Source organism: Leuciscus leuciscus (genome assembly GCF_965113295.1).
Source record: "Leuciscus leuciscus genome assembly, chromosome: 22".
In the NCBI taxonomy this organism is placed as follows: Eukaryota; Metazoa; Chordata; class Actinopteri; order Cypriniformes; family Leuciscidae; genus Leuciscus; species Leuciscus leuciscus.
In genome coordinates this window covers 9,410,830-9,654,792 of record NC_138746.1, presented here as the reverse complement: position 1 = coordinate 9,654,792, position 243,963 = coordinate 9,410,830, and the positions used below count along the sequence as shown (strand labels likewise).

The 243,963-nt window shown below is 38.3% G+C and overlaps 9 protein-coding genes and 3 long non-coding RNA genes across 33 annotated transcripts; 6 read left to right on the top strand and 6 right to left on the bottom strand.

Annotated features, from left to right (window-relative positions):
- Nucleotides 1-4,155: 4,155 nt before the first annotated feature.
- Nucleotides 4,156-9,712, bottom strand: LOC309487165 (alcohol dehydrogenase 1-like). The gene is made up of 9 exons (XM_082154715.1): nt 9,577-9,712; nt 8,483-8,584; nt 8,253-8,394; nt 7,087-7,174; nt 6,786-7,005; nt 5,057-5,317; nt 4,806-4,938; nt 4,574-4,712; nt 4,156-4,472 (listed from the first exon to the last, which is right to left on the bottom strand). Exons 1-9 carry the CDS (start codon nt 9,592-9,594, stop codon nt 4,442-4,444), a joined length of 1,134 nt encoding a protein of 377 aa, XP_082010841.1. The 5' UTR covers nt 9,595-9,712; the 3' UTR covers nt 4,156-4,441.
- A 1,539-nt stretch (nt 9,713-11,251) lies between these two features.
- fam241a (family with sequence similarity 241 member A) lies at nt 11,252-13,927 on the bottom strand. The gene is made up of 2 exons (XM_082154227.1): nt 13,450-13,927; nt 11,252-12,959 (listed from the first exon to the last, which is right to left on the bottom strand). The coding sequence occupies exons 1-2, from the start codon at nt 13,576-13,578 to the stop codon at nt 12,666-12,668; spliced, it is 423 nt and encodes a 140-aa protein (XP_082010353.1). The 5' UTR covers nt 13,579-13,927; the 3' UTR covers nt 11,252-12,665.
- A 424-nt stretch (nt 13,928-14,351) lies between these two features.
- Nucleotides 14,352-17,328, top strand: eif4eb (eukaryotic translation initiation factor 4eb). Its single transcript, XM_082154226.1, has 7 exons — nt 14,352-14,494; nt 15,297-15,400; nt 15,610-15,705; nt 15,816-15,879; nt 16,508-16,621; nt 16,729-16,868; nt 17,120-17,328. Exons 1-7 carry the CDS (start codon nt 14,450-14,452, stop codon nt 17,232-17,234), a joined length of 678 nt encoding a protein of 225 aa, XP_082010352.1. The 5' UTR covers nt 14,352-14,449; the 3' UTR covers nt 17,235-17,328.
- Nucleotides 17,258-20,230, bottom strand: LOC309486784. Its single transcript, XR_014201683.1, has 2 exons — nt 17,337-20,230; nt 17,258-17,293 (listed from the first exon to the last, which is right to left on the bottom strand). It is a non-coding gene; the product is annotated as an uncharacterized lncRNA (long non-coding RNA).
- A 108-nt stretch (nt 20,231-20,338) lies between these two features.
- On the top strand, nt 20,339-43,980 carry lingo2b (leucine rich repeat and Ig domain containing 2b). 4 transcript variants are annotated; one of them, XM_082154705.1, is made up of 3 exons: nt 20,339-20,899; nt 36,861-36,976; nt 37,608-43,980. In XM_082154705.1, exon 3 carries the CDS (start codon nt 37,614-37,616, stop codon nt 39,435-39,437), a length of 1,824 nt encoding a protein of 607 aa, XP_082010831.1. In that variant the 5' UTR covers nt 20,339-20,899; nt 36,861-36,976; nt 37,608-37,613; the 3' UTR covers nt 39,438-43,980. The 4 variants fall into 4 exon arrangements, with proteins under 4 accessions (XP_082010831.1, XP_082010832.1, XP_082010829.1 ...); XM_082154706.1 differs by lacking the exon at nt 36,861-36,976; XM_082154703.1 differs by lacking the exons at nt 20,339-20,899; nt 36,861-36,976 and adding an exon at nt 20,978-25,092.
- Nucleotides 43,981-46,995: 3,015 nt separating this feature from the next.
- Nucleotides 46,996-54,149, top strand: c9orf72 (C9orf72-SMCR8 complex subunit). The gene is made up of 10 exons (XM_082154707.1): nt 46,996-47,136; nt 47,541-48,102; nt 48,207-48,302; nt 48,995-49,059; nt 49,139-49,211; nt 49,289-49,405; nt 49,489-49,724; nt 50,854-50,911; nt 51,004-51,113; nt 53,128-54,149. Exons 2-10 carry the CDS (start codon nt 47,656-47,658, stop codon nt 53,312-53,314), a joined length of 1,389 nt encoding a protein of 462 aa, XP_082010833.1. The 5' UTR covers nt 46,996-47,136; nt 47,541-47,655; the 3' UTR covers nt 53,315-54,149.
- A 731-nt stretch (nt 54,150-54,880) lies between these two features.
- On the top strand, nt 54,881-110,005 carry kiaa1109 (KIAA1109). Of its 4 annotated transcripts, none has more exons than XM_082154702.1 (86): nt 54,881-55,019; nt 60,203-60,305; nt 61,067-61,183; nt 61,289-61,367; nt 61,527-61,591; nt 61,838-62,009; nt 62,492-62,573; nt 62,757-62,950; nt 64,644-64,723; nt 64,862-65,009; nt 65,660-65,816; nt 65,988-66,066; nt 66,884-66,975; nt 67,637-67,754; nt 67,835-67,990; nt 68,668-68,765; nt 68,903-69,081; nt 69,195-69,301; nt 70,032-70,225; nt 70,861-71,070; nt 71,263-71,400; nt 71,501-71,677; nt 72,737-72,865; nt 72,959-73,078; nt 73,252-73,532; nt 73,616-73,860; nt 73,941-74,136; nt 74,702-75,497; nt 76,210-76,280; nt 76,370-76,543; nt 77,057-77,177; nt 77,258-77,404; nt 77,491-77,612; nt 77,787-77,971; nt 78,292-78,513; nt 78,594-78,805; nt 78,912-79,063; nt 79,883-80,033; nt 80,139-80,291; nt 80,643-80,883; nt 80,970-81,115; nt 81,196-81,421; nt 82,381-82,545; nt 82,705-82,883; nt 82,997-83,172; nt 83,978-84,693; nt 85,231-85,476; nt 85,581-85,674; nt 88,312-88,518; nt 88,631-88,860; nt 88,967-89,196; nt 89,326-89,431; nt 89,594-89,691; nt 89,770-89,955; nt 90,064-90,232; nt 90,329-90,540; nt 90,835-91,033; nt 91,123-91,182; nt 91,975-92,201; nt 92,446-92,664; nt 93,873-94,003; nt 94,096-94,219; nt 94,308-94,423; nt 94,532-94,601; nt 95,536-95,583; nt 96,808-97,040; nt 97,127-97,330; nt 98,169-98,349; nt 98,683-98,779; nt 99,810-99,968; nt 100,093-100,232; nt 100,313-100,511; nt 101,900-102,103; nt 102,218-102,394; nt 103,034-103,171; nt 104,308-104,517; nt 104,611-104,764; nt 104,864-105,021; nt 105,651-105,840; nt 105,922-106,139; nt 106,233-106,484; nt 106,576-106,779; nt 107,548-107,742; nt 107,882-108,016; nt 108,094-108,262; nt 108,881-110,005. In XM_082154702.1, the coding sequence occupies exons 2-86, from the start codon at nt 60,215-60,217 to the stop codon at nt 109,098-109,100; spliced, it is 14,868 nt and encodes a 4,955-aa protein (XP_082010828.1). In that variant the 5' UTR covers nt 54,881-55,019; nt 60,203-60,214; the 3' UTR covers nt 109,101-110,005. The 4 variants fall into 4 exon arrangements, with proteins under 4 accessions (XP_082010828.1, XP_082010826.1, XP_082010825.1 ...); XM_082154700.1 differs by having other exon boundaries at nt 98,683-98,872; XM_082154699.1 differs by having other exon boundaries at nt 98,169-98,373; nt 98,683-98,872.
- Nucleotides 110,006-110,884: 879 nt separating this feature from the next.
- Nucleotides 110,885-131,902, bottom strand: nsd2 (nuclear receptor binding SET domain protein 2). Of its 3 annotated transcripts, none has more exons than XM_082153609.1 (24): nt 131,649-131,902; nt 129,226-129,965; nt 128,881-129,073; nt 127,009-127,169; nt 126,434-126,895; nt 126,252-126,332; nt 125,985-126,156; nt 124,989-125,048; nt 124,747-124,856; nt 124,496-124,592; nt 124,268-124,386; nt 123,953-124,063; nt 122,727-122,850; nt 122,434-122,634; nt 119,461-119,640; nt 119,189-119,345; nt 118,804-119,006; nt 118,611-118,714; nt 118,176-118,445; nt 117,976-118,092; nt 114,036-114,177; nt 113,157-113,263; nt 112,666-112,861; nt 110,885-112,440 (listed from the first exon to the last, which is right to left on the bottom strand). In XM_082153609.1, exons 2-24 carry the CDS (start codon nt 129,949-129,951, stop codon nt 112,130-112,132), a joined length of 4,404 nt encoding a protein of 1,467 aa, XP_082009735.1. In that variant the 5' UTR covers nt 129,952-129,965; nt 131,649-131,902; the 3' UTR covers nt 110,885-112,129. The 3 variants fall into 3 exon arrangements, with proteins under 3 accessions (XP_082009735.1, XP_082009733.1, XP_082009734.1); XM_082153607.1 differs by lacking the exon at nt 131,649-131,902 and adding an exon at nt 131,562-131,644; XM_082153608.1 differs by lacking the exon at nt 131,649-131,902 and adding an exon at nt 131,562-131,644 and having other exon boundaries at nt 128,881-129,070.
- On the top strand, nt 114,261-117,066 carry LOC309487200. The gene is made up of 2 exons (XR_014201798.1): nt 114,261-115,114; nt 116,345-117,066. It is a non-coding gene; the product is annotated as an uncharacterized lncRNA (long non-coding RNA).
- Nucleotides 131,903-132,977: 1,075 nt separating the features above from the next.
- On the top strand, nt 132,978-156,200 carry letm1 (leucine zipper-EF-hand containing transmembrane protein 1). Of its 5 annotated transcripts, none has more exons than XM_082153629.1 (15): nt 132,978-133,252; nt 140,702-140,759; nt 141,191-141,668; nt 146,409-146,552; nt 146,688-146,825; nt 147,023-147,226; nt 148,210-148,329; nt 148,417-148,548; nt 148,688-148,858; nt 148,940-149,065; nt 151,449-151,583; nt 151,678-151,871; nt 152,096-152,128; nt 153,195-153,351; nt 153,461-156,200. In XM_082153629.1, the coding sequence occupies exons 1-15, from the start codon at nt 133,174-133,176 to the stop codon at nt 153,611-153,613; spliced, it is 2,322 nt and encodes a 773-aa protein (XP_082009755.1). In that variant the 5' UTR covers nt 132,978-133,173; the 3' UTR covers nt 153,614-156,200. The 5 variants fall into 5 exon arrangements, with proteins under 5 accessions (XP_082009755.1, XP_082009756.1, XP_082009754.1 ...); XM_082153630.1 differs by having other exon boundaries at nt 141,188-141,668; nt 153,213-153,351; XM_082153628.1 differs by having other exon boundaries at nt 141,188-141,668.
- LOC309486387 lies at nt 135,246-140,693 on the bottom strand. Its single transcript, XR_014201501.1, has 2 exons — nt 135,724-140,693; nt 135,246-135,522 (listed from the first exon to the last, which is right to left on the bottom strand). It is a non-coding gene; the product is annotated as an uncharacterized lncRNA (long non-coding RNA).
- A 39,348-nt stretch (nt 156,201-195,548) lies between the features above and the next one.
- Nucleotides 195,549-239,158, bottom strand: fgfr3 (fibroblast growth factor receptor 3). 10 transcript variants are annotated; one of them, XM_082153811.1, is made up of 18 exons: nt 238,573-239,158; nt 233,199-233,421; nt 223,328-223,594; nt 220,751-220,816; nt 216,589-216,758; nt 211,031-211,154; nt 210,758-210,948; nt 208,220-208,364; nt 206,542-206,723; nt 205,274-205,419; nt 205,048-205,172; nt 204,255-204,365; nt 203,976-204,166; nt 203,688-203,810; nt 202,576-202,646; nt 200,032-200,169; nt 198,810-198,915; nt 195,549-198,708 (listed from the first exon to the last, which is right to left on the bottom strand). In XM_082153811.1, exons 2-18 carry the CDS (start codon nt 233,341-233,343, stop codon nt 198,541-198,543), a joined length of 2,469 nt encoding a protein of 822 aa, XP_082009937.1. In that variant the 5' UTR covers nt 233,344-233,421; nt 238,573-239,158; the 3' UTR covers nt 195,549-198,540. The 10 variants fall into 10 exon arrangements, with proteins under 10 accessions (XP_082009937.1, XP_082009939.1, XP_082009941.1 ...); XM_082153813.1 differs by having other exon boundaries at nt 205,274-205,422; nt 206,548-206,723; XM_082153815.1 differs by having other exon boundaries at nt 206,548-206,723.
- Nucleotides 239,159-243,963: the final 4,805 nt, after the last annotated feature.

Below are 243,963 nucleotides of genomic sequence, written 5' to 3'. Positions count from 1 at the left end.
GTGTGTGTGTGTGTGTGTGTGTGTGTGTGTGTGTGTAGGTCTGATGGGGTGTGTTAGGCTGTGAGTGTGTGTGTGTGTGTGTGTGTGTAGGTCTGATGGGGTGTGTTAGGCTGTGTGTGTGTGTGTGTGTGTGTGTGTGTGTGTGTGTGTGTGTGTGTGTGTGTGTGTGTGTGTGTGTGTGTGTGTGTGTGTGTGTGTGTGTGTGTGTGTGTGTGTGTGTGTGTGTGTGTGTGTGTGTGTGGGTCTGATGGGGTGTGTTAGGCTGTGAGTGTGTGTGTGTTTATTGGGTGTTTGCTGCTCTGGTCGTCCCTCAGGATGTGGAGAGATGCTACAAATCTTGCTGCTATATTGGAGCATTTGGCTTCTTCGCCAAGGATGAATCTGAGTTTTTGGGTTGGGTTACAGGTGTTAAATTGGGGAAATATTTTATTAATTTTGGGGTAATATTGGTCTCTGATGCGTTTATATTTAGGGCTATATACTATACTATTTCTGGTAGATTGTCGAAGTGTGGATCCGTGTACACTCTAAAGGCTAATATTGCCCACAGCCCATTGCGCTTTGGAGGAGGATTAGGTTCAGACCTACAAACACAAATACAAATTGTTCAGTAGTCAGGGCACTGTCTCAATCACAAATTCCTACCAGTGCAATGAAACATTCGCTCCCTAAAAAGTCCCACAATGCAATTAACGGAAGTTAATAAATCACGTGAGCCAACTCAATAAACATAATGACACGCGATAAAAAAAAATGTTTTAATGTTTTTTTATAAATACAAACCATTCTTTAATTTTTAACAAACCTCTTTTTCCTATTTGAAGTGGAGATGAGTGGTACCCGGTGGAGTCTTCTGCTGTTGTAGCCCATCCGCCTCAAGGTTGTGCGTTTTGTGGCTTCACAAATACTTTGCTGCATACCTCGGTTGTAACGAGTGGTTATTTCAGTCAAAGTTGCTCTTCTATCAGCTTGAATCAGTCGGCCCATTCTCCTCTGACCTCTAGCATCAACAAGGCATTTTCGCCCACAGGACTGCCGCATACTGGATGTTTTTCCCTTTTCACACCATTCTTTGTAAACCCTAGAAATGGTTGTGCGTGAAAATCCCAGTAACTGAGCAGATTGTGAAATACTCAGACCGGCCCGTCTGGCACCAACAACCATGCCACGCTCAAAATTGCTTAAATCAACTGTCTTTCCCATTCTGACATTCAGTTTGGAGTTCAGGAGATTGTCTTGACCAGGACCACACCCCTAAATGCATTGAAGCTCAACATCGATAAAACCAAGGAGCTGTGCTGTCAGAGTAGGGAAACCAAGAATACACAGCAAATGTTTCAACCCCTCAGCATCAATGGTCAGCCAGTTGAACAAGTTAATGTTTTTAAATACCTTGGGACAGAGATGGACACATCTCTGTCTTTTTCACAGCACGCAGACACTGTGCATAAGAAAGCCCAGCAGCGTTTACACCTGCTGAGGAAACTTAGAGATTTTAGTGTGAGCAAGGATATTTTAATTAGGGTCTACAGGTCACTCATTGAATCCATACTTACCTTCAATATTTCAGCCTGGTATAATGCCCTCACCGTCAAGTACAAATCCAAACTTGCACGAATTATAAATCAAGCCAGTAAGATAATAGGCTCCCCTCAAACTCCCCTAACAGAACTTCACACCCGGTCAGTGTTGAGGATAGCCACTACAATCACACAGGATCCCACTCACCCCCTTAACCAATCCTTTCAGTTATTGCCATCAGGTCGACGCTACAGAGTCCCACTTGCAAGGAAAAACATATACAAAAAATCTTTTATTCCCACGGCCATTACTACACTGAACAATCATATATAAAACACATCACATCTTTGCATTTTGCACATGTTGTATAGTTAATGTAGCTAAGTTGTTTTGAGTGTATTTATGTTTTCTTTTGTATGTGTTTTATGTTATCTGAGCCTGCCTTGTCAAAGACAAATTTCTGTCATTTGTGACAGACAATAAAGTTTTTCTAATCTAATCTAAAAAGAAGCAACTGCCATGTGATTGGTTGATTAGATAATTGCATTAATGAGAAATTGAACAGGTGTTCCTAATAATCCTTTAGGTGAGTGTATTTGTCTGATGTGATGTACACTAATGACCTTTAGAGGGCAGACTTGGACAAGCTTGCACTGTCCTTGTTTTATCAGATATCTTTATGTGGTGAAAAAGCAGTGTTGGGGAAAGTTTTAAAAGCAATGTGTTACAATATTGTGTAACTAGAAACATTGTTACAGTACATTGCGTTACTTTTTTTCTCACCTGGGCTGGCCTTGTTTGTTTGTTTGTTTGTTTGTTTGTTTGTTTGTTTGATTGATTGTTTAGTTCTATTTTTGGCAAGTACACATCAAATTATTCACAGGATAGAGGAAATGCAAATTCATGTTTGTACAGTATAGAGACCAAACCTTTCAGCTGTGCTGCCATTCTAGATCGCAGAAGAAGAGAGAAGAAAGTTGAATTAACACTCATTCAGCAGCAAAAAAAGAAAAAAGAAACACAAATGTAATGTTTATCTAAAGTCATTTTTGATTATTAGTATGGTTGAATTGGATCATCGAAGGTCAGCAGCAAAGACATTAGTTAATAAAGCTAGATTAAATAGGCCTACATAAAATGTATTTGTGTTAACATTTAATTATTGCAGGTTTGTGTAATATTCTGAGTTTGCATTTCACTGTTTTTATTCATTTTGAGGAGTACTGAATCTGTTTTGTGCAAATGAGATGAGTAAACACATGTTCAGATTTAGACTAGAACTACAAATAACCATCATATTTAAACCGCACAATGCCTCTGCACTTACTCCTGGTTGCTCTCAACATGAGGACAGGAGAGGTGTCAGATATTTTGTTGTAAATTTAAAAGTAATGCTTTACTTCATAAGTTACTTGAAAAAAGTAATCAGATTACGTAACTCACGTTACTTGTAATGCATTACCCCCAACACTGATGAGGACTATGAGGTGTGGCAACACCAAAGCAAGCATATGTGATACAGTTCTTGTGGATTTTTTTAATGTCCATTAATATGCATGTGAAAACAGTTGCATTTGCTCAGAGGGTCCACAAATGAATCACCTTAAAAGTATCAAACGTGTCGGCTGTGTGAGGTTTGCTGTCTCAGTTTGCTGCAGTATGTTTGTTTGCCTGGCTATATGTGTCTGTTTGGTACAGATTATTTTTATTTAATTCTTTAATCTTATCAAATTATGATTGATATATGAAAACTCTTCAGTGCTGAAAGAGTGCCTTGTAACGTTATTGAACATTGTACAAATGTTTTTCATGAACTTCTTCCAGTGTTCATAAGGTCCAATTAAATTGATCTTTGAGTGAGAATGTGCCTGTGAACACCTAGAGGAAACATTAGGTTGAGTACAAATGGTTTAATTATTTTCTGATCATTGCCACTTAAAGAGCAATGTAAAAGCCTGAAAAGCAGTTGCAAACTTGTTGGTTTGATGCAGACACATTTCAGTTTGCAAGCTGAATTAATGTATATTTTCTCCTTTATTTTGCTCTATTATATAACCATTTAAAATGAAGGGTGAATCTCTGGAAATTATCACAAAGAAATTAAAATGGATTGAAGTCATAAAATGTCAGATAAAATGCTGAAAAACGTGTCGTCCAAGCAGTTCGTGTATTGAATTATTGCTACTGGTTTTCTCATCATTTAACTTTAGGTTAATACCTTTAGTTTTATCTAAACCTTAGTTTCAGTATGATAAACTGGCATTGAGCATGTCTACATAAGATCTGAGCAATCTATTTCCATCAATTTGTCTTAAACATTTTTAGAAGAGTCTGGAAAAATGGTTTCTACAAGTTGACACTGAATTGACCACCCAAGACAGACATATATAACAAAAATAATTTGAGAAAGACATGATGTAAAGTATTTAACATGTGTATCAGTGTTTGGATCAGTTTGGCAGGTTATGAGTTCAAGCTGCAGGGTGCAGCTGCAAATATTTTGATGCTTCCCATTCCCAACATTCCCATGATTAATATGTAAGTGAGACAAATGCTGGAGAGTCTGGCTTAGAGGAGAGAAATAAACTATTTTGACGGCATCATAAATTGGTTATACAAAACCACTTGAAATGATTTACATGCTTGTCTCTTTTTTTATTTGCCACAGATAACATTCTTGCAAAACTTCTCAGAACCATTTTGCCTTGCAGATGAATAGAAGTTTTTTATGCTAAACATTAACGTTTACATGCACTTGTGACTCACTTCATAAAGCTGAAGGCTGGAAAATGCTATTAAAGAGAATCCTTGAAGCTCTTAATTGAAGCTGGTTACCCAGCTGTTACTGCAAAGAGGGAGAAGAGAATAAAGGGAATATAACCATGGCCTAGAATATGTTTGGGTGAAGATGATTTGCTTCTCATTTGGATATATTCAGGATGGATCGAATGCTGTAAGATAGAAAACAAATGTCAGTACTATGTTTATACAAATGTTTTTTCCAATATTAACCTCAGGCTCAGACACAGAAAGATGAGAGTGAAAAATGTACCATTCTCCAGTCTTCATGAGATTGATGGCATCGTTGACCTGCTCCAGACTCATTTTGTGTGTTATAAACTCGTCAAGCTTTATTTTGCCGGACATGTAGTCTTTAACCAGTTTTGGAACAGAGTCCTTGCTCTTAAAACCTTTACATAAACAAAAATGAATGTACTGTATGCACAGGCATGTACTCAAGTTCTCTGAAAGCCATTGAAAGCATTAACTGACAGCCTTCTTACCACCAAACAGAGATCCTTTCCAGGTTTTTCCAGATATGAGCTGAATTGGTCGTGCAGAAAAGTCCTTCACATCAGTCCATCCAACCATAACACTCACACCCCAACCTTTAACACACGACTCCAGTGCGCTCCTCTGAGGTCAAAGATGCATTAATTCACACACAGAAAGATTGCAAGTACTGAAAGCTTTTAAATAAGTAAATAAATGCCGCTTTTTACATACTGTAGAGTACGTGTCAGTGAGGTCTTACCATTACTTCAGTGTTTCCCACACACTCGAGTGAGAAGTCCACTCCTCCATTGGTCATTTCTGCCAGTACTTCAGAGATTGGTTTATTATATGCTTTTGGATTCAGAAAATCAGTGGCACCAAAGACCTTTGCCTTCTCAGACTTCTTTTCATTAATATCCACAGCAAAGATGCGAGAGGCTCCAGCGTTTTTACAGCCCATGACTGCAGCCAGACCTACAGCACCCAGTCCAAACACTGCACACACAGAGCCTGGTGTAACCTTCACACAAACACAAACAAATCACTATTGTAATGCATCTCAACATTCACCTTACTATTCAAGCCACAAAAAATGATTTGGACACTTTAGTCACCCTTAAAATGTATGAATTTATTTGCATTAGATGATAAACAAACTGGCATCTACACGTTTTTTTTATTTTTTTTTTTTTATTAATTTGCATACAGAAAGTGTCCAAATCCTTTTTATAGAGGGTTTAACAGTTTAAGAAAAGCAAGCTTAGATAGGAAAAATAGATAGGAGTCACATAGGCGTTATTAAATAGATTCAGTTTACAGCTCTGAACTCTGTATGGTCTGCATGACGGTACCAGCTGACAGTTATCCAGATGACTCTCTACAAAAGTCTCTACAAAATATATTGAAACAACCAGAATATACACCAGAATGCTCTCGTCATGTTATCCCTTCTTGAAGTAAAACCAAGCATCAAGTCCAATTTATTAGCTCTTCACAATACACATCTTTTCCAAGCACCTTAACAGAAAGACATAATGTTATGTCTTTAATGCCTTAGTGCTTTAAAAAGTTTTAGGGCTAGGCGATATGATGATATAAGTGATGATCTGGATTTAGATCTACCTATATTTTATTTTATAGTGGAAATAGATATCTAGAAGATAAAGCGTTAATTTATGCGGCCGACAAATGCGACCTCTGGAGGGTGCATCCGTGGAAATGAGCTATTTATGAATGAGCCATTGAATTATTCACTTAACCAACACACTGATTCATTCTGTAATACACTGACGTTAGCGAGCGCATGGGGGTTTGTGAGTTAATGAACGGTTAATTATTTATTAAATCATTAAAATGAAAATTACAATAAATAATTTTAAAATAAAAAAACATTCAAAATAAAACACTTCACTGAAAACACTAAGAAAAATAAATATTTTATCGGTTTACCTGCATTTCATGTGACCATTAACTCAGTGAACCTTGCTCTTGAATATGTTGTTACATTATTTAAATATTAACTTAAGATTAAACTTTAGATTTTGTGTTTAAAATCTATAACCCCTGGTTTCACAGATAAGGCTTCAGACTAGTCCCAGACTAAAATGCATGTTTGACCTGTTTTAACTTAAAGCAACTTGCAATGACATATCTGAAAATATGTCAGTGCCATTATTTTGTCTCAAGATGCAAACCAGTAATGTTTTTTTATTTTTTATTAATATAATCTAATCTCAATCTTAATCCCTGTCTGTGAAACCAGGCCTAAATTACTCAATATTACTGCAATTGTATAAAATAAAGATCTTATCATCACAGCTGACATTAACTTGTAATAAATTGTTTTTCCCTAAAGTATGCTTGTGCTCTTTTTCTTTAAAATGAATGACCCTTGAATTCAACATTTTGTTATATAAAGCAAAGACATTCAGTAAAGTGTGGCTTAAGTATCCAAACACTTCTTGAATACACACAACATCTATACTCACCCCAGCTGTGTTGACAGCAGCTCCATAACCAGTAGCGATGCCACAGCCGAGCAGACACACGCGGTCGAGTGGAGCATCATCTTGGATCTTTGCCACAGCAATCTGGTTCATCACGGTGTACTCAGAGAAGGTACTGGTGCCCATGAACTGCAAGATGGGCTGACCACGGCAAGTCAAACGTGTTGTGGGATCAGACATGATGTTGTGATTATTACTTGTCCTGCCAGAGAAAAATAATAATAATTTCTAAAAAGCAAAAAAATTAGTATATGTAAAACGTTGTTTTGTGTTTGTTTCTCACCAGTTGCGGTCGCACAGGTTTGTTTTTGGACACTTGCAGAATCTGCATTCTCCACACTGAGAGATGAAGAGTGGAATGACCTTATCACCTGTTCAACACAATACACAGATATATACATTTATTTTACTTGCATAAAGAGTGCATCTCAATCAGCTCCCTAGCTTCTTAGGTGGTGAAGCAGTATATCGTACATGAATTCGGGCACTGTAAAGGACAGTAAGGACTCTTGCTCACTTCACATTGGGACACTGATGACAGATTTCCTGCGACATGACAATGTCCTCATTGTAGACCATCACTCCTGGCATTTATGAACAACAGCAGAACTGATATCTTTCTGACATTATTTTTTATGTTATTTAAAGTAGGCTACATAATGATAAAAAGATTGCTTGTTACATATACGTGCAACATTTCAGCTGTAAATAAATGATTAATGTTAGCTAGATTATGTACAATACCTAGCGATGAATGTTTATGCTGAAATGTAATAAAATAGGCATAAGGTTTTTTTTTTTTTTTTTTTTTTTTTACATATACCGCATCAGTAGGTGTATTGAGTTGGCTCACGTGATTTATGTTTCATGCTTCAGAACTTAAGGGTAATGAGCATCGATACTCCCTGGTTTTCACGGTGCATTGTGGGACTTTTTAGGGAGTTTCAGTGCATTTCATTCATGAACAAATCAGTTAGACTTGTTTGCGAACCAGATGAACCGATTCATTGAAAAGATTCAAATCAGAAGACATGAGGGTGATTAAATGATGACACAGATGTTTCATTTTGAGTAAACCTGTAGCCTATAACCAAGTGAAGGGATTCTGGAATGAGAAAAAAATGTATAGGGCGAGACTGAATTTCATCCTGATCCAATTGATTAGATTGTAGGAAGTGGATGTTACTACCCAAATAAAGGCAGATCTGAATGCTAGTATGCAGTCAGTTGTGGAGGATATTTAGTGCACCCTCTACCGAGACAGACGTCCTGAAGAGTGCATATACATTTAAAAAATAATAATAATGGTTGCACTGATATATCATTTATAATAAATAATGTAACGCTCTTTAAAAAAAATAAGCATAGTCCATTTTGATTTCATGGTGACTTTAAAGGAGAGATAAATACATGGACAGGCATTGTTAAAATGTATTTTTAGTTAATGACCTGGTTTGAAATCAGTAACTCCAGGTCCAACACTCTCCACCACACCAGCGCCCTCATGTCCCAGCACTGTGGGAAAACCCCGCTTGTCCTTCCCTTCAAACAGGTGGTAAAGGTCAGTGTGACACACACCTGTAGCTACAACCTTCAAGACAGGAGAAAAACGTTTTAATCAATAAGTTAACGATATCACAGTATTAACTGATTTTACAACTTGCATGGGCATTTCCCACCTTGATTCGTATTTCTCCTTCTTGAGGTGGGGCGACTTCTATTTCCTCCATCATCAGGGGAGCATTGGGCTCCCAGGCAACGGCAGCACGACATTTGATCACCTTTGGCAGAAAGAAGAGTTCGGTTCAGCATGTTTTATAGATATTTAATGGTTGACTACTGGTGTTTATATAACTGCTGAACTTGAGCACTTGCATGATCTACACTCTCAAACCGTAGTTGGAGGTTGTCCAGCTGTTTGGCTTAAGCCAATGGAAACATCAAACATCTGTTTTTAGAGCCAAAATTATCTGTGATTTCACAATAGCAGATAAATATTAACCCAATGAAATTGCCAGAGCACATTTTTGTAGTTTTAGCATGGTTTACTATATTTTCAATTTGACAGAGAACTGTCAAATATTATCTATCTATCTATCTATCTATCTATCTATCTATCTATCTATCTATCTATCTATCTATCTATCTATCTATCTATCTATCTATCTATCTATCTATCTATCTATCTATCTATATAATATTTTTCCATTTTATATAGTCATATATATATATATATATATAGATAGATAGATAGATAGATAGATAGATAGATAGATAATTATTATTATTATATAAAGAGATTTAGATGTCACATGTAAAACTGAGGTGACAAATGTACATATGATTTCCCCCCAAATACTTTAAAAAAATAATGTTTTTTTTATTCTTCTGGATTTCTTAATATACACAGTATTATTATTATTAGCAATGCAGCAAGTCAATATTGCATGGCAGCATATCATATACACAAGTTTTACATTGTATGTGCATTTCATACAAGTCATTGATCTTACATATTTTAGCCAGTTTTTTTGGCTTAAGCCTGGCTTAAAGCATCGAAAACAGTCTTATAAGAGTCTTATTAAAACTTTGGCATTAAATTGATCAAATAGAATCTTATTTGCTGATGTAGCCTATTTGCATTGTAAATTTTTCCTTATCAATAGCTCAATGGAAATGAGCGTAAAGGTATAAAGGGACTGAAGTCATATTAATAATGCATTAACTGCTCTGCAGCACAAAGGAAAAGAAATTAAAAGACAAGTTTACGAACCTTCCCTGCAGTGGCCATTTCCCAATGTAGTCGTTGCTGAGATGAATGCAAAGAGAGACAGAGAATCTTTGGCACTCGCTCTTATATTCTGGATGAAGCAATTTCTCCCCCTCTCTCTCTCCCCCGCTCTCTCTCTCTCTCTCTTACTGAACTATATATATATATAGCTAATAAAATGTTTATTTTAGTGCAGTAAAAGACTGAATTGACTTTTAGTTCAGTCAAACCAAAAATTATTTAGACACCAGATACATTTTGTAATCTTTTTTTACTAGTGGGCGCAGGACACTATAGTTCATTGACCATGTTTTGCTTAAGTGTTTTTTCTTTAATTGCTAATGCGACTTTTTTACACCACATACCGAACAAAATTAAGCATTGCTTGGTAATTGTTTGACCTAAATTGGTATTATCTAATTGTGTACTTAAATTTAACAGCTGACAGATTCAGTCTATTCATTTGTGAGACATTCTAACAGAAGGATGGCCAAAACCAGTGAAATATTTTTTTTTACATTTACATTTATTCATTTAGCTGACGCTTTTATCCAAAGCGACTTACAATTGCTATATATGTCAGAGGTCGCACGCCTCTGGAGCAACTAGGGGTTAAGTGTCTTGCTCAGGGACACATTGGTGTCTCACAGTGGATTCGAACCCGGGTCTCTCACACCAAAGGCATGTGTCTTATCCATTGCGTCACCACCACCACCCAATGAAATTGCCAGAGCACATTTTTGTTGGTTTAGCATGGTTTACTATATTTTCAATTTGACAGAGAACTGATATTGTAAATATCAGTAACAAAATAAGAGGGATCATACAAAATACATGTTATTTTTTATTTAGTACTGTCCTGAATGAGATATTTTACACTAAAGATGTTTACATTTAGTCCACAAGACAAAAAAAGCTGAATTTATAAAAATGACCCCATTCAAAAGTTTAAATACCCTTGATTGTTAATACTGTGTCGTTACCTGGATGATCCACGACTGTTTTTATTTTGTGACGGTTGTTCTTGAGTTCCTTGTTTGTCCTGAGAAGTTAAACTGCTCAATGTCCTTCAGAAAAATAAAATCCTTCAGGTCCTGCAAATTCTTCATTTTTCCAGCATCTTTTGCAGATTTGAACCCTTTCCAGTAGTGACTATATGATCTTGAGATCTGTCTTTTCACACTTAGGACAATTAAAGGACTCAAACACAACTATTAAAAAAAGGTTCAAACATTCACTGATGCTCCATTAGGAAACACGATGCATTAAGAGCTGGGGGTGAAAACTTTTTGAATTTGAAGATCAAGGTAAATTCTTGTACTTATTTTGTCATCCGGGAAACATGCAATATCTTATGCACCGTAAATAAAACAATTTAATAAGTAGACATCTGTGTTGCACCGGCGATTCCTTTTATCTCATGCAATATCTTCTGTTGCTTCCGAAGGGCAGTACTACTGTAAATGTAAAAATGTGGACATCTTCATCCTGTTCAAAGGTTTTTGATGCTTTTCAATTAATATTTGCTTAAGTTCTAAAGACTTATAATAATAATATAGTTAACCTTCTCACTTCATATTCAGGGCTTCCCAAAAGCAATGTACTGTTTGTATGCTTTTGGGAAACACAGCCCAAATGGATTTTGTGGATTTCATTGGGAAAAAGCAATAACAACAAATGATTTTAAAACATTATAATTTTTATTATGATAACCCAGTTTTAAAGCTCCCTTACATTGCAGAAAGATGTGAAATATAAAAAGCAATTATTTCCAATTAAATTAATCAAAGTATTCCTCAGTATTGTCCACCACCACCCAAAAATACAGCATTGTGGCATACAGTAAATGATATGTAGGTGAAATGAAATTATGGCACAGAAGATACTGATTAACACTGAAAAGAATCAGATACATTAGAGCAAAGTGTTGGCATTGTATCAGCAATTATGAATTGTAATATTACATACCAACCAAAGTTTTTTTTTTTTAAATCAGTACCAAAAAGAATCATATTCAAACAAGATTTTCAGGAATATGAAATGATGTCATCTTGCAAAGATATTCACAGTTACATAAAGAGCAGCTTAGCTTTGCTTAAAAAGTTAGTTCATTCAATAATCTTAAAATGTAAGAAAACACAAGTGCAATAAAAACTCTCATTTTCATATTTCTGATCCTGAATATGGGTCATACAAAACATTCTATTGTTGCAAAACTTGCATACTAAATATTTTACAGTTATGAAATTATCCTTTGATTTCATTGATACAGATATTGTAACATGAATTTTTTAAATGAAAATGAGCAGATTAAAGTAAAATTAACTAATAAGAATACCCAATAGGAATATACAGTGCATAACGTAGGTCTTTTCTCACGAGAGGTTTAGTTTTAATAGAGTCTTTTGGAGCATTTGATTTAATTCATTCTGTCAGAGGAAACACAAAAATATCCCAGCAGCCCCAGAACATTTCACATGCAGTAGTATTAACACATTCAAGTTAACACAGAATGATTATTATTCCCAGGTATATTTCCTAAGACATGTTAAGGGGAAGATGAGGAAGGTTGCCCTCTAGTGCAATTGCAGAGAATGCAGGACTGACACCTGGGCAAATTAGAGTAATACATTCAACAACAGTACCATGGTCATCTTAATGACCATATAACTGGCATATACAACTGTCATAAGAATCCGGTTATATTTATGCTCTTTATCCTGAAATTTACTTTAAAACTAATGATAGTCAGCATATCAATATGCACCCATTTTGTTGATGCAAATATTTAAGGGAAGCATGCTTTTCACAAATACATAATGCATAGATAATGCACAGTTCACACCAGCGCACAGACTGGATGAATCATTCCTGTAGATTAAGTAAATCCTCTGATTATCTTTAATAACTTACCCTCTTGAACATATCCACATAAAAAGAAGGCAAACGGCACAGATCCAAGTATACGGTTAGGGTAATACGTTCAAATGGCATTCGCAAAGCTCATTTTTTTGTAGAAAGAAGTCTCTCCACTGGCACAGGCTGTGGGTGGCAAATGCACCTTCATCTGTCTGTCCATCACTTAACATCTGTTATTTCTGAATATAAATGATAACGATGCATAGAGTTCCCACAAGGCCGAGGGCTTGGATACCAAGAAACCAGAGCAGCAACCAAAAGACCAGCACGACCACAGGCTCCACAATCTTCTCTCCAAAGTAAAGCTGGGTGAAACCAATACCCCTCAGACACTTATTGAGCTCCCCGAACAGAGTGCCCATCTTCTCACAGTCGTCCACCAATGGAGCCTCTGGCGCAGGTCCTTCTGCTGCCTGTGGCTCTGCTGCGGAGGCTTCATGTGGTCTTTCTCTTCCCCTGAGGTCATTCTGAGAGCAAAGACAGAGTTTGACTAAATTATACAATGTTTTTTAAGTAACACAAAGCAGAAAGTGGAAAATACTGTAAGATGACACCACATAACCGTGCGTGAGAGTGTCTGTGGAGTGTTTATATGTACTCGAGCTATATATAGGCTGGCAAAAAACAAACAAGTTGGTATACCTAGGTTTATTACTAAGCTAAAAATAGATATTGTTTATGCTTAACATATTAGACTGAATGCCTTATGTTATACCTAATGAATGTGAAATTGCAAAACAATTATTCACAGAGCAGACTGTGGTATGATGTGGAAGCTGTTGATACAGAAAGGGAGAGGCAGGGCAATGTCTTAAGTTACAGATAACAGAATATTCCACCATTTCCGAGTAAAAAGTGAAAGAAAGGAAGATAAATACACACATGCAAGTCTAAAAAATGTATTATTATATTTAAATGCAAAATTGTTAGAGCTGTAATGAGATATGACAGTCTTACCAGTGCGCTGTGTGTGGGTCTAACAGCACGCTCGCGCTGGCAATGACACCCGCTTCGATCTCGCGTCCCGCATAAGACATCATGATGACGTACCTCCGTATCATTTACTATCCGATTAGTACTTGACATATTCCTAAAAACAGAAAGATTAATGCTGACCTGAGATAGGGCCGAGGGACTGAGAACCAGATGGCTGCTGGCGATACTTCCGGTCTTGGCTGTCAACAGAAGCTACATCCTGACGTCAGGAGTAACTCACGGTGCAGTCATAATAAAAGATTTATCATCCTAAATAGCGGGAATTGTTGTATTATGTTTGTTATAACCTTTATAATGACAAAAAATTATGATTTAGACATTAATGATATGTCCATTATGTAGATATGTCCACATTTTCTTTCTTTTTTTTTATAAGGTCTAGCCTGTTTCATAGTATAATTATTCATTAATAAATCCGCAATAGAAATACTGTTATTGAAGTGCAGGCTGTGTGTCAAAATCTAGCAAGCCAACTACGTAGACAAAATTTGGGGGCGTCATTTCCGACAGTCGGTTCTTTCGAACAGCTCATTTAAACGAACCGACTCAGAACGATTCAGCTGCCCTTTTCGTCACGCGTAATCACATTTTGGTCTGTCATACTCAAACCTCTCCAGTAGATTCATATATCGTTTCATATTTCTCTGTACGGTTTCAATTTTATGAAAAATTATGTTTATTGTAATTTCATTCAGGTTTACTTCATGGCAGCTCATAAAAACAAGTCAACTGAAGCTAAATATAATTTGCATTTACATTTTACCTTGCTTGCCATCAATCCACTTTCAAGAACCGATTCAAAAGAATGATTCATTCAGATCGCCAAATCGTGTTCGAATTGTTTTTGGTAGGCGTCTCGTTACATTTTAAGCATAGGGTTTTGAGCACAGCCTGTGATTCGCTCTCAGTACTGTGTCAGCCAATCAGAGCGAAGCACTGAAGTGAAGCGTGAACGTCCCTTATGAGGCCTGTGGACGACTCACGTAAAATGGCGACGGCGGAGCCGGTGAGTGAATAAACTTCACAAAGATTATTTTACACTTTCCTGTCTTTTCACGCAAAACTACAAAACGGCCTTCATTTAGCAATAGATTTATGCTTAGTTTTAGGCTAAAATTACTGTTAAATGTCATCCTCTGTAAACTTTTAAAAAGTTATTCGGCTTGTTTGAATGGTGTGACTCAAAGTTAGGCTGAAAGTTGATAAGGCTTGTTCCAGTCACGCAAGGGACTTAATTGCTTTTCCAGATGTCTGTTCGTCACTACTACCCTTTATGCATTTAGGCACAATTTTAAACTTGTTTAATTTTCTTTCTGGAAGAAAGCGAGCCCGTCACAGCACAGCTGTCAAAAACTAAGACAGCGAATGAGGAAAGTGAAGTGAATTGTAACGACAACATGCTGGATCAAACCATGAAAGCTGTGTCAAACCACAGTTTATTCACAGCTGTTAAAATCAGAATGAATGACAGTAATGAATGACTGTAAACACTTCTAGTTATCTCACACAGCTCAGGTTAGATTAAAACAAGGTTAAGAAAAACTAACAGTGACTACAGTCCTCAGACTTGCAGCAGATACAACACAATCACATTAAACTACCATGTATTGCATTGGTCCCAGGTGTTGAATCTGTTTTGTTCTCTATGCTTTATTTAATTTAAATAATGGAAAATAAATGGTTATTGTCTACTACAGTAAGTCCAACAGTTGTGTGTGTGTGTGTGTGTGTGTGTCTTCACACTGGCTGCTTTGATGTGAACTTGAATGTATTAGGTCAAAACTAATCTTGAAAATGTTCCTGCCCAGGAAATAAACTCAAATTCTTGCAAGAGTGAAGAGGAGAACTCAGAAGAGACCAATCAGGAGATTGTCAGCCCTGAGAGCTACATCAAACATCCTCTACAGAACAGGTCGAGTGAATGAATGCACTTGTTTCTAGGGACACGCGTAATGTTATTTCCAATAAAACGCTAGTTCCTAATTATATTTTTTTCGTTTTTAATATATACAACATGTATATATGACATGTATTCCTCTGTATAATTTTATACTTTAAGAGTGTTCTTTAGATTTCTAGATTCTGTAAAATGTTGATGTTATTTTTGTGTTTCCCCTAAAGATGGTCTTTATGGTTCTTCAAAAATGACAAGAGCAAAACATGGCAGGCCAATCTCAGACTGATCTCCAAATTTGACACAGTAGAGGATTTTTGGGCGTAAGACTTTTTTTTTTTTGTACCAAGAGATAAGCATAGCCTACATTTCACTATCCCCCCCCCAAATTACTTGACCAGTTTAATTGAGTTTATGAATCTCTTCTTTATAGGCTTTATAACCACATTCAGCTCTCCAGTTTTTTGATGTCAGGATGTGACTATTCTCTTTTCAAGGTAGGCTTCTTTCATAACTGCTATGTAATTTATGGGATAATTCACCCAAAAGTAAAAATTATATTACCATCATCAGCTTTAAATTAAAGCTCTGTGAAATCTTACCCAATATATACAAACACATTATCCAGACTTCAAGAACTAATTGACCTAATGCTAATCCGCAGCAAAATATTACTGACCAATCATACTGAGCATCTGTTGCCGAATCTTAAAATAAATGTTGAGCAGTTTATGCTGTGCAGTGTGCAAGTTAACGTTACTTATTAATTATCATAATTGTTTTTACATAGATTCTTATCATTTGTTATGCTGTAATTTTTTAAAGAAGAAAAACAAATAAAAAGATTTGCAGTGTCACAAATCATTACAATCTGTCAGCTTTTACCTTTTTATGAGCACTTTTACATTGTTGTTCTATATGTGGAGATCTTCAGTGGAATGTAACCAAGGAGGGTGGAGTTTAAGGGTCAGTTGCCGAAAGCATAGCGTTTGCAAAATATTGTTTTTGTACTTTTATTCTTTTTTTGAAAGTAGATTTTTGCTTTAGTGTTGCTTGCTGCTTTCTAGCGGTAGTGTACGAGATACTCCAGATTACTGTGGACTTTGGTTTGTGCTTGGGTTGCAGGATGGTATTGAGCCCATGTGGGAGGATGAGAGGAATAAAAAAGGAGGCCGCTGGCTCATCACTCTCAACAAGCAGCAGAGGAAGTATGACCTGGACCGCTTTTGGTTGGAAACTGTAAGAGTTCTGAGTTAGTCACTGAACGCCCCCTCAACAGGCACGCAAGTAATTCATGTGCTTCTGTAGCCCTGACTCTCAAACACTCACCTGTGTCATTCCTACAGCTGCTGTGCCTCATCGGTGAGACTTTTGACGACTACAGCGATGAAGTGTGCGGGGCTGTAGTCAATATCCGAACGAAAGGCGATAAAATCGCAGTCTGGACATCTGATTACGAGAACAGAGATGCTATAACGCACATAGGGTGAGACTCTAATGCATTCATGCTACATATAAATCAGGGGTGCCCAATGCCTGCAGAGTTCAAATCCAACACGCCTGTCTGTAAAGATCAAGTTCTTCTGAAGATCTTACTTAGCTGGTTCAGTTGTGTTTGATCACGTTTAGAGCTGAACTTTGCAGGAAGTTAGATCTGCAGGAACAGGATTGGGCACCCCTGATATAAATGATAATATACACAACCTGGTACAATGTGTAATTGTGTTTGTTTGGCAGGAGGGTGTACAAGGAACGGTTAGGCATCCCTATGAATATGACCATTGGCTACCAGTCTCATGCTGACACGGCCACTAAGAGTGGCTCCACTACTAAGAACAAGTTTGTGGTCTGAATATCTTCAAGGGCCTGAACACACTCTCTCACTCTCTCTCTCTCTCTTTCTCTCTCTCTCTCTCTCTCTCTCTCTCTCTCTCTCTCTCTCTCTCTCTGCCACTTAAAACCAAAGCAACAAAAACAGACTGGACTCTGAACTGCAACATTTTTCGCAAAAGCCCTTCACAGACACACTCCTGGGCTTCTGCTTGTACAAATGAGGATTGCAGCACAGACAAATGTTGAAAAATAACAGTGTTGCTTATTACATTCAAACACATTTTATAAGTATTACTTCTGTATCATGCAACACTACACATGTTCCCACCAAACATTCACATATCACTACACAGTTTCGCTAAGAAAAAAATGAGTATTCAAAAATCATATTCAATGTTTACCCTTGGCAAGTCTTGTTCAGAGTTATTTAAGTATTTAATGGTTTTTTTTGTAAAAAAAAAAAAAAATTGTCAATTTATTTAATGGCAGAGGAAAGGAAATGTCTGTCTTCTTTTATCCAGCAGCTTTGCTGCTTCAGTGCCTATTGAACATAAACATTTTAATTTATTCAGATTAATCCTCAACATTTCATTGAGAGGGTATTTGGCCATTGAGTGCATGTAATCAAGCTCATCTGCATAGAGCTGCCATCTTTAAGCATTAACATGATTAAATTTGGGGGTTTGCAATTCAAGAAGTGTTTTTTTATATTGTGAATTTTCGATGCATCATAAGTTTACATTCCTTATTAGAACAGTAAACTGTGGGACTTTTTTGCAATGCTGTAACAGAATTTTGCTTGTCTGGATGTCATTGGCTTGATTTGACTCTTCAAAAAGATAGCAGCATTATCAAATAGGCCTTGAAAATAAAATAGATTCATATCGATTCAATTTATTCCAGGCTTCTTGGTATTTATCACCACAGTGATGCTGGATGTTAATGGGCAATTAATTATTTATTAGAGCATCAAATCTCACCAAAGTAGATACTAGAGGTTGAAATTATCTATCTATCTATCTATCTATCTATCTATCTATCTATCTATCTAAACAACTCAGATTTTTCTAGATCACTTCAGCCTTAAGTGCCATTTATTTTCTTTTTTTGTGAACTCTATACGGTTAACATTCAGATTTGAAATCTCACAATCAATAACCTAATCACCATTGATTTTTGATTTTGATTTTTTTGAGACATAAACCTTGGTTGCAGTCTTTCTGTCTGGAGGTTTGCAGTGCACTGTATTCCACAACACATCACCACTCAGTCTAGTGTCAGAGCAAAGCTTGATTGTGCTCACAGCCACGATATTTTCTGAATCCAAAATTAGTATCTGTCTATTTAACTGAATTCATAGAGTTCAGAATAAGTTTAAGGTATCTTGCAGTAGACTTTGAACAGTGCTGAATGATATTGAACCAGTATGTCACCTGATACTGGCTGCTAGAGCAAGTACAAAAGGTTACTGCAGGGACATAGAAAGAGAATAAATAACTATTTGTTAGCAAGGACTTTGTTCAGAATCAAAATGGTGTTCAAACTGAGATTTTCTATTCATCTCAAGGACAGTTGATCAATACAGGCATTTTTGTGGTTCTGTGTTTTTTTTCTTAAGATCTTTTTAATGCTTTTGAAAGGTTAAATACACAGTAAAAAGATAAATATTATTGTGAAATATTATTACAATTTAAAATAACTTTTTTACTTTAATATATTTTCAAATGTAATTTATTCATATGATGTCAAAGCTGAATTTTCAGCATCATTACTCCAGTCTTCAGTGTCACATGATCCTTCAGTGTCACATGATCCTTCAGAAATGCTGATTTGCTACTCAAGAAGCACAAAATAACAGCATTTATTTGCAATCGAAATCTTTTGTAATGCTATGAATGTCTTTACTGTCACTTTTGATCAAGTTAATGTATTTATTATTATTATTATTATTTTTAATCTTAATGATCTCAAACATTTAAATGGTATGTAGTTTTGGTTAGAAAAAACAAAAACTTATTTTATAGTGTTACCATTTACTTTGGTGGCATGTTCTGTTGCGGGGTGATCTTTTTGTGTTTAGTGATTTTACTGTGACATAAAGATTTTAATGCCGTTTCAACATACTTTGATCAGTAGATAGAGAGATGCTTTAGTCAAACAAACAACGTGGGAGGGTCCCAGACAAAATCAAACTTGACAACTACAAAACTCATTTTGTGTTAGCGTTAAAAGAGTATTCTGGTTTAATGGCTGCGACTCAGGGTCACTAATAAAGCTGCAGATGTCAATAGTTTTTAGTATCATTTTGATGTCTTCTGGATGTTTATGTGGTACTGGCCAGCAGGATAATGAGATGACAGTCTGATGTGCTGTTTGAGCTTCCACACTTCACACCTCTAGCATCTCTAATGAGAGACCCTTGAATCAGTCTTAGTGACCCTCACAAAACTCTAATGAGGAGCACGCAGTTTGTTCACCAATTACCGCTCTCAAGCAGATGGAGCTATGCAGTGTTGAAATCTTAATTTAGATGTCTGTTTTTCATGTAGTCTGAATACTTAAGTGTGCATAGATGCATACTCTGAGATGAAAGTCGGTTCTTTGAAAATAGAGAAAATGACGTATGAAGGAAAAGCTAATAACAGTCAGACCTCTGAACTGCGATGAGACTAAAATGGGCAGTGAGGGTATTATACAACCGCTCTGAAAAGGAAAAGAGCCACCAGGCATATGTCTTTGACATTAAACCATATCCAACCTCTGAATACCATAGGATAAATGGTTATTCACTAGACAGGATGCTCTTAGGCCAAGTCATGTCTTATTACTTGTTTGTTCTTGCCTCTAGCTATCAGAGAGCATGAAAGCATTTTCATTGTTACAGCAATTCTGGCATGTGGCTTGGGGTTTTTGCCAAATATTTTCAGTATTTTAGCAGTGGATGGCTGTGATGTAAGTATACAATATGTATGTAGGGAGGTATTTTATTTATAAATGTATATAACTAAATATTTAATTTTCAATATATTTTAATCATATATATATATATATATATATATATACAATTATTTATTTAATTATTATTTTTATTATTATTTTTTAAATCAAAATTTTGGTTAAAAAGTATATAATATTAGGCCATATTATACATTGTGGCCTTTACTAGTACATTTAAAATGGCCGTTTAAAAGGCCAGATGCCTTTTAAAATAGTTTTAGATTGATTATATACTTTCTGTGAAATCTGTGTGTGTGCCCCCCTTGCAGCTATAATAGCTTCCACTCTTCTGTGAAGGCTTTCCACAAGATTTTGGAGCGTTTCTGTGGGATTTTTTGCCCGTTCATCCAGTTGAGAATTTGTGAGGTCAGGCACTGATGTTGGATGAGAAGGTCTGGCTTGCAATCTCCGTTGCAGTTCTTTATGGACCTTGCATTGTGCCGAACCCAGACTCGGACATCAGACTGCCAAACAGAGAAGAGTGATTCATCACTCCACAGAACATGTTTCCACTTCTCCAGAGTCCAGTGATGTGAGGCTTGTGTGCAGCTGCTCGGCCATGGAAACCCATTCCACGAAGCTCCCGTCGCAGTTTGCCGATATTAATGCCAGTGGAAGTTTGGAACTTTTCAGCCATGGAATCAGCACAGCCGATAGCGTTGGTGACTCATGTTCAATAATTAAGAGGTATCTCTCTCTCTCTCTCCCTCTCTCTCTCTCTCTCTCTATACAATATATATATCAGTGTTCACAAGAAATAACATTTTAAAACCTGTTGAAAAAGTGATCAGTTAACCTATTAGAAATGTAATATTCCAAAATATTACTATTTAGGCCTACTGTATTTTTGACCAAATACATGCAACCTTGGTGAGCATAAAGGACTTTTCAAAATCATTTAAAAAATAATAATAATTTTGAACTGTAGCACAGACACACTCACTAGGTTTAGAGAAACAAAAATTCAAGTTGATTTTTTTAGTCAGACTGTCATACTGAAAATAAAACATTTGTTTGTAATTAGAAACAAAATCGTGCAAAATTAAACTGCTTCGGTTTAGCAGGCTATCCTCGGTTACATGCTTAAATAATTGTCCCTTACACAATATGCACTTTCCTGTGCAGTATTTTCATCTGCCAATAACCTAAATTTGAAAGTAATATACTTGAAGAGTGTTTGGGAGGGAAGATTGTGTGATACAGATCTGTGAATATTATGATTAATGGCCACAAGATGGAGACTCAACCTTCACTTTGTCTCTGACAATTATAGTCATTCACCCCCTCACTGACTGAAGAGCTCGTGCCTGTACAGATCACTGCCACTGCTCTCAAGTTCACATGACTTTTCTGCTTGTTTGAGGAATCGTATGTTTCTGTTCTATGTGTGTTGAAATATAATCGCACATTTGCTTGGGGTAAAATGAATGTTAAACTACTTCCTGAATTCACAATGCCATGCTCGGGTATGAATGCTCGCTATTTACAAAATGCTACATAAATCATCACAGTCCGGGGGTGATTCATGTACAGATTTGTATCTATTTGCCTTGTTCTTTAGATTTATATTTGCACTGCCCAATAATTATTCCATTTTCTAAAATGTCTCGCTCGATATCCGGGCGCAGCATGACCCCTAAATGTTTTCCTGGCTGTTATTAGACCTCTGACAGATGAGGTTCTATTTCTTTTATGAGGCAACGGGTGAGAAACCGAATTGTCCGCATCTCGGAAACGGCACTCTGTCACAGTCACACACGCTGTTAAGTGTGTTTCAATGGATAGGATTGCTCGTGGCAGGAGTCCCTAGAGGGCTCGTTCTGATGTGCTCTGATGGTTTCCCATAGCAACCGACTGGCCAGTGAACGGCTATGGAGTGTGTGTGAGAGTTGAGGAAGTGTGTTCTTCTGTTCACACTTAAACTCTGACACACAGCTCTGCACGATTCTTACTAGGTTCTTCTTTTGCTCGGCAGGCGCGTGAAGAGACGTTAATGAATGCATCTCACTCCCAGGCTCCTTTATTTCGTGTCAAATTGCGCCGTCGCATCTCTGCGTCTCTATTGATGCTTTCAAACAAAGACGCCTGGAACGATCAAACATGCAAAGAAACATCTAAGCGTCTCCTGCATAATTTAATTGCTTGTTTTTACATTTGTTTACTTTAGAAATTTTCATTTTTAATTCATAAATAAGTAAAACAATTGTCTCTTCAAATGTTGTCAGTTAAGTGCATAAAGTCAGTCATTCAGTCATCTCTGTCTATTTTAGCAAGTGACGGTGAATCAGAACCGATGTCATTTCTGCACGCCACTAAAACAAACTGGAATTGTAAAAACTAGTTTTGTTATTGTTTTCAAATAGGTTTCCTAAACACTACCTTACTGTCTGCAAATGCTCTAGTAGATAGTCCCACCAATGCTCTTCTTTTTCATAACGAAAAAGAGCATTTTTAAAAAAAAAGTTGTACTTTTAGTAGTTACAAGTGTTAAAATACAGGAGAATAGGCCCGTTCTTACCAAGAATGATAGCTTAACAGTCTATATTAGCATCTAACCAAAATGCTAATGTTCTGTTTATTATAGGCCTAAGCATGCTCTGCAGTTGTTGTCTGAAGATTTAAATGCTTGAGCTATTTAAAGTTGTGTGGATCCGACTGGAAAAACCTCGTTTCAAGTGATTTCAACAGTTCAACTGTGTTGTTACTGTTGTAGTTGTGGTGTGGACTTCCTATTCTCATAGAATTAAAATGATTAAAACTGTTTAGTTATCATTATAGTTATCGTCCTTGGAGTGAACAGGCCTAAATCCCCTACATTTTTATTCCAAGTGTGATCGGACAACAGGAGTCACCCCTGAACTGTCTCATGGCTGTTAACAATAAACATGGATGTTAGCAGATTAGACTGTTTGGCTATTTTTGACCAAAGTAATATTAGCAACCAGAGGTATTTCATCATCTCAAAAGTTTTTCATTTCATTGAGCTCCTTTTTTTTTTTTAAACAGCAGGCTCTCTTTGGACAGTAATGGATCACCCTTAGACCACAGAGCTGGCAAAGAGAGACAGGTGTGGATGTCAAAATTTGCGAATGAGTCAAGACACGTACCTCAGTCTCTGTAATTTGCCAGCACTGCTCACGGTGAAAGAAGACCCACATCGACAGGCTGTCAGTTTCCTAAAGAGAGAGAAGCATTACTGCATTAACAACTAGTTCTTCAGTTCTGTTCTGTACACTTTTTTTTAGGACTCGTATAAAATTGATTACCACTACCTGTAATTACCTGTAAGTGAATTTAGGTGTAGAATGCAGTTGTCCCTCTCATAAATAAATTCAGTGTGTACAGAACAAGATTGAGCAGTCAAAAGAGGAGTGACTCTGTATTAATCTCCAGTGTGAATGTAACGTTTCTTTATTATTACACAAGTCGGAAGCGAACATACTTTCAGACAAACGAAAGTAATAAAGTTTGCACTTTTCCTCTCACCGAACAGAATACAATTGTTTTTGACTCTTACTATTACTGTAATGTAGTAAAAAGCCTGGCTTGCCCAATCTTCACAGTAATTGTCTCCGGGTGTATCCAGCTTTGCATGTGTGGGATTCCAGCTCCTGGAATGTGCAATCACAGTAAGCTTTCATCTCTTTGATATCAGATCAGCATGACAGAATCAGATGATAGAGCTCTACAATTACAGCTGCACCTTTGAAACCACATTTGGCATTCGACAGAGCACATGCTGCATACATTGACGCCCCAGATATCGTTGACTAACTCGTTACTATCAGATCATATACATCAAGGTTTCATCTGTATGGCCGACAACCCCTTCTCAGTCAATTATTTTCATGTTAGCGAGGCTTAAACCTGATGGGGAGTGGCTTAATCATAACACCCACTACATTGTGCACAATTACAGGCTGTAGCGTCCTTTGTTTAGTATGTAGAATGAAGAGCGTGTCATACTCCCCAATGGCAGGTTGTCATCTACACCATGTTAATAGGAATTAGACATGGCATTTTGTGTTACCTAAAGTACCATAAGGGAATCTGCCTTCACTTTGTCCACTCCGCAAGATTTCGAATTGAAGCTCACGTTGCTGGACAAGGCGAGTGCTTTGTAATCTTAGAAAAGGCGGTGAGTTTAAGGCATTTGGCTGCAGCTATTTTAATCTGAAGGCTGGAGCATTAAGTCAGACGCACGATAGAGCGGTAGAAGGGCCTCCCCGAGGGCTAGCTGGTTACACGAGTAAAGCTCAAGAGGAAAAAGCGAGAATATGTGCATGCAAATCAGCACCAGTGCCTTTTCAGCTAGTTAGTTCTTTTATTTTATGCGAAACTGAATCAAAAGTGCCATGCGGTTGTGTCGTAGGGCTTTACTAATGCCCCTGCTTTCTTTCTATCTCTATCTCATGTCATTCACCCTACATTGCCTTCATGGGCGAATATCTCCATGACGACCCCATCCTCTGTCTCTCCATCTCCGGTCTCTTTCGCCCTCTCTCTCACTCTTTCTAGTGTGCGTCATGAAGATGAAAAGTGCCTAATCCCCTTGTGGAACTCAAGTCTAACAGACACACATACAGAATCCTTGCTTTTGGGAAGACGTCACACACAAGCGCGTCACTCTCTCTGACTGAGCGCGGCTTTACAGCGGGAAGCGGCGGATGGGAAAAGGAAGAAGAGAGAGAGAGAGAGAGAGAGAGGGAGGGTGGCGATAAACGCTTATTGTTCTTGAGGAGCCTGAACTGGAGGTGTGGCATCTGCCGGGCGTTGTCGTGGAGACAGAGTGCTGGCTGTTCCCTCTTCCCCTTAGCTGATCACTCAGACGCTGATCACAGGGACACTGATCCTTATGGCATCTAGAACAGCAGCCACAGGTAACCAGACGCACGCGTTGAGCACGTAAGCCGTACCTATGTCGTGAGGTGTGTGTGTTTTTGATAGTTAAGACTATTTAAACTGCCAGTGCATGGAGGTAAAGGTAAAAGAAACCGATTAAAAGTGCGTGTTCGTTTGAGACACACTGCGTGTGGCAGGTAGGAACGGATCAGAGGTGTGTGTGTGTGCATTGTGACTCATAAAGGGAAAGTGGTGATGTATTCTGCCAGGGGTTTCAGCAAGCGCTGGTGTGAATTTCCACAGCCCGCTCCTGCTGCGCTTTAGTAGAGAGGTGGGAAAAGAAAGAGAGACACAGGAGAGAGGGAGACATCACTGCGATATTTCATCAGCGCGGTGCATGGAAGTGTGTCACTAGTTCACTTTGTCTGTGACGGTCAGGTGTCTTTAATGCGCACGGTCTTAGCGGAGCTCCTTCGGCAGACGGCAGCCACGGCGATTCTCTCTCCCATGGCTTTCAATGGTTCTTATCTCACGCGCTGATAGACTAGAAGGACTCTGGACAGTGATGAATGCTGTTCTTTGGTAAAGAGCAAAAAGTGTGGATTTCAGGGGGTGGAGAAGGACAGTTTTGGGGCTGTCAGACACAATAAAGAAGACCTGCCTTCGAGAGAGACACGCAGAGCTTTGACTGACTGAATAAGTAAGTAACTTGTCAGGGTGTGATTCACCCATTTGCATTTTCATTTTATCAAAGTGTGTCGTCACATGTGGCGAGAGCACTATTATTTGCTTTAAACCTCGTTAAGACAAAATATAAACTCAGCATATCTCCAGGATATGCAGTTGCGTTTTCACATCCATTAGGGGCTGAAGGAAGGAGGAAAAAAGGATTGAGGAAATGGACCTGGCAAGTTGATACAAGGCTATTTAGGTGTATTGCGAGGTGAGATTCTGTTAGGAGCGATATAGAGAACATTGGATAATCTGATTCCTTTTTAAATGAACATTTGTGCATGTGACACTTTGAACTTGGTGTCATCTATAAATGAGATGAGTGTGTAGGTGTGACTGAATGTCTGAGTGCATAATGGTTTTGAGAGTGTGAATGGATGTGTTTCGAGAGAAAGTTTGTAACACGGCTTTAACCTAAAGACCTAAGACTTCTTCATATATTTCATATCAGGAAGGCAAGTGTTATTAACCCTAAAATCATTATAAAGTGTTGCTGTCTACACCCTAACACCTTCTTATGTGTAATCCTTTGTGTTCGACCTGATTAAATCACAGCATCGTGTGTATCACCTTCCAGAAAAACTACAACTCTTTACATTCAGAAATTCTTTTCCACCTCTATATATAATTAGGCACTAAGGGAATGCTCTGTAATGTGGCATTTTCAAACCATGTAATTATTATGTAACAAACATAGCACAAATTTCACAGTGTTTAATAGGTTTAATCTGTGCGTTACTCTCATTGTAAGCTGCACCAACAGGTCTGTATTGACAATATATGCGTACTGCTTTTTTTGCTGACACCTTGTACCAACTGTACCATAAAATAAACTGTTTGTGTGTTTTTTTTTTTTTTTTCACAGCAAAAAGGTTTACCCAGATTAGTCCTACCATATTTCAGGAAAGCCTCCAGACTACTTTCACATAATTTCACAAGTGCTGCGAGAACTGAATGGTATTTAAATGACTGCTCAGTGAATTAAATCAAGTTGTTTTAAATGTAAATGCAAACACTGAATACATAACATTCTACTACTCTTTCAAATGCTTTCAGAGGCATGCAGAAATGCACTGGCATTAACATTAATACATTTTTCTTGCATACTTTTTGTACACCTTGTCTTACAACTGCCAAAGTGACTTATTGGAATGTGCATATATCCTATTGTTAAAACCACTCTTCAGCAGGAATGAATCAGGAATAAAGACAGAGTGGCCATTTAGAAAGTGGTAACAAGAAAGTGGCCAAAAATATAGTGCTGTCTGAAGAAAAGAGTTTGATCCAGATTTACTTAGTAGGTGTGTAAATAATAAGTGTATTTATTTTCCTTGCTCTTTCTTTCTTTATTACAATGAATCGGACATATACTTAGACATGTTTTACGTTACTATTTTTGTTAATGTTTGCATGGGGGGCGTGGTCTCCATTTACTGTTTTGTTTTATATGTCTTTCACCATTTTAACTGAATCTTAACTTCCCCGTTGTCTTGGCAGGTTCAGTCAGGACAAGATTGTGAATGTTGTTGTGAAATGGTTAAAATAAATAAATTGCCATCTACGGTAGAAACAAGCAGCCAACTAGGAGTAGTGATGTTTTTAGATGCAGAATGGTGGGCACTTCTCTCTGTAGTGAAAGATAGCTCAGCCTCAGGAATGTACTGTGATACTGAAGTAATTGAGAACTAGTGGCAAGTGATGTAAACCTTACTTCCCCAGGGGATTTGTAAATCACAAGTCTGTTTCTCCAGAGCCAAGCCTAATAAGTCTGACAGTTTAGCTGGCTTCATTATGGAATTTTGAGGGATGCCAACAGGGTTACAAATTAGACACCACTAGTGTTAACAATCTGCAGTGTATACTAGAGGCCATATGCAGGAGATGCCTAGAACAAGAAGAAGGGATCAGAGAAGTGTATGATTTTACCTGGAGCACTTTTATTCATTTTTTTCCCCTCTAAGTTACAAAGTCTGTGATCTATCTCACTCCAAGATCAGTTCAGTACAAGCATAATGCATTTGCATGTCAGCAAGAATTCATCACTTACAGTCTTCATAGACAATTAACAGTCAGCATAAAAAAACATGGCACTGGAAAAACTATGATTAAAAATGAAAAGAAAAGCATGACTACATTTTCAAATATAGAAATAAAATAAGTGGTAAATGTTACTCTCGTTAATCCGATTTTCGGATTTACATTTTTTTATTTATTTTTTTATATGTATTTTATTGTAAAAACTCATACCCCCTGGTTTCCACTATTGGGGATTCTCTCGAACATGGGGAAATGGGAAAATCAAGAATGTATTTGGATTGGAACAATTACAGAACTCTTGAAGCTGCAGGGATTATATATTAAGCTAAAGGATTTATTTTATGTTGGGCTGATTTGAGTTTCTTCTATCAAATATTACAGCACAGGGCCCTCTGACCTAAATATTAGCACTGGAGCTATGATACGATGAACACTGTATGCCTTTTTTGCTATGACAATAGTTTTATGAAATATTCCAGAAGCCACCGCAGCTCACATACACTCTTAAAAATATAGGTGTTGAATGGGTGTTTTAGCACCAATGCCATTGAAGAACCATTTCCCCAAAGAACCTTTCAGTCAACAGTTCTTAAAAGAACACTTTCCCCCCCTAAGTGTGAAGAACATTCTAAAAATCTTCAGAACCCTTTTCCGCTATAAAGAACCTTTTGTGGAATGGAAAGGTTGCATGAATGTTAAAGGAACCATCAGTGCCAATAAAGAACCTTTATGTTTAAGTGCTAAGCCAACTAATATTCACAATTAAACAGTTTCTTTATACTGTCAGAAGTATGACATGAAGAAAAAAAAGTTCCTGCTCTAAATCCTGTCTGACTAAGCAAGTGTTTTTGCTTTTTAATTAGGCTTCCTTTCAAAGTGCCGATTGCTCTCCTTCAACTCCACTGGCCCTGATGGCCTCCAGGAGCTTCCTGAGCGTCCTCTAGAGAGGCCGTACACTAGCAGACTTAAAAAAAAAAATTTTTTTTACTAAATGTATTCCCCCCGTTAATGCTATGAGTCATCTTTGAATAACTAGTCTTTGAATAGCTCCATTCTTCAATATTTCTAAAGGAAAGGATTTTTTATTCATATTCAGGAGTGGCCAGTTCCATCGGATTTGTGCCTGAATGTACTGTAACAAGGGTCTCTGTGGTACAACCTCACAACTGCATGCAGTTCACACCCTCAGTGCCACCAATTACTGGGGTAGTTCTCGCAGTTTTTGTTAATATATTTGTTTCTTTGACTATTGTTACTTAGCGCAATGCTGAACGGCAGAATGAGGTCATATATTTGCTCCTGCTCACTTGTTAGCTTGTTTGGGGACAAACAGTTCTCAAAGAGCTTAAGCCCGATAACTATCTCAGTAATCTGCATTATGTGCATGAATTAGCATATATCAGGCAACAAGCTAAATATGCATGTGGATGGATGTGTGCCTGTGTCAGTCATGTGTGTATGTGAGATTTTGTGAGTTTTTGGCAGTTCCGTCAAGTTGCTGTGAAACTTAGGCACGCATTGCCAAAGTAATTTCACTTAGTGTTTCACTTCACTTATTTTAAATTAAAATGCTTGACCATTGCCTACCATTAAGTATGCTATGATGATTTAGAAAAATGACTAGGGTGATGCAATGATATTTTAGGGGAAGATGTGTTAGTTTAATCCACTAGTCTGCAAATCAGATTATGTTTTTTGTTGGTGGCAGTGGTTGTTGCAGTATCATTGTCCATCTGAGTTCCAGGATTTCATGCCAGAGCTGGTTTGGACTCATAATGGTAATGCACTTTATGGAATCAGAAACAGACTGTTCTCAAGAGTACTGCTTTTTAGAGCAGCTGATTCCAATTCCCTGGAAATGGCAAGCAAGGATAGACTCGCCACCAAGAGGAAAGTGTCCTGATGAGGGTGAACACCAAAATCCTCATGAAGAAAATGTTTTGTGGTTGCCATGACCCAAAGATATTATCAGCTCCTGCAAATTATTAGTACTTGCTAATGATTTTTAAAATGCCACTTTAGGTCCTGAATTAGATTTAAATTGAAATTGCATATAGGATTAGAACATTGCATTAGAACTGAAGGAAGTAGAATTGTAAAGAACTGAAATACAAAGAAAATATACCCCCAATAAGTGTAATAAAAAAAAAAAAGTTTTGCATTGTTTGAAAGTTTAAAAATTCCCCTTTATAAATATTTTCTTAAATTATATGTACTTATTCATATGACAATTTTTGGACCATGGTATAAAAAAAAACGAAACTTTGAATTTAACTGAATTGTAATTCAGTAAATTTCCTGTACTTCTAGTTCAAATTCCAATTCATCTTCCTGTGGGGTATGGCCAAATCAATACAAATTCACAATTTTGAATAACCACTCTTTCTAAATGACCTCTTATTCTTCTCACCAACTCTCGAAATACAGAATTTTCTCTTTAGCTATTTTCCTCTCCCTTACATAATATTTGCTCCCTCTGAGGGCGTTTTGAGTTTCTCTATTTAAGATTTACACAAGAAAAGTATGTCAATACAAAACTTGGTTTGACAGCATTGTTTGAAATTTGTCCCCTCTAGAAATCTGTACTTAATTTATATATAATTATTTATTTATATTACCAATTTTGGTACCATGGTGGATTTTCTCTGACAATTTATGAAATTCCACTTCAAATTCTAATTTAACTTCCTGTGGGGTGTGGCCAGTCCAAATCAAATTCACAATTTGTACAACCCTGTTGCTTATACTTGCCTAACTCCTAAAGTTCTAAAACTGTTCTGATTTTTGCTATGGATAAGAATAATACCGCTTACTGTGCGACTTGTTGCGGAGAGGTGAGCTGTAAATTAGTATGATTTATGATTTTTGTGAAAAATCCCATGAACAAATCCCACAAATTTGGGACTCGAACTTAGGACATCCGAAGCGCAACTGCGCTACATGTCGGCGCTACCCACGAGGCTATTGGCGCCGGCAATTGTGGTTTTTAATGTGCGCTGAAGAAGAAAAGAAAGGAGGAAGCGAAAGAGGAGACTATGGATGCTGTCCTGGCTAGGGAAGGAGGTGAACTTGGCATGCCAATTTTGCAAATGACTAGCCATTTTCATTGGCTAATCAGTAGACGTAGGTCATAGAAGCAAACACACTGTAAGATGACCATGCTAAATTTCTGACACTTTCAGAAAATTATCGTAGGCTATCTTTGAACCTCTCTCACTGATGGCCACGGCCACAGAAAACGCAACGATTGGTCATCTTTTGTCGGGGACAGCCCAAAATTGTACAATCTGTACCGGGCATTAGGGATGGGCTCTTTTGACTAGGGGCAGTAAGCAAACACCTAGAAAACCCTGCTATAATGGCAGTGACTTCTGCATGGGCAAGTACAACACATTTTCTGCATGAAATGTAAATTCTAGCTCTCTGTTGTGTTTGAAAATAATTAATCAAGCTTCATTATTAAGTGATTAGATCACCTTTATTTTGAAGGAGAATAATTATAAAAGAAAATAAATGCAAAAGGAAATAACTCAGCAGCAGCTAAGTAAACTTTCATACTTAGCATTGAGGTCTTGTGTGTGTGTGGGAGGTTGTGTGTTAATGGTGGTAAGGGTTAGAGTCTTGGTGGTGGATTTTGCCTGCAGGGTTAATTAGCATTGCAGAAGCAATGTCTGGAGGCAGTCGGCTCATCAAATCTCGCCTTTCTCCGTCTCTCGCATCCCTTTCTTTTGCGTGCGTGCGTGTGTGTGTGTGATTGTGTACATGCAGAAAATTGTGTGTGCAGAGAAGAAATCAACAAGAAAGCATAAATGATGCTCCTACTACACAGTATGCCGGTGATGAGCGCACACACACACAGACAAATGCCAAAGGGAGGAGGAAACCTGTTGGCCAAATAAACGTGACTGCACACACATTAATGATATTACCCAGGCACGCAGGTGGAGAGATGAATCAGTATGCCTGATTTCTTTGCCTCGTCGTTTTTCCTCTCATGCGTTGCAACATGTTCCTCTTTCCAAACTACCTCTTCTTAGCCCTTTTCACCAGCTCCTGTTCTTTTATCTTTGGATTTTTTTTCTATTGTTTCTTCAACTAGTATTTTCTCTTCCCTTACATATTATCTATGTTCCCTCTGAAGGCATTTTGAGATTCTCTATTCAAGATTTACATTGTATTTTTATTTTCTGATAGTTTAGAGATTGCAAACTGTTAAGTAATGTTAAGTGCATGTGAAAATCTGACAAAAGTGTTGTGCCAAAGATTCGTGTTGGTGGGAACAGGCCTTTATGATGTGTTTATGCAAATGTATTTGGGAGTTTGACATGATGTGTCACAGCAGTTTAGCATGTTGTAGTCCATCCAGTCTTTTTAAAAAGCATTATTTTATTTTTTTTCTGTTTGATATTAATTTCAAGACTTCATGCTATATTTACTTTTAAGAATTTGTTGATCAGGGTTTTATGAATATCTTGAGAGCAGGCTGACCAATAGCCATTTGTTAATACAGGATATAATAATACAATATATTAATTGTAATACTTGTTGTAATAATAGTTTAATCATTTAATTAGTTGTAATAATTTCATATAATTATTTTAATTATATTACATAATTTTAAATTGATATTATATAGTGTGTGTGTGTGTGTATATATATGTGTGTGTGTGTGTGTATATATATATATATATATATATATATATATATATCTCGTGTTTGTGATTCATCACTCAACGCATCTCTGCTTAACCACTCTGAATCAAACTTCCTATATTCTGCCAAAAACGGATGTTTTTCTGAGACAGCAATGGCTTTATGAGTAGTGCATTTGCTTTAATTATGCTAATGTCCTGACCAGTAAATTGTGGTTAAGACAATGAGAGAGAGAGAGAGAGAGAGAGAGAGAGAATGAATATATGAGGACCTCCAATGCAAAAGCCTCTAAAAGCCACCTCTGTCAAAAATGAGATAATAATATTGAGTGATTGCTCTCCGCACATACTCACTAAATCCCAGCCACAGCCCATTCAGAAATGCCAGTACTTGGGTAGAAACCTATACATAGGAGCCTGATAAAAATGTTAATATTAAACAAAAACTTTAGATGGACTTAGAGGCTTTTGCATCTGAAGTCTTCATATATATATAAGGGGGAGTTCACACTTCTGCTAATTGACCATATGGCCAGGGTCATTTATCTCAAAATTGCAAATATAGAGTAAATATTGAGCTATGAATGAGCTTTGTGTATAAAGATTTGTGTGCTTGTAATTTAACCTTCTTAGCATCTTAAAAGTCCTGTCATTTGAAGAACAAATACTGACAGGCTTGACAAATTCCCCCTGAATTAAGGCATCAGCAGCTGAGCCCTGACACTCGACTGATTGTGTACTGAATGTCCGTTAAACATAAACACATAGCCAGTGAGACAGCCCCAGACGCACACAAACACACGCGTAAACATACTCATTTATCCCAACGAATATAGTACTCCGCAGGGAAAGGGTCATCCAGCACAGAAACTCAAATGAGTGAAGCTACGCACTCCAGCAAAATCATTTGGGTATTATTAAAGTATTCAGAGAATTCTCACCTGAGCTCTAGGGATCTGAAACATTCAGAGATAAGGACTTGATTGACAGCTCGGTTGCCATGGGTGCAGAGCTACACGGGGTTTCAGTCTTGTGCAATGTGAGAGACGTGTGAAGAAGCGAATGTGTAATAACGCAGAGATCAATAGCTGGAGTCAATAGAGCTCCACTGGGCTGGATCAGAGCATCATAGAGATACTACAGCACACTGCCTGAAAGCGACACGCAGGGAACAAACACAGCCCGTGGCACCTACATTTAGACACCTCTGTATGAAATGATCACCACATGTAGTTCAAGCTCGTGCTGTAGTGCTGAATTAAACATGAGATCCAAAGACCCTGAAGGATCAAGGTCAGCACGCACTGATTCTCGACCGTGTATACATGCTGATATATCTAAATATGAATACTTCCAATGCTTCACAAACTCTCCAACAAACTTTGCCTTTTTCCCTTCAGTCTCAAATAGCTCAGACACAGCCTATACGCACATTCACCCGGTGGGAGATGGGACACTGCGCTCTCAGTGGCTGTGGTGGTTTCACTCAATGAAAAATGGATGAGACTAAAATTAGATAAACTAAAATTAGACCAAGTTAATCTGCAGAATGTCCTCAAAGTAAGAGAAACCGCAGGCTTCTTTCTGTGAAAGAGAGACACTGATGTAGCATTGAAGAGAACGGCCGGATTGTTTTCCACAGATCACCTGCAACGTTTGAGGAAACGCTCTGATCTTTACTTTGATACGCTATAGCGGACACAGAAGGTTTTACTCACATGCTCACAGCAAAAATCAAGGAGTTTTACTGGTGTGATGTCTGTTTGTTGTCTGTATGGAGGGTAAGCATCTGTTAAATTGGACGTTCTGGTATATCTTTGATTCAAAAAAAGAAAAAATACATATTGTCAGTTTGACTATATTTCTTTTATGTTCCAGTCCATTCAACACATTTCATCTGCATTGCATTGAGCAAGTTTACTTGCAAAAACAAACTTTTAACATTTATGCATCCCTGGTGGTCCCTGGCAGACAACATATTCTCTAGCCCAAAATATAATATTAGATCTGATAAATATTTACTTTTAAGTTGACACTGTTTTTTTTCTATGCATCATAAGAGTACTGTTAGATGTATAAACCTGAAGAGAAACATAATGGCTGTGTCAATACAAAAAATTAACTGTGGTGAATATCACGATGTCCAGCCAGTTTTCAGAAAGCTGAAGGATACAGTAATTTTATATATTTATTTTTTATTGAGCATTATAATAATTCATTATTTTATTTATATAGGTTATTATTTATTTATTCCTTCTTTACTTTTCTTTATACACTCCCACCTTGCTTCAAGACTGCTTTCTGTTTTATTGAATGCATGGTTCAAAAGGGTGCTCTTTTTTGTATCTTGTGGTTTTAAAATTACAAGCAGATTCCAGGGTTCCCCCATCTTTAAAATCTCAATTTAAGCCCTGTGTGCAAATGATGTAAAGCTGTGCTGTCGTGTGTCTGTGTGTGGTAGAGAGCGCGACAGATTGTGGCTGTGAGATTTTTTATTTTTTTTGTAAAAGACTGAGAAGAGTACATTTGTTCAACCAAAAGCAGCTTGTGTAATGGCTTATCTCCATTCCCAAAAAGAGGACTTTGTAATGATTTACAGATAAACTTTAGACTGATGAACGCCTTAGAAATGCACATCTAATCCAGACACCTTTAGCAAGAATTACATCAATGCTCATGCTCTCCCCTGCTGCTGATACTGTCATCAGATCTGCTGGGATGAATTGAATTATTAACTCATTAAAACTTAATAAACTTCTCCTGTCAGTGAGCTGCTCCCCATTACGAACCACAGGCTTAGCGCTGCCCCCTGATGTTCCACCCAGACGTGTCCTCTGTCTTCATTCTGACACTCACGCTGGCAGGAGAACGTTTGATGTGTTGTGTCGCGACAAACCTGATGGAGTTGTGAATGAAACTGAGCGCCGCCAAGGTTGAGAAATGCTTCTCTTGTGCAAGCAAGGGCATTTGCAGTCACACGCCTTTTAAGGCAGCGTGAATGTGGCAGCAGATTTCATGGCATGCATTGATATTGATTTGAAAGGAAAGCCTGGCCTTGCTCGTACTAATCATACGAGTGCTCGAATGAGACGACCTGTGCTCGGTTTGAGTCAATTGGGCCAGTGCCCGAGAATTTGCACCTTGAACTCTGTCTTTGTGATTTTAACGAATTCCTGTATTTATCTATAGCTTAAAAGCAAAAATTTAAGTACAAAATTGGGATTTGTACAAACAAGTATACTAAGAAAAATGCTGTAAAAACAGATTCAATTCGACTTAGTGAAGCCACATGTCTAAATTATACATTAGAGAGAAATGGGCACCAGGTTTATATAGTGAATGCAGGTCAATCTGTAGCTATATCGGTGATGAGAGTGCTCCAGGGTGGCTTGCCATTCACTGAAAATTGTCTGCCCCATTTTTCTGCCCAAAATTATGGCCATTTCTCTTTAGGGCCATTTTAGAGCAATAAAGGGAAACAGATTCCTTTATGACTTTACTATTAATAATTAATTGAGAGTGTGTGCACGTAACCTCCCCCCCAAACAATGCTCTTTGATAGTTATATTTTCAAAGCAATTACTACTCTCATGTCTCTTTTATAATGAGAAACATCATCTTGTATTATGGAACAGTGTGCATCATGTCTGAGGGAACATTTAAAAGACTGAAAAACAACCTAAAAGCGAGAAGCATATTGAAATATATAACCAGAGCTTCAGGAATGGTCAGAGGAGGTTGTAAGATCTTCGATGGACAACATTAATTTTTAATTACAATACTAATTGGTTACAGTTTAAATGCAGGTTTAAATGGAGCATTCTCGTGCAAGATAGATATAGCTCATAAAATATAAAAGCTCCCCTGCTGGTGATCCCTATGCTAGAGGTTTTAACTGTCTGTTTGATTTTCATATTGTTTGAAATAAGGGGTGTATTTCAGCCCAATTCGTGTTGGTAAGGAAAGTCAGTCAATGGATTAGTATAAAAAATCCCAGTTTAAATTATATAAAAATATACAATTAAAATATATCCTATTTTGTCTGTCTTTATCTGATTTGATATGGTCTTTGTCTTACGGTGCCATTCTCCTATCAACTGGCCAAATTATTTGGTGAATTTAACATTTAAACAGATATGGTTAAAGTCAGTCTATGTATCTGATTTAAATTACACATTTGTGATCAAAATCTAACAGACCTGTGGAATGCCTGCCTTTTGCTTTCCTCAATTATTGATTTCGATTGGCAAAGCAGGACTTGTACCAAGGGAGCATGGGGTTTCCATGGTTATGGCATGTTTGGAGATGTCTTTCTGAAAGCAGGTTTTGTGTGTGTGTGTGTGTGTGTGTGTGTGTGTGTGTGCGTGCGTGCGTTTGAGAGACAGAGACAGAGAAAGAGGCGATCGATGCACCACAGGGCACCTATCAGCTAGAATCAAGAGAGGTCTTGCACAGAAGAGGTGTTGGGAAATTGGGATGGAACAAAGGACCTGACGTGCATGTATGTGCATTATAAGGGTCATTTTACAAAATGTTGGCTTATTTGTGTCCCTCATACTGTATATATACTGCATGTACAATAGTTATAATAAATAGCTGATGCCAACTTATCACATATTTTTATAAACATGAACAAAAAATAGTTACTTGTAGTTTATTTATATTTTTTTATATTAGTAAATATGCTCTCTTTTTTTTTCATTTATGTGACTGTGTCACTAGGTCAGAGTTTTTCAACCAGGAATACAAAAAGTGTAAAAACAATCAGCTTTATCATGCAGAAATTTAGGTAATATCATAGTAGCCTATTTTACAAGTTGGGGGGATGTCAAAATGTTTGAGAACCACTGCCAGCTGTTACCATCCTTTTTTAAAGCAATAAACTATTCCATAATTATTCCTTATCCCAACATATTCCAATAAATATTAAATTTAGCTTGAGATACCAAAATGTAATTTGCATCATAGAATGTCAAACAATTTACATTTTTCTTGTAGAATATCCCAATTTGTAGAATGACCCATAGTCTCAGAGAATATATTTGTGGATGTTTAAATTACCTGTAATGACAAATCATGCAGCCATATATCTTATTTATATCATTTTTTCTATCTCTGTTTTCTCTCTGTAGGTGGCCATGCTGTTCTCTCCGTTCTCTTGTGCTCTGGGGCTCTCCCTCCTGCCACTCCTCCTGTTTCAGTGCCCCATCCACGCCTGCCCTGCCCGCTGCGAGTGCTCTGTGCCCACACGATCTGTGTCATGCCATCGCAGACGGTTAGTGCAGGTGCCTGAGGGCATCCCTATAGAAACAAGGGCACTGGACCTCAGTAAAAACCGGCTGCGCATTGTGACGCCACAGAACTTCTCCTCTCTGCTACTGCTAGAGGAGCTGGATCTCAGCAACAACCTGTTGTCATCTGTGGAACCGGGCAGCTTTCGCACTCAGCCGCGGCTACGCTCGCTCCGGCTGCGCAGCAACCAGCTGACCCTGCTGCCGCGCGGGGCGCTGGCTGGCCTCAGCGAGCTCACTCTGCTGGATGTCAGTCAAAACCGTCTTGTTATTCTGCTGGACTATGGCTTTGAAGACCAGCGGAGGCTGCGGGTACTAGAGCTGAGTGATAATGAGCTAGTGTTTATTGCCCCACGGGCGTTCAGTGGCCTGGCATCCCTGCGCTCTCTGACGCTGCAGCATTGCAACCTGAGCACAGTGCCCACACATGCTCTTGCACATCTGCATGGCCTGAACACCCTGCGGTTGCGGGACTTGGGCATCGCAGAGCTTCAGGCACACGCCTTTAAGGGTCTACCACGACTAAAACACCTGGAAGTGGACCGCTGGCCTTTGTTAGAGGGATTTCCAACCTCCACTTTACAGGGGCTGAATCTCAGCACACTGTCCATTACCCACACCAACTTGACGTCCGTGCCAGTTGTGACGCATCTGTTGTATCTAACACATCTCAACCTGTCTTACAGCCGTATACGGGTCTTGCCAGCAGGGTGGTTGCGGGGAATGGACCGACTCGAAGTTGTACGTGTGCGACAGGCTAACCTGCTCAGTGTGGAACCTCAAGCCTTTCAAGGAGCCTCCTCGCTGCGTATTCTTGACCTCTGTTACAACCGTCTCTCCACACTTGAGAGGAGCGTTTTCCCTGCTTCCGAAGCCCTGCAGAGTCTTCTGATTGGTCAAAACCCATTAGTGTGTGACTGCCGTCTACGCTGGCTCCTGGAGAAGAATCCACCTTTGCTGTATGGGGATGTTCAACCTGAATGCAGTGCTCCTACCCCCTTGGCTGGGAAGCCTCTGAGGGACCTGGTAGAACCTCAAATCTCTCGCTATGTTATCTGCACCAAACCCAGGGTCATCTCCATGGCAACTTACCCATCACAGGCAGAAGAAGGGCACAGAGCTTGGCTATATTGCAGTGCGGATGGGGCTCCACCTCCCTCTGTGTCATGGCTGACACCGCATAGGAGGCACATCACTACAAAGAGTACGGGAAGAGTGGTGGTCCACACCAATGGCTCACTAGAGTTCCGCATGGCAGAGCCTCAGGATAGCGGCATGTATGTGTGTGTGGCATCGAACCCAGCGGGCAATGCTACTCTGTCTGTAATGCACGCAGTTAAAAGCTCGGGAATCAGGGACAGAGCCCTTTATGCCAACCGAAGCTTTCTTTTTGACCCCGACTACAACAACTCCTTGATTAATGGTACAGAGGAGTACACCATCAGAGTAGTGCTAGATATCACCACCATCCTAGTCTCCACAGCAATGGGCTGCCTCAGCTTCCTGGGCGTCGTTTTGTTCTGTTTCTTGTTGTTGTTTGCATGGAGCCGTGGCAAAGGGAAGCACAGAGGAAGCGTGGATATTCAATATGTCCCACGAAAGAGGAAAGGTGCAAACTCAGAACTTACAGAAACAAGCGGGCCCAGACGAGTCAACATGAAGATGATCTGAACTTTTTACATAGCCGAGGATTTCACGGATTGCATGGTTATGTGTGCGTGTCTGTTGGACTTTGTGAGTCTTTGGGTATATGTGCTGCAAAGGATGTATTAAATCATGAAAGTTTACATGTGGTATCCCAATGAAAAGAAAGCAAAAGAAAAACACCAAACCATATAATTCGCGTCTTCTGCGATACTTTTTATGTGGAAAGCATTATTTGGACAGTGCAGACGTGATTAAGCTCAAGTTGTTGTATATATTTCATATTTGTGGGAAAGAATGGTATATTTCTATATATATGAATATATCTATTTACAGATACATTACAATTACCTTTCAAAACGCTGCAAAAACTCAAGTTGTCTTCCCCAATAAGCAAAGTATCTACTGGAAAAAGCCTCGGCAGTGCTGTGTTGTGAAGTGTTTGGTTTTGCTCAGAATTCCTGTTCTCCTGGGACATCCTCTTCTTAGCAGAACCTCCGGGGGAACCGGAGAGTTTTCTGCCATTTTGTTGTAAAGATGTTAAAATGCAAGAAACCGCTTGACATGGTGGGTTCCAGGGGCTGTATTCGTGACTCCGTGGAAGTCTGTGGAACTGTGTGAAAATGTTATTTTCTTTTCTTATGTTCTGTCAAATGCTGCTCAAATGTTTTTACATTCTAAATATCTTGTTATATTTTCCAAAGAAAATAAATATAAATCGTACAGCTTGATAAGTGTAACTGTCATTTCAGATCTTATTCTGTCTCAAGTGTTCCCTGTGGCACAAAACCTGCCAAACAGATATGAACCTACACCTTGTTAGACTTATTGCTTTTGGTGCTTCTTGTGTTTATTCCTTTTTATATTAACTTCGCCCCTTTTTGATGAAAAGTCACCCAATTTTGCATGCAGGCTATTTTTGTTGCAAAATTTTCTAATCATCCGAATTATGGGATAGATTAACAGTGTGGTTGCTTAGCAACAGGCATATAAAAATGTAATATATTAAAGCTCAATGCTGTTGGTCAATTTGAGCTATGAACTCGAAATTTCACATTCATATCCAGCTTCTCATGAAGCATAAATTTAGTCTCTATAATGTTTGTGTTTTCTAAACATACAAAAAAATCTCATAAACCGCTTAATCATTGTTCTTGAAATCTGGCATGAATGCTCTTTAGAATGTGAACAATTCTTCAAGTAAACATAACTAATTATAGTTTGGTAGATGTGTTGGCAGTGACCTTTTTAGGGCTCTTAAAAGCATGAAATGGACTTATATTTGCCCCTGTCTGCTGGATTTGACGTCGTAGCTCAGGATAGTCACAAGTGAAGGGTTTGTGATTGTGTATGTATGTACTTGTGGTGAGATCAACCAATCAGTGTTGTTGTGATGTCATTTTCCTACTGCTCCACACTACAGTAAAAAACAAAAAACAAACAAATACTGTATCTAGAACTAAGTTCCCATGAGTAAGGATGGCAGACTTCGAATTGCATACTTCCAGGCAAACAACTGCTATTGAAATGAATGGGAATTCTGTTGAATGGTGTTATTGACCTCTTTGATTCAGGTATACAAGCAGCAAAGCCTGCTGAAGCTCTATTGATTTTTACTTAATACAGTTAATCTAAATTGGTCAGGCAGGAGTATTTCGAATTTTCGCACGTCCTGATTTTGCTGAGCTAGACCTATTTTGCTCATCCTGGAACAACATTCCTGTCCAAAAATGTTATCCTAACCATATCTCTACCCCTAAACCTAACCCTTCCCATAAGTTATCCCTAAAATCTGAGGGAAATGATAGATGAATAACACTGATGTAGAAGGTCCTAACCCTGGTTGTAAGCCTAAACTTGACATAAACTGTAAACTTGTCCCTTAAATATGATTGGTTGATTGGAATGTTGTTGAAACTGACACTCATCTCTGTAATTATCTGTAGTGCATTCATATTATTTTTCTTTTGTTATACTGAATACTGAGGACTCATTTTCTCTTTTCTTGCTAAGGGTTTTTATGTGTTTGTTTTTTTTATTCGTAAAGTCCCAGGCTGTATTTGTTCTATTTTCTCAACAGTGTCACGTTCTACAATGTTTTTAGTAGTGTCATCTTTAAAATCCTCACTCCAAATCTTGATGTCAGTTCTGTTACGTCTAAGCATTTAATTACTTCTTGCTGTTCACGTTGGACCTTGTATATTGCAACTTGAAGCTATATTTAAACTATATTCCTTCCTGACTCTATCTTAACTCAATTTAAAAAAGGAAAGGCGGATGGCTTAAAATTGTATTTGATATAAGCACTGCACTGAATTAAATTTAGCCTATTCAAACAGATTACTATTTTAAAGTCTTTCCTCCACTTAAACTGCTTTAGATTGATTGTGTTACACAAAAGTGCACAGAGTTTTTCATCAAGGCAATGTGCCTCAGGTTACTACTTTTTGTATTTGGTGCCAAAAATGGTCCAGCTGCATTAAAGAAACTGCAGGGTGAACCAATAACCTCTACACTACCAGTACCTTAAAGTACCCTGAAGGTATGCTTGTCCTTACGAGGTGAGCTTGTTTTGTTTGCACAATCAAAAGCATCTAAATATACCTGAACTAATCATGTCCACGTCTATGACTCACTCATTGAAACAAAATGAGTGTGTCAGCGTGTGCATCATCATCATATGACTAGTGTTCTGTGGCGAGTGCTTGACCTTGCGGTGTTCTGTCAGGACGCGTGAAAATACCACTTTTCAATGTGAATGAGTCTTCCTCGGAGACACATTAAAGGATCAGGAATTGATGCATAAAGTCTTGCTTTAAGATGGACCAGGGGAACTGTCTGCGACCCAAGAGACAAACATATTAGAAGGACTTCAGGACATCAGTAAAGAAGAGAATTACCAATGAAATCAAATATTACTACCAACACTTATTATTCTTGAATTAAGTAGTACTACTTTTGAGATCTAACAGAGCGTTGGGACCTGGAAATTGTGACACGTGTCGCAATTTAAGCAATTTGAGCATGCAAATTTCTACAGACACTGCAACGTCTTTTAAAAAAAACCTAATTCAACATTTAATACATCCAAAATGTAAAAATATTTAATCTACTCCAGTTTACTGCAATCCTTCAGATCCTATAGTTTGTGTTCTTTTCATTTTAACTAAGAGGTCACAACGTGATGTGTCATTCCTCTGTTGGTCACAAATTTGCCGAGCAGTGTTCACCAAAATTGAACTTTGGAAAGCAGCAAAATTTGGATGAGCTTGCATTTCCTGTCTCCCGCATTTGCATGCAAATGAATGGAAGTCAAACAGTGGAATGAAAAGTGTATGTGGCCACCTCTTAACAAGCGGATAACAAAAACACAGTCTGAATCCAAAATCACCCCCTAAACCATCCATCACTAATTCCCTACTTTAGTCCACTAATACAGTTCACTTGAATGATGTGAATGTAAACGAGTGAGCGAATTCGGACAGCGGTTAAGATCGGTTGTACACTCGTTAATGCGGTGCAATGTGGGATAGAATGAGAGCACTTGATAACATCCACAATGGTTTCAGAAACCACTACAAATGGCTGTCCCCTCAAACAGTGCCCTATTTGAGGGTATAGGGGCGATTTAGGAATCAGCCACAGTGCCACACAGTCCAATTCACAAAAGACTGACTCTTATTTTAATTAATCGTTCCATATGACTCACAATCTCATGAGTTAAAAGTTTGAATTAGTCTGACAAATCCTTCATTGAATGAACAAATCCGTCAGAGCAGCTGTTAAATGAACAATTGATTCACCTTCTCAACAAGTTTCAATGAATCACTTCACTAAAGCTGTTTTTTGCTGCTTTTGCATGCTGTGCCACAAAAAAAAGCAAAAACTATATTCTTTATCTGTATAGCTCATAATCATGTCTTTGTGGATTCCCATTTTAATAGTTTACCATTAGCCTTATGACATTTTCCCCCTCATATTTCATTCTAAAACATTTTTGGTGGTTCTTGAGATTAATTATAACTCTCTAGGTGGGTCTTAGCTCGAAAAGGTTTGGGAACCCCTGCCGCGGTGTGAACAGTCCCAGATCAGCAGTTATTTCAACGAGATTTTATTTTACCCACTCTGTTCCTAGACAAAGCTCCAGGGAGGCTGTACACTGCTGTTAGTGTACAGTAAATCACTTCAGATAAAAAGCATCTGCTAAATGACAGGTAATCAATATTTCCACAAGGTCCTGATTTTGAGGGGAAAAAGCTCCACCCAAAACACTTTAAAGTCTTTACCCTGTGGATTAGCGTCAGTGGAAAATTGATGTTGGCTAATGATTACCAAGATGGGGTTCATCTCCCCCACATATTTCACTCTGACTGATGGTGAAAGAGGATGAGTTTAGACTAAAGGTTTGCCAGCGCTGCCTATCTGCCTGCCAAATAAGCCAAATAAAAAATAAAGGGGAACAACGTCACCGGCTGAACCCAAGTCATAAATCTTTGAGCTTCGCTCATTTTAAAGTGGCTTCAGTTGCACCACCACAAAACACAACCATCCCTGTTTGTTTGCCAGGTTTGTTCTTCAGTTCAGACTTTCTTTTTTTTTGCCACTGAAGGCATGCTCGATTTGAGCATTAGCATGCTGACACGATATGTTGCATTTGAGATTTTTTTATTACCCGTGGCATTAGCAAGACCGTTCTAGAAAAAAATAACCCATTACCATCCGAGAGGGGCTGGGGCGAGCGGGAGCCATGCATCTCCACTCTTCCACACCAAAGAATGATGGGATGAGGAACGGGGTGGAAGGAAATCACTCTGGCAGATGTAATGACTCTGTAAAGAGCAGACATGACAACTGCTAATCAGAACAGCGAGCCCTAATCAGTGAAGAGCGTGTGAGCATTAAGGTTTCATATAGAAACACACACACAGACTCATCAAGACTCACTCATAATCAGTTTCTCATCATGCTAATACCAAAGCCGCACACACATCCGTACTGAACTGCAAATAATCTGTTGTTATATTTCTAGCACATTCTGTAGTCAAGCAAATCAAGCAGAAGGCAGCAGCTCTAACAAAAGCCTGCACAAATAATTTCCTTCCCATGCCGTCTTGTAACCTGGCCTTTGAATGCATGGATACGGTTGCTAGGCGCCGCCTAAAAGTGTTGCTAACGCTGCTTCGCACTATTGTTGCCATGGCAACCTGAAATGCCTCTGTCTCTCTCTCTCTCTCTCTCTCTCTCTGCCATCACAATAAGTCAACGAGGTTTGTGGCATTGTAATGGAAAACTGAGAGTACAACTTATATATATCACCCAACAACAGTGGTTTGAGGTGGCGAGGGTCAAGTGGTGTATTTAACCACCAAATTGAGATCAGTGGAACAGTTCAGCAAGGTTGGATGTGGTCAATGTGTATTACACACTAAGAGGTAGAAGGATGAGGTGCCAATCAGAAGGTTAAGAGTGAGGAGTGGACAGTACTGCAGATAACTAGAGCGGTGTCCGAAATCGAATACTTCCCTACTATATAGCATGCAAAAAACAGTACACCAACATAGTGCGTCCGAATGCATAGTGTTTGAAAAACAGTAGGCAAAGAGTCTCCGGATGACCTAATACTTCCGACGAGATTCTAAAGTGCGCATTTGCTGGACACTTTACTATCCTATGAGGCCACTGGAGAGGATTTATGAATGGAAGTGAAGCGACGCAACTGATGCTGGTAGGTCAGGTGACAGTACATGGCGGATGTAGTATGAAGATGTGTATTATTTCGAAGGCTACGTCTCGGCTGCATGTCGGCTGCATTTGTAGATGCCGTCTCATTTTAGTAAAGTAACCATTATTTCATCATTCCAAAGTCATAAGGAAATTACAACAATTTACGCTTTACAACTAATAACGGGTCAATTTTATAATGGTTACTTTTCTGAAATAAGACATCCTTGATGACGTATGCGGCTGACAAATGTGACAGAATTGGGTGCTTCTAATTTTTTTTATTTGTGCATCCTAGTTTCTTTTCCTCACGTCTTAGCTCCACCCCTTAGGATGCGAGGGAAGGATACAACTGTGTATCCTCGCTCATGACTCCTCAGGAAGCTTCCTAACTCCTTGTGGTGCAATTAGATATTTGAGATGTCCTTCAAGATGGGTGAATTCGATCGGTCTCTGGATCACATGCGGGAGAAGTGAGGAAACATCAATTTGAGTATTGAGAAAAACCCATTGAATTTCATTCATACTTTAGAACATTTTTTTTTTTACGGTCAGAAGTTCAATTCGAATGTTGTACCTAGTAGGTATTGCCTACTCAGACAGTATGTGATTTGGGCGATTCAGTGTAGAGTGACCACAAGGGACGTTTCATCTCTAATTTTGAGAATTGGAATATTGGCTAGATTATTTTTTTCCCATACATTTTTTTATCTGCATAACTGTTTTACAACCTAACATTCACATCAACTTCTATTTGACCCATGAAAAATAAATGGATACTATCTATCTATATTTGTTTTTAGCAATATTTTGCCTCAAATTATGCCTTTAAAAACGGAGCCTGCTGTGCTAGCCTACCAGTGTAAATGATATCATATAACTTTGATAGTAACATTAATGTGCCTTGATATATCTTTAAAAAATGCTTATGTAATTAGTTTTCTTGCACTCATACATATGCCCGATTTCATAGACAGCTAGGCCTTAGTTTAATTAGGACATTTAAGCAGCTTTTATAAATGTGCCTTAGAAGAAAACATTACCGTGTGAATCTTGACACAAAACAATGGCAGTGACATATTTTAAATATGTCAATGCAAGTTGCTTTCAGTTAAAACTCAAGCATGCATTTTAGTCTAGGACTAGACTTAAGCCTTGTCTGTGAAACCAGGGGGGATAGAGTTTTAATACCCTTTTGGATGGGACAATGTCTTTACCTGTAGTGATAAAAAAGATCCTCGCTGGCAAACGATAGCATTTTCAGGTTTCTGTTACTAGGTGAAAATCCACTTCATCTGGCGCTCTATTTGTTCCCCGTGTTGTTATAACAATATCGTAACGTTATCTTTGTCAGGGAATGAGAAAGTGATCCAAATGATTCAGTCCGTTGGTGAAGATTGATTCAGAATTAATGGCGAACCGATTTACTGACACTTGAATAGAACCGAAAGATTAATTAGCAAATTGGGTTGGTTGGTTCTGACAGCCGATACAGTACGGACACATGATGTCAAATGATCCTCAGTTAGTTAATAATACGTTAATCTTCCACGTCAGACAAGGATTGATCAGTAACAATTAAATAGGACACAGCAAAAACCTGGCTATTTTCCAGCGACGCCCCTAGAATAGTGTGTATTAAATAACACTGAAGTGTAAAGCAATACAACCCCGATGTAGCTGTGGTGTCAGGGCATGGTAGACAAAAAACAACACTAATTTAATATAATAGCAATATAATGTACAATGCAGTTCGATACTATAATATAACAGCGGTATCTTCCTCAATACAGATCACAGCCTAAAGTGATGGTTTGACAAAACAACTCACAAGGTAATTCAATTTCCCCCCGGTCTCGGGTAATCAAATTACTCGTTGACCCGCCAGAGGGCGCTGTTGTGCCCAGCGCTTCAGCAACGCGCTTCTTCGCAGCCTTCTGCCAATGACAGCAGAGAACCGGGAAAGGGAGGACGAATGTGTTGTTGTTGTTTTGAGCTAAAACGGGTAAGATTCTGTATGTGTAACATATTGGCGACAATATATGTATATATTTATATTCATTACGATAATTCAAGCTAACGCAGATGAATTTGATAGATGGAAGTCGCGGTGTAGTGATTAACATTAGCTTGATGTGTGTTGACAACAGACTGCGGTGTTGACATACAGTACATTAAGCTCTATAACGTTAGCAGCTCTAAATTATTTAGATATTTTAACATACTCTGAGGTCAAAAAGCTTGTGTGTGTGCTTTGTTTTCTTTAAAAGAAAATGATATTTTTCAGCCAAAATGTGTCTAGGTTAGAAGTCAACAATGCAATGTTATAATGTTATACTGGCCTGGTTTACTTGTCATGCCACTGTTTTCACTTTCTAGTCCACTGTATTTTCTCTTCCTCTCAAACAGATTGCATGAGGGCAATGCAACAGCAGAGGGATGTTACAGTCTGTTTGTCACCACTGACTTCTGCATTGTGAGACTGACAGTAGTGTGACTGTAAAGTTCAGCTTGAGTGGCCGTCATGTCCGCAGCCTGTCCCCCGCAGTCTCCAGCTGTGGCTAAGACTGAAGTGCTGGTTGAGGACTGGTGTCCCATGTTGGCTGCGACCTTCGCTTACTGGGACAACATCCTGGGACCTCGTGTACGCCACATCTGGGCCCCCAAAGGTCAGGGGTTGTCGCTGCTCAGTGATGGAGAGGTCACGTTTCTGGCCAATCACACGCTGAACGGCGAGATTTTGCGAAATGCGGAGAGCGGCGCAGTGGATGTGAAATTCTTCGTCTTGGCGGAAAAGGGAGTCATCATCGTCTCACTGATTTTTGACGGAGAACTCAAGGGTGATAAGAACACTTGTGCTCTGTCAATCATCTTGCCACAGTCAGAGCTCAGTTTCTACCTGCCACTGCACAGCGTGTGTGTGGAGAGACTCAAACACATTATCCGCAAGGGACGCATCTGCATGCAGAAGGTTTTTGCCCTCGAGTTGTGTACTTAAATTGTACTTGAATCCAGCTGTTGATTGTTTGTTTTTGTAATGCTTATTTGTGTGTGTGTGTGTGTTTTATCTTGTAGGGTTACAACATAATCTCTATGTTGTCATCTGAGATTGTTCCCATAATGGAGCTTCTCACTTCCATGAAGAAACACAGCGTACCAGAGGAGGTGGATGTGAGTATTTTTACTTTTTTAGAGGCTTTTGTACGTTTTTTTGTTCACAGTGAGAATTTAGTTTAGACAGAAAGTGATGAGAACTGAAGGAGATTGGGATGTGAGGCAAAATCAGATTGCTTCTCCCATATTTCAAAAATAGAATAATTCAAATGAAATAAAATGTTAATAAAAATTAATTACTAATGCCATAAAATAATTGAGTATTATCAGTATTAATGAGGGGTTTTTCTTCATTAAAATATCAAGACAGTTGTATTACCCTGATATTTTTTACTTTGTGCCCCCCCCCCCCAAAAAAAATATGACAGTGATTTTTAATTCAGAAAAATTAAAATCATGCTCATCATAGAAGAGTGTATTCAAGTCATTGTATGTGTGAATTGTATTTTGAATACTGATATAAATCCTGAACAAAGGAATTAGTGTTATGTCATTAACCAATTAATGAACATTGTAAATACTTATAAATATATTTTGTTCATTAAATATATACTGTATTATTTATCATTTAAAAATGCCATTGTACGAGCAAACTAAAACACTGATGGTGTATCTTGCTGCAAAGATGCATAACCATCCTCACTCAGTAGCAAATACATTTGATCTTTTTATGACAGTTTTGAAAAATGGAATGTTTTTCTCTCTCACTCTCACTGAACCATATAAAGAAATAATTTTCCTTGTTACAGCTAAAGGACACTGTGCTCAACGATGATGATATTGGAGACAGCTGTCATGAAGACTTTTTGCACAAGTAAGACATATTACATCTTTAGTAGAAGTCAATGATCTGAATTGAGTCTAGTAAGGTTTGTCATCTTTCTCTATCATAGGGCTATCAGCTCTCATCTTCAGACCTGTGGCTGCTCCATGGTGGTTGGCAGCAATCCTGAGAAAGTCAATAAGGTGCACATTCCTGCATGGATATTCCTCTACATTCACACCTTAGTATGTAAGCCAAATAATGATGTTTCCTTTTGTAGATAGTGCTCACGCTGTGTCTCTTCCTCACTCCTGCGGAGAGAAAGTGCTCTCGACTCTGTCACCCCGATGGCTCGTTTAAATATGACACCGGTCTCTTTGTTCAGGGCCTTCTTAAGGTATCCACAGCATCCCTCCATGGGAAACTTATAACTGCTGCCCATTACTACCCATAATCATTAAGGACTCTTCTCTTTCCCAGGACTCCACTGGCAGCTTTGTGTTACCCTACCGGCAGGTTCTGTACTCCCCGTACCCCACCACCCACATCGACGTGGACATTAACACGGTGAAGCAGATGCCACCCTGCCACGAGCACACGTATCATCAGCGGCGCTACATGCGCTCTGAGCTCAGTGCCCTTTGGAGGGCTGCCAGCGAGGATGACATCAGTTCAGACAACCTCATCAATGCCCAGGACTCCTACACCCCAGACTTGTATGAGCCCTACATACCTTCTTAGTCTGGAAGCTGTATTATGATTGGCTGTTTCTTACTGTCAGGATAACAAGCTCTCGTGGTCTTCTATTCAAACACACAGAATTAAAAAATATATATATGTATATAATATAATCAGTCAGTTAGTTATTATTGCAAAGTAAATCATGTTTTGTGTGTTTTTTCTGCTTATTATACCACTACTTAAATTAATAAAGATATTAAATGTGAGAGGATAGAGATCACAGAGAGATACAAGATACATCAACTTGCACAGTGTTGGATGGCAGGGACAAAAGTCAATTACATAGTTTAGCGGTCAGTGTACACAAAATATTTGAGAATCCTCAGAATGTAGCGAATGACCAATCAGAATCAGGTATTTCAGAGATCCACCAAAATAAATGTAATTAAATCACAGAGGACCTGTTAAAATATTTGGTAACGCTTTACAATAAGGTTTACAAATTAGCTAATGCATTAGGTATCATGAACTAATTAACAAACAAACAGCATTTTTACAGCATTTATTAATCTAGGTTAATCTTAATTTATTTATAAATGTACTATTGTTCAATGTTAATTCATGTTCATACTTAATATATACTACAGTTAAAAAAATTTAGCTCAGCAAAATTTTATAAATTAATTTTATTATTCAGCGATTTAGCAATGTATTCAATTGATTATAAAATATTTATATTTCTTTGGAACTTTCTATTCAGCAAAGAATCCAGAAAGATTTCCACAAAAATATTATGCAGCACAACTATTTTCAACATTGATAATAATAATAATATTATCTTGAGCCACAAATCAGCATATTGGAATGATTTCTGAAGGATCATGTGATATTGAAGACTGAAGTGATGCTGACAATTCCGCTTTGCCATCACAGCAATAAATTACATTTGAAAATACATTCAATTTGAAAGGAGTTCTTTTAAATTGTAATAATATTTGAGGGCACCTATCATATCATTCGCTCGATACGATATAATCACGTCAAGTAGTCAGCTTCTGAACCTTATTTTAGAGAATTAAAAGCAGCTCTAATAGTTTTTTAAGAGGATATAAGAGGCTTCTTGAACCCTCTGAATCACTAACTAATCTTTATGGCTTTTCTTAGGAATATATTTCAGGACGTGATGCACAAAGACATGCTTGTGAAGTCCTTCATAGATGAGGTAAGCCTGCTGTGACTCCTTTTTGACTCCCTTTCTTCCTCCACTTTGGCCTTGATAAACGTGTGTGTGAATGCATCTTTGTTGGTTTCTAGGTGTTTCTGTTGAAACCAGGTCTGTCTCTGCGGAGTGTGTATTTGTCCCACTTCCTTCTCCTGCTGCACAGGAAGGCCCTGACACTGCTCCGATATATTGAGGATGAGACGTAAGTACAGCAACTTTGAGCTCACAACCTCACCAACCACTTTAGTCTCAGCCTTAAATGTTATGCCCACGGACAGTTGGCTGAACGTCTGATGCATATGGCGCAAAATATGGGAAAACGCTTCGGGAGTTTCGAAGTTGTCCTCTGATTGGTTGAGTTCTCCAGAATTTCTGGGAGACTTGCATGTTGCGTTCTTTAACATGGCCATTAATATGGCCAGCAGCCATATCACCCTGTAGCCCAAGACTGGTAGCCCGCTGAAGCTAAGCTAAGCAGGGTTGATCCTGGTTAATACCTGGATGGGAGACTCCTGGGAAAACCAGGTTGCTGCTGGAAGAGGTGTTAGTGAGGCCAGCAGGGGGTGCTCACCCTGGGGTCTGTGTGGGTCCTAACGCACCAGTATAGTGATGGGGACACTCTACTGTCAAAAAGCACCGTCCTTCAGATGAGACGCTAAGCCGAGGTCCTGACTCTCTGTGGTCATTAAAAATCCCAAATTTGTCCAGTGGCCTCTGTCCATCATGGCCTCCTAATCATCCCCATATATACTCTTTGGCTTCATCACTTTGTCTCCTATCCACCAATAGGCTGGTGCAGTATCTCTGCTGTCTAATCATCCAGATGGATGCTGCACATTGGTGGTGGTTGAGGAGATTCCCCCACTTCTATGTAAAGCGCTTTGAGTGCCGAGAAAAGCGCTATATAAATGTAATGGATTATTATTATTATTATTATTATTTAACGGTCCACCTGGAAACAAAGCTGTCGTTAACCCCATTGTGTAAAAAAAGAAAGCCGTCGTGTTTACAATTGTGACAATAAATGCTTATTATGATCAACTAAACGCTGAAAAAAAAAAAAAAAAAAGTTCACAGCAACATTATTACATCATTGTTGCAGTAAACTTGTACAGTGTTCTTGAGTGAATTGCACGCTGGTCTGTTATTATAGGGTCATCGACTTTAAATTTCCGTTCCCCTAAACATGATGCTGAACAAAACAAGCTGTGATTGGTTGCTTTACATCTCAGTCAGATGTCCTCTTGGAGTCCAGACCTTCTGCCATTAGTAACATTAAACACAATCTTTGTAGTATCATGTAAAGGTGGGTGTGGGTGATATACACTACCATTGAAAAGTTTTGGGTTGGCTGCATATATTTGATAAAAAATACAGTAAAAACAGTAATATTGTGAAATATTATTACAGTTTAAAATAATAATTTTTTTAATATTGTCTTTCTATTTGAATACATTTTATATTTGCTGCTAAAGAAACATTTCTTATTATTATCAATGTTGAAAACAGTTGTGCTGTATAATTTTTTGTGAAAACTGAGAAATTTTTTCATGATTCTTTGATTAACAAAAATTTCAAACGAGCAGCATTTGAAATAGAAATCTTTTGTAACATTATAAAAGTCTTTAATCTCACTTGTGATCAATGTAATGCTGCTTGCTGGATAAAAGTTTAATTCCTTAAATAAAATCGTACTGTCGATTGAAAAAAATGTAAGCTCTAGTGTAAGCAAAGATTTATAGCATAATTTAACATTTTTGGTCAGTTTTATTTAAGCAGTCGCAATAATGAATATTGTGATGGAATTTTATCGATAAGTAACAAATAATTTAATATAATATTTAGCTGTTTTTTTCTGCTCCGTGTTGCTTATTTCAATTCAAACGAAAAAAATGTGCACTCTTTTTTTTTTAGTTAAACATGATCAAATTCATGATGCAAGCTTCCATACATTACAATAGCCCTTCACTGGCATACCTGAAACCTTTCTGCTGTCTGTATTTTAAATTCAAGTTTGATTCAGGAGTGTATCATAATTCCTGAGGTAATTCACAAAGTACGATTGCATGTCCATGTTTGTCAGCAGCAGAGTATGCACTGGTAAAAAATTGTTTGGCATCGTTAGAAACAGTAACTAAGGGGAGCGGGGAGTGTAGGTCATGATTATGTTGTTTTCTGTATATCCAGTTAATATTGATTATTATTGATGATTACAGGCAGAAGGGGAAGAAACCTTTCAGATCTCTGCGCAATCTGAAGACTGATTTAGACTTAACGGTGGAAGGGGACTTGAATATCATCATGGCGATGGCGGAGAAGCTGCGGGCAGGCCTTCACTCCTTCGTTTTTGGGAAGTCTTTCCTTACCAGCATGCAGGAGCGTGACCTCCTCATGAGCTTCTGACCTCTGAACCCTGTACTCATCACACCACAGGACAATTTGGGCTCTCTTGCATCTTTAGGCTCATTTAAAAAAAATTTATATGTGCTTTTTGTTGACAGCATTCTGAACAATATCTGCTGCTTAAATGTCAGTTGGTGCAATTTCGCTTTAAAGTAATGATAATCTGCTTAGTGATGCTGGTTAATTCATATTTGTGTGAAAAAACTTCTTGATGGTCCTATGAGACACTTCTGTGACGTACAAATGCTAACATAACACATAAATTGGTGAGGTGTAACATGGCAAGGAACAAAATTGAAGTAATTGAATAACTTTCATCTTGTTTAAATTAAAGCTTTAATTAAAGTAACCTTTGCTCTGTAATAACATTCCCTGGCCTTTTATCTATGATGGTCTGTAGACTTTACAGAATTCAGATGACAGATCTGTTATTTCGCAGAACCGCATTTGTGGCTGGGAGACTTTTCTTTGTTCCTTAACTTGAATAAAAAAAAAACGAAACTTATGGTTAATTAAATGGCTCATACTTTTGCATTTGGTTTGGGGCATTAATATAGGAAACCTGGTGGGAAAAGCAAAGTGCAGCTTGACTCACTATATCTAAATACAGTCAAATCTCGGGTGTACAATGTGCAAGGAAGTCAGCAAATAACAGGAAGGACCCCATAGACATCTTGCTTTTATTTTGAAGTGTTCTTCCACAAAATATTACATTACTTCACTGCTATGTATGTTATATATCAAACAGACAGTGCATTAATGGTAGACATCTACATTGATACATTTCAAGTTGTAAATGTGTTGACTTAATAAATTGTGCCTTTTGTTTGTGAAACATGACTTATTTTATTATACCCGCGTTAACATCCTTTCCTGAACTTTTAATTTTTCGAAAAGAACATTTAAAAAAAAAATTGGGCTTATATTTGATGAGATAACTGCACACTTTATTACTGTAGTCATGGAGGGTTGGAACAGGAAGTTAACACAAGACGGAACAGCAAATAGCCAAACTCATGAGGGGGTAAAAAAAAAACCTGCGGGACAAGCTATTGTAGAACTCTAATCTGATACTTGTAATCAAGTGTCATATTTGGATAATTTTTTGAAAAAATATATATATACATATATTCACACATTTAATATTGTGAAAAATATTTTACAGCACTGACATAAAGCAGTGCTCAGTGTTATATTAAGCATATCTTTAATGATCCCATATTATTTGCACATAATGCTACGTTCTACAGACAATTATTGGCTGAAAAAAACGGCTTTAACATTATTTTCAATGAAGACCACTTTAAATAATTTGTTTTATTCATTAATTTGTTAAAATCGTAAATTAAGGGATCGCTTTTCGTGTTTTCTTCCCCCCCTCGTTGACAGTTCATTGATCTACTGACTTCAGTCTTGCGTTCAACCGACACAATTATCTTGATTTTTATTGGCTACACTCCATGTCACTCACGCTTAGGCTCTATGACCTCGCCCTCTGATTGGCCCTGTCGTCCACAACAGATATGTGATTGGTTAAACCTGCCACATGACCACAAAACAGGAAACACAAGCGTTGTCCATGTAAATACTCCGGAAAAGAAATCATTAGTTTGAGAAATGGGTGCTGTCGGCTGAGAGCAGTACAAGAGAACAGCTCTAAAGATCATGGCAACGTGAAATGTAATTCCACACTCTACAAGGCGAGGTAGGTACGCTGCGTGTTCCCAAACAGGTCGCGTGTGTGTGTGTATGTGATCACGGGCTGCGGCCTACGATACAGTAGAGATTGTCTGGATTTGATCCTAGATCACCTGCTGAGCTCAAGCGCTGCTGTCATACACACAGCCATCTGTTCGTTGCATTAAATATGATCATAACCCGACTAATAAAGTTGACTGATATCTGGTCTTGCTCTTCAGAATCATCATAAGGTTGTGCTTGACATGCCAGGAGCGAACGCGTAATTAATATCATAATCATAATCATCGTGTCGGTTATTTTATAAGGTTTATCCTGTTCTGATCTGCTGCTATAATCTGTGTGGTTTATCCACATCGAGTTGCATTATTGTACAGTTTACGTTGGACGTAGACATACAATGGTCCAGTTGTCACTCAGAAATAATGAGCTCCATTATTGTGTAACATGCCTCACCTTTTGCCGAAGCAGTTCATGGTACCGAATGTTTTGTACTAGAGATGTAACATTAGATGTCCTTGTTTAGAATCCCCCCCGGCTGTATTAAAGCACAACAGTTCCGCCTTTAAATCTGTTTGAAAGAGTAGCGATAACTGTCAGATGTCACAGTGAGCTAACCGGGTAATTAGACTCACTTGACACTACATTCTAGAGTTGCACAGGTGTTGACATCTCTGTTTCATTTTCATTTTGGCTGTCACATTAATAGTTAATTTTCTGGCAATTATTTTATATTGTTTACTTGGTATACGATACACCCGATCTTTCGTGTAAATAAATACGGGGTACAGTCTTTGCTCAGGCTTAATTTTCTCATAAAGCACATTTTAAGGATTATGTACAGTCAGTTTGTTTGTTGAGTAGCAGGGTTCTGATTAGTTTATTTTGCAATAATGACCAGCTAACTGTTGTACATTTAATATTGTTGTACATTTAACTATTATACATTTAATATTGAAACATAATGTTACTTAATATTGAAACACGGGGACAGACAAACACGAGTAGCTATGCTGTGATTGACGGTGTAATATCTAGGGAAATACAATGCAATACTTGACGTATGATTTCTCAATAGTTTATATCTTCATATAGGTAAGCACCTTGATTCTTCCAAATCCTTTCAGAGATATGTTACTATAAAGGTATACTATAAACTATTATTTCAATGAATTACACTGTTAATTTTTTTTTTTGTGGAAATATTTTATTCATAAGCATTAATTCTCTAACTCGCTGCCTACTTTTTCACATTTCTCATTTGAAACTGAAGCATTTCTTAAATCTTTAGGTTGATTAAAAACAAGAGAAGTGACAGATTCTTGAAATATTATGATGATTTTTTTGATAATACCGCTGGTGCATAATGGTTTCCTCAGTATGTGTTTATAATGTTATCTCTCTTTTCTTTCTTTTCTTCTTTATTTCTCTTATTTTGTTTGTGAAACTTTACATAAAGATTTTATGTAATTTAATTCCTGTAGTAGAAGTTCTATCTGTTCTGCCTTTTCTATAATAATAATAAAAAACAAACAACAACAAGAATCATAAATGGATCAGTTGAAAAAGAAATACTGGTCCCACTTTATATTAAGTGGCTTTAACTACTATGTACTAACATTAAAATTAATAATTTGATACAATGGACTTATTGTGTACATGTTTTTACATTGTACTTATGTTTTGAAAATACCTGCATGTAATTACAGCTGTAATTAATTTATGTAATTACACTGGTGACCCTCCACTTACACCTTAACCCACTCTTAAACCTACCCATACCACCATACCTGTCCCTGACCTTACCCGTATCACACCTCTATAGCAGAAAAAGTGCTTTTACAATACAACATGAACACAAGAAGTACATTGTAGGCCTACTTATTTTTCGATGTAAGTACATAGTACTTACAGCCACATAATATAAAGTGGGACCAAAATACTTGATGTTTGATTTGAACACTGTGCTTCTGTAACTTCTTCTGAAGTGCTCTGCTTGTTATTAGTTCAGAGCAGAACATGTCATAACAGATCTGAGGAATTCTACTGAACATTTGCACTATTTGTCTGTATCAGGAATTTGCATCAAACTAAACCAATGCAAGCTTGAGCTAATGCTATTTAGCTAAAACATTAGTTTGATGGAGACAATTATAGCCATTAGCCATGACAGATCTGCTGGTGAAAATGAGAGTAAAAATGTAGAATGTCCACCAGACCTTTTACTGTCTGTGTGTAGCACCCACAGTTCTGCATATCCGTTAGAAGGAAGTTTACAAGGTTTGGTTATTCTGTCACAATGTAATAACTTGTTGGTAAAAAGGCTTTTTTTTAATAAAGGATGGGCTCAAAAGCAAAGCTGCAGCTTATAGCAAAGCACTGTGGCTCATTTTAAATATAAACTATAAAGTTAACTCAACTTAAAAAAAAAAAAAAAAAAAAAAAGGCAACCAGCTTTTCTCAACTTTCAAAGTTGTAGATTTTCCAATACATTTTTAGAAAATTAGACTAGTTGTTCACTATAATTACCATTTTAAGGCAAAATTAAGCTTCCCCAGCAAGTACATCCGAATGAAGTCTATTAAGAGTTTGTTGAAAGTTTAACAGGAGTTTGATTGAACCTAGTCTAACTTTAAGAAAAGAGTTTCCACAGCTATGTTGCACTGAAGTCCAGTGAACTCAAAGCTGCTTAGCAATTGATAGTTGAGTAGTTCAAGGAACTTCTATTTAACATTTTAAAATGTAAAATTGTAATATTTTGGTAGTCAGTAGATCAGTCAGTCTTAAAAATAGCGTGTCTATTTTTCACAGTGCATACGGAGAAACAACTAGAAACAGCTGCTTAATAAAGGATGGAAAGTGTCATATAAAACTAAATGGCGAGTTGGTGACCATATAGTTCAAAAGCTTCATATATGGACATCAGAAAGAAACATTTAATAATCAAGATGTCTCAAATGGCACCTTTAATGTTGAAGTTACTTCAATTGTTGCTCAAGTAGTTGCACAACTTTTCCTGAAGAGTTGAGGAAAGGGAAGCGGCCATTTCTGTTTTAGATTTGTACTCTTAACAATTGAAGACTGCTCCTCTTGTTCAATAGCAGACTTCTTCTAGCTTTAAAACTTTTAGACTTTACCAGAGGTTAGACTAGAGTCAACCTCAGCACTAATTCAAACAGATGGTTCTCCTCTTGTGTAAGCCTGAGAGAAGGCTGAGAAGAAAGATGTGTCTTGACTTGAAGACGCTTCACATCATTGATATACAACAGACCCTGTGATACTCAGCTGGAGATTTTTACCATAGAATCACAGATAATCACTATAGAATCTCATTATCTTAACACACCTGCTTCTGTCACATGATGAACTGACATCATTTGCTCCTGTCTCGTATCTTTTCATCTAAAAATGATCTCTCATACTGACATCTGTCTGTTATGCTAGAATAAAAGAGCATTATCAAAAGCAATATATTCTTTACAAATAGCGCAGCCTCTGGTTTCACAGTCACACAAATGTGTTTATGCCTAGAGTGTTGCTTGCAAATAATAGGGTACAATTATGATGAGCATTGTGCCTGCAACTGCTTCTTTACTTGCCTGAGTGAGCTGTTTTACAATCATGCATTTTGTCAGACTGATTTTGTGCAATATTTAATGTGTTGGAATTATTACATATATTTAAAAAAAATGTTTTACATGATAAATGATCTAAACAGTGTGGTGGATAAGTCTGTACGTATGTGCAAAAGTAGGAGTGTGTGAATGAGTGTTTGCAGCTGAATGGAAACAGCTTGTACTGTTTAAGTAGTTCTCTTTTCTAATCTTCCAATTACAGATTTATGGTACATTTGGGTTATTTTGGATTTAAGGTGGATTAAAAGTGGATTTGCTTCTCCTTTTTCAAACATGCAAAACCAAAAATTCGAAAACCAGTTAGTAGCCTATCTGGTGTGACCATCATTTGCCTCACGCAGTGCAACACATCTCCTTCGCATAGAGTTGATCAGGTTGTTGATTGTGGCCTGTGGTATGTTGGTCGTTGACTCTTCAATTGATGTGTGAAGTTGCTGGATATTGGCAGGACCTGGAACAAGCTGTCATATACGCCGATCCAGAGCATCCCAAACATGCTCAATGGGTGACATGTCCGGTGAGTATGCTGGCCATGCAAGAACTGGGATGTTTTCAGCTTCCAGGGATTGTGTGCAGATCCTTGCAACATGGCTCCGTGCATTATCATGCTGCAACATGAGGTGATGGTCGTGGATGAATGGCACAACAATGGGCCTCAGGATCTCGTCACGGTATCTCTGTGCATTCAAAATGCCATCAATAAAAGGCACCTGTGTTCGTGAAGATGCTGGATGTGGAGGTCCTGGGCTGGTGTGGTAACACGTGGTCTGCGGTTGTGAGGCCGGTTGGATGTACTGGCAAATTCTCTGAAACGCCTTTGGAGATGGCTTATGGTAGAGAAATGAACATTCAATTCACGGGCAACAGCTCTGGTGGACAGTCCTGCAGTCAGCATGCCAACTGCACACTCCCTCAAAACTTGCGACATATGTGGCATTGTGTTGTGTGATAAAACTGCACATTTTAGAGTGGCCTTTTATTGTGGCCAGCCTAAGGCACACCTGTGCAATAATCATGCTGTCTAATCAGCTTCTTGATATGCCACACCTGTGAGGTGGATGGATTATCTCGCCAAAGGAGAAGTGCTCACTAACACAGATTTAGACAGATTTGTGAACAATATTTGAGAGAAATATGCCTTTTGTGTACATAGAAAAAGTCTTAGGTCTTTGAGTTCAGCTCATGAAAAATGGGGGCAAAAACAAAAGTGCGTTTATAATTTTGTTCAGTGTATATAGACTTCCTCTTCAGCAAAAGCGTTGTACTTCATGAGGCTCAAATAAGCTCACATGACTGAAAACATGCACGTATTACATTACCAAAACATTATAATGTGCTGTACATAATACGGAGTGCTAATTATGTGAATGTCTTCATAAATTGATGGTGGATAACTTTGGGACAGTTCATGAACTAATTCTGTCTTTAACCTAAGAACCTCCTTTTTTGCACACTGGGTTTGTGAATATTCTGCTGATTGTGCTTTGGCAGTGTACTTGATAAGTCAGAGGTTTATGTGTAATTTGATAGTGATGGCTGTTCTTTTTATCTGCAGTGGGGTGTAACCATGGATATCAAAAACAACAGTTTCCCCAGTTTTGGTGAATTAGATGACTACCTTACCAGACGCAACTCTAACTTTGTGTGGCTTCTCGTTGGTAAGTGGGCATCTGATGTGATTTATACATTTTTTGTGGTCTACACATCATAATCAGCTAAGCTGTCTACACTTGAAGTGCCCAGTTAGAGTTATTCGCTCAATTTATTGTTAAGCATGCAGTTGATTGATTCGTTGATATGTATAGTGGATATTCTACGCTTATGCATAGTTTCAGCATTCCCAATGTAGACAGACTCAAGTTGACATGACACAATGTTCGGTGCAGACACAAGTATTACACTACCGTTCAAAAGTTTGGAGTCAACAATTACTTTTTTTATTAATATAAAATTAATACTTTTTGTCAGGAAGAACGCATTCAATTGATCAATAGTGTCAGTAAATACATTTAAAATTCTACTAAATATTTGTTTCAAATAAATGCTGTTCTTTTGAAAAGAAAATTCCAACAAAAATCTGCATATTAGAATAATTTCTGAAGGATCATGTGACACTGAAGACTGGAGTAATGATGCTGAAAATTCAGCTTTATTATCATAGGAGTAAGTTACATTTTAAAATATAATTAAATGTTATTTTAAATGTTACAATGTTACTGTTGTTGTTTTTTTAATCAAATAAATGCAGTCTTAGTGAGCATAAGAGACTTCTTAAAAAAACATTTACAACAAAAGTACCAACCCCAAACTTTTAAACGGTAGTGTATGTCTCTTGCCAGATTAGTTTAGACAGTGTTATATGTTCGTTAAGGGTAATATTCAGTTATTGAGGGCAGGGGTTTAAACATGTTTTCCACAGCCACTATTATGTCATGCGGATGGATCATATACCTGACATACTACAATTCCCGCAATATCGGACTCGTCCTCACCCTCATCATTAACCGACTCTATAAGAATGGATACATACACATCGGTGAGTTAGTCTCAATTCTGTTTTTATTTGCTCATTTTTCATGATTGATTTTTCTTTTCCTTCCATTTACTTATTTATTTATTTATTTATTTATTTATTTTACAGGCTCATTTTCATTCTCTGTGCTGTCCGGCAAGGTTATGTTCCGAGATGTCTATTTCATCAATGAAGATATGTCTATCAGGTACACAGACACATTAAAACTCTTTGTCCCTTATTTAATTCCTATTCTATTTTATTCCTATTTATGTTCAGTTGACACTCCTCTTATTACTGTTTGTTGACCATTATCACATTGTTATATCCCATCTTTTTTTACTCTATTTGTAAACTCATGTTTCAGAATTCAAGATGGGTTACTCATATTTCGTTGGTGGCAGATGTACAACCCCAAACAGAAACAACATGGTCAGTGCAAACACATAACAAACAACTCGCAAAAATTTATTTTTATTAACTTTATTTTGTTGCATTTATTCAACTGACATGTTTAATCATAACATTAATCCCAACATTTTTGTAAATGTTTTTTTGTAATTGTTGCTCTTTGATTGGATTGATCTGTACTTATATGTTGATTTAATGACAATTCTCCACAAATTGTGGGAAAAATGCATGTATAATGATATTTGAATGGTTCTACTGTGTTTCCAGACCCAAAGGCTGAGACACGGCTCTATGTCACTGTTAATGGCTTTGAGTTCCATGTGTATAATCGCACGGATCTGTACGCTCGGCTCCAGGAAACATTTGGCCTAGAGCCCACCCTTATCCCACCGCATCGGGATGAGGAGAAAGGGCGAGAGAGGGATAAATCCTTAGAGAGGTAAACACTGCACTAATAGCGCAAAAACTACTTAGATTCTGGTACATAAGATCAAAGGCGAGGTCATTTTTGAAATGTTCAAATACTTTTTTTCCTGGCTCAGCTTTTATTATGCAGAAATAACAATAAATAAGCTATTTATAGACTGATGTCTTCAGTTTGTAGACAGACCAGCCCAACATAAAAAAATCTGTCTGCTGAACAATGGATGATGGAAAGTGTTTGTGACACCTGTTTGAAAAAGTAAATTATTCTTTTGTTTGTTGACGTTAATGGTGCAGATATTACGTACTCCTTTCACCTTTAATGAAGCAAAATCAAATGGGTTTGTTTAATTTGCCAACATGAAGTGCAGACTGTGTTTGTGATGGCTACATATCCATTGATTGATTGTTCATTGAATTTTCTGTCTAAATATTTACTTGGAAGCATTCGCTGTATCGGTGCTCGTGAATGAAGATGTGTTTTTGTTATTTGTGAAGTGTTCATATCAAAGCTGAGACACAGGAACCGTCGTCTTCCTGGAGGTCTCTCATCCCTGTCATCAAAGTCAACATCAGTACAGTGAGTATTGCAGTCACAGTTTCTCCCATTCACCTGTATGACATCAGCATGCTGCTACCTGCGTCATTTATAGCCTATATTTAGAGCCGTACAATCTTCTGAAATATCACAAGGGACTGAAATAAACACTCTTGATATTGGCCATTCTTCAACTTGCATAACTCTCGCTGGTCTTGCTCTCAGGGTCGCGTAGCATTTGGAAATCACCATCTTCCTCAAACCCTCTGTATGAATTTTGATGACGCCTTCCTGACATATGCCACCAAACCACCCAGCAGCCACTTGGATCAGTTCATGCACATTGTAAAGGGTTCCCTGGAGAACGTCCGCGTCATGCTGGTGCCCAGCCCTCGATACCTGGGCCTTCAGAATGATGAGTGAGTCTAATAATCTCTAGTCTATCAGATTAGATTAGATTAGATTAGATTAGATTAGTTTAGATTCTACTTTATTGTCATTGTGTAAGTAGAGAGCCAATGAAATTGCTATCTATCTAACCTGATATATTATTTTAAGACTGCATTAAATCATTTAAGCACAGATTTTGGTTCTGTGACGTGTTAATTATTGATGAGTCCTTTGTAAATAGCTTTAAGTTTACACTTCCTCTCAAAAGTATGGAGTATGTGTGGCTTACCGAGGATGCATTTATTAAATCTAAAATACAGTAGAACTGTAATATTGTGAAATATTATTAAAATTGTTCTATATCTAGTATATATCCTCAGTGATGAACCATGATTTGTTTGCTAATGGCAAATTCTAGTAAAAGGATGGGCATTATCATTCAAGGCATATTATTTGACAGAATTTTTATATATATTTTTGAGTGCAAGATGTGTCATCAATATCTTTGGTCATTTTCTGTTCTTCGACTCATTTTAACATTAAGAGGAATCTTGCATATATAACACATGGACTAAAGGCTGCAAAGCGGATTTGGTATGCAGATGGTATGAAGTATGGCTAGTGGTCGACCGATAACGTTTTTTTGATTGCCGATATCTTAGAGAACAGGGTGGCATATATATATATATATATATGTATGTGTGTGTACCGTATATATATTTATTTATTTATTTATTATTTTGTTATTTTTTACTTGATATTTAATAAATTAGAAATAAATAATTTGAAAATGAATAAAAAAAATACCGCTAAAATAAAAATGACCACTTCAGTGCAAATGATGTGTAGTATAAATAGAGAAGATGCTATGTACAGCTGATAATGAGGTATATGTGGCCAGTGACCATACCGATGCACATGGCATTGTGTATAAATAGAATATGGAAGAATATGGCAATATGACTGGATTGATGCAGAATAACAGGGTATAATAAATAATAAATGACAAATGACCACTGCAGTTCAAATGATATGATATACAAATAAAGATAAGTTAAGAAGAGGAGGGACATTTCTTAGTTACACAAGCAACACTTTTGTACAGCTTTTTTTTACACAGTTATACCTGGTAATGACAAGTGACCATTGCAGTGCAAAGCACATGGTTAGAATAGAGCACTGAGTGACACGGGGTGAAAATAATGCTTCAAATAATGAGGTCAAGTATTGTTAAAATAGTGCAAATCTGCAAAATGGCAGAAATACAGTACAGATTGTTCAGCTACAGATGTGAAGTTGGACACTTATTTAGGTGAAGCAGCCAGAGTGAGAGTACCATAGTCTTTCACTGCATTATCTATTGTTATTTAAATATTATCATCAAGGGTTATTAATGTGCTGTTTTAAACACAAGGCTAATTTAATTAATCAGAGCTGTTCATTTTTCATTAGTTACAATTAGATGCACTGATCTGTGTAATTTAATTTAGATTGAAAATAATATTGACATAATGACCTGAACATTAATTGCTTCTCATATAGATCAGGTTTTTCCCAATGCCAATTATGGATTAGCTGAAAGTAAATGCAGGTTAATCTTCATTGATGATTGAACTGCTGTGCTAGAAGATTAGTGTTGGTTGTCAACCGCTTGATCAGTAATGATTAGTGATCTGTTAGATTGATGTAGCAGTTGTCTAAAAAGTGATTTCTTGTCTCTAGACCTCCCAGGCTCATGGGGGAGGGATTTGTGGTCATGCAGTCCAATGATGTGGACATCTATTACTACCAGGATGAACCAGGTGAACATATGCTTTGTCTTTCATTAATTTTGAAAGTATAAGGCTGGGTTGTTGGATATAATCACTTAAACAGTGGGTATTTTGGTGTAGATTAAGTGTCTTCACATAAATGTTTCCTGTGTATGAATGATTTTTTAGGTTTGGTCCCAGAGGAAGTTGAGAATGGAGATACCGAAGCCTGCTCTGAAGATGCCAAACTACAGGACTTGCCTCCATGCTGGGGTTTGGACATTGTATGTGGCAAAGGGACAGACTTTAACTATGGCCCATGGGCTGACAGACAGAGGTACCTGCACACAATCACACTAATATGGTTGTAATTGGCCGTGTTTTTGTTATTCAGGTTATACAAGGCTTATTAAAGCTAAAAAATGTATGTGGAGTTCTGTTTTTCTGCTGATTATTAATACTAATGCAAAAGACAGCCGCAGGCACAGATCTGATGTTTCGAAACACATTTTCGTAATTTACCATTGACTTGGTACTGAAGCACTGGTACACCACTGTTCAAAGTTTGATGTCTGTAAGATTTTGTAGCTGTTTTTTACATTAGTTTCTTAGGATCACCAAGGCTAAATTCACAGTGCAGTATAACTATTTTCTATTTGAATATATTTTAAAATGTAATTTATTCCTCTGATGGCAAGGCTGAATTTTCAGCAGCCAACACTCCAGTCTCAGGGTCACATGATCCTTCAGAAATCATTCTAATATGATCATATTATGCTTCTCAAGAAACGTTTTTTTATTATTATCAATGTTGAAAACAGTTGTGCTGCTTAATATTTTTGTGGAAACCATTATAGATTAAAATAGAGATCATTATAAATCTTTGCTATCACTTTTGATCAGTTTAATTTCTTAATTACCCCAAACATTTGAATGATACTGTACTTTTATAGTCCATTCTTGACATTTGTGATTTGACCCCTACAGAGACAGCCTGTGGAAGTTCTTCCTGCCTGCAGACTATCAGCCAATGAAAGTGAGCGATGTTGCCACACCAGGCAAACCCCGACAAATCCTTGCCTTTGAGCTGCGTATGAACATCATAGCTGATGCAACAATAGACTTGCTATTCACCAAAAATAGGGTATTTACACACATACACTCCTAATGATTAATTTCTGAGTCTCACACTCCTATGTGTAAACGTTTTCTAGGGCAATGTAGGCTTGCAATCATAAGAATATAAAATCCTGAGCAAGAATGTGAACCTCTGTCTTTGTTCATTCACTAACCCATAATCCATTTGGCTTCACAGGAGACTAATGCGGTCCATGTGAATGTAGGAGCAGGTTCTTACCTCGAGGTCAACATACCCATGACTGTTGGGGAGAATGGTAACTGTCAAAGCTTACGGAAAAATGACTCAAGTAGTTTTTGAGGGTGACATTTGACCGTTTTGTTTGTTTAAATGTACACTATATAACTTTGGGTTAAAAAAACAAAACTGCATGCATTTCACGGAAGAACGTTGTTTTGGTTGTGCTTCGGCTCTGCGTGACTGCGAATGAATACGACCCTTCACAATTGATAATGCTTTACAATGAACTCTGTTAGAGAGCTACATATGGCAGTTTATCTGTTCAATAAAATACCTTACTCACCTGTTGAGTAGTAAACGCCATCTCCGCGTCACTTTTACAACATTTCAAATCCCTCAGTTCTCGCCATCTACGAAAAGCCAAGCCAGTGTTGATTCTTGTTTTATTACGAGCTCTGTTGCGTTCACTTTTTGCTGGCAGACTCTCATCTGTTCCCGGAGGTTTGAAATTTAGCGTGCTCCATGTCAACCTCATCGTGACAACTAAACTATGCCACTACCACACCATATACACGTCAAAGTAGCCGTAGCAAATAAACAAAGTAGCGACGAATGTACGCAATTTCCCACGAAAACCATCCTGTCAGGTATAACATATAAAGACTTATAATAGACTTACCGTAGTGAATCAGGGTAAGAGAAAAACACCTTGTGGAAGAAGGATTGATGAGGTATTGACTCATTATTTAATTTTTTTTTCATTTTAAACAAAAAAAAGTTACATAGTGTACATTTAATGTTAATTTAACTTGACACATTATATTATGAATGGCAGTTTTCCCCTCCTGTTTCATATCTTGCTAATACTGTTTTTGTCTTTAACCTCTGTTTAGGTTATTCTCCCACTGTTAAAGGCCAGTTATTACATGTTGATACAACCAGCAGTATGCAGTACAGGACACTGCTAGAGGCTGAGATGCTTGCTGTGAGTACAGCTCATGATTTTGTGTGTTTGTAAGAGATATGCAAAACTACACATTTTCAACATTGACTAGTCTGGTCTGACCTATTCATACAGACTCCAAGCATAGCCCTTCAAATAAGCTGAGTAACTAAACTTTTAATGCAGAAAACTATGCTATTCTTCACTAAAACAGGTAAAGGGAACATTGCTTGCTGCAGGCGATTTGAGATCTGACAGTAATTGTCTTGATATTTATTGTTGAAGAGGGTAAATTTGTTACAAAACTTGAATTTAGAGAAGTAATCTTTGTAATATTTCATATATTGCATTTTATGAGGCCAATTTCCAATTTGCTGACATTTGCCCACTCAGCACTTGTTTTTGTAAAATCTTTGGGGAGGGCATAGATGTGTTTAGGGCTTTTGAAACAAGTGATGATTATAAACTCTGAGTTTTATTAGGGATAACTGTAATTTAGTACCTAAATCTACTCATTCTCTTAATGTCCTTTTACATTAAATGTTCAGCTTAAAAATGCATGGGACATATTTTGCATCATATTCCCCAAAAAACACTTATAGTACCTTAAAATCCTAAAGCTAAAATAAACTAAATTAAAAAAGTTAAATAAAACAACTGGTGAACTATCCTGCATATTAACAACTGTCTTTGAACTCCTCAGTTTCATGTCATAGCCAGTTATCCGCGAGTGTGGAATATGCCCCAGTCCTGGCAGTGTGAAATCGAGGTTTACAAAGCCACGTACCACTTCATCTATGCACAGAAAAACTTCTTCACAGGTAATGTTTCTCTCTTACCTGTAAGTTACCATGAGCTGATATCTGTCCTCCGGCTGACCTCCTCCTGTTGTGATCCGTAGATCTGATCCAGGACTGGGCAAGCGACAGTGAACCGGACATCTACTCATTCGTTCCATATTCATGGAAGTTTAAGATACTTTTTCACCAGTTTGAGATGATTTGGGCCGCCAATCAGCACAACTGGATCGACTGCTCCACCAAACAGCAGGAGAATGGTAAGCAAGACTTTCATAATGGATGCAAGACTGAAAAATAATATAGAGTTTGAGAAAGAAAACACTATAAGGAAATCTAACAAATTAATACGGCTTTGAAAACGCATGGCACGCAATTCTGAAACTATATAATTCTATAAATTAGTCACTAATCAACTAGCTGGTTGTTGGAAAATTAGTCAACCCATTTCTAATTGTGTATGTTTATACATGATGGTGGTTTGAATTGTATTTGTTGGATTATATTAAAATATATTTTTTCTATCATCCAAAAGTTGGTCTATCAATTTTTTTTAAAAGATCTACCGTTCTGTCGTTTCTTCGTCCAAAAGAAGAACTTTTGTTGTATTTATTTATTGATTACTTGCTGATTGATAAGCATAATGCATAGAATGCTTCTGAAAAGTAATTTAGTTAAAAGCCAAAGTAAAAATGTTTTAGCATTTTTGCAAAATATTTTTTTTATTTTTTGACTATTTGACTATTTGAGATCTAAACAGATTAGTAGTATGGATAGTAATTTCCATGCTTTCCTGTAGTAGTGCTGAACAAAAGGAATTTTAAAATGCCATCAAGCTCACTGCTGAACATCAGTTTAAACTCTAGAGTTTGGTTTTATTTAGAATTTTCCTTGATTTCTGAAAAACTCACAACCTGCTCATGCTCTTTGTCTGTAGTTTATATCGCTGCCTGTGGGGAAACGCTGAATATTGACTTCACTTTGCCCTTTCACGAGTTTGTCCCGGCCACCTGTAACACACGTTTCTGTTTGAGAGTGAGTGTACACCCTTGCAAACATTTACACGCACTTGTCTGCTGTGCTGAATGATGTGTGATCAAGCATTACAGCCTGACATTAAAACATCAGCGTTCACCTAAATCCACTCCTAATGACACTGAACTTCCATACAGGCAGAGGACACAGACATGCGCTTGTGTCTGCCTGACTGTAACCCCAGCCGGTACCCGCTACTCACCCTTACTAAGGATTACCAGCATTACAAGACCCCTCCAGAAAACAATATGCCAACAGAGGGGCAAGGAGCACCTCCCAAAAACAGCAAACCTCGCTGGAGGAACATGACTCAAGCGTAAGTAAAAGAACACCATTGCTCTATTTCTGTCCCTCATCTTTTCTGCTGCTTCTTGCTTGCGCTGCCCTTTGACTCTTCTGTTGTGTGTGTGTGTGTGTGTTTGTTTCCAGGGCTGGTTGGGTGGACTGCTGGAGTGTGCCGAACTTCCTGCTGATTATAGACTATACATGGCATCCCATCTACCCTCAGAAATCTGACCAGCAGCTCAAACAATCATGTAGGTGTTTGAATAATACCAATAAATCATGCAAAAACTTACTGTATAGATAAGTATCTAGTGACCAAAATAGGGTAAAAAAAAACAAACAAAAAAACAACATCATAAAGTGCATAGTGGGATGCTTTTTAAACTGTATTTATGCTGGACATTTAATTTGGGGCCCATTGGCCAATATGTGAGATGCATGTTTAACTCTGGAAGAAAATAGAAGATCCTTACATAAAACATAAGATTCTTACATAGAATATTTATACCAAATGTTTTAACTTGTAACTATTACTTATTTATATACAGTTATACACCATTACTTATTTATATACAGTTATACACCATATAAAAGCACAAATAAATGTGGCATTTTTTTATAAATGGTTTGTCAATATTGTATTATCTATATATATATAATGTGAATCAGTTTACTTAAATTAGTTATATTTTTTAAAGTTCTGTAATTGTTAATACACAATAAATAAATAAAAAGTTCATAGCACTAAAAAACAATAATTAAAATGTTTTTTTGTAAACTTTGTAAAAAAAATTCAAGCATTTAAGCAAAATACTTAGTCTAATTTCAAATGATCGATTAAATGAATCAGTTCAGTTAAGTGTCACAACTTTTGATTTGCAGTGTAGTGAATACGTTTACTTATATTATCTCTGTGTCTAATAAGTATATTCAAGAATCTGACCTGTTTACACTTCACCTTACATTACGTGTTTTTTGCAGTGTCAGAAATAGAGGAGTCCATGCTGTCAGCACTGCGCCCGCCAGAGCTCGCTCCACCTGTGCCTCCTCCACCTCGAATCTCCTCTGACCCCAGCTTGCTGCCCCCTGACCGGTTACATGTGGAGATGGAGCTGAGCCCAGACTCCCACATCACCCTTTATGGTCCTCTCCTCAGAGCGCTGGTGTCCATCAAGGTACACATGTATACATATGTACTCAACTTCAAGTCGCCATGAAACAGAAATTGCGAGAGACTTTTCTTTCGTATTGTGACGTAAATCCCAGTGAATCAGCTTAATGAACAAGACAGAATGTTGGGTGGGACTTGATTTTGTCCATCTGGAATTGATTGGATGGTTGTGGTTTGCTTTTGCTGTGATGTCATGTGAGAGACAGGTTGTCCCGGCCTCTAGCCATTAAACACGTCATTAGAGAAAAGAAGAGATGTCACTGCAAGAGGGAGGGGAAGTTATTTTGATTAAAGATTATGAGGGCACATGCATTTAAAAAAAATAATAATGATGTGCATAGGTATATTATTTATAATATTCCATTAAAAATAAGAATTCAATTTTGAATTCATTGTGACTTTAAACTGTGCAGATGTGTCTAATCACTAAAACCACTGACTCATATTTATTCAAACTCGTGTTCTACAAAACCCCTGTTATTTTCCTCTGTGAAACACAAAATGGTAATTCTCTTCCTCTTTTTCCATATAGTGACAGTTCATAATGACAGATACAAATAACAGAGAAATGAGGGGGAGTAAATGATGACTTTTTTTGGCTGCAATATCCCAACGATTGTCGTTGAATGTAATGTGCAGGAAAACTATTTCGGAGAGGATGACATGTACACAGACTTTGAGGAGTCTCTGTCCAGCCCTGTGCTGAGCTCCTGCTCTTCGTCATCTGGTTGGACCAGAGTTGGCCTGGAGGAGAACCGCTCTAAAGACGCACCACATCCTCTCTCCTTACGGCCATGGGACATCACCGTACTCGTCAATCTGCACAAGGTCCATGGACGCCTTCCAACGGTCAGTACCGCTTCAGAGGAAACCAGTGATTTCATTCATAGAAGCCAGTGTCCTAGACATCAGTGATGACATCATTGTTAAATTAGCATATTTGTGATAGTGTGACTATTGTTTTGATGCCTTGCAGGCACTGATATGTCCTTTAGGAATCGCAAGTGTGGTTGTAAGTCTTGTTTGTGCTCTTGTCTGCAGCACTGTAGCAGTGACGGCCCAGAGGGTCCTACAGGCTTCCTGGAGCGTCTTTGCTTTGAGATGAAGAAGGGTTATAAGGAGACCATGCTACAGCTTGTTCTCTCGCCTCTACATGTGTTTGTCAGCGATAACTATCAGGTGGGAGTGGGAGGAAGTGACCCCATTCATATTCTCTCAGGTGCTGGTATTTAAAGTCATGTTTCTGTATTGGGTAATTTATTCCCTTCTGTGTGTTTAGCGGCCTACGGTTGATGCTGTGCTGCGAGATGGGCATCTGAGCCTCTCAGGGTTGCAGATGAGAGCCCACGCCATGTTCTCAGTGGAGGGCTTACCGGCGGGCAGTGACACACTCGAATATGCTTGGCTCATCGACGTTCAGGCCGGAGCTCTCACAGGAAGAGTTAGTGTGCCACAGGTGACTCAGTCATTCATTTTGACACTACAAAAGGGATGCTTGACATTTGTAAAGGAATATTTCTAGCAATATCTGTGGCATAATGACCTCATACAAAGATTATTTTGATGCGTCCCTCTTTGTGTTTGATTGAATGAAAATGTTTACAGAAGTTACACTTATAATAGAAATAAAACGGGCATGTGGGCCAGAGAATTTAAAAGCAAGAATGTGAAGGTTGGAGTTTTGTTAAAGCACCTACAGTATGTGAAAATCCACAGAAAAGAAAGTTCGAACATTTAATTGTATTGCTGCTTACTTCCTGTTTGTTTGTACGCACTGAGGGACACATCAAAATTGTCATAGGTAATCAACAGAATGCCACATAAAGAAATTTTTTATATTTTTTGTGCTTATTATTAATTTCATCTTATTCATACCTTATACTCTACCAATGAAAAGTAATATATATTTTTTTAATTAAAGAAATGAATGCTTTTAATCAGAAAGGACACATTATATTGATCAAAAGTGACAGTAAAGACATTTATAATGTTACAAAAGATCTGCATTTCAAATAAATCCTGTTCTTTTGAAATTTCTATTCATCAAAGAATCCTGAAAAAATTGATCAGTTTCCACAAAAATATTAATCAGCACAACATTGATACTTTTTCATTATTGATAATACCGTAATAAGAAATCTTACTTGTGCACTAAATGAAATCTGAAATGTTCCTTTTACATCAGTTTAACATTTGTATGAAATATCAAACCAAAAGATCTTTTATAGTTATTATAATTTATAACAATTTATTGTAATTTATAGTTTTTTTTTTTTGCCATGCATCTGGCATTTGAGGCTGATATAGCAATAAAAATAAATTTGTCATTGTCATTAATATTACGTATTTATATATATAAAGGTAATCCAAACAAATTGTGAACCTTCACATATTTTCCCCCTTAAAAAGCTACTAAGTGTGACACTAAAAGAGAGATTATTCAGAAATTATTATTTGACTCTAGTAACCGCATTAATCACAGTTTAGTGTTAATCACTGGTTGTGTTTGTTTCAGTGTGCGTCTCTTCTGGAGTGGGGCGAGAGCTTTGTGTTTCATGTACTGTCCCGAGAGTTCCAGCTTGAACAGCCAAAACCATCTGTCACCTGCCAACATGGAGTTGATCGTAGAGTCTGTGATGCCAAGGTATTACAGAAACACTCACACACATCCCCGAGTTGTCATATTCACACCATTTTCAAAATGACTACACTACTGAGTCTTTGTCTGTATGTGTAGAATGCAGCCTTGCCTGGTCCCTGTCGCACATCAGAGGATCTGAAGTACACCATGACTCGACTGACAGTTGATGGAGCCCAGGTTTTCATTGTTGAACACGGATGTGCAGCCAATATTAAGGTTCGTGACTATCAGAGATGATTATGTACACTACCAGACAAAAGTTTGAAGTAATTACATTTTTTCATATGTTTTTGAAAGAATCCTCTTATGCTCAACAAGGCTGCATTTATTTAATCAAAAATACAGTACATACTTAGATTGTAAAGAACTGTTTTGTCTATGCCCATCAGACCGGAGCCTTGCGGTTGGCCACGTGCAATCTGCACACAGCTGCTGTCGGTGAAGGCATCAGTGCCGTTCTGCAAGACGTAGTGATCGCTCAGTTCATCGAGCAACAGGAAGTTGCACGGCTTGGCCTCCCTCCGCCCCTCCTTCGGCGCTCTCATTGGCTTGAAGCCGGTTCGGTGAACTTTAACCTCATGACGGCTGATGTGGCTTTAGCCGCTGACCATCCAGCCAAATATGAGGTCCAGAGGCAGTTCCTGGAGCTTCATGACATGAAAACAAAAAGGTTCAAGCATATCTTTTTTTGTATTTTGTCTATTGCTTAATGTGCAGGCAAACATATTTACCATATTGTTATGTGTGTTTTAGACTTTGGTTCCTTTGGCCGGAGGAGAAATATAAGCGAAGCCGGAATCGCTGTGGTTGTCTTGGTGGATGCCGTTTTTTCGGCGGCTCGGTTGGTGGCCTGGACTTCTTCCGTTTGGAGGAAATCACACCCTCATCAAGCTCCGCTTTCTCCAGCGTCAGTGCAGAGAGTGACTTGTCCTATGGACAGTCATTATTACATCCAGGAGAATGGATCATCACTAAGGAAACTCCTAAACTTCCTGATGGTATATTCTTTTTTGTGTGGCTTTGATGATGGCGATTAGGTTTCATGTAAATTATGCTTACTTTATTGCTTTACTTACAGCCAAAGGTGTCGCTATGCGAAGAGATGTGTGTTCTCCTGCTCCGATGGTGGACTTGGAGAAACGTGGCCAGCACCTTAGTCTTCACGTACCTCTGCGCTCTCACAGCTCTGCCTCTTCCTCTGAGGAAAACTCTTCCTCCAGTGCTGCCCTGCCTCTGTTAGCTGGAGAACGAGAGAGTCCCTCCCCTTCTATTGAGTGAGTTAGACTCGTGCTTCTGTACCGTATAAAACAATTCCAGTTCCATAACGTCTTAATATCTCAATTGTGAGTTAGTCTTGCAATGGAAACTTTGTATTTCACAATTAGACTTTTATTCCTTATTTTAAACTTTCTCACCTTTTTAATATGAGGTGGAATTGGGCTCCAATAATAACCGTTGTCATATGAAAAATAACTTTACTGGCACTTTGCTTTGCCGAACCAAATTATTCAACTTACTCACCTTTTGAATGGTAGTGTACACTGATTTAAGTCTCACAAATTATGCTAACAGCTGATGTCTTGGCGGTAATAACCGATGATTAATTAGTTAATTTCTGATTATTAAGTCTTGTAGACTGACTCACTAAAAATAACCAATCATAAGAATAGGTTGTTTGTTATTTCCTTTCACAACTCCTGCAAATCAGACAGCTAGCGCAAAACTCAATCTTAAAGCGTAAGCTCCAAAAAACTATAAACTGGTTCTGAATAAAAACAGGTTCTCGATTCCCACTACATTTTTGTTTGTATGTGTATTTTACAGTGTGTATGTTTTCAGGTTAATGAATGTAACCACTGATGGTCCAATCCCTGAGGTTCCACCCTTACGCTCTCCGCTCCGCTCTCCTTTAAAGCGCCAGTCCTCTGTCCAATCAGCTCGCCTTGGGAGCACCAAGAGCCTATCGGCTGCTGTCTTCGCAGAGAAAGCCACGCCTCCTACCGGGGTGCAGTTTAGTAGCGAGGTTTCCCGTAGCGACGAGAACGTTCTAGACTCGCCAAGGCAGAGAAGAAGCTACGGAGCATTTCCTTTCACTCCGTCAGCTGATTCTAGCACATTCCATCAATACCGCTCTGTTGACTCCTCCATGTCTGTGGCTGACAGTGAAGCGTACTTCAGCGCCAATGAGGAGTTTGAGCCAATCAGTAGCGATGAAGGTCCAGGTACCTATCCTGGGAGGAAACGCAGAAGACGACAACAGGGTCAGCCCCACACAGAACACAGCCGCACCTCCATATACCACAGTGTTGAAGGACCTCTGTCAATCGCTGAGAGCCGCCCACCTCCGATACCTAGCCATACCTCCCAAGCCTCATTTGTCTCTGCACTTGGATTGGAGGAGGAGGGATCTGTTGAAACCGAGAAGGCGGAGACTGGCCTTCTGACAACACAGCCACATTTAATGGCTTGTTACCAAACTTACCTTGCACATTATCATGTGTCAAACTGGACTGTTAAGCAGCCAACCAATAAGAGAACATCTAAATCATCACTGCATCGTCCACTTGACCTTGACACGCCTACAAGTGAGGAGAGCTCCGCCTCCTTTGATCAGTTGTCTATCCCGTCTTTTAAGGTAAATATTTTTTCTACGTTTTTCCTTCATTGTAAAATATTATTTATGCAGTGGTGAATTTTATGAAGAAATGTCCAGGTCATATTTCACCACCAATATCGGGAACAAATATTATTTGCATAAATAAAATTAATTATATTTGTATTTCCTGAAAAATGTATCAACCCTTCCCAAATGAATAGTAACTTATGAATATATTTAACTATATATTAAACATTTTATAAATTTAAATGTTTTAAAAAAGAAGCCCTCACCTTAAATTAATATATACATGTATACATTTATTTATTGCCCTGTGTATATAAATTGTAAGTTATATAACATTATTAATTTTATTATATAAATTGTAAAGTACTTTTTATATATTAATGTGAAATAATGTTATTGTCATGAATAATAATAATAAATAATATGAAACAATAATCATTTATTAATTTAACCTGAATTCATTTTAAAAAGTAATTAGTAATTAATATTGATTCTAATTCTTTAAATATAAATATTTAAATAAAGACATTACAGAATGTTCATATTCTAAATGAACAGTATGTAATATGATAATTACTTAATACATTTCATTTTCTTCATGCAAAGAGTAACTTTAGGGTAAAATGACGTGTTTAAGTTCTTTGTAAAAGTCACCCATGTGTAAGCATGTTGTTTGTTCTTTCATTATATGTTGTGAATAATTGTATTTGTGTCCTTTTTATAGATGGTGAAGGCCGGTTTGTCTGCCAGTTCTCTATTGGACAGAGGAGTTCAGCTCATGGGCGATATAAATAGGTAATACGAGACATATCAAATCAACAGTGGTTATTTCAGTATCATGCAGCATAATTACAAGCATGCATTTTGTGTGGATGTATCTGCAGCACACCTTACACACCCCTTGACAAGCGGGCGATGGACAACACTGATGAGGACACAGTGACAGAGGACTGGACCCTTGATCAGCCTCTTGCCCAGACGAGAACCACAGCCATCGTAGAGGTCAAAGGGGCGGTCAATGTGGTCCTGACTCCTTTAGTAGCTGAAGCATTAGACAGGTCAGACATCACAGCAGCTCTCACATTGCCCACCTTGTGCTTAAAAACCCCATGACACCAAAATTATGTTTTTTCCTTCTGTCTGATATTATGATAATATTAAATAACCAAAGAGATAGACTGCATTTTTAAGAACAAAAAATTAGTCAGTACTATCATGAATAATGTGGCTGAAATACATTTTTGTGTTGTTTTTTGGTTTGTTTCTTGAATGCCTTTGGTTGAAAATGGATGACTAATCATGCACTACACAGATTTTAGTCCAAACACATGCTCTCTGAAATGAGTGTCCCTTTTCCTAATACCAACTGCATCTGACTTGCATCCAAATCATGGCTGTGATATGCCTAAAGCCTATTGGCTGTTTAGAAAAGGAACAAACAAGCCCTTCAGTATGTTTCGCTAACATAGGAGATAACTCACAGGAAAGAAAAATGTTCTCGTCAAGTGATTTAATGGGGTCTTTACTAAATGCCACAGTGTTTGTGAAATCATCTTTGTTGTTCTGTCCAGGTACATTGAGTCCATGGTTCACTTTGCCAGTATTCGCCACCCTGCATCAATCCTGGATGACCTGCATGGGAAAGTGCTTAATGAAGTGTATCAGATCAGTAAATCCACTGTCTCTGAGTCTGTAAGTGATCAATACCAACATAGAGACGTGACAGCACACTCAGTCTTTAACGTGATCATGATGAATGTTGCGTTTTCCAGAGCACAGCGAAAGCAGAGCACAAAATATCTAAGACAGAGGGAACCACCCCTGGGTCTCTGAGCACACCGCATGGACAAACCGATCTGTCAATCAAGCCTGACAATGTGAAGATAAAGGGTTTGCAGGCTAATGTCACTGTCCCAAAGGTACCTGTTTGTGTGTGTGTATGAAAGGGAGAAAGCTTGGCATGTAAAAATGGTAGACGTAAATATGTGTGCATGTTTTTTTGCAGGTGAATCTTTGTGTACTCCAGGCATCGGTAGAAGAAGGTTCACCCTCCAATAAGAGTGTCACACATGTCTCTCTTGTGGCCTTGTGTTTTGACCGGATTGCTACTCAGCTGCGCATGAATAGGTAACTGCAAATACATACATACATACATACATACATATTATATATAATAATATATATATATATATATATATATATATATATATATATATATATATATATAATTATATATAATTATATATATATATATAATTTTGACAGTTTGCACTGCTCTGACTGTTAATGTGTGATGTGTAGGGGTATAGTGGAGGACACAGAAAAGCCCTCTGCTATGATGGAGAAGTACTCGTCTGCATCTAAGATGGCACCTCAGTCCAGCGGTTCTCTCCGCTCTAATGCTGGGATCGAGAAAGGCAAGGAGATCGCAGCCAGACTCAACATACATCGCATACACAGCCAACTCCGCGGCCTGGACTCATCAGGTACACACACACACACTCACATTTATATCCATATGTATACTACATTTATTACACGTCTCTTGAGAATACTCTGATTGGTCAGTTGCTGCATTCTGCAGTCAAATAATTTTGTATGATAAAATTTTAAATAACATTGTCTCTCCTATCGCATGGATTTTCCTTTTTATTAGAAGTTATTCTAATTGGTAATAAATAATTTAACAGATTAGTCAATATTATCAATAATAATGTATGACAGAAATTTTTTTTGTGTGCGTTTTGTATATTGAATGCCTTTTGGAATTTTAATTAAGTTTGTTCCATGTTTATGTTTTTAACAGACCTTGGGGCTTGTGCCATCACTGCCATTCCTTTCAAGAAGTCCAAGGTTCTCTTCAGTTTGGAAGAAACTGATGACTTTGTTTTAGTGGATGAGACTGAGCCCTCCATCTCTACTGAACACGTCCCAGAACACACCCCTGACCATGCTCGCTCTGGGGCCAATCCTGAGAAATGGGGTTGGATTATGTTTGAGTGTGGGATTGAGAACCTCACTGTCAAAGGTATTATACACATGTGAATTTCAGATAGCATTAAAAATATATATTTCAGGAGTAAGAAATGCATGTCTGGATCTTCTCAGGTGGGCGGCAGTCAGGGGCCGTGCTCTACAGTGCTTTTGGGGTGATGGGCGAGGCCGACAACGGCGTCAGGATTGGAGTCTCGAAATCAAACGGTTCTAGTGGTTCTCAGACAGGAAGTGGCTACAGCACTGATGTATCTGATGATAACCTGCCCAATGATGGACAGAGCCCTGCATCTGAGCCCAACAACAATTCAGACTCTGACGAACAGGTTCTCATATTTTGTTCACTTATAGTTATTGGCCATTTGAGATCTTGTAGGTTTTCCTTAGGTCTTTGTTTCTCACATTATTTCTCACTCATGTTTGTCTATGGAGGATGAGGGAGTGGAGTCAGATGATCTGAAAAAGGACCTGCCGCTCTTGCCTCCGCCTCCTGACTCCAGCAGTATGAAGCTGACTATAAAGGAGATCTGGTTCAGCTTTGCTGCGCCAACCAACATTCGTTCTCAAGCTCCAGCCATGTCCAGGTACACACGTAAAAATAAAGAATATTTTTATAAAATAAAATAAATTCTAATATATATTATATATAATATTATTATATATTAGTTCTGATATCCAGATAGTTCTGATATCCAGAAAGCAGAGTGACCGTTGGCATATGCTTTCTGGATATCAGAACGTGCCAAAAATATATAATACTATTAATAATAACAATTAATTAAATATTATAAAATATATTAAAATTGAATAAAATTGAATAATCTTAAATAAGATATTTTGAATTGTTTTTACACTTGTTCACTTTACAATGATCAAACACATACACACACACACAGAATATTGGAATACAGAAAACAAGCACAATTCATTAACGAGGCTGACATTAGATAGAATTTCCTCTTTTTGTAAAACGACCAGTTGGGCAGGGGTATTTGCCAATTTAATCTCAAAAGGGGCGGATTATATTAGTAGTTGTTTTGAGAGAGAGTGCATATTGAATGTACGTGTCTACAGTGGGGGAAATGGCTAAGATTTACTGGGGGCCTTAGTTGGGGACATATTTTTAAACCATAGATGCGGAAAATCCCACTATTTTTAATTTATGTATGTAATTTGCATAGGGCTCGGCGGCTATTATGTCGATAAAAGATGAAATTCTCTCCATTTTGAACTGGAACTCCGTCCCCCCTTAAAATTCACTCCCTGGACTCAGTCCCCCCTGAGTTCCCTCCCCATTTTCAGCCCTAAGTGTATATTTGGCTGCAGAGTCTTTGATTTGGTTCAAAGGAAATCATGGATATTTGTATGGCTAATGAGGTCTATGTTGTTGAATGTGTCTGCAGGCAGCTGAATCTCTTGAGTACTGCGACCCCTGCGGTCGGTGCGTGGTTGGTTCCCATTGACCAGCTGAAATCCTCACTGCAGAAACTGGACATGGAAGCCACACTACGTGTGTGCGCGGTCATGGGCTGCATTATGACTGAGGCCCTGGAGGTCAGACTTGTTAATACTTCCACTGTTAGAAACCCATGGACTTGAGGGTTTGGACTTAACCGACCTAATTTTACGTGCATGTTTATGTGTGCTTCAATCCAACAGAAAAAGAGTATTCACATTCCATTTCGCAGCAAGTATAACCGTGTTACAAAGCGAGCCCGATATCTTCACGAGAACCCGTCCTGCTTACTGTGCAATATTCTACATCGCTACCTGCAGCAGGCCGATTACAGCATTATAGAAGAGGCCACCATGGTAAGTCTTTATGCTTGCAGAGCACATATTTGCATATGAATTAAATGTTCTTAAACTCCCGCATTGTTGAATTCTTGATTCTGATTGCTTGATGCTCATTCCAAGGCTTCCAGGTTCATTGACTGCTGTAAAGTCTGAAATTACTTCACACATGTTCTTCCAGATTGTATTAGCAGTGATGTCCTGGCTTGTTTTTGAGCTAGATAACATGAAAAATGCATTGCAATAAATTAAAGTGGTAACTGCAGCTTAAGCAGAATAATCATTTATTTTACTGATATTATTTTGAACTGTCTGTTGTTAATTATTCCTTGCTAATCTTTTATTACGTATGCATCTTTATCTTTTTAGAATGATGGACTGCCCGCTCTGGTCACCCTGAGGAAAGGTATGGTGGCACTTGCACGTCAGTGGATGAAATTCATAGTTGTCACTCAGGGCTTTAAGGCGGTTGGTTTGCCACGTCCCAATCAGCTTCCTAAGCCCAAAGAGCCAGACCTCATCGAGCCTGATCAGACACAGGCGCCGGACAGTGGTGCTGCCCTGCAGAGTGACACCAGCGCTGATGGAGCCGAGTTTGAGTTTGATGCGGGTAATTATATTAAATCTGAAATCTTGTAGAGCTTTTTTTGAACATTATACTTTATCTATATTTTGTGTTATTTATGTGCATTTTAGGCACTGTAAGTGAACATACAATGCTGTTAGAGGGAGTATGTAGTCGTCCTGCTCCTACCGGTAACTCTGCCCCTGTGACTGGAGTCGAGATCATGAGAAAACTGTCCAAATCTCACACACACAATGAGTCAGCACTCAGGATCAAGGTTTGTGTGGGTCTGTTTTGTTGACACTGTGTATAAGTTTATGATAGATCTGGAAACGAAATGCCTTTTTTCTTTTTTAGGGTTCCCACCCTTACCAGTCCCTGAGCTACACGAGTGGAGATACAGCAGCTGATTCTCCCGCTCATGTCAGTCGGGCAGGGCTGCAGTCCAATCATAGCCCTAGGAAGGAATCGTTGCTAAGCTACTTGACAGGAAGCATCCACAGTCTGCACAACCTATTAGAAGCAACGCCCCTTCGAGCAAACGAACAAACCGCACCCAAGAGCAGCTCCCTGACACGTACAAGTACATGATTTTCTTCATTCAGAGTTTATTGCTTTTTGCAATCTAATATTAGACGGGTTAAAATGTGAACTAGGAAGACGACTGCATTTTCTTGATATATGGTGTTTCCTGTGAGAGCGGATTTCTATAACCTAATTGTGTTTGATTTTTTTTCTTCTTCTTTTTTTGTATTATTTTTCTACCCAGAGAGTGTCTGCATGTCAAATACCATAAAAGTACAGAGAAACCAAACTGGGTTGGAGACTAAAATTAACATAAAATACAAACAAAAATTCAACCGTTTTAATTGTTTCAAGTGAATTTAGGCTTAACACTATTTTAATGTACATTATGAAAAATAGATATTAATTTAGAGATTTTCTGAAGATTACAATTAATAGTGTTATTGTAATAAATTGTAATAACATTTTATAAATTATTAGTGTTTTTAAAGAATAACTTTGAGTGTTAGATGATGGTAATCCAGATATTGATAATATAGGGAAAATAAGCATGCAGAATTAAATTTCCAATATCTGATACAAGTTAATGATAGAGAAAATCTGTCACTCAGTAATAGTTACTCTTTTGAATTAACTGTTATTTTTTGTATTTTCATTTTATTTTTTTAATAACTTTTTGTGCATTTGTTATTTAAAAAAATAAATAAATTCCATTTAGCTTTGATCAATTTTTTTTCTTTCTTTCTTTCTTTTTTTTTCTTTTTCTTCTTCTCATTTTTAGTAATTTTTTTAGGGATGCACATATACACACATTGAATCGTGTGTGTATATATAGAATATATACTGTATATATAGGTGCATCCCTAAAAAACGACTTCTACTGACTTGTATATGACAAAGACTTGATCAGTGTGCTAACAACCCCTCAGAACACCTTATCAAACACGTCACTGTGCCGTTGAAACCACCTACTATTCAAAATCTAGTTAACGCTAAATGTCTCTTGTTTTTGGGTAGGCAACTTTGTGGGTGCAGACGTGTTAACGGAACACCCTCTTCTTTCGGAGCCGTTTTCCGTCAGCTTCTACAACTGGATGTCAAACGCTGTTGGCAACCGAACAGGCGGCAATGTCCAGGACTCTCCCCTCAACCGCTCTCAACACAACAGCCTGCAGACCGGAGGTGAGCGATTAGTGTACTGACAGAAGTATACGAGGATGAAGTCTGTTGACTGTATGTGACCATGCATCTATATCTGTCCATGATGCTGTGATTAGTGACTCAGTGACTTATTGGAGTATGTTCATTTTGCACTGAATGTCTTTAACTCTTTACATACAGGAGTGCTCCCCACCATTCCTTCTGCATCAGATTTTAACACTGTACTGTCCAGTGATCAGAATACACTGGACACACACTCTCAGCACACACACTCCCAGCACAGCACAAGTCAGGAGGACCTGCTTGAACAAGATGAGACGAATCTCTGCCCTGCAGCTGTACAGCTAGCTGACGCACAGGTGTGTGCACCAGGAATACTTATTAATTTGTTATTGTTTATTTATGACCATTGCACATGTTATTGCCTCTCTCATTCTGTTTGTGTGTGTCTCTCTTGGGATTATCCATACAGGTTGTTTTCAAGCCTTTGTTGAGTCACATTGGTATCCAGCCCCAGGATGCTCCTCCACTCAGTTACAAGATGTATTTTGGGGAGCACCTATCCTTCAGCGGCACTCTTGAGTGTTTGAGAGCTGACATTGTCGACTCTGACACCAGCAAAGAAAGGAAGAACAAACGAGCACACAGGTAACACGGATGTCCCATGCCAGCTTTTATCTTTCTAGAGATATCCTAGAAAGAGTAATCCCCCCCTTTTCAGAGTTTCATTTGGGTAAATTTATCGTTTTTTTATTTTTATTATAAAAATAATTAAATGAATATTCAAATATTACAAAAACTGCAAATGTATATCTTTATCAACACATTGTCAAAATGAATAACCAGTCAATAAGCGCACAAAACAAAAAAGGTCTTCATTTTGAGTTGACCATGACAGTAACTATGACTAACTTGTTTACTACAAACAAATGATCTGAAGTCATTTATTTCACATGTAGAGTAGTGAGGGAGCTTTGTGGAGTTCTGACCATATGCAAAGTTTTGGATCCGATTTGAACTTTCGGTGTGTTGGAATATTTGATCTTTTGCGGGTAGAATGAATGCGACCGCCTGACCGGATGTGATGTGTTCTAATTGAAACTATGAGCGCAAAGCAAGAATTACCAATATTTTTGCACTAAAATGTCATTCTTTAAACACTATTTCTGTAAATGTGGTTATGAATAGCTATGTGAAATAATTATTTTAAAATTATTACATAAATATTTACATTGATTAGATATTGTTGTTCTCTCAAATGTATTGGCAGCCATTTATTTTATCCTATATTTATCATTATTCATTCATTTTACATTACACAGTGAAGTGGAACTTGGTCTGTTTTTCCCTTGCCGTCCCACAATGAACAATTGTCTACTTTACCTACTGAGTACTCAAGCAGTCATAATGTTGCATATCTCTAATTTTAGTATGGTGTTTTTTTGTGTTTCAGGCAGGGCATGGTAAATCTCCCCCCTCTTGATTTCAAGCCTGCCCTGATGATTGAGACTTTCAGTTTGAATGCAGTCGTGCTAGAGAAGTGCATGTCAACCCCTCCCTCTGCCAGTGCGCTGTCTTTCCACGAGCTGAGCCGGAGACCCCAGGCTAGCGTGCACTGCCATTTTACCCTCGCTTGTCAGGCGATTCGCCAGCATGTGGATATGGCCCTGGTCCGCCTCATTCACCAGTTCAGCACAATGATTGATGACATAAAAGCCACACAGACTGACATCAAACTCAACCGCTACACCGCCGGCTCCTCTTCCCCCACGCCCACCAAGGCACGGCCTTATCGAGAATTCCGCTCATCTGATTTCAGCCGTAGTTCTCGTGGGAGCCTGAACGGAGCTGCTCGACTGGGCACTCAGAAGAACAAACGCACCGTGGTCGGGCCAGGCCTGGACACACTGACCAGGAATCGAGAGCCTCGTGGAAGGGGGACGCTGGGACGTTCAGAGCGAAGAACGTCAAAAGTATCGCGGAAAGGTTCACGCGATGTGGCGGATCACATGACCATTCAGATGGATGACTCGGACTCCATCACAGTGTCAGAACAGAGCGAGCCGTCGGCCGAATGCTGGCAGAACATGTACAAACTTCTTAATTTCTACTCACTCATATCAGACCCCACAGGCATCCTGGAGAAGAACCAAGACAACGCCCTCTCAGGTAGGACTTCCTGCTCTGTTGATTTAAATTGCTTTTATTTTCTTAAAGAAAAAACATATATAAATAAAATATATTTTTGGCTATTATTTTCAAGAAAATCTGTGATAATTAAATGTATTATTTAATGCGAGTAAAGATTAATTTATTAAATTATGATTTTAATTTTACTATATTCTCAAATATGATTCTTATAAAATGTTCAGTTCTGTGATACAGTAATGAGTGTCATCCCTGGTGAATACAATAAATGTATATTAAAAGACACTACAGCAGATTATTGCACCATGATGTATAAATACTTTACAGTTTAAATATGTCATTATTTGATTATACATTATGGTAAAAAGATATTGTGGTAATGATATTTAGAGAGAGGAAACACTGTCTCATACATTGCCGTAAAAATAATGTCATGTTGCAAAAAAAATTATTTTAGCATCTTACGTTGCATCTGACTGGTATAAACATATCTGCCAGCATAATAATCTTTGCTTTTGGCCAAATTTGCCTATTCAACTGTTTATTTTTGCTATTCAGAGGGTGGGAGGAGCCCTGCGGATCCTCCTTGTCGATTGGTGTTTGAATCGGAGGGCGAGACGCCGCCCAGTCGGCTTGGTCGTAGGCGGAGTTTGGTAAGCTCTGAGCCCCAGCATGTGACGCTGATCGTGTTTGGCGTTGGCATGGTGAACCGCACACATCTGGAAGCAGACATTGGAGGACTAACCATGGAGGCAGAGCTTAAGAAAATACATGGCAGTTTTACTTTAAAGGAGAAAATGAAGGGTAATGCAAACAGCATTCACACACTTTAAAATATTAAAATATCTTATCCACCAACTAAAACCTTGCAGATGAAATATCCTGTAATTCCTGTTCTCTTGCTGTAGACATTCTCCATCAGAAGATGACTGAGACCTGTGCCTCGGCCCATATCGGATGTGTGAACATTGTGCTTCTGGAAGGAATCTCACCAGATATACAGTCAGTAGTTCCCTTAACACCAGGCTTTAAGACCTATTGAATTCTCTATCAGTTATCATTGTCCTCCTTTATATAAATCCATTTACTTTGAAGTGTAATTTTTCGGTGACACTTTATTTTGATGGTCCACTTCAGACATTTTTCTAACTACAAGTAACTTTGCAACTACATTTCAATTACCAGTCATTAAAATATTGCTTAATATATTGCTTAATGACTGTCTGCTTAATATCTGCTAACACTTTATTTTGATAACAGTCTATTAATACCCTAATGAGAGTTAGTTGATATGTAGTTGCAGAGTTACTCATATTTAGTAGAAGGTCAAAAGTGGACCATCGAAATAAAGTTTAACTTATTTTTCTTTCTACAATTATTTCCAATTCCAGTTTCACATGCAATACACTTTAAGCTGCTGGCAGGTTGACTTTCCTGAAGAATGTAAACGTATCTCTTGTTCTGTTTATTTGATCGGTCTGACAAATCAACTTACGGACTAATTACTAAATTATACAAAATTCAGGACCTCGTATACTTTCTCTGAATGAGGGACCAAAGTTACTACGGTTAAAAAGTTTGAGGTCGGTAAGATTGTTTTTATGATTTGAATGAAAAATCTCTGATGCTCACCAAGGCTGCATTTAGTTTATCAAAATACAGTAACACAGTAATATTTTAAAATGTGATTTATCCCTATGATGGCAAAGCTGAATTTTTTGTTTTTTTTTCTAATAATTTATTGTCATGCATCAAGCATTAATTTGAAATAGAAATGGATGCTTGCTATATACTGTAAACTATAAATGTATTTTATTAATTCCAAACCTTGAATAATAGTGTATTTATAGACCAGATTGTCATAGAGAGTTGACCATGTTTCTAGCAACCACATGACAACAAGCTTAAAACAATCAAAAACTAAAAAAAAATTAAACTGCACCCTGGGAACGACCCACAACACCTTAGCTTCAGGAAATGTAAAATACGTTTCCAGTTTCAGCCATGCAGCCTTTGTAATGCAACGTCTGAATCTGGATTTTAAATGCAATTTATTCCTAGCATATTCTCTGCTATTGTCATATTTTAAAATAGTTTGAAGTCATTCTTGGATCTGTTTTTGTTCTGATGGTCTCTTTTTCAAATGTATTTCTAAGAGTACAGATTTATCACAGCATATGTGACAGTTTTGAAATGTTTTCTGTGGATAACTTCCCCTCTTCTATCTTCCTCCTCTCTACTCTCCTCTGTTCTCTCTATCTGTCATTTTCCCCCCCATTTTTTTCTGCCTCTCTCGCTGGCAGACTAGAGGATTTTCCAACCTCACCTACCAGCACAACCAAGCAGGAGTTCCTGTATGTCTAAGTTTCCTCAGTAACCTTGTCCTTTTCTCCATTACCATTCATAACATCTCCATAATATTTGGATATCAGAGTCCTTCCATATGTCAATCATATGACACATGGTGTTCACTCTTACTTTCATAACATTTCATACCCTCTCTAACCCGCCACAGCTCTCTCATATAAATGCTTCACAGATATAGTATCTTCAAACAGTGGTCAGTGAAATCATAACATCCTCATAACACTATTTTTCAAATCATATTTATTAATGCTGTCAGTAGGTTATTTAAATGGTTTTCTACTACCTAGTGTCACTGAGAAAGGCTTTTGACTATCGGCATGAAGTCTGGACCACTTCACAGGTTATTCTGACCAAGATTTGCCCACTTAATGTGCTCATAATCCCATTGATTGGTCAATTTTTGGGGAAGAATCCAGTAATTTCAATAGAACTTCACTTGACTGGAAATTTCACGTTAGGGTGAAACTCGGATTTCGCAACGGTCCTAGTTGGTCATTTGCAACCGAAAGTTGCTTTAACTTTGCTACATCGCTACATTATTGACATTTGACACTTTTGATGTTTAAGTGCAGTTTTATCTGAAATCAGTGATGCAATAATAATAGATTGGCTTGGAGGTCTTTGAGAACAGTTTCACCAAAAATATGTGAATTGTTTTACCCTGTTCTTCCAAATGTAATAAGTAGAGAGTATTTCACAAACTCAGAACTCAGAACAGAAAACCGATTATAAAGTTTTGCTCGTGGAAATTGAGTTCATGTGCTGCTATATGCCTCATACAAAAGTCTTTTAATATCTTTTAATACTTGATGCTTCAAACCTGGGAAAAGCTGTCAAATCCAGTGATTAGTTCCTCCTCAAATGCGCTCATTGCAGCAGCCCGGTGGATGTAATTGCATATCTGTCAGGCAATCTGATTGGAGCTTGTCATTTTGGCAAGTGTTTGCCAATCTTGTGATTTTTTTTTATTTATTTATTTTTTCCTGTGCAGTATGAATAAGATGGACAGTCCAAGGTCAAGCTATCAGGGGCTGAAACTCTCCCGTTCCTCTTTTCTATTAATCCATCTAGATCTCTCTCTCGTTGCAGTTCCCATATCCACAAGGCCTCGTTTCCAGCCACATGAACATTTCACTTGTACATTTTGCCAAAGTCTGTCTATACATTTCACAGACATTGTTTTATGTGACTGCTCGGTGTAACGTTCAAGCTGTGATTTCAAAGTGAGCATTTGGAGTAAGTTCCTTTTGTTTGTGTGTATTTGTATATTAGGACTGTGGTGAAGTGTAACATCGCAAAGTCCCAGGCTTTATATAGTGCGCAGCGTGGGCTGAAGACCAATAATGCTGCAGTATTTAAAGTGGGTGCTATCTTCATCAACATCCCGCAACATCCTGCAACGCTGCACAGCATGATGGTCCGCAGCTCCCATCAGCTCTCAAAACAGATTTCAGACCTCATCCGTCAGCCCTCCAACATGTGAGGCAAACCTATGGCACTTTCTTTTCACAACTCCTGTTGTCGCCGATATTAAATGTGGCTTTTGTTTGTCGCCGATATTAAATTTAAATCGGTTTCCTGTTTTCATCAGCCCTCCTCCCAACCGAGAAGAGACGCCAACTCCGCAGCCCTCTGAAGTGAGTGTCAATCAAACTCCAGTGGAGGCCAGTGAGTTTCCTCAGCTGCCCGAGGGACTGGAGAAGAAGCCAATCGTGTTGAAATTCAGCGCTATGCTCGATGGGATCACTATTGGCGCAGCCCTATTGCCCTCTCTTAAAGCAGAATACAAGATGGGTCGCATGAAAAGCCATGGCATGACTGGTACCCACAATTCCACAAGCGAATTGCTAATTTATTCCATAACACACTGGAAAACACAGATGCAACAATTAAAAATTATTAACGTTTTACTGTCTCCCTCTCACAGGCGCTCAGACGCGTTTTACTTTCGAACTGCCCAATCATAAGCTGTGTTTCCAGTCAAAGGTTTCCCCTGTGGACGTGTCGGCCATGCCCCCCACTGCCAGCCTAAATCTGCCTCCCGTCACCATGTCAGGACAGTACATTATACAGGAGCACGAGGGCCACAGCGACACAGCCTGGGCCCCAGAATACAGCAACTATCTGCAGGGAAATTACTTGCGCTGTGTAGCTGAGGTGTGTCATTGACCTTTCAATGAGAATTTGTTCTAAATACTGTGCCTGATTATCAGTTTGTTCCAGCATTACAGATGGATGCATATGGTTGAAATAGAGCATTTTAGAATTTTTTTTCTTCATTTTTAGATTGGATCTTTCGAACACAACTTGACCACAGATTTGCTCAACCACCTAGTCTTCTTACAAAAGGTCTTCATGAAGGAGGTCAATGAGGTCATCCAGAAAGTGTCAGGTATGTGTGTTGAAGAACAAGTAGCATAAATGGAGAACTTTTTCCATCTATTTAATTTATTTTATATCATTTTTATTATTTATTTTAGTTTTTGTTATGCATTTTTTGTTGTTGTTGATTCTTTTACTTGACCAGCTGTGTGAAATGCTTGTGTTTCTGTAGGAGGGGAACAACCAATCCCACTGTGGAATGAACACGATGTGTCAACAGATGGCGACAAACCTAAAATCCTGCTTTACTCTCTAAATCTGACGTTTAAGGTTTGGACTTCCTTAAATTATGTATTTATTTGTTAAGGTTAATTCTGCAGACTTTTTGAATATGTTTCTCTTTTGCAGGGGATTCAAATGACGGCCACCACTCCTTCAATGAGGGCGGTACGCTTTGAAACGGGCTGGATTGAGCTTGAACTGTCCAATCGGGTTCAGTGCAAGACTACTCCCACAGGAAGTAACTACCTGAAGCTTTTTGGGAAATGTCAAGTGGATCTCAACTTGGCTTTGGGGCAAATCGTCAAACATCAGGTAGCCACTGTTATAGAAATGAGCGTTTCTTCATGCTCTGTTATTCATTATTGTCATATAAAGTTTTCTTGTGGATGCATGAGAGTGTTATAACACTTTCTCTTGCAGGTGTATGAGGAGGCGGGGTCAGATTTCCACCAGGTGGCGTACTTCCGCACTCGAATCGGTTTGCGCAATGCTCTGCAGGAGGAGATCAGTGGCAGCTCTAACAAAGAGGCCGTCCTGATCACCCTCAACCGTCCTATTGTTTTTGCTCAACCAGTGGCATTTGACAGAGGTCAGTCCACACTTAGCTTGTTTTTTTTTCATGTGTGTCCATTGGGGAATTTTTGGGGGTTTGTAATTGCGTATTTGTATGTCGTCTTTTTTTTAGCTGTGCTGTTCTGGCTGAACTATAAGGCTGCCTATGATAACTGGAAGGAACAACGCTTGGCTCTCAACTCGGACATTCATATGGCCACAAAAGAAGTGGTAGACAAACTGCCAGCAATACAGCAGACCAGCGCCCAGGCCTTCAGCACTCTCTTTCTACAGCTCACTGTCAATGACCTGGGCATCTGCCTACCTATCACCAACTCTACACAGGTGGATCCTCACTTATGCATCTATTTATCATTCTTTTTATGTTTAAACTCATCAGGGCTGTGTTTCTCAAAAGCATCGTAGGCCTAAGTAGATCGTAGAACCATTGCCACCAGTGGTCTCTACGATCAACTTAGCTTACGATTCTTTTGAGATACGCAACCCAGATTAGTGTGAACCAATTGTGATTGGCCTTTAACTGTAAAAAGCACTGCCTGTCTTGTATTACACTCTTGCACATGAATTGTTTGCATGATTGAAGTTAAATGTTTGTTACTGTTTCCTATTGTACATTAGGCCAATCACAGTATTGATTTTGACACTGGCTCAGCACTGGTGTTGACCATCGAGAGTACGCTAATAACAGCCTGTTCCTCCGAGTCTCTGGTCAGCAAAGGACATTTTAAAAACTTTTGCATTCGATTTGCTGAGGGGTTTGAGACAACCTGGGATGACTGGAAACCTGAGATCAGAGGAGAACTGGTCATGAATGCCTGTGAGTAACACTCAATGTTAATGTGTTGTATCTATTTTTGGCCCTATTACGCTCCCCTGATTCTTCAAAGACTCAATGTGGCTTTTCAGGTGTTGTCCCTGATGGTACTTATGAGGTTTGCTCCAGAACAACAGGCCAGGCCTCTGCAGGTTTGTGTGAAATGATCTTCTGAATTAATTTAACTTGGTCTATTCAACAAACAAAAAAAAATCAACAATAAAAATGATAAAAGGACACTTTTGCATGCACTGCTGTTCAAAAGTTTGGGGTTGGTAAAATTGTTTAATGTTTTTGAAAGAACTCTCATATGCTCTCCAATGCTGTATTTATTTGATAAAAATACAGTAAAACAGTAATATTATGAAATATTATTACAATTTAAAATAACATTTTAATATATTTAAAACATATATATATTCTTGAGATAGAAAGCTGAATTTTCAGCAGAATTACCCCAGTCTTCAGTGTCACATGATCCTTGTAATATGCTGATTTGGTGCTCAAGAAACATTTCTTAATATTTTTTTCAATGTTGAAAACAGTTAAACAATGCTGCCTTATATTTTTGTGAAAACAATTTCAGAATTCTTTGATGAATAGAAATTGCAAAAAATCTATAATGTAGTATAAGCATTTATAATGTTACAAAGCAAATTCTGTCACTTTTATTGATCAATTTAAATGAGTCACTACATCAATTTCTTCCAAAGCGGGCTTTTAAACGCCTATTATAAGCGTTTATATTTTAGACCTGATGGAAAATTACGTACATACTTTAAAAAAACTGACTGACCCCAATCTCTTGAAAGGGAGTGTACATTGATAAAATGGCCACATAAAGACCATGCATTTGAAAGTAAACATTGTCAATGTTGATTTAATGCTGACTTCATATTTGACTTTTTGTCTGTATCCAATAACAAACCCATTCAATTCTCCAGAGAGCAGCAGCGCAGGGACGTGGACCCTTAATGTGTTGTGGAAGATGTGTGGTATCGATGTGCACATGGATCCCAACATCGGCAAGCGTCTGAATGCTCTGGGTAACACACTCACATCTCTGACCGGTGAAGAGGACACCGATGACATCACAGACCTCAACTCGGTCAACATGGCTGACCTGTCAGACGAGGACGAGAGTGATGGCATGTCTCCCCCCATACACATGGTCAGAGCTCACATTTTTTATGTCACTAACATTTGTTGGCTCACCTTTATTGTCATTGTAAAGTGTTTGGGGCTATTTTTCTATTTTTAATTGACATTGTCTGTTTCTTTTATTTTATTGTTTGGATATTAATGTCATTTTTGTGTTCAAAACACGCTATGTGAAGTTTCTTCTTTGTATTTGGTCTCAATGTCTGTGTAGTAGTGTGTGTCTGTGTTTGTTTTAAACCGGCCCATGTTTGCAGTGTCCTGAAGGTGATCTCAGCCCCAGACTTTCGTTCAGGAAGCGGCTGGTGAACAGCATTCTGGGCATTAGCCCCAGCCCCCCTCCCCTCTCACCTTCTGAGTGTCGTAATATTTCTCCATCATCCACAATCACTCGGCTAAAGTCGAGAAGTGTTCGCCTGCCATCCTCAGCCAATGCAGAACGAACTAGAAATCCCAGACCCCTGTCCTGGGGCTGTGTATGTACATTAGAGAGTTTGCTTTTTAATCCTCTCTGTTTCTCTGTCACATCCTTTCTCTCCATATTGTTCCTACTCTCAGGGTGAAAGGTTCTTTTAAGATTAGTCAAATTGCTCAAAACCTTGATGAATTGTGCCTTGAACTCTTGGTTTTGAGCAACTGAAATATGTTGAGCGAATCTGGAGTATACGGTTTCCTGCTGCTTTTTAGTCTCATCTGATTCCTTTCCATGAGAAACGAGTGGCCAGTCACATCTTCTCATTTCGCATTTCCAAAGGATGCATTTCTCATGAATTGTCTTTGCTTCAGTAATCAGTTTTTTTGGGGTGGTGTTTTGATTTTGTTTGTCTGCAATGATCCACACTTGTTTTGACAGTGTTTAATATTCTGTGTGATTTTGGAAAATATTCTTATGCATGACTGTGCCTAGGGCTGGGCAGAATGATGGTAAAAAACTGTGCGACTGTTGAAATATGCCAGAAGGTCATGATATAACATTCATGTTAATATGTAAATGTACAGAACCGATCAAAAGTTTGGAAACATTACTATTTATTATTTTTTAAAGAAGTTTCTTATGCTCATCAAGCCTGCATTTATTTGATCAAAAATACAGAAAAACTTTAATATTGTAAAAATATTAGTACAATTTAAAATTCTATTTTAATATACTTTAAAATATAATTTATTTCTGTGATGCAAAGATGATTTTTCATCAGCCATTACTCCAGTCTTCAGTGTCACATGATCCTTCAGAAATCATTCTAATATGCTGATTTATTATCAATGCTGGAAACTGCTGCTTAATTTTTTTACAGTTTTTTTTTTAGAACCTGTGATACTTTTTCCAGGATTCTTTGATGAATAAAAAGTTTAAAAGACCAGCATTTATTCAAAATAGAAATCTAATATTGTCTAACTGTAGTAATAATACATCACAATATTACTGTATTTACTGCATTTTTTTTATCAAATAAATGCAGCCTTAGTGCGAATAAGAGACCTCTTTCAAAAACATTTAAAAATCGTACAGACAACAAACATTTGAACAGAAGTGTAAATGTATGCTTTAAATATTTGTCAAAAAATATATAAAGTGGTGTATAACATTTCTGAATCGCTCATACCGTGATTTTGTCATACCGCCCACCCCTAAGTATGTCTTGCATCTAAATGTGTTGTATTGACAGTAGTTTCCCTCTTACAGGAGTCCGTTGACCTGCGGAGGCAGGCAGTTATGAGCAATCAGATAATCGACGCTCGTGGACGAAAGTTCTCCAAGCGCCTGGTGGACATTAGAGAACTCAATGAGCAGGCCAAAGTCATTGATGATCTCAAGTAATGTCAGCCTAACATTAAGAACTAAAATACCTAAATTAATTGGCTTCTGCCTAAAATAAATCCCTATTAATCTTTTTTTTTTTTTTAAGGAAACTGGGTGCAAGTGAAAGCACTATTAACCAGGAAATCCAGCGCTACCAACAGTTGGAATCTGTCGCTGTCAATGATATCCGCCGAGATGTGCGCAAGAAGCTGCGGCGCTCCAGCATGCGGGTAAGAATCGCTTTGATTCAGCTTTATTACTGCTTATTAATTATACACTGTAAGTCTGGTAGAGATGAAATGGTTATGCTTTGTTTAGGCTGCATCTTTGAAAGATAAATGGGGTTTAGGGTACAAGCCCAGCTACAGCAACAGCAGGTCAAAGAGCATCTCAACAACAGGCAGACCAGCAATGAAGAGGTCGGATAGACCCAGGTACACACTCACTCACACTCACACGTGCAAACACTCTCAGTTATTTGCAGATGGGTTAATGTCTTTCAGTTACAAATCCTTACTTTCTTTCATTTTGTCTCTTTAAAGGGATGACCTGCCCGATATCAAAGTGGATGCATCATCTCCAGCACCAAGGGTTACCTTCAACATCGACACGGTAGTGTGCATGCATACATCTGTGTGTGTCTGACTCTGAAATGTCTGACTTTGTTTATTTGAAATGCTTTATTCATCTTTTTGTCGTCATTCTAATGCTGCATTCACACCATGTCGTAATTACCGTAAAAAAAGCGCTTGTTTGTTTTTGAATCGCTCTCGCGGTTCTTTGATGTCGTATAGCGATCGATCTGAACAGCGGCGCTTCAAATCGAACACACCTTAAATCTGCAGTGGTCAGGTGGTACAGCGGCCACATGGTACGAGTCGTAGCTCTCAGAAAATTGCTAATTCTACCATCGTTGTGGTAATTACGACATGGCGTGAACGCACCTTAATGTTCCATCTTCATGTTCATTGTTTACATGTCAACGAAGCTGTAAAGTTGAATAAAGCTTTGCTTTTGATATACACTACCATTCAAAAAATATACTTTTTTTCAGCAAGGATGCATTAAATTGAAGTAAAAAAAACATTTATAATGTTAGAAAACAGTTCTATTTCAAATAAATGCTGTTTTTTTTAAACTTTCTATTCATCAAGTCCTGAAAACATTTATTATGGTTTCCACAGAAATATTAAGCTCAACTGTTTTCATCTTTTGATAATAGAAATGTTTCTTGAGGACCAAATTTGCATACAAAACAGTTTTCACTTTTTAAAATATTACAGAATTTTTGGTAATACATTTTTTGATCACCAATTTGGTGAGCATAAACATTTTTTTTTAAATATAACGATTGTGAACTTGGACAGACACACGTCACACTCAGTGGTTTTATAGTTTCACCTGCAAGTACTTCACTCTTGACTTTATAAAAGCCACATGTATAGTATACACATAATATGCTGAACACGTATGATCATGTACTGTATAGCTCAGTATACCGGTTTTATTTATGGATGGGTTTTTCATAAGTTTGTTTGTGTTTAAGATGGAAACCCCAAACCTAATCCCCAGTCCAGCTGGCTCTGTATTTAAGGTACCAGAGAAAAATGATCAAATCAAATCAGATCAAATTCTTAAAATCACCTCTGAATCTCTGCATGAAAATCTTCTTGTGCTAAATCAAAACTGCTTTTCAAAACTCGATCAAAAATCATCTTTCTCAATCAAATGGTGTTAGCCTTTTTGGATCTTAGTTTGGAAAGTGTTCTTATTTTCTCTTGATCTCTCTACTCACACATTGATTCACACACTCCCTCGCTCCACATGTTGAAGCTGCTCTTGTGCTGTGTTTGTATTAACTAATCAGCTCTTGTTTCCTCAGCATGTCTAGAACTTGATCTTAGTTCATTGCATTGCTCATGATGTCTTGTCATCTGTCCATCTTTTCATCTTCTTATGTCTCATCCCTCTCTCCTCCGCTGGGTCTTAGTGGAAAGCATGAATTGGGAAAAGAAAAAGCTTTCTCCAAAGTGCTCACTGGTTATGAGCTATCAGCCAACAGATTCAGTTTGAATAGGAGTCAGAATCAGACCAGTTTAGGTTTGGAGCACATTAACAGATACAGGGACAGAATAATGAATGGATGGATAGATAGATAGATAGATAGATAGATAGATAGATAGATAGATAGATAGATAGATAGATAGATAGATAGATAGATAGATAGATAGATAGATAGATTAATTGAGATGATTTGTAAATGTTAGGCAGTTGGATAAAGGGATTTCTATTTTGTAGGGTAGATCAAGTTGCAAACTTAAATTAGCATTAATCTAATATATTGACCCGATAGAATAGCTTAGTGCCCATTGAGCTTTTAGATATGTCAGTAATAGAAATTGTAACATGAAGCCTAGTTTTAGGACCATTTTTGCATCGGTACAGTATTTCCACAACAGTCAGTTAAGTATTATTGTGTTATAGTATGTAATAAGTCATATTTCTGTATTGCAGCAATTAGAATCGCCATTGAGTATAATGATAATTACAAATTCAAAAGTAAAATGTCGAGATGCCCTGATCTTAAAATTCTGTCCGATACCAATATCCAGTAATTATTTTGATGACCAAAAATTGGCTGATAATTTAAATTCTATACTAGGGGAATGTACTAGGTATATTTTGGTGAAATGTGACCTGGATATGTCAACACTCGCTTAGTTGAAGAGACGTAAATCCTTTAGAAGAGAAATGAATGAATAGATGGATAGATGCATAGACAGATCTCCTGACTGTTGGCTTTCACTGATTGTTGAAGTTCCCGGAGGAGACAGAGGTGGACCTGTTGTCTGTCACCATTGATGATCCTGTCCATTACCCATCATGCTCAGTGTTCAGTGCCCCTGGCACACCAGCAGTCTTTTCACCAACCAATACCTTCCAGCCTGATGACAGTCGGCGGGACGACCTCTCCTCGACTTCATCAGAGGACTCGGACAAAGATGACGAGTTTGATAGGGAAAGGCCGCACAGCTATTATCGCAGACCAGGGTGCGTTAAACACAGCGCATGCAAACACTCGACAAACTCAATCACACGCTCCCTAAACTGATGGTCTATATATTTGTGTTTCTCAGGGGCTCTCAGAGGAAATCATCTGCACTTTCTGCATTATTCAGCGAGCGCTGGCCCAACACACCCCCTCAGCGTGGAGGATTAGCTCCGCCCACTGAACGGAACATTGACTTTGAGCTGGACGTGCGTGTCGAGATTGACAGCGGCAAGTGTGTGCTGCACCCCAGCACCCAGCCACCTGAGCATGAAGATCTCGCAGTGAGGAGGTAAAGAGACAACCCAAAATGCCCACACATCACACATTTTGAAAATAAAATTAAGTGCAGCGCTGCAGTAATGACATTCTTGTAGGACAACATGGAAATTAGTGTCATCCTGGTTCCCTCAACAAAAACCCAATAGGATTTTTTTCAGTGGCTTTTGGATTATTGCAGATGATAACTTTTTGACCAACAAAAGATTGACATTTTTTGTTCATCATAATAATCTTTACAAGTAAACACTACATTTATGAATTTTGAAGCTTAAATACAATTACCAGAAGTAAAAATATAAACAAACTACACCACATCAACATTACCATCGCAAGGCCTCCGACAACTTTTTCAGAGTTTATTTAAAAGCCGTTTTCAGATTGATTTTGAGTTAGAATAGTTTGCAATAGCGTGGTTGTAAAAGCAACGAGGATGTGAAAGAGTTTACCTGTTCGGCAGGATGACTTTTCAAACCACGAAAATGCGATAATCACGATAATCATGATGATTTTATGTTCCTAACAACCTCATTTAGCCACTTGTCAGCAATTGCCTTTTTCAAGACGAGTAAAAGCTTAAAATACATCAGTAATACCCCCTTGTGAATTTTAATGTCGTAGAATATCTTGAAAATATCTTAAGCTTGTGTTTAAATTACCCAACCTTATTTCACGCATTTAACCAAAAAACCCATTGACTTTAGGAACTGTAAGTGCTTAAATGCTAACACGTTTCCAGGTTTTGGCCTACAAGAAAACATCATCCATTCAGAGCTCTATTCTTCTGGATTTAATCTCGATCAGAGTTGTAAAGCGTTTCTGTGTGTCTGAAATGTCTCTCTGTTGTTTAGGAGTTGTGAGCGGAGCTCGAGGAGTCTGGATCAGGACTCTCCTCCTAAGAAGCGAAAGCTGCAGCACAGTTTAGGCTCCAGTTCTCATCTGCTGAATGCTAAGCGAGTACCTACCTCTCTGCAGAGCAAGACCAGTGACATTGAGACCACTGTCTTCTACATCCCTGGAGTGGATGTTAAGGTCTGCAGTGGATCTAATGATATGGTTTAAGTAAAGCCGATTGCACACAGAAGGATTTCAGCTACAATTTTTCAACCTGAGACTTAAGTTTTGGGTGTGCCACCACATAAAACCCACTCAAATACACTCATAGCCCTATAGATATATTTCAATGCATCTGATTTGCACTTAGATTTATGAAACCAAAGTGTCTGATGGGTTACAATGCTCAACCGCTGCAATAAAACATGTTACAAATGTAAAACAGTAGTAAACCTAAATAAATGCAGTAATGTACACTTTTTATGATTGGTTAACTGTAGCACTCATTTTCCCCTCTCTGTCTGTTTACAGCTACATTACAACTCTAAAATGCTGAAGACGGAGTCACCCATTGCCTCGCGTGGATCTTCCCTTCCCAGAACCCTTTCCAAAGAGTCCAAACTGTATGGTATGAGAGACTCACCCGCACCACCAGCCTCAGGCCCTGGAAAGACAAACACACTCCTTCCTCCCCCTCCCCCACCCCCTCCTCTCCCTTCAGGTACACACTCTGTTCATCTGTCGTCCTCTGCCGTTGGCTTCCTGCATGTGCTTAGCCTCATCTCTGCACTGGAGCCCACAGCTCTGAGCTCAACTGTAGCGCATGACTATCTAGGAACAGTGTTCACAGTTGCTACTCGGCAGGATCTTTTTTCCGCTGTGGTTCTGTGTTGTTTTTTATGCCGATGTGACATTGCTTGGTTTGAGACAAGCTCCCATTATTAGTTGTTATTATAATATTATTGGCAACAATTTTACAATTTTTTTTATTTATTTTTTTGCTGACAGCAACTAAAACTTGAAAAATAAATCATCGTATATACACTACCGTTCAAAATTTTGAAGTACGTCAGATTTTTATTTATTTTTAAAGAAGTCTCTTATGCTCATAAAGGCTGCATTTATTTGATAAAAAATACGGTATATAGTGCATAGCAGTATAACCTCAATAGTCACTTTGGATAAGAGCATCTTCTAGATGAATAAATGTACATAAATATCAAGTAAACAAGCATCACTCACTATCACACATTCACAGAAAAAATACAAATATCTTGCCATTACTCAGCCTCATGTTGCTCCAAGCTCAACACAAAATTGAGTTTAGGTTGATGTTCAAGCTTCTCTCTTCCATATAATGAAAGCAGTTGATGATATCTAGACACTACTATCCATTGATTGCTAGCTATTGATTGCCCTTGTTTGATTTGAAATCATTTTCTATTACAGTAATTGCATTTTATGCTTGTGTTAAACAATTTTAGTTTTTTTTGGCTGCTCTGTTGTGCTTCATGCATATTACTTGCATGCTGGAGTTGAATTAGGTGCCAAATGGTTGCATCCTGCTCTGAATCTTTTGCTTTCATTGCATGATAAATTGGCAGCAAAGAAGGATTGTTCTCAACTTTGTGTGTGTATGTATGTGTGTGTGTGAGCAGCTAAAGGTAAGCCGAGTGTAGGGGTGAAGATGGCTAAGCTGTATGCATGGGTAGCCCTACAGACATTGCCAGAGGAAATGGTCATCAGCCCATGTCTGCTGGACTTCCTGGAGAAAGCGCTGGAGACAATTCCCATCACACCAGTCGACAGGAACTACAGTAAGTGTGGTTTCAGATTTATCATTTGTCACTTGAATAACATTTGATAAAATCACAATTCTGTGAGGTTTTTGTGTGTATACTTTATGCTGATATTAATATATATATGTGTGTGTTCGTGTAGCCCTCAATGTTCCAGAGGAGGATGTTGGTCACTTTGATTCTGTGGATCCTTTGGAGGAGTCTCAGGTGTCTCTTGTGTCTTCTGCTGGAAATTCATACTCCTCCTTCCCTGTGGATGTGGTAGTTTATGTCAGGGTGCAGGTATACCAGCGTTCCTCCATTTGTACTCATTAGTGACCATCTCAAAGCGGTCTGTTAATTTCATTGTGTTTGTTCCTCAGCCATCTCAGATCCGGTTCAGTTGTCTCCCCATGTCTCGAGTGGAGTGCATGCTGAAACTTCCCTCTCTGGACCTCGTTTTCTCATCCAATAGGGGTGAACTTGAGCCCACCAGCGCCACCCATCCGTCAGAGGGCCAACACACACCTTCCTCCACACCTCCATCGGTACACAATGCCAACAGAGTGCCTGGAAGCAAAGGTATGAATGTACGGTCACCGTTATCTTGCCAAGTAAGACATGTTCCTGTATCAACATATTTTGTTGATCCTGGAACAACATTCCTGTCTAAAAATGTAGCCCTACCCCTAAACCTAACTCTACCTAGAAGTATCCCTAAAATCAGAGGGAAATGATAGGTGAATAACACTGATGTAGAAGCACCTATCCCTGTTTGTAAGCCTAAACTTGACATAAACTGTAAACTTGTCTCTCAAATCTGATTGGTTGATTGGAATGATGTTCCAGGATTGACATCTTTGTTGATCCTGGAACAACATTCCAATCAACCAATCAGATTAGCATCTAGTTCACCATGAGGGTCCTGATCTGAAAATCTCTTTCTTATGCCATTTTGATATATAGTACCATTTAAAAATGTATAGATATATACCGATATATATTTGCGATTTATATATACTCATTCTTTGCTTAGAAATAAAACCTGGAAATACCTTAGCAAGAATATACTGTTAACGAACATCAAGACGCCATTCACGCTGCTAAGAGCGACGTTTAGATGAATACGCAAATATGTGCTGTTCGTTTTCCTCGGTAACAAAATAAATGCACAACAGAAATGACTGGTGTGAGAAGGCAGCAGTTAACAAAGCATCTGATCATTGCGATGTGAATATGTTTGCATGAACTCTGCTATTCTCTGCCATCAGGTTGACAGATGAGGTGATTACAATTACACTATTATGATAGTTTGGTTATAAAGTATATTTGAGACTATTGATAGACTGTATAGATCTGGCTATGTGAGACTAGTTTGAATTCATCAATTTTCTTTGCATGACTGTAGTACAGATTAGTTAGTTCGGCATTATCATGGTTTGTTTAAGCATTCGCTTCATGTGTTATTAAACCTGTGTAAGGCAAGTTACTCTAAAAAAGTAATTACTAGCTACGAATTACATCTTCAACGGCGTAACAAGTAATGCAATACTTTTTAGAGAGAGTTATTAGTACAGTAATCTAATAACTTTCTAAATCTCAAATTAACCTCGACCAGTTGAACTGTACAAGGAGAGATATGAAACTGCTCATTTAATTCCTTCAAATAAATATTCATTAGACTTTAAATGTATTACTTAAATTAATTGCTTAGTAATGCATTACACCCAACACTGAGAGGCTCCCTGGAGCTCACGTAAACACATCCTTTTGTTTTTCCCGGCAAAAACATCCCGAGTCCTTCACATTAAAATACATCTATAGGCTTTCATAGATGAAATGAATGTAGAAATGTTCGAACGTTGTACAACACATCGGCAATAAAAAAGCGATGTCAAAATTCTTACACACAGCCCCTTTAAAGGGTGTGTTGACTAATGGTAATCATTGTTACCTCTTCCATCCCTCAGGTCCATCTACTGGGTTAGGCAGTCCTCTGGGGCGGAGTCGCCACCACAGCAGCCAATCAGATCTAACAGGCCAACCAATTAACTCATCAGGTCTGAGTTTCACTGCCTGTATGTCAGACTTCTCACTGTATGTGTTTCATCCTTATGGAGCCGGCAAACAGAAGTCTGCAGTTACTGGCCTTCCGCCTGGACCAGGACCACTGGGTGAGAGCCCATTGCAAAGACGTTACTCAGAAATCTTGTGATGGTTTATAAGTAAAATAAAAGTATATACTAAAGATAATTATAAGATTCTGGAGATGACTTTGGTTCTTTCAGGAGCTGTGGACGAAGAGGCCTCTTCAGTGACGGGCAGGAAAGATTCTCTCTCCATCAACTTGGAGTTTGTGAAAGTCAGTCTTTCCAGGATGAGACGTACAGGATGTCCAGCATTTATTGATACTTCCGTTGCTAGCAAGGGTGGGAAGATGGACACCACTCTTATCAACATCTCAGGTGAGTAATTCAAAATGACTAACTGGGATATCCTTCAGGATGTCTGATTGTATCACCTTACTAAAGCCTTTTCCGGCTGTATGACACTACTGTTTAATGACTGTTCAAAAGTTTGGGGTCAGTAATTTGTCTTTTTTAAAGAAATGGATATTTTTATTCAGCAAGAAGGCATTACATTGATCAGAAGTGACAGTAAATACATTTGTAATGTTGTAATGTTTCCATTTCAAATAAATGCTGTTCACAAAATCGATTAATAATAGGAAGTGTTTCTTGCATTATTATACATTATACATTATTATTTATTCCCAAATCAGCATATTAGAATAATTTCTAAAAGATTATGTGACACTGAAGACAGGGGTAATGATGCTGAAAATTCAGCTTTGTATTACTGGAATAAATTACGTTTTAAAATAATATATTAAAATAGAAAATAAATATTAAAATGTATAATAACTGACAATATTACTGTTTTTACTGTATTTTTGTGCATAAGATACTTTTCACAACAAAAAAACTAAAACATGAAAGAGTCTTACCAACCCCAAACTTTTGACATGTAGTGTGTATAACAATAAAATGCAATAATAGGGAATCCTTCAGTTGTGACACTGTGTGTTTGTGTCTTTCTTCTAGCGGTGTGTGATATCGGTTCTGCATCCTTCAAGTACGACATGAGGCGTTTGAGTGAGATTCTTGCATTCCCACGAGCTTGGTACCGCAGAAGCATTGCCAGGAGATTATTTCTAGGAGACCAGACCATTAACTTACCAGGTTATACATACTGTATATACTCTCAACATTACACAACTGTTCAAAAGTTTGGAATCACCATTAAGTTTTTGGAAGAAATTGATGCTTCTGTCACCAACAATTCAGTACCAAAAACAGCAACATAGTAAATTATTTTTGAGATGTTATATAGTGTGTTAAATCCTTTTTATATATATTTTTTTATATATTTGTATCAATTGAAAAGGGGCAATCACAATAAAATGTTTTTCAGTTGCTGGAGTATTAAGTAAACTTCCATTTCTGAAATCCATTTTTGGTATCACGCATTTTATCAGTCTATTGTTCTTTTGAGAGATGAAGGCTATTTCATGCACTGCTGTCTAGATAGAAGAAAGCAAACAGGATTTAACAATGACAGATGCCTGCTGGACAACAACAAGCAGTTTAAGGAAGCGACCCCTCACTGGTGCTCAGCTGGCAGCTTCATTGAACCGTACCTGTCAAACAGCAGTGCACAATCTACAGCAGTGAAGAGATGCCTTTTAGGCAGAATTTAATAGACAAAACTAAATCTGAAACTAGAAAATAAGAGAAAAAGAGTGGAAAAGGCAAAAGGATTGGATGAACCTAAGTTAGAGGTATTGAGCTGTTTAAAGGGATACTTCACCCAGAAAGAACAATGAGGTTTGTTCTCAGCTTCTCGCACACACAAGCTTTCGTGTTTACTATATGTGGTGCGTTCTATGTATGTGTGTTTTAATGTGGGTATGATAAAAGCCTAAATTATATCTGTTCAGCATATAAAGCAATCATATCTCTTCACAAGACTCTTCACAACCACTCCATTCATATGTATTTTGTATTAGGACGCATTTATGACCTTTTTGGATCTTCCCAGTTTTGTAACTTCTCAAACCTCTCAAAAACCTTTGGTTAATCTTCAAAACACAAAGATATAGGTCAGTAAATGATGACAGAATTTTCATTTTTGGACGAACTATCTCTTTAAGAATCACTACAGAAAATATGTGATTAAACTTCACCTGAATATCTTAATAAAACTGAGTCCAAACTTTTGAACAGTAATGTATACCTACTCGCCTGTCCCAGTCATCTTGCATCTTCAGGTGAATGCTGGAAAGCATTGATGATAACTGCTGTAAAATGTGCTGTAGCCTCAGGTCCTGCCACTCCAGATTCTGTGGAGAGCATTGCACAGCACCTGTCTCCTGAGTCCAGCCGAAAAGCGTACTGGAGGACGTGGGACGGCCAATCCACTCAACACCCCTCTGTCTTTACTGACGCCACACCAAACCACGCGCACCTCAAATCACCCGCCACCGGACGTTCCCGGAGCGTGTCTGACTCTTCAGCACCGCGCAGAGGTACACACACATGCTGCTGATTGATGATGTGCAGCTTTGTGGCTCTACCATCCTTATCTATTTAACCCATTGTCTGTGTGTGGGTCTCTACAGACTCTGTCACAAAGACCGCCATCCCGTCGTTTCGGAACGGAAAGGCAGCAGCAGCACAGCAGGGTTCGCCATGGGAGACTCTGGTGGTGTTCGCCATCAACCTTAAACAGCTTAATGTCCAGATGAACATGAGCAATGTCATGGGCAACAATACGTACGAGAGACCTACAGAAACTATTTGATTAGAGCAGCTGTTAACATGCTTAATATCTCTCTGTTTGATGTCTATTTATGAACGTTTGTGTTTAAACAGTTGGACAACAAGTGGGCTGAAGAGTCAGGGCCGTCTGTCAGTGGGAAGTAACAGAGATCGTGAGATCAGCATGTCTATCGGACTGGGTCGCTCCAAACTGGATTCCAAAGGAGGAGTGGTGGGTGGCAACATTGACGTTAACACACTGGAGATGGTCTGTAAGTATACTTTTAATTATTTATTTATTTAGAGATTACGTACTCGCTTTAAAAACTGGTTATGTCAGTTTTTCCTGAATACTTCTTTTCTCTAATTATCAGACATATTTCTAATAGTGTTATAATAACCAGATACAACGGCTATCAAAACGCAATATATCAAAATATATTGTATGTGAGCTAATCAAAATATGAGTTAATTTAATGTCAAGTTAAATAATATAATATAATAATATTTTTTGTATAATTTAATAATATATATGTACTAGTATCAATTCATTATTTATTAATTAAATACGAATTTTCCTTTCTTACAATCGACTGCTCAGATCTCCATTGAAACAACTGATTTTTAGAACCGCCCCTGCACCCTGTTTTTTTTAATGATCCTTTGCACTCGGATGTAGTTCATACAAAAGAAAATAAATCTGTTGCTACTTTTTTTTTTATCACAACTTTAAATGCACTTAGAGCATGTATGAATTTAATTTAATTTCAATTCTACTTTAATTAAAATTCATGAGGGGAATTGCAAACGAAAAGGCTTTTTAAATTCATTTCTGTATGGCACTGAACTGTGCTGTCTGGTCATCCTCTTCACATCCTCTGATAACTGATTGTTCTTCTAGCCCATATTTCAGAACATCCAAATCAGCAGCCCAGTCATAAGATTCAGATCACCATGGGCTCCACAGAGGCCCGGCTGGACTATATGGGCTCCAGCATATTAATGGGCATCTTCAGTAACGCTGACCTGCAACTACAGGATGAGTGGAAGGTGAACCTCTGCACGACTCAGGCCAGTCTCTCTGAGAAAAGGTATAAGAACTGCCAATCATACTAGCTTCTCAACTAATACCTCAACCATACCAAACATTCTCTGATGTGCATCTCCTCCAGTGAGATCTTTGTACATGGAGACCTGCAGTGGGACATATTCCAGGTGATCATCTCCCGCTCCACCACCCCTGACCTGATAAAGATCGGCATGAAGTTGCAGGAGTTCTTCACACAGCAGTTTGACACCAGCAAGCGAGCCCTGTCCACCTGGGGCCCGGTGCCCTACAATCCTCCCAAAACCCCGGTCATCAACATGGACAAAGGAACAGCTGAACTCTGTTAGTGTGCTTGTGACCGTTTTACTTTTGAAATACAATTTTGTTGTTAATGAAATGACTTTAAAGACTAACGTAAATGTCTTTTTCTCTCAGATATGGATGCAGCTCATCACAGACACTGGCCCAGTGTGTTGAAGATGGTGGCTGGATGTCACATTTCCCTCTTCCAGATGCCTCTCCCAGAGGATGCTGTGCAGCTGGGCGGCTCGATGAGTCTCCATGGCAACCACATGACTCTGGCTTGTTTCCATGGGCCAAACTTCCGTTCCAAGTCCTGGGTGCTGTTCCACCTGGAAGAGCCAAACATCGCCTTCTGGACTGAGGCACAAAAGATCTGGGAGGATGGTACAGACACAGTGCTATTTTTTCGTCCTTCCATTCATCCATCATTTGCCTTTTTATAAATTGCAACTAACAGGTTGTGTTTTTTGTCTAGGCTCCAGTGATGATTCTACATATATAGTTCAAACTCTTGACTTTCACCTTGGGCATAATACCATGGTAACCAAGCCTTGTGGTGCTCTGGAGAGCCCAATGGCAACCATCACTAAGGTTACCCGCCGTCGTCATGAAAACCCCCCGCATGGGGTGGCTACAGTCAAAGAGTGGTTTAACTATGTCACTGCCATGAGGAACGAAGGTAAATGTTGCACACTCAATGGCTCTGTTCCAAACCTAATGAGCTGCCTTGCTGTCTTTTGCCTATATTGTAATATCGTAAATATTCCGGTGGTGGTATTGCAAAAAAATTTAAATAAAAACAAGACTGTGATATAGTGTGTAGCTACTACTGCCACACAAAATCATATCGACGAAATAGAGACACTATTCCTGCTTCAAAAAAACAAACAAAAAAAACATTTATAAAAAAAAAATAAAAAAAAAATAAAAATAAGTTAATACACCCCAGTTTGCAGGAAGTGGAGATCAACAGTAAGTACTTTTTGTTCACCATCCTATGGTGTCTACTACAAGCTTTCATGTTTGCAGTTGTTGATAGTTTGAATCCCCTAATCAAAGCTTTTCTGTTAAAAGAATACATTTTCTGCCTGAAGTTTAACTTACCGGTAATCTTTGCAATCTGGCAACCAACTCTCTCTACACTGATTACAAACCGTACTCTTTCAGAAGTTGGGTAATAGCGCCCCCTACCATATAACAGTGAAAACACATCAATTACATCAATGTTGGGGAAGCGTTGTCATAAATCACGGAAAATTCCGTCAATGGTGTGAAAAGAGAATTTTTTTGTCTATATAGGCAGCTAACTAAGCTTTTAGAACAGAGCTAGTGTAAAGCCACATTGTTTGCTGAGCAGCAGACACATGTTTATGATTACCATATTTGCTGTTCTTGAAATGGAATATTTTTATTTTCCTTGAAACAATTCTCTCATTTCTTGTGTCAGAGCTGAACTTGTTGCGTAACGTGGATGCAAACAACTCAGAAAGCGGCGCAGCAGCAAAGAGCTCCAGCCTTCTGAGCGGCTTCAGGGGCTCCTCCAGCTACAACCACGAAACCGAGACCATCTTCGCCCTTCCCAAAATGCAACTCGAGTTCAAATCTATTCATGTACAAGACCCAGAGGAACCTTCTCTCAGTGGTACGGACTAATAACCTGCCAGATTTTTATATTCTGGTAGCCTCTGGCAGCTACATTGCTATTGTTTATTCCAAAGGTTGCTAGACACTTGTGAAGCTTGTATAGTATGAAACCTCGCTGACTCTGAGCTGTGTTGCAGATGCCGGCAGTAAGCCTAAAGTGGAGTGCAGTGTGGTCACCGAGTTCACCGATCACATCTGTGTCACCATGGATGCAGAGCTCATCATGTTCCTGCATGACCTGGTGTCAGCATACTTGAAAGAAAAGGAGAAAGGTGAGATCACGAAATCCAGACTCGGGTTCCTTTCTTCATAAATGTCCTTTGTCACTGAGCATGTGCTTGTGTTGCAGCTCTCTATGCCCCGCGCATCTTCGCATCTCGACCTGGTCAGAAGAGCCCCACCGCGCAGCAGGATGAAGCGTCATCAGAGAAGAAGGAAAATGAAGAGGTGGTGAACTACGCCACAGTGGACTGGAGAGAGTTCCTCTGCAACACATGGCATCTGGAGCCCACACTACGGTAACACTGTGGTCACACGACCTCAACTCATGTTCCACACAGACCTTTCTGATGTCTCAAATCAAATAGACTTATGTTAATAGACAGTTGCTGTGGGTATCTGGGTGGTTGCTTGGGTGTTGCTAGGTGGTAGTTAAGGTTTTCTGACTGGATGGTAGGGAGTTGTGCAGGTGTTCTGGCTGGTTGCTGTGGGAATCTGAGTGGTTGTTCGGGTGTTGCTAGGTGGTAGTTAACATTTTCTGAATAGATGGTAGGGAGCTGCTAGGGTGTTCGAACTTGTACCAACCAACCATAAGTAGTTGCTAGATGGTTGCTATGCTGTTTTTAGGGAGTTCTGGTTTCTAGGGAGTTGTTAGGCTGTTGTCAGGGTGCTCTGAGTAGGTGCTAGCACTTAACTAGGTTGTTGCTGAATCATTGTGAGAGAGTTTTCCTGAGTGGAAGCGAGGAAGTTGTTAGGGAGTTCTGGGTTATTGCTAGGACATTGGCTGGTGGTTGCATGTGTTTTAATGTGTAAATGTGGTATACTTGCTTACTCCATACAAGTACATATTTCACCATCATTAGCACAGGTGACATTATTGTCTGCAATGAAGTCGTTTGACACGTGTAATGTTTCAGGTTGATCTCGTGGACGGGCCGTAAGATCGATCCGGTGGGGGTGGACTACATTTTGCAGAAGCTGGGATTCCACCATGCCAGGACTACGATTCCCAAGTGGCTGCAGAGAGGAGTGATGGACCCTCTGGATAAAGTTCTGTCCGTTCTCATTAAGAAACTTGGCACGGCATTGCAGGATGAGAAAGAGAAGAAAGGTCAAAGAGACAAAGATGAGCATTAAACTCGGACACTTCAATGTATTAATACATTACCGCTATCTGGAGCCATCTGTGTGAATTTATTTCTTTTTTTTTTACCTTGTCTGAAACCACTGGATTTATTGCAAACTACTGTACAGCACTCACAAACGCATCACAGCCATTGCTATACTGTGTGAACGTTAATGTTTGCCCTGGTTCATATGGCTATAGCTCTTGGGTGACTGAAAGTGTTTTGTTTTTTTTGTACATTTGAATTTTCAGAACAAGTAAAGATTGGATAGCTGCTGCTGAATGCCATTTGGACTTTTAACATGGATTAAACGCACTTACACGTTGCTGACACTAACAGTCAGTGATCTTAAGCTACAGTATACGAGTGTGCTCTTGAAATCAGTTTACATGAGTTCAGAGGAGCGAGAAGCATCCTGTGTTCTTTCTCTTGAGGTGAATATACTGCTGAATATTGCCAATCAGACTTTTTAAGTAGTTTTATTTAACATTTTAAGAGCAAACAATACAGGTAACCGCTGACCGGGTGGTAAAGTGTTCTTTCAGCCAGCAGAGGAAGCGTGAACATCCCTATGCCTAATTATTCCTTTGAGAGTGACCAAATTTTATGCCTCATTAACACATTTTGAGGGATGATATAGTGGAGATGCCTCAGATATTCCTGTGAATACATCAGAACCTCAGATTGTGCTGTGTAATGTGAACTGGCCTATAAAGCAAGGCTCTAACTTAAATAGACAAACAAAATGTAAATATCTTAAATGCATAAGCTGTTACCCATGTTAGGCCTGTGGTGATAGTGTTTTTCCTTTTTTTTTTTTTTTTCATAAGTGCAATAGACCATTGTATGTACAGAGGTAAATATGTTCAATGTGCTGATTTCTTAACTGAATAAAATCATTACTACTAAAATGAATGATACTTGTACGTGACCTTTTTTTCTTACGCATTATACTTCACTGATTTGTAAACTAAGATGAGTTTTGTTCATTCGTTACTATGGTAATGGAAGGTTGCCTTAGGGAACAACATTGTCCTACACCGATGTAATGGTTTATTTTGATGCACCATGCATAAAGAAAATGTTCAATCTTCACTGTATACATACTGAGACTGTTCAGAATAGCATATAAGTTGCTGTTTTTGCAGTATCTATGTACATTGCGCACTGTATGCGTACAATACCTGGATGAGCACACTAAACAGAATGCTGTATCCCATAGTGCAATGTGCTCTAGTTACAGTGTTAACTTAAGCTATTAAAATAGTTTTTGTTAATTAAAATAAAGCTGTAATAAAACATTAGATTTAAAAAAAGAAATAATTAATAGATGTTGCCTTGGCAAATAACTGAAATCAAGTTTAGGCACTGCTATTAAAACTGAAAAACAAAGCTAAATAGAAAAAAATAATAATCTAATTCAAAATATTAATATAAACGTAATATATAAATAATAATAAAATAACTAGCTACCCGATCTTTTATTTCCAGTGATTTATGTAATACAATTGCAGCTGATAAAAAAATAAAAAACAATTGACTCGTTTGTTAGACAAAGATCTAGACTACGTTGAATGATGACAAACTGGATGACACATAGCCTACAATGTGATAATGTAGCATACTACTGTTTGAAATGTTTATTGCCTAATGCCAACGGTTTTTGTTAAAAAAAAAAAAATTATAATAATAAATGGGGGGAGAAAAGTGAGCAGAATACATACAATATGCTACAATTTAATTCATAACTGGGCTTAAGCAACAATGTACTATCACATTACAATTCCACATGCGCACTTCATGTTCAATAGTTTCAGTTCAGCACTTAAATGGATGATTTACACGCTGATCATCCTCTCCTTTTGGATGCACTTTTAAATGTAATAGTTTCACAAATCCAGATTTTTGTTAAAGTGTAGCTGCAATGGGGAAGATTTGTCTCAATTGGTTGGAGACTGCAAGTTACTCACTGATGAATATTGTTGTTGTAATTACGTGATAATGGACAATCATTTTATCAGATCGATTAACGCCAAAACTGCCACTCCATAACCAAAAATAACCATGTTTTTCTTCTTTTTAATTTTTTTTTAATTACGGACATTAAAGTGACCTGACAATTCAAATTATAAAATAGCGTAATTTGCCGTTGTGAAGGGTAATGTAATGTGTTCTTGCTCAGTTTTTGTTAAAAAAACCAAAAAAAAAACATGCTACAACTTTGACAAACCACAAACATAAATGTGAATTGAAGTTTGAAATTGACAAATTTTAAACAAATAAATAAATTTAAATTAATAAAAGTCACACCACAACTGCTTGAAATAGCTTTATTTCTCGTATCACAAGAAGCCCGTCATGATCTGCCGTTTTAAAACTCTGAATAGGTAGATTTAACATCCTAACGTCCTGGTTACTCAAACTCAAAAATGAGCTACAAAAATTAACCAAGCTATATATAATAAACAAAAAAATTGTGCTGCTCTATAGTTATATGAACTGACTCTAAAAATGTAATTCAAGGGCTACCCATAGTGTCTTATTTAAAGATACCACTTGTTAAAAACAAAAACTTCTGGCATCAGTTACTAACAATAAATCCAGAATTATAATTTTGGTCTTTCATATACATTTCCATATACATATCTACTGTTTAAAAAAAAAAAAACTATGCCAAGATTCATAACGGCGTAAAAAAGGTTTCAAGTTTGGCGTCCGTAATGCTGTTTATTTGAGGTGTTCGGTCTGTCGGCTCTGTCGTCTATTTGGCAGTGCATGCATACACACACACACACACACAAACACACACACACACAAGTGGAACATGAGGAGGCAGTGTGAGTGGAGGGAGACCTGATTCGGCAGCTCTGAGGAGCTCTACAGTGTTAACACGCTTCCCTGATCAGACACATACAGTGCTTTCAGCTTGGCAGAACAGTCACACGACGTCAAGATCACTGAATCATTTGGGGCAGGAGCTGAGGAGGAGGTCGTCGGGATTACTGGGAGGAAAGGCAGGTCCCATAGTTCGATATCCCACTACACGTCAGCAGTCTTTCTGGACCTCTTCTTGAGAGGTGCTTTGCTGCTGGTTTTGGCCTCTGTTCTGCGCCTGTACTTGCGTGGTTTGGTGGATGAGGGTACTTCAGCGCTGTGCTCCAGCGGGGGCTCTGCCTGAGGGCGGATGTCGGAGTCTTCATGTTCCTGGCAGCAGAGCTGGCCCAAGAGCGGGTGAGACCGCAGCGCCCCCTCCTGGTGAGCCTTGCAAAAAGAGTTAGGGCACAGCTGGCAGAAAGCATCGGAGTTCTTTCCACACACGTCACAGTGATGCCAGGGACAGTCCCAGCGACCTGGAAGAAAACACGGATCACAAATGTAAACGTTGTCAATGGAAAAATTTTAAAAGGGACAGAAGACAATTAAAGCCTATTGTCTTTGTTGTTTCCACATTAATTTGGACATTGAATGTAAAATTATTATAAAAAAAAAAAAACCTTAGCGTTAGTTGCGATTAATCATGATTAATTACTTGTTTGTTTTTTAATTGACTGTCAGCATTATAGAGTAAAGGTTACCAAATGGTCTCTTGGTGCGGTCTAGGCAGGAAAGGTGATAGGCTTTAGTGCAGCCCTTCTTGTCACACAGAACCAGCTCTCCTCCATCACCACAGCGGAAACACTCGTCCTCAGACTTCTTGCCTTCGTTCCGGGGCCTTTTCCGCTTGGGCTTTTTCTTCTGATGCTTGTTTTTGGGCTCAGAAGGATGACCGTTCTGAAGTTGATGGGTGAAAAGCAAGTGTCAAGGCATTTAGACTTATTTGCATATACATTGTCATCCAGTTCAAGGAGTGGAAAGTAATAAAAGTAGTTATAAAGCAGATTTTGTTATCCAAACTTGTAGTACAAATATTATAGGGACAAACTTAGTTTAAAATGTTTTGAAGGTCACAAAGGTGATAGCTCATACTTTACAAGGCTCAAACCTTCTAAATACCAGGCCTGAGCTTTAACCACTACACCACACCAGCAAGACATCAGTAATGACAGAGGCAGTAACAGTCACTCACCTTGGGTCTGTCACCTAGAAAACCACTGCAGTTAGGAGCTCCACAGCGACACACAGTCTTTTCATTCCCAAGACAGTCCAGGTTATAGTTAAATGTCAACTCAGTGCCTGAAAACATTGACACACAAATGGCCAATTAATAAAAAAACATTAAAAAAACAAGATTTGGCAACAAAAGATAGGTGGGGCGATAGCTAGAAAATGTAGTAAATTTAATATATTTTTTTTATAATAAAATGCAGAAGGCCTGCCATGGTCTAATCTGTCCCGCCAGTTTCATAATGAACCAAAAATATTTTCTAACTACTTATAACAAGATTCCATTTTATAAATCACGCAAGCAGCTCTTTAGCCGGTGTTTTCAGCAGTCGAGTTTGTAAACCTGTTTTCATAGAAACTGCAGTTCTCCATCCAAATAAAAGCTTGAGTGTTAAACTCTTGCAAGAGATTAAAACACTAGTTATTTTTATAATAAAAACTATATACTTAAATATTAATTTGCATTTATTTTACAGTGCAGTTGTATTACAACATCAATGCATAACTGTCTTAAGGACAATAATAACAGTTTTATTAATAACTTATTGTTCAAATTGTTGACTTCCTAAAAACACCAGTATGATTGTAATGTGGAATGAGAAACTTAAGAGGTTTGAATCCACTTTAAAGTCCAGGTACAAGTCAATGCAAAGACTTTTTTCTTCAATATGGTCACTGAAAATGGGTTGTTCACAAAATCCAGTGGGAAACACCAAATATATATTTTAGCAACACTGTAGCTAAAATTAGAGGGGGGGGGGAGATATGTTCACATTTCAATTTATCACCCAGCCTTCCACAAAAATCCATCATATATCTTATTTTCAGAATGTGAGCTCACCAGAAGGGATGTCACACACGGCAAACAGGCCCACGCGATTGTCTCCATTAACCGTCCATTTCTGAGTCTCGCAGTTGGGCTGGCAGCTGTGGTTCATGAAGCGAGAGTAGTTCCCTTTGGGTCCCGCATCTATAATCCGATCCTGCACACAAACAGTGTATAACACAATGAAGGTACACGTTACATGAAACCACTGCTCAGAGCGCGTGATAACTTGCCGCCTAATTGGGCTTGAACAGTTAAATGCACGTGATCTAGACACTAGAGATGTGACGGTGATAATATTCTCCCACCGGTTAATCGACTTGTGACAACACTGGTATTACCGGTTTCATCGTGGGGGTGGGGGGTGTTAGTGTGATGTAATTTTTTTTTTTACATGGCGTCAATTGATCATTCGTATTGAGTTTGATTGACATGCGATCTGACCTATCAAATTCCACCATTTTTATGCGACAAAGCAGTCAGAAGAGTTATTGATTAACTTCGGTGGATTTGAACTTGGCTGAGGCAATCTGTCACGACTAATTAAAGAGCAAAAAAACGGTAGACCTATTTTATTTTTGTTTGACTGACCAAATTTGAAAGTTGAGACTGTTTCATATTAAATATTACCTGCTCGGTCCTGTCTGTCAGCGCGTTGTCAGTGTCCTCTATTTTTCACTGCTTGAGATCATGTTGAGAACAATAACGCCCTATTTGAGGGTATAGGGCGCGATTTCGGATTCAACCACAGTGTTTGAATGGTGGGTTCGTTATTATTCATGAAAAACGCAACAACAAAACAGTACAATGGCAAACACTTATATTAAACATAGAACGTTTATTAAAAAGAATAAGAATACACCATGCTACATTAAACGTTCAGAATACGATTCCATATAAGGTTATATTTCAGCACTTCGCGAATGGACAGCGACTCTTAAGTAGCACGAACGCGTTTTTGGAAAACGCGCGTGGAATTGCGGCGAGCATTCGTAACCTTGCACACAGAGAACGCTCTTAAGAGCTAAGATACATCGTTATCGGGAAACCCGGCCCTGGTCTCCGCACTAGCCTAACTGAAAACTATGAAAGCCGTGCAGTGGTGTAGTCTAGTTTTTTGTAGTGAGTATACTGTAACCCAACCCCCCCCCCCCGCCTCATACTCGCCCGTCCGAGAGCGTCACCCCATAAGCACCACCACACTCACTAATGCATACAGTATGCATCGACATGTAATTGAGAGCATTATGAAGAAGTGTTATCAAACACAACTCAGCCAGTTAAGAGCTACATTTAGCCTTAGATGTTACATGAATATGGTCCCTGAACCACAGGTTTTATCAGCTGACAATTTAATAAAAAAAAAATTTATTAAAACATACAAATACAAATTTGCTTTTAGAAATGGTGTTTTTGAAAAAAAAAAATGGTGTTATTGTTTTGGCAAGTTTACTGTTGAAAAACTTTGTGTGATATTCCCTTAAAATAACGTTTTAATAGATTGTATTATTATTATTATTTTAAAATACATTTTACTGTGCAATTTCTTTCTAATTTCTTTGAGTTGGACTGAACTTTTATTTTGGTGGGTTGTACACATTTGAGTTTCTGTGTGTTTTAATAAACTATTATTATTATTATTATTATTATTATTAGGCCTACTTGAAGTATACTCTACTGTGCAATAGTAATATATTTCTGTTATAATTTCTTCAAGTTATACCGAACTTTTATTTTGACAGGTTGTCGTAAAGACATTACAGTTTCTGTGTGTATATGAAACGAATGAATGACGATAGTTTTATTAAATGAAATGGTGAAATTCTCGTGAAGTGACTTTCATATCAGCTCTGCGATGAAGTGCACATATGTAGCCTACATCATGTCTCAATACAGTGAAACGCTGAAAACACCACGAGCGTGAGTCACGCGTGCTTTAGTATACGTGTGTGTGTGTGTGTGTGTGTGTGTGTGTGGCACACATTGAGCGCTCATTCCCAGAGACTCGTAAAACAATTGCAGTCTCTTTTAACTTTAATATTCACAGACTAGTCCATATCGAGATTTGATTCATTGTACAGCCCTACTTTTGATTTATTCATTCAAAAATAGCCAAATTCCGTGACTGTTTTCCGCGATTCTATCCGTATCACTTCGCAAACACAGACGGGGTGAATTTATGAATGAAAGTGTGAAAGTTCTGACACAAAACGAAGTTGTTACGTATCCTCACGCTTTTTTTAAGTGGGTATACGGAAATCCTTGGCCTTTTCTAGTGGGTATACGGCGTATACCTGCGTATCACGTAGACTACACCACTGAAGCCGTGTGACCGGCCAACCGGTAAAAAAAATTAAATAAAAAAATACATTAAAGAAACTATTCCCTCTGATTTTGTTTCATTAATAAAGTTTGACTAATTGCAGCAGTCTCGCATTCGTTTAGAGCTCGTGTGAATTGCATGTATAAAATTAAGTTAACGAACAACCTCGTTCCATCAGGAAACGCCACATGAATTTCACTGTGCTTTATGAAGAGTTTTTCTTTTGCGTGAAGAAGCCGTTAGCTGGAGATGTGTTAATAGATTCATTCATGCACACAAGACAGTGCATTCATGATTATTAGGCTACCGGTATAATAATCCTCCTGGCGCCGGGTCTGAGTGAGTAGGCCTAATTTACTCTCTTACCTCTCTTCTTTGATTAACATTAATGACACTCCATCTGACACGCGTCCCATTTTCTCACAAATCTCTACATTCATTTATGATATTATTTAAATAATTTGCTCGAGGACACTCGACAAAACAGACATTTTGGCATAATTTGTGTGTGTTATGTTTTGTTCAAGGCCGAAAAGAGAACTCGATACTGACGCGCGTCTTTTCTGTGTGTGTGTGTGTGTGTGTGTGTGTGTGTGTGTGTGTGTGTGTGTGTGTGTGTGTGTGTGTGTGTGTGTGTGTGTGTGTGTGTGTGTGTGTGTGTGTGTGTGTGTGTGTGTGTGTGTGTGTGTGTGTGTGTGTGTGTGCGCGCGCGTGTGTGTGTGTGTAATAGGCAGGACTTACAGCGCGGTCTCTTGTTTTATCGCGCTTGAATGGTTGAGCGTGATCATACAACGCTAGTCAACTGGTGACAGAAAATACGGATACTGCGTAACTGCTTTAAAAAAAAAATTCTGCGGTGGGCAAGTGATGAAACCGGTGTTGCGACTGAACACTGTGTAACACCGGTAACACCGACTATTGTGCCAAGCCTACTAGACACCTATAAATAAACAAACAAGTGAGCATATATTTGCAAGCAAACAGTAATTTATGCCTCAAAGTAACTTTAACAGTTGAGAGAGAAAACACACTAATATATTGGATCCATGCAGTCGGTCTTAAAGTGACAGCATTCAAATTTACCTGCGGTCATTATAATGCTATAAAAAAAAAAAAAAAAGAACATCTCTCATTGCTCTTGACTGAATCGCTTTTGTAACATAAGAATAAATATTTAGTAGTAAAGAAAACAACTACATTTTATGTAGTATTTCTAATGCTTGAAGTTTTTCAGATAGGTCTATTTCATTTGTGTCTTTGTTCTATTGTAGTTTGTTTTCTTTGCTCTTTCTTTATCAGTTTACTTTTAGGCTAGTATTAGTTTTTTAAATATTGAAAATGGTGATAAGAATGATGACATTTCAATGGTATACTTTTTTTTAAAGCAAAAAGAACTATATTGTGATATATACCGTTATTGTGAAATAAAATTACTCATATCATGATATAAGATTTTGGTCATATCGCCCACCCCTAGTACTGTGACCTGTAGTACCACACAAAGCTGTTCAGTGACACTTCCAAATGCAACCCTGTTTCTCTGGCTCTGCTGTATAGGGTCCAAACATGCCAAAATCAAGCATGAGCCCCTTACCATAACAAGCAGAGCAAGCACATGGCGCCTTTATTTACCTTGTCAATAGTGAGCATATAGAAATGTGTGATGTCGTTCTCTTGAGCGTATTTGATTCTGGCTCTGCACTCCTCCTCGTCTATCAGTTCACCCACATATTCATTCACAAATTCCCCCTGAATGACACAGAAACAGCCAATCAGCAATCACATACTTCTCACATACTTTTCAACATCTTTTCAAAAGCTAGTGGACTTACTTTCTTAATGTCTCGCAGTGACAGCAGACCCCAGCCTTTGCCAGCGGTGCGGATGATCTTGGTCTCGGGATAGTGGCGTTTGGTGAAGTCCTGGTTTTGGCAGCGCTCTCCAGCGGGACACACTTGAGGATGGCACTCGTACAACAGCATGCGGTTCAGACACTCGGACTCAAAGCTGCAGGGACGCTCGTCTGACGGCTTACAGTTACACTTGGGGATCTCAGAAATGTCTGCGGTGTAGACCTGCACTCGTCCACAAGGCTTATTCACCTAATAATAAAAAATAAGGCTTTTAAAATCTCTTTAAACAGACTCACTACATTCATAACATTAAAATGACTACAGAAATTGTCATGGCCTGGAAATCAAACCGACATGTCCAGGTTTTCCAAGACCATGGGAGTCTTATAAAGGTCATATATTGAATGGCAGTACCTTGATGTATTTGTATGGAGGAGGTTTCTTGTTGTTCTCTTGAGCCTCTTTGGCCTCCCTCTCCATCTCGATCTCCTTAAAGCGAGTTTCAGCCTCCAGCAGGGCTGCACAAATGGATACAGAGGAACCATTTCACAACAGCACTGACAATACTGTGATTACAAATAAGATATTAAAACAAAGAATATTTTACCATTCTTAAACACCTTCCCAATGCCAGTATGTTGGTATTTGCTTCCCCTGTCCCCCTCCATGTAAGGAAAGACTCTGCCCTGGTGTGTCCAGAAATAGTCTTTCGAGCCAAAGAAGAACACAGGGAACTCTCCAATCTCATGACGCAGGTGCTGGATGTTCGTTGGGATGTTCTTAGGGTGACGGATCTCTGCAGGCCACCATCTAGAATTTTAAATGAAGTCAAAGGTTAGGACAGGACAATTACCTCGCTAAAATGTAGCTTAGTTATTTTTTATCATTTTCAATCACGCTCTCTAGCCCTAGAAACCGCCAAACCCCTAAATAAAACAAATAAAAAATCTGTACGTTTAAGCTAAAGGTGTGTGGTGCTGTTAGAGACTGACCTGTAGTTCCCCAGTTTGACCCAGATAACATCTCTGTATTTGGGTTTCTTCCCTGAGCGACAATCATTACAGAACCAGCTGCCATCAGGCATAGCGATGTTCAGACAGTCAGGGTGAAATGCAGCTGGACATGACTCACAGCACAGCAGACGGCCACCTTCAACACACAAATACATCCATTTATATATTGCCGTCATGTTTAACTTCAGATGCCATACATTACATTAAAAAAGGAATAAAACAGAGCTTTATAATGACAGTGGAATTCGCACCCTTTGAGCAGATAAAGCACCAGCTGACGTTGACGTGAGAGTGGTGACTGTAGCCTTTCTTAGCCCTGAAGTGGTTTGTGCACACAATGGCAGAAGATGACAGCATCTCACTGCCCGCAGCAACACACAGGTCTCCAACATGATAGGCCACGGGACAGCGCAAACAACGCATCATCTTTCCTGCAAGGGGACAACAGGAATTGTATTCTGTGATTAAACCAACACCAACTAATTAAGTCCTTTTGTTGGAGATTCATTTAGCGTTTTCATATCATTTAACCTATTAGAAGTGTGTAGTGACCAGTTTGGCCCTGGTAAAAAAGATTTGGGGTTTAAATTATGGATGAATAAGGGTGTCTCTAGATTGTCAGATTTATATGAAGATGATATCTTGATGTCGTTTGATAAGCTTGTAGCAAAATTTCACATACCCCAGAAACATTTTTTTAAATATTTGCAACTTAGAAGTTTTATTTTCTCCTATTCAAAGAATTTGGGTAAAATACCCCCAATGTCAACATTAGAACAGCTGACATTACAAAATTGCAACAATAAAGGTTGGATTACTCAGTTATATGTAATTTTAAGAGAAAATAATAAAGAAAGCTGTGAAAATAAAAGACAAGCTTGGATTCAGGATGTAAAAAACGATATCTCATTAGAAGAGTGGAGTACAATTTGCTTAAAGTCGCAAACACAAACCATAAATACTCGTCTTAGACTTTTACAATATAATTGGATAATGAGGACCTATAGGGATCTCCCAGTCACGTGATCCCTAGCCGCGTGTCAGCCATTTTGACGGAATACTATTGCACAAGCGCACATACATGAGAATGCGGATTATCACGTTTTATGGCTGCGAATTGATTAAAATAATGAATAATGGTCACTGTATACTATTAATTATCTTGAGCCTGCTGAAATGTTACTATAAATATATTTTCTTTCCAACTGTGCAATCTTAATAATAAATCGGCTAAATATATTTATCCACTAAGCTGCAGCAGTCCTATGCTCGTCTTCCCATTACGTTTTTTTTCTCTTTCTGACATTTCATACCTGTTGTTACATTTTTAAAATTAAATTGACTATAAAAAAGATTGCTTGTGTGTGCTGGTGTTCATTCCAGTCTTTTAAAATAGTTGAATGAATGAATGCTCGCGAGGTGCCTGTAACGATTTTAAATAGGCTAAGGTTAGGCTTTTTAATCAATAATGTACACAGGGTAGAGGAGAACGACAGTCAACTACTTTGAATATTATAGCATTTTGGGCATAAACATGTAAATAGTGAAAAGACTGACATTGAAAAATGACACAGAATGATTAAAATGTAATATTTAAATATTCAATCCAAATAAATAAATGTTCGTGGTTCGCACTGATGTTATTCATTTGTTCTCACACACTTCAGCGTCGCGGTCACTGGCCACTATCTATTATTAGCGCAGCGGCCGTCAGCTAACTCTTCACGTCAGGTCATCATAAAAAGAAATATACAAGAGGAAGATCAAATAATTAGGAATCATAGATCCATATGAAGCACCACGAGTTCTTTTTACAGGCATTAAATGTGTAGAAAAACTTCCTGACATTGAGTTCGGTGACATTTACAGCTACCTTATTCACTTCCCATCACGCTATACCGGAGCTTCATTAAAAGCAAATAACAGTTAAAAGCTTAGCAGGCTATCGGTATCACGAGTCCGGATGGGTCAGCAACACTTTGATTTGGACGCCAGCGGGGAAGGATTTTTCAATCATCACCGCAAAGGTTGGTCAATAGATGAATATTTCGCGACGAGCTGTATTATCACCAGCGGTTTAGCATTTTTCTATTCCGTCAAGATGGCTGCTCCAAATGGCGTGACGTCACGCGGGACGTCCCTATATAACCCCTGTAAAATTAAACAAATTTAACCCAAATATCCCAGATCTTTGTTTTAAATGCAATAAATTCCCTGGTACATTTTTTCATTGTGTTTGGGAATGTGAGGAGATTCAGAAATTTGGGTATGAGGTGACCCAATGCATTTCTCAATTTACTTCTTCTCAAGTCACGACATGTCCTATGTTATGTGTATTGAATTTATATGCAGAAAATTGTTCCTTGTCTGTAAAAGAGAAAAAAAATGGTGGATTTGTGTTTACTGCAAGCCAGACGGTCTATTGCTTTATATTGGAAAAAGGCTGATTGCCCCTCTCTTGGACTATGGCTAAGAAACCTGTCATCTTGTTTGGCTCTTGAAAAGCTTACATATATAACAAAGAAGAAATCATCTGAATTTGCGAACATCTGGGAGGTGTTTCTGAATTTTCTTAAAAGTGGAAATATTGAAGATGCATTAGATGTGTGAAGTTTTATATGTAGGAAGAATCTAGCTCATTTTGTAACTTACTATTTTGTATTTCTATATGCCTGCCTGGGGTTGGGTTGGGGATTGAAATGTTTTTGTCCTAAAAATGTGAAAACCCAATAAAGATATGTTAAACAAAGAAGCGTGTAGTTGTTGTTTGTTTGCCGTTTGAATTAAATTAGATGAAAGAAAAGGTCCCACATAATATTTCACGTTTTCAAACTGTACTTATAAAAAATAAAATAAAAAATAGTTTGGTATAATCTACTTATTGTGTTCATGTTGCATTCCAAAACTCTTTTGCTGTTATCGAGGTGGGATACGGGTAAAGGTAAGGACAGGTTTCATGTTATGGTTAGGTTTAAGGATGAGTTAATGGGTAGGGGAAGAGTCAATGGTGTAATTATACAAGGAATTACAGAAATAATTACTCCAGGTATTTAATTATAAGTGCGGCATTACATGTACACAATAAGTGCATTGTATCAAATTATTCAATTTAAATGTTAGTACACAGTAGTTAAACACAACATAAATGTCTTTTTATTTGGACCCACTTTATATTGCATTGTCTTTGCTGACAGTGAGTAAACATTCATATCTTTTTTTTGTACCTTTGGTGGCCTTGCCGGTGCCACGGCCACTGTAGTGACAGCTGAGGCATGTGTGCAGAGGGCAGCGGAAGCCTCGGTTCTCAAACACGGTCAGAGCGCTCAACCGTACACAGGCCTCATGGTAGAAGCGGCCACAGTGAAGAACACAGCAACGCCGCACCTCTCCTTCAGACTTCTTACAGGTGAAACACACATGCACACCTGGAAAAGTGAAAGAAAATTATAGCTCACAATAGTGAGAAAGCTGATTTTTCTAAACACAACATCAGTAACATGACATCAGTGTATCTCACCTGAGATGCAGGCAGTGCAGAGCACCTTTTCTGCTGATTGCTCAAGTCCAATACAATGCAGGTGATATGAGCCACAGCACTGTCCCTCACACATCACTAGATCTTCCCCGGGCTGCTCACACACCTGGAAAACAGCAACACAAAAATACTCATGTTTGAGTGTGGGCAATACTCATATTGGGCGTGGGCATATTGCCCTACGCTGGGCAATATGGCCAAAACAATTATCACAATATAATTGTTCCTATCGGTCGATATCGATAATTATCATGATAAATGCCAAATCTTTATTTCTTTCAAGTTTAAAGGAAGATTTTTTTTCTCCGGAGTGAAGATTGAAGAAACTGTTAATAGTGGTTTTAAACTATTCTTTATTGTCAAAACATGACAAAAACTTGACAAACAGGTAAAATACTTTGTCTTTTGTCCAAAACAAAATGAATATCTTTATAGAAAAAAAAAAGTAGTATTTCTTAGTTTCTGCATTATCTGATGGGTGATATTGTTTCAAGTCATACAACAGGTTTGTGTTTCCTGACTTTGATGGCACGTATCTTCAGCAAAGTTTGTAGTGCAGGCTGCAAATATTAACAATATTACGTTCTGTCTCTTAGAAATGCTCATTTGGCAGTAGCTGTAGCTTGAAAACAAAAACAGTAACATCTGTAAAAATTGTAACAACTTAATTTTTATATATTTAAATATTCAGAGTGTTTGAGTAAGGACTCTCCTTTTATTAAAATGAACCAATGGTCATTCATAGTATCATACATTTAGATCATGATAGCCAAAGGTAAAACCACGCATAGCCCCTCACTACCATGGTGAAATGTTACTATATGGTTTATATGGTGTTTGTAATGAAAAACAGTAACCTGAATGCATTTAGTAAATACAAATGCGCAAATGCTAAAGCTTAATAACAAAAATACTGTATTTATATTCCATAACCCCTTTAATACATGTCTGCATTAATTAATACATAACAGATTTTCAATAAAATATCCAAGTCTCCCAGTCATTGACTTTCACTAAAATTGTGTTATTTACAATCCCCTTTTGTTAAAAATGGTTTAGATAAAACCAGATTAAAAATGGGGCATTTATAGCTATAAGTGCCAGCAGGTAAAATTTACCTATATAATGCCTTTATCGTTATCTTTTTATTGCCCAGCCCTGCATTAATGCTGGAGTTCAACACCTCTCGACACGGACCGGTCACTCACCAGACACACGCTCTCTTTTTTGGCACCGGCAATGCGTTCCGTCTTTTTTGAGGGATGTGATTCGTCTGTACTGTCACTGGGAGAATCGGGTCTCTGCTCACACAGCAAACTCTAAAATATGCATTAAAATTATATTTACTTAAAAGGATATTTGGCAGGCAAAAGTGACAGAAACCATTCATTTACGGTTCCAAATAAAGTTGATTATTCAAACCAAGAGACACATGACGCAAATCACATTTTCAAACGAAATGACAAATTGTCAGGTTCTAAGTATGATATTTCACGTATTAGAAAAACAAAAAATACACACACCTCTGGCTCAGGGTAAGATGATCCGCGGCGCTTTTTGGAAGCGACAGGTAACGATTGTCTCCCTAAATCCTGTTTCCGCTTCCTGACACGTTTGACTTTAGCAGGAGACTCCTCCTCACCTGAGGAACAAATAAAAACTGAATTTTAGAAACAAATATAAAAAGGACACAAAGATGAACAGCATTTAGACTGAGCCATTTCTGTAGTTTGAAAAGTTTGCAGATTTACTTGGGGCTTTTTTAATTTGTTTCCTTTTTTCATCCCTGTCGGATTTCCACCTTCTCCCCCTCGGTTTAGTGACAGAGGCCTCAGCTGATGGTGCATTCTGACAGAAATGAAGAGAAAAAAATATTTTATTGGCGAGTTATTATTTGAATTCTTTTAATTATTCTTTTCTTTTAATTTTGCATTAATTATTTAAAAATGAATGCTAAAATATCTAAGCTTGAACTAATGCATGGCATTTTCTCTCATATCACCTTTAGGCCTTTCTGCTTTTTCAACTCTTTTTCAAGCTTGATTTTCATTTTAGGCTGCAGTGCCACATCCTCCTTTGACTCTCGTAAACGTTTGTAGCCCTTTTTCTTTCCTGTATGAAGCAGTCAGAATGCATGCTTATCGTTTGAAGCCTTTAATAACAATTTTTTTTAGGTTTTTCCATTCAGTATACCTTTTCTATAAACAACTAGTGTTGCAACTAATAATGAAACCACCCACACACCTTTAGAAGAGCCATCCTCCTTCTCCAAAAGATTTGGGCTTAGTACTGATACCTTTATATCTGATAACCGAAAAACAGAAAATTACTACAGGAACAAAAATACATGCAACGGCAGCCTTGAAACATGAAGGCATAAAGAGATTGTTTATAATTAGGGGAGGGTGATGTGGCAAAAATATCATATACATTTTTTTAATGTTGGTTTTAAAGACCATTTTGCACGTCACCGAGCAGTACAGCCAAACTATTTCCCTTTTTTAATAATTTAGCCTTACGAGATAAAAAAACCCAAAAAAGACAAACCATTTAGGCCGAACTAAGGGTGGATTAGATTTATTTTATCTATGTTATTAAAAATTAACAAATGCTGCCACTTTAAGACCACAGATCTAATATCCTGGCTGACATGCATCCAAACGATTTACATTCAAGATATAAATGACTGTTTAAGTAAAATTGTGCGTATTAGACACGAAAGAGAACAGTTCAGTACTCACGCGCTTTTACAGGCTTTTAATAAGCGTGCACTTTGAGGGTACGCACTTAGAAATCTTGTCAGAACAGCGTGCGAATAAGAAGTTTAACTGGTAAGGCTTTAAAAAACGCATGCAAAAAATAAACTTTCGTGATGGGGAAGAACATCAATGTCCCTTGAGCGTAACCCTACCGCTGTGTTGATAAATGTGATGTGGTTGCACATTACATTGGGACTGATAGAATGTGAGCTGTAGCACAATACTAAGATATCCCTTCAAAGGCAGATCATGGAGACATGTTAATTATTCACAATCTAAAATCGTGATAATCACACACCTCTATTTATAACATACATTTCAAATGTCTACGTTTTAAAATTATACCATAAATATTTGCTAATATTTACAGTTGGTTAAATAAGTAAATTACATATTTTTATCATTTAGAAAAAAACTAATTTCACTGGTTAGGTAATTGTTTGCCCTTTACAGTTTTTACATTTTAAGATAAATGTCTCACCTGAAAGTCCAGGATTAGTGGAAACTGCACTTAAAGTGTCACAGATACTGACACCTGCTTTTATTTTCCTCTTCTTCACTGAATTTGGTGCTGCAGGAAACTTCTGTCTGATCTGTCTCTGTTTCTTCTGAGGAGCTTTTAGTTGAAGGTCTAGATCAATACAGAGCAGGTCCTTCAAATATGGAAAGATAAATTAAATAAAGAAAAGGTGATTACCACAAAAATACCACAGAACCACTGATCATGATATAATGAGACCAAACACACTTTTTTCTGGTAAGTCCGTTTCCCAGCATTTGTATTTCTTTTCCTCTGGTGCTCAGGTGTCTCTGATGAAATGCAGGAATCCTACAATGTCAAGATTAGAAACATTACATATATCTAGCCTCACAATAACATTCTTATCCTACACAAAGCTAAACAATGCCAACCACATCGCTGTCTGCTACCTGAACAGTAGATTCAGTCAGAGGGATCCGTTTTGCAGAGGAAGCTTTTGTCGTCTTATACTTCAGTGTTGTGCCACGCTGTCTGCAGTGATTCTTCTTCACTAACGTTTTAGGTGCTTTTCTGGGTAGGGTGGTTTTCCCTGATGAAGTGCTGCTGTCTGTGGGGTGGGAAAAGAGGCCTGGGATGGTGGTAGGTATTGTGGAGTTGGGGCTGGAATGAGTGGAGTCGGGGGGAGTGAGGCTGACAAGCTCTTGAGACTCCCTCTGAGCTTGGTCTTGCTGTGGTTCCAGACTACGTTGTGCTTGAAGCTCTTGTAGCACGCGAGGATTGAGCTGGGGTTTCCCCTTTTCATAAACAAAGCTGAATTTGTCCAGTCGCTCCTCTTTTAGTTGACCCAATGCTTCGGTTGCCTGTGACACACCTGTCTCCCACTGTTCCCGGAACTTACGAGGAACTGCCCGCTGTAGAGAGCACATCAAAGAAGTGTGAGACCAAGTAGTTTCATGAAATTCCAACAAATGTATGGAAAAACTTCCCCCATTAGTGAAAGATATATACACAATATTTACTGTACCTTCCTTCCACTGACATCAATGGGTAGTTTGTTGCTGCGGCTAAGTGACTGGTACTGGTGTCTTCCTGAGAAGGCGACTATGCTCGTCTCAAAGACATATCCTCTCTCTGGGGCATCTCCGAAGTACTGCACATGGTACAACAATCCTGTGCGGCTATTCACTGCCAAAATGCAAAAATATCTATGAAAAATTAAGAAATTCACTTCTACAGGTGCTACATTTCTCATACTGCCCTGTTGACAGTTGGAAGCAAGTCATTCTCTCTGCTTATGTTAGCTCAGGGTCACACTTTCACAAACAATTTCCACAGGATCTGTGCTCTCCCCTATCAGAGCTTTCAAACCATCTTTTTGGACCAAATGCGAGTGTTGTTTTTGATAGGGTCACAACTCTTCTCTCAGCATTTATAATCTGCATCTGCATTCTGCAGATGTCTGAACACGCTTTAAATTGAAGCCTGAACCCGGCCCATACCTGAGATCATTTAACTCAACCCGACCGGAACGGTTACATTTTAAGCCCGAACTCAAAGTCCGTTTCTCACAGAAAATACCTTTTTGCAATGTGCTGAATTTTAGGATTGTATGCAACAATCAGTAAACAAATACATGTAAACACAGCAGCCCCCTCAGCAGTCAGCACACTGGAGCAAAAGAGATAAAGCACGGAATAACCAATTATGAAACTTTTCTGGGTGAACAGGTGTAACAGTCACATAAATTCCTCTGGAACTGCAACTTCAAAAAAAAGTTTGCGCAGTGTTGACAGTAACAGGAAAAACACCTGTCATTTTCCACCAACCCTAGAGATCCCGCTCATCTTCCATGTCGTGTTTTGGCAAAAAAAAAATTTTTTGCGCAGGTGCTCTCTGGCGCTCCTTCGGTCACAACACAGCAGATTTCACACAAACACACACACACATATATACATATATATATATATCAAAAATAATATATGTGTGTGTGTTTGTGTGAAATCTGCTGTGTATATGTATATATATATATATGTGTGTGAGAATGTATGTGTGTGTGTGTATATATATATATATATATATATGTGTGTGTGTGTGTGTGTGTGTTTTGCAGTGAGCGTGTCAAAGGTTTAAGAGACATAGCAAATTGTTGTCATTTTTAGGAATAAGATTGTGTGGTGTTTGAATCACGATTGCGATCTTTTAACAATTAATCATGCAGTTCTACTACGTAGTACTTCTTGTAACCTTTAAATCCCTCAATGACCTTGCTCCTTGCGTCTCTGAGCTACTGAGGAGTTATCAGCAGAACTGATATCTGACAGGAGTTATCACATCCTGACATCACGTGTGTTTATGGGATGAGTGTGTGAACGCACTCACAGATTCCGGAAAATCACTGGGAGTGTGAATGAACCAAAATCAAACGATCCCGGGACACATTATCCGTGTATTTTCCGGAATCTCTGTGTGAAAGGGGCTCTGATTCTGATTCTCCTCCATAGGTGGTAAAATATGCAGTGTGCCATGTCACCTAAACTCTTGAACTCACTCTCATGTAGCCTTTGCAATCAGTTGAACTAAATTAAAAGTTCTCTAGTCACTATTATTTTTCTACATCTGACTGGTATGTTTTAGTCAGTATCTCAGTATCTATCAGTTAGCATTACTGTTCTAGTAATGCTATTGATTGAGCTTTCTGATTCAGGCTTTTACATGTCTAAATACAGATCATTATGAAAAGGTGGAACCAATGTTACAAAAGCATCATCCTGGCATCCACTGCCACAAACTGACAGTAATTGAGTAAGAGAGTTATGATGCAAATCTGTTGTTGGTTGAGGAAATGGTGCTAGAAAGCACGGAAAAACAACAAGTCAACTGATCTAGCACACCTTACCTTTCGACCTAAAGTGCATGTTGAACTCTGGGTCTGTAGTGATCATGCATGGCCACCACGGGTATCCAGACACTTTGGACCAGATCACATCTCCCACTGAGTACTGCACATGCTGTTGGGTCTCGGTACCGCTCACTTTCACATCATCCACGTCCTGTGCAACATCACTCACTTCACAAGCATAAACAGGCTGCTGCAAAAGAGGAATGAACTAACTTAGAATCTAGTCTACAAGGGGTTAATACATTTTCCTGAAGACAAACAACAAATTAGAAAAACGAATTTACTATTAAAGACAATTGAAGGAGGGAAACATGCAGGTAAATGTGTGCCGTTAAGCTATACCTGGATATGTATGGGATTTACACTAGCAGGTATTTCGCCACTAGTCTGCTCATTAGAGGGAAGAATGCATGGTTCAATGGAGAGGTCATTCGAATTTATGGTGGTTTGCAGAAGAGGGGATCGAACAGAATTCGCAGTAGGGTTTAAAATCGGACGTCTCCGATTTGGTGGAGTTCTCTTCCTTACAAGCCCCCTCTTTTTCTTTCGTCTTTCTCTCCTGCCAGTTGGAGAGGACAGAACACCTTCTGACAGTGCATCTGTCTCCTCTTCTCTCTCCCCTTCATAATCCGATCCGTATCGGCTTGTCTTCCCACCTAGATTTACCACACATTTGGTTATTTTGAAAGTGAGTTCAGGAGAAGCGCTGGACTTCCTCGGAGGGCTGGCGTGTTGAGGAAGAGGCTCCACCCCTTTGAGAAGAGGCTGTGGAGCTGTGGCAGCACAGAGCTTTGTAATTTTGTCTTGATCGCCATTTAACAAGCGGGAAGTCAGGTCCTTTAGCCGCTCGTGGGTGTGGTTGTGACCATGACTGCCAATTATCTGCAGAACATTTTCTTGAGGTGTAGCCGCCAGTTGGGTAGCAGCTTTATCCATGAGCATAGTAGGGTCAGTGCTCCCATCACCCCGACTCTTACATCCACCAGGTGAATCAGACGGCTGTTTCATGGTGGTAGGACTCCCGGGCTCTGGCATTGCAGGCAGTGATCTCCCCTTACTGTCTGTCATTACAAACCAGGGGCCTGCAAAACACAAAATAAGAACACCAAATGAGAAATTTAGATAAGTCCTCACCTAAGGTACTACATTGACTGATAAAAAAATGTACATAGAGCATTGCAAAGGTAGATAACGAACAAACTCTAGCATATTAATGTTTATATTAGAGTGACCCTTGGTTAGAAAAGTTGGTAAACTCATGCTTTAAAATGTATAAAGCACATCAGTATTATAAGAAAAATAGTGTTAAATTCTAATGCAACCACAACTACATCATAGGACACACCTTTGAACCTCAGGCCCATTTTTGTTAATGAATTAAACTTGCTTTAAAATAAAACAAATAAATAATGATAATAATAATAATTTATTATTTATATATATAGTCGCAAAATAAACAAAGACTAGGATTATAAAATAAAAAAATCGCGTTTATATAATAAATATAACAAGTTTTCTGTCCACTGCACATGTGGCGAATGACGCATGCTGCATATTCTAAATAGCCAAAAATAAAGAAATTACAGTTCGTGTGGGACAACGGTTAAGTGAAAAATGTGAGTGGGTTATGCCGAGGATGGAGTTTGAGAACTGGAATGGTTTGGTCCCACATTAAAATGGCTTCCGTGGAAAGGTTTGCCAGTGCGCGAGTGGGTGGCCAGCCGCTTTAATTCAGTTCAATGCACAAACCCTGACGCAACCTCCTCAAATGAATCCTGAAACCAAATGCAAAAATACAAACAATACAATTCGATACAAAATGAGCACTAAGAGCGTTCCGTCAATTAAATATCAAACATAGCGCTTTTGATTTGTAACGTGCACAACGTCAATAGACAAATCAGATTTTTAAAACCGAACAAAAACCAAAGCTTTATGTAAAACAGTGACTGCTCAAATGCAAATGTCCGTTCGGTCCTAAACAAGAGGCAGTTATCAAGCTATTGTTATTCAGGCTGAACAGTCAGGATGCCTCGTTAACATCAATGAAGGGAGATTATGGATGAGTCACTGATGGACTCGTTTAACCGTCCTAATAGACCACAGCAAACTAAAAGAAAATAACCGAAGAGAATACAGATAATAGACTTTTACACCAAAATAAAACTAAAACACCTTCGTGGGAATTGCGCTCTCTGTTGAAATGCTGAAATGCTTCAGATTCCAGACAGAAACCAGGAAATGTATATACACAGTGGAGTAAAAGATATCAAGCCGTATGCTCGTGAAAGTAACTGGATAGAGCTAAGAAGATGTTAGCAAAGAAATGGCTCGACAGAACACACAAAAACTTGAGCTGACCCAAACATTGCAACGCTATTAAATGTGTAATCTCGGAGGAGGTGTCTGGGGCTGTGCTACACATTATACCCACATGGCACGTTTTATCAACTAACTGGAATAATTTACTCTTCAAACTGAAGCTGACAAACCTCGCGAACTACAGCTTAGCCAGCTAGCAAGTGAGGTACAGCTGCAGCTGCCTCAGTCAGTGACATACTACAAAACGACTCGTTTATCTATAAGAGGAAATCTCTAATATCACACTGCAGCGTGTAATAGACAACAATTCCCCCAAACTATGATGTGCCATGACTTATTTATGTGGGAAAATAAACCTGTTTGCAGCATCTCCATTACTCCCGACATGTATTGAGGAGCTTGCGGGAAACTCTCTCATCCCAATCAGCGCCAAAAATACTCACATCCGATTGGCTGACACGCGACGGCACAATTCAACCGGCCTTTTCAAATATCACTCTCTTCGCGGCTGACTTTCCGTTGAACATCTTCACTTATCCCTGGCGTACTCCAACTTCATCGCAGGTTCGTAGTTTAAGATAAAGCCATGGGAGTCTGAGATCATCTGTTTTTGTTTTTATTTCGAAAAATGGCAAAGGTACACAGATCACTGCTCGAGGAATTGAGGACGGTCGGCAATTCTCACCATGTGACGTCAGATGCAAGAGGAGGGAGTTTATCTTGTTGCCAGTTGCACTTAGAAAAGATGGCGAGTGCTGAGTTTTACGTCATTGTATTAAAAATAACGATCATATTTTTGCATTTGTTATTTGTGATAGTTGGTAGAAGATAAAATATTGGTGGAATGTGTAATTTCCGCATTAAATATATTTTAATTTATTCAGTTAATAAGAGGTGAGCGCATAGTCGATCTGTACATTAGAAAGAGGGCCTGGCAACCTGGAAATAAGCGCGCCAGACTTTGTTGCCATGTGCGCTTATTATAAGCTACTTTTTATGCTTGTTGATTTGTCAAATCTAGACATTCGCGGGTTTGGGTGTTGGTAGTGCTTGGCCCCTGTAGCACGTAAAGTAACAGCACGTAAAATTGTAGTCTTGTGTTGTATTTGAAACATTGAATTTATTTTTAAAAGATAGAATTATGGACAAGACACTTCCATTAAAGCAAATGCAATGTTTTATGTACATTTATGCTACAATAAAACAATGAAGCACACAATGACTCCCTTTGTAATTAAAAAACATATACTCAATATACTCATTTTAATTCGGTTAGTCATGTATTTGGAGCGTATTCTATCAGACCAGTTTGTATTTTATTTTTCTAGTGAGATCTGGCAACAGTGGCGCCAAGGCCCGTATCATATAGACCTCACTGGCCAGGGTTCACAAACCATTAAAATGATTGCCGCTTCAAAAAGCAGTAAACCCATTTCTGTTAATTAATATTTAGTAAGGGTTTTTGTTTGAAAAAAATAAATAAAAAATCTGAATAGTAAAGTAAACAAGTATTGCATTGCTTGTACACAGGCTCATTGGTAGTGCTTAACAGTTAGGATTAATATAAAGCTACATAATTTTCCCAAACGTAGCTTTTTACATATATCTGAACTCTAAACAACGTGCATTGTTGGTCATTTCATTTAGAGTTTTATGAGTCTGTTTCTTCCAGGCGTATGATTTGCCGTGATGTCCCCGCTCGCTTCATCGTTTCTTCTCGGTCAGTCCTGTCACCTCACCTTCATAGACAGCAACTGCACCGCGCCCCCTGCTGGCCGAGCTCGAGCCACAGGAACACGGAAGCAAATGCCGAACGCTTGCAAACTCATCGCTTGAATCACCGAGGAGGGCACAAGGACATGAGCCAAGAGCTTGGGACTATGACTTCTGTGGATAGTTCATAAACCGTCATCGTATTATCTCTGCTCGTCCACTCAGCGCCTTTTCATCCATACAGACGGGAACAGAATGGCATCGATTTTGCTCACCAGGTCTCGGACTCCGTTGATGAAAACATCTAGGTCATTAAAGAACGAATTCAGAAAAGGTAATACAGTTTTTTTTAATACAGGAGAGCGATCAGTATGTGGTTAATTGTATTGTTTTGAACACGATTTGAATGGATAATTGTAATTCTATTTGCCTTTATATTGAGCAAAACGCAGTGAGCCTTATGAACTGTCAAATGTGCGTCACGCAGAACTGATAACTTACAGGCGTACAGACAATAACCGATTTTGTTTTATTTATATAGGCCTCGTGACTACATTCTCCTGATTTATTTACTGTTATTCATTCCGTATATTTCCAGCCATTTCATGTACACTGCAAATATCATGTATGAAAAGATTTCCATCCTAACACTGAAGTCAGAAAGTTCATGACCTAGCCACTTAGCTTTCAAACCTGGCACATACGATTATTGAACGACTGGTGAAGTGAGAGGCTTAAGTGATTAGCTAACCAGCTAAACTAGCCTCACAGATTGAGGCAGTCATAATCACCGAGAACCCTCCAACTTAAACGTTTTCATGGGATGCGTCCAGTACACCGGTTGTACAGGCACAGATAATGGAGGCTCACTGTAACCTAGTGCGTATGTGTCGGTGTCACACGTGCTGGCGCTTTGTGTGTTCATGGTCTGTTACTGTAAGTCATTTCTGGAAAATAACAGTGCTGCAACCGTTGTTGACCGGTGGTTGGTTTGTCTGCTCATTGTTATGGTCTACACGCGAGTCGTTTCCACACTTTTGAAGAAACGTTTGAGTTTGGTTTTATTATGGAGCGTCAGACACTGAATTATAGTTATGAACATCGGTATGTTGTTTGCAGGTGTAGCCAGTCGGGCGCGAACGTCAGTGCGATCAACAGAAAGAAGAAATATAATTTAATGCTCATAAACGTGTCTTATATCGTCGTCATGTGTATAATGCGGCTGTATATCATTTTAGAGCCATATATTTTGCTCAGGTTACTGGAGAACAGGAGCTTGTAGCCTTGTGTGCTCCTGGAGAGGTTACTTGAGGACAGACTGCTTTTCCGTTTGGCGCAGACTGCAATGACTGCTTCCTTATTATAGACCTGTCATAGTAAAGCATCTTTCATATAATGACATCTGTCCGTTAGCTTGACAATACTGTCTTTGGCCTATACATTGATTGCACTGGTTACTAAAATTGGTGGGAATATTTTGATTCAATCTTTTGAATTCATTCTGTTCACATGAAAGATTCATTCAGTGGACCAGGCATAACAATGTGATAATATCATATTATCATAAGCCCCATTCACACATTAAACATGGTAAATTACCGTGACTTTTACCAACAAATACACAAATGTGCTGTTCACAAGCAACATCTATACAGGTGAGATACCATTCTAAATGGATCCAAAATACCGGTAGACTCTTAGATGTCAAATCTTTGAAATTACCATTAAATGCTGTGTTGTTTTCTTCATCCGCTTGGATGAGAAGTGCTTTGGTTTCATTTATTTGTTCAATTTGACAACATTGTTTTTTTATTTTTTAGTGACAGGCGGAAGAGGATGATCATACAGAATGTGTTTTTCTCGTAACACACGAGACACATAGTAGTTATAGTACTGCAGTTACTGTAGTACGCAATAGTAACTGCAGAACTGTGCTGATGAATTGGAAAGAAGGCAGGCTCTCGGATGCAAGACAAAGTAAACAATTAATAGCAGTGAAGCTTACTGTAAACAGCTCAGACAGAGCTTTATGATTGGCCCAAAGCAAACTTCTTATGTTAGCGCATTCTGACCTCGTACATGCTCATACCTGTGATTCTATTCTTTGTTCACACACAGCATTACACGGGTAATTAACTGGTAATGTTACAACTTCTCTTTCGTTCAGGAAAATGGCCAGGACAGGTTTACCTGCATTTTTTAAAAGGTCCTGTTCACTCACGATTTCTAAATTATAATTTACTAGTAATGTAGCAGTAAAGACTGTATGTGTGAAAGGGGCTATAGAGTCACCCTACCCAACCTGGTAAAAAAAAATAAAAAAAAAATATATATAAGCATTTGTACGATGTGATTTCGAATGAAAACTTTTCAATCGGAAACTCAAGTTTTAATTTGAGAATTAAAACTAAAAATGTTTAGAAAAAAAAGGTCCACTCCTAAACCTAGCCGTCAGTGGGGCGTTAGCAGATCATATGAAAGCATACAAATGAGATCGTGCAAATTCACCACCAATTTGGTAAAACGTAAAATAAATATGAACTGCCATTAGATTGTGTTGCCCTACCCCTATTATTTACTGTCCCATCTCCTTTTGTAGTTCCTCTGCACTTTTTACATTTACATTTATTCATTTAGCTGACGCTTTTATCCAAAGCGACTTACAGTTGCTATATATGTCAGAGGTTGCACGCCTCTGGAGCAACTAGGGGTTAAGTGTCTTGCTCAGGGACACATTGGTGTCTCACAGTGGATTCGAACCCGGGTCTCTCACACCAAAGGCATGTGTCTTATCCATTGCGCCACCACCACTTTTTAGAGTTCTTCTCCCTTTTTGGGGAGACACTCTTCGAAATGGAGAGGTGTCAGTGAACGAAGAATATAAGTCAGTCCATAAGAAATAAATGGTAACAATTTGGTTAAAAACAGACACACACACACACACACACACACACACACACACACACACACACACACACACACACACACACACACACACACACACACACACACACACACACACACACACACACAACAAAGAAACCATCACTAGTTTCAGGGAAATAATGCTGTTTTTCTTTCCTAAACACTCTAATAGTGAATCGGAAGAATACAATCTGTTTTTTTATGTGGTTGAACCAAATTGCAAAACTTGTTTAGTAACACTTCAGGTTTCATAATCCTTCATTTGTAATTTCCCTGATTAGACATTTGTCTCGATATAACCAATAATAATACTTTTAATCATTAAAAATGACAAATCAAAGCATATAAATTTTTTTTTTAATAAAACCTTGATAAATGAATGCATCTAATTTAGATTTAAATAAAAAATTCAGTCATACTGTTCACAGTTTTCTTTAAATAAATGATGGAAATTATACAGTACAATTAAATGGCAATAAAACCACAAATCTCTAAACCTTGCAGCGGAAGCAAGTGGCTTCAGCGTTATACCTTGTCTAAATGAAATAAAGCCAATTCTCTTTTGCTTATTTTCCCAACCACAGCGTTGCTGCCACAATCTGTAATTGATTTCGAAATATACTTGAAGTGCTTCCTGAGAAACCTCAGTAACTCCCATGTGTGGACTTTTTGTATTAGCTAGCCTGCAGTAGTGTGGTCTGACAAATGATTAACTACAGCTTTGCATGACAGCCTATAAAGCAGAGGTCTGATCTGGATGTGCATTGTTAGGTAAACGAATGCTGAATAACTTTCATAACATTGAGCCTTTGGTTTGAAAAAAAAACCTCAACCTGCCAATAAGCATGACAACACTGTTTAGGAACAAAATAAAAAAATATTAAAATTGGCAGAAAAGTTTGAATATTTTGTTGCAACTTGCATCAATGTTAACAGTCAAAGAAGAGTTAACTCAGAGATACATTTGCAATGAAGTCTTAACCTACATTGTCTCTTGCCAGAGATGGGGTTTTCTTATCAGGACACTAGCTCAATCCACAGGCTTCTACCAAGCTGGTTAAATGTACCAGCACAGACTGTGACTTGTCACACACAATAAACACGAGTGAGAAGGACACCTGATGCGAACAGCAGTCTGCAGAGTTTGTGCGCTTCTGTTGAATGAGTTGACTCTCCTATTACATATAGGTTCAGGGAATCAATGGACTGAAATAACCATCACTGTAAGTTTATTCATTTGCATAGAGATTATGATTATGCACTTGTTTCCAGACATAAATGAAGTATATCTGTAGGACATGGTACCCTCCACTCTAGCTGTTTTATCACACTCTCAAAGGGACTGCTGCTTCTGATAAGACTTTCTCACAAAACAACAGCCCTAAATTCTGGTGGAGTCAGACTTTATCAGTGAGATGATTTCATATGGGATAGACAGCCCCCTGAGCCCTGCAAAAAGAAGTATTTCATTATATTAATGTTCATATATTTTTCCCTGGCGGTTGCCTTTTGGCACCACTAGTAAAGGGTTTAGCGATGTAGCGTGTTCTTAGTATGTGAAGATGTCATTTTTCTGTGGCTTCAGAGTGACAGCTCAGATGTTGTGCCCAGAATTAATTGCCCATGTGCCAAGATGTCAGCATGCAGGATGTGTTTTCTGCTGTTGAAATGAATGGGAATGTTAACGGATAGCATTATGGAACACCTTGGTTGGATTGCTTGAACATTGTTTACATTCTTTAGGAAAGTCAGTCTATATGAATTGCTTATTGTAGCTGACTTTACACATTAAGCTAGGATAGTGGAAAGCATTTTGACATTAAAAAAACTACACCCTGTTGTACATTTAAACCAACTACGTCCTATCCATAAGATCAGCCAATCTGTTACTTAAAAGGCATATCTGAATATTTGAAGCAGTATTCAGAATTTAATCATTTATATGACGACTCTTTCTTCAACTCAATCCTAGACACACCCTGGATCTGTTGAGCTTGTGTAGTTTCTAATACCTATAACAGAAAGGAAGATTTGTGACCACGAAGTTGTTCGTTTTTTTTTTCTTTCTCCACCCTTAAAGGAACTCAGTCAACACCCATGATCCTTTACAGCTCTCCAAGTTCAGGTTCCTTCAACGTCATCATTATATGCAGGCCGTGTTTGATTTTAAATTTACAGTCCCTTGATTCTTTGACTTTATTCTATTCTGCACTCTTATAAATAAAGGTTCTTTATAGTGGAAAAAGTGTTCTTTAGATTATTAAAATGTTCTTCACTTTAAGAAAATAATATATTTTAAGAACTGTTCTTTTATGGCCTCACTGTGAAATCTCTGTTTTGAAACCTTCATCTTTAAGAGCATACTATTCGGAGAACTTAGTTGTCTACATGCAAATACAAGAAGACTAACAAGCGGATAGAGATCTCAGGCCTTCAGTCAGAAGTTGTCTGACCTTGAGATGTGAGGCCAGAAATCTTATAGAGCTAAATATAGAGAGAGAAAGTAGACCGAAAGCATTTATTCTTCAATGTGAACATCCTGGCTTCAATAGGATTAGGTTGCACAGGGGGAACTTGGCCAAGGGTCTTACATGTGCAACAAACATTATGGCAAGCAAGACAGAGATTAGGCTTCACCGGGCCATTGGAACAAAGGTCCTATGCCATAGTACTAAAGGTAAATGGGATGAGAACGGATTAATTATGGAGTCTGGCCTCCTCCTTTGTCTCTGATTGGATAAGTCAGAGAATCATGAGACTGTTAAGTATATGTAGCAGAGATTGCATGAGGGAAATGGTTCAGGAGGAAGTCAGATTTGATAAATTGCTGTATTTCAGGGAAAGGGAAACAGTATGCTTATGTGCATGTGTGGGATACAGACAGAATGGGTGAGAATAGCTTTACTGGCTTACTCCAGATAAGGGAGTTTCCTGAAGCTATATTTACTGTAAGTAGAAGGACATCCTGCAGTTATAGTCCACTCCTTCACTTTTTCCCTTTTTAAAGAGGTTCATCCAAGAATGTTAAATCTATCAAATATCATTTGAACTTCCACATATTGGAACTTTACACATGACTCTTGGAGACATGTAAGAACTAATGCCGTTTTGCATCACTCACATCAAACCTAGCGCAACACACCTGGCTGAAACTGTTCGAAAAACTCAACCCAATATCTCTGCTTTTAAAACTGGGATAGGATAAATTGTTTTATGATAATGGCACAATAAGCAGGAGGTTTATCTGGTTTAGGTCTTTGAATAGACATATTTAATTCTGATTTCTTGGTATAGTAAAAGTTGATTAGGTTGAAATGTGATCTTGATCTGATGGCTCATCTTGGCACATCCACGTTTTGATACAGGAGAGTCATATTCTACTTTGTTTCTCAGGTGAACACATGCTTTCAACAGAAAATGGGTTTGTTAAAAAGGAACAGTGGGTTAAATAATGAGATATTTGATTATTATAGATTTAACTATAAACAAAAATATAGCACTTTTGCATATGGATTTGGTACTAGTTTCTAGCAATCCATTTCCACAATGCAATTCCCTTCACTTCAAGTTCGGTGGTTTCCTCCTATTGGATGTTCAGACTTCACCCTCTTTTCTCCTGCTGAAGAGCTGTTACTAACTTTATCTTGAGTTAGACAGACTTAAATCTGCTCGGTCATCCTCGGGTATCCTAGTTTGTCACAGATGTCGAGCGTGCTTGTGAAGGTCATAACCTATGAAATGCTACTCTTGAACAGCTGATTGTGTGGTCTTATTTATCTGTACTGTAGTATAACATAAGCATCCATCCAAAGGGAAAAAATGTGAGCTATGTAAACTCTTCACTGTAGTGAATGCAGTGTTTTTGTGTGAGGTCTGTATCCTGATGTAACCTGTATTGAGATGGTGTTTTCATTCAAAACAAGGGGGTTTCAGGGGGTCGGCAAAAATGTTAAAGTTTATTTTTTATTTTTACAAAATGTATTTCAGGGCCGTCATAGTTAATGTGTGTTAAGATTAGATTTAAGATCCATTAGATATTTTAAAATAAATTTAATTCTGCTTAAAAAAAACTGATTAATTGATCATTGCGGGTTTTTTTAATCTGTCTAAAGATGTAGTTTTTAACAGTGAGGGTAAACAACAAATATGCATATAGTTTTGTAAACAAAAAATGTGTTCATAGATAGGCTGATAGGCTAGGCTACAGATAGGCTACACTCTTAACTTTATAAAAAAGTTCATGTTTTCCAACGATAATTTGCTTTAGTACAATGCCAGTTATTACATTTCGGAAACACCTAGGCTAGGCCTAAATGCAATTTTGTTGTTTTTATAAAATGTTCTTAAATGTTAAGAAAATATATTGAAATCTCAAGTTTATTGGTCCCTGGAATTAAAAAGTTTGAAAACTAAGGTTTGTTGATGTAAAGTATTTTGCATAAGTGTCTCCATTGCTCTTTTTCTGATACAATCAGACCTGGGACCTTACACACCTTCTTTTGTGTGTCCTTTTGATTGGCAGAGGTGCATTTTTTTCCCCTGGCTCTGCTTGCAGAAGTGGCATGAGACCAAGTATTTACTCTGTCCTTTTCCATGATCCAGTGCTGGCATGTAGCCTCTAGCACTCTTTATGACCCTCTTATGTTATCATATCATCTTACCATGTATAAACACACAAATACATTACAAGAGCAAGCTTAGGACACTGGTGTGTACCTTTAGATGTTTGGGCATGATGTTCTTGGAGCTATGTAACATTACTTTGTGGGTCCATCCTTATTTATAGTAGTCTCATATGTGTACTGTGTGATATATTTATGATATCTGATGTTTTTTCTTGTCTCTTACTCTCTTTCAGGAAAGTTGTCAGAAGGCATATGCTTTAACTGCACTGCACTGCGGTTAGCCACAAACAGGTAAATGGAACTGAACATTGGGTCAATAACATCATATGAAGTTATAATGTCATAATGAAGAAAAAAGATTTAAAAAATGAAATATTTAAAATATACATGTAATAAAAAAAAAAAGTAATTATGTAATGATTAAAAAAAAGAAAGAAACGATAGCCTACTTTAAATAAGAAACTAAATCCGCTTGGAGGTGGCGGCAAGTCAAGTAATTGAGTCATTCATTCAAACGATTCGTTCAAATGGCTGATTCATTCAGTCATTGAATCACTCAATAAAAAAAACAGAAAATGTTGTGTCTAAAATGTAACTTTAAATTGTTAACTCATTGTTTATTGAACTCTTTTATATATTGATAAATATAAATATTAATTGTACTGTGTTGGGTCTTTATTGAAAGTTTGTACAGACTGATGAATGATGTCTGTTTTCAGCAGTCATGGTGTTCTTGGAGGCAGCATGTGGCCTCATGCCTCATCTGTCCTGTTCCTTGACAATTCATCAGCACTTCAGCAGCGCTTGTCCAGGTCACCTCGCCTTTACTGCGCCATCTTCGTACCTGACCCTGCCCTGCCTGTGCACACCCACTCCACATATCCCAGGACGCTAGCCTGGCCACAGAATACCCCAGTCCGGTGGGTACATACTACAGGCCGTCTCCATGATGATTCAAAGGTAGAGCGTTCTTTGCGTACACTGAAAGATCGCAATAAAAAGCTTGAAGAGGGAGGACCGGTGTACAGTCCGACAGTGGATGCAGAACCTGTGCGACGGACAATACGTCAACGCGTGATTGACGAAGTGAAGCACTATTATCACGGGTTCCGCTTGTTGTGGATAGACACGACCATCTCTGTGCGGATGCTCTGGAGGGTGCTGAACGGACACATTCTGTCACGCCGAGAGAGGAGACAGGTATATACAAAATTAAATAAGGCTTTTTAAGGGGTTGGCACTGATTCTAGTGTGTAATTTAGTTGCATCAATTCACAGAAATAAAATTTCAATTAAAAAAAAAAAGTTAAAAAAGATTTCAGAATAAACAAAGAGAATTTTTTTTTAACATTTATTTGGTATTTATATCACGTAAACTATTTTTCTATCTGCTATTTCTGGTATTTAGTTACATTTGATATTTTAGGAGTGGGGTCTTTCACAAAGGAATCCTTATATTTGGGTGTCCTTGGCCTCAAAAAGTGTGGAAAAACCTTGTCCTAGAGTGTCTGAAAGATAGCCATTGGATGACTGAGTTGATAGGATTGCACCTTCCCAATCAGTCTCCCTCCGTGCCAGTACGTATTAGATAATAACTGTACCCTGACTCCTGGAAGTTGCAGAGCAGCTAGCCAATCAGATTGGAACATTAGACAAAGTTGAACTCTGCTTAAATATCTTTAAGAGAGAGTTCATGCCAGCATGATTGTGTTCAAGTGCTTGAGATTTGGTAATTATAAAGTAGACATCAGACACTTTTGTCCTTAACTGCAGTACTGATTTACGAAATGCTAGTATGTACGATGAAACTCCCTCCACACATATGAATGGGTTCAAATTTGGGTCTATAATTTTTTTTTATAGAAAATACAAGGAAACTCAAATTGTACCACCCTGGGCTTGAGTAACGCTTGTACGCATAACTGTCTTTGACCTGTCAGTGCTTATGTAGTTTTTCATGGTGTAATTTAAATGGTTTGTTTGTCTGTCATTGCCCTGTGGTTTTAACCCAGTGTAATGTAATTAAGTCGTATGTAGTAGGATTTGGAGTTGAAGATTAGAATTGTTCCGTAGTTTAATCCCAGTCCTATAAAGCCTGCCTGGATCTCTTCTATAGCTGAATGGTTTAAATTAGTGCCCTGCTGAGTCTTCAGGGAAAAGTCATTAGAGATTACTCTGTAAGTCAGAAGGCAAGTGGAAACTGAATACATTCTAACCAGCTCACATGACTTCTGGGATTCCTGAACCCTTTAAAGGGTTAGTTCACCCAAAAATAAAAATATTCTGTCATCATTTACTCACCCTCATGTCTTTCCAAACCTGTAATTTATATGATTTGAGTGGTTTTGCCCAAATTTTCTGAAGAGACATTATCGCTTAATACTCTGAATGGATTTAATTTAGGCTTTTATTCACATATAAACATCAACACACACATCAGTTGTGGTAAACGGAAGCTCAAGCATGTTCACTTGACGTGCAAGAACCTTTGAGGTTCATTCTCATGTTACGCAGCACGTTTGAGCTTCAGCAAGTTTGGTTGAGCTTCTGTTTATGTTCAGTGATCAATGTTTGAATGTGAATAAAAACCTAATTTCAATCTGTTCATCATATAAAGCGATTGAGTCTCTTCAGACAATTTGGACTAATCCGCTCAGTTCATATGGATAAGTTTAACTATCTCTTTATGAATTTTTTGATGCGGCAAAGTGGTAGTTGCGTAGCTGTCAATGGAGGGACAGAATTATTTATTTATTTTGAGCAAATTTGATCACAAATACCTTAATTTGTGTTCCGAAGATGAATGAAAGTCTTATGGTTTTGGAACGACATATGGGTGAGTAAATGATGACAGAATTTTTTTTTTTTTGGGTGAACTATCCCTTTAAGATGATCCTTTTGGGTCCAATTTAACATCACTTTTGAACAAATTAAATAACATTTAGATTTAGTTATAGATATATCTAATCCTATCCATTCATTAAAAAAATGCAACCATTCATCCAAAGAATTCAACCATCCATCCAAAAACGTTTACCATCCATCTATCCAGAAAATTCAACCATTCATCCATCCAAAAAATTATTTTATCCATCCTTCCAAAATTTCAACCATCCATCCATTCAAAAAATTCAACCAGCATTTTATAACCCTGCATACGTCCCGGTCCCTCTAGTTGTTACTTGTAAGGTGCCGATTTAGAAGAGCTCTACTTTTGTTATTTTAACTTACATAGTTACATAAGATAGGTGTGGTTTTTCATCTCTCCCTTTCTGAGTAGTTTAATGATTGATAGATCAATACAGCTCACTTTGGCACCTAGTTGGCCACTAGCCCAGGCTGACTCCAGTAAAGCGATGCCCCCCGGAGATATGTTGTCCCTAGGACAGAAGTAAAAGTGAGGTTATTTGAGGCCCATGTGCATTAGTTTTATGTTCATTAGGTGCTATTACCTTTATTGAGCTATCAAACTTAAAATTTCAACCTGGCGAACAATAAAATAGGTGAAAAAATAAAACCTATTAAGGACTTTGACTTGGGCCAGTGAGAAACTACTCAGATCACCCTATTAGTCATGGCAACATGGATAATGTTTTTACACGGCAAGCAGAGAAGCTCACATTTTAAGAAAAATGAACATAGTCTATACTGCTGGGTCAATTCGATTCAAATGTTTGGGGCCAGTTCCATTTTCATTTATTTATTTATTTTATTTCAGCAAGGACCGATTAAATTATTCAGAATGGACCCTAAAGGCGTTAATAATGTTACAAAAGATTACTATTTCAAATAAATGCTGTTATTTTAAACTTCTATTCATCAAAAATTATCACAGTATCCACAAAAATATTAAGCCTAACACCTGTTTTCAACATTGATAATAATAAGAAATGTTTCTCGAGCACTAAATCAGTATATTATGATTTCTGAATGACTATGTTACTGCTCTTCTGTATTGTATTTGAGTTTTCAAGCACACAGCTGATTGTAGCTATCACATGTTTTATTACACGTCGTCTCTGTTAGCACAGTGCTAATACCTTCCCAGCCTCAAATTCTCAGACGGTCTCATGACTCGGCCTGCTGTAAATTGACACTCTAGTGACTATCTATAACTGTATGAAGCCTTTATTGCATTCTAAGTCACTATGTACTGGAAATGTCTCTCACTCTCCGAACAAACGGTCTATCTTTGGGTTGCTAGGATATTAATGCCCAACATTATTAATCCATTACATTACCCCTATCATTTTTCCATAGCCATGGCAATATTATTGAGGAGTTATGTTTGGTTTCGCTCTGGTGATGATTATATGAAGCTACAGAGATAGAAATACCACTTACAAAAATGTAGTGTTCTGGAAAATATTTTGAAATCATTTGCTGCAAGCTAATTTTAAAGGGCCCATTTTAACGAAATTATCACTATTATTGCTTATACTTTGTAACGTATAAGTTAAGTGTTTTTGTTGTTGTTTTTAAAGTCCAGATTTGCTGTTCTTGTTTGTAGGGCTATAATAATAATAATTGCACTGTAAAATTAATGTATTATTATTACTACTAGTACAATTGCTAATACGACTAAATTAAGTTATTAATCAAAATGTTAAACTGTTTTATACTTAGTATGTAATGTAATACAAATTTAAAATGAGTAGGCCTATTTATGAAACCATTATTATTATTATTATTATTTTACAGAACAAATGTAAAATTAAAATGCTATTCTTTATGGCTATAAATGTTAAACCATCAAGCTTTTGCACGGGCAAGCACCTTTCACATTTTCTTCAAAAAATCTTAAAAACTTAAAACAAGCTAAAATCATATTATCTCATTCCTAAAGCATTTGTAGATAGTTTTCCCACAGCATTTGATCTTAAAACATCCACAGCTAGTGTAATACTCGTGTTTAGGTAGTCATGGTTAGTTGTTATCAAGAGCTTACTGAAGTTTTCTTTATATTTTGAGCTCTGTCAACATTAGAATTGTGAGGTATACTAATGCCTCCGCCTCAGCTAGCATCTGTCTCACCTCACTCTTGCTATTCTTCTGACCTGCTTCATCCTTAATCCTGCCTATTCACAACTGGCCTCGCACAGCGTGGGTTCCTTTAGCTTTTGATGTCAGTCATCAACCCCCTTCCCAAGCCCTCTGTCCTGCTCTCTCCCTGCCTCTTCCTTTGGAATGCCCTCACTCTCTTTCTCCATCCTCACTCACTCTTTCCCTGAATATTTCACACTCCAGGCCTCCCTGTTTTCCTCTTCTCTTCCCCCTCACATGCTCTCTGTCTCTGTCTGTGGTGATATACATGTCAATGGGCCAAACACAAAGGCTCTTTTCAGGCCTGCCTGGTTTAAATTCTTTCCTATAGGGCCGCTGACACACAGGTGGAATAAGTAGAGCAGGGACCCCTCTTATAAAGCTGAAGCTCCTTTGTTATCTAACCTCTCATTTTCTAAATTCATCATGTTTCATCAACTATTAGATATGGCTTGATGCAGGAAGTCAGTTCTTGACATACGGAGTGGATGCACCGATGGCCTGACTTTTGTTGGTGTCTGGTGGTATCATCATGATCTGTCCATGATTCTTTATTTTGTTTTATTCTTTTTTTTGTTGCTGTTTTGTTTTAGAGTTTTAGAGCTGTCAATTTTTTACTTTTTTGTGAAATGCAGGAGGAGTGAATCATACCTAAACATGTCCAGATCATGTTAAAAAATTGTTTTTTAAATAACATCAATAAAATATATGTACTTTTTTTACATTCATGTTACAAAGTATTCTAACATAATATTATATTATTTTTTAAAAGCACCATTAGGGTTTTTACTTCACTATTAGGTCTAGACGTTAGGCATACCATCTCTGATCAATAATTACGTTTCATCACTTAAGCAGCCATTTGCTAACATCACTGCTGTCTCATGTTAATTGCAGTTCCTGAGGACGTGTGCAGATGTCTTCCGGCTTGTGCCCTTTTTGGTCTTTATCATCGTTCCGTTTATGGAGTTTCTGCTTCCTATTGCAGTGAAGCTTTTCCCAAACATGTTGCCTTCCACCTTTGAGACACAGTCTATAAAGGTATGCTGACCTTTTGAGTTTTAATCCATAAAAACCTTAATTGCATTTCTGTCTTAGTCATGCCTCTTATGCCAAACCTATGTGACATCATATAATATCTCGCTCTCATGCTCTGTGTGTGTGTGTGTTTTGCAGGAGGAAAGACTGAAAAAGGAGCTGAGAGTGAAGTTAGAGATGGCCAAGTTCTTGCAGGATACAATTGAGGAGATTGCACTAAGAAACAAAGCAGCTAAAGGCAATGTAACCGAGGAGTTCTCCACTTTCTTTCAGAAGGTAGATGATGGTCACGCATGCTCAGCTCTCATCCTAAAAAACAACTCTGCTGCTTCTCCATGTGATTCAAAACTCAGCTCTGTATTGCCACCATGTGGTGATTCTCATAAAGTGCTCTTAGATGAGACATAAGTGCTATGAATGACAACTTATTTTGCTAACTCTCTCTCTCTCTTCCCCTTCCTATTCCCACCCAGATACGAGACTCTGGAGAGAGACCCAGTAATGAGCAGATCATACGTTTCTCTAAGCTGTTTGAGGATGAACTGACCTTAGATAATCTGACACGGCCGCAGCTGGTGGCCTTGTGCAAGCTGCTGGAGCTGCAGTCCATTGGAACCAACAATTTCTTACGCTTCCAGCTTATCATGAAACTCAGAGCCATCCGCGCAGACGACAAGGTTAGAACCTGTCCTGACTCAGCCAAAGTTGTGTGTCAAGATGGATCAAATACTTTTTCATTGTGATCATGATTTATATCTGTTACAGTATGTCAGTTTTGGTCTCACTTTAGTTTAATGTCCAATTCTCACTATTAACTAACTAGTAACTATGACTTTTGCCTCAATAAACTCCTAATCACTGTTAGTAAGGTAGTTGTTAAGTTTAGGTATTGGGTTGGATTGTGGATGTAGAATATGGTCATGCAGAATAATGCATTAATATGAGCTTTATAAGTATTAATAAACAGCAAATATCCTAGTAATATGCATGATAATAAGCAACTAGTTAATAGTGAGAATTGCACCCTAAACTAAAGTGTTACCAATTTTAAAAAAAAAGATGTCTCCTATGTCAGCAAGGCTGCATTTATTTGATTACAAATTAAAATTACTGTTTTGTATTTTAATATTATTTTAAAATGTGATTTATTTTATGTGATGCAAAGCTGAATTTTTAGCATTATTACTCCAGTCTTCAGAGTCACATGATCCTTCAGAAATCATTCTAATATGCTGAATTGGTGCTCAAGAAACACTTGCTATTATTATAAACATTGAAATCAGTTGTGCTGCTTTTGTGGAAACTGAGATACAATATTTTTCATGATTGTTAGATCAATAGAAAGTTCAAAAGTAAAGCATTTTTTTCAAACAGAAATCTTTTGTTACATTATAAATGTCTTTACTGTGTCTTTTGATCATTTGAATGCATCCTTGCTGCTTAAAAGTATTAATTTCTTTAAAAAAAATTCAAACAGTGGTGTGTATACATTAGTTTTTTTCAACTACTCATAGTGACCACATTTGTGAATTGTCATTATGTATTTGGTGTATAAGAGTTCAAAGCAAATTAAACCAATTATCAGCAATCGTATTGGCTAGAATGTCTATATATCAGTTTATTCCTAGCTGATTTCTTTGCACATGTGTGTGATTGACAGCTGATAGCAGATGAGGGAGTGGACAGTCTGAATGTGAACGAGCTGCAGTCAGCATGTCGTGTGAGAGGGATGAGAGCTCTGGGTGTGACGGAGGAGAGACTTCGAGAGCAGCTTAAACAGGTAACACATGCTCCACATCCCTCTGTTATTATTACTCCCCTGTAATACGTCTTCTCATCATGTATTTCACATTTCTGATCATGACAGTGGTTGGAGCTTCATCTCAATCAACACATCCCCACATCTCTGCTGCTGCTGTCCCGAGCCATGTTCCTGCCAGACACACTGTCCCCTGCAGACCAACTTAAAACCACACTACAGAACCTGCCAGAGATTATGGTATGCACACAGTACAGCTGGAAAATACAGTATATACAAAAATTGCATTAAATATAGGTTAGGTTCATGAAAAATATAGTCATATACATACAGATTTTTCTGGTAAAATGAGTGAGTTTGGTCACGTGTGCTTTCACAGGCTAAAGAAGCGCAGATGAAGGTGGCAGAGCTGGACTTCTCTAAAGTGGATAACAAGACCAAGCTGGAGGCCACGCTACAGGAAGAGGCAGCCATCCGAGAGGAAAACAGAGAGCGGGCGCTGGAGAGACTGGCAGATGCTGCAGAGAAAGTGAAGGAACTGGCCGCACAGGTCATTACAGTTACTTTCAGTCTGGCAGTGATACCTGTTGTATAGTTGAAATGTTTATGAAAGGTTCATATGTGTTTCCAGGAGGGTGAGATGGTGGAGTTGGAAGCAAAACGACGGGTGGATGCAGAACATGCTCTTTCCAGCGTAGACGTGGCCATCCATTCAGAAACACTACGAGATACTGCACCAGTGCTGGAGGGTATTAAGGTAACAAAATGACACAAAGATAGTTTCTTCTCTTAAATCTGCTTAAACTTTGGAGATGTGTTGTTAAAGCTTTTATGAAACATTATTAAGACACAAAACCCAAAATATTTACATGAAAACACAGTGATGATGAACTTTGTAAATGTGCACTACTGTTCAAAATTTGGCGGTCAGTATATAAAGAAAGAAATTAATATTCAAATTCAGCAAGGATGCATTTTATTTTTCAAAAGGGACAGTAAAGTCATTTAAAATGTTACAAATGCTGTTCTTTTGAACTTTCAATTTTTAGAAATTTTCCACAAAAATATTAAAAAATTTATTTTAAATTGGAACATTTCACAGTATTACTTTTTTATTTTTGATCAATATTTGACTTCTTTCCAAAACATTAAAACAATCTTACTGACCCCAAACATTTGAAGGGAAGTGTTCTTTACTAATTCACTGTTAACCATTATAAAATAATATTTGCCAATATGAGTGATGTAAGCTATTATAAAGTGTTTTTATAACCCTTTTAATGCAAGTCAGTCCACTCAATGGCCCTTTTGGCCATGCCTTCAGTCAGCTATTTTCTATCTTGGAAATAAACTTATTTATTACCAAGATACCAAATAAAGCCCCATTCTGCTTGAATGGGGAAAAACAGAAGCATCCAAAACTGCTGATATACTTTTTTGTACTACAATACCAAAAATGGTTTAGCAGGACTAACCACGTCTTTTATATTAAATGATTTCAGCTAACGCACTTCAACTTTCCAGAGCAATAAGATAAGGCAGGACTTAATGCAGTTCTTTGCAGTTTACATGACAATAATTCTGACGGTGATATTAAGCTCTGCATTCGTCCTTCATACCTTCTCTGGTGTTACTTATGACTGTGTTTGTTGTTTGTTTGCTGTCATGTTACAGGAATGGCTCTTTCTCTGTTATTATGTGTTGTGTATTATTTTGCGTGTTTATTTCTCCAGTTCGAGCAGTGGCAGAGGTATCTGCGCATTCAGGTTAGATGCTGAACTGCTCCCCATCTGGAGACCACCACACTGATGCTCTGCTCTCCTAGTCACTTTACTGTGTGCTTTTCCCTCATTTACAGTTTCATAATCTGAACTTTTGGTTTAGGGTTAGGCTTAGACTCTTGTAACGCTTGTTATTTACAGCATAACATGCTCAAAAATGACTGAATCAAATGCACATACTGTTGCGTGAATACAGTGATTTGAAAGAGCAGAAGTCTTGTGTGGTTATGCCTGCGTCCTCCTTTCCACTTCACTCCAATTCTCTGTCCCTTTATGAGTATGTGTGAGCCTGTAGGACAGTGCATATGTAAGATGCAGTAAATCCTAATGGTTGTTTGTCTTATGTGGCTCAGAGGCCCACTTCATAAGCCTTACGATGTGTTTCAGTTGGTTTTAGTGACCTTTCTGTAATCACTTTTGCTGAATGGAAGACCTTCCTTTCCTCTGACTGATCCTCTTTTGTCTCTACATCAGTGTTGGGGAGTAACTTTACTTCACTTTTCAAAAGTGTGACCTGTAGTTCAAATGGTTTCAAACCAGCGATGCTTTTCCAATAACAAGTTGCACTACCATTAAAAAGTGTGGGGTCTGTAAGAACTAAGGTCAGTAAGACAACTGTTTTAAAGACTTAAAAACTTAAAATCTTACCAACCCCAAATTCCATCAAGCAGCAGTGTAGATTGACAATTTTGTTATTGTGTTGTCTTACAACAAAGCAAGCTGAGGCAATAATCAAATGTTCCCAGCAAGAATAGATGCGCTAGTGAGAGTATTCATCATTTAGATATGCATCAGTTTGTGCACAGTTCATATCATAAATGAAATTCTGCTGTTTATCATCATGTATTCAAATCAGTTATATAGAACGTTTTTATACAGTTCATTGTATATATCTAGATTAATTATTGTGTATAAATTTTATATTTAGTGCTATGCCTCATAGGTTTAGTGCCAAATAGTTAATAAAATAATCATTTAATAAAAAAAATTTTTTTTTAAAGGGTAGCTTTAGTAGTTAAACTACCGTGTAGCTTGAATATTGGTGACTATAGGGAGCCGAACCCACAGTGATATAAGCAAGGTTTTGGAATAGATAATGATACTATTTAGTTATTTTATTTGGAAAAATAGCTTTAGCTAATTAAATAAAAAAAGTTACAAAGAATTTCCATCCATTTTTATATACATTTCATCCCTAAAAGTATTTGTTATATACTTTATACAATTTCTGGCATTTGCACCTAACTCTCACTTGCACCAAAAATCTATCACTGATTCCCCAACACTGCTGTGCATGTATGTAAATGTGTGTGTTCATAGGAGTGAGTGTTGATGGACACTGCGTGTGTCGTTTTTCAGGGGGAGGAGATCACTAAGGAAGAGATTGACATGCTGAATGACGCCTGCACCAAACTGAAGCAGCAGAAGAATCTCCTCACCAAAGAGAAAGAGGAGCTGGAGGAACTAAAAGATGATGTGCTGGAGTACAGCGAGGTGTGTCTTCTAAGAGAGACAATCATTAACAAACGGTTCATTTTCATTTCTGTCCTAAACATTTAAATGTGTAATCCACTGTGTTTCTCTACAGGACCTGGAGGAGATAAAGCGAGAGCTATCCAAGACGGGACAGGAGAAAGTGGTGGAGGAGTCTAAGGCAAGTCAACATCTGTTAAAGCGAGTCAACCGAATGATTGGAAGAGTGGATAAGATCATCACTGAGCTGGAGAAGGACAAGGTGGTGTTAGACGGACAGATGGACAGCAGCACCACACCACCAATTGGGTAAGAGACTTTGATTTGCTGAACGAATGGATTTTTTTAATGGCGATTTTGGTTTCTGTGTTTGAGTGTATGGGAGTATCCACGTTACATCATCAGTAATGCATGATGAGAAGTTGTAATCAACACAGTAAAATGGTGGTGGAAGAATGACCTTAAAGGTTGTAAACACGAACCAAAAAAAGGGTTCCCAGTCCAAATAAAAATCATTTTTTGTTGTTTTTTAGATTGTTCTTTGAGAAACATAGTGACTTGCCAAGGTAAGGACAGGAGTGACCTCTCGCCTTCTGTTTCGTTTCCACATCAAAAGAATGAATTAAAAAAATGTAACACTAGGGATGCACCGAAATAAACATTCTGGTCCAAACCCGAAAATTCTGCACTTGGACGGAAACTGAAAATTATTTTAACGTTTTTTTTTATATAATTGCATTAATAGTAGACTTTTTAAGAAATTTCAATAGATACAAGCCAATAAAATAAAATCCACACTTTTTTTTAAAGTAACACAAAAATTTGACAGAAAATATATTAATAATAAATATCAATATATTACTCTTTATTCCGTTCTATGCAACAGAATCAGATTTAACAGATTTATTTTTTGACCAATTATCCATGATATTATCCATTATATATTATCAGAGCATGTGAGCAAAGCGTAGCAGGGAGCACATCAGTGAACAAGAGGGTAGCGTCATTTTACTAGGGTTGCCCAGCACAGCTATATTACACTGTTACAGTACAGTAGGGCTATTCCAAACAGAAACAAGTATACTACTACTACATAGTACCGAAAATACCATTATCGGCCGATCATTTTCGGCAGCCGAAATTTCGGAGCATCCCTATTTAACACAAATACTAAATATTTTAGGGGGTCTAAAGTGTGATTTCATTTGATTGAGTATTTTAATCCATCATCGGTTTGCTTGTTATTTCTTTTATTAGTCCTGTTTATTTCGTTATTGTTTATTATTGGTTATTGTGGATTTAATCAGCTGTGAGATTACGATTGTTCTCTGAAATCATCCTCTTGTTCATTGTTCTCAGTGCTGCAGGTAAAACACGGATCAATTATTTTAAGGCCTTTATTTTAGTCCTCTGTGAAACTACAAAAAAGGCTTGAATGATTTAGTGAAAAATTCTTAAAGATTCGAGAATCAATTTCTAATTACGATTAGTATTAACTCCAAAGGCACTCGCAATCGTCTCTCCTGGGAACCCTGCACGGCTGTCTTGGCATGCGATTGGTTGATCATTGAACTTACTCATCCTCCACCATCTTACCCGCTGTGTTATCAAGCAACCGTTTCCTGTATGCAGTGTGTTCTTGTCCTACAGGGAGAATATAATAAGCATCAACGAGCTAATTACAGTCATGAAGCAGATCCAGAGTATTCCTGAACACAAGCTGCTCAGCATCGCAGACGCACTCGACGAAAACAAGGATGGCAAGATAGACATTGACGATGTCCTCAAGGTAACAAGATGGGCCTTCTTTGGTCACTCATTGATTTTCCTTCTTCTCCTGTTTGGTTGAATCAGCATTTTAGTTTGACTGACGTTTATCTGGCGTGTGTGTATGTTAGGTGGTAGAGCTGATCGATAAGGAGGACATCGATATCTCCACCAGCCAGGTTGCAGAGATCATGGTGATGCTGCAGAAGGAGGAGAAGTTGGTGGAGAAGGAGAAAGCCAAGGAGAAGGTCGAGAAGGAGCAGGCAGCTAAACTCCAAAACTAGACTTACCGTGTAGGGGAATGGAAGAGATCCTGAAGCTATTGAAGCTTTTTCAGGTCTAATAATATGTTCAGATTCAGAGTGAGGCTAAAAACGGTGCGGACCTACGCTCTGTATTCATATATATATGAATTAAGAAAAAGTTCCCAACACTTCTTCCCTTGTTATGGGGAAATTATTTCCATGTTGTACTAATTTGTTCCCATGGTTTATTGATTCGTTCCCTTGGTTTAGTTAAATTGGGGCAACAAAGTAGTACAAAGTGGAACTATTTAATAGGTGGTGGCTACGATATCGTACTTTTCCCTCAAATGTCATGTGCGGTGCGCCGTAAATTCAAAGATGAATTTGGAAAGAATGTTTGTTAATTTGGTCTCGAAAAGGCCCCCTCTTAAAGGTGGAGTGAGTCATTTCTGCTCCACTACTGGCACAAAAAAAACGTTGTTTGAGCGGACTTGTTGGGATGGACATAATGCCATCAGCACAACCAATAGCGTGAGTTTGGTGAGGAATTATCAGTCATTACTTTTGTGGCCCAGAAATTGCACACTTCAGCTATAAGATGAAAAAAAAAAAAAAAGTACTTTAATAGTACTGTAAATTTACACCCTGGCAGTGATGTCATTTCCTGAGATCTGAGGTCATTTCCTCGCTTTTGCACATTACATCACCTGTCACCATCATTCCACTGCTCATTCAGTTTGATTTAATTGCATTTTTATTTCTTTTCAGTTCACAATCTATTTTCATGAGCTTGTTGAATGTTGCTCAGAAGACATTGATATCTCACTTATGTTTATTCAATAACCAAAGAAGGTTTGTTGCAGACTTTATGCTTCATTTAACGCTTGTACATACACATTCAAGCCACCAAGCACTGCAGCTTTATGTCACACACCAAAGGTCTGAAATAGTATTGGGATGTATATCTTCAGCACTTGAGATTTATTCAGGGCAGAAGTTTTTGTACTGACTTGAAGACGGTAGCAGAGTTAGATTCATAGTTTTTGATGTGCGTTGTTTATTCAGCTTTTATCTCGGGTTGATTTCAGCATCACATTTACATTGTGGCCTTAGCATTCAAAAAATCCCTCAAAATCAAATCAAGGGAATAAATTGAGATATAATATAGCTATAATAACATTTAACAGTTCAACATTGCAAGTATTTGCATTGTATGCTAACAGTTAATATCTGTGCATTGGGCGTCTCTGTTAGCTGGCTTGGATTAATGATAGATGAAGAGTGTTTGTATGTGTGAAAGAGTACCTTGGAACCTGAGAGGCAAAAGATGGAGGTCAGTGCAGACAGAATCAGGGTACAGCTCAGCCATCCAGTCAGTATGTGACCTGGATGATGGCTTATTCCTTACATGGAGAGAGCGGCAGCAGTATGTTCTCATTGCAGAGCACCTACACTAACTGGAATGTGTCGATCAGCATGAGTCTCGCACGCTTACTGGTGGCGTGACTCTGGAAGCATAGTTTCACAGGGCACATAAGGCCGGGAATACATCATCTTAACCCTAAACATGTCATGGCGATGGACCAGCATGTCTAACCTCAAAGCACAGTTCCTGTGCTGTGTCTCAGACGGAGTGTCTAGGTGCCTATTTCACATTGTGTCCCTTAAAGGGATAGTTCACCCAGAAATGAAAACGTGGTCGTTCCTAAGCTTTATGAGTTTTTTATTCTGTAGAACACATGAGATATTTAAAAAAAAAAAATTCTCGCTGCTCTTTTCCATTAGACAAAAAAACTCATAAATGTTGAAAACAACATGAGAGGGACTAAATGATGACAATTTTCATTTTTGGGTGAAACTTACCTGGGGGACCCTTAATTATAGTAACGGCATTTAGGCCTTTAACTATATACATGAATTAGTATTATCATATCGTACGATAGAAAAAGTGTTTTTTGTTTTTATTGAGCGAGTATTTTATGCTAATGTGTAATTGCACTATATTCAGAGCTTTAATTTTCCTATTTGGCGTGTCGATCTAGACTCAGGAAGATGCATGTAATGTCTGTTTGCACATTGATAGATATTTTGGGGAAACTTGCACACTTGAATTTTTTAAGTGGTAGATATATGATGAATTTTGTAGAAAGGTATAAAGATACCTTACAGATTGTGTTTTGTTTTGCAATTTTTAAATTTAAGTTATCAGATTAATTTATAAAAGATGGTGCATGTGCACATAAGTGACCACAGACTGAATGAATTAAAGATATGATGTAATTATCCCTGGAAACTAATTTACTGCTTAAGCTTATTTAAATGGATTGAAAATATTATTTATTTTCCCCTTATAAGGCCTGTACTTTGTGTTTTAGTATTTTTATTTTCATTTTTTTGATTATTCTGTATTTGTTAGAAGGTTCAAAACCTAAATACTGTTACGCTAGTTAATTTGTAGACTGAACAATGGGTGGAAATGAGTGATATGTGCAAAAAGGTTTTTGAAAATCAGTATGACGCAAAATAAGACATTTTTATTTTATTCTTCATACTGCCGGTGTAAATATACTATTTACATACAAGTGGTTCGAAAGTCAAATAAAATCAAACTGATCTCTAAATTGAATGCTATTTTCCCCTTTTATTTTTGACTCATACATTTCATGTTTCATATATTTTTTTTTTTTATTATTTAATGCTTTGCTTTGATATGCTTTGATGCCTGATGCCTTTTCACTCCCCTGCTGCATTATTCACCCGTTATCACTGGCAGCATCTCTGCAGTAATAAAATATTTAATTTGACTTGTAAATTCAAGTATTTGTATACGTGTGTGTATATATGAAGAGTTCAGATGCAAAAGCCTCTAAGTGCCATCTGAAATTTTGCATTGCCATTTAAGTGAAATTATTTAACTTAAATATATGAGCTTGATAAAAAATTATAATTCTAGAAGAAAATTTCTGATGGCACTTAGAGGCTTTTGCATCTGAACTCTTCATATATATATCACTATGTGTATATATATATATATGTATGTGTATGAGAAAATCAGACGATACAGGACTGTAGGAGAGTCACACATAAATTGAGCTAGAATAATATCTGAGATGAAATGGCATAGAAGTCCAGGTATTTTCCAGGATATATTTTTATAAGAAAGGATATGTTTAAAGATAACATTTAAAATTGAATTGAATTGAATTGAATTCTAATAATTCTGCACATTCCCTGTCTTTCTGATAAAGAAATTGAGATGCCTTTTTCCATTTGAGGCTGCAAAAAATTATTTGGAGCACTTTACAAATTTTAATTAGATCCTGATTACAATTTAAAGCATGACTTTATCCTGAATTATTTAGCCTTGAAATCAAAGCGTCATTTTGGTCTACAATAGAAATGATTATTATTACGATTTTTTATGATTATAATTATTTTTTTAAATGCTCACTCTTGACCTTCTCTTATAATGCATCAGTACTTTTGAGTTTACTTCATAACTGGACTCTTATTTATAAGATGAACCTGGTCTAAGGTTTTAATTCCAAATTTATAGATGCATATCCTGGGGTATGATAAAGTATTGAGGTTATGAAAGTATGTTAAGACCTTTTCCATTCATATTCATTTTATTTTTGAAGAATAGCAATATTTGCCAGACCACATGGTGGTGCTATAGTCTTAGACAATGAAGGTAATCACAGCCATGTGAACATGTTCCTGTTTGCAATGTATGAAATATTATTTATAAAGTCAACCCCAAATTAATGCAGATGTTACACTTGTTCTTGCACCAGTTCAGAATATTATGTGCATTCATATGAGTAGTAGATCATAGGACAACTGACAAGAGACGATCACAAGTGTAACAATTAGTGTTGGTTGATATAACAAGCACTGCAGAAAAGAGACTAACAGTCAGCATATTATAAGTGTCTTTAACTCAAACAGTCTGACATCCAGACTAAAAAATGACGTGAAATTATGCCGTCTACAATAATAACCTGTGAGGACTTGAAGTGGGCTGAATAACTGGAGGGAGAGTCACAGTAAATCATGTGGGCTGGTAAGAGGACATTGCTCTGTATATATGCTTCTTGGTTGTAATGACACCTAAAGTTCAACAGCTCTTCTCTGGCTGGCCAAGTTTATATTTTAGGTGTTGCGTGGTGAAATAATACATAGAATGTATATATTGTATGTTGCTTAAGTCACTTAATAGACATAAGTGCTGAGAACAGTCTAAAAACATTAAATAGTGCATGCTTTATGTCAAGTTCAATAGGCAAGGGACTCTATCTCCCTATTTTTGTACACATAAAACATGGGAGCAGACATGGAGAACATGCTTAAATTCTCTAAAGACCCACATCTACAACACACTATTAGCTTATGTAATTATTTATTCTCTGTATAATAATCACTGTGTAGCACTTGTAGCTTTTTGTTGATCACATTTGATTTCACAAAAAAGAAATAACAGTAATGCACTTATTTTAAAGCTGCTGTAAGTAATGTCTTCTTTTCTTTTTTTTTTAAACCAATGTCTACTACCTGACAGAAATCAAATGTTTAAATAAGGTCTTATAAACAAAATAATCAGACCAATCAGAACCGCTAGGAGGCGGGGTTACCATTTGAGACCCTTGGAAAAGGGGGCAGTATTTAGGAAAACCTGTTTGGGTTTAGTCATTAATTTAGTCAATTCCATAAACTTTTGCCAGGTTAGACACTAAATTGAATTTAATCAGTATAAAAATAAGGCTTTGAGGGATAGACTTACAGTCTTTACAATAGCAAGCACTGTATAAAGGTCATAGATTACACAACTTTCAAAACTGTTTTATGGAATTTTTGTCTATTGAAAGTTTTTTTTTTTTTTTCTGGAAAGATGTTTCGTCAGCTGAACAATCGGCATGTTGTTAAACAACAGTATAATTCATTGAACGTACTGCACTTCTATCCCACGCAGCCTCATTTCCTCATTTTTGCGGCTTGTCAAAAATGAAATATGGTGCTACCCTGGTTACGGTCTGTTAGATGCCATGCAGGGATTTCTTTAAATTGGACTTGTCTCCTAAAATTTCTCCCGAAAAATGTTGCTTGATTGCTTTTCTTTTGTTCATATATTTAGACCACAGAATGTTTGAGAGTATGTATGAAGAGTTTACATCAGTCAGAGGTCTCTCATCATGCTGTATCACTGTAGCAACTCTGTATTACTCATTTTGCACTGTATTGAATGGCAGTATAGCACTTTCCTGATTGATGAATGTACTTTGGTGCAATGAAATTTTGTTGAAAAGTCCTTGGGATGGGGTACAGATGAGTAGTTTTTTGCTAATAAATTGATAGATAATTAATTTTTATTGTGCACATACATAAATGTACATGCTTCCATTATTGGAAGCCTGTTTCCACGTCAGAGTAAAAAAATAAAGTGTAATTGTGGCTATATCTCGAAATGTGACAGTTACCTTTTTTATAACTCTGAGGTAGAAATGGCTTCCATATTCAATTGTACTGCTTTATTTTTTTCATGTTTGACAACTGCTTTAGAATTGTGCAAAAAGACATGCAAAATACCAGTGTGTGTAAGTTTAGTGTGCACTTGTGTCGACTTGAGATGGAATTACACATTGAATAAATACACATTGAAATTTTGTCTTTGGAGAGACGTGTTTTGGTGGGAAAAAGTTCTGTCTTTTCGAGAACGCAGTGGAAAGAGTGCATGGAGGCTGGGGAATGCTCACGGAGCAAACATTTACACTAGACTTACGACACTGAGATGTTGCTGACGTCAGGAAAGAACACTCCACTTCATTCTCTCCAGCTCGCTTGGCTCACACTATACTATGGGGCAATGAGACTTCAGCTGGGTATGACGAGTGGAGCCGTGTTGTGTTGCGCTTCTGTTTAAACAGAATTTGACATGCTAGAGGAGACGCTTAAGAAGCTTTCGTGTCAGTTTGGGTTTGAGGGTGGTGGGTGTGTATCAAAGGCTCAAGGTTTGACTGGTTAACATGGCCCTGTTAGCACCTGCTGATAAATACCTTAAGTATACACTCTGTGGGGAAAATAAAAATGAAAATCATTGATGGCCTTTTTAGAAATAGCCATATTTTGTGAGTAGATAAACTAAAACATATCGTTTTGGTATTATAGACCAATGTGTAAGGTAAGATGGGGTCTATTTTTTTCTCCTGACCATCTCTCATCTTAACACATTTAATGAATGGCATTTGAGTTAATCTAAATATCAACATTTGTGAGATTTAGTCAATCGAAACTAAAAGTTTTGAGGTTAGATGATCTAGAATTGGTGCCTATTGGATAAAGAGGTTTTTTAGATTTGGGGAGTAAAAAAAAAAAAAAATTATTATTTTCAAGTGAAAAGACAGAACAAAAATTCCCTGAGTGGCATGTTGTTACTATTAATTATTTTTGGTAACACTTTATTGTACAGTGTCTAGTAATAACAGTAAATTATGCATAATTACATGCAACCTATTCCTAATCCTAAACTAAACCAAACCATATTCCTAACTTAGTAAGTACATGTTGTCAATTAATATCATTCAGTACTTAAATATATAATTATACTGTGACAAAGACACCATAAAATAAAGTGTAAAGTGTAAGTCAATAAATTTAGCTTTCAAATGAATCTCTTTTACTGGGATTCTGCTTTGTCTGTCATCATTATTGCCCAGTTATTCAACCAAACTGCCCAAATGCGATTTTAAATATATATATTTTGTTGATATAGGATGATTTCAAACATAATTGATACATTTTATACCCAGGTAGGTGGCATCTTGCCCCATTAGTGTGGTATGATGGCATCTTTGAATAATTTTGTGCTATGATGACAACTAAATCAGCAAATGTTTCTTATTTCGCTTAATAACACATTAGCTGATGCATCATCATCCTGCACATGCTAAACTTATATCTAAATATGAATGCTTATAAGTGTTTGACCACTAGGGAGCAGTGTATGACAAGCTCTATAGCCTTTTATAGCTCTGTATGAACATAATTCGCTCCACTGGGTAATTTTTGTTCTTTTATATATTTGTCTTGTTCATATTTGTCATATCTCTCATGCAAAGCATGGAAGTTAAATCTGTAAGGTGAAACCTGCAGAAATCAAACTGGTATGGCTGGGGACGGTCTCATCACACAGTATGTGAACGAGTTCATGATGGGGTAAATGTCACCAGAAGTGTGTTGCAATAGAATAATTTCTTGTTCTCTCTCTCCTAAATCTCTTCGTCTCGTGTCCTCGTTGCGTCTGATGAATGTTTTTCAACTGTAGCCAGGATATTATTGGATGGCACAGTGAACTACACACTGCACTCAAGCAAACTCCTCTCTCTCCATGAGTTCCCAGTCTGCCTGTAATAATATTGTTCCTCAAACTCCTCTACAAACACATCACCTCTTTACTCCCCGTTCCCCTCAGTTAGCCTGCGTCGCCATGGCGCCAGCAGTCACCAGAACCCTGGCACGAGGCCGGGAAACGTGGTTACCATGCCAAAGATTGTGGTCAGTTATAGGCCAGTCAAGATGATCTCCACAATAGTCCTGAGAATCCAGAAGAATTGAAGAAAAACAAATAGCGATGGTCTGCGTAGGAAAAAGACCACATGCAGTAGTTTCGATATTCTGAGGTTTGCCCTGGCGTGAGTTTGAAATGCTGCAACAGGATCGCTTACTCACTGCGAAATGTCTGTGGGATCTGCTGTGTATATGCCCGCCCAGGGGCCTCTGCCCGATCTGCTTTACACATGCAATCCATCAGGTGTGTGTGATGCAAACTCATGCGGGTTAAACATACTGCTCGCAAACACATCCCGGATCATGTGTGAGCTGATGAGGAACCGTTGACAGCCGTGTATAATTCTCTAACTGCTGGCATGCAGCGTCACTTCTAGCCTACTGTAAACTGCCACGGTTCCCAGTACGGCCTGACTAAAGTACAAAAACATCAGGCCTGTATCGCTATATGGCTGGAATAGTAAATATTGACCTTTTCTGTTCCCTCGCCCTGATCCCTTCTCTGCTTCATTGTGATTGTTTGGTCTAATGTGCAGCTTGAGCGTTCAGTTGGTTTGGGTTTGTGGAAGTGAAGGTGAGGAAATACTGCCCTTACAAAACAACTGTCAGCTTTGGCTAACTAAATGAGTCATGGGTAATTATTTCAGGCTAGTTTCCATGTGATACAGGCTTGAAGTTGACATGAAACAAAAGTTGAGATAGACTGTCAAGTAGGCCTATGTCCAATCAAAATGTTTTCTCAAACAAGAAAAAATGTAGGGCGGGACTTGATTTTGTCCATCGGGAACTGATTGGATTGTTGTCTAATGGTATTGCTGCTGTCATGTGAGTGACAGGTTGTCCCGCCCTTGCGCCAGTAAACTCATCATCAGAGAAGAAAAGAGATGTCGCCGCATGAGAGAGGGAGTTATTTTGATTAAAGATTATGAGGGCAAATTAATATATATATATATATATATGTGCGTGTGTGCGTGCGTATGTGCGTGTGTGCGTGCGTGCGTGCGTGTGTGTGTGTAAAATGTGTAAAGATAAATCATATAGCAAATACTGCAATATTCCATAAAAAAAATAAAAAAACAGAAAATACATGTATTTAGAAAATAGACAGGAAATTTTAATTCACATTAGTAAAGTTGTGTTACTTATGGCTACAGTGTTTGGGTGTCCACATACATTTGGTCATATTGTACTACATACTACAGTCCAAAAACCAAAGCCTATTTTAAAAGTGAATAGACTGTATTTGGTTCTGGAGTGACTGGGTCAGTTCATGGTGAGTGTGCTGTCCTTCAGTGTGTAGTGCTGATAAACAGCGTGTATGTGATTGAGTGTGTGTGTGTGTGTGTGTGTGTGTGTGTGTGTGTGTGTGTGTGTGTGTGTGTGTGTGTGTGTGTGTGTGTGTGTGTGTGTGTGTGTGTGTGTGTGTGTGTGTGTGTGTGTGTGTGTGTGTGTGTGTGTGTGTGTGTGTGTTAGGGCACTGTTGAGCAGGTGTTAGTGAAGCAGCTCTTTAAGAAGGCTGAACCATTGGCACAGCTCAGAGGGATGTGAAAAAGAGAGAGAAAACGAAGAGAGGAGTTAAGGAAGAGGAAAGTAACTGGTGTAAAGTGGATTTCCTGGCTGGAAGACAGCTGGTCATTCCCATGGGACTCATTACAGCTCTGACAATCCAGTGTTACGCACACAGCCACATGGACATGCAAAACTAGGTCTCTGATTGCCATGAATGTAAAGCCATGCTAATAAATTTTCTGGCCAACAGCTCCCTTCCTTTCTACATACCTCAATTTTTCTGTGTTTAAAAGGATAATTCACCCCACAATTAAAATGCTGTCATTGCTTACTGATCCTCAGGCCTGTATGGCTTCCTTTCTTCTGTGGAACACAAAAATACATATTTTTGTCCATGCAATGAAAGTCATTTGGGTCCAGTGTTGTTTTGGACCCCATTGACTTACATTGTATTGACAAAAAGAGTTTAAATATCCTTTAAAATATCTTCTTGGCGTGAGAGCGGGACAACCTGTCACTCACATGAGATCACAGCAATTGCAAACAATAATGTTTTAAAGATCCAATCAATTCACGATGGACAAAATCTAGTCCCGCCCTACATTTTTTCTTGTTTGAGAAGCTGTTTCACTCGGATATACTGTACGTCACAATAGGGAAGAAAAGACTATCACAACTTCTGTTTCATGCAGACTTTGCAGGATTTTGACCTGTTATTGTCATCTGTCTTATTTGGTACTTTAATGACCAGATGTGACATTCTGATACATTGTGAAAATGGTAATGATACAGTTAAAAACTATAATATGGCAACGACGCATAGATCTCCAGACAGTCTCACGGTTCACTCTCACAGTCGTTATTTAGGGAACTGTGATAGACTGAACTGACGTTATCTGTGTGAGAAGATTTTGCCATCTTCAGAGATCACATTGTAATAAGCGCTATAAGTTCAGAGACATCAGCTGAGACATCTCATCCATTTCTGATGTCAACGGCTCAAAGGCACACTCACACACGTGCTGTCTTGCATATTATGTGAGAGGGAGGCTGCTTTGTACCTATAGTTTGGTCGTGAGCATAGGGACGGGATATTTTTAGAGCTTTGATACAGTGATGTATTGCATGCTTTTTTTTGTATGCAGTAATTTCTTTGTGTGAGACAGAACCTTGTTGGAGGGATAAATCATAGAAAAGCCAGCGGTGATTTTCAAGCCTCCCTCCTTTCATTTTTCTAATTAACAATATTTAGATTTTTTATCTGAGAATGATATGTGTTTGTTTAATACAATTCAGGAAAGTTCCACTGATGGAAACAGTGTTAATCTGAGCTAATTTAGCTCTCTCTTCTGTAGTTTTTCTTTATTTTTGCTTTAACTTTTGTCTTAATGTACATGCTGCTTCATATGTGGCTTACTTTGCAGTATACAGTGGTAAATCTAACCAGAATTTAATTGGCTCATAACCTCCAGCACCACAGCCCCGTACTCCAGGCATCTGTACATTTTATGGGAATATAATTTAAGGCATTTTGATGCAAAAAATAATTTAAGTAATAAAAAATGTAAACTACACCAATACATTATCCCAATGTATACAGTCTCCTGGTTTCTCCAAAGGTCTTTTCTTTATTTCAATGGAGGTCTTTTTGAATCATTGGGTATTTTCCTGTTTATCCCTGTAAAGCTGATTTGAAACAATTCTGTGTTGTATAAAATGCTACATAAAGGTGACTTGACTTAACATTCAGTTTGAAGAGTGATTAAGGTGTTTTTTGCCAATTAGCATATAAACCATTAGGAAAAATAGTCTATCGCTGTTTTTATAGTAAAAGGCAGTGCAGAATCTGCCCTAGCTAAAAAAAAACCTAAAAAAACGAAATGTATTTCAAATATACTAAGTATACTACAAATCCATTAACATATTTACTGACATATCGCTTAAGACTTACTGATATTATAATTCAACTTTATTTGGTACTATTTTATTGCATAACACACATTTCTTAATATTTAGCATATGCCTGATGAAGGTCATGATACCAAAAAGTTGCTTATAAAGAGTTTGATACTTTTTTGCAAGTACGGATAGTGTGCAGGATTTCTTTGTTTTTTGTTTATTACTTTGACCTACATGGTCTTTTTTCCCACGCCCCTATCACCTGCAGGTGTGCGATGGTGTTTGCGCTCTGATACATTTTTAGCCTAAAATGTGTTCTAATATCACTATTAGTAATGATAGTATGATCTTTGTATTATATCAGTCTTTAAATTCAAGATATTTAAAGTGTAGGCCTACCTAAAGTATACAGTTCCACTTTAGCACATTCATATACAGTGGGTACGGAAAGTATTCATACCCCCGGAAAATATGATCAAAAATGGCTGTAAAAAATAAATCTTTCATTCAAAAAATTTGATCTTTCATTAAAAAAATTTGCAAAAATCTAACTTTTCATTGAAGTAAAAGAATTCAACTTGGGGGGGAAATCACATTATGAAATACATGTTTTTCTCCAAAACACATTGGCCACAATTATTCATACCCCTAGAATGTTTTATGAATAAAATATCTCTGAAGTATATTCCCATTAATATTTACCTTTTTTTAGCACACCAGGGTGACTAGGAACATGAAATTGTCCAGCCATGACTTCTTGTTTCACAGGATTTTAAATATGAGGGAACACAAAGGCCAACTTTGTAAAACCAAATAATGTGTAAAACCAAATAATACAGTTCTGATGTGCAGCAAAAGATTGTTGAGCATCACAAAATAGAAAGTGGCTGTAAGAAAATAGCTAAATCATTGAAAATACCCATTTTGACCATCAGGGCAATAATTAAGAAGTTATAATCAAGTAAAAATTTTACAAATCTGCCAGGAAGAGGACTTGTGTCTATATTATCTTAATGCACAGTGAGGAGGATGGTTTGAGTGGCCAAAGACTCTTCAAGGATCAAAGATGGAGAATTGCAGAGATTAGTTGAGTCTTGGGGTCAGAAAGCCCAAAAAAAAACCAAAACAAACATCAAAATCAACACAAAAATGTGTTAGGGAGCACAAAATGAAGCTTCTGCCATGACCGTCCCAGTTCCCTGACCTGATGAGTGGAGTGAACTGAAGAGAAGAAGCACCAACATGGATCTGGGAATCTAAAGGATCTGGAGAGATTCTGTTTGGAGGAATGGTCTCTGATCAGGTGTTCTCCAAACTCATCAGGCATTATAAGAGAAGACTCAGAGCTGTTATCTTGGCAAAAGGAGATTGCAAAAAGGTATTTACTAAAAGGGTATGAATAATTGTGGCCAACGTGTTTTGGAGAAAAACATTTATTTCATAATGTGATTTCCCCCCAATTTGAATTCTTTTACTTCAATGAAAGGTTAGAATTTTGCCAATTTTTTGAACGAAAGATAAAAAAATTTTAATGAAAGACTTCTTTTTTACAGCCATTTTTGATCATACTTACCAGGGGTATGAATACTTTCCATACCCACTGTATACTTAAGTATTTCTTTAGTTCTACTTCAGCACCATTTCCAGATAACTAAAGTGCATTAAGTACAGAATTAGTTGTTCCAATTTAGCAGACTTTAAGTATACTTTTCTACCAAAAGTAGAATTGCAGGGTATTTCTAAACCGTTTGTTGTATACTTAGCATAAAATAAGTGCACTTCAAATACAACTTTGGTACCGTTAAAAAGTTTTGGGGGTCAGTGAGGCTTATTTAAAATAAATACTTAATGCATTCAAATAATCAAAAGTGACAGGCATTTATAATGTTACACAAGACTTCCATTTCAAATATATGCCATTTCAAGCTTTTTATTCAAAGAATCCTGAAAAACATGTCAGTTTGCACAAAAATATTAAGCATCACAACTGTTTTCAAAACTAATCCTAACACCACTGTGACAGAATGCACCTCCCTGCAAGGCACGTCCTCGCGCCATAAAGAGAGATGAAAGTGGGGGTTTGGGAGGAAGAGGAGTGGGCAAAGGGCTGGAGAAGGTGGACAGAATATCAGGAGAAGGGCTTCTGAGGCGTAGACGGGGACACAGAAAGGCAGGGTGCAGACAGAGGGACTGAGGACCAAGGAGGAGCAGAAGGGAGTGAGGAGTCCAATGGAGCCGGGAGGACAAATGGATGGGGCGTAGCCAGAGGAGTGCAGTCCAGAGGTGAGGGTAGGTCGACGAGCGACCTAGGCTGATCCGGGGGGGGAGGGAGCCTGGCGGAATTGGTGAACTGATGGGCCCCGGCGGAGATGGAGGTAGGAGCCAAGGGTGAGCCAGTGGACTGATGGGCCAATGAGGAATCCTGGATGTGGAGTCGGATCCAGGGCATCCACAGTCCATGATGGCGCTGAGGACTGGAAGCCCCTCAGCGAGCCCACCATTCCACTGGTGTCTTGAGGGTGAGTGACGGGGCTGAAGGAGACAGAGGAGATGCCGGGTGGGAGGTTGGGTGGGAATTCAGGAACAGACTCAGGAGTAGCAGCAGCCATCTCCGCCGAGGGCTCGGGCGGCGAGGCGGCCATCTTGGGACGAGGCTCTGGAATGGCGGTGGCCATGACGGGATAAGACTCTGGAAGGGTGGTCTCGGCGGAACGAGACTCTGGAAAGGCGGCGGCCATGATGGGACGAGGCTCTGGAACGGCGGCGGCCATCTTAGGACAAGGATCTGGAATGTGGTGGCCATCTTGTCTGAAGACAGGCATGGCAGGCATGATGTGAAGCTCAGGCTCGGCAGGCATGACGTGAAGCTGCTCAGACTCCGAACCAGGATCTGTGCAGCGAGCGGGCTCCGAACTGAGCTCAGCGGGAAATCCCGGAGCGGACTCCAGAGTGCATAGTAGAGCGGACTCTGAAGAACAGAGTGGAGCAGGCTTTGAAGAGTGGACTGGAACTGATGAAGGCACAGGAACAGGTCCAGTAAATGTGGCGACAAAGCTGGCTGGTGTTTGTGGTTGAGTGGCGGTAAAGCTGGCTGGTGTTTGTGGTTGAGTGGCGATGTCATCATCAGCCTCACCCACGGTGAAGGTTAAGCCACTCAACCACACCACATGATCCAGGTATTGGGCGAAAGTGCCTGGAATCACAGCCGCTGGATCTTGCTGGTGCAGATGATCATCCAGCCCGTACCAGAACACAGTCTTTAAGACGCGTTCACAGTCATCTGCCCAGTTTACCTCATGAGAAATCTCCAGGAACTTTGACATTCTCCAATCTGGTGGCCATCTTGGAAACAGGTCACCAGTCGATTTGCAGGATTTACGAGGGTGCGGAGAACACCCATGTTCTCCTCTTCCACTCTTTAAGCTTTTGGTCCAATCTTCTGTCACGGGTGGTTGCTGGAAGATGAAGGTAGCTTTTCCAACACAAAGGTTTAATGGGAGTAATATACAGGGCCATAACACACTAAATACAACAGGGATCAGACAAAGACTTCTTCTTCTTCTTCTTTCAGACAAAGACTGACTGAACAGACGGAACTTAAATGCAAACACAGATGACAATGATTAACGAAACACAGGTGATACAGATGACGATGATTGACTAAACACAGGTGATACAGCTGAACTGATAATGACGAGAAGATGACACGTGACTTTACCCCAAATATTGAACTTTATTGTATATACCATAAAATGTTTTTTTATTTTTAAATATAAAAGGTTCTGTGGACTCCCGGTTCTGTTTCAGGTTCTGTGGACACCCGGAGTAACAGTTTTTTTGGCAGTGCAGACCAGGAGAGAGCAGCAGCTCACACCAGTTCAAGGTGCCCCAGAGTGCCACTCTAATGTGCAGATGTCCATCGCAGACCAGATGAGCTCAAAAATCAATAGCTGCCCTTTAAAACTGTGGGCCCCACCAAAGTCCCTGTGTACCTGGTGTAGTTTACCAGCTGCCGTCAGTGCTCCTAGCTAGTCCCCGGTCCAATCACTTCCCTGATTGGGACAGATGGGCATGCTGGAGTAGAGAGACCAGACTGCATGTCCATTTATTCTCATTAGTCATGAGTCTGATTTTTTTTTAAAAACCCAGTGCAGTCTAGCCACTAATTTATTTGAAAAGAGCCCTATAGGACATGGTTGTCTTCAGGTGCACAAAGCCACACAGATTTTCATTAAAGGGTTTGTTTACCCCCAAATTAATCATTTACTCACCCTCATGTACATTCTGTTTTTTTTTATATAGGCCTACATACTCAAAACATATTTAGGCCTAAATTTAAGATTAATGTATTTTAACTGTGTAAAATTTACATCCACATTTAACATCAAGTAAAAAATAGGATGCATATTTGTCAGCCAAAACAAGTATGATAGTTCTGTAACGGTAGCCTACTAATAAACTGAATTTGTTTTAAATACCATGTTTATATATTTATAATATATACAGGGTTATTTATTCACATAGATATTTATATTTATTATTAAGTGAATTCAATTTGTTTCAATCTCAACAATTTTAACAATTTTATTAATACTTGTTCATAGTTTTTAACTGATTATATTTACTTGTTTTAATACACTTAACAGATTTATAAGCAGTTTCAATAAATGCATTTTGAAAATATTATTTAAATAAAATCCAAATGATAGAAAAAATCTAATAATAAACTGTGCCATGATCCATTTTTTTTTTTTCACGTGCAGTGATAGTGAATTGTGACCATTGCTCTCAAGTAAGATTCTCAAAGCAAAATTTTCAATGAATAATGACTAGATTTTCAGTCTGTTCCTCATTTGAATCTATCACGTGTGCTATATTCAGTTTTTTAAAGCCGTAAGTCATATTAAAAAAAATTCTGATGCTTTATTGGAGCTCTTTTGTCCTTTTTGTGGACTTTAAATGAACGGAAAAGAGAAACTTGCACATTCTGCTAAACATCTCCTGTTGTGTTCCACAGAAGAAAGAAACTCATAAAGGTATGGAATGACGTGAATGTTAATAAATGATGACAGAATTTTCATTTTTGGGTGAACTATCCCTTTGAGTGTGAAGGTGAGTTTGCAGGAGGTAACCAAACCAAGATATTGAGCGTGCACTAAAGAATTATGATTTTGTATTCTCATGTGTTTAGAGGTCACAATGTCTCTCTCAAGCTGTGACTTTAAGCTTTTGAGGTGTCAGCGTGATGAGAACGTGTGCGTGAGAGAGAGATAGACTAACACAGCCATGGCCTCCATGCCTGTCACCTTTCACCGAGCAGAAAACACATCCTGACGTTAAATGAATATTAAGGCCAACAGCTTCTTTTACTTGGGTTCACTTGCAGGGGGTCTGCGGCAGGGGGACCACAATATGTGTGTGCTCGCTTGTGTTTATGCGTGTGAGAATGTGTGTCATTTGGAGTGACAGCTCTTGTCGACGTCTCCATCACCTTCCTGAAGGGGCGTGTCCCTTCTGTCAGAGTCTTGAATGACAGGTCACCGTGTGCCATGTACTTCAGACCGGCCGTACAAACGACCCTCTTTCCCTTTCCCTCACCCCTCTCTTCTGTCCATCCTTCCATTCTTCACACCGCTTTCATAAGTATCTCTATTGTGTTGCATGTGTTCTAGCCTTCAGTGTTAAACGCGTGAAGAGCACTGATATGCCCCTCCTCGTGGGCTGCACCCGTATATCCAGACCCTTCATCAAACGCTTGACTGCAAGCTAAATAAAATCTACCCACACACACACTGGTATAAAGAGGCCTATTGTCTGCAGGCTGCTTTTGTGAATGTGGAATTATCGCAGGGGATCCTCTAAACCATCTTAGAGCGACTGACAGCTTCATAGAGAGGGAGAGAGGGGTGGAGGGGAGCTGGAGATCTGAAGCGGAGACTCCTGGGGGAGTTTAAGAGCTGCTGGCTGCAGTGAGACGGGACGGGACGGGGGTACTTCCTGCTCATCGTTAGGGTCCGGCATCTGCGTCCAGTTCCAAAGCTCCTGCGTCCCGCTGATGCCTCAGCAGTTCCATAGCAATCATCAGATTAAACAGGAGCCCCTAAAGAGAAACCAACCGTCCATCCTATAATTCTATCAGATTGTCAACTGAATGATAGATTTAACTTTGTTTTGACATCCAGCTCTTGTTTCTATGACAGACAGATCCCAGTCTAGAGTAGGCATCTAAATCCATGGAAATGGTTTCTGTACCACAAGTTCAGGAATATTAAAAAATATCATGACGATGTGATGGAAATCATTTATTACTCTGCTCAACTCTCAAAGTACATACATTACCGTTTTTGAAAGAAATTAATTATTAATAAAGGATGCGATGAAATTATTAAAAGCGACAATCAATACATTTATAATTTTACAAAAGATGCTCTATTTTAAATCAATTTCAAAAATTATTATTAAGTAGCACAACTGTATTCAACATGAACAACAATAAGAAAGTTTCTTGATCATCAAATCAGCATATTAGAATGATTTCTGAAGGATCAAGTGACTCTGAAGACTGGCTGCTGAAAATTCAGCTTTGCCACCACAGGAATAAATTACTTATTTCAAAAAATATAATAAAATATAAAACAGTTAAATTGTAATAACATTTTACTATCACTTTTTACTGTATTTTTATTCAAATCATTGCAGTCTCAGTGAGCATGAGAGACTTCTTTCAAAAACATTAAATCTTATGAACTGTAGTAACTAAAACATTCTCAGACACATATTTTTCTTAACCAGCATTTTTGCCTTTTTTTTCCTCCCCCCAGTAAAGCATATCTAAACATCACGGAGAATCAATTGTATATATTTTATTATTAAAGTCTCCCTGTGGTGAAAATCAAGTTTTTAATGTTGTTTATATGTCTATGTGGTGTTTTTAATATGCTTTAAGACAAACCATGTGCAAATTCATAGGTCGACAACATTGCTAAGTATTTTCTCTTTAATAAACGAGTTGATACATAGGCCTACCTCTCGTCTCAGTGCGTGCACTCAATCGCTCTGGCGCGCGGCGACACTTTTATAGCACTTAGCTTAGCCCAGTTCATTCATTAGGATCCAGACAGAAATGAAGCTAGAAGTGACCAAACACCTCCACGTTTTCACTATTTAAATACAGTTACACGAGTAGTTACACGACCAAGTATGGTGACATAAAATAAAACGTGGCACTTTTCTAAGCGGGTAAAAAGGATAACTATAATATATGGCGGAATAGCACTTGGGACTCAAAAGTCACGCCTGAAAAATCCTCTCCCTCTCACTTCTGTCATTAGAACCAACGTGACTTTTTACTGCGCCGAGTCGAAGTGCTCCCGAGTCCCAAGTGCTATTCCGCCATATATTATAGTTATCCTTTTTACACACTTAGAAAAGCGCCACGTTTTATTTTATGTCACCATACTTGGTCGTGTAACTACTCGTGTAACTGTATTTAAATAGTGAAAACGTGGAGGTGTTTGGTTGCTTCTAGCTTCATCTCTGTCTGGATCCTAATGAATGAACTGGGCTAAGCTAAGTGCTATAAAAGTGTCGCCACGCACCAGAGCGATTGAGTGCACGCACTGAGACGAGAGAGGTATGTATCAACTCGTCATAGTTAAGGGAATAACATAGTTTAATATGAAAAATCAGTGAAGTATCCCTTTAAAACTGCAGTGATCTAAAGACAGTCTCAAAAACGCAGTTTGAAACCGCTGGTGTTTCTGACGTCACAAACTACCTTGTAACCAATCATGTGCATATGCTGGCTTTAGCATATAATTTACTATGAGCGCTCTGAAGCAGTGAAGTCTCTCAAGAGAAGACAGGTTATCCTGGTAAATTTTTCTGTTGATATGAAAAATCGGGTAGATTTAGCAAAATAGCGGGTGTATGATGAATATTTCCATGTTATGATCAACTACCTTTCTCGTTCTGAGTTCAAAGAATTTCTGATGATTGTTAGAAGGCAGCTGTCTGACTCTGACATGTCGAATGAAAATATGGTGTGTGTACCATTAGCAACACATTAGCTGTTTTATAACATTGTCAAGCAAAAGGCTAATCATATTAATTACAGTTATTTGTCCGACGTAGAGCGATATCATTGTGCAGCGTTTACCTCAGTAAGTTGGCCGAGTGAATCTCTGAGCTGCCATGATCGTGTGGAGACTGGGCTAATTAGCATATTCATGATTCCATGGAAGCAAGCTTGTGTGGGTTCGTGCTATTCGTGCTATTTACAGGTAGGCTATGAAGAATTTTTTTTCACAGGAAAAAACGTTTAAATATGTCATCTTGGTGATCAAAGATGAGTTTTAAAGAAAAAAATTTACTACAGGGGGACTTTAAGACTTAAGGGGAATTTATGATCAAGTTTATTGTTCTTTATCCAAATTAGTAGGCTAGTGAAAAAAAAAAAAACATAATAAAAAACATAATTCAACATTATGTTCCCTGAACATATTTTAGTTTTTAGTTTTTTTTGCAGTGATTTAGCGTTGCACTTAGCAAAAATAAAATTCAATAAAAAGGCAACATTTCGTTTTTGAGTTCTCTCAACACTAATGCTCAGTTAGCAATACATTAAACTTTTATTCATTCTTTTGTTTATCATTCATGTTTTAAATGACAGATAACTTGCAGTAAAAAGATGTTTAATTTGAGTAAAAAAATTAAGACACAGACCAGCACAGACAGTAGCCTAACTGTCATAGTATTGCTATAATGCATGTTGGAAACTCACAAACACAAAATACTTATTTTGTGCACATCTTAATGTTTGTCTAAATAAATGGCTTAATCAGCACAAGTCAAAGTACCTTAATGCATTATATAGAGTATCTAAGTAGCCTATATAAGAGTATATTGTGTAATTTGACCATGCAATGAGCGATGTGTTTTGAGTCGAGTGCAGTGCGGATGGGCTGATGGATTTAGTGGAGGGTCTTCACTCTCTGCGTTGCTGTTGTGGAGGTCCCATAATATGCCAGGAAATACCACTCCATGCTGCCACTGATACATATATGCAATTAGTACCAACAGTCACAAACTGAACCGTGTTGATCCATGGGTTATGGGAACGAGCATGTGTTTGTGTGTGTGTATGTGTATTTAGAGCAGCGACAGCTGATACTAGTCAGCTGTCTCATTAGTTTTATCATTAGGCTAACAGCTGAGTACAGAGGCTCTCTTTTCTCTTTCTCACTCCTTTCCCTCCTATTTGTCTTTCTACTCTGTGTTTCTCATGGGAAATACTTGGAGCAGTGCCCCATTTCCATCTACCTCCTACCATATTCAGATATGCCTTATATGAAATGTAAACAAAGGCCAAACCGTTCAACCCTTTCATCATGTTCTACGGTTTCAGACTCATCTCATATCCACCGTGCCCTTTCCATATACTCCACATACTGTGCCCTGTGAGTTTGTAATGGTGACTCTCACATCCAGCTGTTCTGGGGCTTGTCTAATTGTTGGCATGACAGTGTCAGTGATATGGTAAGGGGATGCCCTGGTCATATGTGCACATCGCTGGACTGTTGTGATAGACAGGCTGGATATGGTCTCACTCTTACTGTCTCTTACAAACACTCACTATAGAGGCCTGTTTCCCAAAGCCGGTTTCAGTGGCTACCCATTGGGACACCTGACCATTACACCAACAGGGACTGTAATGTCATCGCATTCTAAATGCATAGAAATTAATATAGAGTTGCCCCCCCCCAAACACACACATTATTGGTCCCCCCAATGTGTGTGTTGAGTTGCTTCCAAAGGACCGCATTTAAAATTAGTCATTCAAGTTTCATTGTGGTTAGGATGCTGTCTTAGATAGGAAGCTGCCTGTGAAAGCTTCTTTCATTAAGAAGAGAGACTAGGGATGGACAGAAGTGTAATGGAGGTCTGAAACCGCCCTCTGAACCTCCGCCGATAAACTCACAGGAAGTGTAAATATTTGTCCCTGCAACAGTTTTGACAGGGCTGTCCTATTTACCAGCTTCAGTACCTCATTCAGCACTCTCTGTTTGTTCAGATCTGCATGTGTGCATGTGAGTGTTAGTATTACACATTTTAGTGCATCTGTACAAGTCTTTTTTTAGAGGAAGTCTTTCTGGAACAGTGTTATGTCAGATTAAACGATTGCTCTGTATGCGTGATCTGAACGACAGCTGCCCATAACTTCTGCTGTCCTGCTATAGGTTTAATGTGCTCATATTGTGTTACGTAATGGACACCCTTCACTGGCAAAATCTCATTTTCTTTGCTCTTGTCTTTAATTCCTCACATTTCCTCAACTCATCTGTCCTTCATAAAGACCGTTATGCTTTTTTCTCTGTATCTGTATATGATAGTCATCTTTCATGTCCAAATGTTGTTAATAGTTGTATCTTTAGCAATATTTGCATCTTTTCATTATTCCTTTGTAAAGCACTTTGAGTTACTTTTGTTTATTAAATGTATACAATATATACATTACCACTGAAAAGTTTGGGGATTGTAAAATTGCATTTATTCCGTAATGTTTTTGAAAGAAATCTCTTATTCTCACCATGGCTGCATTTATTTAATAAAAAATACAGTAACACTGTAATATTATGAAATATTATTGCAATTTAAAATAACTGCTTTCAATTTTAATATATTTTTAAAATGTAATTTATTCATGTGATGCAAAGCTGAATTTTTCAGCATCATTACTCCAGTCTTCAGTCACATGACAGTCTAAATCTTTTGTAACATAACATAAATATATTTACTGTAACATTTGAATTTAATGCATCCTTGCTGAATAAAAGTAGTTATTAACAAAAATCTTACTAACCTAAAACATTTTAATCATTGTGTATGTCATTTGCTTGCCCACTGTCTCAGAATTGATTCAGAGTTTGATGTTAGCATGTTGCTAAGCTAACAACATGAAACTCTAAGGATAAACAATGCACAGCGAAATACTGGCTAAAACAGTCTATGTTCAGTAGATCTATTATTTCTGCTAATTTCTTAATAATGCTTAATTTTTTGAATAAAATATGATTACTTACTCCATGAAGGATATCTGCGATTTTGCCTTTGAATTTGCGTATGAGAGGTGTCACATCAGGTTTTGGAGCAGAGCTTGTGTGTTTAGCTAGTGTTGTTTTGTATAGCAGCACTCTGTGTGTTTGGCTTGTGTTACTGCGTATGGAAATATTCTGGGTTGGCTGGTATAATGAGATCAGATCAGTGGGTCAGCCAGCACCACAGAGACCCACAAAACACATCAGTCACTTACACAAACCCAGAGCAGAGCACAGCGGCTAACAGGAAATGGTTTTAAGACAAAAAAACATGGGCCTGAAATGTTTCATAAGAGAGGGCACAGACACTGTTTTTTAAAGAACGTCATGATTTTGAACGATTGCTTTGTTTGTCTTCTATGGCCGTGTGTGTGTGTGTGTTTGTGGGTTGTCAGGCTCTGTTCACTCTGATTCTCTTTGATTTCTCCACGGTCTTCTGATCTTTTTACATCCTTTCTCTTCGCTGAGCAGGTTATTGTTTCAGGGCAAGAGCTGTAAAAGAGTTCAATGCTCATAATGTAACCCCCCTCACACACACCGAACCGAGGGCCTGAGGTGAGCGCTAGATGAAAGGGTGAGTCTATAGCAGGCACTCACCCCTTGAGGATTCTTTGTTGTGTTTGTCTTCTTCCACATGGTCTTCATCACATTTACCTGAAAACCCAACGCACAAAAAACTCACTTATACCTTGTTATTATTAAATTATCACCTCATTGTACGTCTAGTTACTTCCAGACAAGGTCACTGTAGTTTATTTCACTGATGATAGCTCCGATCCTTTAAAGTCTTATGCACGCATACACACAGTAATTGCACCCCCCTATTAAGCCTGTATTTTTAGTGCAGACTCTCCCAGAGGTCTTTTAGACTGAGGATGGTATGGGCTGAGTGGGCAGATGCAATAACACTCCTCTCACCTGTCTCCACCGCTGAGACTCATCACGATTTCACGCTGACAATCTAGCCATGTGACACGTACACGCTGAGTGCAGACACACAAGCAGTGCTTTTGAAATCACGATCCTCTGTATGGAAATTTTATGGTGCGTAGTGATCTTAGTATTGGAGTGTGGAAAGATTTGTTTGTACTTACATATTTATCAGGCCTAAATTTGCAACACACACACAAGTGTTCAGATAGTGTTAAATGTCACGCATTACTGTTATCAGATTAATAGTGTAGTGGACAACAGTGGCCTACCTTGTGCCATTCTGTCATTACTTAACCAAAATCAAATGGATCAAAGTGGTTATACTTGGAAACCTACATTTTATGTTGAGAAAAGTTCGAAAATTCAGGGGACCTATTACTAAAACTTAAAGGCACACTATGCAGTTTACGTTTTTATCAAACAGCGACCCCTAGAGTCGCTGTGTAAATACCACTGACGCAGAGCCGTCACTCTTCAGAGCCGTGCACTCTTCGTGCACTCTTCCGACCGCGTTTTCTTCGTTTTCTTCATCGACTCTGCCATGATTCACGTCTGAAATGCGTGCTAGTGTCTTCCATAGAGGCTGCTTCATATGTTGTTGATGTATATGACGTTGTGCCTTAAAGCAAGTCGTGATTCTCGCAAGATTTATCGGGGCGCCACCTCTCAAACTTGCATTGCTGGTTTTGCCAGCGTTTTCTTTGTAAATGAAAAGCCGCATGTCTTTGTCATGACACTCAGTATGTGTTTTGTTTTCAGTTGGCCATTCAGTGTAAAGGTTAAAATAAATGGTTAAATATATGCAATGAAGACAAGAACAGAAAGATTATTCAGTATGTAAATATTTCCATTGCTGTACATTTTAAGCAACGAATAGTAATGTAAGTAAAATAAAGCATAGAATGCTTTAATGAAATTTCCCCCCCAAAAAAAAAAAAAAAAAAACACACCTAAGGCTAAACTTTTAATTATCTACCAAACAAAGTTTGAATGTAGTCTGTGTTAAGTGGTTTGGGCTGAATTCATTTTAGAGGTTTAAAAAAAACTTAACTTTAATGTTTTTCAGGAATATTAGAGTAATTAGTAACTCATTAGCAGGACCACACAACATCTGTGTGAGCAAAACTTGGCAACGATGTACTAAAAACAGAAAAGATTTTCCTTTGAGTTTTTTGTGTACTGACACAAAATCTGCAAAATGACTAAAAATGCTGTATTATGCATGCCGGACCAGTAGTTGGCGATGTCACTATGTAAAGAAAGAACGTTTTCACAAATTCGTGTGTTGGTTGTTGACGATAACGGTATCGTTTTGAAAAACGTGCACTTTGAAACCCGTTTTCAAAAGTTTGCATTTTCTTAGGCCCCCAAAACGTTGTTGTCATGTAAAAAAACCGGCCAAAGTTTTCAGTTCTTAATTGAACTGTAGAAAAATGGTCCCTAACACACTGGAAAAACTAGAAAACACATCAATCATAAGTGTCTTAACATCTCACACCCCTTTTTATATATTTTGGCTAATTTGATTATGTTTTCAGTTACCAGTAAGAGTACAGTACTCTCAGCTATTTTTGAAGTGACGTTACTTTACAAGGGCAAATACTAGAGTAAACAATAAACAAAAAGCTAACTAGAGGCTTTCAGTTCAGACCCAAAAACATCCATCCGAGAACCTGCCAAGCAAGTCTGGTTGCCTGGCAACAGCTTTTTTTTCTCTCTTTTATTATCCCTCTGATGATGCTCTACACACTTTCCACTGCAAACCTAGAGATAATGCTTAGCACAGGCTTTTAGATTCCAAGTGTGTGTTTGTGTGCATCACCACTCGTGTGTTTGTATTGTTCAGACCTGATGGGGTGGATCATGAGTTGTCATAGACATGCTGTGTTAGCAGGGTGGATGTGGTCCAGGTTCAGTCAGTGTGGATAAAACTAAAAGCCGTTGGAGATCAGGCCTGAAATTATTCAAAGGTCATTTCAGAGCCGGTGCAGTGGAGGATGAGTTGTGCTGCTTTAAATAAGGCACAGCAGCACTACTTTAGTGTAACAAATCCATACTAGAACTGGAAACAATACATCTCGCGCATCTTTTTCATCAACACTTGACCCATTAATACTAACACTTAGAATTCTATAAATGCGTTATAAAAAAACACCTTGCTATGTGTACTGTGCTAGATTGTTACTGGGTCCAGTCACAACACTTACACTATTGTTTCGCTATTGTTGGTTTGATTTCTTCTATTGTTCTCCTCATTTGTCAGTTGCTTTGGATAAAAGCGTCTGCTAAATCAGGGGTTCTTAACCTTTTTGATGTCGGGGCCCAAATTTTACAGTACAAAGTGGCCCAGGGCCCATTCAAATATTAGCACTATTGATCTCACCCTTGGTTTGATTTGTATTCAATAACTAAATGAAATCCACTTGCAGTTTAACAGTTTATTATTCATGTGTATGTAAACCTGCACATACAACAAGATGCCAAACACACAACAATTCATGGAACAAATCAATCTGCATCAAGAACAAAGTTAAAGGCTCAAGTCAGGCATATTTAACACAAAAATCAGTTAGATTTGACAAATTTTACTTACAAAAAAATATAAAATGTATATAAATAAAAATAAATAAAATAAAAACAATAAAATGTGTTGCTAAAATAAATAAATTCAAAATAATATTTTTCTAATTAAATAAGTTGTAAATGAAAATTGAAATAAAGTACAAATGAAAAAATATAGCTTTATAATCTGCAAAATAATTTGATAATTGTTTCAGCAGTCTACATTTTTGCATGGCAGGACCTGAAGTTGCTCTTCATATCTGTTATAAATGAACAGTAACAGTCACAACAGTCCAATTTGAACAAGCTACAACTCCCAATATTCCCCTCCGGACCGCACATATCCGCAGCAGCAGGTAAAACCAACTCCTCCGCTATCGTGAATGCTTTCTAAGGGGCCGATCACACCTGACGCGGTTTTTTTTTTTTTTTTTTTTTTTTTTTGCAGTGAGAGGCGCCTATTTTCAATTGGTTTCCTATGACAGCGAGCGTTCTGCGCGCTGTTTATGTGCCTGCTGCGCCTCGCGTTTTTGAAGTTGGGGAAAAAAAGCAACTCGTCGTCATCGCGTTTTTTCCCACTGTCCAATCGAATGAATGGAGAGGCGGGCCTTCCGTTTTAGTGATGAAAGCTACAGTTGCTTGAACGCGCGGAGAGTGCGATGGAGGATAAACTTGTGGTGCTCTCGCGGGTTACCAGGAGCTAAACGACTTCACGAACCGTAACTACCACAATGTTAACAGAAAGTAAATAAAGTTAATAAAAGGCACGGCAGATTTGACGTTTACTTGACTGACAGGACAGCTTTTTCAGTGGTTGCCTAGCAACATAAAAAATGCAGCGCACGGCTCGTTCTGTGTGATGGTAAGTGCTGTGCACCTCGCGTTTTCGAACCTGAAAAACGCGGCAGTGTGATCGGCCCCTAACTGAGGCATTACTGCCACTAGTGGTGGGATGGTGTATTGTAACTGTCTCATGGATAACAGTGGTCATTCTGGTGTCTTCAATTGATAACTTGTTTGGTCCCGCGGCCCTCGCGGCCCACAGGTGAAAAACGTAAAGTTTTTTGCGGCCCTCCAGGTGGCGCTCGCGGCCCAAGCGTGGGCCGCGGCCCTATGGTTAAGAATAGGTGTGCTAAATGATTAAATGTAAATGTAAATTTCCGCATTCTATGATTTGGGACACACTCATTCTAATTTCGAAGACCACTTGGGATGGATAGTATGCGAATTGGGATGCAGCAAGTCACTTGCTTCATTTCTGAAAGAATCAGCCTTTTGAATGAATGAATTACTCGACAATGTTGTGCCGACAATGTGTTGCGAGTGGCACATTGTTAAAATAACAATTATGATACTATAGTTGACGATACATATCGCACACTCAGTATTTATGTATTTTGATCTCAATTAGAAAAACAATCACTTCAACAACCACTATAGCCAAGAACACTAAAGTCTACAGTTAAAAAGAATAAAAACAAGTTTTTCACATTTTTCCAATAAATGAACATAAGGGAGATTCATTTATTATGTAACTAATATAATACTGCATAGTATATTTATTATACAGTATGTTTTAATTATATATATATATATATAAAGACATTTTACATTTATATTCATTCATTTAGTAGACGCCTTTATCCAAAGCGACTTACAAATGAGGAATACAACAAGCAATTTATCTTAAGGAGGCAATTACTCTAGTTTCTAACATTATTCAGAGCTAGAACAGGGAGGGATATAATAAATAGTTAAAGCATAGATGAGGATTTTACAATAAATAGCAATATTTATCAACATTTAGGCTATTTTTACGAAAACATTTTAAAATACATGAAATGTGTGAATATTTTTAAATGCTTAATTTAAAAAAAAGTAACACATAAAATAATTCACATCATTAGCAAAACCATCGTAAATATATTTTTAATATTCAGTATATCGTCTAGCCCTAGTCCACACATATATTTTCTTTTACTCGTCTTCAAACGATTTCAATTAGATATTGTTCTGAGAGAAATATCTGTTGAAAACATCCTGCAATGAGATTTCATATGAGAGAGATTAGGTTTGATATTGTAAATCTTTCTTATATTCTCTTCGTTATTATTCCTCAGTGAGTGTGGGATGCATGTAAGGTATTTAAAACTGTGAGAAAGCCGTTTTGAAGCTCCGGAGGACAGCAGCTCTGTCCAGCATTGTGTGATATTGGCTGTGTTGCAGCCTCAGACGCTTACATACGCTCACACACACCTGCTTGGATCTAATTTGATAGTTTGGAGCGAGGGAATGGGCTTATACTATAGGATCAGTTTTGTTTTTTTTCAGCATCCTTTTTGCCATATCCTGCCCTTGTCTCCTCGGTTGGGTATGAACACTTGGCTTGAGCTGCAGAAACAGACAGGAAGGCTCAGTAGTGCAAATTACATGCATTCACAATGAGCATGTTGGGTGTCCAGATTTCTTTGTCTGCAGGTGGTGTGTGTGTTCCAGATGTGCCGATTGATCACGGTTGGGCCTGCTTGGCAGAAGGGAAATGGATAAAAAGAGAGAGGCTAGTGCATTGTGTGGTGCGGTGGATTTTTAAGGACAGCTGGCAACGACAGCGCAGGAAGAAGATGCCAGCGCAAAACTTTACTGTTTCCTCTCTCTCTCATTCTTTTTCCCTCTCTTCTCTCCCTCCCTCGTTCTGTTGTTCAGGAAGTACGGACTGAATGAAATCCATTGACTGCCACTGGTCTGGTCTCCACTGCCTCGGCAACAGTTGTCAGGGTGAGGGGCTCTAGGACACCCCTGCTGTGATCCAAAGTGTTTTAAACACAATCCAGAACAAATCATGTGTAAACGGAAAACGGCTCCAAAATAAACCCAGACCAGAGCTGTGTGGTGTGGACGAGAGGGTGTGCATTCAAACAGGCCAGCTGCACAAGTTTACTTTGTTTTTGAAGCTGATGGGCATCTAGGAAGGGCCTGATCAAACCTCAGGAATTGCTGAAGATTTCGGTAACACTTTATTTTGATAGTCCCTTTTGAACATTCTGATGACAATAAGTAACTTTGCAACTACATGTCAACTATCTCTCATTAGACTATTAGTAGACTGTCGGCTTAATATTTATTGTGACGGTCCTCCAACAGACACTCTACTGAATATAAGTGACTTTGCAACTACAAGTCTACTTATTCTAACCCCAACCCTACCAGCCTACTAATACTCTACTAACACTCTAATGAGAGTTAGTAGACATGTAGGTGCAACGTTACTTATAGTCAACATAATGTGTTAAAGGGACCATCAAAATAAAGTGAAACCAAGATTTCATGTGATCATACGATCTCAGTGACACTGAGAGGATTGTGACTGTATTGGATATACTTTATGAAGATGGTAGATTGTAATTTGATGTGACACATCAAGAGGATTAAAAAAAAAAAAATATATATATATATATATATATATATATTTAACTTTTTTAACTTTTTTTTCTTTTCTTTTTTCATGAAATTATATATTTTTTGCACTTGATCTCGACATAAAAGTTGAGTGAGTTATATGCTTGGGTGTTCTGGGCGGTTGCTAGATGGATACTTGCTGACTAAGATGCATTTACACTTGTCCAGTTTCATCTGGAATGTGCTTCAGACCACTTCCTTAAGTGGTTTGAGTGACTGGATTTAAATCCGTCAATTAAATTATCTGTGGAAATATTGACTTTGAAGTGTTTTTTTCTGCCCACTCTAGTAATGTTAAATATTAAACTGAAAAATTTAAATAAAAAATCAATACAAATTTATTTGTAAATAAATCTTTTCGCAATAAATCTTGTTGCAGAGCAGTTTTACAGTTTAACTTTGACATCCATAAAAGTTAATTTTCTAAAAATAAATTAAAAAACTAATTTTTTTTCACGGGCTCCCTTGAACCCTTTTGCATTTTTTTCCCTGTGGTTTGAAAACGTATTCTCTACGATATTACTGATTATTTTCAACATCTCTAATAATGCATGTCCTCTGTAGGCTTCTGCATGTGTGAAAGCAGACAAATATCAGTCAAGTATTTATATGTTACGTGTGCAAGTTAACAGCACAGTGCCATTTTTTGAAGATGAATTCCATCTTCAGAGTTCATCCTGTTTGCACATCAGCATGTTTTCCTCTGATGCATGAGAACATTTGCTCACACACATTTATTTTTCTATCGTGGTGGGGACTTTCCATTTGACCTCTATTATTTCTATACTGAGCTAATGTTATTTTTTATTCCATAACCCCAAACTAACCTTCACACAAACTTTTTCAGATTTTCAAGAAATGTAGTTTTAGCCGGAAGGTTTTATTATCATTCACTATCCACGCACATAACTCTACATACACAGGCATCTTTTCTCCTTGATGCACAGTTGCACACAGCTCTCTCTGTAAACTCACTCTTCTTTGCGAGTGTTTACTTCCACAGGACGAAGAGGCAGGTTTAGCATGTGGAAGCGTTCTGCTCAGCATAATGACTTCTAATTTCACAGCAAATAAGTCAACAGAGATTCCTTTGAATCACACATCATTTCACAGAGAGCATTCCTCTGAGTGGAGCTAAAGCTGGAACTGTCCTCTTATCTATTGAACTGCCACTGAACTGTAGAGTCAAAGTCTTTACCTCTAAACTGAACAGTGTGTTTCTGTATCTCACACACATGTAACACTGCCTTACTTTATTCTCAACTAATGAGACTTACCGGTCCTCTCTGAGTGCACATAAACACTCCTACACGTAGAATAACAGGTCTAAACTTTATTCGACCTTTAACGTTTTCTATAAAATGGACATCACTGTGTGCACAACTGTTGTCCTTTCATTTACTGAAAATTTTAAATTACTGCAGTATTCACACTAATAGTCAATACAAATGTTAAGCTATTAAACCAATCCTAAATGTGATTACAGATTTATAAAATAACAATAGTTGATGTTTTTATCCCTGATTTTTTTCTGTAGAAAGCTGCTTGTGTGTGTTTTTTTTTTTTACAAAACAGAAATAAATATATTGTGCTTTAACGCTATGCACATAAATAGATACTCAACATTTTTATGATGTCATTCCTTCAGATATGATGTCAGAAAGCTCAAACCATTCTTTTTAAATGGGGGAAATGTCACAGATTAACGGTTTAACAAAAAGTGAGAAATAAAGACAAATGGCAGATATTTTTGAGAAAAATGCAGTGTTACTCAGACAGTGATACATGATATTTTAATTTCAATAAATGTAAAATTAAAAATATGAATTCTGTCTAGATTAATTCGATTTTTTATTATAGAACCAAAAACATTTAAAAATTAAATGAATGGTTTCGTTTAACACTTCTATTTGCATTGCACATTCACATCTATTAAATAATGTCTGTTCAGTGTCCCGTTAATTGTGTAAGTGGTAAATCATAGGGACAAAAATGAGAAATAAATGGCACCGTTTCCTTAGAACGAGCCCGATGCAATTCAAATTACAGATATAAATAATAAATCTGTGGTAGTGCTTCTCACCTATCACACTCGTACATTTCCTCCCTTTCATCTCTGACCTCTGCAAGGGGCTCTGCGGCTCTGTGGATGTGATAGTTTATCACTTGCTCTCGTCTGGAAGTGAAATGGATCACAGACACACTGCTGCACACATTCCCCATTAGATAGTCGCAGGCCTAAACAGATAGATCATTCCTTCACGCTCGCATGCGTTTGGCTGCTGAATAAAGAACATAGTCGCTAGATCAGCATTATCTTGGAGAGCGTGTTAAATGTCAGTTTGGAATATAGCACTGAATTTTAGAAGCAGTGATGAAACACTTGAAATGGCTGATTGGAACCCCCTGCATATTGACGGTTATCCTACATTTTTTGTGCTTTGAGTTATGGATATGTCCAAACTGTGGGGACATGATTCTGGATAATGCTTCTGACCGATCAACTCGAGAGATAACAAAGGTTGAAGCTACTTTTCTCTTAATTTCTCTTTCTCCCTTCTTCTTATTACAGTGAAAATGTGCTCAGCTGGGGAAAACATCTCCTTATATTTCATTCCTCATTTTCTAACATTTGGTATATTTTTTTTTATATTCTACTGTAGGCCTATCTAGGGTTTAGCGGCTCTGCAGACACTGACCTGTTGCAGACACTGACCTGTTGCTGTTTCATACAGTTGTGGCCAAAAGTCATGTCCGACTTTGTAAAAATGTTGTATGCATGTTATGAAGTTGTGCATGGAGTGTAAAACTAATGTATGCATTCCACGTTTCAGTTGTATCTGTTGTCAATGAATGCAATGAAACCATTTTTGCCAAGTGGTCATACCTGTCACAAACTTGCCGTGGAAGAAAGACGAATGATGCAGGATCCAAATTGTCACAAACTTGCCGTGGGAGAAAGACGAATAATGCAGGATCCAAATAACATTAAAGTTTACTGGTGAGTAACACAGTGTGACCACAATGGTGTTGACATTGAGGAATCAGTGGAATGGTGGACCATGGTGGAGCTGAAGGTGGGAGGAGCCAGGGTGGAGACCTGAGTGATGGGATAGGCAGAATCCAGGGTACGGACAATGGGGGCGGAACCGTGGTGAAGGTAGGAACCGGCGTGGTAGAGAGGTTGACAGACCAGGTCGTCTCCAAAGCGCTGGAAGCCTGGAACCCAGCCGCTGACTCATGGGACTGAGGCGTTGGCGGCTGACCGGGGCGACGATAGGGTGAGAGAGGGCGACAGGGAAGCTAGAGGAAGGGAGGAGTCCGATGATGACGTATGGGTGCAGGGTGTTGGTGTCACCGGAACCCCAGAAGTCCGTGTCAGCAGCTGGGCGTCGACCACTGAAGGCCGACCTGGAGTCCCGATGGAACCCAGCGGAGTCACCGGGCAGACGGCCCGTGGCGGTGAGGCAAGGTGCAGGTGACAGGTTGACGGGCTGAGGTGGAGACGTGTGCCTGGAGGCACGATGCGTAGCCGGGGACTCTCCTTTATGCCACACTGGTGTTGAAGAGGCCCGAGGCAAGGCAGGTGAGCCACACAGAGCTTGCTGCGGTTGCAGAGCCAAGGAGCTTGATGACATCAGTGGTGCCAACGGATCCAAGGGACTGGCTGAAACCAGCGATGGAGATGGGCTCAGGATGTCGGGGTAGGAAGAGGGCAGAAGAAGGTCTCTGGACGGAACCGGTGAAGAGACTGATGATACGAGGGTGGGGACTTGGGTGGGTCAAGTCAAGTCATCTTCATTTATATAGCGCTTTTAACAATGTAGATTGTTTCAAAGCAGCTTTAAAGAGACAAGCGTATCATTTAAGGTAACAGAGATTGTTTTGGCTTTATAGCGGATCTTTAATAAAGTTATTTTCAAGCTAAAGTTATTTTTGATTGATTTGCTTCCGTCGCAACGATCATTTGTTATTAAATTAGGGGCCGCTAAGACGACACCATTCTCTCTACACAGACTTTAAACGCGAACCTGTGAGAAACGCTGATGGCGTTCACATGCGTATTTAGAATTGGTTCTATAGTTCTGTGCGTTTGAATATATGTGCGCAGGTTTGGAATTCCCTACAGACCAAGCCTAAACAAAGTACTGGGCTTTCCTTATAAATTTTGATAGAGAATTTTATTTTATTTTGTCACTTCGGGTAGGAACGCAAAACGAAATTTCCCGACAACGCCTTATCTGTAGAGTGGTAAAGGGATCCTCCATAGGGAGAGACTAGTTGGCACTTCAGCACTGCGTTGTCATCGGGTCCAGGTGAAGATCCTTCAATAGATCTGGATACGGCCTGGATCCGGGAGGCTGCGGGAAAACCTCGAGATAAACACAAACACTAAAATTAGCGTAGATGCCATTCTTCTCATGATGTAACGAGTACATCAGGATTTATGGGAAGTGTTTCCGGTTCCGGCTGACCTAATCTATGCAGCCTAACATTGAATTATAGAAGTCTATAATGTATTATGTGAATGCTAGGTCAAAGAGATGTGTCTTTAATCTGGCTTTGAACTGACAGAGTGTGTCTGCTTCCCGGACAATGGTAGGAAGACTGTTCCTAAGTTTTGGTGCTAAATAGGAGAAGGATCTACCGCCAGCAGTCAATTTTGATATTCTAGGTATTATTAACTGGCCGGAATTTTGAGATCGCAACAGACGTGAAGGACTATAATGCGTTAAGAGCTCGCTCAAGTACTGCGGAGCTAAACCATTTAGTGCTTTGTAAGTAATCAGCAATATTTTAAAATGTATGCGATGTTTAATAGGCAGCCAATGCAGTTTTGACAGAACCGGGCTAATCGGGTGGGAATAGGATCCACCGACCACTGGTCTATTAGGTCAATGTCCGCTCCTGGCTCTGCGATGGACTGATCCGCCTGCCAAAGCTCCAGCGCTTCGATCTTCTCCATGGATGCCTCAGGCTCTCGAGTGGCGAGAGAGAGTTCACCATTCTAGAGCATCATGGCTAGATACCCCAGCCACCGTCAGTTCTCCAGGCGAAGAAGGAGGTGCAGTGCAGGTGAGTCCATCTTCTTATAATTAAATACTCATTTAGAGGGTCAGTTATTCTGTCACAAACTTGCTGTGGAAGGAAGACGAATGATGCAGGATCCAAATAACATTAAAGTTTACTGGTGAGTAACACATACAGTGTGATCACATACAATAACTGACAAAGGATGAACAAAACGGGAGTATAAATACACAGTGAGGAGGGAGCTAAACAGGCACAGGTGGAGGAAGGTAAACTAATCAGGGACTAACGAGAACAGGTGCAGACAATTCATGACATCAAGGTGACAATACCAAGCTTGCACTCATTATTCCCAGCTTATAATAAAAAAATTGTTTAAATCACTGTGTGGCAAGTATTAGCTATATTAGATATTATATTGTGGGTTTTAGTGAAAATGGCCAGATGGAAAGAGCTGTCCTCTGTAACCAAGGAAGGTATTGTTAAAATGCCTAAATCTGGTCAATCAGTTTTGGATATTGCTCATGTGCTGGATATCATCCCAGTGGATGCTGCACACTGGTGGTGGTTGAGGAGAGATCCCCTGATATGATTGTAAAGCGCTTTGGGTGTACAGTAGTACATATGAAAGCGCTATATAAATGCCTCATTCTATTCTATTCTATTCTATTCTATTCTATTCTATTCTATTCTATTCTATTCTATTCTATTCTATATGCTGGCCAAAGAAAACTATAGTAAGCAGTTTTGACAGGAGGATGAAAATCACCTGAATGTGGGACCACCTCAGAACAGCTTCTAAAGACCTGGATGAGACCTCCAACCTCCAATTTAATCTCAAACTGTTAGCTAACAGCTATAAGAGGCTGGATTGACAGGTTGTGTACCAGTAAAGAAACCATATATTAGTTCTATATACTACAAAAAACACCTTGCATTTGCCAAAAAACATAAGGATTGGAATTTGGAGCTCCACATAGATGTATTTTCTGATATAGTAAACTTGCTCAGTAGCTCACCTGGTATACAGCACTCCACTTGAGATATGAACGAAATTAAATGAACAACCAAAGTTGCCAGATTCACATTAATCTATTTAGAATAAAATGAAACGTGCCACTCGCTGGACATCACACTTTGAAAGTGTCACGAAATGTGCAAGAAGCATTATTATAATATAATTTTGCAGAAATGTCCTTGTTTGTGCCACAGAATAAAACATTTTAAAAGATAATTGCGACTTGATTTCTAAGAATTGCGTGTTATAAATTCAGAATTGCGTGATATAAACTCACAATTGTGTTATAAAGTCAGAATTGCGAGATATAAATTCGCAATTTACTTTTTTTCTCTTTATAACACGCAAGTGTGAGTTTATGTTCCGCAATTCTGACATCTTTTCTCAATTGCAACTTTATATCACACAATTCTGACTTTATAACTCGCAATTACGAATTTATACCATGCAGTTCTGAGATAATTGGGAGATGTAAACGCGCAATTGTGAGAAAAAAATTCCGAATTGTGAGATAAAAGCATTTAATACAAAATCCAGCATATTGAGTGATTTAGTGGTTTCTAGTAACAGCCATGATAGAGAATCTATTTATTTATTTATATTATTTTAATAATTTATATTTGAATCTTTGGCAGAGATTGCATGCAGTGTTTTTATGTGGTTAGAAAGAAATATGCCCACATAAAGGTAAAGAAAATGCCCCAGAAAAATCAGTTACAGGAGGCACATATTTTCCCTTAATGAAAAAGTACATTTCTGACACAGTTGGAGACTGACATTGAAATCATGGTGAAATAATAGCTTTAGTGCGTTATTAGACTAGCATGTGACAGGACTCTCTGCTACTGCACATAACTCAAATACCCACCAAAAGGCAAACTGCACTGTCCCACAATACGCAACAGATGAAGAGCCAGAGATGTGTGTGTGTTTGAGGACACCTGTCCCCAAAGCTCACTCCTCTCTACGGCTGTCTCTCACACATCCTCACTAATCGCTGATTTGGCAGCGTTACTCTGACAACATTCCAAGGTCCAGTTTCAGGAGAAGAGCTCTCACACACCAGCTTACACACAATTACACACGGACGTACACTCACGCGTCATTACGGGGGCTTTATGTCCCTTTTTCTGAACATGGTCTCTGTTTTGAACTTTTATCGTTGTTTTACAGCTGTGAACTCACTTGCGAAATGATGTTTATACGTAATACTTACTTAATATTTTAAGAAAAGTTCTCATATCTTACAGGGGGATCTGACGAATGAAAGCCAAGATACTGATAATGCAATAGTCCATAATTGATCTCTTGGACTCAAGCAACTGATTTTATTTAATATCATGTTTCACAACATGGGAATATTGTAATACACTTAATTTGTAAAGAACTTTTCAAAGTTCAAACTGTTTGCAAGTGCGCAAGAAAGGAAAATAAGGTTTTAGCCTTAAAAAGAGCATTTTGATATACTAATTACAAGGAGTATGCTGGGTTAAAAACTATTTATTGTATTGAAGCATTTAAACATTGTTTAAGCATGAGAATGGTGCATTTATGTGCAAAGATTTAGGCTAATCCAGTAATTCAACTCATGTTATAATCATGTAAATAAACTACATAAGGCATTTTTAAAGAAACCAAACTTCACTCATAGAAGTACATCCACTTAAAAAGTAATCCCACCTATCTAGATGAAATAATAGACTTTTTTTTTTTTTACTAAATAATTTGTCCAAGTGATTAAAGAGAAAAAAACGTTTTCACATCTCTGCTTTTAAACCCTTAGATTTCCATTGCAAGTGGATTACTGTACATGGGTTTTTAAAAGACTGAGGGACGAGTCAGAATAATTTTCTGGAGTAATCAGCCGCATGCCACAGATGCTGGCGTTACAGCTTGAGCTGTATTTAAGCCAGAACATTCTTCTGACGACAAGCATAAAGAGGTACATTTGAGCAGCTCTTTTGAGTGTGTCCGCAGTGCATGCTTTCCTGAAACATTCTGCCGTTGTGTTGCAGAGCCAAAAGCTTCACACAGAATGCGTCTCTCTGTGGAAACATCTGGAATTTGAAGGAATTACGGGTGCCAAATATGCTGCCACAAAACCTCCATAGCCAGAGAGCAGAAATAAGAATTATAATTATGAATCTGACTTTTACTCCTGTATTCATTACCTCATACCGTCAAACAGAAACATCATGGAGCTTATCATGCAGTCAATGTTCACTTGGTGCCGTAGGTGAGATAAAACTTGATCAATGGAACAACTATTTTAATGAGTTATTTAAGCAATGAAAGCCATCATCATTCTGTCATAATTTACTCACCCTCATGTTGTTCCAAACTTGTATGACTTTCTACTGTGAAACACAAAAGAAGGTATTTTGAGAAATGTCTCAGTGTGTTCTTGGTCCAATGAAAATGAATGGTCTTTAATATTATTGATTGGAAAGTTATACGGGTTTGGAATATAATGAGGCCGAGTTGCAAAATTATGATATAATAAAAAAAATTCAGGTAAACTAGGCTACCTTGGGTATAGTCTAATCAGTGAATTATTGTTCACTTTTTACATCATTTAATTTAATTTATTGGCAGTTGCATTTACATCCTCTTGGTTATAATAATAATAATAATGCGTTTATTTTATATAGCGCCTTTCAGGAAACTCAAGGTCGCTTTACTATGAAGTACAATATACATGACATAGAAACAAGACATGAAACAATACAAATAAACTGAGATGGATAACATAATAGATAGTGGTACATAAACATAGAAATCAGATCATAAAGTCAGGGGTCAGGAAAACAAGCAACAAAAAGATAGTTTTTAAGTTGGTTTTTGAAATGGTTCAGAAATCCGTAGTGAATGGGCATGATGCTTCTGCCATCTCTCTCATCAGCCAAAGGTAATGAGCTTGTGGAACAGTCCTCATGGGTGTCTTACTCATCTTTTGCCTTTCAGAACACAGGGTTCACATTCTGTGCTGGCGTTAAGACTCGTTCAAATTTCCTGAAGCTCTGTGCAAACTTCTGTCAGTAACTTCTCACCCCAGCCAGCTTCAGTCTGGCCTTGTCAGAGGAGTCTCCAAACCGACGCGGCGCTTGAGACGTCTCTCCTCTCTCGACCTCTCCTTCTCACTTTCTTGTCATTTTCACCTTCCGCCTTGCTGCTCTCCCCATTCTCCCGTTTTCGCTCTGTGCGTCATAAGCGTTGGTGTCTGCAGTGGCTTTTTAATAGGGGCTGAAAAATGTTGCCGCTCCACCGTCCAACGCCACAGACTAACGGTAAACATCTTGTCTGGTCAGAGCGCAGTGCCAGTCGGGCACACACATGCACATGAAAACATGTTTTTACTTTATTAAATTTAGCAAAAAATAGTCAGTGACTCTGCCCTTTCTGTAACCACATCGAAGGTATTAATTATGCTCAGGCCTCCCAAACTCTGCCTGTTATTGCAAACTTCAGACCACCGATGAGTGTGTGTGTGCTTTAGTGTGCACTACACACAGGCAACCAGCAACAATTACAGAAAGGTCTGGCACGACATGAGTCCAGCAAACACACATATATATATACAAATCAAATGAATTAAGTGCAGGCGGGAGGAGATTTCCTGCATCCTTTCTTTTTAGGTCTTTTTGGGATTTTTTCTTTGGTCAGAAAAAAATTCTGTGTTGACTGAGGATACAGACCAGCATTGGGTACAGAGAGCAATAATCATCCTTACACAACTCACAAGTTATAGTTACAGGGATGCTATGTCTTTTAAGGTCATTTTTTATTTGGTTTAACTTATTAGAGGCATTATTTAAACTCATCATATTCTCTGTAATTCAAATATAATTTTTTGTCAATAGTCAATTCAGATTTGATTGCAATTGCTAGTGAGTCCAATATATTCTGCATCACTCCATCTTATTGCAAAGCCTCTGTGATGTCCGAAACCCAAGGATTTCATAACAAACAGGTTATTGCAGCTAAAGATAATTATTGCAGCTTTAGCTAAAGATAGTCTTTTGAAAGTTTCGAGCTCTGAAAGTTACAGTATATTCTCATGCTATGACCCCTTTAATTCAGAAAACTACATATTATGGTCTGCTTATTACAAGGACCCTAAGGTGGACTCGTATACCCTGCGAGGCATGTGAGTCATCTCTCATCTGGGATTTATTGTATGTTTATACCATGTATACCACATATAAAGCACTGAGGTCATAGTGAGAGCTGCAGTGTGGAGGACCAGGTGCCCACAGTTATCTTGTGGCCTATCATCAGCTCTAACAAACACAAAGCTTTTGCATTAGTAGAATTCTGAAGCCCTTAGCCGTCCACCATCCTGGGTTTTGAACACCATCATTGTGGAGATTTTTCCAAATCAGATGCTCACAAGGGCCGTGACACATCAAGCCGACGGTTGGCCGTTGGTAAACATCTGTGGGGTTAGTTTTTGCAGTGTGTTCCACACATTGGCTCTAGTTGGGCTCACATTAGTCTCACGTATAGCCAGACCTTCAGACTGTCGGCAGAAGGTCTGGACTCCATAGCAGTTTTCATTGGCCAAGGACTGCCCAGAGGCCATCTGACTGACATGTAAAGCAACCAATTACAGTTTGTTTGGTTCTGCTTTATGTTTAGGTGCGTGAAAATGTAACGTAGATGTCCCTACAATAACAGACCGGTGTGTAAAACTCTTGGACGGATTTTAAAGAGTCCATGCCGCGAACTTTACATACTTTTTGGAAAATCCAGTGTTTAGTTGATCCTTAAAAGTTTACTTTTTGTGCTTGATTGATTGACTGGAGGCATAAAAAGCAGTCAGATTCAGTGTGAAACGGAACGGTTGTGCATTTTGAGAGTTTTTACTGGCCATGAAATTTGCATTATTTCTTTTAAAAACAGGCAGTTATTACTACTACCCATGAACGATTTGGTTATTTCGGTCTCAATATAGACTAAGCTTTACTTTTTGGTTCCATCGTGTGTGCATTTCTGTATGTGCATTTTTAGAGTCTAATTGATTTTCTGTGATCATTAAGAGCAATGCACAGCTCATTCCTGCAGCGCTCTTTAGGATGACTTCAGCATCGCTAGTGCCACTGCGTGACCAAACATATTACGCATCTGTACATAAACAGATGTCCTCATTGAAGTTGCCTTCAGCAAAACTAATTGTGCAGAAATATAACCAAAAGTTTGTAAAGCGCTTTGTAACATATGGCTATGGAAGGATTACAAATCTGACAAATCCCATAGAGAGTCTGGTTTTGAAGAGTCTGACTGGTAGGTGACTGATTTTCAGTGAACCTTAAGCAATTACAAGTATTGCACTGTGGGACAACTTGGTAATATGGTGAGAGCAGTGAAAGATGACATGTGGGGAGGGAAAATGAGAGAAATCGAGGCTTGTGGGAGTCAGAGAACCCTGCAAGAATAAAAAAAAAAGAAAGAGGTGTAAAGGAATGAGGGATGCAAAGCCTCCCTCTGAGCAAACACATCTCTGAATCAGACACACCAATTTAGACCTGGCTCTCTCAAACACATTTGTGAAAGGAGCTCTTCAGCTGTAAAGTCCACGAACACGAGCACACACACACACACACACACACACACACACACACACACACACACACACACACACACACACACACACACACACACACACACTAAACAGACTGAATGAGTCTCTTCAGAGCTCTGGGGAAGCAGGATGTTCCCCTTCAGGACATATTTGAGTCTTTCAGCTCTGGAGAGCCGGCAGGACTCCAGCAAACAAACATTCACAGTCACAAATGCAATTTGTGTGACAGTTTGTCCTAGTCTAAAACTTTTTGTTTTATTCAGAACTCTCTTCCATTAGCAACTTGTGCTCGTTTGACAGCGTTTGTCGTTGCTTCAGTTATGCTGTCAATAGAGTTGCTAATGCCACCACTGAGCTATACTAACTTGCATTAGTTTAAAAATAGAGAGAGAGCACGTTAAAATAGTAAATTGGTGTCATCTTACGACTCAAATTGACCATTGGCTGTAATAAACTGTCCTTGGAGGAGTTCAGAACTAATTTATATCATATTGTTTATGTAGCCTATATGTATTGGCAAGGGAGCAAGGAAACCAAATTGTTGTATCTAGTCTTGTGGCTAGGGTGATTATTTTATATGTTGTGAAAGACTTTCTTTTTAAGCTAACCCATATTTCATGTCCATGTTATTTTATTTACTATACCTAGCCATATGGTAAATGGGATTATGGATATGCAGCTCATAATTATCACAACATTTATTCAAACAGGGTGATGAAAGATCATGTGATCGTGATCACCCTGTCAGGGTTCATTTTGTGTTAATGACTAAATGGCTGCACATTATCAATGATGCCCAAATTTATAAAAAAAATTTTTGACAAAATTAAACAAAACGTAAAGTTTTCAGTTTAGCTGAAAACCAAAAGTTTCAGTAACTCAGTTTGGGTAATTGTGCAACTGAACTCTTAATGCTGTTCAGGGTGTCATAGTAAAGTTCTTTGCCAACAAGCTACCTCTTGATATTTCAGCCAGAAAATGTTATACATTGTTACTGTAACACAATTTTTGGTTACTGTGAAGTGCGCCCACACCGTTGACTTGTTGAGTGCATGAAATAGACACTGAAACAGTCAAAATGAGAAGCGCTAATTAAACATCACTGTTTCTGTTGATTTCATCCCTCCAAAAGCATTTAAGCCAAAAATGCGTCTTTTTTTTTTTGGTACGTTTTATATATTGTTAGTTGCCCGAATGTATTCCTCATGAGTTATGACTGAGGATTATGTCATAATATGCTTATCAAATTCCCTCCCACTATTGCTGCCTAAATAAAACATGAAATCGTGGCAAGTATAGATTTAAAAAGTAAGTGACAAGCGAACACTCGTTTTGTTGTGTTTATTGAAAAGGTTTTGATTGACAGCATAATTCCGTCAGGCACAGACTGATAGAGTGTAAAGAGGTTTAACAGCTCGTAAGGGGCACAACTGAAACAGAACGGAATGTTCCACATATACAGAGATATGGAAAAATAACAAAACACTGTTAGTCAACTATTCCACTCTTTTGTTAAACAGAGAGGGATGCAGATGCTGAATGACTTTAATTCTGCAAACATGTTACCTCACCGCGTGAAGAAAGAAATCTACCTGGAATGCAATGCAACTCTTCTGTAAGAACATACTGTAAAGAAGTTTTCATCCCTATTAAAACAAAACAAAACAAAAACACACCTATATAAAATCTACTCGACGTACAACAATCATTTGCAAATTTAAATCTATAACTTAATTTAATATCTTAATCCTAATAAGAGCTGAATGGCACTATCAAATAGAGCTTAAGAGGAAAAGAACAAATGCGTAAAATGAAAGAGTGTTGACATCAGACCAGTATTGCTCATCATCCAGCCGCTTTAAAAGTGCTGGGGAAACACATTGTCCTTTGACACTGTCTGGATGTTCATTGTAAACATTGTAAAGAAAACTTTCTTCAACCCCTAAATGCATCTCGGCTCTACCTCCATCCCAAAACACAAAAGCATGAAGGAATGCTGGCCTTTTGAACAAGATAAGGTTGTGAAAGGAAACGGATCAAATAAAACATAAATACAAGGAAATAAATAATGTCGATCTGTGTCAAGGAGGGAAAAGGACCAGCAACATTGTTTGATATGTTTGAAACAATGCAAGAGGGCTGTCAGTAGTAGAGCGGAGGATGTGGAGGTGAGCCAGAGGTTACAGGTTGTACAAAAAAAAGGAAGCTGAGAGCGATCGCTTGCCCTGCCATCCCACACCAAACATTAAACGAAGAACTCCACACGTAATGGACAAACACTCAAAAACACTGTATCCAACAGAACGTGATGTCCCACAGCTGGAAGAAGAAATTACAGAACAACGTCATCCATATCTTTGAGAACCCAATCTGAGAATCAAGGTAACAAAGTGCCGTACAAATATTGACTTTATCGCTTTAAGAAACACCCTGCTTATATCTTTTACTGATGTGGCTGTACATTCAAACCGTACGTCGCAATATTCAGCCACTCAACTCCCTCCCAGGCACTTAACAAGTACAAAAATGCTATGTTTTGCAGGAGGAGGGAGCTGTACAGTCATCTCGTATCAAATCTACAGTTTTCGTAGTTTAGCAGCAAGCGAATCATCCTCTTTTTCTCCCCATTATATATTATTGCCGGCTTTCTGCTTGAATGCAATTGTCTGAGGACACCCTGAGACACGACCAAGCTATCCCATAATGCTTCGCTTAGATTCGCAGGGCCAGAGACACTCATCTGACAACCATGCACGCTGGAGTTGAATAGCGATAACGGTTCTGTACTCATTAACATAAAACTCAGAGCAGAGAGAAAGATTTTGGCACTTCGCAAACACACCGACCCGGAGGATTACCTCAAAAATGTAATTATACATATTCATTAGCAAAAGAGCAAATAAGAGCAACAAACTCATAGTATGGTTTCACCATATTTCTATATGCCATGTTAGGTTTTACCCACATAGCACTCCTTCATATCAAAGAGCTAGATGAAAGGATCACAGCGCACATCTTCAGGGAAAACCAACACTGTTTTTTTTTGTTGTTTTTTACGCTATGGTGTGCAGATCTGGTTATGTCACATGCATGGAAGCCCAAATATGAAGTTTTTTTTTAAAATACTATACAAAAATGATGAAAAGTGCTTTAAGTGTGAGTCTGACAAGAGTTAAAAATCAGTGCGGTTTCCTCGTGAAGAGCAGGAGCGCTTGTGGTCCTTTTATCGCGGAATTCAATACTGAGATACGGGCAAAGCAACTTCTGCTATACTTATTTCTTGCTTTAGAATTCATAATTTCATCCTCTTACTCTGCTGATATCACCAATTAGTTTCTCATACATTCTTGTCAATGTAAACTAAGAAATGGAAGGAAAAACAAAAAGAAGCAAAAATAAATCTTGCACTTCTGTGGTAAATAACTTACAAAATTTTAAAGAAAAACCCTTTGTTTACAGTACCAAAACCCGACTATATTTTTAGACCCCCTTAAAAACCTTATGTCTATAAATAGCTTTACAAATATACATGTTAATTCAAATAAAACTTTTGTTTTGCTTTTTTTTTTAGATTAAATGTTTACATGATCTCAACAGTGTATGCTCACTTGCTCTTTTAAAATGTCATTATTTCTTTTCTTTTTTCTTTTTCTTTTTTTTAAGTACACTGCTACTGACTGCAATATGATACATATTTATATCTATATATTTACAATAAAAACTTTAAGATACATACAAAGCACACAGTTATATATCATCTAATTAATTCTCACATCTAGGAGACCTTTCTCTCTTTTCTCATTAAAAAAAGGATGAAAAACGTTCTTTGTGAGGAGTGGAGAGGAGAGACTGGCCATGGGTTTGATTCTCACTCCAGTCAGATATTGCTGTAAAAAACCCTTCCTGTCCACGCGTGACAGGACGACTCTTTCTGCCGCTTCAGAACTGTGCTGTTACACAGTGTTGATCCGTTCTTTTTGTTTCCTGTCCAGCAATTTGTCAGTCTGTTTGTTTTTTTGGTAGGCACGGAATGGTTTGACCCTTCTGACTGCGTCGCGTAAAGGAAAAACGAAACTGGCCGAATACAAAAATAGGAATTCTCTTTTCGAAGACAAAAAGCTGAATAATGATTTGGAAGAAAAGGAGGAGCTGAAGGACAGGGGCGTAATCTGTCCTTCAGACCTGTGACCAGTTGGAAGTCTGAAGCTTCTCGTTGAGCATTTCATGAGATCCACACTGTGCCAGGAACCCCGTCTGCACTGCCGCTACATGCTGGTCCAGTGCAGCAAACCGAAAGATCCCCACAAACCACCATTCCTTATGTTCGTATGACCCCATTGCTGTGGTGGTGATGCTTAGGGAGGCAGGGCTCGTCAGGTAAGGAGTCGTGAGCAAACACGGAGTCGTCGCCGGAAGAACAGGTGCTGTTGGAGTCCGGACAGGTAGGCGAGTACTGCTCGAACGGTACCGACAGGTCCAGATACTCCTAAACCATCGAATGCACACAAACACACACACGTCAGCATTGGCTTTAACAGTTAGGTGTTAAGAGTTAAGGTGTTTGGTTTGATGCACGAGAGCTCTTACGTCAGTGGAGGTCATGGAAAGAACCCTGTCGTGATCCTCCACCAGCTGTCTGAACGTGGGTCTTTGTGAAGGAACGGCGTGCCAACACTCCCGCATAATCATGTACCTGCACAAAACAATATATGCATTTACTGATCAGTGCCAGAAATTAACTTGATTGATGGACAATTGGTGCATCCACACCTTGTCAGAATTACAGAGCACTTGCGATCTCGTAGGAATAGTAATTATAATTTTGTAATTTTCGGAGGGCTCAGACTTGCACCACCTGACTGCAGCAACGTCATGCGGAAACACCCAAAATGGCTGCGGCTTCAGCAGTAAAATGAAGTTGAGCATTTATCTTGTAATATTTCTATTTAATAATTCCTTTAATTGACTGTTAATGTCATAATAGTGAAATAATAATCTAAAAGTTTAATACAGTTTAACGTAGCTAGAATCAACTAAGATCCGGCAAAAAAGGCATTTGCATAACAACTGTTGTTATTACTGTTTGTTGTATTGTGGTTTTGTCTATTGATTAGTCAATTTAAACAGATTAATGTTGACATCAACAGTGTTGGCATTGAAATATATAATTTCGAGTTTTGATTAGAACTTCTGGGTTGTCATCTAGAAATGACGGTATTTACGACATGGCCTGGAAAATATTCACCCCCTTGGAATTGGTCTATATAAGTCAAATACTTCAATTGAATCGAATCTGAACCATTACAGCTGTTACTTATTAAATCAAAACAATATAAAATTCAAGAGTATTAATAAATAATACACAAGATATAACAATGAAATTACGAGATTTACACAAAGAACGATAACTATAAAGAGAACTAAAACGATAACTACATAGGTGTCCACACCAATGCACGATAACGTAGGACGAGCTGTTTAAAGCAGGATGGATTTTGATTGGCTGTCAATGTTTTTATCGTTCATCAGCTAAAAAAATAAAAATCCAACAATATCATTCCTCTGTGCCATTATCATTATAGTTGTGGTGTGGACTCTGCTATTCTTTCACATTTAGAATGACTTTAAAACTATATCTCTATTGTTATCGTCCTTGTTGTAAATGGGCCTTTAGATTATACAGCTCTATGCGTTCTACCATACATGGTTGTCATATGCCATTATAGACTCAGCAACATTATTTTAAGAGATGAATAAGAAGGTTTTAAGAGTTTTTCTAGATTAAAATGAAAAGAAATCGTAATCGTACAGTTCATGAGTGCAGTTGGCAGGTTTGTCCATTCGATGTCCCTCCTTCAGCAGTTTAAAGAGCTCCTCCACTGGGATACCTGGGTACGGTGAGCCGCCCAGTGTGAAAATCTCCCATAATAAAACCCCATAAGACCACCTGAGATGCAAGAGAGGTCACAGTTCAGAGCAAATATGGGAGAAAAATCAGACATTTACATTAAAGTACAAAATATAATACAATTCAGTGAGAAAAAAATGTCGAAACACTTGTTAGGCCACTATTATGCTGGTTGTGCTTGAAATAGTGGCGTAACAATACTCTCACTATCTCTTTCTGTCTGTCTCTCTCTGGGGTGTAGATACTTGGCAGATGTGAGAGAGGAGTTTTGTTGGTTCTCACTGAGGCTTATAATGTATGTCTGTGATATGAGACGCGAGTCTATTAAACTAGAGCGAGTGTGTGTGCACGCGCATATGTGTATGTGGGTGTGTGTTATCACAAGCTGCTCTGTTAACTCAGGGCTCTTTTGTTTTGGCCCCATTCCTCCCACGCCACCACTGAGCAGTGCTAATCAAATTAGCCACGCTAAGAGACAACAGGAGCTATGAGCCAGCTAATGCTACTCGGCCAAATACATACACACATACAACACACAGTCAGTTAGAAGCCTTATGGGGGCTGAATAATTGGCTCGTCATTATATCACTATCCGTTCATTAGCTTTATGTCACAGTCAAATCTCATTTACGCCCATCAGCGTGGTGCTCTCTCTTACACACACACACACACACACACACACACACACACACACACACACACGCACACGCACACACACACACGCAGTGAATGAAAGGCTCACTGCTCATATATCATAGCATAAGTAGAGCCTATAGGCAGAGGGAGATGATATTATTTTACTATTGCTGTCTCAGGCCAGCTGTGATTAAAGTGTATTTAGACATATTGAGAAAGTGCAGTTCTATGTACCAGTCTGAGTGTGATGAATGTGTGTTCGGTCTACTGAGAGACAGTGTGCAATATACTAACATACTAATCAAAACCTGCTGCGCAAGTACACACTCTAGTCTGCTAACATACACTCATGCAAAACCACTCAAAAGTTTTGGGTCAGTATGATTTTTATCTTAAAAAAAAGAAAAGAAATGAACACTTTTATTCAGTAAAATGGCTTAAATTGATCAAAATTGATAGTTTATTTGAAATAGAAATCTTTTGCAACATTATTATTTGTGTTTATATTCATCTTAGAATCCTGGGAAAAAATTTTTTTGATCAACGTTTCCACAAAAATATTAAGATAACATTGTAACATAATAAATAAAGTTTCTTGAGCACCAAATCAGCATATTATAATGATTTATGAAGGATCATGTGACACTGAAGACTGGGGTAATGAAAATTCAGCTTTGCCATCACAGGAATAAATTACATTTTAAAATATATTCAAGTAAAAATACATATTTTAAATTGTATATTTTTGGGTCAAATAAATGCAGGATCGGTGAGCATAAGAGAATTCTTTCAGAAACATTTAAGAAATCTTACTGACCTTAAACTTTTAAAAGGGAGTGAAGATGAACACACAATGTTTGCTACAGAATTCAGTTTTTTACATTTAAATATAATTTAGTGCTAAAATAAATTATAATTTGTTTTGTTTTTTAAATCCAGTCTTCTAAAGCTTACCTTACATGCAACGTTAACAATCTTGATTTATTTAAGTCGGACATGAATAAAAGTTATGATGACTTGTCACTCAATGTACGTTTACACGACAACAATGTACTAAAAACGATAAACTTTTTCCTTCGCGCTATTCGTGTACAGACGACATAATCCCCGTTCATACGGATCTGTAAGAACGATTAAAAACGCTGAATTATGAATGCTAGGCCAGTAGTTGGCGATGTAACTTTGTAAAGAAACACTACGTGCCTTTAGACTGAACACATAACACGCGTGCACATGACGTCACCGTTTTCACAAATACACGTTTTTGTAGTTTACACATTGATGATAACGGTATCGTTTTCAAAAACTTGCACTTTGAAACCCATTTTCAAAAGTTATCATTTTTAAGGCCCCCAAAAACGCTGTTGCCCTGTAAATGAACGCCCAAAATGCATAAATTGTTTTCAGTTTTTAGTTGAAAACGGTGTTGTGTAAATGGATCCTCAGTCAGTAAGCTATTAATTCAATAACCGCTCTGATGAATTAAGTGATTAAATGGATCATTACAATCATTAGCTGCTTCAAACTGATTACTTGCGAGTTAGTGAATCTTTTTGATGGATTCATTAAAATAACTCCTTTTGAATTGGACTATGTAATAACATGTAAAAAATTTTTTTCATGTCTCCAGTTCCGGTGAATTCCGGTGCAAGAAACACTGGCACACTCTCTCGGATGGCTTTGATGCTGTTGTTGCAGGGTTATGGTGTTCACTTGCATTCCTTTACCGCTTGATGAACTTTATGAACAGATGGCATGAAGTGATGGAGAGGAAAAAAAGAAGAGGCATGCATGGCAATGTAAACTCACACATCACTCTGGTGCGTGTAGACACGGTCGAACAGTGCTTCTGGTGCCATCCATTTGACGGGGAGACGACCCTGAAAGGACACAGATCAGTCAGAACAACAGCGGTGCTGACCCAGCAAGACATACAGACGCCCATCGAACATCAACAGGCCTGCGGCTTAATCTCCTACTGTCCTATCTAATAAATACACTTCAGCAGTTCACATCAACATTTTCCCTCTCCCCAATGTGCTCTAATCTCCAACTGTCCCATCGAATATCCAAGACTTCACCAAACCCACCCCACATCTAAAACCCACCATCACAACACCTAACAGTTCCATCCAACACCATCAGTTTTAGGAACCTTGTTTGATCTTGCTACAAGCTACTATAAATTAATTTAAGGTATTTTAACTACTTACATACTATATAGTGGGCGAAAAACAGTATGTGAGCTGAGTACTACCGTATATCTGAATTCATAGTATTCATAAAACATTATGCAAAAAGTGATAACCTACTACTCGCGGCGAGATTCTTAAGTGCGCATCCGATGGACACTTTACTATCCCATGAGGCCACAGGAGAGCAACGCAACTGACGTGTAGGTTGCATGACAATGACAACATGGCAGATGTAGTACGGCTGAATTTAATTCATACTACATATTCATAATACAGAATGTTTAACGGTCGTGAAGTAAGTTTCAAGGCAGATGTAGAACGTACTCTATACAGCATGCGATTTCGGATGCAGCTCAAGTGTTTTTACCATAGCTAAGCTAATGCCATGCTACTGAAATTTTTTTGTTAATTACACCCCAATACTGCATTTTACAATGCATAGTGGGCCAGGTAAACCGCAATGTGTTCAATACCGTCCAGTCCTCGCCAATACCCACACATTCTTAGTACCAACTCCAGACCTCATTCAACAGTTAATTGATTTATAACAAGCTGCTCATAAATGCACCTTAAAAAGTTCCTGAACTTGCACACACTCATTCGACTTCTACAGGCTTGACGTTTCTAAATACAGTGTGCGCAACCACATCTCTGTGCTTCAATCCAATGCCACCCAAGAGCCCTATCCTTCAAGCATTCTGAGATTGATAATCAGTGTCGACTTACGTTGGTGGTCTTCTTGTAGTAGTCAATGTTGTGCACGTCTCTAGCCAGGCCGAAGTCTGCAATCTTCATCACGTTGTCCTCGGTAACCAGAACATTCCGGGCTGCGAGGTCCCTATGGATACACTGGCAACACAAACAGAAAGAGGGCCATCCTTTATGCACAAGTCTGATAAATACACACTAGGAAAATAATATCTGGCAGCATTTATAAACTTTATAAACATTACAAGCCTCTTAAATTATTTCTATTCAAATAAGTTTACAAACTAAGATAAGTAGATGTGTTACCTTCTTTGAGGCCAGGTACTCCATACCCCTGGCGACCTGATAGGCGCAGGACACCAGGTCTTTAAATGTCAGAGTTTCGTTTGGGATCTTACAGGTGTCAAATGAGTAGTCCATTCCAGGAGGCCTTCTTGCCCGCAAATATTCCCTAAGATTCCCTTTAGAGGCATATTCCACCAGCACATACAAAGGACCTGTATGAACACAGTCAGAAACAATTCAGTCAGAGAAAATCAAAGCCGAACATCAAAGCTGTGATCTTATGTGTGTGCGTGCACTGACCATCTTGTGTGCACGCTCCCAGCAAGTTGATGATGTTCTTGTGTTTTCCAATCATCTTCATCATCTCCATTTCAGACACAAGATCCGACAGGTCCTTATCTGTGCCATCATCTAAGAAAACAGTTACAAACAGCAATATTGTGAAACATTATTACAATTTAAAATTTATTTAAAAAAAGAATTTTCAGCATCATTCCTCCAGTCTTCAGTGCCACATGATCCTTCAGAAATCATTATAATATGCCGATTTGCTGCTCAAGAAACAATTCTTATTATTATAAATGTTGAAAACAGATGTGCTGCTTAATATTTTTGTAGAAACTGTGATGCTTTTTTTCTGGATTCTTTGATGAATAGAAAGTTCTAACTAGAACAGCAATTATATTTACAAACATAAAATCATAAATTGAAATCTTTTGTAAATATTATAAACATCTTTACTGTCACCTTTGATAAATTTAATGCATCCTTGCTGAACAAAAGTATTAATTTCTTTAAAATCTTACTGACCCCAAACTTTTGAATAGTAGTGCAAATATTATTAATGGCAGTTAAACACAACTACAATGTTAGAGTAATGAGATTTGATGAAATTAAAAAATTAAAAAATTGGACCATTATGATAAGATTTTTTAGTTTTTTGTTGCATTACAGGGATTAAGATTTGGAAAGTAAATGTGACCTTGGAATGATGTTTTGAGACATTCAACCATAATTCAAGTCAACTTATTGATTATGTTATACATAAAACATAAATGTAATGTAATGATTTATAGCATCTGAACACACTAACCTTTGAGCATCTTGACAGCGACAGTGAGAGGTTTGTTGGGTTTCTCTTTGTCAATCCCAATGGCTTCAGCCATCACAACCTGTCCAAAGCAGCCCTCTCCCAACGGTTTTCCCAGCGTCAGTCTGCTACAAAATCATCATTTACAGTGAGCAAGGAACTAACTATTTGCTTTAGAATTAGTCTGATGATTATGGTCATTTGATGACCACTTCAGCTTTTAACTTACTTTGTACGTGGAAATTCCCACTTGGGGTCAGAGGGCAGTTCAAGCTCAGAAACATTGGGCAGCATCGGCCCATCGCTGGATGACAGGCGGGCGATCCGGACCAATGGGGTGTTTGAATTCATGGAAGAGTTCGACTCCAAGGACACCTGCTTGGGTAAAGAATAAAAACAGCATGTTATTGTCTCTGAAAGTGAAGAAGAAAGCGAGCGTAAGAGCGAGAAAGAGAGAGAGAGAGAGAGGAAGAATCAAGATGTCTATTTTAAGAAAATCATCAACTCAAGTGTTGTGCTGCAGACAGAAACATGGTGTCTGTTCCTCAGAGGACTGGTCCTGAGAGAGAAAGGTTTGTAGCTGTCAGATCTCCACGTAATGGACCACAGAAGTGTGTGTGAAGCAACATTTCCCTGCTGCCACGAACACACAGGAATAATCTGAAGATTCGCTGAAAGGGTGCCACTACCTCATCTGCCCCTCTTTCTTTCGATGCACAGTTGATGCACAGAGATAAAGTTAAACATTCAAAAGCAGCCATGGCATCATCATTATAAAATGTGCATATCGAATTGTGATTGGTCTTCTTTCTTGCATCGATCTGCATCTCTGTAGCCATCCAAAACTGACTTTGCATAATAATTAATGTGTGAAGAATGTCATGAGAACGACAATTGCGTAAGTTTGCTTGTAACCGGAGGACAAATCCTTGCAAGCACTGCGATTTCCTTTAGGAAATGCAAATCTATGTAGACTTTCATGAAACACTGAGAAAGTATGTCAGCAACCAAACTGTCTGACAATGATATCTCAATATTTTCTAAAATCAGAACTAGCTCAAAACACACACCTACACAGACACTATTTGAAGAAAAGGAAGAAAAAAACACTGCAACATGATTATGTAGCTTGATTCCAGCGTGACATTGTCAGGCTTTGATTGCTGGAAATAACTTGAGGGAAAAAGAAGAAGAGATCGAGAGAGTGACAGAGATTAGAGAGACGGTGTTTCAGCTGCAGCTGCTGCGATTTAAACTGTTTAACACAACTGGGAGAGAGTGAGTTTCACCATGATCTAAACACTGGCAGTCACCGGGAGAGCATTAATATTCCACTGCCACATTGCATCTATGACATCCACAGTACGTCTTCATAAACACAAATAGCCCAAACACTACACACTACAAAAGGTTGAAAAAGATGCATTCAAGGCAATTCAGAGAGGAGATAAAGAGAAAGGAAGATAAATGGGCTGATCAAATCTTGTATCTACTTTCTGTTACCTGTCTCTTGAGGGGGAATTTGGACAGTTTTTGAACGGGCGGCGTGGGGAGCGTCTTCTGCGTGTTCATCCGCATACGGCAGAGGATAATGATGACCATGGTGAGGATGAAGAGCACGCAGCCCGTCACGTAGATGAGAATGTCCGCGTAGTCATCCTCTCTCTCCATCTCCACCGCTGACACAGAGCACAAGAGCACAGTTTAGACGTGTGTGATGACATTATGAGACATGTACCAATGTGTTGACTTTTAGGTTAAACTACTGTTGTGAATGGTAGTGAAGCGACTGACGCTGTAGGTCACATGACAGTGACATCATGATGGATGTAGTACATATGGACACATATTCATTCACTCTATATAATGTACTTTAATTTGAATGGTTGCAAAGTAAGTACTTATTCAAAATAAGTACCTACTGAGAGAGTATGTGATTTCTGACAGCCTTTCTGATTGAGAGGTATTAAAATGGCCCTCTTTTCTATTAGTGTTGTCTTTCATTAGGGTCCAAAATGAGCACTTATCCCATGCCAAATTTTTATTAGGGACTGCAACATAATTTGTAGCTGAAATTAAATTACGGTAGTCTGACCCTCACTGATGTAAGCAATGCAAAATAAAAAAAAACAAGATTCAAACATACCAACATTTCCTCAGTGGAAAATTTGCCATCAGAGGTTTATCTAGGATGTCTTTTTTCTAGAGCTAAATGTGGTGACACATATGTGGAGTATAAAATCAGAGGAACAAAATCATAATGCGAACAGCTGAAGGCTACGGTAAATAGAAATATTTATGGCTGGTAAATTCATCCACCTGTGTTCATTTTGGACCCTGTTTATTTATAATACACATAACCACAAAATTCAGTTTATCAACTTGAATAAAACACGAAACCAAAAATAAATTGGCCACTAACTACAGTCTCAAGACTTTAATTGAAAAACTAACAGTAATTTAGGCAACAAGCCCTACTAATGGTTAGATTAGAGATCATCTTAAGTCAATCATTAATTTGTTTGTTTGTTTGAAGTTATAAAGCAGAAGGCCTGCAGTTAATTTACAGCAACCTTACAAACTAATTAACATGCTATCGCGCCCCCATGCAGGTACAAACATCCCATAATGCCCCTCTCTCCGGGAGGCTTATTTGGCACTTGTGTGATGAGCCCCACAGATAGAGTTCAGTGGCTCTGCACGAGACGAGCGATTTTAATTACAGCAGCAGAACGGAGAACTGGATAACAGGATGAGAATTAATGAATCGGGCCTCCCAGATACAAGGACTGTGTGCCATCAGTAAATACTCCAGTAAACACGACAAGCACTTCCATCATGAGCGCATGTGTTATCGAGTGGAAACAGTCCATGAGAAAAACCCATCATCCGTCGTTTTTCCCCCTGCATATGTCATGTTTAAATCTAAAAACAATTACAAACTACCAGGTTGTTCTTCAGAGCACTTTAGTCTAGTTGGCATATTTAATTTGACATGATTAAAAACTAGGCTGCCGTGATTAGGGTCCATAGAGAATATCACTGAAAACATTTCAAAAACATTTTAACTGCAAAACTATGAATAAAACATGCAAGGACAATAGGGAAAACGGGAAGTATAGAGACTTGGGAAGAAAGGAGTGAAAAGAAACCCCAGAGAGTGAGACTAGTATACCTGGTAACACTGTAAGCCAAGCAGAGTGATGGTTATAGCCAATCGAGTTCCCTGCCAGACAAGTGTATTGCCCCGCATCCTCAAAAGACACATTGGTCAGGTAGAGAATCTCCAGCTCTTTATCCGTAGTATTTATTCCCGCAGTCTGGAAAAGTAGGGAGAGACGGAGAGAGAGAAACTCAGATGCTTAGAGCACAACCCTTGAGAAAGGACCAGCACCGGGAGGAAGATCTGACCGAGAGAAGATCAGTTAACCCATCACCAGTAACCCAGAGATCCCACAGTAATGCTTATGAGATGACCTAGAAGCAAAGTAAAACCCCAAACCCTGACGGAAAATGTGACGCCCCATCAGCAGCAGCGGGTCACTTTGTTGTCATCCATAACGTGTTTGAGGTGCAAAGAAAACATTAAAAGAGCCAGGAAGAATATTACCAGCTTTAAGCTTAATTTAACCTCTCACTAGATAAAACTGACACCTATTTATGTAGAAGTGTGTGTCCCAATTCTCTAGAGAGCAGTGTGTAGGGTTATGAGGAAATCAATAAGAATGTGATGTGGCACAGTCTCTGCTCATATTCAACATGCCCTTGTTGCATTGATTGGGGAGGAAGAAGAAGAAGCGAGCATTTAAATGAAGCAGACATACACTCGCCTTACATAACAAGTCCTTGAATCAGGTCACCTTATTTATTGTGTGAGAAAGGGGCGAGAAGAGCAGTGAGAAATAGAGAGAGATTAGGGGAGTTTGACTCTACGCCACCAAGGTCTTTGACTGACAGCGGCTGTTTGGAGAGAGATTTACCTGGCTGGGACACTGTGAGCCAGAACGTATTCTCTGAAATGCCTAAAAAGTTGTGGGCTCTGCACCAGTACTGGCCTGCATCTTTCTCTGACACATTATACAGAGTCAGCGTATCGTGGGCCTCTTTTACCTTACTGACAAAACTCTGCAGAGAGACACACATACTTAGTCAGAGGCGAGCACGTTCACACATGAACACACACTTAATGATTTAAAATACTCAAGCAGCTTGTTGTAGCACTTCGTTAGGATACAGATACACTTTCAAATTCACTAAACAGTTACGCCACTTGTTATTTCAGTACAAAAACTTGCATCTTATTCACTAACCACCCACAATCCAGTTTAAACTGTCAAAAAATAAAGGTTCTAAAAGGGTTTTTTCACAGCAGTGGTATAGAAGAACTATTTGTGGTTCCCTAACGAACCTTTCAGTGAACAGTATTTAAAAGAACCATTTTTTCCCTACATTTTAATAATCTAAACAACTTTTTTGACATTGTTTGTAATGGAAAGGTTCCATTGATGTTAAAGGTTCTTAATGGAACCATCGATGCCAGTAAAGAACCTTTATTTTAAAGAGCATATCATTTAAATGAATTGAAGTTGAATTGTAATTTGAACATATACTTCAGGAAACATTTTTATTTACATTTTTTCATTAAAAAAAAAGAACGTTTTTTCTTTTCTTGTTAAAATCATAAAAATCATTTTGAATTCTATTACATTTCTTTGACTTGAAGTTAAATTCAAATTTCAATTACACTTTCTGTTTGCGAATTGCGAACTGGAATTCAATTCTGGAACAAGCTCAGGAAATGTTGCGAGCTGGATTCAAACTCGTTTCACCTGCACTGGCGCCACAGCTCAACACGCTGCTAGGCAACTGACGTCTCTGTATGTTATAATTAAACGCTCAAATATTGTCTTTAGCCCCTTAGTCCACACATATCGGTTTCTGTATTTCTTTCAGATGCTTCATTTGCTTTATTCTCTGTTTCCGTTCTTTCCCTTGATCGTAGGCGTTGCGCCACACATGATCTGTCGCTCAGCACTCTCAATCTGGGAGGGCTGGGGAAGGCTTTAGAGGGTGCGCAGATGAGACTGCGGGGAAGGGCAAAGCCGCCGCGCGGCTCCCAGTAAAATACTGTTTCAATTATGTGGGAGTCTAAAATAGCGTGGCGGTCTGGCCAGCCGACGCACTCCCCTCCTCTGCCTGCTGACTCGGCCCTTCCCTCGCTTCCCGCACTCATTTTTTCCATGCTTTTTCGGGAGCCTCTTCCCTCGTTCCCTCCCTCCTTCTCTGAAGGGAGAGTGGGGCAGCACAGCTAATGGCTGTCTCCCTGCGCGACGCCACCGCGGCGGTTAGCTTAGCCCAAAACAGATGTCTGCCTCCTCTCTCACTCCTCTGAGAGGAAAAAGAGAGCGAGAGCCCCCTAATTCTCCAGTTGCAGAGCCTATAGTGAGATGCTAACATGGATGGGTTTAGGAGTTGGAGGGAGGTGCTCTTAGAGTCACTCAAAGCTCACATGAGACTTAATATGTGGTTTAATTTAAGCTGCACTTGGACACATTTTGAAAAAAAATGCCTTCAACAATGTTCTATTCTAACAAGCACAAGCTAACAATGTTTTCATAATTAAATCGTTGTGTCCTACACACTACAAAAGATCATTCTCTAAAAAGTGGTTCATTCATGAATTCTTCTGATGTACCAGTATAGATGACTGTACCTTAAGGATGTTGACGTAGGGGGCGCCATTGGGCCCATACTGGCTTCCGTTCACCTCGATGTGTTTGAGCCACTGGATGTGTGGCTGAGCATCACTGTACACCTTACAGTGAAACTCCACGTCACTGCCAATCACCACTGTCTGATTGGCCGGGAGTCCCGCCTGTAGGATGGGCCGGTGAGGAGAGCGTTCTGATTGGACAAGAGATTGGGGCAGTCAGAGATGAAGTTAAGTTTAAGTTAAAGGTTGAATGTGTGTGTTGCGTGTTCATACCCAGCACGTCGAGTTGGTAAGTGTGTTTGATTGTCCCGTATTTGTTCTGCACCACACACGTGTAGTTCCCTCGGTCAGATGGAACGGCGCTCTCCATGACCAAACTCCACTGCTGATGCCTCAACTAGAGAGAGAGGATGACAGAGACAGAGAGAGTTTTAATAATAAAGTGGAACGTTACATAAGAGGTCCACTTGAATCCTTCCTCAGGTTTTTATGTTAGCTGAAGAAAAGCAGGTGCTAAATTATCTGTGTCTGTATAACGTTATGAGTAAGATCTACTGTGCTGATAAATCTGAATTGAATTAGAATTAAGGAACCAAACAGAATGCAGAATTGCAATTCAATGTAAGGAAGTAGAATTAAAATGAATGGAAATTAATAAACCAGATTTATTTTAAACTAGAAACATATTAAGCCTATCAGATTAGCTAGATAGATAGATAGATAGATAGATAGATAGATAGATAGATAGATAGATAGATAGATAGATAGATAGATAGATAGATAGATAGATAGATAGATAGATAGATAGATAGATAGATAGATAGATAAACAGATAGATAGATAAATCACAGACTTGTTTTATTTATTTATTTTGGGGTTTATTTTGGAATTCCTTTATCATCACCAGATGTGGAAAATATGTAGATGGGTCCTTCACCTCATACACACACGCATATAAACACATATACATCCATTCATTCATTCATAGAGCACACTCTAATTGCATATGGCTCTCTCTCTCTCTCTCTCTTCTCTTGCGCACTGTCTCTTTCTCATTCCTTCTCTACGTACTTCGAAGGTCTGAGTGGAAAAAAATGTAACTGTGTAAATATTATGGCCTGTGTTTTTGAACAGTTGCATGGTAACACCAACTGAGAGGGCAACACGCACATAGACAAACACACATGCCTAAGAAAGTTGGCAAGGGCGCCTGTGCCCCCTGCACTCCTCCTCCTCCCCCTTGTCTTCTGGATCCTCACCTCCTCTCGGCTCGTTCTCGCTTGGCTCACTCTCACACAGTGAGCCTTTGGTGTTTGCTGATTGACACACTGCACGGTACGAGAAATGTGTGTGAGAGTATGTATGTATGGGAGTAGTTGGCATATGTGTCCATTGACCTTTTTAAAAAAATCAAGATTTTAGGTTAAAATTAATTAATGTATAAGGGAAAATATTGTATATTGAGTGTCCTGTAACTAGTGAACACCTTTCTGTTAACTAGTTAATTTTAAACTATCCTGCATTGAGACAAATTCATTTTTAAAAATATTTAATTTAGTCTCTCAACCATTAAAGGTCATAAAGACTACTACTACATAATAATAATAATAAAAGAACAAGCAAAATGCTGTTCAAATAGTTTTAAAGGAAATAAACTTTCATAATAGTTGCTAAACGGTATTTAGAAGGGCTTTAGCCCCCCTAAAATAATCGGAAATTAACTATAAATTAACCCTTAAAATCAGTGATTATATTATATTATGTTCTTTTATTTATTTTTTATTAAATTGTTGGTCGACCAATAATTAAACCTTGGACTAAAGGCAAGAAATATTCCTCTGAGCTACATCAGCTCATGCTCAGGTTGGAAGCTGAGCCCCATTGGACTGAAATCCAGGTTAACTTCCCAAAAGTATTTAATGTCAGCTACTCATGTCCAGTGAGAGTATGAGAGGGCAAGAGTTTAATTTAGGACCCTAACTTACTTGAAATTGACATTTTGTGTGTGTGTAAGACATTTATCTCAATCTGTCAGCTGAAAAGAAAAGCTGAGAGGAATTCTCAGCTGTTCCTCAATCTACCCGAGCTCTTTATCCAAAGGGAACGGGAGGAGAGGGTTAGTGCATTTATCCCATCCTTCATCAAAAGATAAGAGCTGAAAAGTGTTATGATGTCGTGCTGTACCCTGCTGATTCAGACACAGAAAAAAACAGAAAAAAAAAAACAGCACGAGAATGACCCAAGCCAAGTTTCGTTAATCAGTCGGAAAGCACTGCTCAAATTCCTCCCGGCATTATGCTGTTAACATATTAAGCCTCTTTAACTCTAATGTCAGACTGGGGTTAGGAGTTAAAACTAGTGCGGTGGATATTCATTCAGTTCAACTGAATTGTAACAGAACTTCAGAGAATATTGGGAGTAAAGGGACTCAGGAGGTGGCAAGAAGCTCAGGTCCCTCTTGAGTATGTGTGTCTTTGTGTGTATGTGTATGTCCAGGATTTATGGCTGTGTCAAAACGGTGCCGGCTCGTTCCGACAGCGGTTCTGTTTAATTTGACCCACAGAGACAGGAAGCAAAAACAACTGACCCCAGGGCTAGTCATTAAAACGACAAAACTGTTTCTCTATCTCTCTCTCTCTCAATGGAAAGTGGTACTTTCTACTAAGTGGTCTTACTGAAAACAACATGTTTCACCATTAAAAGAAGCCATCGATATTGTACAGACGGCCGGGGTCACTGTGATTTTTCCAAGTAAGACATGTTCCTGGATCAACATATTTTGTTGATCCCGGAACAACATTCTTCTCTGAAAATATAGTGCTAACCCTACTCCTACTCCTGAACCTAATCCTACCCTGCTGAAAAATCCAGCATAAACCAGCATGAATTCCATGCTGGTCATGGCTGGTTTATGTGGGTATAGTGCTGGTTTAGCTAGTGGACTAGAAAAGTCATGCTGCTCTCAAGCAAAATGGAGCTGTCAGTCACTGATTCCAGAAAGTGTATAGTAAAAGGTGTCAAGTACAGTAGATAACATATGCTGGTCCACCAGACAGCAGCATTCCAAGCTGGTCACAGTATGCCAAATATACCTTTGCTGGTGCACCAGCACACTCGCTTCCCATGCAGGGGACCAGCAAACCATCAACCAGCATCCCATTCTGGGAACCATCAACCAGCATTTCATGTCGGGGCCAGCAAACCATCAACCAGCATCCCATTCTGGGAACCAGCAGAACAGCAACCCATACTGGTCCCAGCATTCAAAACATACCTTATGCTTGTCACCAGCAATACTGGATTTTCAGCAGGGTATCCACAACGTATCCGAACATTCAAGTGGGATAGAACATCGCTAAATTACACACTTGACTTTTAAACGTATTTTTACACATTAATGAATAACTAATTGCACCCAAGCATAAAGACATATACTGCGGTGGCTTACAGACAAAAGAGACATTTGTCGGTGGATTAGAGATTCAGCATTTCATTACTGATGCTCTAAGCATGGTGGTCCCACAGAGAACTGTGACTGAAATTGAGTCATCTCTCGGAGGACGCAACAGTCTTTCTCCACTCGCTCGTCAATTGAGCTGTTGAATATGTTGCGAGCTGCACACGCTCTCGAATGCAGCGTTTTCACAAAACATCAGTGTTTATGTGTTCGTGAGGTGTGACTAACCCGCAGTGCCACAGATTAGCATTCTAATAATGCGACTTCGGCTGCCATATGTGAGCATGACAAAAGCCACGCCTCCCCCTGTCAATCAAGATCTCTAAATCGCCACGGCAACACCCTCGCAGAACCTCCCCCTTCTGATGACTCAATAGAAAGGTGACCTCTGACCTTAGAACCCTGCCAGTCAGGGACAGAAAGTGTCTGAGGTGTGTGTGTCTGTTTGTAAGTGTGTGTTTGTGTTAATGTGTGTGTGGCTCTTTGAAGGGGAAAGCTGTGGGAAAGTCAACTGTCTAAACAAAGCCATGGATCGTTTCAAACAATGAGAGATGGCAAGTGACTCATTTTCTTGCATTTAAAACTCATTCTGCAATCTTAACGCATTTAGTCAGCAATTAACGTCGCCAGAGAGGTAGTCAAACTTGCAACTAGCTCCAGCGCCAATAGAAACATAATCACACCATTATTGTTCCCCTTGCCATGCAGAGAAGAGCTTTAAGATGCTGATCTCCTAGAGAACTCCTCATGTTTAATTTAGCATGACGCTCTGCGTTTTAACACATCGTTGAGTGCGTTATCAAGCCATCAAGCCTGTCATATCCACACACACACAAGGGAAGCACAAATACTTACACATATATATAAGAGCCGTGACTTTTAGCCTTGGTCTTAATAGAGACAGAAGACATTTAGGATGAGCTGTCAAGCCCCTGTGTATGTGTGTGTTAAATAAAGCTATTATGATGCTGTCAGAGATCTCTATGCCAACAGTGACTGTGCTGATGCGGAGGGCAGGTCTAGTATAAAGGATGACCCTGGGTCAGTGCGGACCCCTGGTGTGTGTATACGTGTGTGTTTTTGTAAGGGCAGGATGGTCACTCTATGGCTATGGAGAGGTGAAGAGGTCAGTGTTTTGTTTCTAAATGTCTCTCTTAGGAGACACTGGTAATATTCTATGCGTACAGGTCAATGCAAAGCAAGGCTGTGTTAAAGAATCTAATTGTGTGAATGCGTGTGCGTGTGCAAAAGTCACTCAGAAAGTCCCAGTTGTTGACTTAGTTTCAGGGTTTTCTCTTAAAATTCTGTTCATTTAGAAACAAATGAGGCAATTGTTAACGTACAGTTGTAGTATACCGCTATAAAACAAATGTGGATAGCATCATAAGAACTGGATGAGAAACACTTCATATTGAGACTTTCATATCTTGGCAAATCTACTAAAAACTACTACAGTTTGAGATCTCATCTGAAACTCCAAAGGAGTTTCTGGTGTCTTTTTCTCAAGAGAAAATTATGTAAATGTGTTAAAAGTAAAAGTCTCAATTTGTTCTCAATGCTATCTAGAAGAAACAATTGAGAGAGAAGATCTAATTTGTGATTTTTCTTTCCTATGGGGAAAATATGTGCCTCTTAAGGACAGTTGCGATGAATAATGCTGTCATATTTAAAGGGATAGTTCACCCTAAAATGTAAATTCTGTCATCATTAACCCACACTCACGTAGCTCCAAACCTGAATGACCTGTATGACTTTGAACAGTTTTGGTCACCATTGACTGAAAAAAGAAAACCCTCAACAAGAAAAAATTCTCAAAATATCTTCTTTTATGTTCCACAGAAGATAGTTTGAAGCAACATGAGGGTGAGCAAATGATGACAGAATTTTATTTTTTGGGGGTGAACTATCCCTTTAATTGTGTGTGTGTGTGTGTGTGTGTGTGTGTGTGTGTGTGTGTGTGTGTGATGGGGGGGTCATTGAGTGCTAAGGAGCAACAGCTCTGAGAGATGAAAGATTGGTAATAAAAAATAAAAATAATCTAAAGAATCAGTGGACGCCCTCCAATACACGTCACTAACAACACCCGCACACAAACGTATCGACACATAAATAACAAGACCACACAGAACTTTGTGTTCATCTGCTCTTTCACAGAGGAACAGCAACAGGTGGACGGATCCTCTAGAGGCGACAAGCAAATAAACTCCAGAGAGAGAGAGAGAAAGAGAGAGAGAGCTCTTGAAGGAGCAGATGTTGGGGATCTGCGTAAATTATTACTAATTGCTGACTCTTATTATCTGTAATACTAAACACACAATCACATATTGGCACATACACATGGACATGTTCTTAATCGATATTCCTATTGCCTTACTTTAATCCCGCCCATTCTCTGCTCTCCTTTGAATTCCTTGCCATTTTTCAGCCAATGGATGGTGGGCGTGGGGTTGCCAGCAGCGGGACAGCGGAACTTCACCGTATTGGCGGCAGGAACGGCCAACAATTTCTTCTCCATCCGGTCGGAATGGGTCCAGTATGGAGCTTCTGTTGGACAGAAATATAAATATGAGAATCAAATCACATGCTGCTGAAAATATAAACTATAACTTATGTTATGAAAGTTTCCCAAAACATTCCAATGTACAGTACATGAATCCATAGGTGCAAATGGAGCTCTATATAAGTGTATGTTGACATGCAGTGCTATTTTTCAGGGGGTAGGGTGTTCCCTCTCCGGGAGTCTTCGTGCGGGTGAATGTTTATGGAAAGATTTTTCTTGTGCGCTCTGTGGCAGCGTCAGACTGGCTGCCTAATTCCCAGACTGAATTAAAATTTGTTTGGAAAAGCAAACACACTTACATACACTCTTACGTGAGTGCGAGGAGTGTGCTCTTGCGGACAGAACTCTACAAGATTCCCAGTGTTGAATCCTTCACAGAGCCATGATCGCACAATGTGGATTCCTAATAATAACAGCCTATTATAATAACGGACCAATTTTCCTTCATTTAATCTTCCCACAAATTTAGTATATAATGTTGACTGTCATGTGGTCGGGTCTGTGTTTATGCTTCCTAGTAGCTAATGCCAAATATCAGAGCATAAATACTTACAGTAACATTCTTTAGCTAAAATAATAATAGTCATTATTTTCATTTTCAGACAAGTCTTGTACTTTGTAAGTGTGTCTGTGTGTCTTTAAGAGATTGAGTAAACATACTTTCATCCCTCCTCAAACAATTAAATCCAGATCCGATCAACCCGCGAACTTGGCGATTAAACCCACAGACGCCACATTTCGCTCCAGACATACATGCAAGCTCACAAACACACATCTGTGAGCGCGCACACACACATACACACAATAAACCCATTTACTAGACTGAATATAATTATCTTGTGCATTATTTGCTCACACTATCAGATTGTGAATGTGAAGGGTGATTGGCAGGCTGGCATTTCCTTTGGCATAACTGACACACTGATGCCTACATACAACACACACACACACACACACCCACCCACACCCACTCTCTCTCTCTCTCTCTCTCTCTCTCTCTCTCTCAGTTTGCGCTGCATACTCAAATGGTCAGTGGAACTGTCAGGAAAACTCAGCATGGGTCTGTACCCAACAGTGGACCTGGCCCCTATGTGGACATATGTGTGTGTGTGTGTGTGTGTGTGTGTGTGTGTGTGTGTGTGTGTGTGTGTGTGTGTGTGTGTGTGTGTGTGTGGTTTGCTATTTTATAGAGTTCAATACAGACAATTTGAGCTTTGAAGTGGGAACCGCGAATCTACAGTGACCCAACTTTTTTTTCCATTTCTTTTATTCTACAGCCAAAAAAAAAGCCATCAAAGTGCAGTTCAACTCCACACAGCTGATATTACGCACAGCTTGCTTCAGTCAGCCAAACTGAGAGCAGTAACCAGCACTGCATCATTAAGATATTACAGAATGATGTCATCAGATGTCACACGACCTCAACTCTTCTCAAATGTTCCAGAGAGCCCAGACCTCACAGCTCTCAGCTCTAGTGTGCTCTCATCTCTCTCTCTTTCTTAATTAGAGCTGGATTACTGGTCATTAAACTCTAAAGGGGTTTTGGTTTTTCGCTTAATCCCTCGTTCCATGCCCTCCCCTCAACCCCTCAACCCTCCCCCAACCCCTATCCCACCACAACAGACAGATGTGTTAGCTTTCCCTTCCCTCTCTCTTTCTTTGAAAAATCACAAATGAGATCTCTTTCAAATCTCAGTTGTTTCTCTTACAAAGAAATGATATTAAATAAAGATCAAATGGAGAATGTCTCCTGCATCTCAAATTTCTCCCTCAGAGAAAGACTTCAATCTTGTATGTGTGTCATCTAGAGTTTCAGAGATCCTGTGTTATTTTACTATTATTTATATACTATTACAATATTTATTTATGTTTTTTAATTAACTTTAATTTTCATATTTTAAGCTTTTATTTTAATTTTTGTTTAGGTTTCAGTCATTTTAATATGTGCTTTTGTCAATTGTATTAGGTTTTTTTTTTTTTTTTTTTTTTTTTTTTTTTAGTGTTAATACTTCAGCTTATTAAACTTAATTATTTCAGTAAGTTCCCGAGGCAACATTTCTAGTTTTCCATCTAATATTTATTATTTATTTCATTTTAGCTTTATTTTAATTACCAACAAATATTTTTTAATAGTTTTTTTAGTTAACAATAACAACACTGAAGAGATCTCAATGTGCTCAGTTTTACCAAGATATCAAAGTCTGCGAGATTTTAATATTTACTCAAACGTTTCTCAACAAATTGAAAATATCTGGGCTTTGCTATGCATTTGATTTATTTATTTATCTCTATACACTTATAATTTGTCTCTATTTGTATTTCTCCTAGGGGATTTTTAAGAAACATCTGAGACAAAATGTATACTTATGTAAAACATAACCGTCTGATCTTCCTTAATTCTGCTGAGCTTTGAAAGAGCAAAGTTTGTTGTCGTGTCTGATTAGTCACCAAATCCTACTTTTCAATTAACCTTTTGAAAATGGTTAACAAACAACTTTTGACATGACTGATTTGAAATATGAATAAAATCAGATATTCTGATTCTCTTGCTACAGTATATTGAGATGTTTGCCTGTATAGACATTTATCAGAATGTGTTAAAAAAAAAAAATATATATATATATATATATATATATATATATATATATATATGAAATGAAATGAAATATATATATATATATATATATATATATATATATATATATATATCAGTTGGGTCACTGAAATGAACACTAAAACAGAAATAACATTTTCCTCTAGTTTCTTTCTTAAAGGAGAAGTTCACTTTTGAAAAAACTTTTGCTGATAATTTACTCACCCCCATGTCATCCAAGATGTCCATGTCTTTCTTTCTTCAGTCGAAAAGAAATTAAGGTTTTTGATGAAAACATTCCAGGATTTTTCCACATATTATGGATTCCATTGGGACCCAAACGGTTCAAGGTCCAAATGACAGTTTCATTGCCGCTTCAAAGGGCTTTAAACGATACCAGACGATGAATAAGGGTCTTATCTAGCGAAACGATCGGTCATTTCAAAAATAAAATAAAAAGTTGACGTTTTATAAGCACAAATGTTCGCCTTGCTCTGTTCTGTGATGCGCGTTCGTGACGTCACGTAATACGCAATTACGTTGAAAAGGTCAAGTTTGATGTGTTTACAAATGTGCGGAAGGAGGACCATATAAACATTTTCAAATGTATTTGTGTCAGTTTATCGTTTAAAATGCCCATTTCGTGTGCGCATCCTGAGTGTTTTAATATTAAAAAGCCAAAAAGAACATTTTCTTCAATTTTTCAAGCGTGACCTTTTCAACGTAATTGCGTATTACGTGACGTCACGAACGCGCATCACAGAACAGAGCAAGCCGAACATTTGTGCTTATAAAACGTCAACTTTTTATTTTATTTTTGAAATGACCGATCGTTTCGCTAGATAAGACCCTTATTCATCGTCTGGTATCGTTTAAAGCCCTTTGAAGCGGCAATGAAACTGTCATTTGGACCTTGAACCGTTTGGGTCCCAATGGAATCCATAATATGTGAAAAAATCCTGGAATGTTTTCATCAAAAACCTTAATTTCTTTTCGACTGAAGAAAGAAAGACATGGACATCTTGGATGACATGGGGGTGAGTAAATTATCAGCAAAAGTTTTTTTAAAAGTGAACTTCTCCTTTAAGTTGTTATACACATAGTTGAAGATATTGTGGCTTTTTCTGAGATTTTTAGTCACATTTCAGTTGATGCTATTAGACTTTCAACTATTTCTCTTCTTCTCCTTTCTTCTCTCTCCATCTCTCGTGAGAATTTGCATTTTCGTATCAAGTGGGGGAAAAGTAGCTGATGAAATGAAATGCAACCTATCCCCAGCTAAGAAAGACAGCAATCACATGCATTTATCGCAAAACAGAGACACCTCATGAAATCTCGATCAAAAAAGAGGAATGAAAAGAGAAATGAGAGGGTAAAACACACCATTTCCATTACCTGCATCGTCCTCATCTTCATCATAGTCCTCATCATCACCAGAGGACAGCGAATCTAAGAGAGACAGGGAGATGGAGAGAGTGATCTTATTACTACACAGCACAGTGGCCTTTCTGTATGAACAATGAACCTATTCATATGATCTGCAAAATGAGGAAAATAAACTGATAACAAATCAAAACCAATTACTACACACACACACACCCCCTCAAACACTCACACACACAGAGCGGTTAATGGATGGCAGATGTTAGCCGAGATTCAGTGAGATTTCTGACAACAGCTGTATTTTTACACACATGTCCTGAAATACACACACACAAATACACACTCCCGTATCCTGCTTCTAAATGAACTTATTCAGAGTGAGAAAAAAAAAAAACACTATGACCCTGAATAGGAGATTATTCTGTCTTCAGCTCCTCCTCTGAACATTTACACAGGTAAAACTGTACACCACACACTCCTAAAATACCAGTGGAGCGTGAAATCCAACACTAGGCCTATTTAGTACTAAAGATATGCTGGTACTTGGACACTGAAGCTTTCTGTGTATGTGTGTGTGTGTGTGTTAGTTTCACCAAACCATCAGATTAATGCTATATTTTCACATTTTTGTGGCTTCACAGTCTTTATTGGCTACTGGGAGTTTATGTTACATATATTTTTTGAGTTATGATGGTTTGTGTTGTTGTTCTGTGGGGTTTCATGTTTTTAAAGGATTAATACACCCCAAAGTCAAAAATTGACACAACGTCACTGACAAAACCCATGCAAACCAATGTTTCATTTCATCGATGTCAAACCTGGCGTGAAGCATCTTAAGACATATGCTTCATCCATACCACTTTATTTACAAAATATTAATCTTCAGCGTGCGTTCACGTGAGCACCACTAAGCATGAGTATCGTGTTGACACGAGAGCAGACATTGTTGCGTATTTTGAAAATAAAGTGGTAAATTATGTTTTTTTAGTGCAAACAAAGCACTCGCATCACTTCATTAAACACATGGAGTCACATGGATTTTTTATGGGTCTTGAAAGTGGTAGTTGCGTAGGCTGTCAATGGAGGGGCATAAAGTTTCATTTGTGTTCCGATGATGAACGAATGTCTTACGGGTTTGGAACGACATGAAGGTGAGTCATTTTATATGAACTATCAATGTAAAGATATGTTGTGTGTTGCATGTTGCTGTCTGTCAGTGTGTCTGGTAGCTGTGTCTAGTGTTAAAGTGTGCAGAACAGGATATTGCTGTCTTGTGGACATTTTATCGGCATGCAATAATTGGTGCAGGTTGTGTGCCCGTTTCACTTTTTTTTTCTCTGTCTTTCTCCAGACGCTGCGAGAAGGAGAGCCGGTTTGCCCTGGCCTAACGCCAAACACATGTTGGTAAAAAAAAAACTCTCCCTGTGCTCTTACTTTTTCCATTTGCTTTAAATGATAAAGAGATTCCAGATAATAACATTCTAATTAGTTGTCAATGAGCAGCTCAGCTTGTGTCCTCAAGTTTACAGCACCAAAGATCACTCCACACTACCATTTAAACACACACACATTACAAACACACGCACGCGCCCCACAAAAAAAGAATCTGCATTCAATCGTGTAATGTCTGTTTGTCTTAAGAGTTTAATGATATCTTTTTTGTTACAGTATGAACCTGCAGTATTTAGTAAACTGTGCAAATTCAACAGCAACAGCATCAAGAGCAATTTTAAACATGTTTTTCTTAACTCATTATTTGATTGGACAGCCAAACGTAAAATTATTTTTACATATTTAAAAAAAATAAAAAAATTCCATTGTTAATTTAATTATAATAAACAAATGTTCTTATTTTAAAAATAATAAAATAACATCAATTAATTATTATATATTAATTATTAATGAACTAAATAATTATAAACTAACACTATACTAAACAGCACTAGCTGAATTAAGATCATGTGTCAGTAATGTAGCATGCCAGCACTGAAACGTGTAGCACTGCATAATGCAAACTACACCACATACTATTTTTATATAATAACAGACATTATACAGTATATTGCGCAGTAAGCAGTGTTCAGACTCCATTCTTCAAGGTTTGAATTCTAAAAGATAATAATACCTGACAGAACAGTTCAATGGGCCATGTGTGATGCACAGACAAACAACAACTCTAGTGTCTATTCTAAAAATGTTCACACTGATTTTAATTTGTACTGACCAAAATATGCTATTTTCCTCCCTACTTCCCCAAAGAGGCCCTATTTTATAACACCCATTTTTTATTCTGGTAAAACCATACACAGTTTAAAACAGCCCAATTACTTTGGAATATTAGGCAATATGCAGCATTTAAGTGAGTGTTATTGCGCTTGTTTGATAAACATCAAGTCAGCCTGTAGGTGTGTGCTGGGAGTATGTCTCAAGACCTATTTGCCTGTTGAGAACAAGTCTGACTGGTGAGTTTCCAATTAATGTTTTGCGTGCCTGAGCTTGTGCACCAAAGTCTACTGCAGGGAAGGAACAACAAGACTGCTACTTAAGTATTATTAGGAGAGAGAAGGAGAGACTGACCGGTGACTCTGACGGTGTAGTTGCTTAGCAGCATGCTGCTGTGGGCATGTCTACAGGAGTACACCCCCGAGTCTTCATAGGAGACGTTGATGATGTGAAGCACTTTTTGCCCCACCCGCATACGGTTGCTAGGAGACACAGCGTTGCCATCTTTCTGCCACACGATGGGAAGCAGGAAGTCATGCGGTGTGCAGGACAGATCCACGGTGTCCCCGACTCCTGCTACGTGGTCATCCAGAAACACTTCCGCCTCACTCGACACCCAGTCTAACAGAGAGAAAAAAGAGAGAGACATGTTAATGAAGTAAATTCAATCTGCAGTTAACGAAATTACCGAAAACAAAATATACAAAGTTATGTCACGAAACTCTAGATATGTCCTTAACTCAATCCGCTTGCAAACACATCATTCTTTATAGGGCGCAGCTGATACCAACCTTAAAATACTTGGTCAGCATTTGCTGTAGCATTTGCAGTGCGCTTTCAGAAACCCTCCACCTTCCCCAGCTCCACCTGTATAGATCTGCTACGGGTAATTCATGTATGCTATATTGTACATGCCAACCATGGTAATGGATATGAGAGTTGTCATGACAGAAATGTGGAGATTTTATCTGAAGTGACTTAAAGTGTTTTGAAGGTATGTGTTTAATTGGTTCGATCTGCATTGTAAGTCTATGTAAAGTCATTGGCGTCATTGTATTCTTACCGACAGCAATTCAGAACACAAAAAGGTTTTTTCCCCACTCGACTATTGTAAGGGTGTATAAACAGTTTAAAATAAATCTTGCTAGTTAGGGAAAGTTGACGTTTATATCTAGCTAACATTTAAGTAGCTAATTTAATTGTACAGGCGTTTGATGACAACTCATATATACTGAGATTTGTTAGATATGATAGTATGTTCAACATAAATTCTCAGGGAATCGAACCCATGTTGTACTCTAACCCTTAATTAACAGTTACTGTTGTTATTTACATAAAAAAATAGAAAGAACCTTTCTGTGAACAGTTCTTAAAAGAAAAAAAATTTCTTCATGTGAAAAATATTTTAATTATCTGAAGAAACTTTTTTCCATTATAAAGCAACTTTTGTCCAATGGAAAGTTTCCATGGATGTTGAAGGTGCTTAGTGGAACCATCAATGGCAATAAAGTACTTTTATTTTTAAGAGTGTAGTAGAGTTTGACAGGCAGATCTACAATTAATTTTAAATAACAAAATCACTACATTTTTGCACCAAGACTGGTCTAAAAATCACACAAATGCACAGCAGGAATAATAAACAAACAAATATGTTTATTAACCACCCCGGTGAACGCCATGGAGACCCCGCTGAGGAGCAGAAATGCAGCATGCTGGAATAATTATTCCACCTAACACAGTTTCCTTCATTTTACTCCATAAAACCTGGTTTTCTTTCTGTAGCATCTCTATCACTCTCTTATTCCCTCTTTTCAAAGTGACATTCATCTCTGGGAAGAGCGGTGACAGACTCACAAAGGATTGATATATTTGATAGATGTTGCGCTTGAGCGTGTGTGTATGAGGTCAGGAGTGTGTTGGCAGACGGCTTGCAGACAAGACTAAGCTTGAGTAGAATACAGAATCGGGCATATGAATTATAGATCGCCCCGCTACATGTGAACGCATACACACATGCTGTTAAGCGCAAAGTCCAAAAACACCACTCTGTCTGAGACTGTCTGAAGGCCACGTGAAGTTTTAATATCTCTTTGATCACTTCTCATATCAGTTCTTGTGTGTTTCACTCTTGAACGCTGTCACGTCTGCTTCTCCGTCCCCTTTTTCTACCTTTCATCTTGTCTTTCACTCATTTCTCTACCTCTCCCACCCCATACCACTCAAATCCGAAGGTACCACAGTGCTGATCAGATGGCGGCACCTTCAGAGAATAAACGCTGCTGTGTGTGTGTGTGTGTCTATTCTATATCCTGTGGAAGAGAGGGTGTGTGTTCTTGTGTAACATATGCTGGGCCCAGTGAAAGACACTAATGTGCATGGGGGAAGGGGTTATAAATAAATATCATAAATGGCTACTGTGTGTTCCCATATTTCCCAGGAGGAGAGTGGAGAATAGAGCTAGTGTGAGCGCTGAGGTTTTACAAGGCTGATATAGAAACCTCTTGAGGGCAACAGCTCAGGTGAGATTTGGGCTTTTATGAAGGCTTACAACCTTGGTTTACTCTGTAAGACTATGCAATCCTCCTAAGTCACTGTGCTCCGAAATGCATAATGCAAAGTATGTATCTGTTAGCATTTCCATTATTGCGGTTACTCAGGTAAAGTACGATCCCGAAGTATGTGATTGGAAATCTTCTGTTTCGTAAATGTCATCGTAAATGTCTGGAGCCACAGGATATGACAACTTGACAACACTGATTGGCTCAAGGCAAGACAGCTTCATGTATTTTCATAATCATTCAAGCACCCATTTATATTCAGCACACACCACACACACACTTGCATGTATTGAGGACAGTTTTTCCTTTGATCAAGCGGAAAAGATGAAAGGTTTTTTTTGTGTTTTGCCAGAGTTGTGCGGGGTAATATGTGAGATGTAATTTAAAACTGCTGCCATGGGCAACACAGCAGTTACTGGAATATATCTGACTGCTTTTATGATACATGAAACAGGTCAACAAGGCATTTTTTAGCAGTAGTTTTGGGGTCAAAAGTTTGGGATTCGTAAGATTAAAAAAAAAATGTTTTAAGTCTCTTACGCTCACTAAAGTAGCATTTATTTGATCAAAAATACAATAAAAACAGTATTCTATTTTAATATATAAAATGTAATTTATTTCTGTGATGCAAAGCTGAATTTTCAGTCTTCAGTGTCACATGATCCTTCAGAAATAGTTCTAATATGCTGATTTGGTGTTCAAGAAACATTTCTTATTATTATCAATGTTGAAACAGTTGTGCAGCGTAATATTTTTGTTATAAAGGAAAAACCCTAAATAAAAAAAACATTTTTCGATTTAAAAAAAATGTAAATATAGATTTACAAACACATCCGTGTTTTGAGAGGTGGTTAATGTGGCCTCTTGATTTATTAGTTTTTTTTTAGAGACTTATAGTGAGTCGCTATGCTGTCCCTATGCATTTACTCTCTCTCTCTCTCTCTCTCTCTCTCTCTCTCACACACACACACACACACACACACATTTCAGATTTTTTCTAAGCTTGTTTGCTCATGGGGACCAAAAAATTTCCCCACAAGGTTAAAATGTACGGGTATTACTATACTTGAGGGGACATTTGGTCCCCATAACATTGGGAATAACAGGACCACATACACACACACACACACACACACACACACACACACACACACACACACACACACACACACACACACACACACACACACACACACACACACAGTTGACAGCATGTGATAAATGTATGTACGACTAACAGTCTCTGGTTCCACTTGTTTTGGGTGTTGCAACAAAGCGACAGGTTAAAACAAGAGAATGAGGGGGAGGATAGAGAGGGTGCGTGGACACACACACACACACACACACACACACACACACACACAAACAGTCACAGTCATGGCTGAAAGCACAGGTACGTGATCTATTGTGACACAGCGTAATCAATACATGCAGCTGATTTATAGCAGGTAATTAGTCTGCACCTTTATCAACTCACAGACACACACACACCCACACACACCAATCTGAGCTGTGCCAGTATGCTCTTTTGCCGTTTCCCGCTGCTTTCGGTCGTTTGGCGTGACACACTCAGTCAACAACCCCTACGGTCATCTGACCTTCAGACTGAACACAACACACATTCACGCACACAGTCTCATGCACACTTCTCGCATGCTACAATCTGGTTACTTTAAAGGAGTATCTTTCTGGATCTAAAGTCTGCGTCCACTGTACGTCTGAGACGTAGATGCCGGATGTAGGAATGTTTCTGAACCAGATCCTCCTCTAAATGAGACTGGCATGAGAGGAAAAAAAAGAAAGAAAGAAGCAATCGGCGATTAGGATTACGACAGAAAGAGAGGTGGGCGGAGAAGAGTTTGCAGCTTGTTACCTCCTTTATTCTGTCCTGTTGAGGCGTGTGTGTGTGCGATGGAGTGCCCCTGAGGAAAGTTTAAGAAAGCTGCGGCATCCAAAAATAAAGCCTTGTCTACACACACACACACACACACACACACACACACACACACACACACACACACACACACACACACACACACACACACACACACACACACACACACACACAAACCCTCCCGCATCAGTGCTCTAATTAGTAACGGAAGCTGGATGTTCTAAAGATACAGACCCAATCCAGAGTCTGAGCCAAACCCTTTAAGAACACACACATGCACATATTAAATAAATATACACATAACTTGCTTTATCTCTGAGCTAAAAAAAAAAAAATCCTTTTCAACCCATACATGTCTACACCCTCAAAGAGTCACACACACACACACACACACACACACACACACACACACACACACACACACACACACACACACACACACACACACACTGATACAAACACACAGGTTGTAATCAGTGATTGGAGCATCTTAATTGTCATTCCATAGACGAACTGGCCTAGTTTCAAACCCTGCACACTGTACAGAACACACACTCAAAACACACTGCAGTAGCTTGAACACATGCTCTTAATCTAAAGTAGCATCAGCAAATCTTTGGATATTTCACAAACTTATTTTTTCCAAATCATTTCTTAAGTAGTTTTCTTACAAGTAGGGTTAACAAAATTTGTTGTATGATCTTTTGAACAATAGAAACTTGTTTAATTAGGAGTGGAAATTAAGGCTTGTTCTGGACCCTAACCCTAAATGTTACATTTATTAGGACAAACTCCCAATATTCACATTAGTAGTTATATTTTAAATATTTGGTGACATCCTTTGAATGTACCTGTAATATTTAGTAACAATTTATTTTACACTGTCCTTGTTACACATTACATGTGCTTACTACAGCAATAACTATAAACTTTGTGTAAATACAAGCAACAAACCCTCAACTAACAACTGTAACCCTATAGTAAACACGTTGTTAATTAATGTTACTCAGTACTTAATTGTATAATTACAGCGTAACAAGGACAGCATAAAAAAAGGTGTAACCCAATATTTATTTGTTGGGTAATTTAGACCAAGAGAGGACAATAGAGCAGTTAACAATATCCACCCATATACATTTCAAGGGCCAATATAATACTGATATATATATATATATATATATATATATATATATATATATATATATATATATATATATATATATATATATATATATATATATATATATATATATCTCATCCTGGCCAATATATATTGGTCTATCACTACTAAATTGTTCTATGTCAAATGTGTGCTGTAAAGCCCAATAATTTGCCTTAACTCTCTGAACGAAGTAAAAAAATGTCATTGTGATGATGACAGAATAAGAAATGAGCAGAGTGAGATGTTACTCTTTCAACTCTGTGACCTCAAATTGCCCTTAAGGAAAACACAAGCGATCAAGCAAATACACTCACAAACAAGTCACCTCTCCATGGCCTCTGCCCTTCCCCCTTTACCCCCTCTGTCTTTTAGTATGAATAGAAATATAGCATTTTCAGAGAGAACCGAGAGAGAGAGAGAGAGAGAGAGAGAGAGAGAGAGAGAGAGAGAGAGAGAGAGAGAGAGAGAGAGAGAGAGAGAGAGAGAGAGAGAGAGAGATGGGGTATTACTGGGCAGGAAAAGTACTAATCCTCTGCCTTGCTTCCTTCCAGCCAATGATACCCAGAAGCAACTGGCAACAGCTGCTCAGAAAGATCCTAAATCACACACACATACACACAGTCTGAGTGTATTACCATGAATATGCAATACCATTTATAACTCAAAGTTATAAACAAAAACAGATTCCCCTAAACATGTGACAGACTGTTTAGTCTATCACAAACTGCTTATAACTAAAACCAAAAAATTCATAGGGCCCGCTGTCCCTGTGTAACATTATAACAGTTTATAATGCTCTCACACTGCTAAACAAAGCCAGCACTAGATCACTTTCAGTTACAAACTGATCAGTGTGTGGTATAAGCTTTGTTACACTGTCATAAATGCATTATTCATGCTTTTTGTTACACTGTCATTAATGCATTATTAATGCTTTATAAACTATTCATAAGCATCCCAGGAGAGAAAGCAGCCGTCACACAGGACTCTGTGTTCCTGACTCTAATATACAGTATAACATACTAATATACCAGCCTAAAGCTTAAATCAAACCATAATCCAGAGGTGATTGATAGATGGACTGCTGTTTTTGTGACACATCAAGCACTGTGTGTGTGTGTGTGTGTGTGTGTGTGTGTGTGTGTGTGTGTGTGTGTGTGTGTGTGTGTGTGTGTGTGTGTGTGTGTGTGTGTGTGTGTGTGTGTGTGTGTGTGTGTGTGTGTGTGTGTGTGTGTGTGTGTGTGTGTGTGTGTGTGCGTGTGTGCGTGTGCGTGTGTGTGTGTGTGTGGTACTGTATGTGTTGGACCAGGAATATTGCCAAGGCAGAGGTTCATTCCATGGGTGGTAAAGGAGAAGTGTACATGTCTCTGTGTGTGTTTGTTGGACATCTTACAGCACATAACTTCTGCCATCTGTTCATGACTGCCAAAAGTGGTATAGAAGAGGTGAGGCAAATCAGCAACACACACACACACACACACACACACACACACACACACACACACACACACACACACACACACACACACACACACAAACACACGTTGACTTGGCTAAGTGGCGGCATACCATAGACCTCTATTGTTTTTATATAAACCTAATTATAATTAATATAGGCTAACTCTAACCCTTACAGGAAAACCATTCAAAAGTTTGGGGTTGGTACGATTTGTGAATGTTTTTGAAAAAAAGTATCTTATGCTGACCTAGGCTGTTTTTATTTGACAGCCATATTGTGAAATATGATTAAAATGATTTTTTTTATGTAATTCAATCCTGTGATGGCAAAGTTACATTTTCAGCAGCCATTCTTCAGTCTTCAGTCATGCATGATCCTTGATCCTTCAGTGTTGCATGAAATCATTCTGATTTGCTGCTCAAGAAACATTTTTCATCAATGTTGTGCTACTTAATAATCTTTAGGAAACTGAAACAGTTTTTTTTTTCAGGATTCTGTGATGAATAGAAAGTTAAAAAGAACAGCACTTTAACACATAAATCAAAGCCACAGAAATGTATATAAGACTCAAAAAAAGAATAAAACTACTCGTCTGACAAGAACTGGTCCAAAGAGGAACAACACCACACACACACACACACACGTTTGTTTGACCACTTATGACTTTTAAGTAAGTATCTAAGTAATGTCCTTCAGGGGAACTTATAATTACACTGAAGACACCCATCCTACAGGTTGACAGGCCAGCAAGTGTGTACGTGCTTCACACGCCTCTGCCTCTCTGTGTGTAGAGGTGTGTGCGTTACTGCGCAGGTACTGGTATAAGGAAGACACTCCATGTGTGTGTGTGTGTGTGAACAGGTGGTTATCGACTGCATTCTGAGGACACGTTTCTCTTCTCAATATTAACTCATCTGCTGACCTGCAGTGAGTTTCAAAGATCATTAATGAGGTGAACAAAGCCCAACTAATAACAAAGAACAGAAAACATTCACACAAATGTGCAAAGGGTCTATAAATGGCCATAAATAACCAGAAGAAATTGCAAAATTGCCACTTTAATATGCTGTGCCTAAGAACACATTTTACTAAAATGCAGAGCCTCTTGTGTCTTATTGATTTAATCTGTCTGTCTGTAATGATCAATTTAAACTCACTGTCACTGAATTAACAGACCTAAAAAGACGGAATAAATAGTGGAATTGAAAGAGAGAGAGAGAGAGAGAAAAACAGGGGATTTGGTGGTTAGGATTAAGAGTGAAAAGGAGCTGGGTGGTGAAGTGTTTGCAGGTTCTTGTCTCATAACAATCCCTCTTTGTTTATTCTGTGGTTTCACTGAAGACTTTCTGCATTCTCTCCTTTAGACCATGTGTGAACATTAACTGTAATTCTCTCGCTGTCTCCTAATATTTGCCTGTTATCAGTATGAGAAATCAGATCCACCATCAATCAGATGATCTCTCCCAAAAGCAGAGAAATGGGCCAAGAAAGCATCAAGCTCCTTTCTATTTTCTAAGTGACTGTAACATGTTTAGTAGAGCTAGAGCCATCTAGAATCTAAACACAACAGAGAACTCAGCCAAGAAACCTGTCTTTAACAAACAACTGATAATGATCAACACATCTCTCAGCACCCTGGGCTCTCATACCTGCCCACATATGCAGAAAATTCAGACAATATCTGCCTAGAGCGATAAGCTTTTAATCAGTCCACACACACACACACACGCACACACACACACACACACACACACACACACACACACACACACACACACACACACACACACACACACTTAACTGTCATGTAATCCACTCTGCAGGGCCTCATCCGTCAACTGTGGGATAATAAATCAATGGCAAGGACAAAGTGTGTTTACATAATATCAGCTACACAAGTGTTCATTGCAACAATACCCACTTTGTGCCACTGTACAAACTCAGCCCGTCACACTGACCAATCGAAGAGGCTGTAACTCGAGCTCCTTAAAAACACAGAATCACTGACAACCCTTTCACTTTCATGTGATAAATAATAGTAACAAACAGTACTCCGTTTTCGAAGCTGTTTTTACGCTATTTTAAGTATTTAAAGAAGGTTTCGTGTTTCAAAAGGATGATTTAGATGAACTAAAATGAATCATTCAGACCAGTGTGAACAGGGTTTGAGTGATTCATAGAAGAGAAACAACATTAATTTACCAATCAAACATCACGTGGCTTGCAAGCAAGTTTTATTATACAAGACCTATAATGTTTTGAAGACAAAATATACTGTAAATCATAACTGTAGAAATGTATATTCACTATAGAAATGTCTACGACCTTTCCAGTCATTTGAGATAACTTTGAATGTTTTTAAAAAATGATTCTGATTTAGATGATTCACTAATGAATCACAATTTCAGACCAATCTGTGGTTTGACAGATTCATTGAACAGAATCAGTTTACAACAATAGATCACTGACAAATCAATCATTATTAGAGAAATCTAAACCAAATATTTCAGATCGAAGCGTAATTAAAAAAAAAAAAAAAAAAATAAAAAAAAAGACTTGACTTTTCTCCATTGAATCCAACCCCCCCCCCCCCCCCCAAAAAACATACATTATTGTTCAAAAGTTTGGGGTCAGTAAGATTGGTTTTGAAAGAAATTAATACTTCTACTCATCAAGGACACATTAAATTGATCAAAAGTGACAGTAAAGATTTTTACGTTACAAAAGAGTTCCACTTTAAAAAAAGCTGTTCTTTCAAACTTTCAACTCGAAAAAAGAATCCTGACAAAAAAAATTATCACGGTTTCTACAAAAATATTAAGCAGTACAACTGCTTTATACATTGGTAATAACAAGAAATGTTATTTGTAAATCAGCATATTAGAATGATTTCTGAAGGATAATAAATGTGTCACTGAAGACTGTTCAGACTGAAAATTCTAAATTGCATAAATATTTAACAATATTTCTCTTTTTACTGTATTTTTGATCAAATAAATGCAGCCTGGGTGAGCATAAGAAACTTCAAAAAAATCTTACAGCCCCCAAACTTCTAAACAAAATTTTAACTTTTCCAGGCATGAAAAACACAATACATTTTGTTTTAAAACCTGCAGACAGTAAGACAGAGAAGGTGAAGTGTAATGTCTGACCTGTGGGGTCTGGAGACAGCAGGTGTGCGCTGTCCACCGAGGGGAAGATGAGGGACACGAGGTACAGGAGGAGACAGAGCGGGACCATCCCGGGCGGAACGACGCGGGGACGGGTGTCCTCACCACGGAGACCAGACTCAGACATCCTCCACCTTTACACACATGCTGTCAATGTGGCTCTGCCACAAACACACTCCTGTCAGAAACGCTGCCTCTTCCCAACCTGAAATGCAAGATCATATTCAACAATCATAATAGGTCTAATTGAGAAGGAACACAGAACAAACACTTTATCATATTTTTAGGAGGTGAGGAATAAAAATGGTCTCATATATTCAATCAACATTATGCCTGTTTTTTTATATTTTGATAGGGGACATATTTTTCAAAGCACTCTATTGAAATGCCATGCTGACGTGCAAATGTCTCCAGCAGGCTCTCTGCGTATACTGTAAATTGAAAAATAAAGTGCGACGACCACACACAACTGCCACGAGAGCATGAAATGGAGCGATTTCATATTACGTGTCCTGCGCTAGTTAAGACGAGACTGGGATTTGTTGTAAACTCTCTTTTGCGTTCTTACTCTCCCTTTTTTTTCCTCTTTCTCTCTGGTCGGGCTACTCTGAAACACCTCTTTCACTAAGCTAACACAAACACACTTATCTCTCTAAAGAAAACATATGCTCCCCTCACACTCTGTGACTTGTGTGTGTGTGTGTCTGTGTCTTGCCGCATAGAGCGTTTACATTAGTCACAATAAAAGGAATGTAAAGTGCTTTAAATACACACACATACACACACACATATATACTGTGGGCTGTATGGTTTGGTTCCCCGCTGAGAGATTTTCGTTCAAAGACGTTGAGAAAATGTGAGAACTCTGGGTTGCTTTAAACTTGAACTCCTGTTATTTCAGAACAGCCTTGGTTTAGACACACAAAATGTTTGTGTTAACTTTAAACGGTGGCATTCTTCTCCAACGGACCCGCAAACTCTCCTGAGGCTAGCGTGGCGCTGTTTTTCTTTCCCTTGACGAGCAGACGCTCAATTCTTGGTCAGCACATACTGAAAAGAGAGAGAGAGAGAAAGAGAAAGAGAAAGAGAGAGAGAGAAGCCAGGTTGGTGTGTTGAGTAACTCAGTGTTTTCTCTGGCCGGCGGAGCAGGAGTGTGCACTGCGCTGTGGGCTGATAGTGTATCAGCGCTGGCTGTTCTAGGAGAGAAGGGTTTATTTGTGGAGCGTATTTCTGGAGTGTGTATCGTAGGTGTGTTTTTAGAGCATGTTTCTGGAGCCATACTATCTTACAGTAACAGTGATGGAGAGGCCTTAACAAACTTTTGATATATTCTTAGAAATAGCCTTATATTATTATGCATCATGCATCTTTTTGGAATACTTGATTCTGATTGGTCAATCACAGCAATCTGCGGTCATATGTTTTTGTAGGACCACTATACTATATAATTGACCATTTTGACCAGACAACCAAGTTTTGAGTTTCATGTCCATTTATTTATTTGGCAATAAGCTATGTAACAAGCAGGGTAATATACAGTCAGTCAATAATCGCAAAATAGACCTCTTTGGGGTGATACAAGACTATCCTGATCACTATCCTGTTTAATTGTGATAATGACTGTACATTATCATGAGTTTAAGTCATTTGAACACAATATACCATTTAAAACCTTTTATTTTTTTATGTTTTTGAAAAAAGACTTTTATGCTGAATTAAGTTGATTGAAAGTACAAACAGTGATATAGTGAAATATTATTACAATTTAAAATGAATGTTTTCTATTTTAATATATTTTCAAATGTAATTTATTTCTGTGGTGGAAAGTTGAATTTTCAGCATCATTACTCCAGTCTTTAGTGTCACGTGATCCTTTAGAAATCCTTCTAATATGCTGATTTACAGCTCAAAAGACATTTCTCCTTATTATCAATGTTGAGAACAGCTGTGCTACCTAACATTTGTGTTTTTAGGATTCTTTTAAGATTTTTTTGAATCAGAATGTTTTTGTAACAATATAAAAGTCTTGTAAAAAAAAAAAAAAAAGATCTGCATCCTTCCTCAATAAAAGTATTAATTTCTTAAAAAAAAAAAAAAATCTTAATGATCCCAAACTTTATTGTATTCAATTCTTTGCAGATTAAACTTTAGGATATAGGCAGCTGGGATTGTGTGACATGACGGATACGCAGGAGTGTGCTGCCGTGTGGTGTGTAAAACTCTCTCAGAAGAGTCAGTGTTTATCTATGGGATTACTGAAGAATTTGATTTGGACTCCATTGAAATATTATGATTATCAGTTAAGTCAATAAATCAACATTAGCTACTATGTTTTTACTGTCTGTCTGTATCTCTTTCTTTGTCTCTTACTTTTCGCCCCCTCACTCAACTTTGAATGCATATTAAAGTAGATTATATTACTATGACAATCAAACAACTACAGACCTGAACAAGACCATGCGAGGATATGCTGTCATATCCTGGGTATTCATGTGTGTAATGTCTGATAGTTTTGGGTGAAAGAGGGTTTTAATGGAATCCTATCACACGCTAGTCACACCTTGCAACAAATCTGGGACTCAAAAATGTCAGTAATCTCCAGTAATTGTGCAGCCATGTCAACGGCCAGCCCAGTCTAAATCTGCCAATGAAAATAGGGATTAGGAGGGAGACAGAGTAAAAGAGAGATAAAGAAGTAGAGAGAGAGAGAGAGAGAGAGAGCAGATGAAAAGCTGAAGTCTGAGGTGTCTCTATTAGAGTTTGGCTGTAATCCTCTTCCGAGGACTTCACTCGCCCTCCTGCGGCTCTCTGAGAGCTCTGTCAGCGTGCATGTGGGATTGTGTGCGGCTAGGGGTTTGTGCATTGCTTCAGTGTAGACAACTGCATAAAGGTGAGAATTAAACTCACTAACCCACCCTTTTAAACATCCCCATGGAGGAACACATCAAACACAGACAAATCACAGAGGAGCAATTTACAAACCACATTTACAGATGTGTCACTGTGAAATTATGGGGTTCTCTAAACTTTTCGGTCAGTGACTTTTCTGTGCTTTCTAGCATTAAACTCATCATCTTATTTGCTTACATGCAGCATTTGGTATGACACTGTCCACAAAACCATTCACAGAAAAAGTAAACCTAAGGGTAATTAAAAAATGGAAGATGAAAGGGCGAGAGAGCACAGTAACATTGTCCATTGTTTATTGTTTGCACGATTTCATTCATGCCGTTTTTAGCCCTTGGACTGCATTGTGCATTGTGTAAAATGATCTTGTGCACTTTTTTTTTGTTGCTTTATATATACTAAAAATCACTTAAAAACTAATAAGGTCTAAATAAAGAATAACAACCTTTAGAGAAAGAGGGAGAAAGTTTGATGGCACTTCTTCAGGACTTCAACTCCCAAACTTTCGACAGTCCACAGAGTGGCGTATTGATTTTGAGCCGGCACCGGTCCACTAAGGGTCACAATTAGTAGAGGATTCCAATTGAAAAGAGCCTCACTTTTCCCTGCTGACGCGACCGCTCACATTTGAGTTGTGTGAATGTCGCTGAGAGACCTTTACTGGTTCCACCAGAGCTGGTTTGAAAAGTGCAAGGGAAACATGACTAGAAAAGTAATGATTATCTCCCAAAATATTGGTGTAGAAATTTCTAAAAGTGGGAGCTGACGATTGCTGCACACACTGCAAACAAAGCTTTCAAGTTTTCAAGACATTTCTACTCCATTTAATGAGTTTTCAGAGATTCAACTGATTTTCTTTAGCGGTAAATTAAGTTACAGTAGTACAATGACTGTAATCACCACTTAAGGCAGCATGTAAGGCAGCTATTAAACGTTTCAATTTTAGTAGATTAAAAAGTTTTACAGCGCTCAAGTTCAACAACCAAATTTCACCAGGACATCTGACAAGCTGAAACAGACAGAAAGAAACTTTATCATCTGCCATAATGTCCAGAGACCTAGATCTGCTAAAAATAAAGAAGTACTCAAGATTATGTGAAAACCTAACAGTTCTCACCATGGACTCCAGTCGTTTGAATGACTCTGGTACATGAGGTGGCTAATTGCCCCCAGTAGCCCGCGTTAACACCTCCAGAGACTCTAATTCACTCCGATAGCTACAATTGGTTTCAGATGGCCCGGCGGATGAAAAACTGGTGAGGTTCGCTTCAGTGTGAGCTAAAAACAACACAAATGAAGCCCTGCAGAGGTAGCCGCAACATAAATGGATGTAATTTTGGTTTTAAAATGCGTCATACGTCAAGTTGTAAAGGGTTTAGTCTCTCATCAGACAGACACGTCAACTGAGGTACTGTTAACGAGTGGAGTTTACAACAGGTAAACTCAACATACTGTGAATAGCTCTATTCACTCTCTAAAGGGAATAGCTATAAACAGTTTTTTTGTTTAAGTGCAGCAGAAAAGCGCTAGAGCGCTCACTGGGAAGATCGGTTGATACAGTATAAGCACCCTTGACTGTGTTTCTCGTCACCTCACATCCCACGGTGGGTTTCGGCACCATTAAAACACCTACACCTAGAGGCTACATGACAAAGACCGGCTACTGACCAATTACAGGCTGGTTTCTGATTCGCGTCTCAGGAAACGAGTAGTTAATTTCACAGCTCTGTCCACACAACAGGCTACATTATACACTGCAAACACTTTTAATTGAGACTTATTGAAAATGTACTGTATTGCAGCACAGGTGCGGCTTCTCCTCACGACTGGTAGAGCAGCTTTCGAGCACGCGGTACTCTCTCTCTCTCTCTCAAACACACACACACACCGCGCAACACCTGTCCGACTGACTGTACAGGCACACACCACATGTCACAGCGGCTCACTTCTACACTAAAACTTTGTTTCCATTCATAAGGCTTTGATTGAATGGTCTAATTGAAAAACACGTTTTGGAACCAAAACAAGGAAATAACTAGAAATATGAGGAATAAGACATTTTCCTATCCCTTCAAAGGTGTCTTTACACTGCTGAATTAAGGGTCTGAGCAGCTCTGTCTGCTTCAAATTTTGTCAAAATGCACACAAAATGCCACAAAAAAAAACAAAAAAAAAAACAGGTAAAATATGCCCTATATAGTAGGCCTAGATTAGCCTATATAAGAGACGGCTCTGATGCTGCTTTGCGTCCATGTAAATGATGCATGAGCAGCCTAAACGTTATTTTCATGACAGAGTATTTATTTTATCATTTATATATATATATATATATTTTTTTTTTTATGTCATAATCCATGTTTAATAGACCTACCACACATTCCATAATTTATTATAGGCTATCTGAAATTATTAAAGACAAAATAATAATAAATAATAACAAACTTCTCACCAAATTCCTTCTCGACAGTAATCCTTTTCAAGATCACAATTAAATATGTTGATCGGCTTTTTGAGAAAGACTGGTCTGCGAGGTCCCTCCAGATGTTCCGTGAATCACATTCAGGGGGCAAATCATCCAAATACACTGACGTTTTTAAATCCAGGCGTAAAAAAAAATCTGAGCAGACGTGAAGTCAGTCAGTGGAGTGTTTGAGAAGAAGCTGTAGGCTATTCACCACACAGCCTTGAGTTATCCGTCTCTGTCCAGTCCTTAAACCCTTCAAAAGTGTATCAAAACCACACTAGGCTGTTTGTTCATCTAAAGGAGAGCCAGTGTAGTGTTTGGTCGTAAGAGAGTATCGGGGTCCCACAGAAGAAGCTCCGCTCTTCTCTGCTGCGCTGTCCGGGCACAACTGCTCCGCTGCGCCGCTGGGTCAGTTGTGAAGTGCGGGGCGTTTGGTGCTGTGTGAAAGCTTGGCTCACAGACTCCCACTAACAGTTTGAGCACCGGGCTCTGGAGAGAGGGAAAAAAAATAACTAGGATCGGATTTCAAACCGCGTCCCTGCTGCGAGTGCGGTGCTCGCCGCCTAACGCCCCCCTCGCGAGTTCGGGGAGAGAGAGAGAGAGAGAGAGAGAGAGAGAGAGAGAGAGAGAGAGAGAGAGAGAGAGAGAGAGAGAGAGAGAGAGAGAGAGAGAGAGAGCCGCAGGCGCCTCCCACACCAAACCCGAATAGGCTATTCAATCAACTTACTCGCTGTCAAATTAGCTGCGCTCAGCGAACCCAAACCGCGCTATGGACTGTGGAGAGAGTCAGCAGAAAAACAATTAAAAATAGCAAAGATTTTGCTGTTCATACTATTTTCAGGGTGCGAATTGTAGCGGGGTTTGAGGGGTGTGCATGACAACGTTCAGTCAGGGCTAAACTTGCGACGAAGTTTATAGAGTTAGTTATTATTAGTTATTATAGATTTACACAGCAGAAATAAACATCATCACAAAATAATGTTTAGTTTAAAACAACTTTAAGATTACTAACTGCTGCATTTATAGCTACAAAACACAATTTGTATAGCGAGAGACGAAAGTCAGCCGATGGCAAAATTGCAGACAGAAATCCTTGAAAATCATAAAAACATAATTTGCACAGTGATCATGTTTTTAAAGTTTAGTACATTTTTTTTAACGTAATATTGCAGTTTTTATCCTTGCACATCCTTTTTTTTATTCATGTGCTGTGTCCTTGTAATCTTTAATCAATATAACTTCCCCTCCCCCTTGCAGAATCTCTTCTCTGATGACGTGTTTACTGACGTGAGGGCGGGACAAACTGTCACTCACATGACATCACAGTAGTAGTAAACCACAACCATGGCCATCCAACAATCCAATCAGTTCCTTCTCGATGGACAAAATCAAGTACCGTCCTAGTTTTCTTGTTTGAGGAGCCGTTTCTGTCGGATATACATCACAATAGGGAAGAAAAGACAATCATAACTTATGTTTAATGCTAACTTTAACATATAATTAATGTGTGAAATAGCCTATACTTACCAGCTAAAATGTTTCTGGTTGTATGTCATTTCATGTTAGTGTTGCTGACTAGTTCACTGACAAATCACATGCTGCTGGCAATAAAAGCACAATGCTGAACATTTCTATAGCACCATGATCTTTTTTTCTTTTTATGCAAATACTCGGTTTTAAATTAAATTTTATATCCCCAAACTTTTCTTGTATGTTTTGATTCTTTTACCTGGCTGCAGAGTAGACATCTCTGTCATTTCTTCAACAGAAACCAGAAGTGCAAGTGTGTGTAATTACAGGTTGTGTCATCAGGTATTTCAGCTTATGTCTCTGTACAGGTGTGTGTGAATGTGTATAGGTTTGTGTGTTCCTGTCAGTGTGTGTGTGTTGATTTTTCATCTCATAAACCTGTCATGTGTCTCCTGAAGGCTGATTAGCCGAGCGCCAAGTGTCGACGAGAGCCGTAATTCTGTAGAATAAGCACCAAAACAAAGACTCAATTACTTTTAAAGCTACAAACATGTTTGCAGAGAGAACTTTATGAGACCATAAAGAGAAGAAACCTCTTCTTAATTACCAGAGGAGTCTGTGTACGTGTGAGGGAAGCAGAGACAGGGAGTTCTTATAGCTATCCATCTGTGTTTGCTTTAAGAGAAGGGCTGTTAGCCTGCAAGTGGTAAAATCAGCATGCAAACATGAGGATCCTCAGTCACATCAACACTCTGTTCTCTGACACCAGGGTTAAAGACATTCAGTAAAAAGACATATAAACATCACCCATCCAATAATAACCCCTGTTAGCCTATTTCAAAATAATATCCTCTGTGAATACTAATGCAGTCACTGTCATTATATCTATTAGAGCCTTGAGAAAGAAGATTGATTTTATTGATTGACAAAGTTGGATGCAGCGCTCTAAGTGATGACTTCTGACCCCAGCAAAGGTGTTTATGGGAATTTTAGTGGGTTGTTGGCAGCACGTGGTAAAAATGACTGCTACAACCGTAAAGGCGGAAAGAGGGACACAAAATGTGGTCAATGACTAAAATGGATTTTCAATGTCTTATGGATGTGGTTTCAGTGATTGGATCACAAAAAAACATTTTGGACACTATTTTAATCCCTGTCTTTAACTTTTTCATTGACCATGGTTCAGGGCAACCAGTGTCCTAAATAGATTTGTTTTATGTCTTTTATATATACACACAAGACATATGCCTGAAAATGTGCAGTTCTTCCTGGCATTCTATTTCTGCATATGTGTTTGCTCTGTTACCTGCCGTTATTGTAATGAATACATGCATTAAATTAAACTACATAAATATACATATATTCATTAAATGAATCAAAAGCAATAGTAAAGACATTTATATTGTCTCAAAAAAATGCTTATTTCCACAAACATGCTGTTCTGTTGAAATTCCTATTCATTAAAGAAGCGGGAAAAAAACGGAAAAAAAAACTATCATGGTTTCGATAAAAATATTAAACAGCACAGCTTTTTTTTAAACTCTGATAATATTGACAATTTCGTGATCACCAAATTTTTATATACAGCCCAAGGCCTTGAGAATGCAGCGTCAGACATTCTGAGACCTGAAGAACAGAACGGATGGGTGACCTCCCACCCCAAGAGCCGAGTGAACCCCTGAACTCTCTCTCCAGCAACACCCCTCAGTCTAACCCCAGCCTCTGGCTACAACACACAATGAAGCAGAGGTGAGGACGAGGGCCTCCTTTCACAAGAGGTTGAATATTAAACTGGGCTGCATTTATCCCCTGAAAAACACTTTTCATGGATGGCTCTAATCCATAAGGTCCATTGTGAGCACCTACTGGCCATGTTTCACAACATCAGAGAGTTGTGATTTTGTGAGCGGTAGGAGATAATCACAAATCAATAACTCCCTCATTGATTACAGATGTGGCTAAATCCCTGAAAACAGCCCAGGTTGAGCATGAGATTTAAAGCATCGGTACACCACATGGGCATTTAATCTGTTTGAAACGTGAAGAGAGGAGAGGCAAGACAGTCCGTAGAGTGTGTGTGTGAGAGAGAGTGAGCATTCGTAAAGATCTTTTAGCTCTTATCAGTGTGCATTCTTTTACTGATAACCTAAAAAGCTGATAACATTGCGTTTGTTTTCTTTTGATTCTTTCTATATTGACTACGTTTTTTTGACTGATTGTGTGTGTGAGCGACAGAGAGAGAGAGAGAACTGGTTATGAGTTAATTTTAGAGAAAAATATTTAATATAAAATATTCATAATCATGTTAGATATGACAGTAGCAGTTAAGATGATTACATTTTACTTCCTGTCCCAGTCCTAATTGCCAAGATCAGTTCTGCAGAATATACTAAGGAACATTGTGCCAACCTTCCCTACTGTACATTCAGATACCGCTCGCAAGGCGTATCCCTCAGCAAGGTATACAGAGTCTATCCTTCTTTAAACCACGCACGCACGCACACACACAGAAGCACAAAATCAAACACACACACATACACACCCGGATCCGTGTGTAACGCTCTCATGGAAAATGTGCCTTAGTAAAGGTATTGTCTTTGGACTTCAGAGTTTGTGCATTTCTGCCCGATACAGAGAGGAAACTGGCATATCTGTGTCACTAGTTCTATTTCTGCATACAGTCTCCATGCGGTTACCTGCTGGTATTGTAATGAATAATCAGTTAGACACTGCATCAATGAGATGTGAAAAAGAATTTGAGCACAAGTGTACAAAAGGACACAAGGACACAAGTGTAGAAATGAGTTTCTGGCAGGTTTTTTTTCTTTTCTTTTCTCGAGACAATTCAAAGGGACAATGTCAAAGACAAAATACAAAATGCTATTAACATTATCCAAACAGTTAGTAGAATAAATAAAATATCATACATAATAGAATAAAATATTAAATAAATTACTGGATTATTGTAGTTATTATTTTTTAAATGGATGTTTTACGAAAGAAGTCCCTTTTGTTCTTATTTGATCAAAAATACAGTAAAAACAGTATGAAATGTATTACAATTTAAAATAATGTTATCTATTTGAAAATATTTTAAAAAGTGATTTATTCCTGTGATGTAAAGTTGAATTTTCAAAATCATTATTCAGTCTTCATAGTCACATGATCCTTCAGAAATTATTAATATGTTAATTTGGTGCTCATAAAAACATTTCTTATTATTATCAGTGTTGAAAACCCGTTGTGCTGCTTGATATTTTTGTGGAAACTGTGATAATTTGTTTAGGATTCTTTGATGAATAGAAAGTTTAAAAGAACAGCATTTATGTGAAATATAAATCTTTCATAATATATAAATGTTTTGCTACTTTTTGATCAATTAAAAAAATAGCATAGGATTGCTTTTTGTTATGTTTAAAGTGAAAGGTAAATGTTGTTCTTCTGCAGCCTTTCAAACCAGAAACCATGTAAACTTCAAGGAGAATTAATTTACATTAGACTAAAAAAACACCAAAGGCAAATAGCGGTCTTTACCTTCTCATTTCAGAAGTCGACCACTTGTCACTGGTGTCTGGCATATACCTGAGAGCCCGTTTATCCTTCACATTTCATCTCTCCCATCAGCATCTTTTTTCCCACCTCTGTTTCCCATTATCCTTCTGAAAGACAGTGACCCCTCCCTCTCATCTTACCCCTCAATTTGTATGTATGTATTCAAGAGTCTTTCTGAGGATGCATATTTGTGCAAGGATGCCCTATAAATCTGTCAGCGACAAGCAAAGAAGTCTGCACAATGCAGGGAGAAGATCACAATGATTTCACCTTCACTCGCGCTGAAATCCAACCAGTCAACACGACTAAAGAGTCAAATGATTTAATAATATTCAGTTTCCACAAGATGTGAGT

Coding starts and splice junctions, on each gene's coding strand:
- kiaa1109 (XM_082154699.1), top strand. CDS start 60,215: ATGGATATCAAAAACAACAGTTTCCCCAGTTTTGGTGAATTAGATGAC. Junction 62,951..64,643: donor CTGGGCCTTCAGAATGATGA/GTGAGTCTAATA, acceptor TCTTGTCTCTAG/ACCTCCCAGGCTCATGGGGG. Junction 94,602..95,535: donor TTACCTTCAACATCGACACG/GTAGTGTGCATG, acceptor TTTGTGTTTAAG/ATGGAAACCCCAAACCTAAT.
- nsd2 (XM_082153607.1), bottom strand. CDS start 131,592: ATGTCGGGAGTAATGGAGATGCTGCAAACAG. Junction 126,333..126,433: donor TGACTGAATCTACTGTTCAG/GTAGCAGACAGC, acceptor TTGACATTGTAG/GATTCCTGCATTTCATCAGA. Junction 124,064..124,267: donor CATCTTACCCTGAGCCAGAG/GTGTGTGTATTT, acceptor TGCATATTTTAG/AGTTTGCTGTGTGAGCAGAG.
- lingo2b (XM_082154706.1), top strand. CDS start 37,614: ATGCTGTTCTCTCCGTTCTCTTGTGCTCTGGGGCTCTCCCTCCTGCCA.
- eif4eb (XM_082154226.1), top strand. CDS start 14,450: ATGAGGCCTGTGGACGACTCACGTAAAATGGCGACGGCGGAGCCG. Junction 14,495..15,296: donor AAATGGCGACGGCGGAGCCG/GTGAGTGAATAA, acceptor GTTCCTGCCCAG/GAAATAAACTCAAATTCTTG. Junction 15,880..16,507: donor GTGACTATTCTCTTTTCAAG/GTAGGCTTCTTT, acceptor CTTGGGTTGCAG/GATGGTATTGAGCCCATGTG.
- LOC309487165 (XM_082154715.1), bottom strand. Junction 7,006..7,086: donor AACCTGTGCGACCGCAACTG/GTGAGAAACAAA, acceptor TTTCTCTGGCAG/GACAAGTAATAATCACAACA. Junction 4,939..5,056: donor TGGGAAACACTGAAGTAATG/GTAAGACCTCAC, acceptor CTTTGACCTCAG/AGGAGCGCACTGGAGTCGTG.
- letm1 (XM_082153628.1), top strand. CDS start 133,174: ATGGCATCGATTTTGCTCACCAGGTCTCGGACTCCGTTGATGAAAACA. Junction 146,826..147,022: donor TCTCCACTTTCTTTCAGAAG/GTAGATGATGGT, acceptor ATTCCCACCCAG/ATACGAGACTCTGGAGAGAG. Junction 149,066..151,448: donor CAGTGCTGGAGGGTATTAAG/GTAACAAAATGA, acceptor GTCGTTTTTCAG/GGGGAGGAGATCACTAAGGA.
- c9orf72 (XM_082154707.1), top strand. CDS start 47,656: ATGTCCGCAGCCTGTCCCCCGCAGTCTCCAGCTGTGGCTAAGACTGAA. Junction 48,303..48,994: donor GCGTACCAGAGGAGGTGGAT/GTGAGTATTTTT, acceptor TCCTTGTTACAG/CTAAAGGACACTGTGCTCAA. Junction 49,725..50,853: donor GACTCCTACACCCCAGACTT/GTATGAGCCCTA, acceptor GGCTTTTCTTAG/GAATATATTTCAGGACGTGA.
- fgfr3 (XM_082153811.1), bottom strand. CDS start 233,343: ATGTCTGAGTCTGGTCTCCGTGGTGAGGACACCCGTCCCCGCGTCGTT. Junction 210,949..211,030: donor TTACCAACTCGACGTGCTGG/GTATGAACACGC, acceptor TTGTCCAATCAG/AACGCTCTCCTCACCGGCCC. Junction 198,916..200,031: donor GCCAACTGCACTCATGAACT/GTACGATTACGA, acceptor TGTTTTGTGCAG/GTACATGATTATGCGGGAGT.
- fam241a (XM_082154227.1), bottom strand. CDS start 13,578: ATGTCAAGTACTAATCGGATAGTAAATGATACGGAGGTACGTCATCAT. Junction 12,960..13,449: donor GACCCACACACAGCGCACTG/GTAAGACTGTCA, acceptor CTTTGCTCTCAG/AATGACCTCAGGGGAAGAGA.